The sequence below is a fragment of the Gobio gobio genome (assembly GCF_949357685.1).
Source record: "Gobio gobio genome assembly, chromosome: 13".
Lineage (NCBI taxonomy): Eukaryota > Metazoa > Chordata > Actinopteri > Cypriniformes > Gobionidae > Gobio > Gobio gobio.
The window spans coordinates 32,811,648-33,100,005 of NC_137106.1; the positions used below are offsets into that span (position 1 = coordinate 32,811,648).

The 288,358-nt window shown below is 37.6% G+C and overlaps 11 protein-coding genes and 1 long non-coding RNA gene across 20 annotated transcripts in view; 8 read left to right on the forward strand and 4 right to left on the reverse strand.

The window, feature by feature from the left end:
- Positions 1 to 6,107: 6,107 nt before the first annotated feature.
- On the forward strand, positions 6,108 to 22,824 carry ros1 (c-ros oncogene 1, receptor tyrosine kinase; the record flags this gene model as incomplete). The annotated part of the gene is made up of 25 exons (XM_079832761.1): positions 6,108 to 6,194; positions 7,184 to 7,322; positions 7,415 to 7,619; positions 9,300 to 9,376; positions 9,823 to 9,948; positions 10,256 to 10,435; positions 11,978 to 12,433; positions 12,602 to 12,805; positions 12,884 to 12,994; positions 16,012 to 16,178; positions 16,282 to 16,473; positions 17,237 to 17,337; positions 17,470 to 17,684; positions 17,769 to 17,941; positions 18,064 to 18,220; positions 18,523 to 18,615; positions 18,724 to 18,853; positions 18,959 to 19,121; positions 19,512 to 19,576; positions 20,253 to 20,382; positions 20,458 to 20,555; positions 20,745 to 20,948; positions 21,781 to 21,915; positions 22,093 to 22,253; positions 22,367 to 22,824. The coding sequence occupies 25 exons, from the start codon at positions 6,108 to 6,110 to the stop codon at positions 22,519 to 22,521; spliced, it is 3,924 nt and encodes a 1,307-aa protein (XP_079688887.1). The 3' UTR covers positions 22,522 to 22,824.
- Positions 22,825 to 24,355: 1,531 nt separating this feature from the next.
- Positions 24,356 to 40,037, forward strand: styx (serine/threonine/tyrosine interacting protein). 3 transcript variants are annotated; one of them, XM_079833587.1, is made up of 12 exons: positions 24,367 to 24,569; positions 33,402 to 33,518; positions 36,438 to 36,470; positions 36,758 to 36,811; positions 36,899 to 36,996; positions 37,090 to 37,150; positions 37,246 to 37,282; positions 37,418 to 37,457; positions 37,609 to 37,659; positions 37,745 to 37,817; positions 37,925 to 38,018; positions 39,332 to 40,037. In XM_079833587.1, the coding sequence occupies exons 3-12, from the start codon at positions 36,453 to 36,455 to the stop codon at positions 39,403 to 39,405; spliced, it is 600 nt and encodes a 199-aa protein (XP_079689713.1). In that variant the 5' UTR covers positions 24,367 to 24,569; positions 33,402 to 33,518; positions 36,438 to 36,452; the 3' UTR covers positions 39,406 to 40,037. The 3 variants fall into 3 exon arrangements, with proteins under 3 accessions (XP_079689712.1, XP_079689711.1, XP_079689713.1); XM_079833586.1 differs by lacking the exon at positions 33,402 to 33,518 and having other exon boundaries at positions 24,356 to 24,569; XM_079833585.1 differs by lacking the exon at positions 33,402 to 33,518 and having other exon boundaries at positions 24,356 to 24,569; positions 37,246 to 37,457.
- Positions 39,944 to 44,275, reverse strand: gnpnat1 (glucosamine-phosphate N-acetyltransferase 1). The gene is made up of 6 exons (XM_079833588.1): positions 44,118 to 44,275; positions 42,438 to 42,601; positions 42,285 to 42,347; positions 41,331 to 41,458; positions 41,191 to 41,252; positions 39,944 to 41,100 (listed from the first exon to the last, which is right to left on the reverse strand). The coding sequence occupies exons 1-6, from the start codon at positions 44,123 to 44,125 to the stop codon at positions 40,953 to 40,955; spliced, it is 573 nt and encodes a 190-aa protein (XP_079689714.1). The 5' UTR covers positions 44,126 to 44,275; the 3' UTR covers positions 39,944 to 40,952.
- Positions 44,276 to 54,025: 9,750 nt separating this feature from the next.
- On the forward strand, positions 54,026 to 55,162 carry socs4 (suppressor of cytokine signaling 4; the record flags this gene model as incomplete). The annotated part of the gene is made up of 1 exon (XM_079832425.1): positions 54,026 to 55,162. One exon carries the CDS (start codon positions 54,026 to 54,028, stop codon positions 55,160 to 55,162), a length of 1,137 nt encoding a protein of 378 aa, XP_079688551.1.
- Positions 55,163 to 57,032: 1,870 nt separating this feature from the next.
- On the forward strand, positions 57,033 to 79,341 carry wdhd1 (WD repeat and HMG-box DNA binding protein 1). The gene is made up of 26 exons (XM_079832711.1): positions 57,033 to 57,102; positions 57,800 to 57,917; positions 58,017 to 58,128; positions 58,301 to 58,452; positions 60,191 to 60,302; positions 61,670 to 61,720; positions 62,728 to 62,823; positions 62,969 to 63,061; positions 63,295 to 63,401; positions 64,804 to 64,957; positions 67,558 to 67,762; positions 67,852 to 68,024; positions 69,632 to 69,816; positions 70,599 to 70,840; positions 71,290 to 71,427; positions 72,015 to 72,171; positions 72,281 to 72,395; positions 72,764 to 72,895; positions 73,179 to 73,378; positions 74,134 to 74,282; positions 74,523 to 74,579; positions 74,786 to 74,817; positions 74,932 to 75,099; positions 75,828 to 75,967; positions 76,769 to 76,904; positions 78,788 to 79,341. The coding sequence occupies exons 2-26, from the start codon at positions 57,841 to 57,843 to the stop codon at positions 78,953 to 78,955; spliced, it is 3,351 nt and encodes a 1,116-aa protein (XP_079688837.1). The 5' UTR covers positions 57,033 to 57,102; positions 57,800 to 57,840; the 3' UTR covers positions 78,956 to 79,341.
- Positions 79,342 to 80,912: 1,571 nt separating this feature from the next.
- On the forward strand, positions 80,913 to 99,129 carry gch1 (GTP cyclohydrolase 1). Of its 3 annotated transcripts, none has more exons than XR_013817793.1 (7): positions 80,913 to 81,390; positions 88,709 to 88,818; positions 90,987 to 91,042; positions 95,524 to 95,555; positions 95,675 to 95,759; positions 95,843 to 97,695; positions 98,037 to 99,129. XR_013817793.1 is itself a non-coding variant. In XM_079833596.1 (6 exons), the coding sequence occupies exons 1-6, from the start codon at positions 81,045 to 81,047 to the stop codon at positions 95,967 to 95,969; spliced, it is 756 nt and encodes a 251-aa protein (XP_079689722.1). In that variant the 5' UTR covers positions 80,913 to 81,044; the 3' UTR covers positions 95,970 to 99,129. The 3 variants fall into 3 exon arrangements, 1 of the variants encoding a protein (XP_079689722.1); XR_013817794.1 differs by lacking the exon at positions 98,037 to 99,129 and having other exon boundaries at positions 80,917 to 81,390; positions 95,843 to 96,059; positions 96,183 to 96,950; XM_079833596.1 differs by having other exon boundaries at positions 95,843 to 99,129.
- Positions 99,130 to 103,775: 4,646 nt separating this feature from the next.
- samd4a (sterile alpha motif domain containing 4A) lies at positions 103,776 to 159,521 on the reverse strand. Of its 2 annotated transcripts, XM_079833594.1 has the most exons (13): positions 158,911 to 159,521; positions 155,638 to 156,226; positions 126,310 to 126,834; positions 123,343 to 123,597; positions 120,968 to 121,077; positions 120,053 to 120,139; positions 119,127 to 119,358; positions 118,752 to 118,837; positions 115,574 to 115,686; positions 113,567 to 113,765; positions 112,517 to 112,643; positions 107,180 to 107,263; positions 103,776 to 103,939 (listed from the first exon to the last, which is right to left on the reverse strand). In XM_079833594.1, the coding sequence occupies exons 2-13, from the start codon at positions 155,831 to 155,833 to the stop codon at positions 103,911 to 103,913; spliced, it is 2,043 nt and encodes a 680-aa protein (XP_079689720.1). In that variant the 5' UTR covers positions 155,834 to 156,226; positions 158,911 to 159,521; the 3' UTR covers positions 103,776 to 103,910. The 2 variants fall into 2 exon arrangements, with proteins under 2 accessions (XP_079689720.1, XP_079689719.1); XM_079833593.1 differs by lacking the exons at positions 103,776 to 103,939; positions 107,180 to 107,263 and having other exon boundaries at positions 110,947 to 112,643.
- A 576-nt stretch (positions 159,522 to 160,097) lies between these two features.
- ero1a (endoplasmic reticulum oxidoreductase 1 alpha) lies at positions 160,098 to 167,873 on the forward strand. The gene is made up of 15 exons (XM_079833598.1): positions 160,098 to 160,450; positions 161,415 to 161,534; positions 161,624 to 161,707; positions 161,792 to 161,830; positions 161,901 to 161,977; positions 162,083 to 162,156; positions 162,300 to 162,420; positions 164,630 to 164,702; positions 164,931 to 164,952; positions 165,262 to 165,354; positions 165,447 to 165,693; positions 166,878 to 166,947; positions 167,048 to 167,134; positions 167,206 to 167,342; positions 167,428 to 167,873. The coding sequence occupies exons 1-15, from the start codon at positions 160,364 to 160,366 to the stop codon at positions 167,489 to 167,491; spliced, it is 1,395 nt and encodes a 464-aa protein (XP_079689724.1). The 5' UTR covers positions 160,098 to 160,363; the 3' UTR covers positions 167,492 to 167,873.
- Positions 167,874 to 169,548: 1,675 nt separating this feature from the next.
- On the reverse strand, positions 169,549 to 202,709 carry gpr137c (G protein-coupled receptor 137c). Its single transcript, XM_079833595.1, has 7 exons — positions 201,976 to 202,709; positions 182,633 to 182,682; positions 178,755 to 178,983; positions 178,367 to 178,516; positions 173,460 to 173,585; positions 173,102 to 173,226; positions 169,549 to 171,497 (listed from the first exon to the last, which is right to left on the reverse strand). Exons 1-7 carry the CDS (start codon positions 202,444 to 202,446, stop codon positions 171,269 to 171,271), a joined length of 1,380 nt encoding a protein of 459 aa, XP_079689721.1. The 5' UTR covers positions 202,447 to 202,709; the 3' UTR covers positions 169,549 to 171,268.
- Positions 202,710 to 203,809: 1,100 nt separating this feature from the next.
- On the forward strand, positions 203,810 to 240,118 carry txndc16 (thioredoxin domain containing 16). Of its 4 annotated transcripts, none has more exons than XM_079833590.1 (20): positions 203,810 to 203,975; positions 204,128 to 204,226; positions 204,339 to 204,421; positions 204,579 to 204,652; positions 206,317 to 206,391; positions 206,493 to 206,614; positions 206,704 to 206,794; positions 210,499 to 210,655; positions 210,768 to 210,934; positions 213,005 to 213,065; positions 213,137 to 213,257; positions 213,337 to 213,483; positions 213,561 to 213,620; positions 214,290 to 214,458; positions 214,818 to 214,954; positions 217,359 to 217,443; positions 217,600 to 217,738; positions 218,062 to 218,231; positions 218,327 to 218,517; positions 238,745 to 240,118. In XM_079833590.1, exons 2-20 carry the CDS (start codon positions 204,148 to 204,150, stop codon positions 238,954 to 238,956), a joined length of 2,340 nt encoding a protein of 779 aa, XP_079689716.1. In that variant the 5' UTR covers positions 203,810 to 203,975; positions 204,128 to 204,147; the 3' UTR covers positions 238,957 to 240,118. The 4 variants fall into 4 exon arrangements, with proteins under 4 accessions (XP_079689716.1, XP_079689718.1, XP_079689717.1 ...); XM_079833591.1 differs by having other exon boundaries at positions 203,822 to 203,851; XM_079833592.1 differs by lacking the exon at positions 204,579 to 204,652.
- Positions 240,119 to 269,862: 29,744 nt separating this feature from the next.
- On the forward strand, positions 269,863 to 273,486 carry LOC307135818. Its single transcript, XR_013817720.1, has 5 exons — positions 269,863 to 270,064; positions 270,906 to 270,994; positions 271,109 to 271,168; positions 272,413 to 272,535; positions 272,629 to 273,486. It is a non-coding gene; the product is annotated as an uncharacterized lncRNA (long non-coding RNA).
- A 12,627-nt stretch (positions 273,487 to 286,113) lies between these two features.
- The window catches only part of ptger2a (prostaglandin E receptor 2a (subtype EP2)), a 6,995-nt gene continuing 4,750 nt past the window's right edge, over positions 286,114 to 288,358 (reverse strand). The window contains exon 2 of the mRNA XM_079833925.1: positions 286,114 to 288,358. This exon is cut by the window's right edge and continues 17 nt beyond it. Within this exon, the coding sequence (XP_079690051.1) occupies positions 288,082 to 288,358 (277 nt within the window). The 3' untranslated portion in view covers positions 286,114 to 288,081.

Consider the following 288,358-nt stretch of genomic DNA (forward strand, 5'->3'; position numbering starts at 1 on the left):
TAACATCTATGTGTTTTCTCCTATAATGCCTGATGAGTTTTGGAGAACTTCATGCAGAATCTCTTTTAGATCCTTTCCATGTTGGTGCTTCTTCTCTTCAGTTCACCCCACTCATTTTCTATTGGGTTCAGGTCAGGGAACTGGGACGATTTGTGTGTTGATTTTGATGTTTGTTTTATATCATTGTCCTGATGGAAGATCCATTTCTAGCAGAAGTCGTCAGGCTTTGATTTTTTATCTGTTGGTAGTTGCTAGAATCCATGATGCCATCTGAATTAGATGTCCAGGGACTCCAGCAAAATAAATAGGCCAACACCATTGAAGATCTAGCAGTATATTTAACCATGGACATGGGGTACTTTTTTCCCCAGTTTGTACCAAACCCATCTGGTGGGTTTGCCGCTGTTTGCTTTTTTTTGTTTCATCTGACCACAGAACCAGGTCCCATTTTAAGTTCCAGTCGTGTCTGACAACTGAATATGCTGGAGTAGTTTTTGGACGAGCAAGGAGGATTTTTCTTGAATCCCTCCCAAACAACATGTGGTGATGTAGGGGCTCTTTGATACCCCAAGACTCAACTAATCTCTGCAATTCTCCGTCTGTGATCCTTGAAGAGTCTTTGTCAACTCAAACTCTCCTCCTCACCGTGCATTAGGACAATAAAGACACACGTCCTCTTCCAGGCAGATTCGTAACATCTTTAGTGATTGGAACTGATGATGGAAATTGGAATTTTCTAACAGCCATTTTCTATTTTGTGAAGCTCAACAATTTTTTGCTGCACATCACAACTATATTCTTTGGTTTTACTCGTGATGGATGATTAAGGGAATTTGGCCTTTGTGTTTCATCATATTTATACCTCCTATTATATAATGGCTGGACAATTTCATTCTCCTAGTCACCCTGGTGTGCTAAAAAAAATCTATATTAATGGGAATATATTTCAGAGATATTTTACTCATTAAAGATGAAAAACATTTCTTTCATAATGTGAATTTGATAATAGGGTTAGGTTGATAATAATAAAAAAGATTTCTTGTGCAGTAAATCAGGATATTGGAATGATGTCTGAAGGATCATGTGACACTGGAGACTGGAGTAATGATGCTGAAAATACAGCTTTGACATCACAGGAATGAATTACTATTTAATATATATTCAAATAAAAAAACTTTGTTTTAAATTGTAATAAAAATTTTCAAAATGACTGTTTTTACTATTTTATTAAATGCAACCTAGGTGAGCAGAAGAGACTTCTTTAAAAGAAATCTTATATGTCAAGTCAAGTAGCATTCAGAACCTATATCACTTCATAATTCAACATGTTTATGAAAAAAATGTAGGTGGAACTTGATTTTATCATCGGCATTAGGAATTGATTAGATTACAAAAAGTAGGTGTAACATATCAAAATGAAGTGACTGCAAGTTTGACTATTATGGATAATTAAACTGCACTCGTGAAGCATGCTTGACTAATTTTTAATATTATTTTTACTCTAGGTGGCATCAGTTAAAGGGATAGTTGCCCAAAAATGAAAATTAGCCCATGATTTACTCACCCTCAAGTCATCCGAGGTATATATGACATTCTTCTTTCAGACGAATAAAATCTGAGTTATATTAAAAATGGTCTGGCTAATCCAAGCATTATAAAAGCAGTAATAGTTGCTCTGTTTTTGAAGTCCATAAAAAATGCATCTGTCCGTCAAATAACGTGCTTCACGCGGCTCCGGGGTGTTAATAAAGGCCTTCTGAAGCGAATCGATGCATTTGTGTAAGAAAAATATCCATATTTAAAAATGTATTTCATTTTTTTTCTATGGCTCTGCATCAGCCGTCCCCTCGCCATCACTTCCGGCGAAAAAGGTCAAAATACCGGCGCGATCATAGATTACATATATACATAGATTCCTCATTAGTGCCTGCGCGGATCGGTCAAATGAGGCATCTACGTATATATATCTTTGATCGCGCTAGTATTTTGACCTAATTCGCCGGAAGTTATAGCACTGGGAATACTAGATGACATTTGTCTGATAAGAGGAAAAAAAATTACATAAATACTGTTCGGTTTCTCGCAGAAACTGATCGTTTCATGTCTTAAGACATCAATGTGTCGCTACGAGCAGCATGGTTTAATAAGGATTCGAATGTCTATGTGTTTTTACTCTCAATGCTCTCATACTCTAAAATATCCCCATTGACATGCATTATACGACTATCACACTGCAACGGTCTGAGGTAAAAATCTTAATTTGTGTTCTACTGAAGAAACAAAGACACCTACATCTTGGATGCCCTCGGGGTAAGCAAATAAACATAACAATTTCGTTTTTGGGTGAACTATCCCTTTAATAAAATAAAGTAAATGGGGTGAACTATCCCTTTAATAAAATAAAGTAAATGGGGTCTATTCTTGATAGATTATCAGGCTCAGATAGCTTCATGCATCTATATGCTTAAATACTACCTGTAATTGACATCAAATGGTTTCATAAATGGCATTTACTAATATAGCATCATTACTAACATAGCATCATTGCGGTCCCCAATACCAATAAAATAATACATCATAACTCTAACTCTAATATTCATGCTCTGCTCTTTTGATCTGCCCGTGTGATATTTTAAGCCTGGCGAGGAGACAACTTGGACAAAGACAGTGGAAAAACATTTCTGCTATTTATAAGGTCTGATTAAGGTTCGGAGCTTCTCATGTGATAAATACATAAACAAGTACATCTAGTTCATTGTCACATCACAGGGTCAGTTGCAGGGGGCTTTGTGGATTTAAAGAGCAGCCCCTTCTCAACAGGACTTGCAGCTTAATTAGACACATCACTGAAAGTCCTCTCGTTTTCAAGTGACCATGGTCCTCCTGCCTCGTGCATGTTTTGCATGCTGCATGCATGCATTAACCCACAAAATGCAAATGATCGAAGCCACTATCTTTAGTCAATAATCAAAATGGAGTCCTGGGCCTCTGTAAATGTCAGCTTGTTTTTATAGGTTATATAAGCAAATCTCATGTAAACATGCAGCGTTTTTGAATCGTTAATGTTCTGTAAAATAGAACTTTAAAAAAAATTCTTAACCCTTAAATGCAATGTTTTGCTTAATATTATTAAATATTCTGGTCTTTAGCGACCCGGATCTATATCTAGCACAGATGGATCTCTACCTGTTGCGATAATATAAATCTCTTCTGATGTTTTATACCATCATCACTGTTTTCGTCAGAGCTCATTTCCCAGTCCATTCAGCATCTGGATCATATTCGCAATCTGAAGCATATTCTCAAAACTATCATTTTCAACATCTTCAAATTCAATGTTTTGATCTCTGACAGCTTTTTCACCAGATCCACTGTCAAGTGACAGTGACACTAATTTTTGATTGCGTTCAGTACTTGCTCTGCAGTAAATCGCTGAGCCATTTCAAGTTTTGCTGATGATACTTTCTGTTCTTTTGTTTTCTGCCTGCGCTAACTTTGAGTGAAACGTCACTTCATCATTGTGTATCAGACATTGCCGTCTTGTGGAATAAAGATGAATTGCACTTTTTTCAGTCATCAAAGATTCAATTATTGTTGTGCAGAAAACAATATATACTTACACTGTTACACCTCGGGTCGTTAGTGACCCTATACAATTTTTACACAAAATAAATGGGAAAACAGTCAATTATATATAATTATATATAGAGAGAGAGAGACATTCTATTGTTTACTATGAATTGATTGAGGAATACTAAGGAGGTTGATGTCTACCTTTAATAAAATGAATGAGGAGGAGGGTAGTGAATGACGTCCCGGGTCACTAAAGACCTGAGGTATGCGTTAAAGGGTTAAAAGGATAGTTTACCCAAAAATTAGGAACATAAAAGAAGAGATTTTGAGTGTTTTTTTGTCTATCCATGTCAATGGAAGTCAGTGATCACCAAAACTGTTTGGTTACCAGCATTCTTCAAAACATCTTCTTTTGTGTTCCTCTGAAGAATAGAAAGTCAGATTTGGAATGCCATGAGGGTAAAAGATGGCAGAAGTTTTGGGTGCAATTTCCCTTTAAATAATGCCTAAGCATCTACCACATCTTAAACTGAGGCTTCAACGAAATTGCATAGCCTACTCTCTTGGTACTTATTTTGAATAAGCAATCACTTCACACACAGCCACTAAAGAGTATGTTCTAGTATGAATGTAATATGAATATAAATACTAAAAATATCATGATCATGTGACCCACCAGCGTCAGTTGCGTCCCTTCACTGTCCTTCACAAATCCTCTCCCCTGGCCTCATGGGATAGTAAAGTGTTCATCATATGCACAGAATCTCACTAGAAAAAAGTTGGTCGTCTGGGTACTTTTTGCCTACTCTTTTATGAGTAATGAATTCAGACACACGCCTATTGTAGGGAAGTATGCAATTTTGGATGCAAAAGTGTAAAAACTGTAAAAAGTTATATGATCAATAAGTTGACAGCATATGTTTTTACATTGCTCATTCAAATACATTTTTAAGTTATGCAAGATTTTAAGTTATACAACATCCAACTCATTTTTTTAAATTCTGTTTAATGTCATTTAAGTTGAAATGACTTAAACATCCAAGTTGTTTGTACTGTACTTAAAAAGAGAGAAACTATTTATTATTTATTTCCATTTTGGATGAGACTAGTAATATATATTTACTAAAAATATCTATGTGTTGGGACACAGGAAAGACTGTATTATCAGCATGTGTGGTGTTTAAGACCACAGGTTTTTCACAAGAAATGTACGGAGAAACATCCCCAAACTTAAGCAAATGTAAGCTTTAGCAAACCACTATTACTTTGAGAAACTATACTATAAAGATTGATAAATATGTCTTATGCATAAAATGATTAGCTATAGGCCTATAAAGTTAAAGCAAAGGTTTTGTGAAGCATCACCACCTAGAGGGGAAGTCAGGTAAAACATTCATTATCTGAATGAAAAACATGCTGTTGTTGATAACCACTGAAAATCATTTAAACTGTACTTTAGTTTGTAAATATCATACTTTTAAATGTGATTTTTGTTTGGTTTAACAAACTGAGTAACAAGTCTTTCAGCATTATGTGACAGATGATGTTGATAGGGCTAGGAAAACCATTGCTGTAAGCTGAATGAACCTCTTGCTCTATACCACCCATTACTATTCTCAATCTATACTTGTATAAGTGGTTCTATACATTATCTTAGATATGGTAAATCTGGCACTAAATACCTTTACCTCCGTGAGTAAGGCACTGAGGGTACTTTGTTATTGATAAAATTCACACTTTCCTTTATTGGAGCCGATAGCAATTACACTTTAACCATTAAATAAACACTTCCTTGAATCCATCTACAACAACTGTAAAGATAAGAACTTTTATACTTTACAGTCAAGTGACCTTCAGTCTGTGTAATCTGTCTGCATGGTTATCCGCCAATGATGTATGACACATTCGGTATTCTTACGTAAGACCAGTTTCCGTCTACTTTCTTGTTGGACACACCTGTGCTACACGGACCAGGTGACCACAAACTTGGAGGGACTGTTAAAGGGCCAGTGTCCAGCCATGATTGCGTGTTACTGATCGATATTTTAGGTTTTGGGAATACTGTCATGGGAACATTTAAACTGTAGCTCCATTCAGGGTGTGTTTTAATTCCAGAAGTTCGGTGCATGTGAAATGGAAAAAAATTGTGGCAAAAGGAAGGAAATTACAGCTTTAGAGTTTGTTTCAGCACTACTATTTCTGCTTATTTGTCTCAGAGCCTCATCGTGTGATGAACGGCTTCTTGATGTCTCAGTTCACCCGATGGTAAGATTTGCTCATATGCATTTTTTTTTTTTCAATTTACTTGAGCTAATGTCTGAAATATTGTAATTGTAGACATCCAGAAGTGGCTTCAAACAGTGTACGAATGCCATTTGCCAAAGTGAGTACTACTGCCAAGGTTTTGTAATCAAGTTTACTGCTTATTTGCTTCTTTGACTTCGGTTTACAAACATTTACAATCTTCCTGTCCAGATGTTGTGTGTCAGCTCGCAGCACCTTATTCAACCTGGATTGGATCTCATAACATAACTATGACCTGGGAGTCCCTGAATCAGTCTGATGTGGTGTATATTCTTCAGTGGACCGGTCCTAGTCTGTCTGGGATCTGGGCACAAGAGGTAGTGAATGGTTTTATATTAATATTTGTAATATTGATTAATAATTTCTACTGACTTTTGTTGCATTTGCACATCATACATTATTATTGAGCGAAATACAGCAACATGCACTTGGATACAAAGAATATTCTTGTTATATTTAATTTAAAAAAAATATATGCATTTTTGCATGAAGAAAATAAAATCTATTTCATGACCATTAAGATATTTAGCATTGTGACATTATTTTAATGACAATTTCTCACAAATCTAACCTTACTCTATGCAAAGATTAACAATGATTCTTTTTTTATCACTAAAATTCAGTATAAAGATATTAATGTGATGCATAATTAATTGGTCATTTTTTAAATATACACTACCGTAAAAAAAGAGAAAAGGTTTGAGGTCAGTTAGATTTTTTTATTGTCTCTTATGCTCACCAAGGCTACGTTATATACAGTATTAAATACACCAAAAAAATATATATTGGGAAATATTATGACAAAAACTTTTTTCTTATGTAATATATTTTATTTATTCCTGTGATGATCCTTCAGAATTTATTCTTAAATGTAATATTATTAATATCAATGTTGAAAACAGTTGTGCTGCTTAATATTTTTGTGGAAACCATGATAGGCCTTTTCAGGATTCTTTAATGAATAGAAAGTTCATTAGAACAGCATTTATTTGAAATAGAAATCCTATTATAAATGTCTTTAATGTAACTTGTGATCAATGAAATGTATCCCTGCTGAAGAAAAGTATAATTTTATAAAAAAAAAAACAATCGTACTATATACCCGTGTACAAATTCACCTACTATTTAAATAATATATTAAAATATTTTTAGTATACTGTATTATTTATCATATGATAATTTTTCACATAACAGTAGGCTGCAGAAAGAGAAAACTTTAATTTTGGGATGAAATGTCCCCTGTACATTTCTTTACAGTTTGCATAAGATTAAACATTTTGCCAATGTTTTGTTTTTTTCCTCATAGAATGTTACAGAATCAACATACACCGTCAAACAGTTGGAACCTTTTACCTACTATAAATTCAGGATTTGGGCCGTGATAGCAGGCATAATACAGGCTTGTTCTCCAGCAAGCCCTTTGTACCAGACAAAACCTTTTGGACGTATGTTAAATTGACAATCAATCGACAGTCTTTATACATTATGTTTCAAAATCAGTTGTTGGAAGCTGTTTAATGCGTTTCTCTTCAAAAAGTGCCCTCCAGCCCATCCATTGAGAGTATTGAGAGCATGTCTGGAGAGAGTGTGGAGGTTCACTGGTCACTACCCGAGAAACCAGGAGGACCCATTTTGGGCTTCAACCTTAATCTCACATCCAATGAACACGTCATCAGCGTCGCAACTGGAGGAAATGTTTTCTTCAACACATTCTACCCAACGTTCCGTAACACTACATATAGGTAGTATGCATATAAAGTCTCCTCATTTTTATATTTATGCATTTTAAACTTTAATGCAACATAGAATGTAATATACAATGCATTTAAAGGGCTAGTTCACCCCAAAATGGAAATTCTGTCATTAATTACTCACCCTCATGTCATTTCAAGACTTTTGTTCAAAATATGAATCTTCAATGCACATTCACGTGAGCACCACGATGCATGCTTGTTGCGTTGACTCGAGAGAAGACATTGTTGCGTGAACGTGCGTTGGAGATTAATATTTTGGAAATAAAGTGGTAAATTATGTTTTTTTGCGCAAATAAAGCACTTGCGACTTTTCATAAAATGGAGTCACATGGATTACTTTAATGATGTGGCTAAAAAGATCTTCATTTGTGTTCCTAAGATGAACGAATGTCTTACAGGATTGGAACCGACATGAGGGTAAGGAATTAAAGAGTTAGTTCACCCAAAAATGAAAATGATCACATAATTTACTCACCCTTAAAGGTATAGTTCACCCAAAAAGTCACCCTCAAGTTGTTCCAAACCTGTATGAGTTTCAAAAGAATATTTTGAAGACTGTTTGTAACAAAGCAGATAGAGCAACCATTGATTACAATAGTATTATTTCTCTTCTATGGTAGTCAATGGTTGCTCTATCTGCTTGGTTACAAACATTCTTCAAAAAGTTTGGAACAACTTGAGGGTGAGTAAATTATGACATTCGTTCATCTTAGGAACACAAATGAAGATCTTTTTAGCCAAATCATTAAATTAATCCATGTGACTCCATTTTATGAAGCATGGCAAGTGCTTTATTTGCGCAAAAAACATAATTTACCACTTTATTTCCAAAATATCAATCTTCAACGCACGTTCACGCAACTATGTCTGCTCTCGAGTCAATGCAACAAGCATGCATCGTGGTGCTCACGTGAACGCGCATTGAAGATTAATATTTTGGACAAAAGTCTTATGGGTTTGAAATGACATGAGGGTGAGTAATTAAGGACAGAATTTCCATTTTTGGGTGAACTATCCCGTTAAGCCAATATTATTGAAAATATCCTGGCTCTTCCAAGCTTTATATTGGCAGTGAATAGTAACTGAGATGTTGAAGCCCAAAATCCATCATGAAAGTGCTCCACATGGCTCCAGGGGGTTAATAAAGACCTTCTGAAGCGAAGCCATGTGTTTGTGTAAGAAAAATATCCCTATTTATAACTTTATAAACTCAATCACTGGCTTCCATATGCGAGTCTAGTTCCGGCAGAAGAGTGAACTCTGACCTGACGCATGACGTAATGGCGAACGTATAGAACCGTCCTAGATCTGCATAAAGCAAGACACCGGTCACCAATTAGAAGAGTAAAACAATTTTTAAAGAGAAATGTCGGAGGAGCTTGAGTTTGTTGCCCAGCCCTATTTGTTTGAACCCAAGAGGCATTTACTTTCACCCAAGCTTACTCACTCGTACATCCTACGTCATACGCCCGAACTCGACATAGACGGACATCACTGGAAGCTAGTTTATAAAGTTATAATTATGGATATTTTTCTCACACAATTTTTAGAACTATCTGTGCACCCTTTGGATTCCAAACCATGGCATTGGCATAATTGCTAGCACTATGAATGTTATTATTTTTTAATGATATAAAATATTGCTTGTATTGACTGTGTCTTACACAGGATCTCAATAGCTGCTGTAAATCAAGAGGGTCAGGGTTCAGTTGCTGAAGGCAGCATCACAACACCATCAAAAGTTGGTTAGTTGAAGCTCACAGTAAAACTTTCCTTCAAAGATGATCCTAATTTTGCCACAGATGCGCTCCCGGATGTTTTTTTTTTAGTTTTGTTGTTGGTTATTCCTTCTGGTAAATTTTAAATGAATAATAACTGTAAATGAACAATACACAAGTTCTATTCTAAAAAAAAAAAGTGATATGTTTATTTCTGCAATTTCTTGTATTATATTCTACAATTTGGTGTATTTTTTTTTTTTATACAATAGATTTTTATATAAAAATAGTGACAGTAGAGACAATTTTTAATGTTACAAAAGATTTCTATTTCAAATAAATTTTTCAAAATCACAGTAAGCTTCATGCCACTGAAATACTTCAACTATTCTGCTAATGTTTCTCAACACAACGAGTTTGCAATGCCTTGAAATAAACAATAGTCTTATTGCTCCATCTGTGATGTCTTTCAGAGCAGGATGGAGGCCGCTGGGTCTTTGCATCCAGATGGAACTCATTAAGGATGAGAGAAGAGGATGCCGATTTCTTCACCACAGCACTGTGTCTCTCAGATAGTCTAATCGAGAGCAACATCACAGGTCCATTCTTTTTCAAATCAATACATTTTTAGCATCTCTACCATACAAGAGAGCCCATAGCACAAATGAGAGTATGTCTCAGTCGTTTCTCTTAGACAGGCACACCGGTATTTTTCTCCTGATATCCCAACACTGTCAAAATCCTGAGTTATACTACACACAATATTTTTTATACAGTGGCTCTATACTTTATGTCAACAATTACCTGCATGTTTATTAATTGTAATGATTTAGGAGGAAAATTTGAGGCCAAGTTGATATTTCGTTAAATATATTTTGATATTTTGCTTCTCACTGGTTTTTACAGGGGTGGCAGTGCACTACAGTTCCAACCATGTCTACTTCTCTGAGGGGAATCGTATCTGGTCGAAAGGGGCTGGGAATCTGACTGACCCCTCAGATCTCAAGCTTCTGCACTCTGCCCCGCTGGAGGTCACAGCACTGAGTGTAGACTGGCTTTATCAGAGGATTTACTATGTTTCCAGTGGTAGGGTGTGTATTTACCGTTAATTAGGGAATAAAATGACCATTTAGACAACTCTAAAGATTAAATATCATATGTTTTTGTACCAAATATTTAATATCAGCACTCTAAAAACAATATTTAAATGCATCTTGCTCCATAGACTTCCATTGTAAGTGCATTGCAGTAAAAAATATACTTTGTGTTCAGTGGTAAGGTATGAATTTATCTTTAAATAGGGGCTAAAATGACAATTTTGAGAACTTTAAAGATTTAATATTGTATGTTTCCGTATACCAAATAATGAAAATAGCACTTTACCAACAATATTTACATTTTCTGGAACTCCGTGCCCCATAGGCTTCCATTGTAATTGCATTAATATAAACAATTTACTATGTATCCTGTGGTAGGGTGTATTTACCTTAATTAGGGAGTAAAATGACAATTCTGACAACTTTAAGGATTGAATATTATATGTTTTTGTACCAAATATTTAATATCAGCACTTTAAAAGCAATGTTCAAATGTTCTGGAACATGTTGCCCCATAGACTTCCATTGCAAGTGCATTGCAGTAAAAATTTACTTTGTGTTCAGGGGTAACGTGTGTATTTACCTTTGAAAAGGGTCTGAAATGACAATTTAGAGACCTTTAAAGATTTGTTTTTGTGCTGAATGATTATTATGAGCACTTTAAAAACAATATTAAATGTTCTGGAACATCTTGTCCCATAGACTTCCATTGTAAGTGCGTTGCAGTAAAAAAAATACTGTGTGTTCAATGGTAAGGTGTGTATTTGAACTTTAATTAGGGACTAAAATAAGACAACTTTAAAGATTAAATATAATATCAAATATCATTTTTGTACCCCTAGGTCTTCTATTGTGGATTAGATGACTGTTCTTTTCCATTGGATATAAATCTCAACCTTTCCAGTGAAGCTGTAAATATAATTGCAGATCCGTATAATGGGTGAGTATTATAAACATTATTTAACACTGTTTGGTTAAGCACTGTCTCTGTTTTATATAAAGCTATAAAACATTGTGTAAACCAGTGTTTCCCAACCGGGGTGCCGTAAAAGTCCTTCAAATGAATTTTTATTTATTTTTTATTTTTTTATAATGTGAATAAAACATTTAATATATACTATATATGATGAAAAAATAAATATATATATATATATATATATATATATATATATATATATATATATATATATATATATATATATATATATACATATGATGAATATCGAATGGCTGAAATAACAAATAAGACAGACACGCACACATAATAATAAAAAAAAAAATTCTATCCGCCCCCTCATTGACATTCAACACTGGTGTAAACCCTCTGCAGTACAGTATTCTTTATCATATCCATTAGAGACATTAATGATTTAAATTTTATTATTTTTGATTTTAAATATTTTTTGATTTTTGATTTTCTTATTGATTTTAGTATTATTTAGTAAAGAGTAATTTAATGAAATAGAGAATTGTGTTGTCAGATGGCTGTTCTTGTTGCTGAGCAGTGGAATATACCGTTGCCCTCTTCCAGACGCCTCTGGCCAACAACATGAGATGAGTCACATCGTAAAAACACATTCTGTCTCCAACTTTGTGGTCAGTTTCCCCAATAAGAGACTGATTTATCACGGCAAAAGTGATCGAACACTCAACGCCACATCTATGGATGGATTATTTCCCATTACACTGTACACAAACGTTAACTTTGAAGCAAATAGCATTGTTTATGAGGACGATTTCTTCATGCTCACCAATGGATATGCACTTTATAAACAAGTCGGCCAGAGTCAAGTGGCCACCTTCAATGAATTCACTATGGACTGTGATCTCATCCATAGTCAAAATGATGGCTTTGGTAATCTCTGGGATTTTAGCGCATCTGCGCAACCTTATCCTGTGCCACGAAGGCCAAGACATCTGCAAGTCCTGTTTGGATCAGATAAAGCCAATGTCTATTGGGATAAACCTGAAAATATGATTGGAGCAAGTGAGTGATACCACTATTAATAGCACTATTGGGATTTTTATCAGTAGGAGACTATTTTTGATTTTTGTCATTCGTTTATTAAAGACAGGTTTATTGGTTTAGATTTCACTTTGCTAAACCATAAAATTGCTGTTGTCCATTACATAAATTCAGTTTTGTTCCACACAGGTCCATCTGCCTGGCAAAATTGGACTTATGATATAAACTGCTCTATGAATGGTTTGGTCGTGATGAGATTTGGTGGAATAACCGGCACAAATGCAACTGTCCCAGATCTGCAGAGCTCACAGCAGTACAGCGTCACCGTCTGGGCTTGTTCTCCGGCTGGATGCTCCAGATCAGTCTCATATGAAGGAACAACTCTTCAGGCTGGTGATTATATTTTTTGCACTTTATCATTTACTTTCATCTTTTATAAACTGGCCACTATAAAAGTCATCTTTTCTTCAGCCGATGAGCCCGCATATATTGCTGCTGCCAGTGATGATGAAATATGGAAGCAAGATTTTGAGAGCATTGATTTCATGGAACAAATGGTATCTTATATTGGAGATGTGAAAGGTAAGAAACCAGAAAGATCATTTATAGACCATAACAGTGGACCCGAAATGTATTTGGACTCTTTTGAACAACTAAGTCACATTTTCAAAATATTTAATTCACTGCATTAGATACAAAATATCAAACTACGTGGCATCTGTAAATAAATGATGCTACAGCACCTCTCAGATCTAACTTCACTTTCTCACATTTTCAATTATTTTTTAATCGGTTGGTCCCACAAAATTGTTCTAGCAGTTCATTATATTAACCATAAACATTCCATAATGTAACAGACTGCTCTGAGAGACAAAGGTTGAGTATCCAAACGCAGCTTTAATGAAAGGGTTATCCACAATCGTAGTCAACAGTATAGGCAATGTCAAAACACAGGCAGGCAGACCAAACAAACAAAGCAGGAAGAACAGAGGCAAAAGGGAAATCTGGGGAAACAGGCAAGAAATCCAATGAACCAAGAGACATGAAAGGGAAACGCTCAGAAATGCAGTGTTACACAAAACAAGACTTTGCAATGAATGAGTGAGATAACTATAAATATATAGGGTGAGGTAAACAGGTTAATGAGACACAAGGTGGATGTAATCAGGGATAATGAGTCCGGGCATAGAGTATTATGGGTAATGTAGTCTTTAATGGAATGATGGTCCGGGGTGGAGTGCCCTCTGGTGGTAATCAGGGGCACTCTCACTGGTGAATCGTGACATATAAGCAGTGTTGGGGGGGTAAGGCATTACAAGTAGTGCGAGTTACCTTATCAGATTACTTTTACCAAGTAACTAGTAAAGTAACTCATTACTCATACATTTTTTGTTACTTTTTCAAATAAGTAACTTTTTCAAAAGTTAGAAAAAAGGATTATGAAATCAGATTAGATCACGTAATCCAACTTTGGTTTTGGACAAACCTTCAGTTTGTGTTGTTCTAAGTAGTAGTAGGATTGGGATAACTTTGATCCATAAAATCAGGATTATCCTGATCCCAGCAGAAGGGTGGATTTCAGGAACATAATGTAATAAAACTTAAAAAATTGTCATATAATACAATATGTTGCATACATATATTTATTTATTATTATTTGCCTATTAAGCCTTTTGGTAGCCTATACAGTAAAGTAAAAAATTGATTTTGGCACCATAAAATAATGTCAAATATTTTTTTATCAAGTTCTGTTATTTGGCACAATAAGAGATGAACCAGTCAAAAGTTATTTGTGAGTGAACGCAGTTTCTTGGGTGAATGCTATGTAAAACTTTATGATTTTGCGTCCTCTCGCAAATGTTTTGTGTTCCTCTGAGAAACTTCTTTTTTATTTTGTTTTTAATAAAACCCAGCCCAGGGGTCCGTTCTTCGTACGTCACTAACTCAGTTAGCTGGATTTGATTGTTTGACGATTTGGCATGATCTGGGATTATTTGATTCTTCGACGCTCATCCTGGACTTGCTGTCATAGCAACAGGTCCGGAAGCTTAAACCTGCTCGCGAGCGGCTTATTTCATGTAAACAGGATTAGATAGCATCTTGAGGTGATACTTAAAATATGTCCCAGCCACCGCTACTTTATTACAAGAGTTCATTACTGAACCAGGGCAATACTAATTTTAAATAATAATAATATAAACATTTATTTTAAAATTATATTATAATGTTGTGTAAAAGGTGTATACTACTATAGACACAGCCACTTGATTGAGAGATATTTTTGTGATGGAATAATTACTTTATAATTTTATTGGAGTCTTACACACGTTGTACAGTTACTCTGAGCCGTGCATTCATTTGAGTGATGAAGGATATTATGGGAGTGGCTTGATGCAGCGCAAGAGATGCAGATACTTGATCTTAAGAAACTTTAATTAATGCTGTCACGTAACAAATCTGTTTCAAATTGAATTAAAGATTAAATGAATTGCTAATTACAACATTGAAATAAAAATGTAAAGGGTGTACAAATACTGTAAAATCATGAATATAAATAATTGTGACTCATGTTTTAAAAAAACATTTATCATTTATCTATTATAACTTTTATAATGTTGGTTTAGTCGTTTGGCTGGTGGTGGGGGGGGGGGGGGGGGTGGTCAAGTTTTTTGCCAGGTGGCTCTTTTAATTATATGATGTCAATACGCTGTCTTGATGACAGCCAATCGCTGCTTTACTGATCGTGGTTTCGAGTATCGATGCATCTGCCCTCTTCAGAGAACACAAGAACGCGCAGTAATCTTAGATCATTTAATCCAGATATTTTAATCCAATCCGCAAATTCGTTTGAAGAACCAAATTAGCCAGAGATCAGTTATCACGATTAAAAGATCTGTGATCTGTCAAATGATCGCAGATGTATTAAGCGAGGTACGAAGAACGGACCCCAGGTGAGAAAAAGTAACGCAAAAGTAACAACACATTACTTTGCATAAAAAGTAACTAAGTAATGCACTTAGTTACTTTTTTAAGGGGGTAACCCAATATTGAATTGCATTACTTTTAAAAGTAACTATCCCCAACAGTTTGACAACCAGAATGTGTCTTTTGGTGAAAAGACTTTTTGCCTTCTTTTTGAACAATATATTTAATGTTTCATATTTTGAAACCTAATGAAACGTTTTGTTAAGTGTTCTGATTGATAAGTGTGCTTGTGATATACACTGCCATTCAAAAGTTTGGGGTCTGTAAAATTTTTTTTTTAAAGAAGTCTCATGTATTTTTAAATTAAAAATACATTAACACTGTGAAATATTATTACAATTTAAAATAACCTTTGTAAACATAATTTGTAGTACAAATGTCTTTACAGTGACTTGATCGATTTAATGCACCGTTGCTGAATTCTTTTAAAAAAAGAAAAATCTTATACCTACCCCAAGCTTTTAGGTAGAGTATTTCTTTAAAATACATTCCACTTATTTTAAAATATTTAGATATTTAATGCAAGAAAAAAAAAACACCAGTATGCATCCCATATTTCACCATGTAACTCACCATAAAACAAGGTCGATATGTTCTTCTTTCGTAATGAGCAGACATGGATTGGTATAGTTCCACAATCTACTGGACTAACAGTTCTGGCCACATTAACTGGATTAATCAGTCTCTGAGTGTGATGACAATGCCTTCACCCATGAATGCTGAAGCGCTGGCCTTTGACTGGCTGGGACAGTATCTATACTGGAGCTGCAACTCAAATCAGGTATGTTTTTAAATCAAGTAATACTTGAATAAGTGAAATAAAAAAAACAGAAGCTATTGACTTTATATGGACTAATTGTGAGACATCTTGCATCTGTTATCAGATATGCAGAGGTTCTACATCTGGTCATGGGGTTGAGATATTTCTTCAAGCAGAGCAGAAGATTCTCAGTTTGGTGATTGATTCATTGAATGCTGCCATCTACTGGACCACTGAAACATCAGTAGAAGGCTGTAGACTGGATGGAGAAGACTACCAACTCCTGGATAAACTGAGTGAGTTCTCTGGGAAAGAGGTGAGGACCTAATATACACAGCTAATACCATTCAAGAGTTTGGGGTCTGTAAGATTTTTTTATGGTTTTCTTTACTATTATGCTCACCGAGACTGCATTTATTTGATCAAAAATACAGTAAATCAATACTATTGTGAAATATTATTATAATTTAAAAATATCTGGTCTATTTTAAAATGTAATTTATTTCTGTGATGGCAAAGCTGAGTTTTGAGCATCATTTCTCCAGTCTTCAGTCACATGATCCTTCAGAAATCATTCTGATATGCTGATTTGGTGCTGATTATTATCAATGATTATATTTTTGTGGAAACGGGGATACATTTTCTTTTGGATTCTTTGATGAATGGAAAGTTCAAAAGAACATAATTTATTTTGAAATAGAATTCTTTTATATTTAGTCTTTACTGTAACTTTTGATATTTTGATACCTTTGAACTTTTGAATAAAAGTAATATATATATATATATATATATATATATATATATATATATATATATATATATATATATATATATATATATATATATATATATATATATATATATATATATATATATATATATATATATATATATATATATATATATATATATATATATATATATATATATATATATATATATATATATATATATATATATATATTTTTTTTTTTTTTTTTTTTTTTATAATCTTACTGACCCCAAACTTTTGAATGGCAGTGTACCTATTTCACATACTCATCCTGTAGATTTCATGGACAAAAATCTCAAAATTATAGGTTGCTGGTATCACTTTGAATGTGAATGAAGGATATCTGTATTGGTTGGTGCAGGACGGCTCCCTGTTGAACCTTTACAGAGTCAACGTCAGTCCTCACAGGTTGGTGCATATACAGTTAGATTTCATTAATGAATGCATTGTTTAATGACCAATTTGGCTCCTGATAATATTTTATAGTTGAATAAATGTTGTTTTTTAACGATTTGCATACATTTGTCCATTCACTTAAAGAATGCAGAAGTCTAAAGTGGTGGAATTTGCAAGATGGACCAAAACTCAAATCTCATATCATCAAGTGGGCTCCTATAGTGGACGACTTGTTTGGTTGGATGAGAACAAACAGCTCAGGATTCAGGAGTTGAACCAAAACAACAGTGTCCTTATGTCTTCCAGCAAAACACTGACAGCTTTTTCTGTTGTACAGCAAATGCTGAAACCTTTTCCAGGTGAGCACTGTGTTAACATATGATTGTTACATACAGCAATATGACGTATGATAATCACTTTGTGTCTTTGTGTTTGTATCCCAGATGGATTTGTATCTCCTCCTTCAGTTATTCCACCTGCAGTTTCCAAAATTGCTCTTGAAGGGAATGACACATTTTTTCAGATACACTGGGAACCCAGCAGTGTTGACTATGGGACAGTGATGTATTGTGTAGTGTCTAAGGAACTGTGGAAAAATGTGAAACGGCTTCAAAATGTACTACACTGAGTTTTTTATTATTATTATTATTGTAAACTATATATTGTAAATTCACCCTAAGTAAGAAAACAATTTTTTTGTATAAAATGTATTGATTTATTTCCAAAACTTTTCTGCAGAAATACCCGACTAGATATTGTCATCCTGTTAATACGGTTTCCAAAACAGTCATAAATGTCACACGATTCAAACCAGGGACCAAATTTAACATCACCATAACCCCTTTTTCATATTGGGCAAGAGGGGAACCAACACAAACATCTTTCATTACTCCAAGTAAGAATGCTGCATCATTGAATATAGAAGTTGCACCTAATTTTAAAGTACTTGTACTTACTGTGTACTTACCTAAGAAAGTACTGGTTAATATAAGGTGGGTTAAGAATAGTTTAGGCGTTCAGGGTTAGTACTATTACCCAGTTATTGTAATCAATATGCGTACATAGTATGTCCATGGGGCTACCAAAACAGAATAAAATATAAATATAATAAATAAATACTGTTTTGCTTTTTGTGTATTTTATTGTACAATCTAATACAAAAAAGGCCATTTTAAATGCACTCTTGTTGTCCCCCAGGTACTTCATTAGACACTGACATGACGTTGATTATTTTGATCGTATCAGTCGCTGCTGGTTTTACACTGATTATTCTCATTGTCGCAGCAGTCAGTAAGTATAACACAATTCCCTTTTATAAAAGACTATTTAAACCCCATATCAACATTAATGAGAGAATATGAAAGTACAACATTTACTTACCCTGCTGTTTTGATATAGTTTGGCACAGACGCCATAAGAAAAAGGATCATGGGACAGTTACACAAACAGGTGTACACATCCATCCAGATGTTGAGTTGGAGTATATTCGAGGTTTAGTTGGTCTTGGGAATGCCTGCTTTGCCATCAGGTACACATAAACATCACTTACAAACCACAGCTTCGTTTTAATATGATTTTGTTGCATCTATAAACCACAAATGTGTGTTATTTTTTATTTTTTTTTATTCCCCAGTGCCATACCCGCCCAGGGAGAGATTGAGTCACTTCCTGTGTTTCCTAGAGAATGTCTGAAGCTCCAGAGGTTGTTGGGTAGTGGTGCTTTTGGAGAAGTTTATGAAGGTGTTACAGTTGGCAGCCAAATCACTGGAGTGCCAGAGAAGAGAGTGGCTGTCAAGGTACATTTAAATGTTCCACTTTAAACCTTTTCTCACTGCATATGCAAATATGCTATATATATATATATATATATATATATATATATATATATATATATATATATATATATATATATATATATATATATAGGTCATTGATGCACGACAGGCTCATTGATGGGTAATAGTACTAACCCTGAACCCCTAAACCTATTCTTAACCCATGTAGTTACCTTATATTAGCCAGTAATTCCTTAGGTAAGTACACTGTAAGTACAAGTACCTTAAAATGTGGTGCAGCCTCTATATTCAATGATGCAGCATTCTTACCTTTTGCAGGTTTGCACGGCTCATTGATTCATTGATGATATATATTATATTATGATGTCTCATGAATCAATCTCTTCACAGACACTGAGGAAAGATGCCAGCGACTATGAGAAAAAGGAATTCTTAAAAGAAGCTCATGTGATGAGGTAAACAATAAGTTTGCTCAAAGCATCACACTGAAAATATGATTATAGTATGGTGCAAATATGATGATGACGAGGCCCCCTGGTCTAGAGCAGATGTTTGTGGCGGGATGGGGTCTGTTGTTATTAAGTGTTTTGGGAGCGTTTGACCTAAGGGGCTCTGTTTTACTCTATTTATTTATTTACAGTTAAAATCCTGGGGTTGGTTAGATTTTTTAATGTTTTTGTAATCTTAAATGCTCACGAGGCTGCATTTATTTGAGCAAAAATACAGTAAAAACAGTAATATTGTGAAATGTTATTACAATTTAAAATAACTGTTTTCTATTTTAAAATGTTATTTGTTCTTTGGTATCAAAGCTGAATTTTCAGCATCATTACTCCAGTCTTCAGTGTCACATGATCCTTCAGAAATCATTGCAATATTCTGATTTGCTAAAAATCGTATTATTGTCAATGTTGAAAAGAGTTGTTCACTCAATATTTTCGTGGAAACTGTGATAATTGTTTTCAGGATTATTTGATGAATAGAAAGTTCAAAAGAACATAATTTATATGAAATAGAAATCTTTTTTAACATGATAAAAATATTTTTGATCAATTTAACGCATCCTTCTGAATGAAAGAAATGATTGACCCAAAACCTTTTGACCTTCGTTTTGTGTTTGCGGCTCTCCAGCCAGTTTAATCATCCTAACATCCTGCGCTTGCTCGGAGTGTGTCTGCTGAACGAGCCACATTACCTCATCCTGGAGCTGATGGAAGGAGGAGACCTTCGTTCTTATCTGAGAGGAGCTCGTCCTAACAATGTTAGGCTTTGTTTTAAAATATACTGAAGATGTTTTTTTTACTCACTAGCACTAACATGTTCTTATGTCTCATAGACCCACAAAGAGCTACTAAACCTCACCAGCCTTCTGGACATCAGTTTGGATGCTGCCACTGGATGTGCTTATTTAGAAAGGATGCACTTTGTTCACAGGTAAAGATGTGCTCATATATTGCTAATGCATCACATGGTGCTCACAATGCCAAGGTCATGGGATCAATTCCCAGGGAATGCACGAACGCATAAAATGTACACTTTTGAAGTCACTTTGGATAAAAGTGTCGCCAAATGCCTAAAAGTAAATGTATCTAATTGAAACTTTATTCAATACTTCATGTGCAGGGATATTGCCGCAAGGAACTGTTTAGTGTCAGTAAGAGGCTACACAGACCCAGAAAGGGTCGTTAAAATTGGAGACTTCGGATTGGCCCGTGATGTGTATAAGAACGACTACTACAGGAAGAAGGGCGAAGGTCTGCTTCCTGTTCGCTGGATGTCACCAGAGAGTTTAACAGATGGCATTTTCAATAAATATTCTGATGTCTGGTCAGTATCTTGAGTGTTAAAGTGCCCCTAATATGCTATTTTAAAGTATCCTAATTTTGTTTTGGAGGTCTCCAACAACAGGTTACATGCATCACAGGTTTCATTTTCTCATAATATACATGCCACATCACCACAATGTTCAATGATTCTCAAACGACTCGATGGATGAATCAGTCTTTCTAAATCCCTCCATTCTGTGAGCCTGCTCTGCTCTGATTGGTCAGACGGCCCAGTCTGTTGTGATTGGTCTACCGCATACAGCGCGTATTTCGGAAACAAACGGCCATTACCATAACTGAACTCCAGCTCCATTCTGGAGGCTTCCTGTTCCTGTAATTTTTTTTAAAGAAATGTAAACAATAAAAACCGTTTTGTGGCTCTTTAATGTGACGGGATCGCTGTAGCGCCTCAGGTAAAGCTGCTCGTGAACCGATCATCTCTTCCTTCTAGTTCATTGATAAGCATGAAATTAACATGAATGAACACTAAAAGAAATGTTGTTTCAACCGCGGAAACACGTCAGTACACACCGTTTTTCCAAGTTAAAGTCCACCAACGTTAATCTACTAATTCTCCTGACTGCAGATTCGGCGATGTGATTGGTCAGATCGCCTTTCAATCAAACTTGCGGTGAAGGGTCGAGTCTTACTTTTGAGAGACAATAACATATACGGTGCACTTTGCAGGAGGTTTTCATTCACTTAATTAGAACTATGTTACACACTACATGAAAGGTAATTTTCAAAATCCATATAGGGGCTCTTTAATGTTGCCTTATCAAGTAACATGCATATTCCTATAAGTATGTTTTCTTATAATTTGCTTTTTCCAGGGCATTTGGTGTGCTCTTATGGGAGATTATGACATTAGGAAAGCTACCATATCCCACGTACACCAACCATGAAGTCTTAAGCCATATCATTAGAGGTGGACGACTGCCTTCACCCACAGGGTGTCCACAGAGATTGTAAGTGTTATTAGATGATTTCTACAAATACATTATATAAATTGATTGAATGTGAAGACAAAGATGTGATATGTACTTTGAAGGAATATTTTAGATTAAAAAGATTACATTTCACTAAAAGATTACATATAAATACCTTACTCAGTCATTCGTTTCCATTCTATTACTGCTTTGTAGGTATAATCTGATGATGGGCTGTTGGAGTAAAGAACCAACTGAGAGGCCAAACTTTCAGCTCCTTGAGGAAACCCTGAGTAAATTTAGAGATTATGAAGTGGATAAAGGAGCAAACCAGAATGGAGCTGAAGGTCATGTGAACCAGGCCTACCAGGAAGATGGTATAATTTGATATCAATATAAATATCAATACAATCAAAAAATATTAGCTTTATTTCAACAAACAGAATTAGGTACTCATGACTGAATATGTATCTCTTGCTGGTTTCTCCAGAGGAGGAGGTCTGCACTGGTGTGGATGAAGATGAAGTTCTGGAAACTGGACTGTCTCCTGTGCTCAGCAACGAGGGACTGAATTACTTGATGTATCGAGCTGAGAGCCCAGACAGTGTCCGAACAGACTCATCGACACTCACCCAAGATACATAAGACTATAAGTCACTGGCACCTCAAGTTTGCACAAAGACCTGTGAGCTGGACTTCACTTTTGTAATCTTCTTTCTTGTAAATATTGTATAATAATAAACATTGTATTTTTTAATGTTTATTGTTGAATGTTTAATAAACAGATATCAATATTCCGCAAAACAGTTAGATCTGTATTCCCTTAAAGAATAGTACCATACTCGCAATTGTGCAATTGATTAAATGAATATCTGGTTAAATTATGCAAAATGTAAATATTTATATTTAATGTGTAAAGTGTATGATCAATAAAAATACATTATATGTATAGGAATAGACTTTTTGTCCTCTGTAGTGGACATTATATTTTAGTGAATTTCTCTTTAAGTCTGGATGTCCTGTAAAGAGCACACTCAGGGCTTTTCACAGATACCAAATGTTTGGAAGTTTCACAATGAAAACTGCCTCTCCTTGGACTTTAAAAATGACTGACATTAATTTAGTGATCAAATGTAACACCCTTATATGGAAATATGACCATATTTTGTAATTATCATTTAAATCTGGCAAATTTTTGAATTGTTTGTCATAAATCAACATCTCGGGAAAATGTTATGCGGTTTCAAATCAAAATATGACTTTCTGTTACGAAACAGGACATTGATTTCAAACCAGGACTTAAATCATGTTTATCAGGCATTTTAGGAGACACAACAAGTTAATATATTCACTAATATTAAATATGATATAATATTATATCATTATATTTCAATATTCCTATAAAATATTAGTAAATATTATGATCATATTATGATAAATCTTGCCAATTACTACAATTATTACACTTCTTTTTTCATTACATGTTGCCCCAAGAACACATTAAGATGCAAATTAGAGACATTGTATATATGTATATAATGGGAAAACCTGCCATTTTACACACATATTGCATAAAGCAAAATGGTATATCAAATCATTCTGTTATATCTTTCATAAAATAGTTGAGAATAATCTTTATAAAAAGTTTGGTGATTAAAAAATCCCATTGTTTTTGCATAGTCATGTCTATTCATGTATTTTTTCTTAAATAAATAAAAAATGAGGCCTGGTGTATGACATAGCATAACATATGAATAAAATATAATTTTTCAATTTTTTTCTTATCCTCTAAACCTGGGGTTTTCAAACTTTATGATGCCAAGGATCCCCAAATATGGTGAACCTTTTATGAGGGACCCCCTTCCTAAAACCCATCTATATATTTTTATGTATATGAAATAAAAACATTTAAACCGTTAGATAAATATGTGACAAAAGTGTGACATTTTAAATACAACATATTTCCAAACTTAATATTGGCTCTGTAAACCTGAAGAACATATTCAATGAAAAAAATATTTGTATAAGCAACTTTCACAATAATGTATGTAAGCATCTTACGTACTGCATTAAGAGCCTTACAACTCCATTGAGCAAGATAAAGGGGACTAAACCTACTAGAAGATACAAAGCAAATATATACAATTCTGGAAAGTATGTATACGGAAAGAAAGGAGAGACACATTTAGAAATGAAACAGTTAGAATGTTCGGTAGACTTTATCCATTTTTTATTTCTTTTTATTCTCTGAAATTTTCTGGAGGGCCCCTGGGTAGTTTGAAAACCCCTGCTCTAAAAAATGTAATGATGACACACAAAAATATACAATTCACAAAAGGTTTTTTTTGGTTCACTGGAGGATATAAAATATGTGTAATTTCAACAGATTAACATTTAATCTGAAGTTTATTTTATTGGAAGCTGACGATTGATAGATTTCTCCCGACACCGCCCCCTTCCGACGTATGGGGCTCGCCTCGCGTGTCACGTGACTGCCGTCGGTGGAAGCAGCATGGCGTGCGTGAGCGCGGAGCTCCTCCAAAAACTCTACTTTATTTGCTCTTAGTTCTTCTTTATATTCAATCCATCAAAGGCGACGTGAACGAATTGAAAGCTGGAATACTGCACGCAGCATGGACGAGGGGAATAAACTCCAGTTCCCGTCCCTGCCCGCCGCCAAAGAAGAGCAGCTGGTATGTTATGAACACATTAGCGCAGTGCTAACAACTGCTGGATTACACTTTCTCTTCAATATGTCTGTTTCAAAGAACTGCCTCTCTGACTAGTATATGTCAATGCATGAATAAATACAGCGTTTTTTGCTGATATTTTAATCGATAATAAAGCTCTTTTACTTGTTGCATTGAGCGGTTAGCATGTGCATCCAGTGGCAGTGTACAAGAATAACAACTCAGAAATCAAAGTCATCTATACTACAACATATCTCATTGCACATGACGACCTGAGTAGGATCCATTTTAATACTCTGACTAATATGTGAATAATCCTATTAATGAAATGCATTACAGATGTTTAATTCCTTGATTTATACTTTTAGACACTACCAACCAAATTCTTTGTCATTTACCTCAATTTTGAGACTAATATTGAATATAGTCAACAACAACAACAAAAATAACCCATTTAATTGGCAATATACACTTTGAGACTTTTTAAGTCCATGCGAACATAACGACTTTGCATTAATGCATTTTGGCATAAACACAAATGCTTTGCAAGTGTATGATACCTATTGTACATGCATTATTTAAGTGTATTCTTGCTTTCATGCCTTATTTTTGTCTAACTTGAGCAGTAAAAATGACATGAACCGATTAAGTAAGAGTGTAAATGGGTTGCTGACGTGACACGGCATTTTCACTGTCACACTAAATAAAAATAGTCTTAGTCTTACATGGACCTGTTGATATAAAACTGCTTTGTCTTTATATTTTTATTTTTGAGGCAAATCTCAAAATTGTCCTATGGTGCGACTTTCTCAAACATGGTTCTTTTATCAATTAAAAAGAAAAGCATTAGAGACTAACTCTTAATTAACTGAGTCAAGATCTTGAAGAACCACCAAGTGTTTATTTTAGAAAATGAGATAAGTTAAGGCTACTGTGGGCCATCTTTCCCAAATAAATGTATATTATTATCTCACTTAAATATTTGATCATGCAGTGCATTTTTGTTTTTAAAAAAAAAATTCAGGTAGGTCTAACATTAGTATTGAGGTAAGAAATACTAAAGATATTTAATAAGAAATCAAATGTAAATTAATATTGGTCTTCCCTGAATAAATTGAATTAGATTAATCCTTACACTTAAGGTTGCAAAAGTTAGTCATTCAAGAGCAGTGAGTGTCATAAAGGTTCATCAAACAACACAAGACAAAGAGAAACTCAGAGACAGCAGCAGTTTATTCGACAGCTGTCACTTTAAGAGTGAACACGGATACGGTTACATGTGGCTGCACAAACGTTCACTCGCGAGTCACGACGGGGTTTACGTGCACACTCGTCAAGACGGTCATTTAGTACATACATTTGTGTGTATCTGACCATTTCAGCGCAATTTGTACTCGCAAGCTTTTTGTGAGATGGCCTGTGTGTGTGTGTCTCTCTTCAGACCGTGCGCGCGAGTGCTGAGCGGTTTGAACACTGGCAAGACTTAAAAATAAATGCAAATGATAAACTTTAGTGACGATGCGACACTGCCTTGATTGTGCAAAGTGGCAAATCCTGTGTCAACTGAGCAGCTGGATTTTAGTGCAGATGCGATGCGCTGATGTGAAGCCATTTGAGCATTTTGAAAGGGAGAGAGAGAGCGCGCGCACGCGGTGATTCACGCGCACTGTTTGTGAATTTACGTCCCACAGAACGTTTTCAAATGACTGCGTAAGTTATTTATTATAGAAATATGAATTGTACCTCACCTTCAGCATTATAATTGTTTTACCCGCGCTGGAAAGAGAATGAGACGGTGTCGCTGCATATCATGCCCTACCTCTCACGGCAGGCGCGGGTTTTATGTTTCGTCAGCATGCGATCGGTTCATGAGATCGGCCTTTTTGGAGACCGCCGATCAATCATCCCAAAGCGATTATCGACCGATCGAGATCGGATGCCGATCAATCGGAGCACCCCTAAAAAGCATACAAATGTTAATAAATACCTCAGGCATAACTTTATAAGCGTAGGAAATATATACATTTTGTCACTGAAAACTGTGTCCTCCGGTGTGACACCATATCCTCGGGCAATTCCACTGACAAGTTTAAAGGGGGGGTGAAATGCTGTTTCATGCATGCTGAGCTTTTTACACTACTAAACACTTGGATTCCCATCCTAAACATGGACAAAGGTTAAAAAAGTTGGACGTTTGATGCAATATTTATGTGCCAAAAATACTCCTTCCGATTTCTCATAAGTTTCGGAACGTTTTTTTCGAGTCTGGGTATGTGTGACGTCATATGGGGCGGAATGTCCTTGTATGGGCTTTTCTCCCAGAGGGGCGCACGCGACTAGAGGGAGAGAGCAAACGCTTTAGGGAAGCCGGCTGCGCTGCAGTCACAGGACTTCACGAAATCAACAATGTCACCAAAGAAGTGGTTTTTGGTTGTCATGGCAAGACAATCATGTTTTTTCCGGACCAGCAACGGAGTTGTGCAAGTGTTTGTTTGTTCCCTGAATTTCGGCGACGATGGTTTATAAACAAGGTACAGTTCATCTCCGGATTTGTAGCTCGTCTAATGCTGAAAGATGATGCAATCCCAGTGATTAAGGTTTGTGGTCGTGTGTTGGAAGCAGGCGGTGAGTAAAACTGCTTCAAATGTCTGTGTTGTTAGCTATCAATTCTAGGGATGGGGCCGATCCGATCCAGTATCGGTATCGGGACCGATACCAGCTTAATTCACGTATGGGATTTTCCCGATCCAACTGCGGAGAAATCCGATACCCATGAGCCACGTCTGCGTTTTCCAAAAGTGATTCCCGCCGGCTTGTCTGCTAGCTGGCTGCAAACTATGGAATGGATTTCCTGAACGGAGGCGCGGCTCAATGAGACACAGAGTTATGAGACACGCCCCACTCCGGAAATCCATTCCGCAGTTTGCAGCAGGATAGCATTGAGCAGTATTGTGGCTAGCCAATGTCAGCTGTGTGGAAATACTTCACACTGGAAACACCGCAGAGCAAGACAATGTTTGCAAAACCGTAATTCAGAGAGGTGGAAGCTCCCTAGCGTCGTACAACACAACGAACGCAATCAAACATTTAAAAAAGCAGACAAGACTAGGGTGACATTTAAGAGATAATAATCAGGGCTTGACATTGACAATCGCCATCTGCGTGTATTTCGGCTGTGTAAAACTCACACCAGCCACTTTGAACTTATTATGGTCTTCTCAAAAGCCATGCATTATAACCAATCACACGTGTTTATATTGAGTTTATGAATATAATAATCAGAGGCGTTCAGATTAGCGTAGTTTTGTTCAGAGCGCGCGCGGCTCTCACTCTCGCTGAGATCTACACTCAAAGTAGGGCTGCACGATTCTTGCTAAAATGTGAATCACGATTTTTCTCCATGGGAATTGAGATCACGATTCTCTTACACGATTCTCATTGTTTCTTATACTTGAAAAAAAATGAATCAATTTTAAATAAAAGTAATTAGTTACAATTAAATTAAAATGTAGAAACAACAAATGTAGACAGACTATATGTAAATATATGCTTATTACTGTTTATTTCTATTTTTATGATTATTTAATATTTTGCCTTGTGGAGAGAGGGTTTTTGTTGTCTTATTTCGTTGTTTAATTTTTTTTTTGCGTTTTTGTAAAAAATGAAAACTATAAATAAAATATTTTTCAAAAAATGTTATAAGAAAACGCTTAACGTGGCTTAATGTACTAAGACAGTGTTACAGACATCCCAACCTAACTCAAACATTACATGTCAGTAACAAACTGTACAGCGTGCAAGATTGTCATTATGTTTATACTTTATACTTTCGTTTTTTGGGGCACTCTCCCTCTGCCATGGCGCTCCAGTTTCTAGATACACTGAACTGATTAATTCGGTTCGGGAGAACAGATAAAAGCCCGCCCACACTGACAATTGATTGGTTGACTTACCGAAACAAGCCAATCAGGATGCTCTCCGTCTTACATGCGCTTCATTAGGTGCACACCAGCGCACACACACGCAAGGTCTCTCGCTCTCTCTGCCGTGCGCGCGTGCACAGTTTGCGGTTAATTTTTACCTCTTACCGCTACAAATCAGACTCCGTTTAGGTCTGCTCTGCCGTCTTGTTACACGTCAGTAACAGCGAAACATGGCCAATTAGAGGAGGGAAGTGGAGATTTATGATTGATTGGTTAGTGTTTTGTTATTGTGTGAGTGTGACAAGCTGTGGTGTGACCAATAACGCGTGAACCCAGCATGATTTGAGGGAAATACACGGAAGTGAATCGCCAACATTAAGAAATGAGATCGCATTTATGTTTGAATCGAGATCGTGATTTTTTTTCGATTAATCATGCAGCCCTAACTCAAAGCAGAGATAAACGAGCGATGCACTCAGGAGATTAATTCATCATACAGTGATTGACAGTTTTTGTTATATTTCATTACCGAAAATAGTTTCAAACAAAACACAGCAGAACCACAGCGCATCTTATATGACTGGCATTAGGTTGGCTTGACGTTCGCGAATCTAGGGACCGTCTCTAAAGTTACATACAACATTGGTAGGCTATACACGTTTCTAACTTAAATGGCATTTGAGGAGAATGACTTAGTCATAAAACTGACTGTAAAGTGTTCATCTTGGTGTTAGTTATGATGCACACCTTTTGGATTTTTGATATTTAATCAAATAAACTGTCAAATCATATGAAAATATATGCTTTATTTCACTAGAATACTGTATGGGCTCTTACACAAAATATGCTAGATTTAAATGTGTCATAGCTGATAGAACACTGATGAGAATATTGCTTGAGAATATATTTACAGATATAATATTAGAGATTTATGCATTATGCGTTGCCATTGACGACGGCCATTATAAGGAAGGAAACCCCACAGAATCTAGCTTAAAAAAGTGCTTCGAGCTGCTTGATTTATTTTTTTGTTTGTTGATTTTCAAATATAAATTGATAACCGTGATAATTTGGGTCACTATGTTCATATCATACTTGCCTGTTGAGTGGAGTTTATGTCAGCATCATATAAAATCAACAATAATGATAATAATAATATTAAAGCAAACACAGCTCTGGTATCGGAATAGTATCGGTATCGGCCGATATCCAAATTCAGGTTATCGGGATCGGATCGGAAGTGAAAAAATGTGGATCGGTGCATCCCTAATCAATTCCATTGTTTTATATGTAAACATGCATGGCTCAACGCAATAGCTGGGCACGCTCGTCATACTTTAGCTCCGCCCAAACGATTTGCCCCCAGCCGCTCAGCTTTTTTCGGAAAGACTCAGTACAGCGTATCTTTCTTTTATAAATATAATAAAACTAAAGACTTTTCGGAGATATGAAAGATGCAATACTACTCTATAGGTACTCAAGATTGACATGAGATTGACTGAAACTGATTGTTTCACCCCCCCTTTAAAGTAGGGCTGTAATCAACCAAAGAAAATCTTGGTCGACTGAAGTCCTGAAATTTTCGACTAAAAATCGACTAAAATGACGTAAGGGGAAAAAGTACTTGGTAGCCTTGTTGTCTGCCTAAATTAATTATAAATAATAGAGATGCTCCGATCAGCATTTTTGGGGCCGATCACCGATTACCGATCACCAAGATCATGATCTGCCGATTGCCGATCACTGCCGATCACAGAATGGCAATCTTTTATCTATAATCTTGCAGAGTTTGCACCATTTGTAGAAATGAAACTAACTCTAAATTAACTGAGTCAAGATCTTGAAGAACCACCAAGTGTTTATTTTAGAAAATGAGATAACTTAAGACTATTGTAGGCCATCTTTCCCAAATAAATGTATATAATAAATGTATATAATTCTCACCTAAATATTTGATCATGCAGTGCATTTTTGTTTTTAAAAACAATTTTTCAGGTAGGTCTAACATTAGTATTGAGGTAAGAAATACTAAAGACATTTAATAAGAAATCAAATGTAAATTAATATTGGTCTTCCCTGAATAAATTAAATTAGATTCATCCTTACACTTAAGGTTGCAAAAGTTAGTCATTCAAGAGCAGTGGGTGTCATAAAGGTTCAACACAAGACAAAGAGAAACTCAGAGACAGCAGCAGTTTATTCGACAGCTGTCACTTTAAGAGTGAACACGGTTACGGTTACATGCAGTTGCACAAATGTTCACTCGCGAGTCACGACGGGGTTTACGTGCATACTCGTCAAGACGGTCATTTAGTACATACATATGTGTGTATCTGACCATTTCAGCGCACTTTGTACTCGCAAGCTTTTTGTGAGATGGCCTGTGTGTGTGTGTGTGTGTGTGTGTGTGTGTGTGTGTGTGTGTGTGTGTGTGTGTGTGTGTGTGTGTCCAGACCGTGCGCGCGAGTGCGGTTTGAACACTGGCAAGACTTAAAAATAAATGCAAATGATAAACTTTAGTGACAATGCGACACTGCCTCGATTGTGCAAAGTGGCAAATCCTGTGTCAACTGAGCACCTCGATTTTAGTGCAGATGCGATGCGCTGATGTGAAGCCATTTGAGCATTTTGAAAGGGAGAGAGAGCGCGCGCGCACGCTGTGATTCACGCGCGCTGTTTGTGAACTTATGTCCCACAGAACGTTTTCAAATGACTGCGAAAGTTATCTAATATAGAAATATGAATTGTACCTCACCTTCAGCATTATAATTATTTTACCCGCACTGGAAAGAGAATGAGACGGTGTCGCTGCATATTATGCCCTAGCTCTCACAGCAGGCGCGGGGTTTATGTGTCGTCAGCTGCGATCGGTTCATGAGATCGGCCTTTTTGGAGACCGCCGATCAACCATCCCAAAGCGATTATCGACCGATCATGATCGGTTGCCGATCGATCGGAGCACCCCTAATAAATAAACATAACTAGTAGGCTATTTGCAGAATATTAAATAGTTTTTGAGCTGATTATTTTGCACTGAAATGAGTCTGACACACGAGTCTGTCGGCTCTGACAGCGCTGCATCACGTGCACCTGCGCAATATCATAGCCTATGACTTCCGAAAATATAGTACTATGTTGTCAACTAGATATCATCACAAGAACTTTTGAGGAATATGCAACATAATTTAGACAATTGTTTTTGTCATATGTATTATAATAACTGACAGACAGTATAATTTCAGCCGCTCTGTGCAGCTCGAACAGGAGCTGAGCTCAGCTTCGCGGCTGAGACACGAATAGACTATTAACTTAAAGCTTTTACTCTTAAACACAAAAGGCACGTCCACTTTAATAAAAAAGGAATATTTATTAAACAAGCCAGATCAAGAGCAGAAAAAACTCTCTCACAATTAAATAAATAATATTCAAGAAAACTAGCCTTCTTCAATCTGTCTCTCTTCACCAGTGGGTTGGGCTAATCCAAAAGAAGTGGAAACAATGGGGGTGTTCTGAAGACAGACTGTTACCTGTGAAACAGGGGTGCTCTGAAAACACCCCCATTAGCAATTAGTGCTTTCCACCTGATGAAAATGAACGCGGCGCGGCAAAACTGATGAAATGAACGCAGCAAAACGAATGAAATGAACGTGGCTCGGCAAAACTGATTGAATTAAAGTGGCAAAACTGACAGTACAGATCCACTTAGCGCTGTGTTGTGACACTGCCCCTCATTTGTATGTTGATGGGCGTTCCTCAAGTTTACCGCTATGGGCGTGCGTATGAGCTAGCGGGGAATGAAAAACAAAGGACCCGCGAGAGACTTCTCTTCTCCAGTGGGTTGGGCTAATCCAAAAGAAGTGAAAACAATGGGGGTGTTCTGAAGACAGACAATTACCTGTGAAACGGAGGTGCTCTCAAAACACCCACATTAGCAACTAGTGCTTTCCACCTGATGAAATGAACGCGGCGCGGTAAAACTGATTAAATTAACGCAGCAAAGCTAAGGAAATGGACGCGGCAAAAAATCGACCAATCAGAATTTTGGTCGAGCCAGAACGTATCGACTGGGAGATTACAGCCCTATTTTAAAGACCTGCTGGATTCCCATGCTAAACATGGACAAAGTTTCAAAAAATAAGTTGGACGTTTTAAGGAGTATTTCTCCTCAAAAATTCAAAAATACTCCTTCCGGTTTCTCACAAGTTTTGGAAAGAGTATGGGTCTGCGTGACGTCCAAAGCGAGAGAGCAAATGCACGCCCATTAATGCGCTTTGCTCGGCTGCGCTGCAGTCACAGGACTTCACGAAACCAACAATGTCACCAAAGAAGTGTTTTTGGTTGTCAGGGCAAGACAACCCTGTACAGCTTCCCAAAGAACCCAGCGTTAAAGGGATAGTTCACCCAAAAACGAAAATGTGATGTTTTTCTGCTTACCCCTAAGGCATCCAAGATGTAGGTGTCTTCGTTTCTTCAGTAGAACGCAAATAAAGATTTTTAACTCCAACCGTTAATCTAATAGAAACCGAACGGTATTTATGCAAATATATCACCTCATATCAGACGAACGCTTCAGCTCTCCAAACTGCCATCACTTCCCGTGTGTGAGGACAAAATAGCGGCCGGGTCATAGATATGTATACGCACATTCCTCATTCGAGCGATCCACGCAGGCACTAATGAGGTATCTATGTATATATCAATGACCCGGCCGCTATTTTGACCTCACTCACGGGAAGTGATGGCAGTCTGGAGAGCTGAAGTATTCGTCTGACATGAGGTGATATATTTGCATAAATACCGTTCGGTTTCTCTCAGAAACCGATCGTTTCGTGTCTTAAGACATCAATGTGTCGCCACGAGCCACGGGGTTTAATTTGAAGTTGTCTGTCCATGTTTTTTTTTACTCTAATAGAATTCGACTCCATTGACAAGCATTATATGAGTGACACACAGCAACGGTTGGAGTTAAAAATCTTAATTTGTGTTCTACTGAAGAAACGAAGACACCTACATCTTGGATGCCTTGGGGGTAAGCAGATTAACACAAAAATTTCGTTTTTGGGTGAACTGTCCCTTTAACAGGACAGTGGATGGAGTTTGTTTTTCCTGCATTTCGGTCTGTGCACACTCATCATTCTTTAGCTCCGCCCACACGACACACCTCCATCCGCTCGGTTTTATTCGGAAAGACTCTGTACAGTGTATCTTTCTTTTATAAATATGATAAAACTAAAGACTTTACAGAGATATGAAGGATGCAGTACTACTCTATATGTACTGAAGATTGACATGAGATTGACAGTGTTTCACCCCCCTTTAATTATTTGAAGGACCCCATCCATGGGCATGTTACTGTGAAGCCCAAATATAAAAATATCTGTCTAACAGATTATTGTTTTCAAATCTTGATCATAGGTAGTAGGGCTGCACTATATGAGGAAAAGCTGCGATGTGCGATAACATTGTTTAATATTGCGATGACGATATGACTTGCGATAAATATTCAAATGTGAATATAGCTATACTGTTCCCATGTCTTAGTGCTTTAATAGGTCGTGTTCAGTGTTGGGCAGTAACGGAACACATGTACCGGCATTACGTATTCAGAATACATATTATGAGTAGCCTAACTGTATTCCGTTACAGTTACAATTTAAATAGTGATATTTAGAATACAGTACATTGTTGAAATCAATGGATAACATTAACGATTCTGTTTCATGAGTTTATTTACTCTCTAAATAAATTAAGGCAACTCAATGCATTTCTCAGAACGCCCCAATATGAAAACGAAAAAATGCACGGTTTGCGTGATCAGTCACAATGGAGTCGGAAGAGGAGCAGCGGGAGCTAGAGGTAGAGATGGAGCCAGAACCTCAGAGCCAGGGCAAGAATGCATTTCTATCTTGGAAATTCAAACAGCATTTCATATTAAAGAAAAAAAGAGAAGGGAGAACGAAATATAACACGGCAGTGCAACTGTGCGGTGGCGGATACACACGCCTAGGCCTATATATTTTTGGCTATATTATATATATAAATTCGTTATATATTCGTTAAATATATTATTCATTTATATTTTTTATTTTCAAAATGTAGGCTATTTAATTGAGATTGAGGTATATACCTCAATTAAATAACCTACATTTGGAAATAAAAAATATAAGATTAGATTAGATTAGATTAGATTCAACTTTATTGTCATTACACAAGTACAAGTACAAGGCAACGAAATGCAGTTTAGGTCTAACCAGAAGTGCAATAGCAGCAAGTGCAGGATATACAATGGATGCGTAAGTGCAGGACATGGATATGTACTGAATATGTATAAATAGAGAGACGTTATTACTATAAACAGAACTGAATTTACAGGTGAATATGTACAGTGAATAAATATACAGATGGCTATTACTATAAACAGAATTTACAGGTGAATATGTACTATGAATACAATATACAGATGGCTATTACTATAAACAGAATTTTACAGATAGAGGTATACAATAATATGCTAGGCTAATATGAGGAATAGCAGTGGATTAGGGTAGTGCAATAAATTATGGACAGAGCTATCCGGAAAAAAAAAAAAAAAAAAAAAAAATTTCTTTAACTAACTAATATTTAACTTATATTATTTATATTTCGATTATTTACAGATATTTATTTGGCTCAAACATGCGTGTTTATTTTAGGCCTACTTCCGTCAGTGAAACAACATAGCCTACTACAGCCTGTAAAACATTTAAATAAATATCTGTAAATAATCGAAATATAAATAATATAAGTTAAATATTAGTTAAAGAAAAAATTTGTTTATATTTCCCCATAGACGTACGTCATATGCCTTTGCGCTGAAAGCTGACACGAGCAGGAAAGAAGCATCGTTTTCTAATATCTTTGTTTTCTCCTGATGTTCCAAAACTGATGTGAACAAAATTATCTTCCGCAGGGTCAAGAACTAAGGCTTTGTTTGAATATGTGCTGTGAGAGAAAGCGAAACTAAAAATCTCCGGCGTGTATGAAATACGCTATACACATAAACTTGACCAAGTCTAATAGCAGCACAAACTGTGTTAAATAAAGTAAATTTTGAAGTAAAATGTATCTGTCCTACTCCGTTTTCTACTTTACCACAGTAAATGATGCGAATATAGCCTACTCCTAAATAAATCAAACAAGGAAGAAACGTAATCCCCTGTGAGAGACGTAAATGAGGATTTGGGAAAATAAATAAGAGATTCCATGTCCAGTAGAATAAAATGGAGTAAGCCTATTGTTAAATTCGTGGAAAATCGTGTGACCAGATTGCAAAATGCAAGCAAACTTAAATTTGTCTCACCACACAAAGCTTCCTCTCTCGTTCGGCATGAATCATATGTTTCCATAGCTGTGATGTAACATTTAACTGTGAACCTATTATTTATTTTGTAAATAAAGCTTTGTGCTTCACTCGTGTTATAATATTCACGTAAAACAGCTTCACATACAAGTGTTTTGGGCGACCACCGCCGGTGCTTCTGCTTAGTTGACGTGCAACTTTACATTCTCCTGATTTACCAGCCCAAGAGCCGTTGGCCCCGTTTGACGTTAGCTAAATATTTTATAATATATGTTTAGTAAGCAGGATTTGATGGCCGCATTCCTACACTTATAAAATGCAATTCAATGTGGAAGTAATCCAAGTATTCAGAATACGTTACTCAGATTGGCGCATGTAAACTGTTTTCCCTTATTTATCGTGTCAGGCTGTCTGTTGCGATGTGTTCATCGCGCAAGTTCATATCGCGATGACGATGAAAATTCTATGTATCGTTCAGCCCTAATAGGTAGCTAGATGATGATGAGTTTTATTCCTGTATTTGGCTGAAGTTGATGGTGCTTTTTCTGTTTATTACTGTAAGAATGCTTGTAAAACTGATAATCTGATTTTGTAATCCCATTTCTGCAGGACTGGGCGTATCCAATGAGAAGAGAGATGCAGGTGATCATGAAAATAGACTTTGCACATGATTGTATAGGATTATGTATTATGGCTTTTGTACTACTGCAGTATTAGTGGTACAGGATATTATTGTGTTAATACAAACATCCAGTACTTTTACACCCTTTTTTGTTTTGGCTGTTTAACATGTCTTTACTGTCAGCACTCAGCACTCAATTTCTTGTATATTTTATATTTGGGCGAGTCACAGTCTAAAGTATGTTTCGTATCTTATTCTCATCAAATTATCTACTTTTACTAAAACTAAGTGTGTTGTAATGATTTAGGAAATCCTCCCAGGCTTGTTTCTTGGACCCTATTCAGCTGCAATGAAGAGTAAGGTAATGTTGAGATGATCTTTTCTCATGCGTCATGATGAAAATAATCTGTATCCTGGCTTTCCTGTAATAATTCATCCTCTCTTTCAGCTCTCAATGCTGGAGAAGCAGGGCATAACTCACATTGTGTGTGTCAGACAAGACATTGAGGCCAACTTTATAAAGCCAAACTTTCCCCATAAATTTAGGTATTTTGATTTCTGGTTATCCTTTGTTCTGTGCGCACATGCAAGTTGTACTCAATGTTTCTAACAGCTGATTTCCTTTTTCTTTGTTTACAGGTACCTTGTTTTAGATATAGCAGATAACCCTGTGGAAAATATAATTAGATATTTTCCAATGGTAAGATGGCCTTTATACATTTTATTTTATAAAGGTTTTTTATTTGGTGCGTGTTTCTTTTGTCTAATTATGATTGCCTGTTTTTCTCTCAATAGACTAAAGAATTTATTGATGGATGTTTAGAGACAGGGGGTAATGAATGTTTTTACATATTAATATTGTGTAGTAATTGGCAACATTCATACGAGTACAAACTTTATACTATACTAAAAAAAATGTTTGGTTTTTTATTCAGTCATCTCATCCATCTTGCACATTGTGTTGCAGGAAAGGTACTTGTTCATGGAAATGCAGGGATATCAAGAAGGTTCATACTCTTTATTTATTTATTATGTTTATGAAATTTTCAAAAAAAAATTTAATCACAAGATAATCTCTTTTGGGGACAAGGTTTTATTTTACGTAATATCTAATATTTTATCAATATTATTATTAAATATACATTTTGTTTTTTCCAGCGCTGCCTTAGTTATTGCCTACCTTATGGAGACATTTGGTGTAAAATACAGGTAATAGTGGAGAAACAGTTCATACATGTCCACAAATGTTAATACATGATTATACGAGTTTGACTTGTATATTATATCTTTACAGGGATGCCTTTAGTCATGTACAGGAGAGACGATTTTGTATTAATCCCAATGTTGGCTTTGTTCATCAGCTACAGGTATGATTTTAAAGAAATTAATAATTAATTCAACATTAAGTGCTATAGCCGTTTTATATACATACATGCATGCATAATAAATGGATGTTCTTTCTGTTTTCATCAAGGAATATGAAGCAATATATCTTGCAAAGCTAACCATCAAGATGATGTCACCCATTCAGTTGGGCAGGTCTTTCTCCATCCAAGCTGGGATGCCAGGTAAGAGAACAATATTTTATGGCCCAATGGTCAGTTTGTAGTAGTTGAATTATTTTGTTACCGGATGATCAGTTATCAGCTGATCCTGTTTTTAAATCATCAATATTGGAAATTGAATTGTATATTCTCATTTAGATTACCTATCCATCATCTTAAACCCGGGACACACGTCAGGCCGTTTTTGAGCGTCGACTGACTTCGTTTTTCTGGTGTGTTCCGCACCGTAGGCTGTAGTGGGAAGCCATTTGAGTTTTTTGGGCTGATTCAACATGTTGAATCAGTGATGGGCCGGCGGTGAGAGAGAGAGCGAGAACTCTTGATTGGCTGTTCAGCTTAGTGCACGAGAATAATAGCAAAACAGCAAGCAAAGTCAAAACAGTACAGATAGAAGGCTGTTCTAATTTTACGTCGTCTTACCTGAGTGTGAAAAGAAATTGATCAGCAAGATCGATATTCAAAACTGTAAGCATGCGCTGCTTTGTTAGCGGTTTGTGTATCTGCAACCTGCAACGTCGGTTTCTCTTTTTGAATGACGAATATATCTGCAGAAATAGACAGTTGTCTCATTTACACACAGGAGCAGAACGCGCATACTAGTTGACGGTCGGCTGTGGTTCTTCGGTGTGTTTCAAGTGCAGCTTTTCTGCCCCGCCTAAACTGCCTAAATTCACCAGTAGTGTTTACAATGAATGATTTCAGTTTTTAGGGATTTTTGTTTTATTTTATTTATTTGAATGAAATTTCTTGCTTGTTCTCATTGTGTACTTTAAATTTGTTGAATTCTGTCTCTGCTTTTGTTGGTTGCTTCATTTAATTAATGGTTGTTAGTCACTTCAGATGAAAACATTTGCTAAATGAAAATCTGTGGTGGTGGAGGTGCTTATTATGATGATGATAATGATGATGATGATGATAAATGATTTGGTTGATTGTACTATAAGAGTATTGAGATTTTTTTCATGGCTTATTGAGCTTAATAACTCATGTTAACATCAAGCGCATTCCTTTTTTTTTTCCTTCGTAAAAGCAAAACTGAAACACATACGCAACTTTCCTTTATTAATATAGCTAATAGTAAGAGTACTTGCAATAAAACAGTACATTAATATGTATGATAGGCCTCTTTAATTTGATTAAAAAAAAAAAACTATTCTTTTGTTTGTATGCATCAATGTAAAATTCACATCAACATCAAAAACAATTATATTCCACAGCTCTAGTAGTTTGTACATAATAATGTATTAAACTACATTATTCTTAAATGTACTTATTCACACTGTGACTGTGCCTAATCTCTTTTTTTCCCCGTACAGGAAGCCTAAAGCGAACACTAGAAGAGGATGAAGATTTCGGAAGTATGCAAGTTACAGCAGCACAAAATGGATAGGCTTGACTAAAAAAGTGCTTTACCACAGTGGACTTTCCTTTTATACATTTTTATTGGGATTAAAAATGTAAATATTTGTACAGAGGGTGGGAGGGAGAGACTGCTCCTCGTGACCCTTGGAGCTGGGGAAGGTTTGATATTTTTTTCGTTTTCCTTTTTGAGCTGTATGCACTGAATTTTTTGCAGTTTTATAGTATTTAAAGCATTTTGCATTTGCAGCGGGACAGTATTGCAATAATGCACTTTTGATACTTGAATTACTGTTATGTTTATGGACGGACTTGGGTTGGGTTGGGGCGAGGGGGTATCAAAGGAATGCGACTGTCACTGCCACAGAAATGGTAGGATGAATCAGTCTTCATGTAGGGAATGAATAAGGAAAGACACATTTTGCCATAGAATTAACATCCCACTGCTCAATAAAAGATGGCTACTTAAACCATGTGTTTTCATTGTTATCAATCCCTGGAGTAAAGATACGCGACTGCTTGTGATAAGAAGGTTTGGGGTGGATAGATTTCAAATGATAATCCAACTTCATTGAAATAGTTTTTTTTAATCCATTCGCCCACATGTTTTACATCAATTATAAAATATAACAGTTATAAAAGCAAATATAACATCACTGCCACATGTTTAGTTGTTGACTGACAGATGACAAAGTATTTAGATGCCCTTTATTTGTCTGGCTATCAGTGCAAATACAAAAATAAAAGCATTTAGCATACAAAGATATGCTTTCATTGCACCAGGATATATTTTAACATAATTTATTTTCCTTCAACTAGGTTTGACGCACAACTAATGATTCCGCATCACCAGTGGCTAAGACTAGAGCCAAAACTGAGAAAATGCATGGGCATAATAAATAAATATAAACCATTTCTCCTAATGTTCTCTAAGTTGAAGATGAGTACCTGCAAGAGAAATTGAAATAAGTAGATTGTATACAGGACTCGTTCATAAGCATGAAAAATGTGATTTGAGTTTTGGTTTAAGCATAAAGCACAAACCACTGCAATTAACATGAAGTAAAAGAGGGAAATATGCCTTATACAGATTTGTAAACCGTTTGAAACGGTTTCTGGAATTAAAAATGTTTTCCCTCTCACAAAAACATCTTGTATAGAAAACTTTATATTAGAAAATATTCAAGTAGATAAGCCCTTCTTAAAACTAAACCATTTAGTCTTTTCTCTTTAGCAGAACACAGTGTTATTCTTTGTGGCTGACAGTGCAAACCACACATTCTGTACATGATCATATCTGATGGCTATAGCTTTCTCTGCAAGTGCTTGATGTTGACATTTAGAAAGAACGTTCATGAATATGCTCATTGTTCTGTGTTGTAGCGAATTCAAAATGCTTATTTTACAATATTTTGTATTTGTTACTTATCACTAAATGATCATGTCTTGTTTTTTTGTTGTTTTTTTGCTGGCTAAAAAAGATGAAAACTTTGAGGTAGGCTGATCTAAGATTCTCAGAATAGAACAGATCAAGAGTTCTAAAGCAAACATTCTGTGATGTTCACGATTCTTTTGGATTCAGTCAAAGAACCGGCACTGCATGTAAGTCTCATCTGAAGAGGAGTAGCCAAACTTCTTATAAAATTCCACATTTTTTGGCGCACACTCCAGCGTTACTTTGTAGCACTGCAGTTTTTTGCTGAGGAGAGTCAATGTTGATACCAACCTAAAAAACAAACAAAATACAACGTTCAAACGTTCACTTTTGATACAGAAATAACAGAGTTGTAAAAGTGTTTTTAAAATGCAAACTCACAGTTTTCCCAGCTGTTTCCCTCTGCACACATCACTCACGACCACTTCTTCCACACGCCCCCTCTGCCGGGACAAAAACCAAAATATTATATCGTGTACAATGATTCACTATGAAAATAGATTTAAAATGTATTAAAGTACCTTTGCACAAGCGTGGATGAATTTGTGCTCTAGGATAAGTGTTGCTGTGGCAACAATTTGTCCAAGATTCGTGTCTTCCACCACTATGACATAATAGTCTCCAGATTTCTTCATATGTTCAAAATTTGCTGAAAAATATTTTAAAAAGGGAGTCATTTTTTATATTTTATTTAAAAAAAAATTGTGCTGACAATCGTTTAAAAAAAGAACAAATTAAATCACAAATTTTTCTGTAATCATTCGTGATTAATCGTTGACAGTTAAACATTTTTTTTTTATATTTTTATACTGTAATAATTCCAAATTATTGTAGAAACAACTTAAAGATCACTGATACTAATACTGGTACTGATGTCTCGATTAAATTGATTTTTGTTTTTAAACATTAATGATAGACATTCAAAATTACAGTAAATTGAAAACCATGTCAATGTTTAAATGTCAAATGTCTTTTCGCCTTTGAATGGTTTAAAATAATTTGCATGTATAAGAGCGTGATCACATATTGTAATGCTAGCCAAAGGATGACAGAAAAAACGGATTGCTGCTTTAAATATTTTGAACGAGTTAAACTGAAAAAATTAATTGCATGCGTTAACGCGATGATTTTGACAGCACTAAAAAAACATAGACCTTGTGTAGCCCCACCCATTTTCAGCGCTGCACTCCTTGTGTTATGTCTTCCGGTTTGTATTTCCACATCATGTTGGTAAGATCTTACAGATTTATGAATCGCTCATTTTTTATGACATCCGCTTCCAACATTACAATGCTCATGATAACTTTCGTTAAAGTAGTAAATCCACTTAACCAGCTAATTACTCTTACACAGCGATGCCATAGAAATATACAGAGCTTCCGCAAATCAGGAAGTTCTAAAAATGGCTGTGCACTTTTTCCTCTGGCGCATAAGGTCTATATGAAAAACTGTGAGATGTTTTGAACTTGCAGAACCTTTGAACTGTTCTTCTGTGACATCCCCAGCCATCGTGAGCTGTGATAACACCTTGTAGAAGCCTGAAAAAGGCATAAAGACAAAACATATGTTCATTATGATTGTTTGAAGTACTAAACATGAGTGGGTAGATTGCTGAATGGTATCAGTACCTCTGTCTAGGTCAGCAGTGCAGAGAGGACGGAGGACCAGACCTTCTCCGGGCTGAGAGGGAGAAATGGGAGGCGAGAAGGAGACGGTGTTGCTGCTCCAGTCCAGCTCTTGGAGCAGAGAAGGATCAAACAGGGGTGTCTCGTCCAGCAACATTCCAGAGGCCCTTTAATAAAATAACATGTTAGACAAATTTAACTCGGATCAGGACTATGTGTTACTGGTAACATTTTATTTGGACTTTGATCATCCAAACATTTACATTTCAAAAAACAAACTGTGTAAAGCTGCAGGTGCCTGTCTATGAAATCATCAGACTTTTAAAAAAAAAAAAATGCATTATTAAAACATTTTTGTTACTTTTTAAATAACGTTCACTAAAAATAATATTAAAAAGAATTCAACTTTTTTTTCAGCTAGTTGCCAAAGGAAACAATTCTCATTTAGTTTAACTTGGAACTAAAATAATTCTAATTAAACTATTAATAAATATACTATAAATATTCTAACAAAAACACAACAAACTTTCTAAAACTTTACAATTAAAATGTGACATATTAAAATAAACACTCATTAAAATATCTCAATGACAATAAGATCTTATCTTGATCTTTCTTTTAGAAGCGTTTTATTACAAACCAGTGTTGTAAAGTATATGAGTAAATGTAATTAGTTACTGAAGTATTTTTTTATTTTTTATTTGTAGTTTTACTGAGTATCAAAGATATTAGCAACTTTTACTCTCTACTTTACCACATTTTATAACCAAACAGTTGACAGTTGCCATTGACTTCCGTAGTATGGAGAAAAATCCAATGGAAGTCAATGGGGCCCATAAACTGTTTGGTTATTGACATTCTTCAAAATATATTTTTGTGTTCAGCAGAAGAAAGAAATCCATACAGGTATGGAACAATTTGAGGGTGAGTAAATAATGACATCATTTTCATTTTTGGGTGAACTATCCCTTTCACTTAGACTTGAGTGTTTGTATAGGTTCAAGTGACCGTTGTGTCGACATTGATTTATTACAATATTGAGGTGTTCAGTTTTATTTCGATTTTAGAAACTAAACATGTGATTGCTCTCCTCACAAATCAACTGTTTCTTGTGTTTCACTGGCATGTCTCTTAGGTGGTGAGTGTTAATCATCTTTCAGCCTACATTAAAAAAAAAATACTTAAGAACTGTTAAAATTAAATACTCCCAAGTTGTTTGTAACTGGTGACTTGTAATGGAGTAATTTTGTCTTTAAGGAATCTGTACTTTTACTCAAGTATAGTTTTCACTTTACACCTCTGGTTACAAACCAAAAACCTAAAGTATGACATAATATAACATCCAGTTAGTCTAAGTTGTGATCTCTGCATTTTTTCAAGAAAATACAATATTTCAAGTAATGAGCATAAGACAATCTCAAAGCAGTTTATGGCAGCCCTAATAAATGAAACATTTAAAAGACAAAGGTCACAATTGCGTGTAGAATAATATAATAACATCACGTCAAGCTTCATTTCACATGACTTTCATTTTTTATTTAAACCTACTGTTCAACCTACATTCCCAATCTGTAATTCCCAGAATACCATCCATTATTATTTATGTTCAATTCAATGATAGAAGAGCTCGCGATCAAACTGCTTTAGATTTGTGTATCGGATATCGATTTGTCATTTACTTACGGAGACATATGGATATTGACCGCTTTTGCTTTTTCCTAAAATGTTTGAATGAATCCTGGCAACTCGATTCCAGTTACAGAGATCTTCAATGTTCCAGCATGTCATCCACACTTCCTCCTGCGTTATTATTTTTCCCCACACGTATTCTAACGAGCCCCGCCCTTCACCCAATCACCGTTTGCTGTGTTTGGTACGGTTGATAATCGACATCTCAATTGTCCAATCGCAGACTTGCTGCAAGTACAGCTGCCCAATCATCGCAAACACTGATCAGATAAAGGGCGGGACCTACGCTTTTCACCCCCTCCTCCCTCTGTCTGCGTGCGTGGAATATGACGTGGCGCGGGGTTTAACAAGGGCGCGGTGCAATGACGTTCGCATCCTTTAGGGAAAAGATGTTTAGCCGGATTTAATTATGTAAAGTCTACAAACTGGTTCTGTGATTTCAGACGCGTTAAAGAGGAAAACTGACACCGTCTGGTTCGACAAGACTGTCAAGATTGAAATGAAAAGGTGTCTGCCAATAAACTACTCACCGTGTAACCCACGTGTGGTTCAAACCGGTTCAAACGTCTACCAAACAATTACTGTGGTAAATACGTCCTGCCAACATTCCACACGGTTAATACTACCTATTGACCCCTTGACAAACTGATTAATGTCATTGCTATAATTACATATTTGCCATTTATATGTTGCTTGCATAAATATTATTCCATCAGAACAGCTCATTTTGATTGGCTGTCAGATAGAAAGATGTCTTTTGCTTGCAGAATGGTCGGGCTACTATCAAGGAGTTTTAAATGACTGCTTTGTAGTTATATCCAGAGCCATAGAGAGAGATTAGATCTCTCTCTATGGCTCTGGTTATATCTATCTACCATGCTAACGGTTAACCACAGGCTTGACCCCTGCTTGTCTTGACTTGTCTTCTAAGGACAGGCCGTGTAAACTGCATACTCAGACATACTTAGCAGCAGTTACTGGAATTCATCTCTCTTCCTTCTCATATTGATTTTCTCAAGTGTTTAAACAAAAATAAATATTAATCATCTTTTCAAATGTTTTTACACTGATATCTGTAGGATGTGAGTGTACAGAATGAACAAACAAGACATTTGAGAAGGAAACGCCTACCAAGTGCAAGTCCTTTGATGTGCCTGCGTTATATATATAAGGTATAATATCAAAACAGACCTCAAAGCAATCAATAATTTGCATAAACATTGCTTATGGAGAATATTTAGATATTCAGAAATACAATTTTTAAATCCAAATTAAGTAGCTTTTTTTCTTTCAATTTTAAGATGACTTGTCAAACAATCTACAATTATTTTGCAAAGAAATTAGCAAATAAGGCTTAATGGTGTGGCTTGTCAATACGGTGCACACATTTAATGAAATAATGATGGTACATATAGACAAAACACTTGTGACAACAGTAATTCCATAATGCATCTCCAATTACTGCTTAAAAATGCTGCAGGCATTCTTAATAAGCTCAATAACTTGCATGAACAGGGAAGCAGAGAGACAGCAGGTATTGAATGAACCTTGCGGGAAATAGGGAGGCTGAGAGCACAAAAAATGCCTGCCGAAAGCTGATATACTAGTTCACATGACTACACCATGGATCATTACATTGAGTGAGATACAAATAATTGAAATTCAGTCTGTTTGTCTTTAATGACTCTACATGGACAAAAACATGAGACAGCAAATATTGGCCCTAACATATATGATTTATTAATAGAGAACAATGTAACATTGTTGTTAAATTTATTTATATGGTGCTATATCTATAAATCTTATAGTCATTATAAGGATTTTCTGTTTTACTCTTATCATATGACCATATGAGTAAAATGCAATGTTTATGGAAAAACTGTTTGTGAAACTTTTATTTTAAATTAGTCAGAGAAATATATTACGCCCCCAAAATTGATCTCAAAATAACGCTGTAAATAAAAAGGACCCTGGTGAGTTATTTAATGCATTTGCAATACAGAATTGCAAAAATAACCGTAGGACCATAAGGACAATTCTTGTTTTTTATGGAATATTGAATAGTATTTATTATAAATGATTTACAACTTGTCACCAGTGCTGGTCCTAGACTTCTGGGGTCCCTAAACAAAACTGTCAGTACATTCATAAAAAAACCCAAATGACCCCCAACCCCTTAATCTTTTCTTTCAGAGCAGTTTCACTGTCAACCAACAACAGTGAGTTGAAACGTTCAGTAATACAATACAAATAAAAATAGGACAAATACAACAGAAAAGATATGAACGAAATGAACAATTTAGCCTTCTAATAATAATAGCCTGCTATACAGAAATAGTCTCATGCCACATGACATAGGCCTACATAGAGCTAAACCGCATCAAATTTCTAAGCAGTAAACATACCACATAAGCTTCATTCGGATTCCAATATTATGAATGCATGGATGAATTTTATTTTTAATGAATATCCAGCTCATGTGGGGAAGAAATTGCGTGTCTGTTCCTTCATTTAACCACAGATTCGTTTGTAAACAAGAGACTGGATTTGCAGGCAGAATGAGATTACATGAATGAATGAAGCAACACACATATTTGTGAGTACAAATATTTTTTGTATGTGATAGTATTACATTGTTACAGATTGTATTGATTGTGTGTACATATCTAACTGAACATACCTTAGCATGCTGTCAAAGGCTGAAGAATCCTTTATTTGTGGTGTTCTTGGTTCATTGCGATTCAGGATCAGACTCGGACATGTTTATGGGCCTGTGCTCGCAAAGCCCAACGTCACAGGACTATGTGTTTTCCAGACGGGCTACCAAAAACTATCTTAAATAGTGAAATAACAATCCTTTCTTGATGTGCGTTGTTCACTCTCTTGACTTGATATTTGAACGGCGCGCGTGTGTGTGTACGGTTTGCGGTTATATTCACCGATCGGGCGGGCCAAGAAACGTTAATAAAAAAGTAACATTCCAATCAATCGCGGGTGGATGAGAGATAAATCATTGTGTTTGTTTAATAAAGACATTTTGCGAGCCCTGTGGGCGATTCATTCCAGTTGCCGTTTCCCTACCGGGGAGCTGAAGCTCATTAAATATGCAAATCTTATCCAATCCTAGCCATGGGCGTTTACTTCCAAGTCTTCAGTGCGGCACGCCCATAAAAACTGAGCGTTTCTTGAGAGAGCCTCAAAACCAGGGCAGAAAATAGCCTATTACTTATTCATTATGATGTTTTTGAAAGTAAAAACCACGCAAACGTCATAAGTTGACCTCAGACAACAGTATATATAAAATAAAAAACACAGTTCATGACCCCTTTAAAGTTATTCAGTGAAGAGCAGTGAATGATTCTCTCATTTTCTTTTGTTGTTTGATTAATATTAAAGGGTAACTTCAGTGATTTAGCATTAGGCTTTGTATCAGTAGAAACCCGGTAGTATATTCAAATTATAGGTACTTTCCCCCCTCATATCCCCCTGAGACGAGAGAATTATGCCTTTTATTTATGGAAAAAATAATTTTTTGGCCAGAGGCTAAAGACTACAGCCACTAGATGGAGCTGTTCCGCATGTTATCAACCCGCCCATAGGGGAGAGATCTCACTCACAGAATGTAAGACACAGACGGCCACACGGACAATCATAACGGGGCACGGTGCAAAATAAAGTGAGTGTTTCAACTTTTCAATGAATTCCTGTGATAGTTTAGCTTCCATATGCGATCTGAAAACATGCCAGACTGGCGCTTAACGTTACCTCAGTTCTGCTCTGTGCCGTGACTTTCCTTCGGCTTACTCACACTTTATTGAAAAGACACATTCAGTTTTTAACTGTAGTGTTTATTCTCTAACTGAACGAAATGATTGTATTACTATGAAGATCAAAACGACTGTGTACGGAGTGGCCTCATAGGGCAGCGAAGCGAGTGCATTCTGGGAGTTGTTGTCTTTCATCCACATGAGACAAAAATACATTTTCTGTCTTTTCTCAGTCTAGAAGGCACCAAATTCAACAATAATTTCACATTTCTACTGCATAAATGACCCAGTTTAAATACAAAGCTTAATGCTAAATCACTGAAGTAACCCTTTAAATGACACAGACAGCAGGTTTATTAGGCTGCTGTCACTTTAAGACCAAATGCACAGACCTGATACACTGACAAGCATTCGATTACTTTCCCATCTCTTCACTGAAGACGTAACTGAAAGATGGACATTTTGACATATTTTTTGTGTATTTGTCCGTTTAAGCGCTCGCCCGAAGCCCATACTTGTCCATGTTTCTCTCCATCTTGGATCTCGCAGACAGAAAGCCACCTGCGGACACCGTCTCTTTCACAGCTCAAAATGCTTTACACATGACGTTACATGATTCGACTGATTTTAATGTTAAGTATGGTTGACAGTGCACTACTTTAAAAGAAAGAAATGGAAAACAGCATCATGTAATTGTTGGAAGCCAAAATCAAAAAAGAAACACAGCCCTAAATCATTCTTGAGAGCAAAGAGGCTATACTTTGCCTATAAGGAAGAACAGCACCGCCCGTCACTCACATGAGATCACATCAATAGCAACAAACATCCAATCATTTCTGGATGGACAAAATCCTGTCCCGTTCTACAGTTTTTTTTTCTTGTTCGAAAAGCCATTTCACTCAGAATAATAGGGATTAAAAACAACCTCCATTTCATGCCGACATTAATTAGCTGTTTTTGTTTTTTTGTTTTGATTGGATGTTTTTAATGCATTGCTATGCGGATGCACAATCTCTATTATATTTAAATACCAATAATGTTTGTCTTCAAACAGTTTTCCCAAACACATCTGCCATTGGTCGGTCAAACAGATAATCCTGCCCTCAAATTTTGAGTCAGTGTTGTTATTTTGGGATTGTCGGATGCCCTCATCCTTTCCCAATTTTGACCCAAAACTATTTAAATATTTTTGTAAAAATTGAGTTTTCCTAGACTTTATCACTTGAACCATGAATACGCACAAAAACATGACTGGATTCGAGGAGTGTATGTGGTTGTAATAAAACATTTTAACAAATCCAATTTGACCCCCTTAGGAATGAATGGAATGCGAGGAATGCTTCAGTATACATAGGAAACCTAACAAATGCTCAAAATTAAAACTAAAACTTTACCAAACAATCATTTTATAATGTCTACATGTGTATCTGAATGCATAAAGAAGAGATAAACTCAAGAACTGATTTTAGAACCCAGCGGAACAGATCATTTGCTCCATATAGCGCCATCTAGTGGCAAGAGTCATGAAATATCATGGTATATATTTTTTGCCCCACAAGAGGTCGCCAGAGGTACCCAAATTGACCCAGTGTGAGATATTTTGAGCTGATTTGAGTTGGGTTATTTATTGGATAATTATTTTGAATTTAATTTGAAAGAATGTAAAGAATGTGCTTAAATTAAATCTAGTAATTTAAAGGTAGATAAAATGATTATTTTAAAATAAATATAAAAATTAATTGATATAAGCTATCTGAACCAAAAATATTTATATATAATTTTAGGGCTTCAGTTCATTTTGAAGGATTTGTTACAGGTTGCAAAGTGTTATAGCGCCAAAGAGACAAATCCATCTGCTTTCTTGTATCTGCACATTAGAAAGCATTTAAATATGAACAAATTACACACCTTGGCTTTAAAATAGCATAGCAGACCATAGGGAAATTTGACTTCTCTCAAAACACCTTTGCTATACCATAACACAGACACCCAGAGCACCTCAGCTGCAACAGCAGTTACAGAAGCCGTCCAGATACTGATACAGATCAATGGAGAGAACATGAACACAAGAGCCATGGAGCCAGAGACTTCCCGCTGATTTAATTACAGACTTTCCATCACTCAAAGAGCCACCGTTCTGAAGCAACATCAGTAGAATCTACACTTGAATGATGGTCATGCGATATTATCGGCCAGACATGTTGTGAACCGGTGCAGACAATGGAATCATTATGACGGCAGGAGTCTGTTACTGAGAGCCTTAAACTTCCTTATACCATAAACAAGTCTTGGGGGAGGTGTTGAGACTGTACACTGAAGAAGAAAAAAAGTGCTCGTAAAACGAGGGTGAGGCTTGTATGGCCTTTGTTTTACAGTTTGACAACACAATCAAATGAAAAATTCATGATGTCCATGGTTGCTCTGCTGTGCATCAGATCGATAGCACAGTAATAGCTGGCATATCTGAGACCTGCTTGGCAGGGTTCCCTCTTTTTGATAAACTGTGCCATGTTAATGGGCATACTGAGTTACTGTCCTCTTTGTGCAGGAACATGACTTCTCACTAGCATGCAGATATAGGCTACAGATTTGTGCACATATATGATACAGGAGCTTGTTCTCCCAGTTGTCTGATCCTGTTACTTCTTCCAGCTAAACATGCTTCACTTCTGCATTGTGTGGTCTGGTGGGAATCCAAATTTAGTCCAAGTATTTGATAGAAGCTGGAAAGTTCTGGTAATTCATGGGGCAAGAAGGTTAGAGGGGAATAAATTATGCTGTTTACCAAGCGATTCAAAATTCACCGTAATAATACATTTTGAAATGATAAAGTAAATAATGCTGGAAAAAAAAAGTAAATTATTTATTGTAATTTTCTGGAATGCAAATAATGCATCCCATTGCAGCTTTTTTATCATAATGACTGTTTTGTTGTGTTTTTAGGTCAAGCCATCAACAGCAGATCATCATCTTGCTAGTAAGTACATTTTCCAAATGGGCCTACAAATTGTTTTGTAGTCATATTCCTCCTCTTCCCATCATGCACTGGGGCATGAATATTTATGGTTGTGCTGATACTGATAAAACATGCTGTTTGATTGACAGCTCCAGCGATCGCAAATGGAGCGTTCTTTGATCGCTTTATATATATATAATTTAATCACAGTTTAATTTACAGATTATTTTCATCCTACTAAAAGAAACGTGAAGTTGAGCGTTTAGTCACTTATTTGATTTACTGACATAGACATCTGACTGTACATGAATCATTACATATCAGAAATCACTGGTCACAGATCAGGCGTTAGAATGAACATGTTGTCGCATTACTGTCGAGTCCATATTGTAAAAGTCTTTTGGCAGAGTCTGCACCGAAACTGCGATTTACCAAAGAATCCACAGTGAAATGTACCGAATACAAATAAATAATGTTCAACTGAGACATTCACATTGTTGAAAATAATTACCTTTGGAAGGTAATGTTATTTTTAGTCCAGTGATCCTGTATTGCTCTTCTCTCCTCGTCATCTCACTAACACGCCAGTGGGCGGGGCCAAAGTTGCAATGAGGAAGTAGGCGTTGATTTTCTTCTGCAGAGGCGGTCGTTCACCATCTATAGGCATGTGAAACAAAGTCGTTGTACTATTGGTACAGTTGTGTTGTGGATTCTGATATTGTTTTATTTTAGAACTTTAGATAACTTTGTCGTTATCCTTTTTGATATATTTTTGGTTTTCATTTTTATTTAAATAATTGTATGAGCTTTGCTAGTTAGTTTTTTTATATTTCAATTTTTTCAGTTTTATTCGTTTTACTTAAACATGTTTATTTTAATTTGTTTATTTTATGTTATTTCAAACATTCTTAATTATCATCAGAAGTTTTTATTTATCCCTTAATACTGAGAAAATTAAACATGTAGGCGAAATAAACAGAACAATTTACATACAGTAGATCTCTTAAATTCATATTATTCACACATTCACTTAAAATTTAAAAATACTTTCATAACATTTACTTAAACTGTAGAAATACATGCAAAAATGTTGCTTTTATTTTTTAAGTTCTACAACAAGAAGGGAAAAGAATACGATATTATAAGAGAAAGGACTGGGCGCATAACAGTTCTTCCTTGTTCTTACATCTATGAAGAGCCTCTACATTGATCCGAACAACCTCTTTTAACAGATCGCAAGAGAATTCATCACTCAATCTCTTGGATGCCATCCTGCTGGCCTCACACATTTGTATGTAGAGTGAAAAAGAGAGAGAGATTACAGTGAAAATGAATGCAAACAAGATGCACAGGATGTTGTGATGAATAATTCATTGTTATACAGTAGCGTGCCTGTGATATTAAACAAAAGAGATTGAAATATTTTAATATTTGAGAATGACATCAGCTAATGACTTCACAGCCATAATGAATTATTGAATTTATTTTGTAATCCATTTAGCAGGCCGGAACTGCATGCCTCTGATATTACTCTTGATATTTGATACTTTCTGGCTGGATACTAGGAATGGACCCCTGACCACCGTCTGAAATGGGTGTCAAAAATTGCTTTTGCGCCAGGCAAATGTTTGCCGGATGTTCCCAAATTAAAGCAGGGCACATATCAATCAATAAATCAATGAAGTAGAGCTCTCAGTGTCTGTTAGGAAATTTCCCATTTCCTTCCTAACAAGGTTGCCCTCGTAAATAGACGTCCATTATTATTGACTAATTACATTTAGCTCATTGATTCATTGATGGTCAGTCAAAGTTCATGCTAAGAACTAATACATTTAAATTGTAGTTTATTTTAGAGATGGACACGTTTTTATGCAAGTAAAACTGTCTGTAACAATGTAGCAGGGATAAAATATATATATATATATGATTGCTTTAAACTGATATAGATTATACATCCTATAGCCTACTCATTTAAAATTCTCAATGTCATTTCTTCTGGACAGCGCATTCATCGTTGGATATGATAGGTTAACTGTCCATTGACAAAAGTACCTCTTCCGTCCAGTGAAGGGCAAGTATTCCTCTGTGGAATTGATACTTGAGAGGTTTTAAATAGGAGGGATGCGCTTCCTCCCTTCAGTTCATGCCAAGCTCTCACTGCACGAACTTCAGGCATGGAAAAATTCATCTCTCCTCTGTGAGGATATAAGATTTTCCATTCTGCATTTTATTCTCAAGGTAGGATTTTGATTTTTTTTTTCCATATTAAAGACACAGGTTGAACAAGTTAATGTTTTCAGTTATTAGTTATACACTCAGATTTTTTTTTTTTTTTACAAAAGCTGTCACTGGGACAGTACCCTTTAAAAAGAATATGGGCATTAAAATGTACACTTTTGGAACCAATATGAGGTACTGATATGCATCCTTTAGGTACATAGGTGTACCTTTTGAAAGGGTACCGCCCCAGTTATAGCTTTGTAAATGTTTTCCTGTCTGTTACTTGTATATAGTTCTTATATATAAAATAACAGACATCCATAATGCAGATGATCTGTATATAATGCATTTAATGTTTTGTAAATTAATGTAGGAACGATACAATTATGTAGACTTAAACTGCTTTACAGTGCCCATTACATTTTTCCAAAATATGTAATTTTTCATTTTATAAAATGTAAATTTGAAAAAAAAATCTAAGAAATAATAGATATAAAATATCCATTATTACGATTATCTTTTAATTAATTAATTAATAATTGTGTGTGTGTGTATATATATATTTATTTATATATAAATGCTCTACACAATATGTATATAATGTATTTCATGTTTTGTAAATTAATATATAAATGATAAAATGAATGATAAAAGTGCCCTGAAGACATTTAATACAGTTTTCCTAAATATTTTTTTATTTTATTGTATTTATTAAATGTAAAATACTTTTAAACTAAATTTGTTAAAAAAAAGTTATTTGGTACTGTAGTTGGATATGAATAGTCTGTGTCTGTGCATAAATATAAAGTGAATTCATTACTTTTGTAATATTTTATGCCTTTCAACCAGATAATCAACCATGTAGTAGCATAAGTAGTATAATTCCTCATATATTTCTTTGCCAATCTTAATTGATTTTTAAATTCTGTGCAGCACTTTACTGAAAAGGGCCTGCAGCAATGTCAGAGAGGAAGCCCAAAAACTCGGACACACGTCCCAAGAACCTGCGAAGCTGGAGTGCTGATAGTTACATCCGTAGTATTAAAAAACGCTCCCGAGGGTCACGCCATGAGACAGCGCCCCGAGGGGCAGAGGGGGAAGGAACGGACGACCAGAGCATACGCTCTGCCTCTTGTCCTCGGAGACGTCGAGAGCGGAAGTGCAGCTGCCCCATCCCTGGAGAACCAGATTCAGACTCTCCTTGCAGAAAAGGTCTGTCCCGGCGTTCCCTGAGGCAGAAGTTTCAGGATGCCGTTGGCCAGTGTCTTCCTCTCCGCAACCACCACCACCACCATCATCACCAGTCCGGGTCCTCACGTCCATTCTCTGTCCTTCTTTGGTCCAAACGGAAGATTCATGTGTCCGAGCTAATGGAGGACAAGTGTCCGTTCTCTCCGAAATCCGAACTGGCTCAGTGTTGGCACCTGATCAAGAAACATGGCACCAAACCCGCTTTAAGCATCGAAAACGAACCCAAAGGTCCCTTGTTATCCTCCTCACCTCCAGCGCTCATTTCCTGGGAGGAGATCAGCTCCTCTGGGGCTTCTAGTCTGGATGACTGGGATCCGTCTTTTGCACATGGGGACGCCCAGTGCTGCGCCCACACTGACTACATCCTGGTTCCAGATCTGCTTCAGATCAACAACAGCCCCTGTTATTGGGGGGTACTGGATCGTTTCGAAGCAGAGCATCTTTTGGAAGGGCAACCAGAAGGAACTTTTCTGCTCCGAGACTCTGCCCAGGATGAATACCTCTTCTCGGTTAGCTTTAGGCGCTACAGCCGCTCCCTCCACGCTCGGATAGAGCAAAACGGGAAGCGCTTTAGCTTTGATGGCCGTGACCCTTGTATGTACAGAGATTCCAGTGTCACTGGCCTACTAAAGCACTACAGTGACCCTGCCACCTGCCTGTTTTTTGAGCCTCTGCTCTCTCGCCCTCTACCCAGGAACTTTCCGTTCTCTCTGCAGCACATGTGCAGGGCGGTTATCTGTAGCTGTACAACGTATCAGGGTATTGATGCCTTGCCATTACCCTACACTTTGAGACACTTCCTTAGGCAATACCACTATAGATGCAATGGAGCTTGTGCTGTTTAAAAACTGTGACAGAAATGGGACAAAACTACCTGTGCTTGAGTTGACAGATTGAAAGGCACAGTAAATGTATTCAACACAGCATGGTGGATGTAGGTACCATGCAGCACAAAAATAGTTAATGTTTCTAATGTAATCTTGTGTAAACCAAAGATATGCAGGACATTGGTTCACATTTCTTAAAGGGATAGAAAATTCTGGCGTCACCCTTAAGTTCTTCCAAACCTGTATGAATTTCTTTATTTGGCTTTAACACACACACACAAAAAACTTCCATTGTATTTTGCCCCAAGCCAATGGGGTCCATCGAATGTTTGGTTACCCATATTCTTCAAAATATCTTCTTTTGAATTCTCCTTTTTTAGGTGAACTATCCCTTTAAGGATTTTTTGCAGGTTTCCTACTTCATGAATTTCTTTGTCTGATTTATCACATGTTATTTTCATTTACTTTGTTGTATGCAATACAAAGTTATGTGCCCTAGATCTTTATGATAAAACAGGAATTTAATAACTTTTCATCTATTGGTAGTTTTTCCTATTGTAGTACTTTCCAGATTCCAATAGATGGCAGACTTGTAAAACTGATTTGAACATTTCTAACTACTACTACTATCTATTCATCTTGTATTTTAGAACTAAACAGTGCCTAAACCATATCTGTTTGATTAGCAAAATCATGTCAGTATATTATTTGATGAATCTGTCCTGTATAAACACTCAGTCTTGAAGCAATTGAACCACATATTGTAGCCACACATTTTCAATAAAAACAAGCAATAGACCCAACAAATAAATTAAGATTGTTTTGTTTTGCTATGCTACGGTTTACATTAAATCTCCTTTCAGATTATGTTTTATCATACAAGATTTCACTGGCTGACAATATGTGAGATTAACTGCTATTTATTCATTTGGGTGCATTGATGTAAAGGGACAAAAACAGTAAACCGAGAAGCTTATATTGAATAAAAGGTCAATAATATTCTCACTTTTTATAAGATGTGATATGATTCTCTCTTACAATTTTGGTTTAGTTATTTTGTTGTAAGATTAGTTAGCCTATAAGATATTTGTCTTTGGTACATGTATGTGCTCACCTTGGAAAGCTGATTATATGATCATATTTGTGTTCCCCAGATGATGAAATTTTATGAATTTAAAGGGAAGGATCTTTATTATGAACCCATACATTTATAGCTCATATGCCATTGTGAAATATCGAAAGAACCCCTTTAGGCCTATAGACAAAACCAAAAATATTGCATTCATAATTAGGAAAGTACAGACGCACATTTTCCTACTTTGAACTTCCTTGTGGGCCATTTTGCTGGTCACAATTTTGGTGATTTCAGGTTAGTTTTAGGTCTCTAAAATGTGGGCAAATCTGGACACACATGCACAAAGAAAAAAAGACAATGCCCCAACATGGCCATTAATCGTATTGCATTTCATTCTACAAGCAGATACGAGCTGTTTCCTGGACTATCAAATTATTCAACTAACAGACAATGAGGATAATTTGTCTATTCTCTTGAAAAGGACTAAACGTACAACCCTAGGCTGTATTGCATTATTGATGCTCATTCCTTATATCAGACAGACAGTTTTGCCGTAGGCAGATCCAATTGCTGTTTGCTATTTATTTGTTAAGAACGATAACCTTGTTTTTACATGCACCCCAATTAATAGTAACTATAAGAAATGGTCAGCTGATTCATTTATAACAAAAAATAATTATTTAAAAAATACTTTTAATTTAGAACGAATGTATCTGGAACGTCACGAAACGTCAGACTTTGGGTGGAGTACATCCTCAGATTCAGCCAATGACTCTTGGTAAAAGTTAACGGTCCGTCCCACTTTTATACGTCACTGTTGTCAGCGCGGGAGATGCGAGCGAGCGTGGCGCTGAATACCCGGTATTACCGCCAAACTAAATCTGTAAGTACTGCGTGTTTAAAACATGTATGCAGCATATTCGATGTATTGTTGTTCGATTATATTCGTTTACTTTGACAAGTGCCTTCTTTCAGGATATTTTCTTTTATTCCGCAATTGTTGATCATTTTGCATGTAAAGCAAGCAGCTGTCGTAGTGGTACATTTGCACTTCTTTGTGCTCCAAAGATGGATTATTATTCCAAATTCGAGATAAAAAATGAACTTACTTTTAGTAAATGCTCTTTATGTTTGCATCATAAGACGTCTGCTGTCTTGTCAAATTACATAATTTAAATGTATGCTTTGTAATGTTATATGTGATCATTCTTTTCCTTAAGAGATCAAGTAGGAAACTTATAACATTATAATTTGTCACATGTGCCAATAGTTACAGAATACAGAACAAAAGGTTAATTAAATACATATTTGGTTATAGAAGTAAATTTGTATGCTGTTAAGTATTAGTATTGTAGTACCACATTATTAGTATATCTGCTATATAAGCGAATTGTGAATCAATGTGTGCAAGTTACATTAGAATACACAGAGTAATGTATTGTAAAAGCACACACACACACACACACACACACACATGTATATATATATATAAAATGTGTATGTTTTTGTATAATATATACATGCATATGTGTGTGTATATGTATAACACTTATATATATTATTACACATATCCCCGGCAGACATTACCTCTCCTGTATCTGATTGACCTCCTGAGAGCATCATGCCGTGTGAAAGGAAGCCCATGCGTTACGGTCACTCAGAAGGACACACTGATGTCTGCTTTGACAATGAGGGAAAGTAAGATCTTTTGTGATCACTCAAAGCTTCTACATTTGATTTCAGACTTAACAAATGGGCAATAATGAGATGACTAATCCACTTTATGATCTTTCCCAGGTGTATTGTGACTTGTGGGAGTGATGGTGATGTCCGCATATGGGAAAGTCTAGATGATGATGATCCCAAGTCTATAAATGTCGGGGAGAAGGTCTATTCTGTAGCCTTGAAGGTAAGTTAACATTTGCTTTGGTGTGTTTTTTTCACCGTTTCTTATAAAAGCCTAATCACATTAATAATGCTACGGATAGTTTTCTCGTAAAACATCTGAAAATGGTCAATTAAAATTAAAATCCTGCTGATTTGACTGGAATTTAAATGTCAGTGTTTATTTTCCCCTTCAGAATGGAAAGCTTGTTACAGCAGTTTCCAATAACACGGTTCAGATTCACACTTTCCCAGAGGGAGATCCAGATGGCATACTCACTCGATTCACCACCAACGCAAACCACGTCACCTTCAACGCCAGCGGGTCAAGAGTGGCTGCAGGCTCAAGGTTTGAGATGCTTTCATTCCTTTACATGTTACATTCATGTTCTTAAACGGCGGTCATTAATTATTCTCATGCTAAACATGGCCGACATGTAAAAAAAACAGTTGGACGAATGACAGAGTATTTCTGTGCCAAATACACTCCTTCAGGATTCGAGCAAGTTTCGGAACGTTTTTTTTTGTAGTATGGCCCTGTATGTCTTCATAAAGGGCGTAATTTCTTGTATGGGCACTTCTACCAAATGAGCATCAACGAGCTTTATTCGGGTTACAGAAACCGTCGACAGCGCTGTCATTTTATTTTTAGACCACAAAATCAACAATGTCACAAAAAAAAGTGTGTTTTTGGTTGTGAAGGAAAAATAACCTTGTTCAGCTTCCCAAATAACCCAGCGTTAAAAGAACAGTGGATGCAGTTTGTTTTTCCGGAGCAGCAACAGAGTTCTGCAAGTGTGTTTGTTTGTTCCTGGTCATGAGTCGAAACCGCAGGCGGCGAGTGAAACTGCATCAAATGTCTGTGTTTTGTTGGCAATCGGCGCGCAAGTGCATATCATGTAAACAACATGAATGTATAGTGAATCGAAAGCTATCCAGGGATAATGCCATGATGTATTGTATGTGTGTGTGTGTGTGTGTGTGTGTGTGCACACTGACTATTTAGCTCCGCCCACTGCACGCCTGCACAAGCTTGGGTGTTTTCAGAAAGAATTGGTACAGCGTGTTTGTCTTTTATATATATATATATATATATATATATATATGATAAAACTAAAGAATCTTTTGAGATATGAAGGATGCAATACTACTCTATGGGTACTCAAGATTAACATGAGATTGGCAGAAACTCTGTGTTATGTACCCTTTAAAGGGTAATTTCACCCAAAAATTAAAATTCTGTCATTAATTACTCATTCTCATGTCGATCCAAACCCATAAGACTTTCGTTCATCTTCGGAACACAAATGAAGATATTTTTAATGAAATCTGAGAGATTTCTGTCCCTCCTTTGAAAGGCTGTTTACCCAAAACTCAGCCGTTCATAAAGAAATCCATATGAACAGCTCAACTGTATTTGCTTTACAGTCTAAAACAAACCTCATTGGTTGTGCATCAAGCAAGCACATTAGAGCTTCTGTTTACCCAAATTAAGTCTGTTCATCCTTAAACTGCTCGATTCATATGGATGTATTTTCTCCGAAAGTCCTACGGTTTGGAACGACACGAGTGTGAGTAAATGGGGACAGTATTTCAATTTTTTGGTGAACTAACCCTTCATGCATGTTTGTCTTATTTCCATGCATTGTTTTATGTATTTTTAGTAGCAGTTCTGTGTATTAGTTAAAATTGGTGACACACAAATCTAATATTTTATTTTGATCAGTTACTGAGTGGAAAGGAAACCACTTCGATTGTTTTATGATTCGTTGTATTTGGCTAAATGGCCGTTTGCTGGATATATGGATTGTTTTAAGTGGATGCATCATGGATGAAGGCAGCGAGCATGTCACTGCATTGATTGAGCGGTTTTATCCCGCTGCCAAAGCTTAAATATATTGATGCACTGGCAGCTGAGCACCAAACAGGTTATTTGATTTTTTTCTTTTCTTCCTATAGAGGTCGGAAATGAGTTTTCATTTATTTCCCCACTTCAGATCAAAAGATCTACAGTGCCAATATGAGTCTCTGTTGAGCTGAAAAAAAGTGGAGGATGAAGGTGCTAATTTTGGCGTTCTGTTTTCCAGTGACTTCCTGGTGAAGATCGTGGAGGTGGCGGACAGCAGTCAGCAGAAGACCCTACGTGGGCACGACGCTCCCGTCCTCAGTGTGGCTCTTGACCCTTCTGATGAGTTCCTTGTGAGTGTCATGGTGCTTTTTTAATGGTCAGCTGGTGTTATTTTTGAATGTGGCTAAATTAAGAATGGCCAGTGAATTGGTTCCCAGTGTCATATTTGTTGCATACATTACCGTTGAAAAGTTTGGGGTTAGTAAGATATTAAGAAACAATTTTGAAGAAATTCGAAAGTTCAAGTATCTAGGGGTCTTGTTCACGAGTGAGGGGAGGATGGAACGGGAGATTGACAGACGGATCTGTGCAGCTTCTGCAGTAATGCGGTCGATGTACCGGTCTGTCGTGGTGAAGAAAGAGCTAAGCCGTAAGGCGAAGCTCTCGATTTACCGGTCAATCTACGTTCCTACTCTCACCTATGGTCATGAGCTTTGGGTCATGACCGAAAGGACAAGATCCCGGATACAGGCGGCCGAAATGAGCTTTCTCCGCAGGGTGGCTGGGCGCTCCCTTAGAGATAGGGTGAGAAGCTCAGTCACTCGGGAGGAACTCGGAGTAGAGCCGCTGCTCCTCCACATCGAGAGGGGTCAGCTGAGGTGGCTCGGGCATCTGTTCCGGATGCCTCCTGAACGCCTTCCCGGGAATGTGTTTCGGGCATGTCCAACCGGGAGGAGGCCCCAGGGAAGACTCCCGGCTGCCCTGGGAAAGCCTTGGTGTCCCCCCGGAAGAGCTAGAGGAAGTGTCTAGGGAGAGGGAAGTCTGGGCATCTCTGCTTAGACTGCTGCCCCCGCGACCCGGCCCTGGATAAAGAGGAAGAAGATGGATGGAATTTTGAAGAAAGAAATTAATACTTTTTTATTCAGCAAGAATGTATTAAATTGATAAAAAATAGTAAAGACATTAATAATATAATATTACAAAAAACTCCTATCTCAAATGAATGCTGTTCTTTTGATCTTTCTATTCAAAGAATCCTGGAAAAATGCATCACATTTCCACAAAATATTAAGCAGCACAACTGTTTTCACCATTGATAATAATAAGAAATGTTTCTTGAGCAGCAAATCAGCATATTAGACTGATTTCTGAAGGATCATGTGACACTGAAGACTGGAGTAATGATGCCCTAAAGTCAGCATTGCCATCACAATAATAAATTAATTTTTCAAATATATAAAAATAGAAACAGTTATTGTAAATTTCATTCATACTATATAGTAATTCTGTTTTTATTGTATTTATCAAATAAATGCTTTGGTGAACATGAGACACTTTCAAGAACATTAAAAATCTTACCGATCCCAGGATTGTGAACTATACTCTATATGTGTTGTTTGTGACATTTACATGTTGATGAGTATTTATGTATTTAAAATGACTTTTGGCCCATAATTGGTCATTTTGTTGTGCTGATGTCACTTGATGTCACTGACAGGCTTCCTCCAGCTGTGATGGGTCAGTCACTGTGTGGTCTATTGAGTCACAGGTATGAGCCCTTCTTATCAGCCCTTCATACAACGATGTAACATGTACAATGGGGTCCAAATGTCCTAGAGCACTAAAGAAAATGCTTCTGTATTGCATTTTTTAAATTGTAAGTTTATTACAAACTATACTTTCACTATACAATTTAACCCTTAAATGCATGACTGTTTCGCCATTCATTCTTACATATTCGGGTCTTAAACGATCTAACACGGATGGATCTCTACCTGTCGCAACAATATAAAACACTCCTGATATTAGTGTAACAATTACAGAAGAATAAACAAGCATATTTCGTTACCTTTTGGAGCTTGGGAGGGTTCAGTTTGAGCAGATGTTTTATACCATCACCACTGTCCTCGTCAGAGCTCATTTCCCAGTCCATTCAGCATCTGGCTCATATTTGCATTCTGAAGCATATTCTCAAAACTATAATTTTCAGTGATCGCTGATAGCTTCTTCACCAGATACACCATCAAGTGACTGTGACACTAATATTTGATTACGTTCAGTACTTGTTCTGCACTAAATCGCGGAGCCATTTCAAGTTTTGCAGATTATACGACCCTATACAGTTTTGTACAAAAAATTAATGGAAAAACGGGCATTATTTGATATTTTTATTATTTTTTTCTAGTTATATTGTGTATAATGATTTGATTGAGGAATACTAGGAAGGTTGATGTCTAACCTTTAAAAATGAAGGAGGAGGAGGGTAGTGAATGACGTCCCGGGTCACTAAAGACCCGAGGTATACATTGAAGGGTTAAATTGAAAATCAGTTAATTTTATTCAAATTAACACTACATGTTTAATGAGAATTTCAGAAAAAAATAAGAATTTAGTTCATTTGGAACAAATTCAAATGGTGAATTCCTCATTTTATGCCAGCCTTTGTTTGCTCAGAAATTTAAAATAATAAAAATCCCAGATTTTCATTGTGATCTCAGACTTCTGGACCCCTCTGTATTTTGATGTAAAGCTGATGATCCCTGTTGTGTGTTTTAGACTCAAGTAGCTCAATGGAAAGTTCTCCAGACGTCAAGTGATGTTAGCAATGCCAAGTCTCTCTGTAGACTTGCTTGGCACCCTCGTTCTGGAAAGGTATTGAAAATGTCACATTAATATAAGGCTTTTTTTCAGACTTCAAAATTCAATTAACATTTTCAGGTTCCTCTCTTTGGTGGCTTCATATATAACTGCTTGATCAGTCTATAATATTTATATTCATTGTTGTATGTGCTTGCAGCTGCTTGCCGTACCGGTGGACTTGACCATTCAGCTGTATGACAAAACCACATGGACGCATGTTAGCACACTCTCTGATGACCTCCTCACGCAGGTCAGTAGAAAAGCATCCAGCAGTTTACAGTGGAACAGTTACTTATAAGAGGAATATAATTAGAAAAGGTAGTTTGCAGGTGGTGGAAACCTTTTATTAGCATTAAAATTGCGTATTAACCTTTCGCTTACTGTATTAGATGAGATAATGTACTGTGTAAAAGCTGTGTTTTATATTACAATGCATTTTAATGTTGTCATGAACAATTCTTTCCAATTTGTTCTCCTCCCCAGGTTGTTAATGTTGTGGTCTGGTCACCGTGTGGGAAGTTTCTGGCTGCAGGAACAGTTGGCGGAAACCTGTTGATTTGGGATGTAGAGGCCAAACTGTGTATTGAGAGGTTATAGTCATATTGATCTTAATATTATTAATAATTTTGGATGTTGAAATCCAGTGTGGGGGGAAACGCATTATGAGTAACGTGAGATGCATAATCTGCTTTTTTCAATTAACTAGTGAAGCATTACTTTTACATTTACATGTTGAGAGAAATCGTAAGTGCAGAGCGTTGAGTGCGCTGTGTAAATATGGTGGTTATTGTATATCTAGACTAAATGTGAGCATGCGTTTGCTCATCTCGCTTGCAAAAAAACTGTAAAATTCAAACTCAGAATATTACACAGATCTAAAATAAGTAAATATGTTAAATTACACATAGACTTTATGCATTTAATCTCACTTTATTAACCAATGTCATTGACATATAATGATCCTGTTCAATCATACGAATGAGCAAAAATGACTTTAAACGTCACATTTAGTGCTGGGCGGTTTAACAAAAAATCTTTATCACTTTTTTTTTTGGTAAGATTTTGCCAGTATCATGGTTTTTTATATATATATATATATATATATATATATATATATATTAGACATTGTAAGTCAAATACAAAATGTAAAAATCAAATCAGTAATCAAAACTTAATCTAGAAATAAAAATGTAATTATTTGTTATAAATATTATTAGAAATTATTATTATTATTAAGTATGCTTTACTGTGCAACTTCTGTAATAATTTCAAGGTAGACAGAACTTTTATTTTGCCGGCTTGGAATGAAGACCTTTGAGTTTGTGTGTTTTAACAAACGGTATGTTATTATTTATTTATTTATTTATTCATTTATAAAGTTATTTATTTATTAATCTAATGTACAATAGTAATATATTGTTTTTCATGTTATACCGAACTTATTTTGATGGGTTGTCGTGAAAACCTTTGATTTCCTTTGTGTATATGAAACCACAAATGTTGATAGTTTTATTAAATTAAAGGTGAAAATGTTCATGAAGTGACTGTGACTCTACAGATGATGTTCATGTGCCCTCGTATAGTGCGATAGCAGACGCTGAAATCATTGCGAGTGTCACTCGCGCTTCAATACGTGTAGTAGTAGATGAAACTGCGGCACTCATTCACACAGACACGGCAAGCCGACTTCAGATTTCAATAGCAGTCTTTATGAGCTTTAATATTCACTGACACTAGTCCGTATCGATATATGATTCATTCTACAGACATACTTTTGATCTATTCATCCAAAAATTACCAAATTATGTGACCTTCTGCTTTATAGAGTAAGCTCCATTTGCTTCAACTTCCCCCTACACTGTTGAAACCTAACATTGTAAATATTGTATTGACCTTATTGGTCTGTACATTGAATATAACTGTACACAATATTGGTGGTATAAAAGGATGTTTCTAGTGGTGATGGTGTTTGTTGATCTCGTACCATTGCAGACAGAAACACGAGAAAGGGTTCACTGTGTGTGGGATGGCGTGGCATCCCTCAGGGGGCCGGATCGCTTACACTGACACAGAGGGCTGCCTCGGGCTGCTGGAAGGCGTGTCGTCCTCGTCGCCGTCCTCTTCCTCTACTGTCCAGAACACCAAGGTCAGTTGTACCCTCAGGCTCTCGCCTTTTTCTTCCCGAACATACTGCACCAGAAATAGGATCACCAACGTAAAGTCATGATGAGTGTGTAAGGATCTTTAAGTGACCTTAAGATGTGGCTATATCTGCTGCAGGATTATGTTTTAAAAATATTTACGTCATTCTGTATATTCATTAATCATAATAAAATGTATATCAATAAATATGAAAAAAAGTGTGTATTTTCTATAGGTTACGATTTGGTTTAGGGATTGTTTCATGTAATTATGCATACTTTATAGTCAATACTACAGTATCGTGAAACAAGGTAAAATAGTGTTTCTAAATGTTTGTGTTGGTTCACAGTGCATTAACTAATGTTAAAGTCTCGCTGCTTGCAATAATTGGATCCCTTAAAACTCCTCTTTAATAATCAAAATTATGTATTAAAACATTTTGAAAGCAATTTGGTAAACTCTCCAGTGCATATTTGTGTTTTGAGCTCTGGAGAACGTCAAAAATGTATATTTATAACATGTTTTTGTAGCAGTAAGCAATGTAGCCAATCACAGACAAGTTTGTTGATCTCTTGAGTGTGGTGACCAATCAGGGGTGTTTAATTTAGTCTGAATACATTTGCCGGTCAAAACGCTTAAACCGGGCGTCCCAGACACCCAAGTCGACACTTAACAATATTTATACTAGGGGTGTATCGATATCCTCATGTCACGATTCGATACATATCACGCTGCTGAACTCGCAATACGATATTATTGCAATACTCAAAGACATACTGTTAAAGGTTAACAAAATTTTTTACTGTTGATTAAAATGCTAAATTTGGTATTACACTGGGGGTGGAAATGTATAGGCTTGGTGCTGGTAACACAATGCACAGGACAATGGTGACACCAGAATAAAATTATTCATGATTCTGAAGCTGAAAATACAGAATTATTTTAGACGAATATGCTTGCACTCTGTCACTGACTAGATGCAATGAAAATATAGAAAATAATGTAGGCTACTTTTGACTGGAAACATAAGGCATTTGCTATTGCTAATGTTAATACAACAACAAAAGACAAAGAGAAAATCACTCATTGTTCTTGACTGAAAAACTAATACAATAGCTTTAATAAGAATCAATGTATATTTTATAGTGAAGTCTATGTAATGTTTTTTTTTACATTCATTCATTCAATTTCATACTTAAATGCTGCTGTACAGCTCTCAGCTGCCAGTGTAAATCTTTATATATATATATATATATTTTATATTATACAATACACTATGAATATGTACATGTTTTTTTTTAAAGTAAAGTTTTAAGTTTAAGTAAGGTTTTTCAATTCTTTTAAGTAAAATAAATGTATTTTAGTATAGTAATAAAGTTTAGTTTAGTTTAGTAATAAATTTATTGAGTATTGCAATAAAAAAAATAGTATTTTTTCTCCTAACCTCTTGCTGTTCTTGTCGCTTAAGAATAGAATAGCAAAAAACTGATGTGACAAGCCATCAGAACTGAACCGAACCAAAAACCGTGGTTAAAAACCGAGGTATGTATTGAACCGTGGACTAACTGTATTGTTGCATCCCTACTATCCACGATACATATTATTTGTAAAAAAATGTATTGTGATATATTGTTACACCCCTAATTTATATTGTGTCTACAGTCGACTGGCTTTGAGTCACTAAACACTATCACTTGATAATGGAAGTAAGATCTCTAGTGTTCCACTAAACCTGCTGTGCAGCAGTAATCAAACTGACTCCAGACAATGCCTTTAAATAGGCTTTAATCACAGCCAGAGGACCTCAGACCAATTTCAGAGAGAATTCCACCAGCAAAAAGAGTATACCAGTTTTTATAGAATAGGGGCATGGTGAAGGTGACATTATTCAGTATATCATTTCCCTATTCTTCATATGTATAATTCAGCAAACCCTTTTGTTACTAGGTAAAAAACTAATCTGTATTTCTTGAATACTTCACTTTGTTACTCAAAGTCACTTACCCAGTAACTTAGTCATGAGTTTATATATTTAGATATCGGTCTGTTTCTTTTCCCCTTTTGTTATTTTCAGATATGACTTAGTGTTGGGAAATGTAGGTTTCAAAAGCATATAAATTTTAATAAAAATAAATGTTAGTTTTGATTAATTAAAAAATTCCATCACAGCTGCACGCTTGTGAATCCTCTTATTAACAAAGTGTAGACAATATTTTAAGGAATGGTTCTGACTGATGAATTTGCACTTAAGTCATATTAAAATCACCAAATAGACATAAACAACATTAAAACCCTAATTTTTACCATAAGGGGTCTTCAACAGATTTTAAAAATCTATCAGTAAATGCTGAGATTAATAAATGCTGTAAAAATCGTTTATTCATTGATCATTAGTCTTAACTAATGTAGTCATGTGTTTATTTCATCAGTTCTTGTTTATTCAAATAGTTCGAAACGTTCTTTATATTAATACTGAAATATGCATGATCAGTTATGTAATGTCTGTTCATAACGGTTATGATTTGTTTATTAATGGAAGTTATTTTGAAAGTGTTCCTTTATTCAACTAATGCAAAATAATGTTTTTTTTCTGCTCATGTTTAGGCCACTGCAGCTAAAGAAGCAAATGACTATGATGACCTGTTTGATGAGGATGATGACCGGATGCTGGACGATGGTGCGAGTGACCCGCGGTCTCCAGTGAAGAAACCCATCATGGATGATGACGATGACGACGACGACCTCATGCCTGCCACGGGCAGACCGCGGAATAGAGGGTCCTTCTTGGATGACGATGACAATTCTCAAGGTATGATACATCACCGCAAAGCAAATAGTGTGGGAAGTTACTTCAACTAATGTGCTTTAATTAAAGGTCAGATGTTTTGGTCTCTCAAGATCCAGGCTCTGTAAAACTAGACGGACTTCCAGAGGAGGATGGCATCGGTGCTGTTCATCCTGCTGTGGGACCTATAGTGTCCCGTCCCGTATACGAGGGTCCCATGCCCACACAACCCCAAAGGGCTTTCCAGCCGGGATCTACCCCAGTGCACCTCATGCATCGCTTTATGGTGAGGAGAAATCATACCTGTTTTAAATTCAAGTAGAGATTGATTGATAAAGTTTTTTGACGAGTTACATTTTTTCCTGATCTACAAATACTAAGCAGATCACTGATTTGCAGAGAGCGTTTTTAATTATTTTATTTTGGCTTTTGAAAACAATGAAATCATTATTCGACAACAACTAGGGCTTGTTCGAGAACCAGTTCCAAATTTCCAAGAATCATGAATTCGATAAGATGAGCATTTTGATTCCTGTGTGTGCGTTTCAGGCGCAAGAAAAAGCAAAAGGAGAACTCAATTCAGCACTCGTGAGCTGTAAAGACAAATACACAAGATTGTCAAAATATCCTTGTAAACATTCGGTTATGTCTGAATGTAAACCGTTGAGAAAGAAAACGCATGTGTAACAGTATATTGGATCTGTGCATATAAACCTTTTGCCATCTGTGTCATTAATGTTAATTAAACAACAAAAGAAAAAGAAAATCACTCCCTTATCTTGGCTGAATAACTTTTGTAACTTTAAGGATTAATCCATATTTTAATTGTAAAAAAGAAAACTATGCAATGTCATTTTACATTTTATTTCAAATTCTGTACCTGAATTCTGTACCTTGTATTTATTTGTTCTATTGCTAGTTTGTTTATTTGTTCTTATTTTATTACTGACTGTTAACTTGTCTTTAATAATTTTTGAAATTTATATTAGCTAGTCTAGTTTTTGCTGTGGTATTTTTTGTTAAAAAAAATAGGCAAAAGGTCCTGGTGTAAGTGTTCTTTAGGCCAGGGGTTTTCAAACTTTATGATGCCAAGGACCCCAAAATATAATGAATCTTTTATGAGGGACCACCTTCTTAAAATCCATTTATATATTTTTATGTATGAAAAAACATTTAAACTGTTAGATAAATAGTAAGTGTGACATTATAAATACAACATATTGTTTCCAAACTTAAATCGGCTATACTTAATGTTGAATGTATAAACCTGAAGAAGAACATTTTCAATTAAAAAAATATTTGGATAAGCAACTTTCACAATAAATGTATGTAAGCAGCTTACGTACTGCATTAAGAACCCCAGAGAGCGAGATAAAGGGGACAATAGTGAGAAAAACTAACCAGAAAGATACAAAACAAACATGCAATTCTGGAAAGTATGTATATGGCAAGAAAGTAGAGAAGCATTTAGAAATTTAACAGTTAGAATGTTTGGTAGACTTTATCCATTTTTGCCTTCTTGAGGACCCCTGGGGGTCCCCGGACCCCAGTTTGGAAACTATGCTGATTTTTGTTCATTGTGTTTAGCTGCAACAGAATGTTTAGCAAAAAGACAGAATCAATGTGTATATCTAAATGTTTCACTTAATTGCTTAATTTTGTTTTACCATATTGTAATTGAAACTGGGAATCAATAGAATCAGAATTACTCAAATTCAAGCTATACCCAACCATTAACATAATATGCATTACAAATATTTAATATTAATACTTTATTATTTTGAAAAAAACAGTCAAAATTGTTGATTTACAGTTAAATCAAATGTAGTGATTTTAAGCATTTTTGTTTTTATTAAATATGAGTCTTTTAAAGCTCCCTATGTTCCTTCTCAGATGTGGAACTCTGTGGGCATCGTCCGTGGCTATAACGATGATCAGGACAATGCCATTGATGTGGAGTTTCACGATACTGCGATCCATCATGCCATGCATCTCACCAACAGCCTGGGCCATACCATGGCTGATCTATCCCAGGAGGCCGTGCTGCTGGCCTGTGAGGGAACTGATGAGCTTGCCAGGTACAAGATCTTCGTAATCATAGTTGAATTAGATTTAAGTCAGGTATAGTTTTTTTATTTCTTTAGTTTAGACATTTGCTGAATTGAATTTAGAGGTGTTTTTTATTATTATTATTCAACAGGGCTGCTATTACAGTGAGGTAGATTACAGTCAGCAGCAGCTGGTGTGAACCTTGCTCTGTAGTCCCGTTTCCCCTTTGTCCTTAATTGGTTGCCCTTGTTTGTGAAGCAAATTTGCACTTTCGCCTCCATTTTTGTTTGCAGAACTACTAAAAATCTGGTAGTAAATCATTTGCCTATGAATTACAAACTACTGCCTATCTGTGAAATGCACTGTTTTAAATGAATAATTGATTGTAAGTGTCATAGTGAAATTGCAAAAATAGGGGATTTTTGAAATCCTGGCAAATTCAAGTATTATTTGTTACTGGGTAACAAGCTTTTCTGTGTTTGGTTTATGGTTACTTGCATGTAATTATGCTTAATTTACTGTTATTATTACATTTAGTATATTTAACATATGTAACAAGGACATTGTAAGAGAAAGTGTTACCGGAAAATGTATCAACATCTGTGTTGTAACATAATCATACCCTGAAACTCCATAAACATAATGACAGAAAAATCTGTCAAAAATGTAAAAAGAATATGAAAACTGATCAATTAGAAAGTAAAAATGTTGGTATGAAGAACAGGTAACATAAAAAAATAATATTTGACTTAAACTGTTCGTTCCCTTCTCAAATGTCAAATTTTCACTTTATTTCTCTCTCTCTCAACAGTAAGATCCAGTGTTTGCACTTCTCGTGCTGGGACACTCATAAGGACTGGATAGTGGATCTTCCTAAAGGAGAGGATGTGCGTGCCTTGTGTTTGGGTCTGGGCTGGGCGGCAGTGGCCACCAGTGCTCTGGTGGTCAGGCTGTTCTCCATCGGTGGTGTGCAGAAGGAGATCTTCAGCCTGCCTGGAGCTGTGGTCTGCATGGCAGGACATGGAGAGCAGCTCCTCATAGTGTATCACAGAGGTACTAATGCATGTCACCTTACTTCTGTTAATTCAAATAAGCGAGCAGGTGACAAATATCAGTATCAGCCAACAGTTTGTTAAAATTGGCAAAAAAATTCCTAATGGTGTATCCCTAATCCTGTTTGTTATTTTTGTCTGAACTGCAAGCAAACTTTTTTTTTTTTTTTTTTTTTTTTTTTTTAACTGGTTCCTTTTAATGATTCATTTAAAACGATCGTCAAAGCGGTTGTAAATGAGAATATTTAAGTTACTCAAAAAAGTAATAACTTGTGATATGCCGCAAATGCTTTTGAGCAATGACTCAAAAGGAATAAATACATTATTTTAACCATTAAAACTAACAATATGAATTTGGAGAATCCGAACAGATTCTTCAAAATGAATCTGACATTGCTTGTGCGTGGTGTCTACAAATTGGTTGAGCTAGATTGTCATGTATGCCGTCAGGTACTGGGTTTGATGGAGACCAGGCCCTTGGTATACAGCTACTCCAGCTTGGGCGGAAGAGAAGGCAGGTCATCCATGGAGAACCATTGCCTCTCTCACAGAAGTCATACCTGACATGGATGGGTTTCACTGCTGAGGGTGAGTCACCTTTTCTGGTTGAGCAGGGGTTACACACATACCTGCTCAAGTTCTACTGTATTCTCTTCCTTTTTTTTATTTTAAGGAAATTGAGAAAAATAAACACCTGCCTAGAGAATTACGTAATCTTGACTTTAGCGTTCATTTCCTGATAGTTGTCACATGCTTTGCACAAAACCATTCCAAAGATTGGGGTCAGTACATATATATATATATTTATAAAGATGGCAACAAATTCTTTGAATTCAGGAAGCATACATTAAATTGATCAATTGATTTCTATTTCAAATGAATGCTGTTCTTTTGAACTTTTATATTCATCAAAGAATCATGGTTTCCATCATTAAACAGCACAATTGTTTTCAAAATCGATAGGGATAATGTTGAAATAAGAAATGTTTCTTGAGCAGTGAATCATCATATTGAATGATTTCTGAAGGATCATGTGACACTGAAGACTGGAGTAATGGCTGTAGCTTTGCCATCAGACATAAATACAATTTTTAGATATTGTTTTTACTGTATTTTTTCTTTATTTTACCTTCTTTACCTATTTGAGTAGTGAATGGTAATGACTCTTTTTGCAGGAACCCCGTGCTGTATTGACTCTGAGGGTGCTGGACGTATGCTGAACCGGACCCTGGGGAACACATGGACTCCTGTCTGCAACACCAGAGACGCCTGCAAGAGCAAATCAGACCATTATTGGGTTGTCGGGGTTCATGAGAATCCACAGCAGATCAGGTGCGTCATTTTTCCTTTATTTACAAATGTCAGATCTGTGACCCACTATGACCATATAAATGGGAATTTCCAAGCAGCCAGTTAAACTGGGAATTCTCATTTCTCTCAGGTGTATCCCATGTAAAGGCTCGCGTTTCCCACCAACTCTACCCCGCCCTGCTGTGGCCGTCTTGCCCTTTAACTTGCCTTATTGCCAGACCACCACAGAGAAAGGCCAAATGGAGGTATGGACAAAAATCCAGCCTGGAGTCTTTTCAAAATCATTTAAACTATAGTATCATGAAGGGATGTGCGCTTTAGCGATTTTGTCTATTTGAGTACTGTACCAGTGTTTTTGTTTGTTTATATATTTAAATTTTTGCTTTTAAAAAACATGCATTGTTTCATTCTGTTGTGCTTTTATTTTATTTTTTATTTAATTATTTAATTTCATTTCATTATATTTCAGTGTTGCTGACCTGGACTGAAAGCTAGTTGTGGCCATCCCTATCTTGCTAGTGCATTGCTCGTCTTTTTGATGACACTTGATCTGCATCCTGAAATATTCAATATTTGTTTTTTAATTGCGTATTTATACGTTCATGTTTTGTAGGAGCAGTACTGGCGGTCCATGCTCTTTCATAACCACTTCGGCTTTCTGTCATCCAGTGGTTATGAAATTGACAGCGAGGGTCAGTCTCAAGCTGAGAAAGAGCAGCAGGAACTGCTAATGAAGATGTTCGCTGTAAGTCATTCACGTGTCCAGAACAGGAAGTTAAAGCCTGGTTAAATTCAATCACATATGCCTGGATTGAATTTCACTGTCTGATTTCTGTAAAACAATTCTGTAGTGTCATAAATCAGAAGTCTGCTTTGACGCGTGTATTACATATTTTCAGGCTTGGCTTGCACATTTGATCAGATTTGTTTTTATCTGAATGGTCCTTCCAGACATCTCAGTATGTTTTATGCTGTTTGTTGTCTCTGTGTGTGTGTGTGTGTGTGTGTGTGTGTGTGTCTCCGGGCAGCTATCATGTAAACTGGAGCGAGAGTTCCGGTGTGTGGAGCTGGCTGAGCTGATGACTCACAGCGTTGTGACGCTCGCCATCCGTTACGCGTCTCGTTCCAGACGCATGGCACTGGCGCAGAGACTCAGTGAACTCGCCCTGGAAAAGGCCAATCAAATACAGGAGGAGCAGGAGGAAGAAGATGAGCCGGCCTATCAGAGGTTAGCACAGAACTCCGGGTAACATTTAGGGTTATATTTATATTACTTAAAATTCTTTCAGTACTGGTACTGGAAATTTGATCTAAGAATTGTTGGATTAGATGCATTTTCTTAGAAACTAGTATTTTTTCCTGTTTCTGGAAAAGCTTATGAACTGTGGGATCAGTGTTATGCTTATCTTTTTGATTCTCTTCAAAAGTTTGTTAAACCTCGAAACAACCTAAGAATTTGTTGTCTGTTTGTTTGTTTCCAAGCCTAGAATTTTTTTTAAATGATCATATATTTCTATAGTGAATACTTTTTTTGTAGTTATGCCAAGTTGCGATTTTGTCTTTTCTTCCCTTTTGTGACGTATATCCGAGTGAAACAGAAATAATGTAGAGTGGGGCTTGATTTTGTCCATGGGAAATTGATTGGATCTCATGGGATTTGACAGGTTGTCCTGCCCTTGCACCAGTAAACGTCATGAGACAAGAGAAGAGATGTTGCTCATTATTAATCATTTATAGTAAAAACTGCATATTCATATGATATATAAGATATCCGATGCATATAAGATTATATGGGATAAGAGTTTTCAAATTTCTATCCGCGTTGTGAGTGCTATGTCTTGAAAAAAATTATTCAAAAGTCATTTCTGTAGTCCCTTTCAATATTCATAGTAGGAATTGAACAAAAGAACTCTGAATCGAATAACTTAAAAATATTTGATAATTGTGATGCCAACATAACAAATGTTTTGTTTCTCTGTTTAGCCACACCAGTAGAGAATATAGAGGATCCAATAGGATGAACAGCAGACAAGCGCAAGCTGAGAATGGCTGTGAGGAGGAGGAAGAGGAGGAAGAATATCCACAGGAAGAGCAAATGGAGGCAGAGGAATCAACAGAGACCAGGAAACCATGTAAACATGCTGTTTTTTTTTTCTCCATACTTATCTGAAAAGTATAGTATATTAAACCAAATGCCCTATGCACTTCAGTTGTGAACTTCTTGATCTTTGAAATAAAGATTGTTCACATTACTTGTCTGAAATACAGCAGACGGCTATAAGATTATGGCTTTTTTTTTTTTTTTTTTTTTATAATTTTTTATTAAACCTGATTTAATTGGTTTTTGATATGAACATATTTTGACTTGCCAGGTTTGAATCCGTTCAAAAAAGGAGAAAAATCACCTGAAAGGCCCTCTCCCAAACCAAGTGAGTAGAATATTAAACCATTTCAATAAACTGAGAATTTTATACATTAAAAAAGAATATGTAAAATTGTTATAAACTGAAAATAAAATGTTGAATTTCTTTCTTTCACATTTATTTAACAATTTTATATGACTCTGAGTGGCACAAATAGGCCGCCATGAGAGATGTGTGTCTGGTGACACTAAAATTGTGCTTGTGTGTCACAGTGAGCAGAGAAGGACGTGTGAACCCATTCAAGGTAAGAAGTGCACCTTGTTAGTGAAATTTAAGCCAGTTTCTTTTTAAGTGTCCTTTCAAAAATACATGCGTTTTTACATTTACAATATCTAAAAATATACATTTAAACTTACAGGTGTCTGGTTCAGGAAAGTCTTCAAGTTCTCCAGCTGGTCAGCCCAGAACGACTAATGTTTTGGACAGCATGACGATGTCCAGCAGAAAACCTGCAACTTTCAGCGGAACATCAAAACAGGGCAAAGCCCCAGTCCTGAAGCCCCTGGCACCGAAACCCAAGTCCAAGGTACAGCGTGTTGCTCAAATACAAATGTTCTCCATCCCTGTGGGGATCACACAACCTGTCTGACCCCATAAAACTCACTCTCTGCTCTGTCTGCAAGGGGTGACCTGGTTATCTTTTCCTCTAAGAATGTTTAGTTCCGATAGTAGAACATTTGTTCGTGAAATGTCAGAGGTGTTTCTTTTGGAATATAAGCAACATTATAATTTTTAGTCAATGTACTGGACACAAAAATCACATCTTGTTCATGACTGATCTTTAGATAAGCCATAGGGCTCAATTCAGATTTATTGCTCAGATGCAAGACAAATTTATTTTTAAATGTGGCCAATATCAGATTCGAATGTGAACAAGTTACGATGTTGAACTGACCCATATGCGTGAACTGCTGTGGAAGCCAGTGGATTTGTGCACAGGCTATAATAAGGAGGACACAGTGAGCAAAACTTTGCTCTCTTTCTACTCATCTGAGTGGCCAAAGAACTACTGGTGTGTAAAATCACATTACAAAACATCTGACCTGTATCTGATTTCGGACCACATATGGAAGTGGCCCAAATTAGAATAAAAAAGATCAGATTCCATGTGGTTTGTGCTGTTCACACGGTTATGAGAAAAAAAAGAAAAGAAAAAAAAAGATCTGAGTCTCATATGAGCAAAAAAAAATCGCTTTTGTGCCACTTGTGTCTGTGGTCTGTGTGAAGCCTAATTTTGTCTGTCCCTCTTTTCAGACCCAGGCCACACTGCTCCAGATGAGTGCCTCTAAAGGAAACAGTAAGAAACAGGAGCACAGCCAATCAGGAGCAGAGAAAGTGAAACCAGCTCCTGCTGCTACACCCCCTGTACCAGAGGAGAATATTGAAAACAGAAAGTAAGAGACCCCTTGATGTGTGTGTGTGTGTGTGTGTGTGTATATGTGTATAAATTTTTTACGTTTTTGAAAGTATTCCATGTCAGCTGTCGTCGCTGCCAAAGTGTCAATAAATTATCAAATTTATAGATGTATGATTGCTTTTGTAATTATATTTATGGCTGTTAAAATATGAGATCAATAGTATAAATAATTATTTTTTATTTTTTATTTAAAGGCAAAAGGTGCCTGAAGCTCTTGTGCCTGTCTAAAATTGTACATGTCCAAGTGAAATCCTGTATAGTACAAAAAAATAAGAATCTGGCATAGAGTTTGCTATAAAATGTAAAATTAAAAACTTGAAAAAAAATTATATTGTGTTGTATATTATTTCAATCAGATTGATGCAGATAATTAACACTATTGTTTGCGGTTGATCGATATTTAATTTCAGCAATTGTCTACATTTTATTTGCTTTTGTTAAATAGTGTGTATAATATAAGTAATAATGACATGACTTACTATAATTTCATTTTAGTAATTGTGGGATGTAAATAAATGATATATTATAAGTAATAATGACATATAAATTACTATAATTAAATTTTAGTAATTGTGGGCTGTAAATAAATTATTATAAGTATTTATTTTTCTTTTTTATAAAAATCAGTCTTTGGCTATTTGTTTGGGCTGACACCAGTATGTTCACCTATATGTTGTGCTTCCCTAATCAAGTAGCAGATGACTGATTAAGGAACTGTCCATCTTTTTTTAGTGCTTTGTTTGCAATCTTGTTGGTAACCACAATTTACTTTCTTTAGACCAAAAACCGGCTTTCAGCTGTGGCTTGAGGAGAATAGGAAGAGCATTCTCGCAGACAATCCTGACTTTGAGGAAATGGATGTTATCAAGGAAGGCATGGGGCGTTTCCGCACTCTCTCAGCAGAGGAAAGACTGGTAAGGCATCTCATGCTCATCAAAGCATGACATGCATTTTATTCCAAACAGTTTACTAATTCCTCGAATACATTATTCAACCTATTATTAAATCCAGGAAGGTTACCTGGGAATTTCCCTTGCATGTGTACTTGTTATTATGTAACATTTCATTCATGCACTCTGGGTTTTTTTTTTCTAGTTTAATTTCCTCAATTTGTATGCTCTAACTGGATTTGTCCATGACAACTAGGGATGCAACAATACAGTTAGTCCACGGTTCAATACATACCTCGGTTTTTAACCACGGTTTTCGGTTCGGTTCGGTTCTGATGGCTTGTCACATCAGTTTTTTGTTATTCTATTCTTAGGCGACAGGAACAGTAAGAGGTTAAGGAGAAAAAATACTATTTTTTTTATTGCAATACTCTTTCTTTATTTTACTTAAAAGAATTGAAAAACCTTACTTAAACTTAACTTTACTTTAAAAAAAAATCTTGTACACATTCCTAGTGTATAGTATAGTATAATATAAAATAAATATATATAAAGATTTACACTGGCGGCTCAGAGCTTTACAGCTGCATTTAAGTATGAAATTAAATGAATAAATGTAAAAATAAAATGCTACATAGACTTCACTATAAAATATACATTGATTCTTATTAAAGCTACTGTATTAGTTTTTCAGTCAAGAGCAGTGAGTGGTTTTCTCTTTGTCTTTTGTTGTTGTATTAACATTAAAGGGATAGTTCATTCAAAAATGAAAATTCTGTCATCGAGAAATGAATACAGGTTTGGAACAATATTAGAGTGAGTAAATAATGACTAGAATTTTTGAGGTGAACTGTCCCTTTAAGGACGGCGTGTTCACTACTGCACTGTCAATGTAAGACCTGCGTGCATCTAATACAGACACACGCGATTTTACTTTCACTTTAGACATAACCGACTGTTTATGTAAACCTTGTGTGTATTTGACAGTATTAGCGCAGTAAGACGACTACTTAGTCCAGTAATCACGTGTTTGACAGGCGTTTAGTGCGCGCCCTCGGAAAAGCGCATGTTAAAACCGCGCACGCGAATGAGCTGGCAAGGCTTTAAAACGCATGCAAATAATGAACTTTCGCGATTGTGAATAACTATAGTGTTTTGTGAGTATAACTCCACCACTAATGTGTGATGTGAATGTATGTCGTGTTGTTCAGTATTGGGATGGAGGCAATTGATAGAATTTGTAGAAAAATAATTAATTCAATGCAAAACCGCAATTCCCAAGCGTGTATTTTGAACCGTGAATGCCGTATCGAACGGTTCAATATTATATTGAGAATTGTGGCATCCCTAATGACAACACTGTTCATTAGCAAGTATCCTCCTGTTTTCTGATCTCCACTTACCTGTGTATGTGTGTGGGCTTTCCAAACACTGTATGAACAATCTGTTCGTGACCCCGCACCCACAGGGCCACTCAGTGCAGGGCAGAATGACTCTTCACACACTCCAGCCTAGAGCGGGAATGGTTAGGATGCCTGTTGCTCTGGAAACCCAGGCTGGGGGTGTGTGCCGCACTCATTGATCTTATGTTAATGAAATGGGGGCGGCATTAGGCGGTGAAAGAGAGCGTTACAATGATGAATGGCGTGCAATGGGATGGGGGACGGGGGGGGTGAACGTGCAGAAAGAGTCCCGGTGCTCAAATGTGAAATGGGTCCGGTGACTCATCACGGCCGTCTGTAAATGATCGCTGCCTTTGTTTACACCAACCGTGAACAAATGTGTCTGGGTTGGCAGTGGCTTGTCGGTCAATTTTAATTACAATGACAGGTTTATTTGAACAATATAGTTTATTGCTTGCGTGTGATACAAATCCTGTATCTTTATCATCTGTATCTTTCATTCAGAACTGGTCGGAGAGAGCAAAGGGCGACTCAGACCCCAAGAAACGGAAGCGTGAAGATGAAGCAGGACAAGTGGATGAACATATGGAGTCAGACGAGGGCAGTGCCAAAAAGAAAAAGCCACTGGATGCTTCTGCTAAACTTTCTGCATTTGCATTTAACAAAGAATAGTACTTAACATCGTTTAGTTTAATGCGTATATATTTTTACATTTTATTTTAATATTGATTGGGGGGTAAAACTTTTAAAAGTAGTTTTTTTCATTGCTTACTGTAATTCTCTGTCCTCTCGTTTTTCATAGGTTAGCTGCTCATTTGTGAGCCACTTGTCCATAAATTTTCTCAAGTTTGAGCTCTTTTGAAATCCGTACACGTCTCTTCATTTGCATTTGAAATGAAGCAAAGGCTCTTTGTTAAACAATTTGCAAGATGGTCTCTTTTAATCTAGTGATTATGTTCTGGTCTCTCTGCTTTGTACATATGTTTTTGTGATGTTTTTTGTGAGATTTTGTACTGTATGTAAAACGATCATAATAAAAGTTAAAATGTTGTATTTTGAGTCTTGTGTGCTGTATTTTCTTTATTCTAAAGGTTATCTTGGCAAATCTGCAAGTTGAAAGTACATAATGTTGCTTGCACACCGGTGATGTAATGAAGGGCATCATTCAGATGTGAAGTGAATGGTTTTCAGATGTCCAGGTCACTGAACTTTGATTTTTGCAACCAGACTGATGAGAAATAAGGCTGATCCGAACTGACATGTTACCGGCTGTACAACCTCTTGGTTGGCAGTTAACAGTCGGCTTGTTTAAAGCGCGGAACACACTTCAATCCGAGTTCCCACACGAACATATTAAGTATTCAGTCCATTTTATCACGAAATTCAAACGATAAATGCCATTTTAACGCTCTATTATGTGACGTGACAGAGACGCGTATCAGTTCAACTTCAAGCGGCAGCGCGAGTGAACGCGATCATCTCTTCCTAAAGAAATTAATATCTAAAGGTATGTTGAGGATACATTACAACTTACTGAAACGTATATGTTGTGTAATCGCTCCATTAGTGTTTCAACCGCGGAAAGACAATAAAACAGCTTGTAAACAAACAATGTCATGTAGAATCACATTTACCTCAGAAGTCATTCAGTGTCCACAGCTGTGAGTTCACTTGAGAGATTAACTCTTTCACTGAATACATGCACTATATTAGCCTATATATTCGTTATATTAGTCTATATATATTCATTATATACCACTTAGCCTGTTAGTGATGTCTTGTTTATTTAATGTATAACCTGTCATGAAAATTACAGCCACTAAATGATTATATTTCAACGAGTTGGAGAAAAAATAATAATAATTAGATTTAGATATTAATGCAAAAACTGCCTTATGTGAAGCTTATGAGTGTTGATTTTTATATCTAAAAATAAATAGCAAATGAATTTAGGCTAATAGTTTGGGCTCTGTTGTTAATCTTTAATAGCAATATGTAAGGGCTCCCTATATAGTTTACAGCATTATCTTTAAGAAACTTTTAGTTATAACTGAATTCATTTAAGTTCATTTAAGAGATTTTGTACTGTATGTAAAACGATCATAATAAAAGTTAAAATGTTGTATTTTGAGTCTTGTGTGCTGTATTTTCTTTATTCTAAAGGTTATCTTGGCAAATCTGCAAGTTGAAAGTAGGCTTGCACACCGGTGATGTAATGAAGGGCATCATTCAGATGTGAAGTGAATGGTTTTCAGATGTCCAGGTCACTGAACTTTGATTTTTGCAACCAGACTGATGAGAAATAAGGCTGATCCGAAATGACATGTTACCGGCTGTACAACCTCTTGGTTGGCTAATGCATTTCACTTTAAAAGCACTGATTTTATTTTTAATCATAAGAACAACCTCACCCAAAGGTCTAGTCAATCCCCTTAGGTGGTTTGATCTGCCCCAAGACATCACTTTAATGTGAATGGAGATCTCATCCTCTTACTAGATACAGGTGGCCTGACGCAGGCACGCCTCTCGCCAAATAGGAATCTGGCTCCGTGACGCAGTCGCCCCTGTGGACCAATAGGAACGCGTACGGATTAGCACATGTTTATAAAACCCCCAGCTGCCACTGCAAGAGCGCTGAGTTTGACAAGAGCATAATAACCATTTGACTTTTCCCCCTCGTAACACATTAAACAGTGTTTTAAAAACAGATAGTAGCATTAAAACCGACTTTAAGGAACCCAAGCTGTCACTTAAGGCAATCATGGAGCGCCCCAAACAGAAACAAATGAATCAAAGTGAAAATGAAACAGATGCCGCGATCAATGGACACTTTGACGGCCGGGTGAAGATGCCCGGATGGAGCGCCGGTGGAGCCGCCGGGGACCCGAGCACCGTGCCGTCCTCCAGCGTAATGGAGAGCTGGCGGGAAGAGCGTACTCGCAGTCTGGAAGACAACGAAATGAGCCTGCCCAGCATCGCCGCGGCTTATACCACTATTCTCCGGGGTCTCGGGGAAGATCCGCAGCGACAGGGGCTGCTCAAAACTCCGTGGAGAGCAGCCACGGCCATGCAGTTCTTCACCAAGGGCTATCAGGAAAAAATCATCGGTGAGTTGCGTAAAGGACTGACAGCTGAAAAGCCGTGTTTATTTACACGCCATGTGCGGTTTAAAGGGATTTTAAGCGTTATTCTAAGCACTATTCCTTTTTTCCCTCAAGTTGAGACCTTCTGAAGTATCCGTGTGTTTCATTTTAACTGAAAATAAAAAGTTCAAATTCTGTTTTACAGTGCTATTGTATTATAACACTAAGGTGGCGTCCACATATGCGTTCTTGGGTTCAAAACCAAATACAGAGCGCGAGACAGTGGGACAGCAGGGGTTTTTAAAAGTTGTTTTTACAAGTGTTTAAGTAGTTCATTAGTCAGATTTTTGTACATGAGAACGGTCTGAACTGACTCAGTGTGGATCTGGATATGGTTTACACACTGGAAGTTAAGAATATTAGTGAATAACTTAAACATAACGTGAAGATTTTCAGTAAAACGTGGGTCTGTTAAAGTCAGAAGACTTTGAATATATTGCACAAGTCATGTGGGCCACTTTTATGGGGAGTTTGAGTACTTTTTGAGGCTTGACATCTTCATGCTCATTTTATGGAAAAGCTGGAAATCATGTCTCGTATTTTCCAATCAAATATGTATTTTCAACACAATTGCATGGCCGTTTTTGTCATATTTTGCCATTTGTGGCTATGTACAATCTCATTTCATACATTTTCACTGACGTTTAGGTTTAGAGGTGGACTTTCATGCTAATCGACCTCCTAAAATAGTTATTTTATAGATCAGGATGGTCTTTCTAAGATGCTTTGACCTAACTATGATGCAGAGAGTTTTATTGCCCACATATCAAATGCAGTGTCAAGTATTTCCGGTTATTAGTATTTCCTCAAACACTTCCATGTGCCATCAATATGATTAACTGGCTCAACAGGTACTCCACCTCAAAGCGAAGGTTTATCTTGCGTAACTGTTCACTGGTCACTCTCAGGCTGTTGTCTAAGTGGTTGAGCCAGGGTGCTGCCCACCATCACATCACCAACAACATCCCCACATCTAAAACAGCACATCTGGACCTGGTTTGTGTAGAATTTTTAGGGCCCATGCATATGGAATGTATTAATGTTGCTTTTCTACTCCAGAAAACTCCTTGTTAAAACAGACTGCCCTCAATGACCTCACAACACTTACATATGCATTGCTTGAACGCGGTCCACAGTTCATAGATGGTAGAACATGCAATGTCACGGTGAAGCGTGCATTTGATAAGACATTTCTAGAGGAAGGTCTTCGTCTTTGTCTTCGATGGGATTGGTTAAAGTTTGCACCACCCCACAGCTTCTTGAATGTTTTTTTTTTGTTGTCTCCAACAGAAAGACATTTTTAAATGTTGGGACAGCTTTGAGGCAGAGTTTGGGGATCTCAGTGGTTTTGTGCGAGACTTGCATTTTCAAGTTTTTTTATGGGTGGTGGTGGGTGACTCATGAGTTAATGCCCCTGAGAAAAGGAAGCTGTTGGTGCTTGAATGATGAAGGCCCACCTATATCTCTTGGTTGGTAATGTCAAAGTATATTTATGTATGTGTTATAAATGTGTTTCAGCGAGGACTGGGCAATATAGCTTAAAAATCGTGATTTTTGTTAAGCCTTTTTTGTTGATATGCAATATCACTTTCTCAATTTTTTTTTAGCATTTCAACCAAACATTGCCATTGTAGATAAATAGATTCAAAATGTTTAATGTAAGCAGTAAACTACAAAAAAAATCTAATGTAAAATAAACCTTTTTACACTAAATTAACACAGGGTCAAAAATAATTTATATAATAGTTCATATACAAATATATGCCTAGTTCTGTTATGAATCTCTAGATGGCACATGCTGATGGGTTAGTGTCGCATCTGCAGCCAATGAGCTTGCTGCTCAACATTGAAATGTTTGGTTACCATTCACTATAGCTCCTAATTTTGTTTTAGAGGTCTTTTACAACAGGTTAACATGCATCAAAGGTCAAAAAACACTTTAAATTTCTCATTATATACACTCTAAAAAAAAGTCTCGTAATCATAAGGGAAACTTTTTTAGTGCTATATAGCACCAATTTTGGTGCTTCAGTGGTTCTTCAGAGGTGCTATATAGCACCTTAGTCAAAGAACCGGTGAAGAACCTCTGAAGAACCGCTGAAGAACCACTGAAGCACCAAAAATGGTGCTATATAGCACTAAAAAAGGTTCCCCTATGATTACGAGCCAAGAACTATTTTTGGTGCCATATAGAACCTTTTTTTTTTTTAGAGTGTACATTGCACATCAGCACATTTTTCAATGTTTCGTCGGATGAATCAGTCTCTCTAAATCCCCCCTTTCCGCGAGCTACTATGCTCTGATTGGTCAGATGACCCAGTCTGTTTTGATTGGTGTACCGCTTACAGCGCATGTTCCAGAAGCTAACGTCCATTACCATAACTGAACTTCAGCTGAGGCTTCCTCAGTCCTCGGCAATTGTACACACTGTAAAGACCGTAACGATGGCATCGATTTTACCATATCAATCCGAGCACTAGTCCGATGATGAAACATTGGAAGAACTAATTATTCAACCCGAATAACCACTGCAAGGACAACTTGAGCAAGATGTGTCTCAATGATACACTACTCAGTTTGAGGTACATTATGAGATGTTGCAACTGTAATTCCTCACTTTCAGCATTATCAAGTGTATGTCCATTAACAAACCAATGTGTATATTTATAATTCATTGCGGTGCATGTGTGGGAACTGTATCAATAACAGCGCATACATTAGCTAACTGTGACTGATGTAACCAACGTTTCTAAAACAAATCTTGCTCCATCCTTTATCTTTACTCAAAGTAGTAAGAACGACAGACAATCTGCATTAATAGACACAGATTTAGCCCACAGCTGATTAGAACTATTTCAGTAAAACAGTAAAAACAGCCGGAGACCTACACAATATAAAACACAAAACTATGTATTTTGAACACCAGGTAGAAAATATATACATCAACAATTATTCATACTTACAGTCTGTTATTCTGAAAAGCAAGTTGGTCCAAATAAACTGAGCAATGACCCAGCTTTTCCCGCGTTGAACTCTGAGATTTGAGCAGTGGTGGAAAGAGTACTGAAAAAGCATACTCAAGTAAAAGTACTGTTACTTGTCAAAAAATGTAGTGCAAGTAGAGTAAAAGTACTTGTCCTAAATACTACTCAAAGTAGGAGTAAAAAGTAGCCCTTGTAAAAGTACTCAAGAGTAGTGAGTAGTGAGTATTATGCTTTGAATGTTATTCCACCTTATACCCTGCAAATTAAAAATGTAGCTTACACTTTTATGGATGATTCTCGATAAGAACAAAAAAACATGAGATCAACAGTATTTCAATATTTCTCCAAGTTTTATTTTTGACTGCTAGCACTAAAAATACAGCCATGTAATATTTGAGAAAGCAACCAATAATCTGGTAACATTTATGACAACCAGTCTGTAGAGGTTTTCTTGCGGTTAATTAAAAAAGGTTGCAAAGCGTTGTACATTGACAATTTTATGTTAAAAAAGCAGTTCTTTCTTTTCAAGGCGCATTCATTGTACTGCTTTAATTCCAATGGATGTTTTCTCTGTTAAAAGAATACACTTCAGAAATCAGAATCGAGTAACTCACAATTTTCACCTCTGATTATTTTAGCTTGTAATTAAAAACATAAACCTGATTTAAATATAAATCTGATGTTTTATGAAAGTTATTTGCTATATACATGGACTACAATTTTAAATCGCCATGAGAACACATTACATTAAAATATGCACTTGTAATGAGTGTAAAATCTACATTATAATTTTCACTCAATATCTTTTCTTTATTATTAAAAACTCTGATTCTATTATTTTGAATATATTTTTTGATTTTCATTGGATTGTCTTTTGATTGAATTATGCTGGTATGTATATTTTTGGAGTTTTATATATGATTTGTAATGAAGTGTACCGCCCCTTTAAGAAACACTTAACTTTGGACGCGTTCTCTCCTCGTTCAGTTGATAAACTACGCTGAGATGAGGATGTATGTTGGCTCACGGAGCAATTTCACGATTTAAGTCATCATACTGTAACCAGCAACAACCCCCTTTCATAAAGCGCGCGTGCCTCTCACTCTAGGCTGGTCGCGACCTGCGCTATGGTTGATATGACGGGAGTCACACGCGTGACGCATGGAGACAGGACTTTTTATTCGCCTTGGCCAATCACGTTGACAGTACAAAAATAAACATAATGTAACGACTGCAGGTTTAGGGAAAATAGTGCAGGAAAAGTACCGATACAGCACTTAAAATGTACTCAAGTAAAAGTACACTGTTTTTAAACTACTTAATAAAGTACAATTCCTGAGAAAAACTACTCAATTACAGTAACGAGAGTATTTGTAATTTGTTACTTTACACTACTGGATTTGAGAAGCAGTCGTCAGTAAAATGCCGTGTTTGTGGGCGTGTCAAGTTGTTCGCAGACAGACAACGTACATCATTTGTGGGCATTATGCAAATGTATTTCTAGTGACGTAGAACCGTCAAGCAGTGGGATTCTTATTACAGATGACTCGTATAGGCAGAGTTGATTCTTTCTTTTGGGAGATAATAACTTTGCAGATCATTTACATTCACAGACAGCTGTATCAAAGACTATAGGAAGACAATTCACTCTGATTACTTATGAATGGGAGAAAGGGCAACCCCCAATATGGCGAATAAGCCCCGCCTTCTAAATGAAGGAGCCAATCGTTGATCATTAAAGTCACTGCAGCTGCTGTTAGAAGCTCCGGTTGCTATAGAAACACGCAGTGTTCTGAGACGTGTGCTTAGGATTGCGCATGCGCATTAGCTTTGTCCATGTCAAGGTTGAATTTATTTATTTTTTTGTGTCAAATTTGACAAAAAATATGAGACAGTTGTTGTCAGATTTCAAATATGAATCATTTCGTTAGCTTGGCGAACAGTTTTGGAGAATTTGATGTTTCCCCATTTCAAATAGAGATGGGCGATACCACTTATTTTGTTTTCGATACGATACCGATACTTTCAAGGCCAGTATCACCGATATCGATACCGATACTTCTAAACTGAACTTTTATATTATTAAATGTATTAAAATTACTAAGAGTAAAATGGGTAAAGATACCCACTTAACATATTTGAAGGGTATTTTAACATTCAATATGCCTTAATTGCAACTTATTAGATCATATTTTTGTGTGCACATGGTTAAAATATGTTTACTTGTTGTGGTAACCATGTATATCTACAAATAGTTGAACTATGGTCACTGTAGTAAAAAATAAACCATGGTTCATTTTCATAAGGGACTGCCAGTGACAGGACGTTGCACCTGTAAAATGCAACCTTTTTATCCTGACATGATTTATATTAACATTAGTTGCAGAATAGAACATGATCAATATCAGCTTTTAAAATTAAATGTAAAGAGTGTAATTGCACTATGTAGGCTACAATTTCTATTTGTTTATTGTGAAATAACTCAAACATATGTTTTCTGTCTTCTGATGAGCATTGTTCAGAGCTGCGTTTCCAAAAGCATCAATGGTTTCTAAGGATAGTTTTGGGAAACGCAGCTCTGTTTGTATACAGTGTCATCAGTGAGCGAATGCTCTCTCTGTGATTGACTGGTTCTGTCTTGCAGCATTTGCGTGCGTTCAGATCATGGTTCAGATGAGCAGGAAAATAGTCCTATGCTACACAACTATTCGGTAACATAGGTTATTCGTATTGTATGCAATAAATCATCTTTTTAAATAAAATAAACAAAAAACACCTAGTATCAATATTTTTCGATGCTCACATCAGTATCGATACGCCCATCCCTAGTTTCAAAGATAGCTGCCGAGTGAAATGACTTGTCTTTAAGGGTCTTTGGCCATATTGCACACTGCATGAAAGGGAATATTCGAAAAAGCATAATAAAGGCACTTTACCATTGTCTGTTACTCATTAAAGGAAGTAAGGAAGGATTGTGAAATTAGAGAATTATTATGGTATTATTATTATGTCATCATAATGTTTCCTTACAGTTTATGATTTTGTTGTGGTCTCATGTCCCATAAAACCATTAAAGGTCATAGAGATGAATGATAGTGCTCAATTTACAGTTTCTTTCCTGTATTACCCATCATTATGCTGTGTTGGCCCCTGCCCCCGCTGGCTGGGATGGAGATCAAGCCAAGCTCTCAACAGCAGTAACATTACCCATAACCAGAGCTCTGCTCGTTGACATCTTCACCATTTCAATGGGTTTCTATGGTTACTTATTGTATTTCAAGTGTATGTTTGTTTAGTGTGTAAGCAAGTTTGTGTTTAATTGAGTGTGTGTGTGTGACGGTGGAAGCGAGGCTGAAAGATGACTTCAGGGAGCTGCTGATTTGATTTCCTGTTCTTTTTTTTCCAGTGCCACCGTCATACGCGAGACCTTTTCGTGTGTTGTGCCTGTGCATTTGAAAGCGGCTGTTTGTTTAGGACGAGCCTGATGACAGTTCTCTCTTGTAACAGCTGCTGCCCTCGGGTTAAATTCAACAGAGATGCTCAGATCATTACAGCGTTCACACAACACTGCATGCATATATAGTATGCTCGGTTTCTGTAAAGCAGGCTGGTTAGTCACCAGACAGAATGGTGACCAGAATCAGTTTAAATATTAACAAAAGTTCTGGGAACCATTAAAACAACATAACTTGTTCAACCACTTTTATGAGGGAGGCTATCAGTTTGTCAATGGTGGTTGCATAACTCGGCTCTCTAAGTGATCTGACTAAATTGAAAGGATCTTAAGACGTAGAGACTATTTTGAGACATATAACACCCTAGCAACACCCTGACGACCACCCACAACATTGCCCGAGCGATCACCGCTCAGTTATTTCAGAAAATGTCAAAATATTTGTTAGATTTAAGTGCTGTCATACCTGTCCTGTGGTCATAAAAGCAGCCTTTGAAATGATTGCTTTCTGCCTTTTTGAATCACACAGTGACTGCACAAAAGTGGCAACAGCATATGGGAGTCACATCTCAACAAGACCCTGAAGCTTCGCCATCAGTTTGCGATGTTTCCACGGAAACATTGTCAGAGATAGGCGGCCAGGAAATTAAAAAGCCCCACAAGAAAAGACGGTGCATTCTCGGTAGATAAAATGGGATATGTTTGAACAATATTAGAAGCTAAGAGAAATGACACAGGGCCGTAACAGGAAAAGCGCATGGGGTGAAATATAATGATTGCATGATGTCATCACGTGTCATATCGCTCATCTTGATTTTTTTTTTCTTCTTGTACCTTCTTGCAGACGTCCTGAATGACGCAATCTTTGATGAAGATCATGATGAGATGGTGATCGTGAAGGATATTGACATGTTTTCCATGTGCGAACACCATTTAGTTCCCATTTTTGGCCGGGTAAGATAATAATTTCAGTTTTACCTTAGCATACAGTATGTCACCTTTGCAGTGCAGTTTTTTTGAGAGATAGAAAAAATAGCATTGAATATATGTCCCAATTTTTTTTTTGTTACAAGTGTTGCAAAATGAAACGGAGTGTCTGAAAGATAATGAATAAATAAATAAGATAATGTTTTTAATAATAATAAGTAAAAAGAAGAAAAGTCTCTTTATATATGTACTTTTAAAAATGTATTTGTCACACCTCTATCCTATAAGGCTTTTAGGATAGGTTTTTAAGGTCTTAATTTAATCTTTTAAAATTTAAATTCTATATTATGATCAATTTATTAAAGCAAAATGTTTAATTTTCTACTATTTATTTTAATTATTTGTATTTTTAATTATTTATTATTTTCCACACCATAATAAAAAGAACAAAATATAGAAATTATTATTAAGAATTTATATTTTGGTGAAGAAATTAAGCCAATATATTTAGGACTACAGATTTTTTGCATTGTGCTATTATTTTCATAAAGCCTATTGTAAGTCAAAAATCGCACTCTCATTACTAAATGTGGTAACAATAGTAATATATTATATACAATTTTTAAAGTAGCCTATATTGTAAAGTACTTTCTTGTTGCTTCAAGAAGTGTTGTAAGTCAAATTATGCAGAATGATTTTTATTAATAATTTACAATGAGAATTTGGTGGCAGATGTACTTAATTATCATGATTTTTTTAAATAAATAAAAAATAAATAAAAAAATAAAAAAATATATATATAAATATATATAAATAAATATATATATAAAAAAAAAAAAAAAAAAAAAAAAAATATATATATATATATATATATATATATATATATAATATAATATAATATAATATAATATAATATAATATAATTTTTTTCTTTTTTTTTTTCCTTTTTTTCTTGTGATTGTATGGTGGAATATGACCTGGATATTTCTTTGTGAGATTCACCCACCTGAAAGCAGAAATAGCTTCCTGTTTTTTTTGATGTACCTGAAAAAACCTTGACGTGAAATCTGTCAATAACCAAGTTAATTAGCTATAATTAAATCTAGAAGGTAACGAGGACAAGCTGAAATATCAGATCTGAGTTCCACTCAAAAACACTGCCCACTCTTAATCCTCCAGGTTTGACATTTAGTACCTCCCTCCAGCTCGTAGCACTGCAGGTGTCTGCCATTTAAGACAAAAGAGACAACATCGATCCTGTCACGGCACAAATGGCTACTGATGATAGACTGAGCCATTGATCAAGCGCACCAAATGTTTTTTTTCCGCCACTTGCAATTTAGTTTGTCAGATGCTGTTGGAGGGCCGTCGTTTCCGCTGCGTCCCCCGCTGATAGCTCCCTGTCGTCAGCGGCGCGGCCCCTTATCCCTTCTCATCTATTTACCTCGCCTCGCGCCGCATCTGCAACAAGATAATGACTCACCAATTTCTTTCAAAGAGGCATGCGCCCGTTCTCTTTCATTTTTGGCCCTCTTGCATGCGCTTCAGCGTCCTCTATCTCCATGATTGTCCGCACAACACTCTTAGTGTCCATCACGAACACCGAGCCGATCAAGTGCGCTCTCTTACACTAGAAATATATCTACCGCACAGCCGCCACATGTCTTACCTGTTGGTCTAAAGTGGATTTAGCTACAAAAAGAGCTTTGCTCATTTTCCAGGTGCTCTGTAGTCGTTGGTAAAGTTCGATTGATGCATTTAGAGGATGTCGAGAGGAGTTAGCCGGCCCTGAAAGAAGGCCAAGAGGGTTCAGTGACGCGCAGGATTATCGCATCAGAACAGAGAGCAGAAGGGGAAAAAAAGATTCTTGCATGTCTGTTGATGCTGCCCTTTCTCTGGGCCATTTCATCAAATTGTTGGTGACATTTGAGTTTTATGGCGGAGAGGAGGTTAGGTGATGATGGGGTATGGGCTGTCAGATGTGCAGCCACTTCCGAGCACATGATACAGATACGGCTCTCTCCAGCCGCTGTTTTACTCTCTGCATTTTTTACTTTTCATCTGATGCTGTGCTATGTAGCTTGCTAGTGCCAATATACAGTCTTGCAAAAGGTATGGAAAGAATTGTGTACTGTATGTATCTCCCATGTTTTATATATTTCCGTTGTCAGTTAATGTGTTGTGTTTTTCCACAGGTGCATATAGGTTACCTTCCAAACAAGAGGGTTCTTGGTCTGAGTAAATTAGCACGGTAGGTAAAATACACCCAGCGGCCGGCCTACTTGAAACAGTAGATTGGTCTAATTTGAATCTGAAAAGTAAGACTGATCTTCAATGGACAATCATTTCACAATGGACTCAAGTCCCGCCCTATGAATGTTTTTTTCTTGTTTTACTCAGATATACGTCACAATAGAAAAAAAAAGATGTAACTTCCATTTCATGCCTACTTTAATGATTTTTGTTTTGCTTGTTTACATCCTCAATTTGGGTTTTCTCAAACAAAAGGTATGGAAAGAATACCTTTTGTCCTCTCAAACAGTGGCCTCAAAAAATATTTGGACTCTTAAGTCTCTTCCATCTTCCACCAGTCCCTCTGAACGTCATTGCATTGGATAACAAAATACACTCATTATTTTTTTTTTGAACAATATTTGTAATATATTTTGTATTCAATTTTTTTTATATAATTTTTTAAAGAAATTATTACTTTTTAATTAAATAGAAAATATGTTTCACCTTGTTAAGAATAAGAGCCTTACCCAACCAAAAAAAAAAACATTTAAAGAGTCTTCCTGACCCCTAACTTTCGAACAGCAGTATGTGTGAATAGTCTATATATATAAATACGTGCATGGGAAGTAGCACCCCCTGTTTTCACAAGTTTAGAAACACAATCTAAACATAGTTTTAATCTTACATAGTTTATCTTCTCAAAACGTGAATAGTCATTTATTTCATTCCTCATGGATATGGGATTTACGCACACCATGGAGGGAAATTAATGGGGACTTGTGCAAAAATGCCACCAAAATTAACCATAATGCCCCTGAAAAATGTTATGAGGGTGAAAAAAATGGCCTAATAATGAGTTCCTGATTTTCATATTTATATAGTATAGTTAAGGGTGCACTATGTAACTTTTCCGTCCACTAGAGGTCTCCTATTCAAAACAAATTGCGTAGTTTGATGACGCCAAGTTTGAGTGCAGAATCTTGGGATGTGTGGTCTTCACCTCACAGCCGGTGGAAAAGAATCGGGATAGGACCAAGCCTGTAGCACGCCTCTCAGAAACGGAAGCCTCCGCGCCTCGATCGCCCCCAGGTGGTTGGTCCCAGTATAGCTCAAAACACCCGCCCGTCCGTGTTTTCTAATGGACGCGAGACATACTAAACAATCAAATTACACTCCAAATAATCCAAAAGTGGCTTTCTGTCAGTTTTTATCACAATTTCATTTCAAGTGTTCGTTTTTTAAAATAAGTTTAGTTTTAGTTAGTTATTTGATGCTATAAAAACATCATGATTGACAGCTGAGATTGAGGCTTCTCTGAGTGAAGTTGTCACTGAACTGACTTTTTCGGGATTTTTGGGAGGAGATTGGAGCTTTAGCTTTAATTTCTACATTTCTATAACTGTTTATTTCACACGAAAATAATGAATTGTTCTTCATCTGTGAGAGTGTGGGCAGGCTTTTGATATCGCGGCTATACTTCCTGCTCTCTACTGTGCAGACTCGTCCCAAGATGTCAGCGCCATATTCGGACCTCCGGAGGCTTCAGTTACTTCAGCGGAAGCCAATGAAGTCGCGTCGTCCATATTTTTTTTACGGTCTATGGATAGGACTCGGGCAGAAATCATGTTGATGGATGCGTTACTGTAGTATTGAAGCAGAGCAGGACTGAGTGTTGTGGGAGCTGAGCAAGGCCGCTGAAGCGATTGTTAATAAGATAAAAGCAACACACGCCTCGCGAGCAGCAGGACTTTTATTATTCCACAGTTGCCGGTGCCACTTCCGCTTTTCCGGTCATGGGTATGAGGTAACGCAGCTCTGTTTATCATATTAGACCCATGTTGAAAATGATGTTATGGCGTTACGCTGTGCGTTCGCTCGGCAGCTGCTATGACACTTGTTCACACTGCAGTCAGAGTAAAGCGTTTCTGCAAAATAAAACCGGAAACCGAGGGGAACGCAGATATGACGCCTTTGACTCCCTCACACGTCCCGGTTCCTTGGTTAAAATAGGAATTTTCTCACGATTTACAAATAGTTGAAAACATTTGGGATATTTTAAGTATTCAACTGAACAAAATATATAACACTGGCCTAGTGGTTTTTGGTTATTTTACTGCAAAAATGTTACATAGTGCACCTTTATAAGCCATCACACGAGCAAGAGTGTTGTTTTTACCCGAAAAGCATTTTGCAAATGTGACATTGATGTTATAACAGTTAAACAATAAGTTCATATCAAGTAACTTACATTTTAGACACACATTGTCTGTTTTTGCTCCTTGTAGATTCAAACAAAGCCACATCAGAACAGATTCACTCGTCTGGGCAACATGCTTTGTTCCTGAAAGAAATAATGTTTTTCAACTAAATTTATTTGATTGAATGATTCAATGACTCATTAAGACAGTGACTTGCCGCCACCTACTGGCGGGTTTCCGCTGCACTCCACTCTGGAGTTCAAAATTCTTACATTTTGTTATATTATATAGTGACATTCACGCATTAGGTATGGCTTAAGTATCCACATTCATTTGGAACTATAAAAGGTGTATTTCTGTGTTTTTTCCTGCTGCAATATTGAATCTTAATGGATTCCTTCAGGAGTGTGCAAAATGTATCCTGCCACAAAGCCATATTTTTGTCAGTGAAATCAGCAGCATTCAATCAAGTGAAGGAGATTAATGGCTCTCTTCCCCTCAGGAATGTTGTGAAATCAAGATGCGTGTGTGCGTGTGTGTTTGAAACAATGAGAGTGTAAGTGTCTGTAAGAGGATTAGACATAATGTGTGAGTGACAAAGAGAAGCTTGATCCAATCTGACCCCAATACCTGTGGCTTATCCATTTCACTATGTACCAACCATAATACTGCACTCCACTAATGAAGACATGACAACAGCAGTCATCTAGCTCTTAGCAGTACCACACACACACTTAATCACATACGCACACACACAGGTGCATTTCTGATTCCTAAAATTAGTTATTGTTTCATTTTTATGGCTGTAGTCATGACACGGTCCAAGTGGCCAAGTGACTTTTCCATTTGCCTTGTAGTTTAGTGGATCGCTGCTGATCAAATGATCAAACATGAAACAGAGTTTTTGATAATAAGTTATATTTTGATATTATGTGCCAGCTGTGAAAATGATTTTTTTATTGTGTTTGTTCTACTCATTAGTATTAAATTGTTATATTTAAGTATACTGAAAAAAATTGGATGTGATGCATGATCACTTTTTTAGCCATATCTCCACTCTGGAGTTCACGTTAATTTGTAGTTTTTAAAAGAAGTCTCTTATGCTCACCAAAGCTGCATTTATTTGATTCTAAGCAGTATAATCTTTACAATACTATTTACAAATGATTTAAAATAACTTTATAGCTATAATAACTAATTTTCTATTTTTTAAATGTATTCAGCATCATCATCATTACTCCAGTCTTCACATGATCCTTCAGAAATCATTCTTATAAGATGATTTGCTGCTCAAGAAACATTTCTTATTATTATCAATGTTGAAAACAGTTGTGCTACTTAATATTGTTGTGGAAACTGTAATTTTTGAATAGAAGGTTAGAAGAAAACGGATTTATTTAAAATAATAAAGACAATAATGTTACAAAGATTTATGTGACTTTTGATCAGTTTAATGCATCCTTGCTCAATAAAAGTATTAAACTTTTGAACGGCAATGTTGCTTAAAGGGTTAGTTCACCCAAAAATGAAAATAATGTCATTTATTCCTCACGCTCATGCCGTTCCACACCCGTAAGACCTCCGTTCATCTTCGGAACACAAATGAAGATATTTTTGTTAAAATCCGAGCTCAGTGAAGCCTGCGTATTCATGAAGCTTTCGGAGCGGAAACGAATCAGCGAGTCGATTCAGCGTTCTGGTGCGCCAAAGTCACGTGACTTCAGCAGTTTCCAAATCATGATTCGACTCGCTGATTCGTTTCCGTCCGAAGCTTCATGAAGTAGTGTTTTGAAATCGGTTTTCATCACTATATAAGTCGTCATTTAGTTTTTTTTGCCGCACGAAAAATATTCTCGTCGCTTTATAATATTAATATCGAACCACTGTACTCACATGGACTGATTTAAATATATTTTAGTACATTAATCTTGAGGCCTCACTGAGCCATCGGATTTCAACAAAATTATCTTCATTTGTGTTGAACGTGAGTGAGTTCTCACTGGTGTGCAACGGCATGAGGGTAAGGAATAAATGACATTATTTTCATTTTTGGGTGAACTAACCCTTTAAGTGTCTAAATTGAAAGAGTGTAGTTTGCATTTAGTTTTTGAAACATACACCTTTTTTTTCTTTCTAAAAATACACCTGTGCCCAGGTTTTATTTCATTAACATAGGCTAATGATTAAAATCCCTGGGCAAAAAAGTTTTATCAAAGCACTATTACATTCAATGGAGGTATGTTGTGTATAAATGTAGCTAAATTATGAACTATATTTATGCTTTTTGTTTTTCCTCCAGGATTGTTGAGATATACAGCAGGAGATTGCAAGGTACTACTTTTTTTCCTGGTCTATCGTGTAATAATATTCATATACCTTCAAAATCCTTGTTTGTTTCACACATTGACATATTCTCAATAGTTCTGATCTGTCCGCTTGTCTTCTTTCAGTCCAAGAGCGTCTAACTAAACAGATTGCCGTCGCCATAACTGAAGCTTTACAGCCTGCCGGTGTCGGAGTGGTTGTTGAAGCCACGTACGTAAACATTTTATTTGATTATGTAATGCAAGGTGTATGACTAGATCTCAAGAAAATCTTCTCTCCTTTCTGTTCTCCAGTCACATGTGTATGGTTATGCGAGGCGTCCAGAAGATGAACAGCAAGACTGTGACCAGCACCATGCTGGGCGTGTTTCGCGAGGACCCCAAGACACGAGACGAGTTCCTGACCCTGATCCGGAGCTGAGCTCTCCACTGCCAAAACACTCTGACCAGCCCTGTTCTCAAACGCCTCCCTGGATCGAAGGAGTCCTCTCCGGTTCTGCCTCCGGATGAGGTACTGCAGCTGTGTAACATAGTGTCCCACCCGCCTCTGGAGCGGTTACCTCGGTAACGCCATCTCTTCTGTATTGCGTGTTTGTGTGTTTCATTGATTGAGGTTTTGTGCACATTTAATCAGTAGAGCTGTGGGAGCCTCTGTTGACGGGACTGTGGCTGTTACATGGAAGCATTGTGTTTTGAAGGACGTCCTAGATTAGCACAGTTTAACCTCTCTAAACTAACAAGCACCATACCCAGCAAAATTTGTTTACATCTCTTTCCGGTTGGGTCACATTTGCGCTCTATTAAACACAATTGAGTTGTCCGAGATGCGCAACAGAGCAGTTTTATTTTCACGCTTTTGAACAGGGAGGTACTTGTCATTCTGAAAACTCAATTTTACTGCTGAAAAAGTACCGTGGTACAGTAATGGTTATGAAAATCAACATGGTCCTAAATGATTACCAATATTCATATTCCTTGATATTTACAAGGTACTTTAAAGATTATTATGGTATTATGATGGTACATGCCCTAAAAAACATAGTATTACAATAGCACCACTTTTGGTTTTATTGTTGTTTTACTATGTGCTGAAAATGTATTATGGCTATGCTGTCTTGTAATGTAATATTTCATATGTGTCCTGTGCATCAGTCGATATTTGTGCCTAGACCCAAAGTATCTTCTGTTCTTAAAGAGATAGTTCACCCAAAAAGAAAACTTCTATACGCTTTTACTTACCCTCATTTTGTCTTCTTAACCCCGTAAAGCCTGGCATTAAAAAAATGAACCGTTTGTGAGAAAAAATACAAAAAAAAGTGTACACATGAGCATCATTATATTTGTCTTTATTGGCTCATATACAAAAGTATGATACGTATGGTAAGAATATGAAACTCACACTCAAAAAAGAAGGAAAAACAAGTCAAAAAATGCTAAAGTTTGCTGATTTTTAAATGGCCAAAAAGTAAGATACGATTCTGATGGGTTGTAATGTAAATCAGTGAGATATTTATAACAGTATAACAGAACATACTTACATAAACTGCATTAAAATATCACTCACCTTCATGTCCCTCCAACCCTGTAAGACTTCCGTTCATTTTCGGAACACAAATTAAGATATTTTAACCCTCTGGGCCTCTTCTAGCCTGGCTCCGCCCTACTACATACTTCCGCTCAATTTTCATTTTCCTTCAGGACTCCGTCTGGGACTGCGGTATATTCTCCGTTTTTCTCCGGTCAAATTTTTAACCGGTCCAATCAGCGAACAGAGGGAGTGGCTGAGAACAATGACTTTGAGATGACATACATCACGACCAAACGTTAGCGATTGGTTATGGCAGATCCAGAGTGGCCCTGGGCAGATCTAATAGTTTTAAACTTCAACAGAGCACCCGCCTTCTAGGAAGTAAACGCTTGTCAATGGAGAGTGGCCAGACTCTCTGTACAAATGAAATGTACGAGAGTTTGGTAAGACCAGGCTGTCTTCGGTCAGAAATTACCAAAAACAATTACATTTTGAAATTGTAATTTTTTTTTGCTTCATCGGAATGGGATGACACTTGGTGACTTTTGTCGCATTAGCTATTTAAACACAAAAAAATCAGGGACATGATTTGGATAATGTTAAAGGGTAAAATAGAGAAGTCACACTTGGCTCCTTCACGGTAAAAAATGACCAACATAGGAAATGAATGGGAAATATGAAAACTATTTTGGTGGGACAAACTAATCCCAAGAGATGGCACTAATCTACCTTCAAAAATTTGATTTTAAATGCCATGTCTCTATTTTAACATGGAATGCTGCTTTATTTGAAAAATTATTAAAAATATATATTTTTAAATGGGGGGAAATGTATCATAAAATACCTCCAAAGTTCTAAACAATAATCAAAAAAATTATTACTGAACACAAAATATTACATTGGTTTTCTTGAAAAAAAAGAAGTAACATTTCTAGGCTTTGGCCACTTTTGACTGCGAAGGAGCCAAGTGTGTCCCCTAAACTTTCTGTCCCTCTGTTCTGTCAACTACAACTTTGACACTTCAAAAAGTTCATAAAGACATCGTAAAACTAATCCATATGAATTGAGCGGTAGTTGTGTGGACTGTCATTGAAGGGACGGAAATCTCTCAGATCACATGATCAACTCTGATCCAAATACTTCACATCGCACACCCTGTGATGTGACTATCGTGGATGCGCACATCGCAATATCAATGCTAATGTTTAAAACAAGATTAAATGATGACAGAAGTTTCATTTTTGGGGTGAACTATCCCTTTAAGTGTTTATTATTGATTGTATTTACAAGTTTTGTGCGACACTATTATTTTTCTGTTTCAACTCAACTGTTGAGTCTGATGTGTTGGATATTATGTGTTGAAGTGATAACCAGGTCCAGCCTTTTGAATATCCTGTCTGTCTGGCCATAAATGTTGTTTACACTCTGAAGGTTGTTTTTTATTTGTCGGAAAAAAGACCAAAAGGTGAACGGTGCAGTGGAAGTCAACATAGGATCGGATTTTGCACATTGTGGGATTCACGAAGAATACAGAACATACCTGTACTGATAAATGTGATCTTTGTAATTCAAATATGATGAAAAAATGGAAACCAACTAAACGATATTTTAAGATTCTACATTTGTAGAACATATTTTGTACATTTACTCTGAAGCATGTTTACCTGTCCTTGGGTATGTATAATGTGTTTTGAGCAAGTTAGAATTTCAACTGTATACTATGTAGCTATCATTGTAGAAAATTATATTCACGTCAAAAACGACAGATGCTGTGGATTTACTGACACTGTTGTATTGCCTGTGACTTTTAACATGAAAAATTATTTGAGTGATGTTCTGCATTCATGAGTTTGGATGAAATTCTAAGTCGTGATGCTTCTGAGATGTTCAATGTCACAATCACTTCAAATCAGTGGAGTCATTAAGAAAAGCGCTTAATATCGAGAACTAGTTATTCATGTGGCCTTCTTTAAACGAAAGACTCAGAGAGTCTTTCAAATACTTTACTATTGATGTTCATCATTTTCAGCTTAAAATAAAATAAATCTTATGTAAAATATGTTTGCATGTTCTTGTTTTTTTTTTAATGTGGGGGTTAGAAAGCAACAGATTGGAAATGTCAAACGGTGGATCTCACAAATGACATATTTCACACCTAAAATCAAAAGAAAAATACGTTTTCCATAGGTGTATAAATTCTATTTTTAAGACAATTTTTTTGCATTATAGCAAGAATTTCAAGACAAGATTACCCTCACAAATTCTTATTACTGTAATGTTAATAAACAATGTAATGTTTTACAATTTAATCCCATTTTTATGTTACATAAAGATGATAGAGGGTAATTCTTGTATTTATTATTATTGCTTTAATGAAAAGGACTCTGGGGAAGAGAAAAGTGTGCTTATTATTAGACGACTGCATAATAAATACCGGTAAATGCAAATAAAAAAAGGAATGTAGAAAAGCCTTCATTTTCCAATTTGGGGTGAACATAATGACCTAAAAGTATAGTCTAGTCTAGTGTTTAGTACAAAGATAAGACTTTAATGGTGAAATTAATTATCTTTATTTCATCTATGGATTAAAAATAGCCAATTTCACTTTCTAATCGTTGCCCATATTTTCCATGAACAGCACCGCCCATCAGTGTGACACTTTCATTGGCCCATCATAAATGAGTTCATAAAGCACAGCGAGCCGAAAGTGACTCAGCATTCTCATTAAGCCCCGCCTCTTGGCAATACAAATCCGCCTCGAGCTCTCTGATTGGCTGAGATCGAGAGGAGGCAGTAAATTCCTCACACACAGACTCGTGGTTACGCTGATTAAGAGCAAAGCAACAACTTGTTTGAAATCAGAGAAACACACCAAGTCCTTTTCAAAAGTTACTCTTTAATACTTTTCGTCTGTGGTTATTACAAAGATGTCAAGCATTTGACACAGACCCAAATGATACACATTCAGCTGGCGGACAGAACATCACGGACGCATACACACACAACAGTATAGTCTCCCATTAAAACAAGGCCACGAACCAAAGAGGGAAAGATATGTCAGAAATCCCTCTTATTTCTTGACTGAAGTCGTGTTTATTTCAGTCAAACCTGCGCTTTCGTGTGCAGAGACGCCTCACTCACAGGCAAGTGAAACAAACAGCTTCCGGCGACGTCATCCGCGTTATGACGTAACATTTTCTATGAGGGTATGTACAAAAATTACAAGACAATCCGGTTTTTCACCTGGATACAGTGTCACACTCGCGCAAGTACAAACAAAATATATACACATCTGTGTGTTGTCCTACAGACAGATATAATTCATAACAGCACTGAAGTACCTAAAGCATACAGATTCCCATGAACTTCCAGCACGCTCCTTCCGAGGAGCAAACGCATCAGAATCAGCTCGAATGGACTTTGTATGATTTGAAGTTTCGACCATCAATGCGTCTGGCTTATCTCTATATTTTAGAGCCATATAAAATCATTTACATTTGGGGGTAAATGTCTGAATACAAAAAAAGAAAAGAAAAGGCACTGCCATTTGTTATTCTAGATATGACTTCCCAGCCTCTTGCATGCATCACTAAAATATAAATTAAATTTTTTTAGTCTTTTTTGTTTTATTTTGCGGACTTTTTTTTATTTGGTTTAACCTTTTCATAAACATAAGATTCTTTTAAAATATATATATATTTATATATATATATACGCATATGTACGTCAGCCTGCAGTCAATACAGGACATCGGCTCTTGAACTAACAAAACGAAAACGAATAAACAACGGAAAAAAGAGCGCAGTAAAGCAAAAAATACCCTTTCAAGAATAGATGCAAATAATAATAATAATAATAATAAAATCATCAGATACGTTCTGATTGGCTAACGTGCCCAAAACAAACGATAGCATAAAGGCTTCCTCAATAACGGAATAGCAAAGTAGCATGTAAATCCTTTAACACTGTTACAGCATCTGCAATTTTGCTGCATGGTTGCAGTCGGACGCTTTTGGACAAAACGAATTTTCTTCCAGCTCGTCGCGAGAAAAACAAACCAGAGTAGAGTACGCGTCATACTCCGCTATCCAATCACGAGCGAGCAGCATAAGAACACCGTAACAGCTGAGGTGAAAAATCATAAATCAGCAACAGAATAACAGTAAAACATTGCAAAACCGCGAACAAAACACAAAACATTTTATAGAAAGAAAGAAAACTGGCTCTTTGTTAACGACATGTGACAATATAGCCTATATAAAAAACACATTCGTTAAAATACACCATCCAGGGAGAGTTAGCAAAATAGAAGCATTTAGAGATACTCACAAGAAAGGAAAAAGAAAAGAAAACGGCAATATTAACAAAAAAAACAACAACATTTTTTTTTAGATAAAGAACGCAAATTGGGAAAACAAAACGTCCAAAAAATAACTAACTAGGTTGTTATTTGAGATGTACTTATGGTTACCAGCCATAGCAAAAGTTAATACACAAGGTATCTTAAATAATACATCTAATGAATACAATAACCTCTGCATCAATAATAGAAAAGAATAAATAATCATTTGAATCTGCTAATTGTTTTCAAATGGCAGTGATGAGTGGCTTAATACACACAAACGAATGCACCTCGAGATGCACAAGATGCCACATGATGGTTTGCTAACATGCATTTCATGCACTTTATAAGCTCTAGTTTGGAGGCACCAACTCGCTATTGAAGCGGAGACACTGCATAGTCAACATTCTTTCTTTTAGGCAGCTTTAACAGCGTCGACCGCCACTCGATGGATGTGAATGTGCCTCTTTACCGTCTGTTTACTGTCATGACCTGTTTCTTTGGATGAGGCGAAAAGCATAAAACACTTGAGGTGTGGGTAGCAGGTGCATCAAGTTGCAGGCCGGCAACACGAGGACTACAAGGTACAACAGTCCTGTGGCGTGGGAATTGTGGGAGATTTGGGGGGAGGGCGACGCTTGCTAGTCCAGTTCCTCCCGCCCGCTCCCCTCTGCCCTTGATTCACACCGTGTTGCTGGTGAAAGTCTATTGCACGTAATTGCGAATTCACTTTTGATGGTTTCAGCAAGGATTCACAGCACCAAGGGCACGAAAAGCAAAGTTATTATAGGAAAAACTCGAAATAAGATACATTAACCATCACTGAACACCCTCATAAAGAGACTTAAAAAAACAACAACAACCTCTCAGACCCTTCCCATGCCGAAAATCAGATCTTCACTTGTAAGAGTCCAAAACTAAAAGCTAATTTCTTATTGTAAACGTTCTACTTTTTATACCTGGCATGATTAACTAATGGCTGATATTAAGACAATACTGTAAAAAAGACTAGCCTCATTTATTGGTAACTATTGCACAGTTTTACCACAAGGCGGCGCTCTGTACTAATAACTGGTGCATTAGTGTTACATCCGCATACATTTCAATGTGACATATATCTCTCCCTGTTGCTCCAACGGTGTATGTCCTGCTGACATAATGTACCACGCATGTAATATCCCAAATACACAAACGTCCTTATGACAAACTGTAACACTTTATTTTTTGAAGGCGACAGTTACACGTTACTACATGTACTTGCTATAATAACAGTAGAATCCTAACCGTAACTCTATAGTAAGTACATGTTGTTAATTAATATTACTCAGTACTCTTTTGAGTAATAACATTGTAACTACGTCACCTTAAAATAAAGTGTAACCCTGCAATCTTCCCAAAAATCGCCACTCTACGGCTGTGCATTTACAGATACAAAATTCAATGCATCATATATCTCTAGGCCCAGACAGAATCGGTAGAAAACTGCAGATTCCCACAGTATCTGAACAAACGCCATTCATCTCCCAACCCTAGTGTTTACGCTTTAAGCCAGCAATAAAAGGTATGTATAAATATATTTATATTTTAATATATATATTCTATTAAAACATAAAACATTCCTGCAAATTCTGCCCGGACCTGTGCACCTCTGACCTACGTGTTCACCTGCTCGTCTTCAACCTTTCCATCGACTTGCATTTGCTGGCATTTCTCCCATCTTCCACTCCTCTGACCTCCTGATCTCCCTCGACCTCTGTCCCTTACGTCAGAATCCCTCCACAGACCCTTCCACTCACGTCACTTCCTGTTTCCTTTCCCATCGCCGCTCTCACGTTCCCTCCCTTTCTTCCGAGTACCATCCGTAGCTCTGACTGTCTTTGTAGTGTTGTAAATCAGCTTTCCTGCTGGCGCAAAAGAATACTAGAACAGTAAATACAAACACAATTGTAAACTATGAAGCCGTTTAGGAACCTAAAGCTGTACACCGTCCTCGGATTTGAACAATTACTGTTTTGATATCCTTGACAGTAATGTGTAAACATACCGTGACATGATATTTTTAGCATCTGCACAGAGGTACAGAAATCGAATCTGTTACTACATGTCTGCATGTCATCTGGTTTCGTCTGCTGGTTGGTTTGGATTTTGTGACGTCCCAGACGGCCACCTGAACATTGTGTCCGTTGCTTTACGGACCCCCTCTAATGGCCTGCCTTCACGAAGACCCTTTGCTGCGTTCTTCTATGGAAGTGTCGAAGATGTCATTTTCTCCCAAAATCGAATGTAAACACTCTGAAGTAGTCATGGTGACAGAACTTTCAGTAAATGGTGAATGGCACTGTGTAGACCACGCCCCACCTCTCCGATTGGCTATTGCGTTGGTAGGTGAGCAGGTGGAGAGGAGTTTATAGACAGAGGGGCTTGTGACCTCTTGATGACCTTTCCCCCTGCTTCCAGGCATGCCGTCTCCCTGTGCACCCTCTTCTCTTTTCTCAGATGGTTGAAGTTCGATCAACGCCATCTATGGAAACAAGTGACAGTTTTTGACTACTATTGCAGTGCATCTGAGAAACACTTCTAGAAACTGCGAGAAATTTTTTTCAATCACGTTCCATTTAAAAGTTTGGGGTCTGAAGTCTTTTATGCTCACCAAGGCTGCATTTATTTAATGAAAAATACAGTGAAAATAGTAATATTGTGAAATATTATTACAATTTCAACAAACTGTTTTCTATATTGTAATATATATTAAAATTTTATTTTATTCCTGTGATGTCAAAGCTGACTTTTCAGCATCATTACTCCAGTCTCCAGTGTCACATGAGAAAATCATTCTAATATGCTGATTTGCTGCTTATGAAACATTTCTGATTATTATCAATGTTGTAAACAGTTGTGCTGCTTAATATTTTTGAGGAAACTGTGATACATTTTTTCAGGATTCTTTGATGATTAGAAAGTTCAAAAGAACAACATTTATTTGAAATTAAAATCTTTTGATCTTTTGTGATATTATGAATGTCACTTTTGATCAATTTAATGCATCCTTGTTGAATAAAAGTAACAATTTCTTCCAAATAAACAAAACAAAAACATTTAAAATTTTAGTGTAAATTATATAAATTAGAAAATGCACTATATTGCCAAAAGTTTTGGGACGCCTGCCTTTACATGCACATGAACTTTAATGACATCCCATTCTTAATCCATAGGGTTTAATATGGAGTTGGCCCAGCCTCTGCAGCTTCAACTCTTCTGGGAAGGCTTTCCACAAGGTTTATTGGAATTTTTGACCATTCTTCTAGAAGCGCATTTGTGAGGTCAGGCACTGATGTTGGACTAGAAGGCCTGGCTTGCAGTCTCCGCTCTAATTCATCCCAAAGGTTTTCTGTTGGCTTGAGGTCAGGACTCTGTGCAGGCCAGTCAAGTGCAGGCCAGTCAAGTTCCTCCACACCAAACTCGCTCATCCATGTCTTTATGGACATTGCTTTGTGCACTGGTGCGCAGTCATGTCGAACAGGAAGGGGCCATCCCCAAACTGTTCCCACAAAGTTGGGAGCACAAAATTGTCCAAAATGTCTTGGTATGCTGAAGCATTGAGAGTTCCTTTCACTGGAACTAAGGGGCCAAGCCCAACCCCTAAAAAACAACCCCACACCATAATCCCCGCTCCACCAAACTTTACACAAGTACCGATCTCCTGGTAATCATCAAGCCCAGACTCGTCCATTGGATTGCCAGACAGAGAAGCATGATTGGTCACTCCAGAGAACACGTCTCCACTGCTCCAGAGTCCAGTGGTGGCGTGCTTTACACCACATCTGGCACTTTGCACTGCACTTGGTGATGTAAGGCTTGGATGAGCTGCTCGGCCCTGGAAACCCGTTCCATGAAGCTCTCTACACACGGTTCTTGAGCTAAGCCACAAGAAGTTTGGAGGTCTGTAGCTATTGACTCTGCAGAAAGTTGGCGACTTCTGTGCACTGTGCGCCTCAGCATGCGCTGACCCCGCTCTGTGATTTTACGTGGCCTACCACTTCATGGCTAAGTTGCAGTTGTTCCCAATTGCTTCCACATTTGTTATAATAACACTAACAGGAACATTTAGTAGTGAGGAAGTTTCATGAATGGACTTATTGCACAGGTGGCAACCTATCATGGTACCACACTTGAATTCACTGAGCTCATGAGAGAGACCAATTCCTTCACAAATGATTGTAAAAGCGTCTGCATGCCTAGTTGCTTGATTTTATACACCTGTTGCCATGGAAGTGATTGAAACACCTGAATTAAATTATTTGGAGGGGTGTCCCAATACTTTTGGCAATATAGTGCATCAAGCACAGGACTTCTGGGAAGCCACTTTGAGTGACTCAAATGACTCCATGAATCAGTTTTTCTTTGCTTCTGGTTTATTAAAAAAATGGATTGGACTTCCCAACCGTACAGTTTCACAGAGCAAGCAGGCAGGCTGCTGACCAGAGGAGCTGGAGGTCCTGGGGTGGGGGGGGTCTAAGGGTATGTTGCCACTAGAACACTACTGGCTCTGTTGGCAGCTGTGGAGCGAGCGGGGCATTCCTGAGCTCACCGCAGAGCTGCCCACTGCTTCTGCCTGTCTCCCTGATTCAGCCTGTCTGCCTGCCTCTCTCCTGTCTGTCTCCCTGCACTCCCCCAACACAAAGCTGTGCTTGTCCAGCGCCAAGCCCACTGCACTGAAAGCCTCTGTGTCAGCTCTGAGAGAAAAAAAACACTCTTTATGCAAAGAAAACCTCCACTTCACACGGGAATGCTCACTGCATTGATCCTGCGACGTGTGGCTACAAAGTAATGCTTCTTCCCGCCTGGAACTGATAGTCACAATATTTCCTGCCTTTGAAGATTGTTGTGTCTGATGCGTCTTCACCAAACACCTCAAAAAGTTCAATTAAATGCTGTGGAGAAGAAAAAAAAAACATTTCCCCTTCAACATTTTCAAAGGGAAAAAGAGGACTTCAGTTTACTTCAGAAGGGTTTTTGACCTTTTAAATGAGTGTCAGAGGGGATGATCCCGACAGAAACGTTTTCCTGTGGGGTTTCGTGATGCTGTCGTAGTCAGCATAGATCCAAACCGCTTCCTCAAATTCCGTTCTCATGAATTAAATCAGAGACTTTTGTCGCACACATTGGTAAACAAACATCATGAAATGCTAATAACATCCTCATTCATCAGCTTGTACCAATAGACGGGTATTAGAGTACAGTTTCAGACATCCAAATATCTTCAAATAGCGTACCGACAGTGTTTAACTACTACTGGACAAGTACTTCCTGTTTTCAGAGATGGACATATCTGAATAAGCAGACAAGTAGTTTAAAGTTTTCATGTTTATTGTAGGATATCAGTAACTCGTTGAATGTTGAACTACACTTATGTTTTTAAAATAAGTCTCTTAAGCTCATCAAGGCTACATTTATTTCACAAAAATACAGAAAAAAAGTAATATTGTGAAATATTACAACTTAAAATAACAGTTTTCTGTTTTAATATATTTTAAAATGTAATTTATTCCTGTCCTGGGAAAGCTGCTTCTGTAGAAGCCATGTTATTATTATTTTATTGTCCTTGCTAAATAAAATTATTAATTTTCTTTGCTTCTTCTTTGCTTACCGACCCCATAACTTTTAAATGGTAGTGTAATTGTCATAACATGAGTTTCATTTTTTTGGTGAACTATTACTTTAAGTGCAGTATTTGTAAACTCAACAAGAAGTGGACACGTACCTCCCAGAGCGTGTTCGGTCATGCTGAGACAGAGAGACTCCAAACGGTTATTGATGTCTGGCTCATTCACAGGCACGTGTAAATCTGCAAAATGATAAACAAACTGTGTAAACTTTAATGACAATACACAACACATTACAAGCCAAGTGAGGTCTGGATGACACTGACCGATGTCTTGACATACCCTATAATACAGAAAAAATGGTTATTTGTGCTTTTTAAAAGACAGGAAGATAAGGAACAGAACCGAACCTAAAGGCTCACAACCTGATTCGTTGGCTTTTATTACTTATATTTCGTGACGGAACGTAACGAACATCCAAAACAATGCTGTGTGCTGGGCTGCGCTCGTTGTATGTGCGTAGCCTACATATGATGGTAATTTGACCAGCTGAGAACTCGCGAAGAGCTTAAAATGTGTAAAGGAGTCAAAACAGTGGCAGGGATCCCTCCGTCACACACGAAGATCTGCGAGGAGATGAGGTTCCGATGCCTGTACCGAACTGTGGTGGGCAACATTACGACTGTGACGAGAAAAAACTGGTCTTTTTAGGGTCATATCTTGTGATATCATGTCCTGTTTTTGGTACGTTTACATGTCTTTTGTCCATGTTACATTCATATTTCAGTCGAACCGCACCAAAGTTTGTTTGGAAGCGGACAGAGACCCATCTTTTCAGCGGTCTCTGTCCTCTTGTTTGGTGCACACCAGGGTTCAAATGAACCGCACTAAACAGAGCAATCGCACCAGAGTCCGTTTTAATCCAACCAAACATGTCAAGTGTGAGCACACCCTAAATTAGTAAATTGGTTTGACACACAATGCAGGTCAGATTTGAAACTGATCCTTTTATCAGACACTTACAGTACACTTATTACATGAAGTGTCCCCCAGGCCTTGCATCAATCAAGCGTTAAGCGTTTTGCTCAAAAGCACAATAGATTCAGGTCACCCCTTGTCAGAGCCAAACCTTTAACCTTGAAGTTATTAGCCTAGACCTTATAGATCAAAACAGGTTCTAATCTGACTAAGATTTCATCATTTTTTTGACTATTAACCCACCCAGACCTTCACCAGCAAGAGATAAAAGCCAAACAAAGGTCTATTTCAAACTTCTTAAAGTGTCCTGTTCACATCCTAGTCATTATGCCTGCTACAATTAATCAATAGCTCCAAATTGCTGCCTTCATTTTCAAAATTCACAGCCATTATGCTTGCAAATTGTACTGAACTGATTGTGAACTGATAGTTCCCCCTCAGTAGTACACTGGACTACAGTGAGATCAGTTGTAAAAGAGTTGATTCAGTCTCGGTGGGGCGGACTCTGGTTGCTCAGGACTCCTGCAGCGCTGCTTGGGCTGGGCTGGGCTGGCCTTTACAGTGCTCGTCTTTAGCTGAGTCAACAGCAAATGGGCCTTTGAAAATCCCTTGTGGGAAGGAAGAGCTGAGTTAGGTAACCACTGGCTGGACGGAACAGACAACCTGCTATTTTTAAGCATTAAATCCTGTAAGGCCCCTCAAGTCTCTTTCTCCCGCTTTGATGTCTTTGAATTAATCAAGGCGTTAATATGAACACATTGGGATGGGCGGCAATGAGAAAGTAAGGGGGACGAGTCGGAGAGAGAAAGTTGCAGGCACAAAGAAAGTCATTGTAACACGCAACCTAGCACACAAAAAAACACTGTAAACACTCCCATGCACAGCCCCTCTTTCTTCTTCGAAAGGGGTCGAGTATTTCTGTAAATCCACGAGAACGGAGCAAACTGAAGGAAGGGAGTTTCAGCTGCAGTCAGAGTGGAGCCACAGGCAGAGAGGAACATCTGTCAGCTCCAATGTGTGTCAGTGGAGCACACACAGCACAACGCTTGGGAGGATGGAGCCGATGTGTGAAGAACATGGAAAAGTTTTGCTTTAAATATGTGACACGGTTTCAGTCAGAAGAAAGAACTTCTGTTTTTTACTTGACAAAAGTTTTATTTTAGCCCATAAATACATCTATAATAAGGGCATCTGCCTGTTTAAGAGGATTCAATTTAAGACATTTTAAATCTTTACAATGCAGAAAATGCACAAAAAAGCAAAATAAAAAGCAAAAAAGCATAAACGTATAAACATACATACATATATATATATATATATATATATATATATATATATATATATATATATATATATATATATATATATATATATATATATATATATATATATATATATATATATATATATATACATACACATTCACATACACACAGTACATAAAATAAATACATAAATAAAAAGGAAACTTCACGCATTTTCTTTTAGGTTTTTGATAATAATAATTATTCTAAGAAAATAAGGATTTTTTTTCAATGGTGGTTAGTTGGCACAAAAATGTAGTCTAGAAAAATGCACACTTGAAAGATAATTTTAAATTTTCATGCATAACCAAAAAAAAAAAAAAAAAAAAAAAAAAATCTGAATGACCAGTTGAAGAGACAAAATTTAAAGGTGCACTATGCAGGGGCGATTCTAGGATTTTTTCAAAGGGGGGGCACAAGAGGGGCCACAATGAATACAGATGGGGCCAAACTTATGTTGTGTTTTTATATGTAGATATGTAGATATCCAAATCATTTAAAGTTCAGCAAGCTTAAAAATCGGCGATGAACATAATACCTTATTATCTTTTAATGGCATTCAGATTTAGTGAAACTGTGGTTGGACCTCTGTCCCTCTAGGGGGGTTGGGGGGCATGCCCCCCCGGAGGAAAATGTTGTGCATTTTAATGTTAAATTCATTAATCTGGTGCACTTTGAGAGTTCAAAATTAAGAGCTCCAACCCATATTCAGTGTGCAAATTGAGCGAAGAAAAAGTCTTGACTTCAAGCATTGACTTAAACCTCAACTTTAAAGGGGACTCGTACATTCCATAGTAACAATAATAATAGTTATAATATTAAATCATATGACGGTAATAGACATATATTGTAAAACAAATGCACTGGAAACAAATGCGTGAGCTTTTATTTTGATGTAAACTGCAGTCGAGCATTTATTTTGGCGGAAAACATGTTTACAAACGCTCATTACAAATCTAAAATGTGGTAATCGTCAACAATGCAGATGTGAATATAATGGGTAACTGCTGGTGCCCGCTACGTTCCCAAATGCACGCTAAACTCAGCACATGCACAGATGGAGTTCACCGCATCCATTCACTGTGAACCAACCGAGACGCTGATCGTGTGAGCGAAGCGCGCACTTCTCTTTGTGCAGCGCAAACAGACAGTGTTTGTGATTTGATTAGGACACAAAACCTTTTCAAGCTCTGATATCTATTTGTGGCGGTCAGTGTTAATATTGTGGCGGGGCGCCACAAATAAATCAATGTATGGGAAACACTGCGCATTAATTCACTGCTGTAGCTAAATCAGAACAATTAAATACAATCTGTATTAACTTTTCAGAAGTGAAAAACTGTAATAAATAAAATCCAATCAGTGAAGAGTGAACAACTCACAAAAATAATAAACCTCAACAATAAGTTATAAAAACGTTTCACAAATCCTCACAACCTTATACATGGGCAGAACAAAAAGACCAGGTTTAAAATAATAATAATAGAACAGCCTTATTTATACAAATACAGAATTATATTAATCATTCATTTAATAAATAGCCTACACAGTTAGTAAATCAATTAATAGGCTATAACTTTATAAATTAATAATAATACAAATATTTTATATGTAAACTTATAAATGTATGATTTTTTTTTTTTGAGAATGTTTCAAAGGACGTTTTGTCACTTCTTTTCAGAGAAAACACAGGCCTACACACACTAAATTTAATTTGAGACTCATTTCGTTCACTTTGCTTGACCAGCTGGAAAATTCTAAACTAAATAGCCTACGTGTGAAAGGTTTAAAGCAAAGTTTTTAAAAGAAAAAATGACATTGGTCACATTGAAACTACATATTAATTATTATTAACAAGGTTAACAACTAATGTGGCTCTAAGGACAGTCATAATACACAAGCTAAATATACAAAATATCGTCATAATCTCTAGATATATGTGTCAAATTATCCATAAGATACAGCCCATACCTATAACGCGTTTACATGTGGGTGAATAAAGTTCGAGGTTGCGGCGGTCATGTTCGGGTTGCAAATTGTGCGTCTACTCGAGTCGTTGCCTATCACATTTCTTTTTATGAATCCATTTCAAAGCGTTTATATCCAAACGAACAACATTCATAGATTCTCCTCTACCCCTGTATTGTTCCATGCTTGCACAGCGCCGCTGGTTCCGTGGCTTGCCGTTTGTAGCCTATATTAGTCAATGTCGTAATGATAAAAAAAAAAAGTTTAATTACAATTATTATAAAGTCATTATCGAGTCATGTGGTTCGAGACTGATTTAATTTAGTGCCCCCATGGCCCCTCCCTTGTATACGCCCCTGGCACTGTGTAACATTTTTGCTGTAAAATATCCAAAAACCACTAGGCTAGTGTTATATATTTTGTTTAGTTGAATACTTACAATATCCCAAATGTTTCGAACTATTTGTAAATCGTGAGAAAATTGCTATTTTAACCAAGGAGCCGGGACGTGTGAGGGAGTCGCCTGTTGATGACGTCATATCTGCGTTACCCTCGGTTTCCGGTTTTATTTAGCAGAAATGCTTTACTCTGACTGCAGTGTGCAACAAGTGTCATAGCAGCCACCGAGCGAATGCACAGAGTAACGCCATAACATAATTTTCAACACACTCAAATGCGTCTAATATGATAAACAGAGCTGCGTTATCTCATACTCATGACCGGAAAAGCGCAAGTGGCGCTGACGACTGTGGCATAATAAAAGTCCTGCTGCTCGCGAGGCGTGTGTTGCTTTCATCTTATTAACAATCGCTTCAGCGGCCTTGCTCATCTCTCACAACACTCGGCCCTGCTCTGCTTCATACTACAGTAACGTTAATAATCGCATCCATGAACATGATTTCTGCCCGAGTCCTATCCCGATTCTTTTCCACCGGTTGTGAGGTGAAGACCACACGTCCCAAGATTCTGCGCTCAAACGTGGCGTCATCAAACTACGCCTTTGTTTTGAATAGGCGACCTCTAGTGGACGGAAAAGTTACATAGTGCACCTTTAAGATGGCTCGGATGGCACTTCATTTACATGTTTTTTTGTTTGTTTGTTTTTTTTATCTCAGAGCTCCTTAACTGGAGAGAAACATTTTGAAACTGTTGCCTCTCTTAAGTCATCTGCGGTTTTTTGAGTCAGAGATGATGGCACTGCAGCTTCGCCTGACCACACTGTGAGTTTGAGTTCCTGTCTCTTACCTGTTTGCTGGAACATAGCCATGGTGTGTGGGTTGGTGTGGACGGGTAGTGATCGAGTCCTCTGAACTGAGCTGTGGGTGCGGCTGGGCATGCTGTTACTGCCCCCTGGGTTGGCAAACCACAAACCCTAACAAAAAAACACAAACGTCAACCAAATTACATTCACGTCATACTACAATCTGTGCTCATATGAATGTTGGGACTGACATAATAGACTTGGATAATAATAACAAACATAACAGAATAATAAAATCAGAATAATATATGAAAAACAGTTTAAACTATTATAAAGCCTTTTATTGTTCTAAACATAAAATGACTAGTCATAAAAGAACATCCTTTCTCATTCATTCAGTGTGAAACACGTCACACTGGGTAAATATAGGGTAAAAACTTTTTTTTGATTTTGGGGTGACATGTAATTGATGTAACTGATCGTTTTGTAAGATTCATCCATTCATGGAGTGATTTGATGTGAATAAGCCCTTCTAACCTGCCTATCCTACTTTCATTCACTCTCTCACTCCCTTCTTTTGACTCCCTCCCCCCCTTTCCTGGCCCTCCCGTACAGAGGAGCAGGGAAAAACAGGAAATGCCTGTGCACTGTTCTCACTGCCTCTGACTAGTTCCCTCTCTCACTCTCTCTTTCTTTTTCTCCTCTCCTCTTCTTTTCTCCCCTCCCCTCTCTCTCCTCCCTCCAGTCGCACTTCTCCCCACATATGACTCATCGGCTGTTTCGCGCACCTAAGCCCACCGTCCACAGACTCTGAACCAGGCAGGCAGTTGGAACTTCCTCCCATTGTACGCGTGCCTAGAAAAATGTTTGAGCAGACACGCAAGAATGCCAGGTTATCACTACGCTTCCAAAACCCAATCCTCAGTTGTTCCATTCAACAGTGATGTTGGATTTCTGGAATGCTGTAAATTGCCTCCAGCTCTATCCACTTCAAAAACTAGTGCTCCCTTCAGTTTGAAGTGGTAATAGAGTCATTTACGGTGTTGTTGAAAGCCACCGTGAGACCACTAGGGCACGTTTGTGAAATGACAAACCTGTCTGCCCTGTTTCAGGCCGGTAGGAGTGCTGCTGCCGCTCCGGGGAGTTGGTCCGAACAGGCCGGTGGTACCCAAAAGGCCAGGTCTTACACCAGGCAAACTCCGCATCTGATACTGCCGCAAGTTTCTCCGGGTGGGAACGCCGCTGCCTACACAGCCCGTGGTTGGGAGGGAGTTGGACTGACCATAGCGGCTGCTGGAATGAAACAAGCAGACAGTGTCGTACAATATACAGAAAAATAGAAAACATTTTTGTTTTATTTAAAACAAATTTAAAATGTATATTATATATATGGTTCACCACTGTTCCATCTTTGGACCACTTTTGATAGATACTGACCAGAAAAACGTCAGACAGACTAGAGGCTTTTGCATCTGAAGTCTTCATATGTATATGTATATGTATATGTATATGTATATGTATATGTATATGTATATGTACATACAAACACACACACACATACACAGGTGCTGGTCAAATAATTAGAATATCATCAAAAAGTTTATTTATTTCACTAATTCCATTCAAAAAGTGAAACTTGTGTATTATATTCATTCATTACACACAGACTGATATATTTAAAATGTTTATTTCTTTTAATTTTGATGATTATAACTGACAACTAAGGAAAATCCCAAAGAGAAACTTGTTGAATTTTTTTCAGCACAAATCCTATTCTCTTATTCGCTTCATAAAATTATTGTAGAAGCACTGTAGTGAGATGGACTTTGTAACGACGTCTTTAGTACCTTTTAAGGGTCTTGTGAGTGTAAATTTCATTAGTGCCAATGGAGGCCTTTCTGAACCATCGGATTTCTACAAAAATATCTTAATTTGTGTTCCGAAGATGAACGGAGGTCTTACGGGTGTCGAACGATATGCATGAGGGAGAGTAATTAATGACAGAATTTTCATTTTTGGGTGAACTAACCCTTTAATGTGTTGCCCTATTTTCTATAAAAAGAGACTGAAAACAAGTGAATGTTTTGGTATAATTTTGGCAGATCTACAAGATGAAAAACTGTGTAGGAGGGCGTTACAGTATTGACTTTGACAATGGGGGACACAAAGTTACAAAGGTTGTGAACCACTGATGTAGAAGTCTGTAATGCCTCACGCTGTGACATAAAATCGGAGATTCTTGCTGAGTATCATATGCTCTATTTTCAGACCCATATGCAATCCAGTAGGGAGTGACGGCATACCGTGACTCATGGTCCTAAACACTTCTGTGTGGTTTGTGGTATCCGATCATCATTAAAGTCTTAGTCCAATAAATAAAAACACAGATGGCAATAATTCTGCCCTAAATCAATCAACATTTGACAGGGTAAACCTCAAAAGTACTGTTCTTGCCTAATGTCTGTTCTCAGTCCACTGTATGATGCAATTTGGTAAACTTTGCAACAAAGCTGGGTTTGATAGGAAACCCTCCCCTATTAATCAGATGACAGATGTCATGGTGAAAATCTTCCACTGAAATTTACTCAATCATTTACAAATCAATGATAATGTACAGTTGACCTGTCGGTTTATTACAATAATGACTATCTGATTGTACATTATCCCACTTAAAGGGATCACCCAAAAATGAAACCAAACCTGTATGAATTTCTCTCTTCTGATGAACACAAATGATGCTATTTTGAAGAATGTCGGTAACCAAACAGTCGGTCCCCATTGACTTCCATTGTATGAAAAATGTATTTCATTTGTTGATTGAAATTTGATTTGTTTTATTGTATTTTTCTACAGCATGTTTTGCCTTGGGTCAAACTAACCCCAAATAGGATATCCTGAATAACAATATATTTTTTAAGGCTATTTTAGGATGCAATAGAGGGTTAAAACTTCAGTAATATTGGTCTAAAAGGTTGGAGGAATATGTGAAAAATAATACATTTTTCAGTATCAGGGTCTCTAGGATCCCAGACAGAAGAAAAGAAAATAAAACATAAAAAGTTAAAGTGCATGCTGCTAATGACCTCCGAAAATCACTCTACCTTCGTCTCTGTCCTGTTAAGTCCAGGAGAGTTTTCCGTGAAATTGACCGGAACTGCACCTGCACCTGCTGTTTCCATGACAACAACCTCTTCTTCTGCGTCTCTGTGAAGGCCTGCGAGGGGTGCGAGACGTCAGAGCAGTGAGGGGTGGCAGACTCAACACTGCTCACCATGAACATAACACCTCATAAGTTATGACTCCAAATCTGTGTCTAATGGGACTGAGTGTGATTTGTTCAGCAGTTTTAATAATAAGAATAATACAAACCAATAAATAGAACTGTATGCAGGCCATTTGCTGACCATGACAGTCTTCCACAAGAAACTAAAGCAGTTTTGTATTTTGAATTAGATAAAAGTACCTAATACATAAATGCCACACCATGCCATCAAAACTATTGTGACCAAGTTCACATTTATTAGCTTTGAGACCTGAAATAAAATATATTTTTTATCAGATACAGTCTCCAGCAGTCTTCCTGATAAGAAGACCATAAATATAGATTAGGGATGCACCGAATATTCGGCCACCGAAAATTTTCGGCCGAAAATGCCCCAAAAGTGCATTTTCGGTTTTCGGCCGAAAGACTTTTATCACCGAAACAACACGGCCGAAATGTTGTGATGACGCAAACAGAAACCGCGACCTGCACGTGCTTGTCTGAAGCAACATGTCTGCGGTGTGGACGTGTTTCAGTATATCTGAGAAACACCCACGTCTGCTCCATGCACAAGTACTGACAGCGAGAGCTCATGTTCTCGATGAGAAGAGGACCAGACTTCACTGTGAAAGCCAACGCAATCTTTAACAGTGGGCATGTTTTAAGCGCGGAACACACTTCAATCTGGCGGCAGCGCGCGCGCGCGTGAACGCGATCATCTGTGAGCGCGATCGATCATCTCTTCCTTAAGAATAAACATGAATGAACATCTAAGGTGTGTTGAGGATACATTACAACTTACTGTCATGTGTATATATGTGGTGTAATCGCTCAATCAGTGTTTCAACGGCGGAAATACCTCAATATAACTGCTGTAAACTAAACAGTCATGTAGCATCATTTACCTCAGGCACCTCAGTATCCACAGCTGTTAGTTCACTAGAAAAATCAACTCTTTCACTAAATATATGACCTATATTAGCCGTTATATTCTACTTAACCTGTTAATGATACCTTGATTATTTCATGTATGTTTAAATAAAATGACAGACACTGTGTATAAATGATTATATTTCAACAACGAATTGGATAAAAAACTATTTTATAATTAGATTTAGAAGTTATTGCAAAAACTGCCTTATGTGAAGTGTACATGTTTGTGTACGATGTTATTTGAGTGTTGATTATTAGACCTAAAAATACATAGCAACTGAATTCAGGCTAATAGTTTGGGCTCTGTTTTTAACCTTTAATATTAATGTGCAAGTAAGGGCTCCCTATATAGTTTAGAGCAATATATTCAATAAACTTTTAGTTATAATTTAATTCATTTAAGGACAGACTTTTTTTTCCAGTTAACCAATAAAAATAAATAAAAAGCCATTTTGTAAAACTGCTGTACCGAACCGTCAGTTGTGTACCGCTACACCCCTATTCTACAGTTAACATATGGGCTATGGCAGTCTTTGCTTTGATACACTATTATGTTAAAGGCCTACAGAGAAAATAGTTGTATCTTTAAGCAGTTGCACTTGTTCTGAATGCACTTTCTTGTAGTAGTCCTACAGAGAAAATTTTTAAATGCACTAGACCTAAATGCACTTTGTTTTTATGAGAGAACATTTATTTTAAAAACCTTTCTGTATGCCTGTACATTATTATTTAATGTACAAATGAGTGGGGTCAAGTTAAACATTTTAGTTTGAATTTTATTTTATACTGTGCATTGTTGCAATGTGCTAAATAAATATTGGCATAACTTGTAACTGATTTATTCTTTGAAACTTTAATATTAATGTATGCAATTGCAATGCCTTGATTTTAGTAAAGTTAGTACACAGTCATAGCCATAAATGCAATGGTACTAATATTTGGAATAATTTCTTTCGGTGTTTCGGTTTTCGGCTTTCGGCCTTGGTTTCCTCTTTTTCGGTTTCGGCCAAGAATTTTCATTTCGGTGCATCCCTCATATAGATGACAATTAACCAATACAAATTGCATCCAATCAAATGCTCTCTATAATGATAATGTTCCATCTCTCTAAATCAGAGAAGCAAATCATGATTCATTAGTGTCTCGCACTAAGACTATTTAAAAACAACATGAAACACTATAGTGTTATTTTAGTATTATTAATACATACTATTATAGTATTTATTAAGATTTTTAATTAAATTTGACTTTTTATATTGTGTCTTTTTTATTAGGTTTATTAAAAAAAATATTTCCATTTAGCTTAAATGTATTTTTATTTCTGTTTAAGTACTTTTAATATTTCAACTTAAACTTATTTCAGCTATTTGCCAAGGAAACATTTCTAATTTTCATAAATTTTTTTTCATCTTAATTTATATTATTATTATTTTTATTTAATATTTTAATTGAAGTTTTTATTTTACAGTGTTATTTTAGTATTATTAATATACTATTATAGAAACATTTCTAATTTTCATTTTTCATCTTAAATTAAAATATTAAATAAAACAAAAAATGTAATAAATTAAGATAAGTTTTTATTTTACAGTGTTATTTTAGTATTATTAATATACTATTATAGTATTTATTACGATTAAATTAGATTTTTTATATATATATTAATGTCCTTTAGTTTTTTTATTAGTTTTTAAAAATATTTATAATAATTAGCTTTAATTTATTTCTATTTCTGTTTAAGTACTTTTAATATTTCAACTTAAACTTATTTCAGTTAGTTGCAAAGGTAAAATTTCACATTTTAATATTTTTATTTTATTAATTTTTTATTATAATTTTTTTCTTTAACTTTACTTTAATTACCAAACGTTTTTTTTTTATATATAGTTTCAGCACTGGTTCCCTAACCATTTTACTTAGAAATATGTCACATTATTGAGTGAAACAGGAAATACACCAAGGAAGGACTTGATTGTCTCCACTGGGAATTTATTGGATGATAAAAAGCAGATGAATTTTTCACAATTAGACCCAGAACTTTCATGTAAGGTTAAGAAATTAATTTTGCTTTCATGAACGCTTACCTCATGAATTAGGCACTTATCAATAAGCTGTAGGTAGGAACTAATGTTCTCCTCATCTGACCCGGAGACGAGGAGTTGTGTGCAAACTGTCACAAAGCAAGACAAAAAGAGTTAAAGTCACATATTTATTAAAAATAAACAAAAACTTTTTCCATGATGCCAAAACTACTACTGCTCCTGCTGTTTCAGTAGTTTAATATGAATTTAATATGAGTTTAATATGAATTTCAGTCTCATGCGTTTACTCTCAGCAACAGTAAATTACATAATCTCAGTCTGTCTGTAAGATAAAGATGTGTGTAAATAGAAAGATCCTAGAAACAATCCTAAAAGCCTCAAATGATTCTAAGTTTACGGGAAAAACTAGATGTGAACCTTTGCCCATGACGCGAGTGAACTGAGCAGGGATGTCTCCCTCCACTATGACTGTGGAGCTGCCCTCCGTCTCTCCTCCGCCCAGGTGGGAGCTGGCGATGCTGCTCTTCCCCTCTGCGCTCAACAGGTGGCGCTGTGATGAGTCCTCTGTGCTGCAGACTTTAATGGGCGTCTGGATGATCTGGTGGAGCTCCTGCAAAGGAGCACGTAGATTCCCTCCCTCTAAAATATCCTGAAATAGGAAGGGAGAGAGAGAGAGAGAGAGAGAGAGAGAGAGAGATGACAAATTAATGGATGCGAGCGTAGTTGTTATATTCAAGGTTGTGGTGCAGCATTATTTTGGACACTTCCATAAATTCAATACGGGCAACTCTCAGGTGTCGGGATATGTCAGACATGTAATGAGGCGGAAAATGACATGTGAGGACAAAATAAAGGTCTACCAAAAATACGTGCGTGTTTGTTTTCCCCGTCGCACGGTGCGAGTCTAGTGGGGCTGACACATGCGGGACATCAAAACTTTAAATGGATCCGGCTATCAGGAGGAGGTGTCTTATTTCTGATGCTACAAATGCACCAAGATGGAAAGCTTGATGAAAAGGTTGCTCTGAAATTAGACATCTGGCTCCATCCTGTCTCTTGTTGTTTCAAATATTGTCCTCGAATTAAATCGATGAGATTTTATAATTAACGCAGATAAAAATTGCATGTGAAAAGAGTTCTCCAGAGGCTCCAGAGTTAGTGTGGCACTGCAGTTAAAGATCAAGGCTGGAAACTCAAAGATTGAAGTACAGTGCTACAGTGAAAAAAGCATCTGCTGTATGTATGAATGAATGCAAATGTAAAATGTGTGATTGATAGAACTGTTCACATGAGCAAAAGTTATGGGTTGAAATAAACTGAGATGGGGAAAGAGAGGCTCTGACCTTCTCCAAACAGCGCAGCATGTTTTGCCGGTCTTTCAGCTTCTGAATACTGATGATGATCTTGTGCCGTGCTCCTTTAGTGACTTGCTATATCAGAAGAAACCAATGTTCAAAACACCATCTGACATGCTAAATAACAAAAACTGATTGGTTGCATCTTGCCTTATAATATGCAACAATGCTACAACATATACAGTTTATAAATCTATAAATGTTGATACAAGATGGACAAAATATATAAGATTCACCTACAATAATAGCCAATAAATAACCAAATTTCACACATAAAAACTTTGTGAAATTGCCAAGAGTAACTTTTCCATTAAGGTCCCATATGCGTTATTCACAGCTAGTTGTGGGCACAAAATATTTGCAGCTAAATGCACAACATAGCTAGCAAGCTAGCTAAATCAAGATACTGTAATTGTGAGTATCCCTTGCATCACATAAATGACAAGAAGTAATTAAGTCTTGTGATTGGCTCAAACTCAGCATGTCTGTATCTTGTACAAGCTAGAACATCTCTGGCAATGGTACTTTGTAACTTTAAGTTATTAAACCTGCTGGAGGTGATCTGCAAACATAATTTTCTTGATCAGTATTTTTTGACATGTTTTCCAATATAAATAACTAAACGTTCATAAAACAAGATACATTTAGTTGAGAAAGAAAATGTCATTATACAGTATATGAAGCCTATTTTTTGAGATGTCTAATAAAAATGCTTTTTTAATGCTTAATGGAGAATGCCAATGGAGTAAGAAATATAAACTTAAAGGAAAATAAATAAATAAATAAATAAATAAATATATATATATAATATATAAAAATACACACTGGAAAATAAGACAAAAATACAGAGTAAGAAGACCTATTTTTTGAAGTGTAACAATGAAGAGCAATGAAGGCACCAACCTGAGCTTCCAGCTGCTGCTCTGTCAGTGACATCATCTCATCATATGTCATGGTGGAGAAGAGTCCAGCGTACTTATGGAGACGGAGACTCTTCAGCCATGCCGGCACATCTGAGAGGGACATCACATTATTTCTTATGAAAAGCAATACAAGATAGGATTTCATGTGAGTGACCACATTTTATAAGGCACAGTATGTATGTTCGCTCCTAGAGGTCGCTTTTTTAAAGGCGTAGCTTGATGACGCCGTGAATGAGCGTGGAATCATGGGAGTTGCAGTCTTGTTGACTCTTCACCTCCACAGCCCATGGAAAGGAATCCGACGGACTCGGGCAGAAATCATGTTCATGAATGAGTGAATGTAACGGTGGAAGCAGGACGCACTGAGAGCCCTTGGGAGCGAATGCTAATGAGAGAGACCTCTGCCAAACACCTCAGAGAAATACCTTTATTATACTTATGCCGCCGCTTCCACTCTTTTCATTGCATATGTGGGTGAACGCAGAGCAGTTTAATATGGTTAAAACAATCATACGGAATACATTTGATTGTGTTGAAAGTTATGTTTTAACATTACATTTGCAGTATCTAGGTCGATATTATAATAGGCTAACATATTAATAAAAACAGGATGACTAAATGACTGTTGATAAATGACATGCAATTAATTTTAAAATATAGTGTATGATGGAGAAAGCTCTCTCTGATTATGCTACATTAGCCACTAGGGGTGGGAATCTTAAGGCACTTAACGATCCGATCCGATTCCGAATCTGGGAGTAACGATCCGATTCCCAAAACGATTCTTAACATACTTTTTTGGTAACTAATTATCCTGCTGTGCAAATACATAAACTTTACATTTATAATATCTGTTTAACAGTATTTCCATATTAAAAATGATGAAGATTTCTTTCAATACTTTTATTTTATTAACAAAGTTATATTCAGGATTAACAAACTCTGAATGAAACATGGTAAGCCATACAATTGAAAAGAACAATAATTAAGAATAAACAGTTCTCAATTTACAACTAAGTGTGACTATTTTTCAGTTTCTTTAGAACATTTTAACAAAAAAAGTATTTAAACCAAAAAAAGTTTCCTTTCAACTCAAGTCAATTTTATTAATATAGCACATTTAAAAGCAACAGAGTTACACCAGGTAAGCAGGTCGTAGTTTGTCCATTTTATCTTCAATTTCACCCTTCGCCAGGAGTTTGATTGACAGGTGATCTGACCAATCACATCGCCGAATTTGCCGGTTTGTCCGACAAAGCAGTCAGGAGAGTTAGCAGATTAACGTCGGTGGACTTGAACTTGAAAAACGGTGCTTACTGACGTCTTTCCGCGGTTGAAACAACATTTCTTTTAGTGTTCATTCTTGTTAATTTGATGCTTATCAATTAACTAGAAGGAAGAGATGATCGGTTCACGAGGAGCTTTAACTGAGGCGCTATAGCGATCACAACACATTAAAGAGCCACAAAACGCTATTTGTGGTTTACATTTCTTTAAAAAGACAACATTTTAAAGTTGAGACTTTGTTTCAATATCAAAAGTGTCTGTCGGCGTGTTGTCAGTGTCCTCTTTGCTCCGCGCCTCCGCAATGTATTTTCTCTATGTGAGAACGTGTGTGTGGCGTGACAGGCCCATGGCGTGTCGGACATAGCAACAGTAACTAAAGGGGGCGGGTCTTTGCGAACAGTCAATTCAACAGCATACGAACGTTCGACTATCAACAGTTTGGCCAGTGACCATGCGCGCACAGTGGTGAAGTGGCAGTTTGAATTGAACACAGAATCTGAATCGTTAGATAACGAATCGCGATGCATCGATGCATCAACCTTTTCTCCCACCCCTATTTAGTGTTGTCACTGCTAAAAACATTACTCACACTGAATCAAGAAAACAAGCGATTCAAACAATAAGACTTACTGTGTTGCGTTGTATAACAATGCCTAGTTTTCTGTTGATAAACGTATATCCAAACAGTTGCTCGCCTGTCTAATAAAATACATACTATATTAAAGCGTCTTTGGTGTTTCCATGGTTTCTACGAAAATCAAGGCTAGCGCGGATATTGACAGGCGACGCAAATATAGCTGATTTCTCTGGATTGTCACATTGTTAGGAACGTTTGGGATAATCAAAGTACAAAGGTCAACAAAATATATACCTTTGTTCTAGTGTTTTTTGGATATTTTAATCTAAAAATCTTACATATTGTGCCTTTAAAGGTCTGAGCTCGTCTTTATGACTCATTAGACCAATTATTTATTTCCAAGATCCGTTTACTTGTACTAAAATTAGTTTGAACATAGTCAGTCACATCGCTGTTTAAGTGAAATGCACACAAACACTTTTGTGGCTCACCCCTCATTCCGCTGCCTTCCTCATGGAATGTACTTCGGACAGCAGCGTGTTCCTCCAGGTGCTCGCTGCCTCCGCTGCCTGAGGACGCCACGCTGCTCTGAGGAGAGATGGGGGCGTGGTCCGGGGCTGGCCCGCGGGGACGCAGGTCCTCCTGGGAGAGCCATCCGTGCCCCAGAGGCTGGTTAGATCCGCCGCTCATCGGAGGGGTCAGAGACACAGAACGCCTCAGAGGACTGTGCTGCCCACCCGACAGGACTGTGAGAAAACAGACATGTGCCGTGAGATCGGGCCATGGGGATCATCGTGAACACAAACAAGTCAGGACTGTTATATTTCTGGAAACTTCTAACAAAAGCATCAAATTTACAAGCTACGTTTAGTAGCTCTGTTGTTACCATGCAGACATATGGGTGACCTTTTTAAAACACACTATTTTCCGTCTAGTCTGTGTGGACAATCTGTGGGACGAATAGCACAGGGGCTTTAAGTTGCTTTAAGTTTGCAAAATTATTTTGGACTGCAATGAATATGAGCCCTGGAGTATGAAATCATATCCTGTTGCTATTCTGAATAAATAATAAAAATGAATTCAAAATGTAACAATATACCATCTACTACATATTCCTGTGACACTACAAACCATGCAGCTTTTATTTTAAATTTTTTGATGTGACCAAAAAAACTAAATAAGAGTTTCTTGGATGTTTAATTATTACAAGAATTACAATACATTAGAATTGGCTTTTATTTTTATATATTCATATTTAATTTGTAAGTTCAGTCATTTTGTTTAGTGATTTAAATTTCACAAAATAACGAAGTTATAAACTGTCTGTTTATTGATTAAGTGAAAAGAACCAACTCATAAGAGACATTCATTTGGGCATCAGATTACACTGTTTTTGATTCACTGAAAATAACTTTTTTTGACATGCTAAAAAGAACCGACAGTGACAGTCTGAAAGATTTAGAACCCGTTCTAAATAAAAGTTTCCCATCTCTAATGACAGGCAAATGATGTTATCAATAACAGGTAATCTACTCAAATGACAGAAAGTACCAAATCCATACTTCAAATCAACAACTTTCACTCCAACCAAACAAACCTAACTCTGACAGCAAAAATCTGAGACTAGTCTGACTAACAGCTTCTGTAGCACTAAATTGCTTTAGCCAGAACAACCAACACAAGTTTATTTGTTTCCTCAGAGGGGGGAAACCTGGCAAACCAAACAAGCTGTGAGTCTTTTCCATTGCACCTACTAAACAGGTAAGCCTGTCTTCTTCTGGAACATTCAACCCTGTCACGGGTGAGAAAAAAAAGAAAAAAAAAGAGAAAAGGGAAACAAACAGAGAATGAGATGGAGAAGATATGTTATAGGCCGTGTGGCGTCCGTCCTCTCCTCCTATATGCAGCTGTAAATGTTTGGACTATGTATAGGTCTTTGCGGGCTAGTTTAAAATAGGTGCCCAGCTAACATTTCAAGTTCCAGTCCCTAAATATTAGCCATTTTCCCTAAATACAAACCTCCACAAAGGATACCTTACAAGGGAAGAGCCGGGATGGTATGTGGTGCTTAGTTGGGAAGGTGAGAGGGTGTTTGTGTGTGTAAAGGGGGACACGGGATGCTCTTCTAATTCAATTTACAAATATTCCATGGTTATTATGAGGAGAACATAACTGTACATTGTTCAAAGAGGGTCTTATTTATTGTTACATTTTATTCTCTTACTTCACAATTATAATTAAGGGTTTGTTGTAAAGAAGTACATTTGCACCTCAAATGTATCCCACTTTGTTGACATGATATACCCAACATGACTGAAGGCTGAAGCTGTCATTACAAATTATTACATTTTATAATATTTACTTTAAATAAATACATTCATTAAATTATTTGAGAAAGTAAACAGATAAAGCACATTTTGTGCCTGTGTCATTTTGTTGACCTGTTTATCTTACATGGACCAAAATCATAATGACTTGAATCCACCATTACAAAATATAATAAATATATAAATATTCAATTTCTAATATTAATTTAACTTATATTATTTATTATATAAGTAAAAATGTATTAATGTACACACACACACGCATATATATATATATATATATATATTTTTATATATATATATATATATATATATATATATATATATATATATATATATTTTTTTTTTTATATATATATATATATATATATATATATATATATATATATATATATATATATATATATATATATATATATATATATATATATATATATATATATATATATATATATATATATATATATATATATATATATATATATATATATATATCAATGGCAAAAGGTGTCCCAATCACCCTGAATTCACTCTGTGTGTGTGTGTGTGTGTGTGTGTGTGTGTGTGTGTGTGTGTGTGTGTGTGTGTGTGTGTGTGTGTGTGTGTGTGTGTGTGTGTGTGTGTGTGTGTGTGTGTGTGTATAGTATTTAAAAGCCTACACTCTGGAGGAGAGATGTGACCAGTCCTTTGTGCTGTTGAAACTCTTAAGTAGTCAAAAATAAAGAGGATCTGGTAGAGCAGAGTTTTAAATGTGCCCTTATTTATATCCTCAGCTGTCTCCTTCATCAGAAAAAAAGACCCTTGCATTCTTAGCTGGAAATATCGTGCTCTGACCACAGATATGTTCAATCTGAATATCTTTGTTACGCCCACAGCAGTGCCTCATGTACACATTTTTGCTCTTGTTTTGTGGGCCGAAAGGCCTCTGACATTGCTGATGTACTAAATGCTCCTCTATGTGAGAGATAAAACTTAAAGTCTTAAGCATAGCATCTTAATTGTTCAGGAGGAAATGGGTAGGGATTTAAGAGGGTCACAATAATGTCCATTTTGAAAGAGTTGGTGGTCTGAATCAGACAGGAGACAGACAGCGTCCCGTGCTAAGCCAAAAGTGAAGAATAGCCCACTCACTTGTGTTGGTCCCACTGCCTGTTCCTACAGTGTTGATAGTGGAGGGCACAGAGGATGCTGGGTATAGTGAGAGGTGGCCGTTTTCACAGCCCTGTTGCTGCTGCTGCTGCCAACTTCCGAGCCCAGAGTCCCTCGAGCTCTGCCAGCCATTGAGACGGTCATCCGACCCGTAGCGCTGGTGGTGGGGGTAGAGGTGCGGAGGCTGCCCGTGGTGAGATGAAGGCACACGCTCAAGGGAGTCTCCTGCTCCTCGGGCAGCCGCCCGCTCCTCCAGGTGGTTGAGCCAGAGGGCGAGGTTCGCACGGTCGTCGAGGGAGGTTGCAGGGTGAATGAGGGCGTAGGACAGAAGCTGCCTGCTTTCCTCCAAGTGCCGGCCATGTTCGATAGTGTGGCTCAAGATCTTCGGCAGGAGACTCATGTACTCCACCTTGGCCTCGACGTTGCCCGGTTTAAGGAGAGGCAGGTGGGTCAGAACCAGAGAGATGACCCGTTCCTTCGACTCGCTCTGCCACTGACTGATTAATACTGCAAAACAAAAAAGAGAGAAAATAGCTTACGTTAGGGAGGAACTCAAAGTATAGCACACGTTTACACCTTAATAAAATTAAATAAATAAATAAACAAATAAATAAAAGGTTTACAGCAAAGGGCAAAATAATGTAAAAAAAAAAAAAAAAAAAAAATTATATTATATTATATTATATTATATTATATATATATATATATATATATTATAATAAAAGGTTACAGAAAAGGGCACCTTAAAATAAAAATAAATACAATAAAAATCAAATAAATAAATACATCAAATACTAAAAAAAGCACTTTTCACACAAGATGTCAAGCACAAGAAAAGCACAAGATGTCCTTAAAAATATGAAATAAAAATGAAAGGAATTCAAGGTTAATAAAAACACATTAACATAAAATATGAGATTAACATGAGCAAAGTCATCCCTGTTTTTCACTCTTCTTTTAAAATAGCTGCCACGTTTTAAATATTCGCTGAGGACACTACTCATAACCAGGGTCGTGCAGCCTATTTTAACATGCCTCAGAAATGAACTATAGGAACTATAGATATTTTGAGGTCACGACAGAGGCTTTGTCCACCACCAATAATAGAGAACGTCAGCCAGAGTGAACTTCTGACCACCTCCAGATCAGTTCTATGACTCATTTATTCTCTTGGTCTGCCTTTACTTTGGACATATATAGCCACAAATGGGATCCAGGAATGTCTTCTTGTATGATCGCAATCTCATGAAAGCTGTCAAGAACAAGTCTAGCTCACATTTTTAAGCCCGCTAGGATTTTTTGTTCATAAAAAAGGAATTCTTATTACCATAATGTGCGCAAATGATATATATTATTTAAATGATAAAATTATTAAACATCATTGTAGTATGTGCTGTACTGCCTTTAATGCGGACTTAAAGAAATAACTATTTTAAATTGTGAATCACAACTGAAAATAATGGGAATGACTTCATAAGTTAAGTAATTCATAAGATGATTAAGTATAATTAGAAATATTTCATAAGATGATGATCTACACTCAAATACTCTTTTACTTGCCTTTATTAAATAATTTTTAGAGGGATACAAAAATGTAATTGTTCCTCAATGTACAAAAAAATTACAAAAATGATCACATCTGGAAGCATTATGGTAATGAGAATTTGCACTTAAAGTCACAAAAAAAAGTTCTAAAAATAAGTGTCATATGTGTTACGCAAAACTTTTCCCTGTTTGATTTTGGGACAGAATGTGACCTTGACATGTTTTGACCAGTATGCAAATGTAGAAAATAATCATATCCATGAGATAAAGAGACTTTCACAAGACAACAATGATTGTAGTGTTAATGAAACCGGATCATAAATGACTGTTTCATCAGTGTGTGCATGAGTAGAGATGTTTCAGAGGTCTTCTGTCATGTTTAGCAGGGAGCTAAGCTTGTTAAGACTTCATCATATCAATGTCACGCTAAAGAGAGAGACACACACAGACTTGAAGACAACTGGGGACCAATGATTAAGTGTCTGGGAGTCTTTTCCCAGACTTTTTCAAGCACTTCCATTTTTACTGATGGGCCAACGGACCCAGTTCACACCTCCTTGTGGTTCTTTATCTATGAGAATTTGGTGCATTTAAGCAATATTAAGTATTCAAACCCACAACTTTAAAAGCAGACTTTAAAGCAACATCCATTTGTTATATAACACTAAACACAAAAAGTGTTTGATGGAAACATTCACTCAAGTTCATTTTCTTAAGCACTAAATAAGACCATGTGTGAGCAACCTGGCTAATCCAAGCATTTGGGCAAGCAGCCCAATATTTTAAGCCCAAAAAAGTGCATCCATCCATTATAAACGTACTCCACACGGCTCCAGGGGTTAATAAAATAAAGTTTTAATATTTAAAACTTTAAAAGAAAGTGTAATGCCTCTCGCAGTTGAAAAAACTTACTCTACATCTGATGTCATACATCTCACCAGTTATGCTTTTTCTGTAAGTTTAATACAAAATACTACATTTTGCCATTCACTGCCATTATAATGCTTGGATTAGCCAGGGCATTTTTACATATAACTCTGATTGCATTGATCTGAAAGAAGAATGTCATATACACATGGCTTGAAGGTGAGTCATTTTTATGTTTGGGTGAACTATCCCTTTAAGATGTTTTTTTTTAATGTAAAAAAAAAGTTTCTGAAATCAAATTTAGACAAAAGCATTTAGTCAGAGACGCAGGAAAATCCAATGAGTGATGAGAGAAGGTTTTTCGTCCACCACAATGTGTCACCACTCAGCTCGGTTCAGTTTGTGCCTTGCCAAAGGTTGTGATGAGTTTATCGGGTAAAAAAAAGTCCTCATGACCCACAGTAACACTCCTCTACTAAAATTAGAGCCCAGCATTCAACTTGGCCAGCGTCCCGCTCTACCTCAGTGGTTGCCAGCTCCTCTATGGCTCCCACACTCCTCCATCATTACACAGTTCTTCTTCCTTCACTCCACCCATCCAGCTGGATATAGAGGGAGTGCTGCTGCTAAAACAATGCAGCCTACTCATCTCAAGGATTCTGACTTCCTCTGCCACCATCCCCCCGTTCACTTCCTTCAGGATCCGATCACAGAGCTTCCAGAGACGTTGGCTCTCTTACTCACACTCTCCCTTTTCTGTGTCTCACAGCTGAATCCTACATTGGATATTTTGCAAGAACAGAATACCAGATATTGCAAAACCACCTCATGTATCAGCTATATATATATTTTTTTTACATACTTATGTTCTGACACATTTCGGAATAGGCCATTAAATAATAACCAATAAATGGCTGATATTAAAATTCTATATCAAGTGTAAATAGTGTTCTTTTAGTATAATTGATATAGTATTTATAAATATTTTGAATTAGCTTTTTTTTTTAAATTATTATTATTTTAAGATTTAGTAATATTTGGCATCACAACATTATAATATACAGTATGAAACATGAATATAAATTTAGCGATTAGCTAACGGTTGCATTTACATGTAACAGTGTTATATTAAATTAGTTTTTATATTATTCTTAAAGATATACATTTGAATTCTTCTAATTCTCGCTTAAAGTTATCTAAATGTAAAATTATCCGATATTAATAAATATAAATCCATGCAGTGACTGATATGGTACAGTGAATCTCTAATTAATAGATATAAAAGACAAGCTGTAAAGTTCCCAAAACCCCTTTAAAACCAGCTTGACCAGGCTAGGAGAGCAGTTAAGACCAGCAAACCTGGTTTAAGCTGTTTTTATCTGTAGTCTAGTGGAAGTACATTAATACATATTAAATTAATCTCTTAGCTAAGCAGTCGGTTCACAGACCCCAGAGCTGTTTTCTTTCTGACTCTCCTTCTGTGCCCACAACTCTCTCCTTTTTTAACTCTTCTTTTGACTTTTCCACCAAACTGCCCTTCTTTTACAGTATTTAAAGTGTTTACAACTATAAAGCGTTAGAACAAAAAATTTGGATGAGACTGAAAGAAAGAGGGCGAAAGAGACGGAGTGAAAGCAACATTCTGCAGGGAGTCTGTGAATCACAGTTGATTCACAGCGGTCAGTCTGAGGAAAGCCCTTCTTTAAGGCTTCACCGAGTCATTTTTAGACAGTAAAACAATGTGTTCAAGTGAACTCCACGTGGCGCCCGCTCTCAGGGAACAGAGCTTTCAAACATCCCTGCATTCGGCCGTCATTTGTATTTTCTCCACCCCTTGCACTTAAAGGATTCACTTCAAAATTTAAATTTCCTGATATTTTACTCACCCCCATCTCATCCAAGATGTTCATGTCTTTCTTTCTTCAGTCGAAAAGAAAATACGTTTTTTGTGGAAAACATTCCAGGATTTTTCTCCACACCATTGACTTCCATGACAACCAAAATGTTGAAGGGCTAAATCAATGCAGTTTCAAAGGGCTTCAGAGCCTCTGCGCGATCCCAGAGGAGGAATAGGGTCTTATCTAGCGAAACCATCGGTCATTTATTAAAAATTAAAAAAAGAATATACTTTTGAACCTAAATTGATCATCTTTTGCTGCTCTGTGGCTCGCCGGTGATTGCGCAATCACGTCGAAACCGTCACACTAGACGTAGGCAGAAGTACCGAACGTGTGAGGACTAATACAAATGCCCTTTTACCAAAAAACACTCCATCTTCAACTTCAAAATCGTCCGACATCGTTGTTTTACCTTTTTTTTTGCTAAAGGGCATTTGTATTAGTCTTCACACGCGCTTTGTAAACACGGGGCAGTACTTCTGCCTACGTCTAGTGTGACGTTTTCGCAATCACTGGTGATCCGCAGAGCAGCGCAAGATGAGCAATTTAGGTTATAAAGTATATTCATTTTTTTTTTTTTGGACGCCTGCCAGACTCGACCATTGGATTGCCAGACAGAGAAGTGTGATTGGTCACTCCAGAGACCACATCTCCACTGCTCTAGAGTCCAGTGGTGGCGTGCTTTACACCACATCCGATGCTTTGCATTGCACTTGGTGATGTAAGGCTTGGATGCAGCTGCTCGACCATGGAAACCCATTCCATGAAGCTCTCTACGCACTGTTCTTGAGCTAATCTGAAGGCCACAAGAAGTTTGGAGGTCTGTAGCTATTGACTTAAAGTTGGCAATTTCTGTGCACTGTGGGCCTCAGCATGCGCTGACCACGCTCTGTGATTTTACGTGGCCAACCACTGAGAGCACAAATGATTGTACAAGCAGTCTGCATGCCTAGGTACTTGATTTTATACACCTGTGGCCATGGAACACCTGAATTAAATGATTTGGAGGGTTGTCCCTATACTTTTGGCAATATAGTGTATGAAGCAAAGAAGCCAGTGTGATGTACATCGACAGACCTTTAACAAACAAACAGATACACAGACAGACATGCTGTTCACCAGACGGAGATGGGTGGTTAAACCCAAGCAGTGCACATTAGAGACCATTCAGCCGACCGTACGCAGACAGACATTTTCCCCTTTTAATTAGATGAACTTTGAGTCACTTTTAATGAGAGACTGAATATAAACCCCCTGCAGGCCGGTAACAGCATCAGTGCCCCTCTGAACCTGGATAACACGCAACCCCCGGCGTATGTCAACAGATGCTCCATTAACACCAGGGACACAATTGCCGGCTGATAAAAACACACGCACAGTCATACAAACAGCCACGCACACGCCCACGTCTGCATGGGAGGAGATGTGTTTGTCAGACACATGATTCTCTCGAGCTAAAAATAGGACGGCCACAACACCGAATCCAAACACCAGTGGACTGGTGATAACACCCTATTTATATGAGACCATCAGAGATGGCATCAACTGAAACCACACACACCCTGTGCTGACACAGTGCACACAGTAAGAAGGTTACTGAAATGCTGCTTTGTGACCTTGTTTTCCTCTTTGGTCTCTTAAAAGTACTATGGTATCAGATTTCCATAGTACATAGACTTACATTTCTTCCTATAAAAAATACTGGTCACTTTATTTGGTACACCTTGCTGGTACTGGGTTGGACACCCTGGGTTGGACACTCGATGCATTACACAACCAGCAGCCTGACCGTTGATACAAGGCAGGATGGATCCATCGAGATCCATCCATGAAATCGAGACTCATCAGACCAGGCGACCCTTTTTGTCCAATTTTGGTGAGCCAGCGCGAATTATAGCCTCAGTTTCCTCACTGTTGTGTCTTCCGCTGCTGTAGCCCATCTGCTTCAAGGTTAGAAGTGTTGTGTGTTCAGAGATGCTAGTCGGCATACCTCGGTTGTAACAAGTGGAAATTTGAGTTATTGTTGTCTTTCTATCAGCTCAAACCAGTCTGGCCTTTTCCCTCTGACCTCTGGCATCAACAAGGCATTTCCACCCACAGAACTGCCGCTCACTGGATATTTCCTCTTTTCCGGTCCATTCTCAGTCAACCCTAGAGATGATTGTGAATGAAAATCCCAGTAGATCAGCAGTTTCTGAAATACTCGCACCAGCCTATTTGGCACCAACAACCAACCCATGTTCAAAGTCACTTAAATCACCTTTCTTCCCATTCTGATGCTCAGTTTGAACTTCAGCAGATCTTACTGACCAAGTCTACATGCCTAAATGCATTGAGTTGCTGCCATCCATGTGATTGGCTGATCTTTCTGACCCCAAACTTTTGAATGGTAGTTTACTGGTTAAGGTAATGCAGCACCATCATAGTAGTGTTTTTTCCAGTAATAAAAGAATACGTTATGATGATACCAAGGTGTCTCTTGGTTCATAATGTGGCTGCATCCATGGTGATCCTGAGCTCAACCAAGATCCAATATTTGTCTTGTTAGCACAACAAACACAGCAAGAGTTGGTTTGGAACAGGTTCATTCCTTTTTTATAGTTGTTGAGTCAACAAAGTAAGGACACAATGTGTTCCTGGAAGGAAGATGCACCACTTTTTAATCTCTTGGGAGGGAGACAGTGGACACTAGGGTTGGGTACCGAACTCTGTACTTTTAAGGGCACCGACCGAATTACGTTCACGATTCACATTAAATCAATCACATTACCAAATTTCGGTACCTAAGAACGCATCTGTTGATATAGTCTGTGAATACTTCTTAAAGGGGTCATGAACTGCGTTTTTTTAATTGTTTTATGATGTTTCCTGGGGTGCACTTATAATGTTAGAATGCTTTTTACATAAAAAATTGTCATAATTTATAAATAAAAGGCATTTTAGGCAACACCCACTGCTGTGATTGGCTAACGCAGGGCTCTAGAGTGCGACCAATTTGGTCGCACATGCGGCCAAAATTTGTAAGGGTGCAACAAATTTTTCCCAGGTCGCACCGGTACACCTAACATCCTGGCATCCACTGCCTTTCCACGAAAGAAGTGTTTGTTCTCCTTTGACGGAACTCTCCATAGATATATATATATATATATATATATACGTAGATTCCTCATTAGTGTCTGTTTCTATGGGTCGCTATACGTGGAGCGGTCGAATGAGGCATCTATGTATATATTTCTATGGAACTCTCATGGTTGGATCATATTGTGGTCTAAACCACCAATCATAGACAGAGATGGGGCGGGTCTTTGCCTCTGATTGGCTGTGGTCCAGATATTCCTGTCACTTTACACTGCTTAACCACAAAGTCAAGTGGTTGTCAAGCTAACCACAAAAATAACAGTCATCGTGTGTAATCATTTGGCGTTCGCCGTTTGTAATTATCTTCCTTTGAAGAGACTGGCAGATCGCGCTGCCTCCAACATTTCCCTCAGATACAGTAAATGCTTAACCTAGTCAGCGTCACTACTGTGATTGTGCATTGTTATATTATATTCCAAAAATAATCTCTTAGAACGATATTTTCTGATATATCTACTGTCCTACCTGAAACGCTAACGTTAGTATCATTGTTAATTTGTTTTGTCTGCTGCAAAGTGACTTTCAAGCTCTTTGAAAAAAAAACGTTTGACCACTTTTAATCCTGCAGTGATCTACCCGTAATAATTCATAATTTCATTATAGCATTTGTTTCAGCTGGCACAATTTTATAAAAAAATATAAACAACTATAGGCTACCGTAGCCTACAATAGCCTATCAGTAACGTTACCACATAATTATGACAATCATCTAAGCGTGATATATATAGCAGCAGAGGAAATGAAAAATTCTGTATTTTTATTCATTATGAGTTGTATTTCATTGTTTATTATTTCATAATTTTTTTAGATAAATTCAACACTTTGTTAAAACCTTTTACATCACGTGGATAAAACACTTTGTTTTAAAATAGTAATGTTCAAAGCATTGTTTCCTGATATTTTAATCCCTGTGTAAATGCATATTATGTTGTCCTTTACATAATATGTATGAATGTATATGGAGCGTGATAAAAAGGTGACCTTGAAATTGTGGCGTTAATGGGGACATGTGACAGGGAAAAATTTGAGTGCACCTAAATTTTGTGCTGGTGCACCTAAATAAAAAAGTTAGGCGCACCAGTGCAACCAAGGCAAAAAGTTAGTCTGGAGCCCTGTAACGTCTTTCCATTTGAAATAGTATTACTCTCTCTTTTAGCGCGTTTTTAGTATTACATATCTCATGGTTAACTAATTGTGAAAAGTGTTGCATTACAAGATCTATGGCATTATATTAAGATCGTGGCATGAAAGGTTGCAGTGATGATCATTGTAGCTGATCACACAGCATGAAAACAGTGATCTCGTCATTGCAACTCAGTTTCTGTACACTAACGAATGCTTTCATCTTCACTAACAGTGCAAGCGTTATATAGTTGAGAGATTTGTTGAATAAAACGGGAGTCATGGATAAACTCTCCTGTTTGATTGACAGTTCCAGCGTGCGCTGCTCAGACAATTGCAAAGGGAGCTTTCTTTGATAACTTTATAGAATTTAATCAATGTTAAATATCAGATTATTTTCATCCTACTGAGAGAAACAACGCAGGTTGACGTCGCTGTGGTCTGATTTACTGACACACAGACAAAGAACATCTGACTACATGAATCATTACATTTCAGATCAGGCATTAGAATGAACACAGTTACCTACATGTTGCATTACTGTTGAACCCAGGCACTGCACAATAATTGTAATCCTCAATGGCATGTTTATTGCTTTGTAGCTTGATGGTTTAACACTAGGCCTATGTTACATGCGCAAATCGGTGGGCAAGGCTAAACAGGCAGTGATGAAGTATGCGTTGATCTTCTTCTGCAGAGGCGGTGTTTCACCACGCAATGACGTCAAGGTGTGGCACATTCTGAAATCGATCGTTTGCTGGGCCTGGTGTCTATAAAAGCTTTTCTTTGACTAACAAGGAAGTTTTCAGCTCTGAAACGTACAGGATATTCTGATATTACTATGACCGTTTATACATCAAAAGCTCAAGGGAACGTTGATTTCTCAATTCATGACCCCTTTAAACCATCCTGCGTATCTCTGTGTGAATGAATAGGGCAGATACGCGGTTTAATTTACCTCACACACACACAGAATCGTGCGTGTCGGTCACATGTTTCCATGTCTGCCGTCTCATATGAAGACATGAACGCACAAACGTCATCTCCAGAGCCATCGAGTCACTTTATGAGCATTTTTACCATGTAATTTGAGAAAAACTAACGTCATATCATAAACACAGAAACTCAAAAGGTCTTCACGGCAACCCGTCAAAATAAAAGTTTGGTTTAACTTGACAAATATATTACTGTTGTACAGTAGAATTTAGATACTCTCAATGTAATAATAATACTAACACGAATATAATAATAAATTATCAAAACTTGATCTTTTAAGTAATAAATAAAAAAATATGTTCATGTTTTAATTTGAACTGTATAAAGCTCAGTTGTGCAGCACTTTGTTTGACTTTTTTTTATTTTTATTAAATTAAAATATAAATTAATGTCTAATGTCTTCATTTGATTACCAGAAAATACACAACACATTATTTGTGGGAAATCTTTTCATCAAAATGAAATTAAAAAGAAGAAAAAACTAATATGGTTGTTTTTATGAATTAAATTAAGTACCTAGTAGCCTAAGCCTACTATTTACTAGTAAATATTACAGTATACAAACATCACAGACAATGGCAGACAGAGACCAGGGCAGCTCTGGCATAATGTCAATAACACTTCAATAAATGACTTACATTTTCTTTACAGTTATTGATGTAAACATCCCTACAGTACCGAAAAAAGGTACCATTGGGTACCGGTACTGGTTAAAATGTACCCAACCCTAGTGGACACACAACCTCAGGTTCAGAAATAAATGCCAATATACACCAGACGCAGCAGTAAAAGAACCAAACCTGCTGTATAACACATCAGAAGGTCTAAAAATTAGGTCTGTCTGTACTTTTTTCCACTTATGAGGGAAAAAACAACACTGGAATTGGTCTGTGGACACAGTGCGAACTTGCAACGAGAAGACTTTTTCCACTAGGGAAAGAGAGGAAAGGAAAAATGGCCTATTTGGAAAAAGTGGCTAGAGAATGAGAAGAGAAAGAGAGAGAAAGAGAGAGAGAGAGAGAGAGAGAGAGAGAGAGAGAGAGAGAGAGAGAGAGAGAGAGAGAGAGAGAGTGAGGATGCCCCACCCATCCCTCTGGCTGCTTGCTCCAGCTCAGCAGTGTGGAATGTACTGGCATACCACAGGTCTAACAGAAGAATGCACAGTTTCCGACTGGGGTGCGTTGCATCCGAAACGACGCTGGTTAGACACATACCTTCTTTTTGAGATCATCCCCCTCAACGCAACTTTAGCAAACACTTCCTTAAACGGGCTCCCCAAGATCTAATGCATTCAGCAGAGTAGTGGGTGGAGAGAAATACGGAGCATCATTGATATGGAGAAAGGAAAGGGAGGGGAAGAGAAAGAAAGAGAGGAGAATTACCTTATGGCTAAACCAAACACCATTCCACCTAATGACCAGTGGAAATACTTCCATGTGAAGGACAGAGGCCCATTGAATAGATTCCCAAGAGTCGGGAATAAGACACTGCTGTGAGTGGGAAGCTCAGAGGAAAGCCTCAGATGACACTCCAAGAAGTAACAGAGGAAAGAATGAAGAAATGACAATCAATGTGTGGTATCCTGAAATGACACCCACAGGGAGCGTGCGTGAAGCTCTGGAGAGGCTGACGCTTTAGTTGGCAGAGAAAAAGAGAGAGAAAGAATGTAAAATAGGCCCCTGTTGAACTTCAGTGGCCCCACCTTTCCTCAACAGCAGTTTTAACAGGCAATGGCTCGATCTCTACAGGTCTCCACAGGCCCGGACCCCACCAGCACCCTGTCAGGGCCTTATAGGACACCTACATTTCAGCATGTACAGTAGCAGGGCTAAGCCATACAGATAAAAAATTCACTTATACCCCTTTCATTCCCAAGGGGAAGTGCCAATTTGTTACAAGTTCTTGATGACACAAAGACATTACATTCTCAAAAATGTGAATAAACTTACAAAGACCATGAGTATTCCTCAATACCAAGTACGCAAAGTTCGGATTTGCTTCCTTGGTAGTTCGGACTTGCCAAGTTCGCTCAGGAGAACGAACTCACGAGGACGTGAGGATGCAAGTCCGGTAATTCTGCAAATGGTACAACAGTGTACTTGATAGCGTCACTCAGCTCGCTCTGGCTACTCCGGTAATCTCTGTATGTATATTTAGTCTACAATAAAACTAAATATGCTATTAAACACCACTCTGCCTCTTTTCGTTCTCATTTAAAAAAATCTTAAATCATTAATAGCCACAAATGTGGTTCAGGCAACACGTACATTGATTATCGTCACTGCATGTATATTTATAACAAAACAAAATCTAAAACACAACCCTGCCTCTTTTCGTTTATATTCTAAAAATAGTAAACAGATTTAATAAGTGGTTCAGGAATTATGTGCACATGTACTCTGATTATCGCCACGAAATATCAAAATATAACATAAAACACAACCCTGTCTCTCTTTGTTAAAAGTTCAGTTTTAATGATCAATAATAGCCATTATAAAAGTATATGAAGATATACATTGTGTTTTACTTTGAATTTACCTTTGTATGTTCGGTTTTATTTATTTTTTATCTTTGTACAGCACTTTGGGCAAATGTATTGTATTAAATTGTGCTTTATAAATAAAGGAAATGAAAAAAGGAAATGAATACGAAATAAAGCAAACAATTCAGTCAAATGTACAAAGTCAGCGCTCTAGTAGGCTATAACAATAAAGTTAAATAGCCTAAATATATAAAGTTATGAAACTTCACTTTGCCCTGAGCCAAAATGATTTGCCAGGGAACCAATTGACCTATCGGTAAGCCCCGCCCCCCTTAGTTACTGTTGCTAACTCGGACAAACAAACGGAGTTGCTATATCTTACAATGTACAGCTGTCAGTGTGAAAACTTTATCCCAAGATGTTTTTGGACACCGAATGTAGCGTATACCCCGTCCGAATGATGGCCAAACTTTACTGATGGTTTATGAAGTTTATTACATTGTTTTTCACTCGTAAGAGCTGAACAAACAAACAAAGCATAAGTGCGCATTAACGTCTCATTCACAAACTCTCTCTCTCTAGCCCTCTCCGTGGCATAACCATTAACATACACACACAGCAAATTACACAAAAACACTCACAGTAAACAAACATATACACAGACCGTATGCCTTTTCGGGGGTGCAGTTAATAACTGGTGAACTTTGTATCTGCAAAACAACGATAAACTGCGTGCGAGCTCTCCCTTTCACTACCCGTAGACTACAATACCCATCAAAATAAGAGTCCTCCTTATAAGACAGATAATGCATACCTTTAAACATATCTAAACTCACAGAAATAAAGGGGAATAAAATAAATATGGTGTGAGATTAATTTGGAAGCGATGGTTTACAGATCTCAATGCAAACGGGAGAAGCCTCTTGTTACGATCGCAGATGATAACATCCAGGATCAACACTGTTCATGTCCAGCAGGGTAAGATTACATAAATTCACATTTAATCAGTTTAATATGGAGAGATGCACTGAAATGTAGACCTTCGTGTTTCTGACCTACACTGTTGCATGAGAACAGTTAGTTATAGTTAGTCAGTTTGTACGTTAGCAGGGAATTACTAACTTTAATAGCAACTTAATGAGAGTATGACAACCAGAAAATCCTCTCAGGATCCCTGGAGTCATTGTTGCAGTACCTCAGGCCCGACGTTTACCATTTTTGTAGCATAAACACCATCAAACCGATGAGAGCTTTGGATTTTCCAATGTTTCTCTATGACGCTGAAACCTAAAGATGTCCGAGTTCCGGTCCCAGCGCAACTGATACTCAACTGCTATTGGCTCATCGGCGTTCGATGGGAGGGGCTTACCGATAGGTCAATTATAGATTCATGAGACTCTAAAAGATTGCCCGTTAGATATACACAAGACAAATTATATCTCATGTTTAACCACTACGGAGACATCAGAGCCATCAGAGCCAGCGGCAAACGTAAGAAGGACTAGCCGAGGTAAGGCTCTTCCAGGCGGGGTTAATGAGCGCTGAGCAACCAGTGAGTGATCGGCTGGATCTCACAACTCCAAAAACATCAGATCAAATGTTCAAATAGGCACTCACTTTACCACAGATTTGAGCTTTAAACAACTACATTTTCACCTGAAAAACAATAACATTAGTATTTTTTTTAAATTACATAGGTTTTCTCCTCTGCTATTGACAATCTGCTATTGGCTATCTCAAGTTCGCAAAAGTCACCTCCTGATGCATCCGGGAATTTGAACTGTACTTGGCTAGATGTGAACTTCAAGGACCAGTACTTGGGCAGTGACTGATGACGTTCACAAGTCCACAAGTACAGACAAGAAAGAACAATGATTGTGGTCATGTCATGTTAGTTACGTCATTATTCAGCTCTCAGGCCAGTTGAATTTTGTGAAGGTTTGCCAGCCACATTGATTAGATGTGATCGTCTGCCACTTTCTGCTACAAAGGTCCTGACCTTCTGACTCCAACACAGAGAGAGTTGCCCTTGGTCAGCTGAATTAATTACCCAGAGGATGTAAGCATGCAACTTCAGGTCATCCGCCCCCTCAGTTCCTCTTCGCACACAAATCGCCAAATGTTACGTCTGCTGTAGAAATTAGAGAATGAGGCCGACAGTTCTAATTTTGGCTTGGCAGGCGCTTTGTACTGAGAGTTTGTCTGTACTCGCGCGTACACTTTCTTCCTCTCTTCCTTCGAGCCAGTGATATTTATGGCCGCTAATCCTGTTCGATGTTGGAAATAGCAGCGCAGGCTAACTAACCATTGAGCTCAGCTGGACAGACAACAAAGTGGGAAACACCTGCCTCTGTCAGTAGACACAGCAGTCACGGTGGCTCCAAGTCATCTCTATTGTTCAGTACGGATGATGAGCTCTCGCTCTCAAATGCAGGAAGCTCGTCACGTCCCACATGTGAACCCCATTCATTGACCCCGAAGCGTTTTCTCTATCTGATCTCTTTACGGTGCTAGATAAAAACCCAGACAAGCTTTTAACCTGTGCAAATAAGTTACGCCGTTTCCATCTAGACCCAAATGTGCTGGAGTGCAAAAACAGGTTTGGTCTGATCCTGACAAAAAGAAACATTCCGAATATTTTGATTATCTGTGATAATCACTGAAACAACAACCGCAAAAATACGTAGACTATGAACGATTCCATAATTACAATAATGAATAGCCTAGTCATTGCATTTTCCTTTTGATATGAAGGATTATGATTGTTTTGCTAAAGAGTGCTAATATTTCACCTCATCAGCAGTCAGTGAGGAAACTCTGAGGCCTCAGACTTTGGCCCCAAAAACCTGCTCCATTCATACCCCCCAGACAGGACAACCTCAGGCAGGAAGTGCCATAGTAACCTGATGACCGTAACAGCCGTAAAAGATGTGCTGGAATTGAACGGAAATTTAGTCTACCTGTGGAAGCCCAAGGGGATGTGTGTGTTTCTTTAGTTAACTTTTGTGACAAATTAGTTATTCCATTTACAAATAATCCATGTATAGTCTTTCAATTCATATGGTATAGGATATTTTAAACTGAAGGGCATTTTATACCTTTAAAACTAACCATTATCATTTGATTTTCAAGTCCCTTCATGTAATTTGCATTATCTAGATACATTTAAACACTAAAGGGAAACAACTGAACTGTTAGAATAACCAAATTAAGAGTGTCAGACAAAAATTTAATTACAACTACATTTTCTATACATTTTTATGAAAAAGTAACTAAAATCTACTTAACAGTAGTAGCCTCCTCATCAAAATTTCCATTAAAAAAATAATAAAAAAAATGTATCCTTCAATTAAGAACTTAAAATTATAACATTTAAAAAATATATTTTTAAATCTAATAAATTACTTTTTTATTATTTGCATCTGCGTATCATATTCAGGTCAAAATGATAAACCAATAATTATTTTTGTTTCTGTTTATTAATAAATGGAGGATATTCAAATGGTATATTTAAGTAAATTAAAAATAAAACAATACAATACAATCAAACCATTTAAATCCAAAAAGTGCATTCAGGCATATAATGAATTATTATAATGATTATTATATTATAATGCATTATAATGAACAGTATCAAAAATGGAGTGTCAATTTGAGATTCTCTCAAGATTAAACTGTTAGTGCTTTTAAACTTTAGCGTTAGATGACAACAAAGGTAATTAAAAACAAATTTTAAAATAAAGAAAATGACCATGCTCAATTACAACCATGTACAAATATCCAATACTTGTGATAGTGATACTATTGAGCAATAGCTTGATATGGTACCAATAAATTATCTAAAAATCAAAAATTATATTTAAAAATGATACCTTTATTGATCAAGTTGAAGCTGAATTTTGTCCCCCCCCCCCCCAAAAAAAAAACAGTATGAGAGGCAAAAAAAAGAGCTCTCAAGTGAAACCTGATGTGTTCCTGGAAAATCAGGCTTCCTAGAATTTTTTTCTTTCTTAAGGAAACCCTGGGGACAACCGCTGGCACAATGTGTCATTGTACCCGATGACTGTAACGTCTATAAAAGCCTCGCTGGAATGGAACATCAATTCAGTCTACCTGTGGACGTTCCAGGGGTTGTGTGTGTGTTTGTGTGGCGCAGAATGTCACAGCTGGAGCTATTCCTGGAATGTGAGCCTCAAGTCTGTGGATTTGAGCTCAGAGAGCTCTATTTAAGGAAATGTCTGGGCCCCTGTGCTACTTGAACCCCCTCCTCATTCAACCATCATTATTTTCCTATTCGGAAGAAATCTTTATTTCCGTACCTGCAGGAGAGAGAACAGAGATTCCTTTGCGGAGGTTATATAATTGCACAAAAAAATGTGTGCAAAATGTCCCATTTAGGGCAACTGGAAGAAACACATCCTCAAACTCAAAATACAACCCACTCCTGCTCCACGACTGTCTGGTGGGAGGGGGAGAATCTCAGCCTGACCTCTTAAGAGCGCAATCAGCACTTTTGAACAAAGTCTGCATTGTGGCACCGTGATGCAGCTGCCTGCACTATGCACTGCAGCTGCAGAATAACGCATACTAAACAGTAGCCACAAGGAGACATGACACCAGCCTTACCAAAGACACTCAAGACAGTAAAGCAAACAGAATTGCTGGGTATGTGAAGAGCGAGTGTCTTCTGACGCATTGTTCTCTGCTGTAGTCAAGCGTGCACTGACAGCTCCCCCCGAGAGTGGCATGAGCTACAGAACCAGTCTGACGGCGTGGGAGACAACCGGGAGGAGCGTGAAGCAGGACACCGGAGACAGTTGAAGAGGAGAGCTGAGCTACCATGAGCCTCACCAGTAGATTTCACTATTTTTTTTTTTTTTTCAAATAAAAAAAAAAATATTAAGCAGCACAACTGTTTTCAAAATTGATAATAATGAAAAATGTTTCTGGAGCACCAAATCAGCATTTTAGAATGATTTCTAAAGGATAATGTGACTGGAGACTGGAGTAATGATGCTTCAGCTTTGCCAACACAGGAATAAATTACATTTAAAATTATACAATAGAATACAATAGAAAACAGTTATTTTATATTGTAATCATATTTCACGGATCATATAACACTTTACAATAAGGGTCCATTTGTTAACATCAATAAAAGCTGCAGTCCGTAACTTTTTTAATCTCAAATCCATTTTTGAGCAAGTACATAACCAGCCAGTGTTCAAAACTATCTCCTTACCTTAGCCCGATTCACTACGGTAAGCTAGTAATAATGCATTATAATTTGAGTGGTACTGGTGGATTTCCGCGGGACATTCGAGCATGTCTTTGCGTCATTACGTCACGTCTGTATACATAAAGGAGGAGTCCGGCTAATAGGTGCATGTGAGGATGCTGCAGGTGGCGGATCATTTATAGCCTTTTCTCATAGCAGCTGGAATATTTAAACTTATCGTCTTACTTGTTCCAGGGAAAATTCTTATTTTGGTCATACTTCAAGACATAGAATCTATGATTCCAAAGTACAGTATCAGATGCGGTGAATGAATGACAGCCACACAAACTCCTCAAAACATTAGATTGATTCGCGCTAAGGAGCCATGCCGATGCACAACCCACGTAAAGAAGATAATTCCGCAAATAATTGCAATTACATATTTTAAACAGAGATGGCAACAAAGAGGCAAAACTTACAGACTGGTGCTTTAACTACATTAGTTAACATAAACTTACAATGAAAAATACTTGTAAATAATTTAGTAATCTTAGTTAATGTTAATTTCAACATTTATGAATACAACTTAAAACTTAACATGAGAGCTAACCTGAAATAATCAACAGTCAACTAACATTAACAAAGATTAATAAATATTGTAAATAAATGCATTGCTCACTGTTAGATTTGGAACCTTTTTGTAAAGTGTTTTGTAAAGCCACATTTATATAGAATTTTTTTAAATCATTACAATATCTCGTCATCTTATCTTATATCATCATATATATTATATAAATATATATATATATATATATATATATATATATATATATATATATATATATATATATATATATATATATATATATATATATATATATATATATATATATATATATTTTCATATTCATTCAGTAATATTCATTGCAATAAAACAATTTTATTAAACTACTTAATCCTACAACTGGCCATGGTAAAAATGAATAATTGGGATTAGGGCTGTGCGATATTGAAGAAAAATGCGATATGCGATATCCTTGTTAAATAATGCGATATTCGATATGCGATACGATATTGCTTTAAGTGTGTAAAATCTATTTCTTTCCCCAACTGATATCTTTCACTTAAAGCATAACCGACTGTGTTTACATGAATACTCATCAAGACAGCCATTTTGACATAACTGTGTGTGTATTTGACAGTTCGAGTGTGTAACAAGAGACAAGAAAGAAAGAACGGCTTGTGCGCACGTTTTGGTGTGTGTGTCACACAGCAGACAGCACGAGACTGCAAGGAGTTGTTTTCCGCAAGATATCGTGTTTAATAACTCTTTTTAATGTCAAGTAAGTCACATAAGTAACAGTCGTGTGTCCAGTCTATTCTCTGCTATATGCGTCGACCTAAAACATACACTTTTCACAATGTTGAAGTAGCCTATTAAAATCATTCAGATAGTGTGCCTTTGTGATATACATATTGCGATATGTACATTTGCGATATTTCGATAATTTTGATATATTGCGCAGCCCTAATTGGGATGTTTTATAATCATCTTTACGTGACTGAAAGGTGATTGATCTCATGAAAGTCTTCTTTAGCAAACCTCAAGACAACATTAGACACAAGCATCTTACAAAAGACAAAAAGCTAAATGTATGAAAACTGCATGTAACCTACAAAAAAGATTAAAGTATTGCTGTCTCAGCTAATCAAACCAATTTGCAGTTGAGCACAACAGTATAGACAAGACCGCAAATTAAACACCGTCTCCTTCAACAGCAGCAGGGAAGCAACATTACTCAGTAAGGAGAAAAGATGATATATCTTATGCCTTTCAAGTACCTGCATGTCATCCATTCCTTTTCGCTGAGATGAGCATATTTTGCCATTCATTAAGATGAGAAACAGGTGATGTGTAAGTTATCGCCCAGACTGACTCAAGTGCTGATGTCATCCAAGCTCAGCATTTTCCTGAGACACCTTAACAAAGTTAACATCGGCGCCACGCTTTCAACACCTTTACTTGCGTGAAAAACAAGAAGTGGTACCAAAGTAAAGTATGTCTGAAATGTTCAGTTCAATTTTGACAGCCTAATGTTCAAGGTCTTCTGTATACAACACCGCATTAACATCTAATGTTTTATATCCAACAAAAAAATGCTAATTAAAATAAATGTTTTGCCATTAAATTGACATTGACAACTGATAGATGATTAAGGCCGGGTCAAAAGGATTTTTGATTATTTAAAAATGTCATTTAATTGAGGCTGGATGAGAGGAACAGGAGGAAATGCACAGTAATCGATGTAGAAAATGTGTATTTCATTATATTGATTATAAATTAAAACCGATGGTTATATTAAGATCTGCAGTGTTCCATTATTTTAGGGTATAAGAAACAAAAGGTTCAGAATTGAGTACCAGGATCAATATTGACACCTAGCATTTGTTTGTATATTATTTACATAAAACCATTTTATGGTTTAACAAAAAACTTTATAAAGACAAAAACAGAACATGTAACTGCTCTAAAATCACAACTGTGCTACAGTGCTTATTAACTATTTTGTAAAAAAATAACACTGTATTTTGTTGGACTTGTAGTTTGTCTGGATGGTCTAAAAGGTATAAAAATGAGCATCAGTGTCTTAAAGGGATAGTTCACCCAAAAATGAAATTTCTGGTGGAATGAACTATTAATGAAATGTATGACAAAGTTTCATGGGTAACCTGTTCCTTTAAGTACATTGTGTTTTACTAGCAACAAGTCATGAAATCCCCATAGAGCCAAAAAGACCTGCTGAACAAGAAGAAGAGGGACTTCAGGTCTGGAGATTGGAAGAGATAAAGCAAGTGCAGGTATTGCTAAAAAGACAACTCTACTGTATAAGGGGAAAACAGTCTAGCAGAATAATGTGAGAGAGATGAAATATTGGTGATTTTATCCAAAAGCAATACAGTACACTTTTTACATCTTACCCAAGGACTCATTGGGATAACAGGTGGAGACAGATGATGTAATGGTATTGACAATAAATGTGATTCAAATATCGAAATATCGATACCGTGTTAACTATGGGTGTGACAATATCACGATAATCGTAATATTTTAAACGAATAGCACACATGATAATATGAGTATGACATAAATAATCCAGCGCCAGCACCTGGTTCACATCCTAAGTCACTCTAAAAAGTAATTCAGGGAACCTTTCACAACTAAGAAATAAATGCATGGTTGCACTTGCAAGTTAAACAATTCAATTTATTGTTTTAATTAAACCTTTTAAGTTGCAAACATTATTTTGTTCTGTTGACAAAATAGCGTTAATCATTACATCAACTTAATATCATCTGTTATTTAAAAAAAAATATTAGGTTGAAGTAACTTCATGAAATTGTCTTGATAACTTCGGAAATTAGGCAAATTCTAGTTCCCAGCATGCTTTGCATAGGACTGGAGAAGAAGAATAAATGTTGAAATTAAGTGTTGATTTAATTATTTTAGTATTTATTAAAGTTTTTGTGGTTAACATTGCTGAAGAGTAGCGCTAATGCCAGTGACAAATAATATCTTACATGTTTATTAAATATACATGTTAAATAAGTTGTTAGCATGTGCTTTGATATCTGTTGATTTGAACTGAAATAGATAAGATTAATTGGTTCCAGGGTTACAATTTACTTAATTTTTAAATCAGAAATCATTAATAAACTTAGAAATGATTAAGTTCCTCTAACACAATGTAGCTTGTTGGTTGAATGTAAATTCACTCAAAGTTGTTAAACTCGCAAACTGTTGCGTACATTTTTGTTGTTGAGCCAACAGATTATTTTTTAGAGTGTACAATAAGTGGTAGTATTGCACCTTAATGCTGCCATCTGTCATAAAGCAGAAGACGCAGTGCGCGCAGCTACTACTGCCGTGCAAAATCATGACGTCTGATAAGACAGAGGAGAGTCTCTACCAGCAGACAGCACAAAAGGGGGCAAAACCACTAACCTGTTCACCCACCTCCATCCTGCCACTATACAAAGAATAAGTTACGATAATATTTTGCTAGTCCTGATACTGAAATTATACATTAACCTGTTAACTGCCGACACCTTTCTGAGTTTTATTATATTTACTAGGGATGCCACAATTCTCAATATAATATTGAACCGTTCGGTACGGCCTTCACGGTTCAATACGCGCTTGTGAATTGCGGTTTTTCGGTTTTGCATTGAATTAATTATTTTTCTGCAAATTCTATAATTTTCCTCCATTCCAATACTGAACAACAAGACATACATTCACATCACACGTTAGTGGTAGAGTTATACTCACGAAACACTAGAGTTATTCACAATCACGAAAGTTCATTATTTGCATGCGTTTTAAAGCCTTGCCGGTTTCATTCGCGTGCACGGTTTTAACATGCGCTTTTCCGAGCGCGTGCACTAAACGCCTGTCAAACACGAGATTACTGAACTAAGTAGTCGTCTTACTGCGCTAATACTGTCAAATACACACAAGGTTAACATAAACACAGTTGGATATGTCTAAAGTGAAAGTAAAATCGCGTGTGTCTGTATATTAGATGCACGGAGGTCTTAAATTGACAACAGGGCAGTAGTGAACACGCTGTCCTTAAAGGGACAGTTCACCTCTAAAATTATGTCATTATTTACTCACTCTAATATTGTTCCAAATCTGTATTCATTTCTCGATGACAGAATTTTCATTTTTGAACGAACTATCCCTTTAATGTTAATACAACAACAAAAGACAAAGATAAAATCACTCACTGCTCTTGACTGAAAAACTAATACAGTAGCTTTAATAAGAATCAGTGTATATTTTATAGTGAAGTCTATGTAGTGTTTTATTTTTTACAAAAAACCGAACCGAACCGAAAACCGTGGTTAAAAACCAAGGTATGTATTGAACCGTGGACTAACTGTATTGTTGCATCCCTAATATTTACATCTCTTAAGTTTTTTAGTCAAAAAATTCATATTTCTTTTTCTTTAGAAAATTTTTGTTGTATTTTTATCCAAAATAGGGCCATGTGAGCATTATGGAGCACTAAATTCACACGTGTAATTTGTTTCATTCATACCCGACACCGGAGGGTGCCCTCGTGCAGAAAGTCTACAAGTGCGACCCATAGAAATATTACACTTTTGACAGGAAATCCATAATATGGACAAAGACATCCAGCTATAGAGTGGTGCAGATATGACATCAGACTTTGTAGGCTAAAGCGCGGAAGCAAGCTAGCATTTTAGCACTTCCGGTTCCCTCTCCCAAAGTCAATGGGTTTTATGAATGGGATTTTGTTTAAATGGCTGAAATAAGGTCTGTGGTGAACAAACTGATGCTATAATGTAATTTTGGTGTAAAATATACTGTTATTCTCTTAAATTGTATTTTGACGCCGTGCTAAGCTAAAAACGGTTAGCATTTTAGTCTCATAGCATGGTCTTCAAAATTTTCCATAGGTCTCAGAATTGTATCATTGATTGAATTTCATTCTGATGATATGTCAACAAGCTGTCAAATATTTTCTTTTGAAATTAGTCTAATGACTATTAATGACTCCTAACAGGCCAGATACTTGGTAGTGCTGGAGAACTTCCAAGGAAATTTCCCCATTACCCTTTCTGCTCTACATTCTACATGACAGACAACATCAGCTCACATGAAGTGTACTCTATGTCCTACCTCTCAACCTCACCACTGGCTAGTCATAATACTCAAGTGCTGTTATTTAAAATGCTTATTTTAAAACGGTCAAGTCAACACAGAAGATAAAGGGAGGCCTTCCACACTGACTCATCTTATACTTTCAGAAAGGGCTGACACTATAAAAAAGAGAGTTTGATCCAGAGCAAAAAAAAATGAATATTTTTGCCAGGTTCTCCATGGCTCTTCCTAGGGTTGCGTATGAGTTCAGCAAGGGCCAGAAATAAACTGTTTGCTCATGCGTGGGTGCGATGTAACAGTTCGACACCCAAACCAGAAACAAGCACTCTTTCTTTTCCAAGCAGCTCATTGACGTTCTGCGAAAGGCAGCAAAGGAAGAAAACAAAAAACAGGCCAGACAGGAGAAGGGTCTGGACACTGGTCACTAGGGGAGGTATGTCTCAAGGCCAATGGATGAAGGCAGTAAAGCACACAAACCTCATAATCATAGAGTAATATCACTCAAAATGTTAACTGACTTTTCAATGTATCCTAATTATCTTCCTTCCCAAATGTAATACTCGCTCGTAATGCGTTCAGTTCCACTCTTAAGGAAAGAATCAAAATCATGTCAAAATAAACTGTAGAAAGCTCACACACAACAGTAAAAAATACTTTAGCCATGTTAAAAAAGACAGCATTTTTTAAAAACAACATTTGAAGCTATCATTAGCAGTAACTAATATACTTTCTAAACTTTGTCATAAATAGCTTTACAGATCTCAAAAAGAATTTAAATAAATAAATATGTACATTTATTATTTGAACATATAAATAAGATGTCAAATTATACAGATAAATTATATGCATGTATTATATATGTGTATTTATATATAAATACACACACAAGCATGTATATATTTAAGAAAAAAATATTATTTTTTATAAAACATTTATATTTATATATATTATAGATTATATAAATGTATATACAGTATATACATGCAAATATTTCTTAAATATATACATGAATGTGTGTGTATTTATATATAAATAATAATTAACAGAGTACACACACATATCTTATGTAAACACAAACTTTTATTTTGGATGCGATTAATCGCAATTAATCTTTTGACAGCCCTAATATATATATATATATATATATATATATATATATATATATATATATATATATATACACATATACACACACGTTTGTGTGTCCACAAAGATGCCAATATTAAATTATTTTAATTCAATACAACTATTTGATGCATAGCAAAAAAAGCTGCATTTTAAACATCGCAAATAAGTCTACGTTTTTTTTGTGCGCGTGATTTTAAAATCTTTGTTTAATAAAATTTTGCTTCTTTCCTTAATGGGGTCATGACAAGAGAAATCAAATTTTCCTTGATCTTTTGACATACAGTGCATCCGGAAAGCATCCACAGCAATTCACTTTTTCCACATTTTGTTATGTTACAGCCTTATTCCAAAATGGATTAAATTTATTATTACAATCCCCATAATGACAACGTAAAAGACGTTTGTTTGAAATCTTTGCAAAGGTATTACACAAAAACAAAACAAAATTCAGATATACATAAGTATTCAAAGCCTTTGCCATGACACTCAAAATTGAGCTCAGGTGCATCCTGTTTCCACTGATCATCCTTGAGATGTCTCTACAATTTGATCCCAATGAGCACAGTAGCACCATCATCTGTAACTGGAAGAAGTTTGAAACCACCAGGACTCTTCCTAGAGCTGGCCGCCCGGCCAAACTGAGCGATCGGGGGAGAAGGCCCTTAGTCAGGTAGCTGACCAAGAACCCAACAGTCACTCTTACAGAGCACCAGCATTTCTCTGTGGAGAGAGGAGAACCTTCCAGAAGAACAACCATCTTTGCAGCACACCACCAATCAAACCTGTTTGGTAGAGTGGCCAGACGGCACATGACAGCCCGCCTGGAGTTTGCCAAAAGGCACCTGAAGGACTCTCAGAGCATGAGAAGCAAAGTTCTCTGGTCTGAAGAAACAAAGATTGAACTCTTTGGCCTCACTGTCAATGACCCTAAGCACACAGCCAAGATAACAAAGGAGTGGCTACGGGACAACTCTGTGAATGTCCTTGAGTGGCCCAGCCAGAGCCCAGACTTGAACCTGATTGAAAATCTCTGGAGAGATCAGAAAATGCCTGTGCACCGATGCTCCCTATCCAAACTGATGGAGCTTGAGAGGTCCTGCAAAGATGAATGGAGAAACTGCCCAAAAATAGGTGTGATACTCAAAAAGGAACAAGTGGACGGTTTATTTTGAATGCCGTCCTGGTTTGTGTCAGAGGATAATATGTATGTTCAGAGAATTTGACCACTGATTGTTTAGTAAACAAGGCACAGTGTAATTTTTGACAGATGAAGCAGCCAACATTGAATCTGACAGCAACTGCATCACAAATCATAAGTAAACGATTTTATAATGCTTGGTCTGTAAATGACGGTTTAGATAATGTTTTCAAAACACTTACATGCAATAGTGAGGAGGTTATTGCAATGATGTTAGCCAATCATAACAGTGGTCGTTTACTGACAAGCCTTAAAACAAATGATCATTTCAGACAGAGGGTCGAAAATTAAAGTTTTTCTACATATAAATATGCTTTTAGTGCAAAAAAAACTATTAACATTACAAGAGAACCTCAAGGAAAACATTAAAATAATTTCCATGTAAAAAATTCATGTCATGACCACCTTAAGAGAGGAACTGCATTAAGACTGACCATTACATTATGAAATGAAAATATTCAGGCTACATTAAGTACATTCAAAATTAGATTTCCTGTAGCTCAAACTATAGAGGATAGTGCCAACAACAGTAAGGTCATGGGTTCGATTCCCATTGAATGCATGAACTGAAAAACAAAAATCTATACCATCAATGCAATCTAAGTTGCTTTGGATAAAAGTGTCTGCCAAAAGCATGAAATGTCAAATTAACAATGTTATGCCATGATTATTATGAGTACTTGCCGAAGTCTATATCTAGGGCCCTTCAATCATTCACTGACAAATCACAAAGCAAAATCAAAACAGACCAATAAATTAACTGATTTATGGGACATTAAAAAAAAACTGAATTCTAATGCTGTAACATTTCAGCTCTAAACTGTAGATTCACTACAAACCAAAGTTCAACAGCTTGACATTAAACTTACTGTGTGAATGGGGGGCAAGGGTTCAACAAATGACTATTCAAAAATATAAGTATGTCAATACAAATAAAATCCCGTCACATTACCTGTCACAATGGGGAATGTCAGTTCAGTCCAGCTGGTTGGGTTTAGATATATACAGTATATGCTGTATGGGTGTTTGACATTTATGAAGGTACATTGCAGCATCTCACAGAGAGGCCACCATGTTGGAAAAACAACTCAGAGCCTTCATCATCTCAAACACACACACACACACACACACACACACACACACACACACACACACACACACACAGCGCCGTACACACACAGAGGTATGAAGTCAGTCATTCATAACAACAGTGCCCCTCCTGTCCGGGCTCTACTCTGCCTCTGGGCTGTGAGGTGGAGGGGTGGAAAAAGGGCCAAGGGTTAAACACCAGCTCAGACAGGAATAATATTCCGACAAACACGTCCCCTCTCTTGTTTACGCACATAGATATACACACACTCTGTTTTATCTGACATCCACAGTGGATGGAACGGTCGAAAAATTCTAACAACAATAAAACCTAAGCCAGGGCTGTGTAACTTTGTGTGTTTTGGCTTCACTATCTTCATAGATACTTAATCGCATAATGCAAACTTAAACCTGATGATGGTTAAGACTAATATAACTAGATGAAGGTATCAGGAAGTAAATACAAAAAAAAAACTGCCTTATTAACATTTAAAGTTTAAGATATGAAAATGAATACAACATATGCAATATTACCTCTGACTAACACATAAAAACACACATGCATTCGGTTACAGTGTGTGATGCTGAGATGAGAGGCAAATAAGTTGCATCATTTGGGTCAGGGGAACAAGGCAGCTCCTTCACAGAGGGAAATAAGTAGGTCATTGTGGATTCCTCTCATTGGCGCGGTTCTTTCCAAATAGTTGCATCTTTCCACTCAACTTCCAGCTGCGAGTTAACTCCATATACACCATTCTAATGAACAGGGATTTTAAAATTAAATATATATACACTACTGTTTTTTTGATGTTTTTGAAAGTCACCAAGGCTGCATTTATTTGATCAAGAATATAGTAAAAACAGCAATACTGTGAAATATTATTACAATTTAAATTAACTGGTTTCTGCTGTAATATATTTTAAAACGTAACGTATTTATGTGATGGCAAAGATGATTTTTCAGCATCATTACTCCAGTTTTCAGTGTCACATGATCTTTCAGAAATCATTCTAAGATAATTTCTTATTATCAATGTTGAAAAAGTTTTCGATTGCACTGGCATTCAAAAGTTTGGGGTAAATTAGATTTTTTTTAAAAAGGGAAAAAAATTATACTTTTATTTAGCAAAAGCACATTGAATTTATATAAAAAGACAGTAAAGATATTTATGAAATTAATAATTTTTTTTTTTTAAAGCGTATATTTATAATAAATGTTGTTCTTTTTGACTTTCCATTGATCAAAGAATCCTGAAGAAAAAAAAAGTTTTCGCTAAAATATTACGCAGCACCACCGTGTTTAACAATAATAATATCAGAAATATTTCTTGAACAGAAAATAAGCATATTAGAATGATTTCTGAAGGATCATGTGACACTGAAGACTGGAGTAAGGATGCTGAAAATTCAGCTTTGACATCACAGGAATAAATTACATTTGAAAACATATTACAACAGAAACCAGTTAATTAAAATTATTTCACAGTTTTACTGTATTTTCGATCAAATAAATGCAGAGATTAAGAGACCACTTTCAAAAGCATTAAAAAACCTTAATGTTTCCAAACTTTTGACCAGTACTATATATGTTTACTGCTCAATTAAAATAACAGACTATTGATTAATGATCAAATTATATATGTAAAATATACAATAAAATTATAATTTTTCCCTAAATATTTTCATGCAGACTATATTACATAGAAATCTTAGGCTGTATGAATGAATAAAAAGTTTAATTCATTTTATCAGTCACTGTTTTTTCTCACAATTTGTATATATTTAAAAAATTCACCTTAATAACCAAGTGTCTTTGCTATTAGAAACGCTGAACAGCCCTCAAATACAAAACCACACCCAAGTCAGAAAACTCAAAAACGGTGTAAAATATCAACGCAAGATTGGTTACAATTTTGCTGATCTAAACAAGTCAAAACGTAACCTTCATACAGAAAAACGTCTGAAGTCAGATACTTAATGAGGGCCCAGGCTAAACCAGACGTCTGCTTGAATGAAAGAAAATACGCTGATTAACCAAAGAATGCCTTCCGTCTGGTGAGTAATAGGAAGCTGACATGAGCTCTAGGCTGACATAGGCACAACTGCATAATATTGCCCTAGGTGAATCACAACAGGTAGGCATGCACAGACAGTCCCATTTGGAGTGCATCCATTCAAAAGGTCACCACCACATACAGTACAAGCATGCAAATCCACCATCTGCAATAACAAACCAGAAGCTCATTATCAACGTATGATTCCAACAGCATACACCAGAAATACACCATCCAGAATAGTTTCAGATGGGCTGCACCCCGTCAGCTGGTTTTAATGTCAGTGGACACACCAGGGTGAGGACCACTTTAAAAACCTTCATGAGTTCTTCTTTGATGTCTTCATCTTGAAGCTTTAGAATAACAATGACAGAGCTGCACTAAAATCCCTCATATAAAATACAACACGCACCACTGCAAGGAGGCTCTTTATGAGTATCAGCCCACTATAAACTCTGATGGGAATCCCATGTTTGAGTTTTAGAGCATGTATGTGTGCAAGAAAGAAATATACAATAGTTCTTTCTTACTGTACATTTGTCTTTACGTATAAAACACCCTCAGGTCATGCCTTCAGTTCAGCACGTTGGTCTTGTGCTCTTTCGTCATTTGGCTATTTTCCATGGTCACACATTGAACCCCTCCCTCAAATTTAGCCTAACACTATGGATACAAAATCACATATGCTTTTTAAATACAGACTGAAGTCAAAGTAAAATCTCTATTACAATAATATCATAATGGGTAGGTTTAAAGACAACAAGAAACCTCTACCTGAACCAAAGGAGCAGGGTGCACCTGTTCTTAACAGGTACAGCTCAATACCACATGCGTGCATACGGTTAGTAGTACTGGCAGAAAAGGTGGTAGCTTCTGTACTGACCTGGATTATTGGCCTCCCTTTCCAGAACATGCAGCTCGGTGCAGTCAGCCAAGGAATGCTCCAGACAGAGCTGAAGGAAGCGTGCTTGGGTCCGACTGACCCGCTTGAGGAGAGACAGTAACGCCACTGTCTGTTCGCACTCGTTCCAACCCTTAAACCAGCCGGCGAGGACTCCCACCTGGTCACGAAACATCATGATCTGGTGGGCAGGCTCACGGTACCAAGAACTGGAAATCGGGTTTGTTGAGAGGGGGAGGGAGAGATGGCCACAACCCAATGACGTTGCTTTGCAGCTTAATGGAGACTCACCATACAAAAACACACTTGCTTTCGCCCTCACTTGAGGTTTGACAGAGAATAGCCCTTTCAGATTTTATTTACTAGTGGGTATTGCATCTTTGTTCTTGGGTTTTGGAGTTAGGCTTGGTGGTAGGAAATCCCTGCTTGAAGCTTTTGATATGGTATTCGTCAGAGCTCTCCTGCCCTCTGGCCACTTCGAGCTTACAAAACTTTCCTCAGCTTTCTTCCAGCGTACAGTGGCTGTCCAGCTTTAGTCTTGATGGCATTTTCCACAGTGAACATCTCCTTTCTGTAAAAGTAAAGAGTAGAGGTTGAACAGTCCATATTTCAGAAGAAAAACACACACAAAAAGTCAAGCCATGGTAAAATTGTTCATCTTAAAGCTGGGAATTGTGTTATGGAAGCAGGTTTATGGTCCAAGCTGGTCATGCTCTGTTCAACTCTGTTCAAGTTTGACTACATTATGCTGGTTTGGCCAGCTGAAAGTTTACCAGGAAGTAGACTATCAGCTGTATAGTCTATATATTTTGATCTATCTATCACATTGCTGGTTTCCGATCAAACCCATTGGAAACGCAACACAAACCTGTTGGTTGAGTCTTCCAGACTGACAACGACATGTATATACAAATACTTTGATGAAACACAAACAGGGTAACCATTTTTAACAAATTGGCAAATATAAATGGTTTCAGTCGATGAAACAACTCTACTTTCCTTTCCAGAGACAAAAACAAACATGTTTTGTCCAGTGGCGTTTCTTTCTTAAATTAATCGGTGTTTGAATTGTTCAAGAGAATGAATAATTTGTGTTCATTTCAATGCACAGACTTATAGTTTTCATTCACATACTGACTATAGTAAAAGAAAATAGCATTAGTTCATCAACGTAACGAAAAAAATCAAGGCATCTCGTTCACGAATGAAAGGAATGAACTAACACAAAAGTTAATCATCTCAATAGTGAATCTCACATCTAGTGACTGATTCAGCGAAAGCCATCGAGTCGATCATTAAAGTCAGAGGAGAAAGAATAATATCTCGCAAATTGAGAACATAAAAAAAATAATTCTGTGGATTCATTTACACGCATTAATTGTTCACCACAAGACTATCAAATATTGTAAATATTGTTCATTTTTATATCATGCGGACTTAGACAATGTTAGCTAAACGTGTTTTGTAGGGAGCAACTCGATGCTTTAAAAGGAGTAGTTCACTTCAGAATTTAAATTTCCTGATAATTTACTCACCCGCATGTCATCCAAGATATTCATGTCTGTCTTTCTTCAGTCGAAAAGAAATTAAGGTTTTTGAGGAAAACATTCCAGGATTTTTCTCCAATAGTGGCCTTCAATGGGGTACCACGGGTTAAAGGTCCAAAGCGGGTTACGTGGTCAAGTTGGAAAGGTCACGCGAAAGGCGATAGTACCGATCAAGTGTTTACAAAGCAAATGTGCAAAGACTAAGTCAAACACCCTTCACCAAAAAAGGTAAAACAGCAATGTTGGACGATTTTGAAGTTGGAGGAGAAAATTTGATGAAAATTACATACATTAGCCTACATACATAATGTGTGGTACATCGCAGAGCAGCGCAAGACAAACATTTGTGGTTGTATTAGTTAACATTAGTTAATGCAATAGTTAACATGAACTAACCATGGACAGCACCTCTGTTCAGCATTAGTTAATCTTTGTTAACGTTAGTTAATAAAAATCCAGCTGTTCATGGTTTGTTCATGTTAGTTCCCAGTGCATTAATTTATGTTAACATGATTTAAATAAAGTATTAGTAAATGTTGAAATTTACATTAACAAAGATTAATAAATGCTTTAAAAGTGCAGTTCATTATTAGCTCATCTTAAATAATGTAGTTAACTAATGTTAACAAGGCTAATGAACCTCATTGTAAAGTGTTACCACATTTTTATTATTTTTTTAGGAAAATGGCCGATTGTTATTCCTCGGCTGGGATCGTGTAGAACTGGAATTTGAACCGTCCATTGTACCCCATTGAAGTAGACTGTATGAAGAAAAATCCTGGAATGTTTTCCTCAAAAACCTTTTTCTTTTCAACAGAAGAAAGACAGACATGAACATCTAGAGGGTGAGTAAATGATCAGGATTCAATTTTAATTCTGAAGTGAGCTACTCCTTTAAATGAATTTGACGAATGACTCAATTACACAAAAAGTGACACGCTTATCGCCACCTACTGGCATAACGATGAATCCTGCAAACAGGGATCAAATCCTTTTCTGTGATCGGATTCTAAAGATTCGACTCTGAGATGAGATGAATCAAAACCTAAGTGTGTCTGAGGGGCTAGTTGACAAATTAGCGGGCACGAATGAGTTTACTGCGTAATTGTTATTTAGTGGCCAATGATCATAGGCTATTAAAAGCACGCGCTGACGTTACACGCAGAGGAACTGTAAATGGGAACTCCGCGAGAATAATGCACCCTCAAGATCTTTTCTGAGTCCTGTAGGGTGAGCTAAATTACACGCTTACATCCAAAAGCATCAGATGTGGACAAATAAAAATAAACACAGGCTTCTGTCGCGTCCATGCGGTACTCAAGCGATCGTCTCATATAGCTAGTTCATATCCGAACTGAATCACACTGTCCAGAACATTCCCAAAAATTGTTGCTCGACTGTCCCTACTGTAAGTCTGTACACACTATGCAGTCTTCCTTTTCACAACTCTTTACGTCTGAAGCAATTCCCTACTCTTAAGTCATATCAGTCTGGTGGGTTAACCCACCTAAACCCTTTATTAAGTAGCCTAGCCTATAATTAATGAATAATCCAAAACTTTTAATAAATCTGACGGGTTTTGATTTCCAGTTTCCATACTGCAAAGCTACTGTTGTAGCAAAAAAAGCTGGGACAAGAGATGTTGCAACCCAAGTTCATACTGTAACGGCTTAATATACTCTAGTAAAAACCGTCAGAAGGCACTTACCTAAAGGCGCAGTTGCATTGGTGCTGGTCGCAGGACAGGACTGGACGGGACGGGACGGGGAGCGGTGCCCCTTCACTCTGGGTCAGTGTGTTTGGCCATCTTGACGAGGTTTTTCTCCCCGCAGTCAGTCGCTCTTGTTTAAGCAGCAGAGGAGAGTCTCTGCATCGCTTCCCACATGCTAATAATTAACACGGAGCATTACGTCAGGGGCTTGGCAGCACAAGGAAGCACAAAAATAGAGAATGGAGTTGGGGAGCAGATCGTATTGCTTATCCTACAGGAGACGACTGACCGGGAATCAGGGATTTTTTTTTTTTAAGGGAGAAAAGAGTCCAAGAGGTGTCCGCATCAAACTGGACGGTTACAGCAGGAGTGGAAGTTTTGTTTGAACTGTTTAGAGGGGAGGGGTAGATTAAAAAAAAAACGTTCTGTCCGCCGACGTCTGAGGACGTTTGTTTTAGAACGGAATTTTGTAAATTTGACCTACTGTGACGCTGAATGTGGGTTACAAAGTGTCGAAAGAGGAAACTTGGATACATTCGATTCCGCCCTTGAATTCTTCAACTATAGCGAGGCTCGCTGCAGTAGTGGATTCCGTCCATGAGATGGCGCTGCTCTACCACAGTTTGAAATCAGACATAGATAGATAGATAGATAGATAGATAGATAGATAGATAGATAGATAGATAGATAGATAGATAGATAGATAGATAGATAGATAGATAGATAGATAGATAGATAGATAGATAGATAGATAGATAGATAGAAATTAAATGAATATATAATATATACATATATAGAAATACAGCTGCTTAAATAAATAAAATACATCTAAACATGTTGCTGCATTACACTTGGAAGAAAACGTTTCTTGATTCTTAACATTTGCACTGCATAACTCCAGAATAAACAGATGTAGGCTACTGTCTTAAAAAGTTCTGCCTGTAGAACGGGGGAATATCACTAGAAACCTTAAGGGAAACTGGATGTAAGAATACTTACAGTTCATAATCAGAAAATATCTGATTCCGTAGAGTTGACAGACTGTAACGCCGCCAACTTAGTGTTTGGCGACATCATGTGGAGAACTGCATGCCGTGCAATTCTCATCCAAAAGGAAGGCGTTCCCAGTTCAGTTCAACGACATTAGAAGAGCTAATTTTACAGTTCAGTCCGACAGATTCACCGAGACAGTTATTTAAGAATAAAATAAAGCATAATTTGCAACACAGTGCTTAGTGAATGCGCGTTAGCTCCATTATTCATCGTCGCGGCTTGTGTCGTATCGCAGCAGCCGTTGAGTCACGTACTACACGTAGCGGCTGATTCAATCGGAAGTGAACGTGTCTTGCAGCGACGTGTTATTTACATGAACTACGCATTACACAAACACCGTAGCGAGTGAGCAGTACTGTAAAGAAGACCCGTTTATGCCGAACTCGGTTCCGTGATAATGAAATCCTTCATTCGGTTAGCGCTTTTACTCACTGGCGTCCACGTGACGACGGCAGGATCCGCTGCTCACAGGTGCTTCTGTCAGGTGAGACCACAATATACAACATCTGTTGTTTTATCACTTTGGAAACTGATTTGAGTAAATATCAAATATGTGTCACTAACCTAGAAATTACAACAGTGCTAAGGGTTTATTTTATCTGAAACGATGGTAATGCCATATGTTTGATATACCGTGGAATGTTCCCACAGTCATGGAAAATGTACATACTATTATTGGTTTTATTAATATTTTGAATGCTTTTTTACATCAGTTCTTTCATTTCCGTTTTGATTTTAGTTAGTTTTATTGAGTTTGTTCTTTTAATTTTAGTCAAAGTGTTAGTATACAGTGCTGTTTTTGTTATTTTAGTTCACTGAGAAATGTTGCATTGGCGACTTGCTGAAATAAAATGATTTTAAGCTTTTTATTATTTTAATTTATTTCAGTTTATGTTTATTTTATTTCAAGTAAGCAACAATTTGTATGTTTTTAGTTTCAGTGAACTATAATAAGTTTTGAAATTTTGATTTAGTGGCCTAAAAGGTAAGATAGATAGACAGACAGACAGACAGACAGACAGACAGACTATAATTGTACTCATTTTGTACATGTACTTATTTTTGTTTGTTTTGTGCCTAAGTGGAATTTTACATTATATTGTATTTTTGATATTATGTTGTTAAATGTTTAATATGTATTTGCCATGTAATCGCCGTTGATGCTGATATGGCAATAAACTCAATATTACTATTACTATGCTCCTCTATTTCATCAGCTATTAATAGCTCTTTGTGTGTGATTAAATAACATTATTTAAATTTAAAAATAATAAACATTTTAATAAAAATAAAATAAAATAAAAATAAATGTTTTATATCCAGTTATCCACAGACAACGTGGATAAAAAAGTGCAGCAATAACCAAAGTACTATAGTATTAAAATTTGCAACCATCATCGCATGATGTGTCACTTTTGAATGATTAACTTGTTGCATTTTGATTGTAGGTCACTGGGACTCTTGATGATTGTGCTTGTGATGTTGAGACCATCGACAGGTTCAACAACAAGGAAATCTTTCCCAAACTACAGAAACTACTATCATCTGATTATTTCCGGTTTTACCAGGTGATTTTATCGTTGACAATACAGTTCACATCTATACAGAAGACATCTATTCATTGTTCATCTCTAATATTCAATATTATGCTCCTCAGGCCAATCTGAACAACCCCTGCCCGTTCTGGACAGACCAAAGCCAGTGTGGACTCATATACTGTGCTGTGAAACCGTGCACACCGGTAAGCTCCACAAAGTTCATTCAGCTGTTTTTGTCTCGAGGGATTTTGTAAAATTAAAAAGGCTCCTTGTGTCTTTCTGAGCAGGGTGAAGTACCAGAGGGCCTTAAATCCAGCAGTTATAAGGTATTAGAAAGTCATATAATGTATATCGCGCATTTTGGTGTTGTGGGATGTTAATTATTTCTCCTCACAGTATTCAGAAGAAGCTAGTCAGGATATAGAGAAATGTGAGAAGGTAGAGAAACTCGGAGCTGTCAACAGTTCTCTAAGGTTTGTGTTAAAAGTGTCGCTCCTTCCGAGAGTCAAGAATACCACAGATCTCTTTACTTTTTGTCTTTGTTTGTGCGAGTTCTCACTCAGTGTTTCTCTGTGTAGTGATGAGACACTGCAGGCTCTCCAAGAGTGGAAGAAACACGATGATGAATCAGATCGTTTCTGCATGTTGGATGGTAGTTTGTTAGTTTGATCAAATCATCTGCTTTTTATTTGAGGTGTCTGATAATTGGCAAGTGCACATTGAGCTACAAGACCAGTATGCTTTAGTCATCCTCCACAGGCTGCAACATTGATTTTTTTTTTCTTCTTTTCTCAGATGAGGACTCGCCTGAATCAAAGTATGTCGATCTGCTGCTCAACCCTGAGCGTTTTACTGGCTATAAAGGACCAGAGGCCTGGCGGATCTGGAACAGCATATATGAGGAGAACTGCTTCAAGTAAAGCCTCACAGTCACATTTATTCTGATCAGTGTGCAAATTATGACCTTCAGGAGGTCAACTTTATAAAAGAAGTTTGTCTCTTTCAAATGGACCAAACGGTCCACGTACTGTCCGTGTGGCGTAATTTTCATCATCAGGAGGGTTCACGGACATCCGCGCACACTGTCCCAGGCAGCCCAATTTTTGTGTCCACATCGACGGTGAACATACAGCAGCGCATATGCGAGTGACTTGAGTGCTTGAAAGTCCACTAGATAGTGCGCACGCGCCGAATGCGCTTTTGCTGCATCCTAATTCGCACACTATTCGTCCTAAATAGTATTCTAAATTATAATTAGTGCGTCCCAAATTGTAGTATGTTGAAATGAGTATTCCAAAGATACCTGGATGGTCTACTTTTCCCGGTTAGAATCCTAAGTGCAGATCTGTGCACACTCTAACGGCTAATATTGCCCACAACCCATTGCATATTGGATGAGATTCGATTAGAACTACAATCTTAAAAAAACTACAAACATGGCGGTTAAGTAGAGAGATTTAGATAAAAGGGTTTGAGTGATTAATTATCAGTATCAAACCTGACAAAAATATATTTATTCAACGTTATCCACATTATATTTCATCTGCAACAGCATTGAAAACGTATACGTTTGGCCATTAACTTTTAAACGCATCATCATATTTAAATTGCAAACACATGAGGAGAATCTCAGCATGAAATACCCAAAACTGGCAGATCAGTGTGCTACTAAATTTTTCTCCGGTACAGTAGGAAATTTAATTGAATGTGGAGGATTTGAACTGTGTCAAGGTGATTGACAGTGCAGTTTAAACGGTGACAGGATGCATGTAACTAGGCGACAGAGCTGTCCGTTAAAGATGACGAAGTAGTATGTCCCAAAGCTTGCATACTCTTCTGCTACACACTCAAAAGTATGTCTTTTTTCTCCACAAAAAGAGTACGTGCTTTTAGGAAGTAGTATAATTAGGTGAACTGGGATGCATCATTTGAAAAGGCTTGCACGCTCAACTCCACAAGATTACCATATGTATACCCGGGCCTTTAGAATAGTTTTAGTCAACCATCAGCTATCTTCATGGTCTTTTGATATTTTCAGTCATTTATGTCAATAACATATTAAACGACATGTCTAAATCCAGGCCTGGTCCTCTCTCGTCCTTCACTGTCATCGCTCCTCCTTTTATGCATCCAAGCTCCTCCGTGAGACTGGTCCAGGGGCGCAGCTAACGCTCATTATCAATCACGCCACCGACCTCGTGCCGTTCTCTCACGGTCCCTCGGCCTCGACTGCTTGCCACAAGATATTTGACATATTGTAAATAACATAAACAGTGAACCTTTAACATTTTGTGATTACTGAAATGTTTGGAATTATTTACAGTACCTTTCAAAAGTTTGGAGTCAGTACGATTTTATTTTAAAGGAAAGCGCTAATGAATTCCATTCATTATGCTAAGCTAAGCTGAGCACTGAGACAAATGCATTTGCCCACATATCTAAATGTAGGAAAGATGTTGAATAAGCCCTATTTCTAAAAACGGTGGAGTGTTCCTTTAAGGAAATTAATACTTTTTGTATTTTGCTTCTTGGACAGGAAAGACATTTTATAATCTAACAAAATATATTTTTTTCAAATAAATGCTGTTCTAATAAACTTTCTATTAATCAAAGAAAAATCCTGAAAAAATTATCACAGTTTCTACAAAAATATTAAGCAGCGCAACTGTTTTCAACAGCGATGATACATGTTTCTTGAGCAGCAAATCGGCATATTAGAATGATTTCTGAAGGGTCGTGTGACACTGGAGACTGGAGTAATGATGCTGGAAATTCAGCTTTGCCATCACAGGAATAAATGACATTTTAAAATATTGTAAAATAGAAGACTGTTATTTTAAATTATAATAATATTTTAAACAATATTGCAAATGTTATTGTATTTTTGATCAAATAAATGCAATCTTGGTGAACATAAAAGACTAAAAGTTTCTTTTTAAAAACATAAAAAAAGTTTATTTAATAAAAAAAGAATACACACTTTAAAGACCCCCCCTCAAGAGGTTCAGGCCTTAATTAGTTGGTTCATACATACCCTCAAAACCCTAATTCTGACTTTAATATTTTTATTGACTATTTTTAAGTACTCATAATGTTTTAACAGCATCGTTTTGTTACTTTTCCAGACCGTATTCAGTTAAGAGACCGCTGAATCCTTTGGTATCTAACAGTGGTGAGCATTTATTTATGCATTGTTTAGTGTTTTCAAGTCTAAAATGTCAGTTTTTAGAGCATGTTGATTTTTCAGTAGGGCTACACACAATAGATCCATGCCATTGATCAAATAGTAATGCTCATGACCCATAATCCTCTCTCTCTTTCTTTCTGTCCACTTTAGGAGAAGATGGTAAGGTCATGTTCTTCAGATCCGTTTAACCCAATTTGATTAACTAGATAATGACATGTCTATTTCTTATTAAAGGGCAGGGGTTCTATCGCTGGCTGGAGGGTAAGTGGCTCTTAAAGGGATAGTTCACCCAAAATTGTTAATTCTGTCTTCATTCACTCACCCTCAAGTTGTTCCAAACCTGTATGAATTTCTTTCTTCTGCTGAACACAAAAGATATTTTAAAGTTTGTCGGTAACCCAACAGTTGATGGGCCCCATTGACTTCAATAGTATATTTTTTTCTCCATACAATGGAAGTCCATGCCGAATTAACAATTTTGGGTGAACTATCCCTTTAAAGGTGCTATATTTTACTACTGTATATTTTAATTAACATGTTCCTTACATGTCCCTCTTGTTGTTTCCCCAGGCTTGTGTGTGGAGAAACGAGCTTTCTTCAGGCTGATCTCAGGACTGCATTCCAGTATAAACATACACCTGAGTGCCAGGTACCTCCTAAATGGTGAGTGCTACTTGTTGGTTTCATTATAATTAATCATTTTCTGCCACTGTTTAAACTTGTCAAGTGTTAAATTGTCTGATTTGATTGGTCAGAAAACTGGTTCGACATGAAGTGGGGTCACAATGTGTCCGAGTTCCAGCTGAGGTTTGACGAGGAGCTGACAGAAGGAGAGGGGCCAAAGAGGCTACGCAACCTCTACTTCCTGTACCTCATTGAGCTGCGTGCTCTGGCCAAAATTCTACCGTATTTTGAACGTTCCACCTTCCATTTGTACACCGGCCAGCCGACACAAGACAACGAGAACAAGAAACTGCTTTTAGAGCTCCTCCATGTGGCTAAGTAAGAGCATTGCAATGGTTGCATAAAAAATCATTTGAGAGGCTGCAGTCATGGGTGGAGTGTGAAGTCCAGCCCCCCCTTTCTAGGTGTAATTTGGGCATAATGGGTGGAGCTAGAAGGTCCAACCACACCCTAACCATAAGTTTATTCCTCCACCCATTAGATCTACAGAGGTGGAGCTGGAGTAGGTCAAGCTCAACCCATGACGTCCAGAGAGGGGGAGCTGGACATCATTTGGCTCTGCAGTGAGCACCACTTGACCCATTTAGAGTGTTTGTTTTTTTTAGTGATTAGGTTATGAATATTTTTATTTAGGTAATATGTAAATTTTTTTATTTAACTAAAGGCTAGAATAAACTATGCGATTTTTGCCCAGATCTGCCCTAATTTACAGAAGAAGAGTAGGCGATAGTTGCCAAAAGTCAGAGCAAGCCTGCAGATTTTGGGCAGTCAGATGTACAGATAATTGCGTAGTGTATGATGGTCACTGAATAGTTTTTTTAAAATTCGCTTTAGACTATGATTCCATACACTCGGATGATAAAAATATGTTGAGTCGATGGACCCTTTTCACATTTCTTGGGTTCTCCGAAGTCGTCATAGTTGGGTAAACTTCTATAGCGGTGAGCGTGAGATGACAGCAAATACAATTTTTGTATTCTATTTGCTCAAATAGCAAAAGAAAAAATCCAATTATAGAGTTGCCATGGATTTCCAAAAGAGGGAAGTATTAGAAATTGTATTAGAATTTTTTTTTTTGTCATTTACTGGCAAGGTAATATAACACAAAATATCACAATATAAATGTGTATTACATTTAAAAACAAAATTAAGATATGAAAAACTGGATTTGCAATGTAAACTGTGGAAATGCGTCATCACAGTCTGTGAAAAGGGTCCTTTTTAGAACACATTTTAATTGGTTATTGGTCAAAAATGTGATTTATAATCAAAAATATTTATAGTTAATAGTACATTTTTTAATGTATAAAATAATGAGTACATTTAACAGTACATTTATTATAGTGAGTACCAAAAAAAAAGATATAATAAAAAATAATTTTAGATTTATAATAATATTTCAGTATATAAATTGGGTTTATGAAAGACAGATTCTCTTTAAAAAGAGAAAACTCCTGTTGTAGTGTATCCCAGCCGTAATATTACTAATTCTTTATTTGCAGATCCTTTCCATTGCATTTTGATGAGACCGCTCTGTTTGCTGGTAATAAGAAGGAAGCCATGAAACTAAAGGCCAGTGGCTCTTTTCCAAGTTTTCTATAAAAACAATAATGTTACAGAAATGTATGTTTTTAAAGAAGTAATAAATAAATTGCTTCTTCCCTGACCATAGGAAGACTTCAAGCGGACCTTTAAGAACATCTCGCGTATCATGGACTGTGTCGAATGCTTTAAATGCAGACTTTGGGGCAAATTACAGGTTAGACAACAAAGATTGTGACGGGTAACCAGATGATGTTATTTGTGTTGATATGTGAATGTCTCTCATAGACCCAGGGCCTGGGAACCGCACTGAAAATCCTATTCTCAGAAAGGCAAATAGAGGCCATGCCCAACACAAGCAACAACAATCCATCATTTCAGCTCAGCCGGCAGGAAATTGTGTCTTTGTTCAATGCTTTTGGAAGGTATGTCATATCTATTTTCTTCTAAATATCTTTAGTTGAAATGTCTTTCATTTGTCTTGATTTTATTTTTGTGTTTTATTTTCAGGATCTCCACAAGTGTTCGAGAGTTGAAGAACTTCCGGTCGCTGTTGTCAAAGCTCAAACCGTGACCGTTAAAGTCCATCCTTCGGCAACAGTCAAGAACTTATAATAACATGACATGACAGAATTATATCCTTTTGGGTTGATAAATTAACATTTTCAGAATGTTTTATACCAGTTGTTGATAAATGCAGTTAAAAGGGATAGTTCACCCAAAAATGAAAATCACCCCATGATTTACTCCCTCTCAAGCCATCCTAGGTGTACATGACATTCTTCTTTCAGACGAATACAATCAGAGTTATACTAAAAAATGTCCTGGCTAATCCAAGCTTTATAATGGCAGCTCAATGTTTGAAGCCCAAAAAAGTGCATCCATCCATTATAAAAATAATCCACACGGCTCTGTGGGGTTAATAAAGGCCTTTTGAAGCAAATCAATGGGTTTGTGTAAGAAAAATATCCATATTTAACACGTTATAAAGTAAAATATCTAGCTTCCTCCAGACCACCTTCCGTATTCAACTTACACAGAAAGTGTAACGCCTCTCGCAGTTCAAACACTTTTGTTATGTCCGACGTCATGCGATGCTCCAGTTATGCTTTGCCCGTAAGTTGAATACGGAAGGCGGTCAGGAAGTTTTAAATGTGGATATTTTTCTTACACAAACCCATCGATTCGCTTCAGAAGGCCTTTATTAACCCCCGGAGCCGTGTGGAATACTTTTATAATGGATGGATGCACTTTATTGGGTGGCCATTATAAAGCTTGGATTAGCCAGGACATTTTTTTTTACTGTAACTCTGATTGCATTTTTTTTTACTGTTACTCTGATTAAATTCGTCTGAAAGAAGAATGTCATTTACACCTAGGATGGCTTGAGGGCGAGTAAATAATGGGGTGATTTTCATTTTTGGGTGAACTATCCCTTTAACAGCACTGCACTGTTCTACTCCTAAAGGACTGAGCACTTTAGTCTCAACTGTAATGTTAGGGCAAATTTTGCACTATTACATGAAAAACACATTTTTGTAAGTGACAATTAATGTAGCTTCTTGGAAACTCAATGAAAATACATGAATATACTTTAAATGGTTTACAAGAGGGACATATTTTGCATAATATAAAGTCAAGGTGGCATTTCTTTATAGATGTAATATTCATCTTTTGGGGGGGGTGACCATTTTGGAAAAAATGCCATTCAAAATTATGGTTGTAATTGTTGTCGTCATTTTATAATATATATGCCTTGGCACCTAGATCTTGTTAGCATATTGACTGTATTTAAAAAAAAGATTTTGAAAATTGTACTATATATATTTTTTTCATTATGGACATTTTTTTTTTCCATAAACACTCTAGATGTGTGTTTTGTGTTAAGCAAGCACATGTGTTTTCCATTTATTTTGTGATGAATGTAAAGTGCCCTGTGGAGGTTTATATGTGTTATACATTTGCATTTATTTATTTGACACTTAAGTGCATTCAATGTGTTAATTTAATCAGTATGTGTGTTCCCTGGGAATCAAACCCATGACATTGTTAGTTCCATGATCTACCAGTTGATCTGCAGTAAGGTTTGACATAACCTGAATTCAGCAGTTATATCAATTAATAGCACGTAATGCAAAGTTCTGAATCAAACATTGAATACACTGCTGGCAATCTTAAGAGGTGGACCCAAGATTCACAGGCTCCTAATTTAAGATGCTCCATGAGACTCAATGAGATCTAACCACTACAAATTCAATTGTGGCCTGCAGTTCAGCCAAGAAACGAAAACACGACTAAGTTAGACATTTATCAAGAGAAATTAATGCTATTTTGAATGGGAAACACTGAAGATACTGAAACATGTATGCATATACACTCCTGGGCACAAAAAAAAGCCAAGCCCAAAATGGCTTTACACTAAGCTTTTAATGGTCTTATCCACAAATTATTGGTCAGGAAATTAGCTAAATGTAAGCTCTACTTAAGCCATTGCTGTCTCAGAAAAAAAAACATCATAGACAGTGAAGTTTTTGGCAAAATTTGCCAATTTTTTTGTGCCCAGGAACATTCATTTTCTGTAATTCTCACACCGCATAACTCAAGACTTCACACCAAACGTTTTTTTTTTTTAAAACAGTGCAATAAAACTTTATTTTTTTATGGTAGTGCTTGTGTACATTTTAATGAACTATGAACATGGGTAAACAAGTTACATTCATTGGCCTCAAACTAAAAAACAAAAGGCTTGCTCTTTTGCGAGATTCAAGAGTTGATATGACAGATTTCACAGTAACATTTTTTCAGACCAGACTCACATATATAAATTAGTAAAAAATAAAAACAAATCTACCAACTCACCACCTCCCCCTCTTTTCTGTGGTTTGTCAGTAAATGAACCCAATCAGCATTCGATTAAACAGCCTTTCCATCAATTAACGCTCATGTTCGCTAATATATGAAAAGTTTTGCTACACATCAGCTGGCGGAAAGCAAGGAAGCAGGCCAACTTAAAATGTCCAAATCAATGAAAATCATCCACTCGTTTAATACAGCGTACACAAAATCCTGCAAGACGCAATTTAAAATAACACATTTTAAAAATAAATCCAATAATAGAGCAGGTGCATATGGCGTTTCAATCTTACCGCTGCCCGTTCATCGTATTTACACCGCGTCTGATGATTGCTTCAGCCAAATGATTGTTGACATCTTATGCACAGCTCATAACATACGGAGCAGCAAATTAGGGGATAAAAAAAATAAGCTTTTTTTTTTCTCTTTTCTTTTTTTGCTAAAACACAAAACAAATTACATTTCAGGGAAATGGAAGGGGCCACTTCATTTAAGCCGTATATGGGGCACTGATTGCTGACCAATCACGCTCCTGAAATACAATTATACAGGAATGATGATATAAAGCTCATGAAACATGTTTCATACAAACGTTAATTTTGTGCAACATGTTTTCGTCTAGGAAAATCATAAGATGGCACCATTTCTGGCTTCCCTGGAGAACGACTATACTAGATTTCGACTACTGATGTACGTGGGTAAATTCACCCACAAGCCTACAGTGTCCTTTAAAAGCCAAGATATTAGAGGATGTAAGTAGAGTTAGTCTTCCTAGTCACACTTGGTACATTGGAATACACTAGATCTCAGTCGTCAGTCTGGCGGTTGTGGGAATCAGGTGTCTTTTTGTCTTTGGGAAGCGTGGAAATCAACTATCATAGAGGCTCATGGGTCAAGCCTGGATTTAAGCATGGGCTCTTTGGCAACAGAATAAAAGTGTTTAAGGAAATTAAGAAAGAGACACATGGATTTCATGTGAATGTCAGTGCACGTTTGGTCCCAGTACCAACGGATCCAGAATGCTCTTACGCTTGCTCATCTCGGTTGGACTAGGGGGTCATGCTCTTTCTCAAAAGACGAAGAAATATAAAAGGATTCTCCCCCAAAAAAGAACCACTCACCATCACCACATTCTGGCCTACACCTATTCCAACTGATCCAAATATGAAATGTAGGCCCGCAGTAAGTGCAAAAAGCACATCCCAACTCACAGAGGGGAGTCAATGTGCTGAAGTCTCATGGGAGTTAATTGCGACACCGTTCTGAGCCCATGGAAAGGTGATGGGATGAATGGTTTTCAGAAATGAGAACATCGAAGAAAGAGGAAAATCTGGTCCATTTGGTCCAAAAAAAGCTTTCCCCCCCCACATCACCATCAAATTGTCCCTTTAAATTTTCTGCCAAATGGATGTGGACAGATAAATTGGCCGAGGGGAAAGACAACCATAACGCTTTGCTCAGTGATGTCCTGGCTGAGCCGAACCTCAAAGGATCTGCATTAGTTCTGAGGGGTGGCGTAATGTGTGTGAGAGGTTGAGTAGTAGTTCTGGGGGGTGGAATAGTAATTATGGTGTTGGTTGGCCTGAGTGTTGCCGTAGGCAAAGAGAACAGGGGCGGTTGATGTTTGGGGACCATTCAGCAGGTGAGGGACCGCCGTAAGGCTGCTGTTCCTCTGGATAGAGCCGTACCAACTTGGGCCCATCTGTGGCGTGGACGACAGGATACTGCTGTAAAACAGAACCGTAAGACGTGAGGCCCGTTCACACTAAGGATGATAACTATAACGATAAAGATATTGTTCTAAATATAAAAGAATAGCTGAGTCAACACCACAACTACAATGAAGACATCAGAGAAACAATATCGTTGAAATCACTTTCACAACAATTTTTTCCAGCTGATGAACGTGGTGTAAAGGGGCCTTTAGAAATATAATTTAACTGCTGTATCAAAGGAATAGCTCACTAAATGAATGAATGAATGTGCGTCGTGGCCTTAAGATTGTAACTAAAATGGTCGCAAATGCAACAAAAAATAAACATTTGCGAGTCACCACTGCTGTTGGCAAACAAATGACTCTTATAACCTGGTTCGGTTATACTTTATTTTAAGGTGTCTTTGTTACAGTGTAATTCTACATTTAAAGGGTTAGTTCACCCAAAAATGAAAATTCCGTCATTTATTCCTCACCCTCATGTCATTCCAAACCCGTAAGACCTTTGTTCGTCTTTGGAACACAAATGAAGATATTTTTGATGAAATCCGAGTGCTCGCTAACCTTCTATCATAGGCATTATTGCAACTGTCAAGTAAAGACATCGTTAAAATAGTCCATGTGACTCCAGTGGTTCAACCTTAATTTTATGAAGCGACGAGAATACTTTTTGTGTGCAATAAAACAAAACACAAATAACTTTATTCAGCAATTTCTTCTCGTCTGTGTCATGGTGCGTTCACACCGGACGCGAATGACGCGATTCACGCGAGTGATTTACCTGGGGTTTTTGGGGTTTGCACACAAAAAGTATTCTCGTCTCTTCATAAAATTAAGGTTAAACCACTGGAGTCACATGGACTATTTTAACAATGTCTTAATTGCCAATTTCAAGGTACAGAAAGGAAGTAATGTTGCAGTCTATGGAGGGGTCAGAAAGCTCTCGGATTTCATCAAAAGCATCTTCATTTGTGTTCGAAAATGAACAAAGGCCTTACGGGTTTGGAACGACATGAGGGTGAGAAATTAATCACAGAATTTTCATTTTTGGGTGAACTATCCCTTTAAGTACTGAGTAATCTTAATTATAGGCCTGGTTTCATAGACAGGGCTTAGATTAAGCCAGGATTAGACCTTAGTTCAATAGGACATTTAAGAAGCTTTAATAAACGGGCCTGAGGAAAAAAAACATCTTGAGACAAAACAATCGCACTGACATATTTTAAGTTATGTCAGTGTAAGTTGCTTTCAGTTAAAATGGCTCAAACAAGCATTTTAGTCTGGAACTAGTTTTAAGTCTTGTATGTGAAACCAGGGTTAGGGTTAGTTGCATGTAATTATGCATCATTTATAGTTTTTTACTATAGTAACTACATGTAACGCATGTAACAAGGACACTAAAATAAAGCGTTACTACTGGCTCTTTTTCATTTAAGTTATTTATTTAACAGCTGAATCTTGCGTGAATCGTTCAGAGCAATTCCGGAGTTTAAAAGTGACTACCTCAGTCATTTTCAGTTACACTAGTGTTCAAAAGTTTGTTCAGGAAGATTTGTTAGTATACATTTTTAGAAATTAATACTTTTATTTAGCAAGATAACATTTGGCTAAACACACCTGCATCTCTCTCCTCTAGAAGTTGTGTTTCTAGACAGATCATCGTCACTATCATAGCGTCGTGGGTTGTCAAAGAAATACGCCCTGGAACTAAAGCTGTGGCTGTTGATCATGCCGCCCGATGTCTGTGGAAACAATGTATACAAAATATAAATAAAACAATATGATTGGCCCAACACAGCAGCATGGGATGTTGTTTTCAGTGGGGCAGACGTATGAGTAATTAATTCTATCTGACAGGCAAACAGCTCTCCGTTGGGGCTTAAAAAGCCAATCGCAAGCTCTCGTCATTGAGTAAGTGTCCAGCTGTGATATTGACTAACGGATTTAGAGAAGTGAGACAGGATTAGACTTTCACCAGGTTCTGATTGGGGCGCTGCACTCTGAAGAACAACACCACCAGACTGGTGGGCAGCAACTCCCAGAAGAACAGGATGATCCCAAAGACCACATAGGCTTCTCCATTGATCTTCTCTGCATCCGCCTGGAGACACAAACACAATGCAAGACAAATTGAACACAGAACTTCCACTTTTGACCATATTGATGTATTGATACACTCTAAGGCCAATAGACCTTAGTCAGAGTAGACGCAAGGGTCGAAGCTAAAACGAAAAGGTTTCCTACATTCAAATAAAGAAATCAAATATAAAATTCTTCAATGAAAATAAAAAAAAACGTTAGCTTGGCAATTAACTTAAGTTTAAATTCTAAAATTACTAAAACTAAAATATATATATAAAATAAATATATTAAAATAACTAAAAAAACAAATAACTAAAGTGCTAAAACAAGACTAAAATTAAAACCAAATATATATGTGTTATTATGTTTCAAAGCAATCTAACTTATACAACTATTAGTGTTGTAATTTTACATTTGTACTTTAAAATAAATTATTATTATTAATAAATGTATATTTTTCATACTTTAATTTTATTTTACAGTGAAATGTAATAATATTTCCTATTATCATAACATCAATACTAACATTATTATTAACAAATTATTACTTTTCTTAAAATTATATTATATTTCTAAAATACTTGAGTTTTATTTTAAAGTGAAATATAATGATAGTAATATTTCCTATTTTGTTTCATATTTTTATTTAGTAATACTAACGATCATAATAATAATAATAATAATTATTATTATTTTATAATCCTAAAGATACATAATAATGATCAAAATTGTTGGGCAAAGTTCTGCAGCCCTACAAACAAGCACAGCATTTTAAAAATCGCAATCGTAATTTTTATTAGAAAATTCTCAATTCCCTTTTCCCCCCAAAATCAGCCGACCTAGAAGTGAAAACCTATTAAAAAAAAGTGCACATACTACACTACCATTGAAAACAACAACATGGCACAGCTAGTGGCCTACAAAATTAACAAAATATCACAAAAGACAAATATCTGCAAAAAGACAACACAGGACAAAGGAGGACGTACACAATCCCTGAATTAAGCATCAAAACGGCGAGAAACAAATCCTGACAACAGCTTTGCATGGGACAGACAAAGTGGCTTTACGAAGAATAAGCAAGCAGACAGCCACCCAAACATATGCAGCTGAGTCAGAGAAGGGGGCAGACCGATCAGGGGAACCTCGGCTTCCTGTCGGCCCATCTCAGAGGTGAACCCAAACTAGGTCACCACCAGGCAGCCATCCTTTCTGCACAGCAGCCTTGCCCGGGCTATTTATAGCAAAACAAAGACCTTTCCCCCACAGAGCTCATATCCGTCTAAATCCCCTCAAATGGATTGTTTCTGCACTGCGCAAAGAAGCATAATCCATGCTGAATTTCTTTATTTTAAATGAATAAAGACAACATCTCTTTTTATTAAACAGCATGAGGTACAGAACTGCATTTGTAAAAAGCATAATCTAATTCATTACACAGCATTCATTATACTCCAAAATACCAAATCAATTCTACCACACGCACAACAATGACTTGAACCCTTGAAGGATACAGTACTAAATTAGGGCACGCCAGAATTAGCAACTATGACAGACATAAATGCGTAATAACTTCATAAATCTCACATTAAGGTGAAAACAACATTGATTATTAACTCAAACAGCTGTGGCACACTAGCAGCAGTGAGCTCGCTGGGACTTGTTTATCTGGGACAGTTAAAGTTCAATGAGGGTTTATCAGCGTTATGTTGTCTACATATTTACCACTCAAAAGTTTGGGGTCGGTAACATTTAAAAAATTTTTTTTTGAAAGAATCTTTTGTGCTCACATGCAGGCTGGATTTATTTAATCAAAGCTACTGTAAAAACAACTTATAATAAATGTTTTCTATTTCAATATATTTTAAAATGTTATTTATCCTGTGACGTCGAAGCTGAATTTTCAGCGTCATTACTCCAGTCCTCAGTGTCACATGATCCTTCAGAAATCATTCTAATATGCTTATTTACTGCTCATGAAACATTTATTATTATCAATGTTGAAAACAGTTCTGATGCTTAATATATTTCTGGAAACATGACACTTTTTTAGGATTCTTTGATGATTAGAAAGTTAATAAGAACAGCATTTATGTTACTTTTGTAACATTATAATTGTCTTTACTGTCACTCTTGATCAATTTAATGCATCCTTGCAGAATACAAGTATTAAATTCCTAAAAAAAAAATTTACAGACCCAAACTTTTGAACAACAGTGTATAAAAGTGTAGGGACATTTCATATCATACATTTGGCTTCTGCATTACCATCTGTGTTTACAACATAAAATTGCATGTCTCAGAGTAGTTATTTCACAGCTGCTCTTTGTAGGAATCTGATAGTGTGACGAATCTGCATGGTTATCGGTAATAATCATAATAGAGCGGTTCTGTCATATTGCGTCAAGACCCACAGACAGTAAGAAAACATTTCAACAAAGTGTATAAAAGAAAAAAACCCTCATCTGAGCATGCATCATATCTCCCATTGTGGTTTAGATCTTATTTTGGCACTGGCTCTTTCGCAGTCTTTTTTTTTTTGCTCACAGACTCTGCATATTTTTATGTCCTCTCTCAATAATGGAATTTCATGAATTTTTAACCAAAAAATGTATTTCATAGTGTAGCTTTAACAGTCATAATCTAGTTTATTTTCCACCACCTTTCTGACCCATGGAATTAACAATAACTAGGCTTGCTGCAATGTCTGTGTTACACGGTATTCAGATGCACACCAATTACATCACTTGTCCATCGTGGCACCACCCCCCACCGTCATTTAAATTTTTTATAGTAACATAAATCATTTAGTTCGGTTATGGCTCGTTTCCACTGAGCAGTGCGGTTCAGTACAGTACAGTACGATTCAGGACCGTAAACCCAGATCCGGCTTGCGTTTCCACCACCAACAATACCCTTGTGATAGGCGTGGTGTAGCGATCAACGTCATTCTCGCATGAAGACGAAAGCGTCACAGTCAACAAGAATGGATGACATACAGCTGATCTTGTTCTTGCTTCTCGGCATGCGGCTGTTTGTCACAAGAAGAAGACACGCTTTGTTTGAGCCAAAACTGCAGGCTGCAAGGAAAAAGTTTTTAAAAATATGTACGTAGTGTCCGTGACGTCCCCCGTAGGTTTCTGAAGGGCAGTTTTGAAGCATAAAGACGGCTGTTGTCATCTTGGCAGCGCGTCGCTGGAGCTGAGGTGACGCGAATGGCTTACAGACAGCAGACAAACGGCAATCCACCTGTCACTCAAGTGGCCAAGGCCTTAATTATGCAGAACTTTAATGCTGCGTTCACACCAAACGCGAAGAGCGTCAAAACTTCTCTTTGCCCTCAGTCAAAATGATTTGGCAGACAACAAATAGATTCATGAGAGCAAAGATCGCCTGTTAGATCCACACAAGACGAACCACTACAGGACATCAGAGCCAGCGGCAAACGTCAGAAGGACTAGCCGAGGAAAGGCTGCTCTCGCCGGGGGTTAATGAGCGCTGAGTGCCCGGTGATTGGCTGGATCTCACAACTCCAAAAACGCAAGACTATTTTTTTTTAAATAGGCGCTCTCTTTATAAATAAACCACAGATTTGAGCTTTAAACAACTTCATTCTCACCTGAAAAAGTCTTAAAACCTCATTTTGTGACAATAGTGGTATTTTTAATTATGCAGGGTTTCTCATCTCGTCACTTTACCACGTGACAGCAGCAAGCAGGCTCCTGATTGGTTAACGCGGCGTGAATTGACGGCAAAGTTAAACATTTTCAACTCAGCATCAGACGCGAATTCGCTTCAAATGCGTGAATGCACAAAAGCACCACTCGCGTGTAACACGCGTATCCCGCAAGACGCTCAATTCGCGTCCAATTCGCGTCTATCACGCCGCAGGACCTTCAGACGCGCGTCAATGTGCCTTTCCATTGACTTAACATTGAAATCACTCGCTCCTGACGCTCTATTCACGTTTGGTGTGAACGCAGCATAAGGCTTAATATAATTTAAATGAATTAGTTATAAAAAAATTCACCCCCTCACAGTTGTCATGAAGGGCAAAATTAGCTGTATAAAACAAAAAAAACACAATTTGTACCAGGCTCAATGAGATTCTGCTGCTCCCTTTTGGAGCCTGTCCCTAGCAGCCAGTCGATGAATTGCAGTCTTTAAGTCACTTCCGTATTGGCTTCAAGAGAAACTGGGGGAGGTTGCCAATGGGGAAAACACAGCCGAAAAAGCAAGCGCAGGTGACGATTCTCTGGTAACCAATCAACGTTCTGCAGTGATTCTATCTCCACCCTTTAGTACCGGACTCCGGTGCTAGGTACCCCAACAGAAGGGTGCCAAAAAAGTAGTATGGTACGGTTACCATTCACAACTTCTGACAATGGAAATGGCAAAAATTGCATAACATCCTGAATTGTACTGAAAGGTACCACTCGGTGGAAACAAGCCATTCGAAAACAGACACTACAATAAAAAAACTGAACTTTTTTCGAAAAAATTCAGCGTGAGCCGAACGGCAGTCGCAGACTAGCAGCAGGAGTCAGATTTCATTTATCACGTGACGAGAGTTCTGTTTAATATTAGCGAGTTTGTCATAGTCCTGTTTTGTTGTTGTGTTTTCAACCATTCAAGCAATTGCCGCCCATTCGAAAGCAAAAGTAAAATGCGCACAGCCGCTCAGGCATTTATAAGCGATTAAGGTGGAAAAGGGGGAAAAACTCCCAACGTCACCGTCGGTGAAAATGTCCTCACCGTCACATTCCTAACAATAACAATATATAGTTATGTTGAATGTACCTGGTCAGATACATTGTACCAGCCGTAATTGAATGGGCTGGGCCGATCTTCAGGAGAAAGAGCCACCACAACCAAGTTATAACAGGCTCTGGAAGTGTAGAGGAGGATAACTGCTGCCCCAATGGCCGTGGCCTGGCACACTGATGTCCCCTTGATCACAAAATCACAAAGATCACCGCATTAAGACAGAACAGTAATTACTTTTTCAACACCGTTCAAAGCAATTAGCTGTTATTGCAGTCATACTGAAAATACTGCATTGTTGTTCTGAACCCCAATCGCATACTTCTAAGTATAATTATGTACTAACAACGCATTTTAAGTATGAAGTAAGCCAGTACATGCTTGAAATAAATCTTCAAATCCAACAGAATCCCTGTTCCCTTACCTTTGACTCCAGGTAGACATTGGCAGAAGACATTTTAGCAATCTTGAAGATGCATATGGCGAGTGAGATGGCACAGAGAACGAAGAGGCTGTCGTTAACCAGTACTCGTGCCAGAACGGCATCCTTCACCTGACTCTCAGCCACATCACCCTGAACCAGCATGGCACATGTCACGTTCACCACCAAGAAAAAAACACCGGCAAGCAGGAATCCTAGACACAGGGGCACCCTATTGAGAGTGGAGTGAAAAATTTATTTTTACAGAAAGAAAGAACAACTAAATAAACATGTCTCCACTGCTGGACACGATTCATCAGTTTACTTTTTTCCATCTAAAGAATGGTAGTGATAGTGTTGGAAGACTATAGATTCACCCTCGGGGTGAGGCTGTAATACTCAGAGTTAGTATTAATGATCCTGTATCGGACCAGTGTACACCTGAGAAGGGCTGTGAGAGTGTATAGATGCTGAAGACCTGGTGCTCATGTGTGGTTTGAGGTAGTGATAGTAGCTTCTTGATGGGATGTCGTCACCTTACTCCGGTTAAGTATTGTTTTGTATTGTAAGTATTCAGGAAGGGAATTACCTCGAGATACTATGGTGTATTATTTTATTATATTAACAACTGGATGAATTGCCCATGGTGAAGTCGTCAGATTAGTAGGTTGTATTCGTATTGAAAATATCCACAACAAAGCTCAAAGACATTGCATTGATTGTCTGGGCCATGAGTCAATTCTCTCCTCCACCACATGCCCTCCTCCCACTCATCCTGCCTTTGGGACGGGACAAGGTGGAAGGCCGGGAGGATTTGATCTCAAAGCTTTTCACTCAGCATCAGACTCAAATCACTTGATCAAAGCCACATTTGTACTAATTCATGCTCTGAATGAAAAAAAGCCAAAGTAGTCTGTTCCAAGTTGGCTCAAACTTGTCTTTTGATATTTCAACCAAAAAAAGCTTGTTCCAAAGCTTTGTGATTTCTGTTCTTGTGTGGAACATAAAAGCAGATAAGAATCAGATAGAATCAGTGTGAATCTTAATTTTATGAAGCGACAAGAATACTTTTTGTGCGCAAAAACAAAAAAAATAATGACTTTTAGGGGTGTACCGTTACACAAAACTGACGGTGCTGTACGTACCTCGGTTTTGAAGTCACGGTTCGGTACGGGTTCGGTATAGCAGTTTTAAAAAATTGCTTATTTATTTTTATTTAACAGTGGTTTACTGAAAAAAATATGTCTGTCCTTAAATGAATTCAATTATAACTAAAAGTTATATCTAAAGATAATGCTGTAAACTATATAGGGAGCCCTTAAACATTACTATTAAAGGATAACTACAGAGCCCAAACTACTAACCTAAATTCAGTTGCTATTTATTTTTAGATATAATAATCAACACTCATAAGCTTCACATAAGGCAGTTTTTGACTTCCAACTTCCAACTTCTAAATCTAATTATAATTTTTTTTTTCTCCAATTCGTTGTTGAAATGTAATCATTTATACAGTGTCTGTCATTTTCACGACAGATTTATTTAAACATGCATTAAATAAACAAGACATCATTAACAGGCTAAATAGAAAATAATGAATATTTATGCTAATATAGTGCATATATATAGAGAAAGAGTTGATATCTCTAGTGAACTAACAGCTGTGGAAACTGAATGACTTCTGAGGGAAATGTGATGCTACGTGACATTGTTTACAAGCGGTTTTATTGTCTTTCCGCGGTTGAAACACTGATGGAGCGATTACACGACATGATACATTTCAGTAAGTTGTAATGTATCCTCAACATACCTTAAGAGATATTAATTTATGTTTATTCTTTAGGAAGAGATGATCGCGTTCACTCACACGTCGCGCTGCTGAACTGACGCGTCTATACAGCGCCTATACACATTCAAGAGCGTCAAAACGGCATTTATCATTTGAATTTCATGGATAAAATGGACTGAATAATTAATATATACATGTGGGAACTCTGATTGAAGTGTTTTCCGCGCTTAAAACAAGCCGAGTGTTAACTGTAAAAGATTGCATTCGGAACCGTTCGGTACACGCGAACCGAACCGGTTTGATACGAATATGTGTACTTTTATACCCCTAATGACTTTATTCAACAATTTCTTCTAGCCTGTGTCAGACTCAGACAAAAAGTATTCCCGTCACTTCATAAAATTAAGGTAGAACCACTGGAGTCACATGGACGATTTTAACAATGTCTTTACTATACCTTTCTGGGCCTTGAAAGTGTTAATTACGTTGCTGCCTATGGAGGGGTCAGACAGCTCTCGGATTTAATCAAAACTATCTTCACTGTGTTCCGAAGACGAACAAAGATCTTACAGGTTTGGAACGACATGAGGATGAGTAATTAATGACAGAATTTTAATTTTTGGGTGAACTAACCCTTTAAATGAATTAAACCTGATTGTGAAGTGTTAACAACATTTATAATGTTACAATAGTCTATTACAACAAAATGCTGTTTTTTAACTTTCTATTCATCAAAGAATACTAAAATATGAACACAAATGTGTCATGGATTTCTATAAAAGTATTGAGCAGCACAACTGTTTTTCCACACTGATAATAAGAAACATTTCATCATATTACAATGATTTCTGAAGGATCATGTGACACTGAAGACTGGAGTAATGACGCTGAAAATTCAGCTTTGACATCACAGGAATAAAATGACATTTCCAAATATATTACAATAGAAAACAGTTAAGATTGTAATTATTTTAGATTTGAATGGAAGTGCAAGTGATTACAAACATTGTAACGTATCTTGATGCAACATTTTTGAACATGAAAATTTGAGATTTGAGAGTTACAGGGGAAGGAAGGTGTTTTGAGATCTGAGACTCAAATTTCAGCCTTTCATGGTGCTTTGGTATTTGAAATTTGACAGGCTCAGTATTGCTTCATTTTATGGAAAAGATTATATAAACATTCTGCTCTTTGTGCTCATCAGAAGTAATCATACAGGTTTGAAAAATGGGTGAGTAAATGAAAATTCTCTTTTGAACTATCTCTTTAAATTAATGTAATGTATAGACAGCAGTTCGCCAATAGTGTGGTGCAGGGATGATGTATTTTTGTAGACCAAAACCCAGAAATGAGTTAGCATTTTAGCTGGTTATTATCTGAATGGGTTTTTGGTTAAACGCCTGAAATAAGGTCTGTGGCGAAAACAAGCCCAAGTCGTTTTATTCTACAGCATAAAATACATCAGTAATACTCTCTTGTGATTTTTTTAAAGCTTTCACTTGTCTTGTAAAAGGCGATTGCTAACAAGTGGCTAAATGGGACTACAGAGGTTGTCAGGGACATTAAACTTCAATGAAAAAATCCTATTGGGTTTTTGTCGAGGGAACGAGGGTGATTATAACTTTCCAGTTCGCCTACAAAAATACGTCATCCCTACACCATACTAAACAGCACTGTAATAAAGGGGTGACAAGTTTAACAGTTTAAAGCACTTAAAAATGTAAAGAAAGAGCATATATTGTTCATACAGGTACTTTCTCTCAAAGCAAACACTTAAAGGGATAGTTCACCAAAAATTACAATTCTGTCATCACTTACTCACCCTCAAGTTGTTCCAAACCTGTATGAGTTGTAACCAAACAGTTGATGGACCCCATTGACTTCCATAGTCCTTTGGAAGTCAATGGCTACCGTCAACTGTCTGGTTACCAAACATTCTTCAAAATATCTTCTGTGTTCAGCAGAAGAAAGAAACTCATACAGGTTTGGAACAACATGAGGGTGAGTAAAGATGACAGAAATTTCACTTTTGAGTGAACCATCCCTTTAAATTGATTCACAGCACTCACAGCTAAGAAAGAAAGCATCTTACTTGTACTTGTTGAGTTCTGGGGAATACTTCGCCTTGGCTTTGAAAATCACCTGTGGAAGAGGACATGGTAAGATTATTACTTACAAACATGAACAGGACGAACTCTAGCTTAGATCTGTGGATATTTGAGGAGAAGAATTATCAGCACAAAAATACCACCAAGAAACTTCTGCTATCTGTACTTCAAGCCTGCTCACAGAGGGCAAGTGATGACTAGCTTGTGCCAAAGGAAAGATAAGGGTCACCAGGCTATATCTTGGAGTTGATTTAAACAGAAACATCTCCTGGGTTAAGCAAACACTCTCAGAGCTCAATAACCACTGAAAGTTATTGGTTTTACCCAAGGTCTTTGCAACTCTAACCCTAATGTGAACCTAAGGCACGCACACTTTCAGAGGCGTGCACAAGCATCATTGATAAGCATTCATTGACTGTTTTCACTGACTTGGCCTTCATGTAGTTCACACAAAGTTCATAACATACATTAACAGGTGATGTACACTGTAGCAACATAAAAGATAGGGGTCTGTACGTTTGAAATCCATACTTTTATACAGCAAAGACACTTTAAATTGATCAAAAGTAAACTCATTTATAATGTTCTAAAATACATCAATTTCAATGGCTGCCTGTTCCTTTCAAACTTTCTATTCATCAAAAATCCACAAAAATTGGCAGTTTCCAGTCTTTCCACAAAAATCCAACCATTTTTCTGAAGGATCATGTGACACTGTAGACTGGAGAAATGGCTGGTGAAAATTCAGCTTTGCCATCACAGGAATAAATTACATTTCCAAATATATTAAAATAGAAAATTGTTATTCTAGATTGTAATATTTCACTATATTACGGTTTTACATTTGATCAAATAAGTGCAGCCTTGTTGAGCAAGGGTCTTCATTAAAAAAAACTTCTTTTTTTTTTTTTAAAGCTGGTGTCCGTAACTTTTTTTGTGTTCCAGATTTACAAAAATGATATAATGAGAATGTACAACATGAATCCATTTTCCAAAACGTGTTTTTGTCTTACCCTGAATCCTTCTGGTACACTGATAATAATATAAAAAGTGTTTATATGGGGACTATTTCAGACCGGACTGGTAGGAACCGCTGCGGAGGAGCACAGTCCCTGCGTGACTCACCAAAGACATAAACAGAGAGAAGTAGCTCCGGCTGCAAATGTTCTTCCGCAAGACGTATGCGGTTCTGTTTATTAACCGCTAGAGCGCAAAAAGTTACGGACTGCAGCTTTAAATTACCGACCCCAAACTTTCGACCGGTAGTGTATGAACACATGCATAACCGCATGAATGATACTTGGCCATTGAGGGCTATCTTTAAGTGTTGTCCAATTCAATTCTGAACATATAAACCACAGCAGTTGGCAGCTGAAACAGGAACAGGAACTGACCTCACCGGTAGCTTTCAGCACCTGCTCATTGAAAAGGTTATTGGCTCTGGGTTTCACATGAAAGTTAGATTTCAAATTAGTTGAAAAAGAATCCAATACATTATTAAAATCCCTTCATCGATTATAATCAACTCTAAAGAACATTTAGCGAGTGAAAAAGTAAAATGCACATCATTATGCAAAATCTAGCCCTACTGTTTCTTCCCTGTTATGACAATTCATGACACTATCCAAAAACAACCATCTACTATGTAGTCGACTAGTTGACTAAACTACTGCTGCTAGTCAGCACTCAAATGGTTAAAAATAGAGCTATACGATTCTGGATTAATTAAGAATCCCAATTTTTTTTTGTGTTAAGAATATCACGATTCTCCCACGAACTAAACAAAATAATGTGTAATTTACTAGAGGTTCTGACAAAATTATAATTTCTGCAGTCTATTTAAAATTATTGAATTTTTTTGAAAAAAAAAAAAAAAAATCTGAATATTCAAATATCAAAACTCTGAATGAATGATTCAATGACTCATTGGTTGAATCAGTGTTTTTGAATGAATCTCTTGAATGATTCAATGACAAACACTTTTTTGAAGACGCTATTCACCACCTACTGGTGTTACAATATAATTGATACGATCTACAATTGGAAGTTTGCCTAGAAATCTAGATGCACCCTATAGTGGCAGAAAATATAATTTGCAGCCAGGGCGTCTAGCAACTCTCCGTAGTCAGGCCAATCACATCGTGTATAGAGTTGGTGGGCGGGCATTATGTTTATAATGACGGTAGAGTTGCGGCAATTCTGCGTGCTACTTGTAAACAAAGAAGCTGGCGAACAGTTGTCTTTTGAATCGGTTTTGGCCGCGACCCTGAAAGACGAAACTTTTCTTTGAGAAAAGATCAAAGAACGGCACTGAAGTCATTCTTAAGAAAGGAAGATGCGTTCTGAGTTTTTTGCCGGATACGTCAAAAGTTTAATCTAACAACTAGCTCCGCTTCACCTTCTGCGTTGCTCTGGTTGGTTGTAGCGCTATCCTATTGAGTGCAGAGGGAATTTGAAAGACAACCGATTATCCCGCCCTTCGGATTGAGCCCTGCCAATTAGAGCCCGACCGATATATCGGCGGGCCGATATTATCGGCCGATATTAGGCTTTTTCCAAACTATCGGTATCGGCATTTATGATGGCCGATAAATGAATATTTTTTTAAAAATAAAAAAACCGGACGAAACGCCTCTCAAACACATTGAGTGTTGGCGTTTCATAGTTTGTCCACCAGAGGGCGCTTACAACGTGCCGGCTGGCAACACCACCAGCTGATCCAGCAGAGTCATGCTGAGCTTCAGCGCTCTGAGCGTTGCATTCACAACACAGATCATCCGCGAAATGCATGTAAGTTGGCAACGAGACATACATTGCTTGAATTGAATAACAGTTAAAAGAACATCCCCATCAGTTCTCTTAACTCAAATAACATGACACAATTTGTAACTGCCAAGTCCAGTTTTGCTGTTACATGTAAGCCAAGAGAGCTGGTAATTACGCTAGGTTACAGTTGACTGACTTATTTTACCTCGGACAATGTGACTGAATAAAATGTATTTCTTTAATAGTCTGACAGTTTGACAGCATGAGACATATCATCTCTCCCCTGCCCGTTATTTTGAAAAAGTATACATATTTCTAAATTATAACTTATCATAGACGCTAACCACAAAGCTAGCTAATGCCATGGCTATCAGTGGGAGACCGCTAACATTAATGCGCCTTGGAAATCACAACAAACTTATTCTGCCTAAATAAAGTAATGATTACTGTATTTATAACTAGTATATTTGTAGTTCCAGTCTCTGCATTGTAAATCATAAGTTAGGCTCGTGAAGAGTGAACGAAAGTGCGCGACTTCGTTCAGACGCAGCATTAACGAGTCAAATAATGGATTACACGAGTCATCATCAGTAACGTTAGTAGATTTTAGAAGGCAGGCAGCAAATGATGATTGAAAATGGTTTGTGGTAGCTTGATGGATAGAATTAAAAGTGCATGTAAAGAGATAAGCAAGTTGACATTGTAATTATAAGGTGGCTCATTTTTATACTGTATATAGTTTATGTTTTGCTGTTGTTGTTATTTATCAGAACTTCTAGAACTTAACTGAATATTTTTTTTCCAGTCTTGCTAAAAGTTATATTTATAAAGCTTACCACATCTATTAATACTGGTAACTTTGATTTTTTGTTTTTGTTAGCCTATTGTGTTTTCGTCCAAACGACTTTAAGTTTCATATCTTAAGTTTGTATTTTTATACATTTTATTTATCAGAACTTTAATATATTTTATGTTCCTCTGTTCTGTTGTAACAATAAAACAAACAAGTTTATTTTTAAACTGCATTATCATATTTTAGAGAGGCTGAGGGATCATGAATAACTACAAATAACTGATGTATAAGGGAAATCTGTTTGTGTTTTTTTACGCGTTTCTGTTATTTTTTTTTTTTATTTTTTAAATATATATCGGCTGATATATCGGAATATCGGATTTTTAAGTGACCAAATATTTGTATCGGTATCGGCCTTAAAAATCCTTTATCGGTCGGGCTCTACTGCCAATGGTGAGTTCCCAGACCCAACATCTTGATGGGGGTCTGGTTTGCCAGGCTAACTGGAAGTGTCTTTATTTTCAAAAGGTGATTTACTCCATTTTGAATGCTACCGCAGACATCAGTGTTTATATCCAAACTAAACTTTTTTTATCCTGGTATTTCTGTGATGATTTGAATTATTAAGAAAAAAATAATGATACTGTGTGGTTTAAAAGGCTGTTTGTGAAGCGGTTTCATACCTATACATGAAAACTGCTCTCTCTGGGTCAGCGGCAATGCAGATTGAATGTTTGCAGAGATCTTCAAAGGTTTAATAGACACAGGCGAACCGTTGTCATTTAGGAATAAGACCGCGAGGGTGTTTGAATTGAGTTTGCGATCTTTTAATGATTCATCGTGCAGTTCTGGTTAAATATGAATGAGCTGGATGACATCACCATTTTCTCCAGAGCGGCTGTACAGCGGAGTCAAATTCTGTTGCATTATTTTCCTGTTTAACACTGTGAAGCTGCTTTGAAACAATCTGCATTGTAAAAAGCGCTATATAAATAAAGGTGACTTGATTTCCAATTTGGTCACAAAAACGTAATATTTGTGACACAAAACATAAGTACCATGCATGGAATGAACTTAGACAGGACACAGGGACAGAATTTCCAATAAGGCAAGGGATAATGGGAATTTACTAGGTTTCTTCATTTAAGAAACAACAGTGAAAACTCACACGTCATGCCTACATTCCTGATCGCACATATGTAGGATCTTAGTCCCGACTCAGCTCTTCTCTAGATACATGACTGATGACATGCAAGTTGCAACAAAGCACTTTAAGATTGTAGACCACAACGAGAAGGTCAAGTGCCAAGTGATCTCTGTGTAATAGCAGAATTCTTATGGCAAACCTGAAAGAGTTACAGCAACACATTTTTTTTTTTTTCAAAGGACGTGCAACCAAAGCAGCATTGCTCATGACTATCAGGAGAACTGCAGACGCCTCCATTCACTGGACTATGACACCCGTCCAACAGGCTGCATTTGACAGCCATCAGTGGCACATGTGCAAATCGAGAACAGATGCAGTGTTGTTAGTTTATGCACAAGGGCAGTGGGCATCTGCAATGACTTAAAATGAATTTGAAGGTTTTATGAAGAGACAATAAACTCAATTAAAAGGTCATCATGAATTCAAGTTAATTAAAATTCACAAACATCCTATTAAGTGGAAAATAAAATAAAAGTACTATGCAGATATACGCCAATGTTCATTTTGCAAAGCACCCTCTCCCTTACACCTATATAATTTTAGCTAAAAAATGGGTCATTCAGAAATCATCATGGTTATGACATCACAACCATAAAGCACATGAACATATGGCCATACACATTTGCATAATTACATCGTTTTACAGTATTCAGCAACTATATCCTGATGAACCATTCCAAAAATATGCTGGTGTAGAGATTTAAAAGTTTGGGGTCGGTAAGATTTCTTTTATTTGATCAAGAATGCAGTGAAAATAATAATATTGAACAAATATTTTTACAAATTAAAGTAACTATTAATTCATTTTAATATATTTTAAAATGTCATTTATTTCTGTAATGGCAGCTTCATAGTCTTCAGTGTCAGAAATCATACTAATAATTAATAATTGTTTGTTTTATTAAGTTAAGTTAACACCATGTTAGCATTGGGGCTATTTACATGGCAAAAACAAGGTCAATATTACAATCTATAAAATTTGAATTATTAAATAAAACATTTCAACTTGACATAAGATAGAAAATGTAAAATACATTCAGGTGGTCGATTCTGAAATAAACCATGTAAACATGTTTCTGATTAAAAGTGTTTTCTTATTACAAATTAAAATAAATATTCATCAATTTTAATATATCTTAAAATGTAATTTATTCCTGTGATGACAGCTGAATCTTCAGCATCATTACTCCAGTCTTCAGTCACATGATCTTTTGTGGAAACCATGATTGATTTTTTTCAGGATTCTTTAAATTAATATAAAATTCATTTATTTAACAAATAAATATTTTTGAACATTATAAATGTCTTTGCAGTCACTTTGATAACATTTTTAGGCATCCTTGCTGAATAAAAGTATTATTTTCTTTTAAAAAATTTTTTTAAATCTTACTGACCACAAAATTTTGAATGGTAGAGTAAGTCTTAAACATTCAGAGGGTGTAAAATGTCACAAATTTTAGGGTGAAATATACCTTTAACATGTTAACTTTCAAGGGGGAAAAAATCTAATGCTCAGAGCGCAAAATATGGCCCATTTAACAAAGAAATAATAAAAGGTGCAGTAGTCGATACTCGTGTATGAATTGTGCATGTTGATGTGTCATCCTCATGCGTTTCCCTGTCAGCAGACGCACCGTAGACTCCACTGGGACATGACAGCACAGCGTGATTCTGAGTGATTCTAAATAGAAGAAAGACTCCCAAAAATAAACACACAAACTGCACCTCGTGTTTCGTCATCTCACAAGAGAGCGGTAGGCTCAAGGGAACCGTGTCGCCCCAAGCGCAGTGCTTTCACAGTGAAAAGGCAGCGTTAAAAGCTCATATCTATCTGCTCTCAGCTCCCCACCCTAAAGCACACAGTATTACGCGCAAAAACAAGGTCAGCACGCTCCACCTTCAATGCAGGCACTGCCTGCAAACAGATTTGATATTGCAATTTGTTTGTCACAAGGTGGAGAAAGTTACAAGATATGAAAAAATAATAACTAAAAAAGTAATGAAAACGATGCCCCAGTATTGCAATACAGTTGATGATCTAAACGATTGTTAATGTGCTGCTATGGGGTTGCTAAGATGTTGGTAGCCAGGGGGGTATTCCAGAAAGCAGGTTATGTGACATACCCAGGTATGTTTAAAAGTAAGCGGATAACCTCAACTTTCGGTTCCAAAAATCGGAGGTAACTTTCAGGGTATGTAAGTAACCATGGCAACTCACTCTCTGAACATAACCTTCTCCAGAGTTAGTTTGGGTTAGTTTGCTTAAGAGGTTTTCAGATGTATGTTATATAATTAATATAGTTATTAATATAACCGAATTTGTTTCAGTTATATACTATACAATATTATATATTAATTCTAAAGAATTAGAATAAAAAATAAATTAAAAATAAGTTTAAATGTTAATTCAATTAAAATATATTTATTATATTGTCATCTCACACATGGATCTGGATTCAATGAATTAGCATCAAACAAACAATATATTTTTTTTTAAGATTACTTAATAAACAAAAAGATGATTGCACAACCACCAAATAGGTGGCGATGTGTACTAAGTAGGTTATGTAAATCGCATTAAACAAAAGAAGAAGAAGGAAGTAGAATGTTTTTGGAACCAGCATACCTCGAGTAAGCAAGGTTTGGGTTAATCAACAGAGAGTTCAGGTATATGTGACGGTAAGTTAACCTTTTTCTGGAATACCCCAGTTAGTTGCTTACTGGTCCAAGTCAAAAGAGCCCTGACTGTCTCTGATATCCTTTTGAAAGGTACACTTTTGTGCCTTATTTACCCCGTAAGGGTGCATATTTGCAGTCGGCTACCTAAAAGTACATATTTGTACCTAAAGCATACATTTTAGAAGCTAAATTGTACACATTAGTAACTTCTGAAAGAGTACTGCCCCAGTTACAGCTTTTGTACTTTTTTCCCCTGAGTGTTTAATGTAAACAATTTTTTTTAATGATTTTTTTTTTTTTTTTTTTTTATTTAATAAAGTGAAAAGTCAAACAAAATGAAAAAGTGAAAAAAGAAAACAAAAAGTAAGAGAGCAAACAAACAAGGATAGGCCTGAATACTGAGCTAAAACAGACATGTTTTGTTTGGTATAAAATGTGAACTCATGACTTCTATAAGCGCGCGCGCACACACGCACACACACGGCAGCTACTTTTGAGAAAAAAAAGGAAGTGGACAGCAGTCTTCTCAGAGGACTGATATTTAAGCCCTTTCTGTGACCCACATGCAGACATTGGTCTCATTTCCTTAAATGTATTCTTACCGTTAGACGACCAAATCACACTGAGTCATATGCTTTTGAAAATGCATAATGCTGTGGTTTGCTGTCATGAGACTAAGACTTCTTCCTCTTTTACTGATGGTGTGAAATGTTATCGCTACTCATGATGCTTGAAAGAGCAAGAAGATTTATTCCATGATTAAGCAAACTTTTCTTGACATGAATAAAGTACACTTTGTATAATGATTTTTAAACAAAAGTGTCACAGCCATAAATCCATTGTTGTTTTCTTGTGGGACCTATAAGATGTTTAATAAATTATTCTCTAATATAACATTAACATAGCAAGACAAATAGCTTGTTTCAAATAAATAAAATAAAGTATTTTTATGAATTTATTTATTTAAATAAATGTTATTTTATTTTAACTATTTTTTTTATTATATATATTTATTATTATTAAAATATATTATATAGTATATACATGTATAGAAATTTGCCCCTACAAAAACAATTGCAATTGCATATGACTGATTTACTAAACCAAAAAGAATGATAGCTTTCATCTGAATGGACATTGAGGCCTTTTGACATGTTTACATGTTTGAACACATAATTTCCTGTTTTCCTCCTCGGTAATCAGAACACAACCCTTCAAACACACACTTTCCCCTTCAGTGCCTCATCTCAAGAGGGCCCCGAGGAGGTTTAAAAACCAGTGATTAATCTACCTACACTGGGAAACAAATCTGGAATGCTTCCCTCCGATCTGTTTAATACTTGTTTTGTACAAGATTGTTACGTAGAGCCCTCGCTGTACACTTCTGAGTGATGGAGGTTCTGTATCCTGTGTGAAGTCAAAGCAAGTCAAAAATAAATAAATAGGCCTACACACTCAGTAAGGCTCAATGGAATGGTTAATAGTCAACCAAACTATTCCACTCAATATCAACAATTTCCAAGTCAGGCTGGATAAATTCAGGGTCATGTCAGGTTCCGAAAAATAAATATCGTCATCATCATCATCAAAACTTATTAAAAGATATTCAAAAGCATTATTTGAGACATTTAACAACAACAAAAATTCTGCTCTCAGAGATATGTCCAATTTCTATGAAAAAAAAAAGCTTTGGTACATCATAATTATGACATAAAAGGTCAAAATAATCAAAATTATGAGAAGTCAAAATTTCAAAATGTTAAAAAAAAATTGAAATTATGAGATGAGAATTATGACAGGAATTAAGACAGAGATTAAAGTTCCCGTTTTTCGTGTTTTTTTGAAGCTTTGATTGTGTTTACAGTGTGCAATATAACATGTGTTCATGTTTCATGTGTAAAAAAACACAGTATTTTTCACACAATTTACTTATCTGTATACTGCCGTTTTCACTGTCCTCAAAACGGCCTGAGAATTTCCTCGTTCTATGAAGTCCCTCCTTCAGAAATACGTAACGAGTTCTGATTGTGCCAGCGGTTCCCGTGTTGTGATTCGACAGCAGCTTAGCGCACGTTGCCCGGGAAGGTCACGCCTCTTACCATAACGGGGAGATGAACGCGCTCAAACTACAGCCCCTGAAGGCCAAACAAAGGTGATTTGACTCCGGGATGAAAATAACAGCGTCTGAACGACAAGGCGACAAACGCAACTGAACCGAACCGAACCGAACCGAACGCAACACTTCCTCTTCTCCACGAGGGAGCAACCAGACCACGCCCCCTTTTTTGCGTATTCTTGTGGGCGGAGGTTAGTCAACAAACTGTTCAACTGACGTAATTAAAGCAGGAAATACCAGGATGTAGTCCAAACCGGCCGTTTGCTGTAGGCTTTGAAAGGGAACTTCTGTTAAATAAAATATCTCGCTTGGCATTGAACTTTGAGCTTTATAATTTTACAGGTATTATTTATGCTCTAACAGCAACATTACAACTAACTAAAGTTTGAAAAATGGGATCACGAAGAACAGGACCTTTAAAGAAGATACTGTCATGAACATTATGACAAAAAGATACTAAAACAACCTTTTTGTGTCAATTTCTTTGTGATTTATTTGACTTTTCATGTCATAATCATGATTTAGCTTAGGGCTGGTCTGAATACCATTTTATGGGCTTCGAAGCTTCGGTAGTAATCAACATCGAATATTTGAAGCTTCGGAGGGAAGGGGCTGAACATATTCTTCTCTCTAATGAAAGCATGAATCTCGAGAAGCGGCGCACCTCACGTGGGCAGGGCTTATATGCTCCGAGAATGGACACTGCACTAGTGACATAAAACACACAGGTCTGTCACAACCCAGTTTTGATATATTATAGTAGTAAAAATAGTTTTTGATTAACAGATTAACTACAATTAAAAACTGAACATGCCGCGTGAGCCGAATGAGAGTCGCAGGACAAACTGCAGCAGGAGTCAGATTTCATGTACGAGAGTAAGGAGCTGAATGACAAGATGATCGCGGAAGATTTGGTTTCGAAGCAAAACGTAAAAGAAGGAGTTTGTCATTGTACTGTTTTGTTGTGTTTTTCATTAAGAATAGTAGGCTAATGAACCCACAATTCAAGCAACCCGCCCCCGAATTGGCAAACCGAAAGTAAACTGCGCACACAGCCGCTCAGTGCACAAGCACTGCAATGTGACGGTGAAGGAAAATTTTAGGCTATAAAATAATTGTAAAAAAAATATATATATTGTATTTCGGCAAATTTTATATTGTAAACATATGCAAGCGCGAATGAGAACCGTTTCGAGGGGGATGCCAGGTGTGCGCGAAAAAAAAAAGAAAAACCAAATATTCGAAGCCCATTTTTGAAAATCGAATACCAACCCATTGAACGAATATTCTGGTCCAGCCCTAACTTAGCTACGCATGTTTGTTTGTTTTTTAGATTTCCCATACCATCCCGTAATGGCAACCTGTAGCTGGTCACTTTAAACCTTAGATAGCCTTTAAGTGGGAGCAGACTACGCTGACAATCAAAATTCAGGCTACACAGGAGTGCAAACAGCGTTCAGGTTAAGGCACGCCGACTTCATGCCTAGACTGCACGCTTTACCAATTCACACCCAATCGCCCAATAAAAGCAGCACCAAACCACTGGACTATTGTACAGCATGACCTCTACACTTAAGCCCAGATAATAAAACACAAACACTCTAGACCTTTAAACCAGTCTTACAGAAACCTGTTTGGCAAGCCTTGGGACAATCATTCCCACTATATATTTGACTCTAATTGGCTAGCAATTGTTAAAGCTGGAAAGTCTGTGTTTGGGGAGCAGAAATGTTTCGAGTTTGAAGTGAGTCATAAGTTGCGTCCCAAATGACACACTATACACTATATACGTATACATGTACTCAATCGTGTACTGTATTTTATAAGGTTGTTTTGTCATTCAACTTCGGCGAATGCTACCCCTCCCCCTCCGCTAGGTAGTTAGATTTGCGACAGACAGTTGAGTGCATGAAGTGTTAAAATTCCACAAAATTCCACACTTCGTTTTTTTTGTTAATTGAGTGCATCATCGGGGTATTTAAAGTGCACCTTTTCTTTTTGAAATTTTCAGTATGAACACACACACACACACACTAATTACGTAGTCATGGAATAGTGCACAAGTACACGATTTGGGACGCACTATCACTTTACATGTCCGTGACACTTGTATAACATCTGTAGCCAGCAAACACACACTTCCACAGGAATGTGAACAGGCGACTGAAGAGAAACATTGACAGAAGTGTGACCAGACATGCTGTGGTAACTAAAAATCATAAGGGTTACACTTTCACGGGATGTCATGCAGCTTTGACAACACATGGCAAAAAAAATTTAAAATGTTATGTATATAATAAAACATTCTGGATACTAGCTACTAATAACACCACATGAAATTAAAATAGAAATGTTGTGCCTTGTAGTCCTTGAATAGCTTTGAGGCTTTATTTAATATGCTAATGTCGTCCACATTTTATTCATTTTGGAGACCCTGTTGCCATACAAATGTGAGATTGCACTTTTTTCAGTAAGGATGCATTAAATTTATCAAATTGTATGAAAAAAATGCATCAGTTCTCACAAAAATATTAAGCAGCACAGCTGTTATCAACAATAAGAAATGTTTCTTGAGCACCAAATCAGAATCACTCTAAAAAATGCTGGGTTAAAAATAACCCAAATTGGGTTGAAAATGGACTAACCCATTAATTGGGTTGTTTTAACCCAGCAGTTGGGTTAAATGTTTGCTTAAAACAACCCTATTGCTGGGTTAAAACTACCCAATTGCTGGGTTAGTTCATTTTCAACCCAACTTGGGTTATTTTTAACCCCGCATTTTTTAGAGTGATATTAGAATGATTTCTGAAGGATCATGTGAAACTTTTTTAAAAATATATTAAAATAGAAAAAAATCATAAATGTCACAATATTACTGTTTTTACTCTATTTATGATCAAATAAATGCAGCACTAGTGCGCATAAGAGACTTCTTTTTTTTTCACGTACAACTCCAAACTTTTGAATGGTAGTGTACGTATTGATTCATAAAACTATTTCTGCTACAGTACTAAGACAAGCTAAATAATATATTGTTTAAAAAGGAGAATGAGAGTGGTAAATAATTATGCAAGAGTTAAGAAGTTAACTATTTTTGGTACAGAACACCTTGGCTAAGGGTAAAACACTGCAAAAAGTAGTACAACATGGCCCCTTTAAGATACTGACATAATATAGGAGTCAAATATATGTCGAGAAACAACAACTGTATTTACCAGGAACAAACAAGCGGCTAATTTAGGAAGCAGGAGGATTAAACGGCTGTTTTCCTTCAATGCTCTTGTGGACTGTCCTCGTTATCCACATCTTCCCTTTACATGACAAGCAGGTCTACAGAACCTAGAGATCCCTGCCAAAGAAACGGTGGCCTAGTTACAGATTAACAACAGCCGTCCTAAACCTCTCCTGACACCAAAGCACAAATGCTAAAATCATTAGGGGAAAACAAATTCCAGCATAGACCTCTCCAAGTCAGCTGTCAAAGGGCAAAATGTGAATCATTCCAAAGAGGACCAGCCAATGAACAACTCAAACAGGTGCTTAAGTTTGTTAAACAAATTATTTGGCATGGTTCTGTTACCGATCCCGATCATGTGACTTGGTCCCAAAAATGAGTTTAAAGAAGCACTGGAAGAGTGTAAACAGCAGTGAGGAACAACAGACATCCACCTAATATCATAATGATATACCAAACTTGCATATCTAGGGATGGTTTACATAGACAAAGACGCTCAGAGGGTGAGTGTGCAATAAGAAAACAACATTCCAGTAAGCTGTAATGGAGCTGCGCGGGGGCGATGCCACCATTTGGCTGAGCATTATAAAGATTCTTTGGCAAACTGAGTTAATAAGAGTCTCCGGGATGATACGGCTGCAGAAACAGGCCGTCAATATGTGGTTTGACGGGATAAATGTGAATAAATGTCACGCTCAACAACTTTTAGGGTCAAGAGATGACAGATATTGAGTTAGGTCTGACATTAGCAACGTCAAGGACATGTCATTCTTTCAAAACATTTTATTAAATAAGCAAAGTTATGCAACCAGAAATACTTCACATTTCACAATGTTTTATCATTTTTTTTTATTGTTTTAGCTTTAGTTGTGACTGAAATAAATATATTAATCAACACAATATATTTGCAGAAGTATTTCAGTAAGACAGTAATAACGTGAGTTAGCCGGTTAGCCAGAAACTTGCACAATATAAAACACAAAACTATGAGTTTTGAACAACTGGTAGAAAATATATACTGTACAAAAACCATAATTGGGGCACTTTTAAAACCACCAGGATGCCTTTCCCCATAGACTTTTATTGTCTCTCAAGTGCATTACCCTAAACAGGACTTTTGGTCATTTTTATAAACTGAGGGACAAGTCAAAAGTCTTACGTAATCGAAAGCATGTCACGGATGACATTTTTTGCTTGTTCTGAACCTGGAACATTCTTGTGAAATATTGTTTAAAATAACCCCCGGCCAGCACCAAAAACTGCCGACAGTGTGCCACCAACTGCATCAACAGCAAAAAACGTACAAGAGTGAAAAATGGCCCATCTCTTCTCTTTGCAGAGCTTTGCTGATGAGGTCTCATGTGACGCATTACTCTCACACACCTACATGCAGAAATCACACATGCTTTTCACGAGGGAGTTTCTGCATCAAGTAAACAGTTGGCGTTGACATTACACACGCCTTTAATGTGTTTCCTCCACGCACAAGAGTTGCTGAAAGTGTAATTTTAAAAATTAATTGGTCATCACTTTGGTACCTCCTCAGGGAACTGGATGACAGAGGAAGAACGGAAAGGAAAACTGTGAAATATGACAATACTTACTAAGGATAAAATGCAGTATTTACAATGGTGCAATTTTTGAGTCCATTTTCTCTATATTTTTGGAGTGAAAACAACAGATATTTTGAGTCCCAGCACACGTTTCTGACAAAGCATTATACATGGGCGTCGGAACCATTGTATGTGGGTGGGACAAGACCACTTTTTACAACCAATGATTTTGGACCCACTCACTTTTATTGTCTCTAATTCAGCACATGTCGGTTTACCTACCCCTAACCGATAAACACGTTAGACGCTTTATTTCCACTTTTCTAATATTTTCTTCATTTTTATTGAAAATAAATGCCTTTCCGATTTGATATGCGATATGTGGATATGTGGAAAAGGGAGTAGAGCGAGTTCGGCAATAGGCGGATTGAAACCTTGGGTCTATTTGCGTCAAAACTTTCTGTCATGTGTTTTACCCTACACTATTGCTGCACTATTGTCCCAGTATCATGAAATAATTCAGTGATTTCCGTAATTTTGTCTGCCCCAACCAGACATTTAGTAAACAAGGCGGTACATTTGTACTTAATGTAAATGTTAACCCACATTTTTTTTGCTTCCGACGCCCATGACATTATACATGCAAAAACATGTATAGAATGGTTGAATGTAAATTTCACCAAGTAAAACATGTTCCTGGATCAGCATCCATGTTGATCCTGAAACAATATTCTAATCATCAAATCAGATTTGAGGGATAGTGTTACAGCAAAACCAAGTTTATGTTTAGGCTTGGTTTTTTTATGGTTAGGGGCTTCTACACCATTCTTATTCACCTTTCATTTCCCTATAATTTTAGGGTTAAGTTATGGGTCAGGAAGGGGTGGGCGATATATACCGGTAGACACGGTTAACCGGTAGAAATGTGTCAACCAGTAGAGATTTTGGAATATATTCTCTATCACAGTTACGCTCATGTGAAGTTGCTGTGCTGAGCAGTCACAAAAGCTTATCGTTTGCATGCGTTTTTTAAGCATGGCGGTTTTAAACTAATTTCAGTAAATGCGTGCGAAAACTGAACCGTGTGTTTTTTGCCGTGTAATTGGACTTGAACGGTAGGTCAAACGGTGTGTCAAAGTGACAATATGTTTGCAAGTACACAGAGTCATTTATGCCTTAATGTGAACGTAAAAAGTTGGGAAAGAACTGAGAAAGAAAGTGCACGAGTATATTGGATCTGTGCAGTTGGTCTTAAAGTGACAGCATCCAAATTTACCTGCTGTCGTTATTTAATGCTAATCAAACAACAAAAAAAGAGAAGATCTCACTGCTCTTGACTGAACCACTTTTGTAACTTTAATAAGAATAAATGTATATTTAATTTACACAGTAAAGACTATGCAATGTTTTTTTATACATTTGATTACTTTTATAATTAATCGCATCCAAATTAAAAGTTTGTGTTTACATAATATATGTGCGTGTACTGTGTATAATTATTATATATTTGAATACACACACATGCATATGTATATATTTAAAGCTACACTATGTAAATTTTCCGTCCACTAGAGGTCGCCTGTTCAAAGCAAAGGCATAGTTTGATGACGCCACGTTTGAGCGCAGAATCTTGGGACGTGTGGTCTTCACCTCACAGCCAGTGGAAAAGAGTCAGGATAGGACTCGGGCAGAAATCATATTCATGGATGCGATTATTAACGTTACTGTAGTATGAAGCAGAGCAGGACCGAGTGTTGTGGAGCTGAGCAAGGCCGCAGGAGCGATTGAAGAGCGGGACTTATTATGGCATGTTATTATGGCATTTATGGCATTATGACACGGTCGCCGGTGCCACTTACTCTTTTCCAGTCATGAGTATGAGGTAACGCAACTCTGTTTATCGTATTAGATATATCTAAGTGTGTTGAAAAGGAAGCTATGAAGTTCTCTCGGCGGCTGCTAGGACACACTGCAAAATAAAACTGGAAACCGAGGGGAACGCAGATATGACGCAATCGACAGACGACTTCCTCAAACGCATAGCTCACACGTCCAGGTTCCTTGGTTAAAATAGCAATTTCTCATGATTTACAAATAGTTGGAAACATTTGGGATTTTCTAAGTACAAAAACTGAACAAAATATATAACAATGGCCTAGTGGTTTTTGGATATTTTACTGCAAAATTCTTACATAGTTCACCTTTAAGAAATATATAAAATATATATATATATAATATAATATATATACATATACATATACATATACATATACATATATACATATACATATACATATATATATACACATTTAATTTAAATTATATACTGTATAAATACTATATATACAAAAATAAAAGAAATTATTGAATATATACATGCGTGCATATTTATGTATACATAATAATTATACACAGTACACACACATATATTATGTAAACACAAGCTTTTATTTTGGATGCGATTATTCGTTTGAGGGCACTAACTTAAAGCAAAAATAACTATATTGTGATGTATCGTTTACATGAAATAAAATGACTATATAATCGTTATATAAGATTTGGGTCATATCGCCCACCCCTAGGGTAGGGTTAGGACTTTGTTTTTAGACAGCAATGTTGTTCCAGAGTCAACAAAACTTATGATCCAGGAACATGTATTACTTGGCAAAATCACGGTGACCGTATGAAATGACTGTTGTTGTTGTTTTTTACAGCACAGATATAGAATATATATAATGCTGCATTAAACTAGCTAGTGATTGAATGAAATGATCTTCCTATTTTATAGCTAACCCGTTTTTGCAGCAACTAACATCAATCGTACTATAGTGGTCATTACTTTGTCGACAGAGACTAGAACACAACACGACCCATGAGGGTACAGTACCCCACCGATAGGAAGTCGGGGTGCTTGCCGTCTTTGTCTGTGCGGTGGCTGCTCTTAGAGCAGAATGCTGCACACCCCTTTTGTTGTGCCTGGAATAGCACAGGATTGAGCAGGGTGATGTAATGCTCTTGCAGCAGGTGCCTCTGATTGGCTCGCACCTTCAAATGCCAACTCGCACTGTTCAGGCAGTGTCTGTACGATGCCCACATCTCAAATAGCTCCCGAGGAATACGCACAAAGGCCAGCTCTCTCAAGCAACCCTCTGCAACTTAATGTGGGTGTAAGGGGAAAGGCTGCCGACACGCATAAATGGTGGTTGCATAAAACAAAGCCGTCAATAAATCTAACAGGACTGCAGGGCTTGTCAGTCAGGTTTGATTGTGCCACAGCTGTTTGTGCTGACTATGGGTGAAATAAAATGCAATATAAGCAAGGTTAGATTAATATCAGCCAGGGTCATCATGTTGGACAGAACGCAAAATGTGCAAAGCACGCGTTTGTTGATTTTAGGACATGAATAATAATGAGAATCTCATATATACACTTCTAATCTTGCAAATTACAAGTACAAAAAATATTTCACCATAACAGGGCTGTTTCTGTGTCAAAGAGTGCCTTCCCAGACTTTAGACTTGAAAAGACAAAAAAAAATTGAGGGTGATTTGATTCCTTCAAAGGGCGTATTAATAACATTCTCAGACATATTAAGAATCTTTTCAGCCTAGATCTTTTAGTGAAACAAGACCTCCAGAGCAAAAACTTCCCTCTCCTTTTATGAGATATTTAAATGACTATTTTGAAGGAATAGTTCAAGTAATTCCAAACCTGCTTCTTGCTTACAAAAAAAAAACAAGTTTGGCAGAATGACACTTCTCTTTTTCATAAAAAGAAAATGAATACTGACCAGAGGCATTCTAGCTTCAAAAATTAAGTAAAACACACAAAAAAAGCACCATGAATGTATTTAATACAACGTGTATGCAAGTCTAACCACACAAGTGCCCATCCAAATACGGTGACATCTTATGTCCGATTTTGAATATATATCTGCATATTCAAATTTGCAAATTATATTTTAGAGCTACAACAGACAAGAATTGTTTTAGTATAAAGCGACTTAATTTTTGTAATTATAATGCATTTTATCCAAAGTGACTTACATTGGGACACGGAATCAAAGCCATGACGTTGCAAATGGCATGTTTTACTGTTTAAGCTACATGACCTCAACCACTTTGTTCTGTTTCTATCATAAAGCCATCAAATGCCAGTAGAAGACTTGGTATATAGCACGCTGTGCTCATACTGACTACTATTATGTTATGGTGCTTTTTTTTTGGAGCTTGACAGCCCCTAGTCACTAATCACTTTTTCCTATATGGAAAAGAGCAGCGTGGACATGCTTCTAAACATCTATTTTTTATGGTCTACAGAATAAAGAAAGTCAAACAGCTTTGGAATGACATGATGCGTAAATGGTGAAAATAGTGTAATTTTTGTGAACTTTTTCTAGCATAAGGACCGGTTATGTTCCATCCTCCAGTGCACAAAGCTTTGGAGAGGAGATGAACAATATTTCATCCCCTGCATGATACAGTTATGCATTCAAAGACGGCCAAGGCTTCACAAAGGGTGGAAGGATGGACCAGAAGTGGCAATAATAGACCTCATTCAGACTGTCCTGTGAACTGCTCTGTTGTGGCCAAGCAGATCTTGCACAGAAACTGATGACCTCCAGCTGTGCTCTTGTCCCAGGATCATGAACATGATGAATGTCTCAGAACGTTTTAAACAAAATAATTTGCCTGTATGACAATATTAAGATGGTTTCAATCGCAAATACAGCATGAAGTTCCAAGTCAGTCAGATGAAGTAAACACATTTGGTGGGAGGGACCCAAGATGTGAGTTGCATGGAAATTGAATTCAACATGAATGCAAAAGGATTTATATTCCCTACATGTAACAGATCACATTGGTTTGAATGCGAATTAGATCATCAGCCCACATAAAGACGCATTTAGATTTTGTGTGATACATTGCAAAACAACAACAAATGCAGTTCAATGGGAAACAGCAAAGTAGGACTTACCTGAGCAAAATAAAGGTTGAGCAGACACAATGTGAAGAACTGCAGGCAGACTGGAAAACAATACAGGAGCCAGAAGGGCAAAGGCTGAAGCTGGTTTGCTTGAACAACATTTTTAAAGTAGAAAGAGAAGAGTGTCGTCCTCAACGCCGACCAGAGCAAACACAGAAAGAGAAAAACACTCTGGTAGCTGAAGCGCTTGTATCCGTAGTGCAGAATCAACCAGAGCTGCAGGTAAACAAACACGAAAAGGAGCGAATACAAAACCGTGTAGAGAACCGTGAGACCGAGCTGCACGGACGGGGGAATCGCAGCCTGGATCAGCTCGGCGGAGGAGGAGGAGGATGAAGAGTCCGTCCAAACACTGACACTGACCTGGTTTTCTAGTGAAAACAACATATCGCCAGGATGCTCGCTATCACGCCGACTTATCCAAAACGTTCTACCGTTTTCCTTTTCCGTGAAACTTTTCATGTAGATGTTTTGAAATCATGAGACATTTAAAAACGTCAAACTTAATTACAAATGACATGAGCTGAAAAGGAATAGCTGCAGGCTGCCCTAAGTTGTTATCCTATGGAATAAACTTTAACGCAAATTCTTGGATGTCTAGAAGAAAAATGTGGAAAACAGATGATTTAAAATAAAAAAAACGGCAGAGTCCCCCAATCTCTGCATAGCAGCTCCCTTCGAGCTAAGAAAAAACAAACTCTAGAGCTAGAAAAAAGCGATCAGCTGGCTAGCGTTGCAGCTCCGGCCCCGCCCACTGACCAATGGGAAAAGACTAGAATCTGACGCGCTTGTGTCGCCATGTTGGCTCTCAGTTGAATAGAGTTGAATGGAAAATTTCTGTCGCATTCGATCCAAAATGACTTGGCTTTTCTTGTATGCTGGACGAAGAGCCATTAGCGCTCCGCCTAATTTTTGGAGAAACCAATCATTTGTCTTTTTAAGTGCCCTGCCTCTGGTCCTCTACGTTCTTTATTTTCAAAGTAGGCTATCTGTGTTATTATTCTCAGTACCATCTATGTGCTTGGACGTTTAAGCAAGTTGCTTTTAAAGTAAGCCTGCAGTAGTTAGTAGTTAATTTGTAAGACTGGATTGTAATCATATATATATATATATATATATATATATATATATATATATATATATATATATATATATATATATATATATATATATATATATATATATATATATATATATATAATGATTACAATATATATAATGATTACAATCTAGTCCAGTCAATCTATCTATCTATAAATATATCTATAAATATATATATATATATATATATATATATATATATATATATATATATATATATATATATATATATATATATATATATATATATATATATATATATTGGTATGAAAAGCCAAAATGACAGGCTTTTCAAATGACTTCCGCCGATATATCTATATATATCTATATATCTAGATAGATAGATAGATAGATAGATAGATAGATAGATAGATAGATAGATAGATAGATAGATAGATAGATAGATAGATAATAAATAAAAAAATATCTGCAAGGCAGCTCCTTCCAAGCAAAGAAAAACAACTCTGTAAAAAAAAAAAAGAATGATCAAATGTAGATAATGTGATCACTCTCGGGCCCCACCTTCCGGCCAATAGGAAGAAGCTGGAAACTGACGCGCTTTAGTCGCCATTTTGGATCTCATGTTCGTTTTAGCCAAAATGAGCCATAATCCCTCCGCCTACTTCATTCTCATTGGATTTCTCATTGGTATTTTGAGCTTTCTGATTGGTGTTCAACATAATTAAACCCTCCCCAGACATTTGATTGGACAACCTTTGCGCATGTTGTTGTAGACGTCAGTTTTTTGAGGATGTACGCTTCACTGGTAAAGTTAACAATCGCCCGTATTCATTAATTTAAAGGATTTGCAAAAGGGTCGTATAGTTTGTTTTTACCTTAAACATGCAATATGCTACGCTATGAATGATGCTTTCAGTTACACAGCACAGGCAAGTTGTTTGATTCGAGTAACCTTACCAGTTATTGATAGGCTCATCCCTAATATGAACTCATGCAAATGGATGTAAGTTAGAGGTCCATAAAGTGGAAAAGGGCACCATGTCCATCATCTATTTGGTTGCGTTTCTATTTGGCCTGACAGCAGAACAATGTTCCTCCGAAATGATAGAAGATTCCAGCCAGAGCTTCATGGAGAGGATGCAAACAGGGAAAACATCCTTTATATACTTTGGAAATCATGGTGAGACTTTGTTAATGTGTTGCAAATGATTGCAGAGCAATTATAATTAAAGGTAATTTTAAAAGTTATAAAACTCCATAGGCAATTACTTAAGCTCTATTTTTACTTGCAGTCAATCCAACCATCGAACTGTTCATGGAAGAGCTGGAGATGTCAGCTGATGCCCTAGAGGACTATGGGATAGCTGTTGTAAAGGTGAGCAAAATATTATTTGATCTCACCAGAGAGTAGCATTTGAAAGAAAGCTTAAAGAGCTTTGGTTTGTAGTCATGTTAGTTTTTCAACTTGGTACATGAAGTTGACTATTGCTGCACTAAAGCAAAACAGCTTGAATAACTGACTGTTTTTACAGGTGAACTGTTCAAAAGATGCTATAGCCAATTACTGCACAGGAGAAAAGCTAATGACCAAGGCACACTTGTTCAGGTATAGGTTTATATAATTTACCCTCATATATAAACATTTCTGTTTAAAAGTTTGTGGTAGGTCAAATTTAATGATTTTTGAAATTATTCAGCAGTGAAAATAAAGACGCTTATCATGTTACAAAATATTTATATTTAAAATTAATGCTGTACTTACAATATCCCAAATGTTTCCAACTATTTGTAAATCGTGAGAAAATAGCTATTTTAACCAAGGAACCGGGACGTGTGAGGGAGTCGCCTGTCGATGGCGTTACCCTCGGTTTCCGGTTTTAATTAGCAGAAATGCTTTACTCTGACTGCAGTGTGCAACAAGTGTCATAGCAGCCGGCGAGCGAACGCACAGAGTAACGTCATAACATCATTTTCAACACACTCAGATGCATCTAATATGATAAACAGAGCTGCGTTACCTCATACTCATGACCGGAAAAGCGGAAGTGGCGCCGGCGACTGTGGCATAATAAAAGTCCTGCTGCTCGCGAGGCGTGTGTTGCTTTCATCTTATTAACAATCGCTTCAGCGGCCTTGCTCAGCTCTCACAACACTCGGCCTTGCTCTGCTTCATACTACAGTAACGTTAATAATTGCATCCGTGAACATTATCTCTGAGTCCTATCCCGATTCTTTTCCACCGGCTGTGAGGTGGAGACCATATGTCCCATGATTTTGGGCACAAACTTGGCGTCATCAAACTACGCCTTTGTTTTGAACAGGTGACCTCTAGTGGACGGAAAAGTTACATAGTGCACCTTTTAATAGGGTTCCTACAAGGTGCCTAAAGTGAATTTGACTTTGAAATTGAAGTCCTGTTAAATCCTTGAAAACAGACATATTTTTTGAAGAGGTACTTGAAAAGTGTTTGAATTATTAAAATACAATAAATATGAAGTTAGTGTTTAATTTTTTTTTTTCGAAAAACCCCCCACAAATTTAATGCTGCAGCCTGTATGAGACATGGAGCCATTTTGCATGGCTATAAATGTGATATTAAGTATATGAAACTGGTCAGTCATATATTCATGGGGGAAATAATCTGGTTTGAATGAGGAAGAATGAAAGGATTGATCTCTTCGGAGTGAAACATCAGATACCTTAACTGTAATTTGAGTAAAAAAACAAACAAACAAATAAAATTATTATTTTTATTTTAGATTTTGTTTGATAAGTGTAGTCCTTGAAATACAAAAAAGTCCTGGAATTTAATTTTACAGAATCTGTACAAACCCTGTATTAAGCTGTTTACATTGATAATAAGAAGTTATTCTTGAGCATCAAATCAGCATATTAGAATGATTTCTGAAGGATCATGTGACAGTCAAGACTGGAGAAATGGTGCTGAAAATTAAGCTTTGCATTCACAGGAATAAATTACATTTAAAAAAATGTATCAAAATACAAAGCTGTTATTTAAAAATTTGTATCAAATAAATGTAGCATTGGTGAGCATAAGATTTACTGACCCTAAACTTTTGAACGGTAGTGTATATACCCATATGGTTTTCTTTCATCCATGGAACACATAGGATATGTTTGACATACTCTGAAGGTTAATAATGTCCGCATGAAAAAGAAAAAAAAAAAGAACCATAAAAATTATCCATATTACTCCATATAGTCATACAGGTCTGGAACCCCAAAGTTTTTTGTCTTTTATCATTCCAGAGGCTCTGAAGTCCTGAGGAGCTTTGACATTGATACCGTATTTGACGTCAACGCAATTGTTTCTCATGTCCTTTTGTGAGTTCTTATTTAAGACATATAGTAGCAACAACATTTAAAGATCTTCATATTTTGCCTGATAGAACTACAGTGAACATGTCCTTTTATCCTCCATTCAGCTCTGTGCTCTACAATGAAGTCCGTTACGTGCACACACCTGCTGAGCTGCTGCGCGTGGAGAGTGCTGCCAAACAAAACAGTGACATTGTGGTCGGTCACATACCGGTGCTCGGCCTTCCAGGTACGATCTCTATTCTCTATTTTGCTTTTAGAGTCCGTTATCTTGGTTGGAATGAAACAATAACATCTCTTGTTTCTTTATCTGAACAGAGCACCGAGCTTTGATGGAGGCAGCATTTGTGTATGGAACCAAGTACCAGTTTGTCCAGACAACTGGCTCTCTAGTCCTGAAACACATGGGGTGAGCTTCACATTACTCTAAAGATCGATATACTTTCAAGCCCTCTTAAAGTATTAAAAAAATAGCCACAAGGTGTTCCCAGTGTTGTTCTAAAGCTCTTATCAACTGTATACAACAACCACAATATATTCAGCTAACATTTTATTAAAGTGCCCCTATTATGTTTTTTGGATATTACTTGTTATGCAGTGTGAATGCAAAGTTTCAAATTTCAAATGCATTTTGCAACCTTTTTTCCTGCTGGTGCAACTGAATTTGGTTGGAGGTCGCACTGGTGCGACCACCGCAGTGCCCAACTGATAAAAGCTGCCATTTCTGTTACATATGAGAAACATCGGATGGCAAATGAAACGAAAGCGGAACGGAACCGCGCTACTCGTTTGAGCTGTGCTGCGCGGACCGCTTCCCAGCGCGGAGCAATAATAGACATCGCAGCACGAGCTCATATATGGGCCAATCTCGATCACACGAGTTGTGATTGATGATCAGCTAAAATTCACTGACCACATCACTGCAACAACCCGGTCCTGCAGATTTGCATTATACAACATTAGGAAGATTAGACCCTTCCTATCAGAGCATGCCACACAACTACTGGTCCAAGCTCTTGTTCTCTCCAGACTGGACTACTGTAATGCTCTTCTAGCGGGCCTTCCGGCATGCACTATCAAACCCTTGCAACTGATCCAGAATGCAGCGGCGAGGTTGGTCTTTAATGAGCCGAAGAGAGCGCACGTCACGCCTCTCTTCATCAGTCTGCACTGGCTGCCAATAGCTGCTCGCATCAAATTCAAGGCACTGGTGCTCGCCTTCAAAGCAACCACTGGCTCTGCACCAATATACCTAAACTCGCTCGTTCGGACCTACACACCCTCCAGGAACTTACGTTCTGCTAGTGAACGACGCCTTGTGGTGCCATACCAGAGAGGCATGAAATCGCTCTCACGGAGCTTTTCCTGGGCTGTTCCCACCTGGTGGAATGACCTGCCTATCTCAATTCGTGCGGCCGAGTCTGTAGCCATTTTCAAAGAACACCTAAAGACACATCTCTTCCAGCAGCACCTGACCAATCAAGAATAGCACTTATCATTCTATTCATTTTCTGTCTGTCTAATTTATTTAAAAAAACAAAAAAAAAAACTGTCCTGTGTGTTCTGAGCTAGATTAACTGAGACTTGCTACAGCACTTGCATACTGTTGCCCTTGACTGTTCTAGTTGCTTCTTTTGCTCTCATTTGTAAGTCGCTTTGGATAAAAGCATCTGCTAAATGACTAAATGTAAATGTAAATGAATTCACCACAGTATTAATAACATCGCTACTGCGAGACCTAGTGGGAAGCGTTTGGTGCTGAATTCTCTGTTATAAACCACAGATAACAGATCAGAGCTGACGTGGAGACCAGGAGAAACATTTTTGAAACATTCAAGGGTTTCAGTCCACAAATCATAAACATTCACCATGGATTTACCGCCCCACCGCACCAATTAATGTTTTTGGTTATAAATTCATTTTTGAAAGTGTGTAACTCAGGCCCTGTGTGCTCTAGCACCCTGCAGACAGTTTTGGCTGTTTCCACTAGATTCCAGAATATATTTTTTGGGGGGGTTATTACAGCTCAGACAACATATACTTACATGTTTATCACTTTTAACAGTGATTTATCTAACTTCAAAGGGTTTCCTGTAAAATTACACCAAAATTGTGTAATTAGCCCACTGTATGTGGGTATGGGAAGCTTTTCAATTTGGGTAGGCCAAATCCAGGCGTAAATCCCAAAAATGCTCCCAGAGCTTAACTACCAATTTATTCTTATTTTCTAACTTAAAGGGTTAGTTCACCCAAAAATGAAAATTCTGTCATTAATTACTTACCCTCATGTCGTTCGATACCCGTAAGACCTCCGTTGGCACAATGGCACGGTTCACTCTCAAGACCCTTAAAAGGTACTAAAGACGTCGTTACAAAGTCCATCTCACTACAGTGGTTCTAAAATAACTTTATAAATCGGCGAGAATAGTTTTTGTGCGCAAAAAACCCCTAAATAACGACTTGCATAGTGATGACGATTTCAAAACAAGGCATCATGAAGCTTCGAAGCGTTATGAATCAGTGAGCCGAATCATGATTCGGATCGTGTGTCAAACCGCCAAACTGCTGAAATTTGGCGATTCAAACCGCTGATTCGACTCGCTGATTCATAACGCTTCGAAGCTTCATGATGCCTTGTTTTGAAATCGTCATCACTATGTAAGTCGTTATTTAGGGTTTTTTTGCGCACAAAAACTATTCTCGCCGATTTATAAAGTTATTTTAGAACCACTGTAGTGAGATGGACTTTGTAACGACGTCTTTAGTACCTTTTAAGGGTCTTGAGAGTGTAAAGTGCCATTGTGTCAATGGAGGCCTTTCTGAGCCATCAGATTTCAACTAAAATATCTTCATTTCTGTTCCGAAGATGAACGGAGGTCTTACGGGTGTCGAACGACATGAGGGTAAGTAATTAATGACAGAATTTTCATTTTTGGGTGAACTAACCCTTTAAGGGGAAAAAAAGATACAAATATTTTGTATTCTCAACTTTTTTTAAGAATGTTCTTATCTTTTTTTCTTAAGATTGCTCTTAAGATAACATTTAAGAAGTATTCATATTCCCGAAAATAATGTTCTTTAAAATCATCATAAATAACTTCTTAAAGTTAGGATAACCTCCAACCTATCTTAAATACCCAAATGTAAGATTGATTTGGTTGTTTCAAATATTAACCATTACAACATAACAGTACCTAGGTAAAAATAATATATATTACTAATAGTACCATGAATATGGACGAGTACTCTGAAGTGACACAGATCGATCTTTTACATGTATATGATGCGACTCAAGCTAGAACTAGCGAGGCAGCACAACACACAGATACCAGACACATTCACTCTAGAGAGAGCGCAAGAAAGACAGAGCGCAAATTAATGGGAAAGACCGCTGCATTTTGAGACAAACTCTTTTAAAATAACGATTTTAATGACACGGCGCATTAAAAACACGACTCCGAGTGATTAACTCCCGTCAAGCCAGTCACAACTAAAATAGTCTGCACACTTATTAGGATTGCGCAAAAAGACGGGCTTTGAGGTGTTTTTCATTCAACGAGTCTTCAGCAATACAATAACAATAAAATAACACCTTTCATTTTCTTCTTAAGTAAAAAATTAAGATGTTCTTAAGAAAATATTTGAGAATTTCTTAAGAATTTTTCAAGAATTGCACTTAGGAACATTCTTACGAACTTTTACGAATTTATCTTAAGAACTTCTTTCTTAAGAAGATTTTCGTGAATCTGGCCCCAGATACAGTAATGGGCATTTTTTTCCCCGACATAGAACAATCAGAACAGACTGGGCCAATCAGAGCAGAGCAGGCTATCAGAGAGGAGGGGTTTAGAGAGACTGAATCTTTTATCGAACCGTTTCAGACACTGTGAGAAATTAGGTGATGCTGCATTAGTGTATTATGAGAAAATCAAAGTGTTTTTGACCTTAGATGCATGCAAACCTATTGTAGGAGACCTGGAAAAATGAGAAACTTTTAAAATAGCATAATAGGGGCACATTAATAGATATTGTTCGGTTTTGTCTTAAATTAGATCAAATTCTTCTACTTCTTTTGTGTCTCTTAAATGTATCTTGTTCTGTTATCTATCACAGGGTCATTGATTCCTCTTCCTCACAAGCACGACTGTGGTTTTTCCACTGTAAAGGTGTGTCCAGGCAGTCTGATCCATGCCCCAGCATTCCCATGAGGAAACCACTCAAAACCATCAACATACACACTTTTCTCCAGCTGATGGAGGCACCTCTAGTGGTGAGTAAGCATCTTCTTCCTGACATTTATGCCAGTTATGATGAAAAGGAGTTATTCTGATTTTCAAGTCTCTTGCGTAAGTTCATGATTAATTTTTGGACGTTTCTGGCAGACAGAGGCAGAGGTGGACCCCTCTGAGGTAGATGTGTTTCATATCCACCTCAGTGTGCCCGTGCTGTATCTGTTCTCTCAGCCCCAAACCCAGGGCCTGGACCGGGCCACCGCTCAAACTCTCGCCCTGCAGCTCCGTGGGGAGGTTGGTGTAGTGCTTATTCACAGGTGCGGATGATGACAGTAAAAACAATAGCGCAATTCATAAAACTTCAGCATTTATAAAACAAGATTCAATGGGAAATAATGGGCAACACTTTACAATAAGCAATTAGCTAATGCATTAAAATGCAAGAACCTTCTTTATGCCCCTCGTGCCAGAATCCATTATTACTGAAGCATAATTTAATGGACTGTCATAGATTGAACTCTGTTAGAATTCTTTATTTTTCAGTTGACTCTTATGAAAAGATTTTTAATGAACTAAGACTAGTTCTAGAATTTTTATCTAAGATAAAAGGTAAAAATCTTTTTAAATCTCTTTCTCACCATGAATATAGACGGGGTTGCTGGCATGGCGTTAAACTATAAAAAAAAAAAAAAAAAATATCATAATATTGTTTTAATATTGTCTTAGTTAATTTTTATATATTATTTAATCTATTATTTCTATTAAGTATAAACTTAGGTTTATACGTGAAACGTTTATAAAAATCTTATATCTTATAATCCTATATTTTAAAATGTAATTTATTCCTGTGATGGCAAAGCAGAATTTTCAGCATCATTACTCCAGTTTTCAGTGTCACATGATCCTTTGGTGCTTAAAAGGGCACTTCAGCGCTGGGAAGATGAATGTGTACTTAAACTGTCATTTATGTAGTAGAAATGTGAAATTATTTTTGTCTCATGTGGATGAAAGACATCAACTCCCAGAATGCACTTGCTTCGCTGCCCTAGGAGGCCACTCCCAAAGCCACGGCTATAGGTTATCACTTGCCTACCGCGGCACCGCCCCAACGTCGTTTTGATATTCATAGTAATAAAATAATTTCGTTCAGTTAGAGAATAAACACTACAATTAAAAACTGAACGTGTATTTTGAATAACGTGTGAGTGAGCCGAACAAAAGTCACGACACAAACTCAGATTTCATTCATCACGAAGGAAGATCTGAGCAGAGCTGAGGTAAGCACGGCGGTCATTCTCGGCGCGTGTCCAGTCTGGCACATTATCAGATCGGATATGGAAGCTAAACTTTCATAGGAATTCATTGAAAAGTTGAAACACTCACTTTGCTCCGCACCGCTCCGTTATTAATGTCCGAGCCGAGCTGCAGCGGGTGTGCACATTTACATTCTGTGAGTGAGATCCCTCCCCTGTGGGTGGGTTGAAAACATGCGGAACTAGCTCCTGTAGTCTCTAGCCTCTGGCCAAAAATCCTCCGTCATCGGAGGACTTTTCCAGAAATAAAATGCATAATTCTCTCGTCTCAGGGGGATATGAGGGAGAAAAGTACCATAATTCGAATATACTACCGGGTTTCTACTGATACAAAGCTTAATGCTAAATCACTGAAGTAACCCTTTAAGAAACATTTCTTCTTATTATTATTATTGTTGAAAACGGTTGTTGTGCTAATATTTTTGCTACCGTGTTTTATAGATGCTTTTTTACGGATTCTTTGCTGAATAGAAAATTAATTTATTTGAAATGTTTTGTAAATGTCTTTACTGTCACTTTTGATCAATTTAATGCAACTTTGCTGAATAAAGGTATTAATTTCTTTCCAGAAAAAAACTTGACGTTAATATGTGTAATTATAAAATAATCTTAACTAAATTAATTGATAAATTAGTTAATTCATGTTAGTTCAAAGGGCATTGACCAATTTTTCATTTATGAATTAGTGTACACAAAAATAACCATTATCCAAGATTATTCATAATAAAAGTATTATTTATTGTTAACATGTTAAGAGGTTAATGCTGTATACACCTTATTGTAGAATGTTGCCTAATAAGGTTGGTTTTATCTGATATGATATGAGAGGAATTTGATCTGATTGGTTTCTTTTCCCTTCGGCTAAAAACAAAAGTTGGAAGTATAGAAAGTTCTTAGATTTTGGTGAAATATTATGAAAACAATCTTTTCTTGGCATATGCACAATATGAGTAAAAGTAAATGGGGTCAGTTTTGCTATATCCATACAGTATCCAATAAAATACACATCTCCAATTTTCCTTCCACAGATTATTTTTCAGTATCTTAATTAGTTTCTTTATTTTCATTTTTCAGGGACAGTCCTAACGTGAGAACTCCACTGAAATACAACGCTGCTTACAGACACCCACAGGAGGTCAGTTTAACCTTTGAATGTGGTTGTGATTATTTGAAAAGCCTGTTTCTAACAAGAACTTTTGTCAACAGGATGTGAAATATTTTACCCTGAATAGTGCAGAAGAGGTTATGAAACTTTTCAAAGAAGAACTTTTGCAAGAACACAAGATTGAAGATGAAGAGGGAGATGAGGAACATTGGTCAGATCTTGGTAGGATGCCACCTATGCGATCACTGCTAACTAGTACCATGTCTAAGAATGGTTCTAAAGATCTTGTTGATTTATCCAGATATCCTTGATGATGAGGTATCGGAGTCTGTGTACAGAGACCGTGATCATATGCCGGATTTGGAGTCTGTTACTGAACTCACATCAGACACTTTTCAAACTACCGTCACACAGAATGATATCACGGTTGTGCTGTTCTTTTTTAAATGTAAGTTTTAATATCTGTCTCACTATATTTGCTGTATTAGAGGAATCAACCCTGATATATCCACTTTTGTCCTCTAGGGGATGCTGTCTGTATGGCTTTCATTCAGTCATATATAGAAGTGGCGGATGCACTTGAAGGTAAAAGCATTTCAATGATGGACACAATTGCTAGAGTTGCAGAATGTAGAAATGCTGTAAATCGAGTTATGTCTTTTTTTTCTTTCTTTTTTTCTCTTTTTTTTTAAGACTCATTTGATGGAATCCATTTTCAGCCAATATTAAAGAAAAAACATTCTGTGATCTCCACATAATAAATAGTTTTGCTTTTACAGTGGCCTTCAAATGTATTAGGATATTTAAGTCATTGCATTAGAAAGTAAAATAACTTTTTCCTCAGAAGCAACATCCCTTTTCTGAGCATTTTTTGTAATGATTTTTAACCAACTGGTCTGTGGTTTTAGTTGATCGATGTCATCGGTTCCTCTATCCTTTATTTCCTAATTTTTCTTTAAATAATTTGGTTTAATTGATTCTAATTGTATTGTATCATTGTATATCATATTCTGTGTTCCACATAAAGTCACACAGGTTTGGATGTGTATATATAATCTTCAACTAAAGGGGGCAAAGACTTTTTTCTCACCTGAAGATTGCATAATTAAAACGTCAAAGAAGTGAAGGATTCTCCACATTTGTGTCCATTTTATCAAATGACACACATATGCAATGTTAAAAACTTGCACAAATGTCAGTCAGGGTGGTGAATGCACTAAATGCTCTGTCTGTCCCGTTCTTTATCGTGTTTAGATGTGAGTGGGGTGGAGTTGGCGGCTGTAGACTGTGGAGAATGGACTGATATTTGCAGTGATCAGAATGTCACTTCCTTTCCCACTGTTATGATCTACCGCCCCATAGCTGCTGCTCAGCCGTACACGGGCATGCTGGGAACCAAGAGCCTACACAGGTTCATACTACTGTGAGTTTTACATCCTCTTTTCTCACACAAAGTGCGATCCTCTGGGTGTGATTTAGTCTGCGTCACAAAGCTGGTGTCTTTTTTAAATTAGTGACTTGATGATTGTGTGCAGGAGTCGAGTGCTTCAGTGTACATTTGCAGTTTTCCTTCTGTTATATGTTCTTATATGGCTTTGAGCTGATAATGGCAATTGCGGTGTCTTATCTATAGAGCACCATCAAAAATCAATTAATAGTTGTTCCCAAGACAACAGTGCAGTGATAGTAAATGATCTGCCTACATTCCCACCCGGAAAGCCAATAGTCTTTAATTAAGACCATTCCACACCTCAGTAATGATATTTAATTTTGTTCTTGCAGGAGTCTGGTCTCCAGTCCTTCTCATCTATCCTCCTCTGCTGAGGTGATGTCATTCTTAGAGGGAGATTTGTACAGTAAACATGTATATTTATCCACTGTCAGAGTGCTGGGCCTGTTCAGTTCCAAGCAAGACACGGGTAAGCTCCATGTTCCCAGGATTCACCAAATGCAATGATTGGACGAACATTTGTTTGGTCATACATATATACAGTGGGGCAAAAAAAGTGTTTAGTCGGCCACCAATTGTGCAAGTTCTCCCACTTAAAAAGATGAGAGAGGCCTGTAATTTTCATCATAGGTACACTTCAACTATGAGAGACAGAAAATCCCATATCGATTTTTAAAGAATTTATTTGCAAATTATGGTGGAAAATAAGTATTTGGTCACCTACAAAAAAGCAAGATTTCTGGCTCTCACGGACCTGTAACTTCTTCTTTAAGAGAGGCTCTGTATTAATGGCACCTGTTTGAACTCGTTATCAGTATAAAAGACACCTGTCCACAACCTCAAACAGTCAGACTCCAAACTCCACTATGGCCAAGACCAAAGAGCTGTCAGAGGACACCAGAAACCAAACTGTAGACCTGCACCAGGCTGGGAAGACTGAATCTGCAATAGGTAAGCAGCTTGGTGTGAAGAAATCAACTGTGTGCAATTATTAGAAAATGGAAGACATACAAGACCACTGATAATCTCCCTCGATCTGGGGCTCCACGCAAGATCTCACCCCGTGGGGTCAAAATTATCACAAGAACGGTGAGCAAAGATCCCAGAACCACACGGACCAAAGTAACAAAAGCTACCATCAGTAACACACTACGCCGCCAGGGACTCAAATCCTGCAGTGCCAGACGTCTCCCCCTGCTTAAGCCAGTACATGTCCGGGCCCGTCTGAAGTTTGCTAGAGAGCATTTGGATGATCCTGAAGAGAATTGGGAGAATGTCATATGGTCAGATGAAACCAAAATAGAACTTTTTGGTAAAAACTCAACTTGTCGTGTTTGGAGGAGAAAGAATGCTGAGTTGCATCCAAAGAACACCATACCTACTGTGAAGCATGGGGGTGGAAACATCATGCTTTGTGGCAGTTTTTCTGCAAAGGGACCAGGACGACTGATCCGTGTAAAAGAAAGAATGAATGGGGTCATGTATTGTGAGATTTTGAGTAAAAACCTCCTTCCATCAGCAAGGCCATTGAAGATGAAACGTGGCTGGGTCTTTCAGCATGACAATGATCCCAAACACACCGCCCGGGCAACAAAGGAGTGGCTTCGTAAGAAGCATTTCAAGGTCCTGGAGTGGCCTAGCCAGTCTCCAGATCTCAACCCCATAGAAAATCTTTGGAGGGAGTTGAAAATCCGTGTTGCCCAGCGACAGCCCCAAAACATCACTGCTCTAGAGGAGATCTGCATGGAGGAATGGGCTAAACTACCAGCAACAGTGTGTAAAAACCCTGTGGAGACTTACAGAAAACACTTTTGTCCTCTGTCATTGCCAACAAAGGGTAAATAACAAAGTATTGAGAGGAATTTTTGTTATTGACCAAATACTTATTTTCCACCATCATTTGCAAATAAATTCTTTAAAAATCAGACAATGTGATTGTCTGGATTTTTTTTTCCCTCATTCTGTCTCTCATAGTTGAAGTGTACCTATGATGAAAATTACAGGCCTCTCTCATCTTTTTAAGTGGGAGAACTTGCACAATTGATGGCTGACTAAATACTTTTTTGCAACAATACAGTTAGTCCATGGTTCAACACGTTTTTTTAAACCACGGTTTTCGGTTCGGTTCTGATGGCTTGTCACATCAGTTTTTTGCTATTCTATTCTTAGGCAACAGGAACAGAAAGAGGTTAAGGTTTTTTATTGCAATACTCTTTCTTTATTTTACTTAAAAGACTTGAAAAACCTTACTGAAACTTAAAACTTTACTTTAAAAAAAAACCTTGTACACATTCCTAGTGTATATATAATATAAAATAAATATACAGTATATAAATATTTACACTGGCAGCTCAGCTGTACAGCAGCATTTAAGTATGAAATTGAATGAATAAATGTAAAAATAAAACACTACATAGACTTCACTATAAAATATACATTGATTCTTTTTAAAGCTACTGTATTTAAGTTTTTCAGTCAAGCGCAGTGAGTGATTTTCACTTTGTCTTTTTTTGTTTTTATTAACATTAAAGGAATAGTTTAAATTAAAATTCTGTCATCGATTACTCACGCTCAAGTTGTTTTAAACCTGAATAAAGTTATTTCTTCTGTTGGACATAAATATATATTTTGAAGAATGTTGAAAACTATCCCTTTAAAGGCATAGCAGACTTGATTGAAATCATGGACATGATTGAAAACTAAATTAATACTGGTTTTGGCATACAATATGACCTCATGAAATGCTATTCTACTTGTATGTTCTATTCTTTATTTTATATTATGGCAACCAAAATGTATTTTATGGGTGTAGCGTGTATTGCATAACTTGATATGCACATGAATCCGTCAATCATGTGCTCTTTATGTTTTAGGTGTGACCTCATTTGAAGAAGCTGCAAGACTCCTCAGAGGAGAGACAATCCTTGGGCTGTTTGCCCACAAAGAGGCAGAGCAATGGTATCTGACAGTTTTACCGCAACTATTTTGATGATGTAATCAACTTAAGATTATATTTTGCATTCAAAAAGATTTTAAGCCCCTTAACAAGATGATACATGTGTGAATTTTTCAGTGTAAGAAAGCGTTCCAGCTGACTGCTCTGTATTTGTTCAGGGTAGAGGGATTGTCAGTCAACCTGCCTGCTTTACTGGTATCACGCGGCCCTGGAGTTCCTTATAATGTCTATTCTATCCCATCATCCTCACCAATGGACCATGTCTCACTCATAAAACAAGTGGAACTAGATCGTTTTGTAAGTTGTTTTCGGAACATAGTTGCAAACTGTCACTTTAGTCTCTAAAAACCATTCTTCACAGTTGCACAATGGTACATTTATATGTGTTTTATTGGAATATAAGTAACATGAATTGACTGGCTCTCCCCACTGTGCTGTTAAACTAAACTAAAACTATTTTAAAAATGTGTTAGTTAAAATGTAGCTGAAATAAAATATAAATAATCAATGAAACTTGAATAAAAAAAAAAACATAAAGAATGAAAATGAGAAATGTTGCCTTGGTAAACTACGAAAAACTCACTAACCAGATGAAAATATATTGTGTTTTGCATTTAAAGCCTGAACTGACAGTGGAGAATCTCCCCTGGTATTTGGAGGATGGGAAACCTTTGCTACTGCTTTTTATTGGAAAGGAGGACAGCACAGAGAGTACAAAGTCTTTAGCAGAGATAAAGCGTCCTCTGAGCTCTGGACAGCTGGATTCCTTCCTGCCATGTTGGATCCATCTGTGAGGAACATGATCTGTTAGATAAATTAATCAAAATGCATGCATGTTAAGCAAACCCTTTGTTAGCTGTCAACAATGGGGTTTTATTGTTCTAGGGGTCGGACACCTGTTGGGAGGTCTATCCTGGAGAAGTATCTTGGCTTTGTACCTCCACTTCCTGCTTTGGTGATTTCAAAGTTAAGAACTGGAGGAGAGGTGTTCCTTTTCCCCCCAGAGAGTCCCCTAATGGCTAAGAACATAATACAGTGGATTCATGATGTGGAAAACAGACGGGAACAACCAGCAGGTGAGTCCATCTAGCTTTTAATTAGTTTTTTAATCCAAAAAACAACAAAATATGGTTCCGAATTCAGGCCAAGGCAGTCAACACAATTACTATTTTCATGTTTGTGCTACATACATGAAAGATACTAGCCTGGATGCCAGCCGAACTTAGCCCCGCCCATTTGAGGTCAGGATGTTCGGTCTGGACTTGATCCGTTGTGGAGCAATTACAGGGAGTGCAGAATTATTAGGCACGTTGATTTTCTGATCATATTTTTTTTCCAGGCACATTTGACCAATTCCAAACCACAGTAATCCTAATAACTACTATTGATTTAGTATTTAATAATGTATAAGTGATATATAATTGTTCATGAAGGCTGGAAATGAAAATCACCTTATATTCAGGTGTGCAGAATTATTAGGCATGTTTTCTTTTACAGATAAATTGAGCCAAAAAAGAGATTTAACTCAGTCTGAAAAGTCAAAAAGTATTAAATGCCCATGAGAAGGATGCAATACTAATGCAATACTAGACATTGCAGTTAAGGCATGACCATTGGACAGTGAAATGCTCGTTGGGTCAGCAGGATCTGACAAAAACATGTGGCGGAGAAAAGACACCTATTAACCGCAAAAGAATTAAGAATTAAGGTGAAGAATTAAGGGTGAAACCATCAGGAACCCTTTAGTCTCCAGCGCCACCATTTTCCAGAGCTGAACCTTAACCTGGAGTCTCCAGAAGTGCAAGGTGTCAGGATCTCAGAGACTTCAGTTAGGTAAAGAATCCTAAAAAATGACCCCCACTAAATAAGAATCATAAGCTGAAGTGTTGTAAAATACATGAAGCCTGCTTTTTTATAGGCTTTATAGGTTTTATAGGTTGAGAATGACTATTGAAGGACCAGCACCACATCCACTAGTACAACTGTTTGAAGAATTCATCTTCCAGAATCTGGCAGTACGTTTTGGGAGTTCATTTTAGTCCATCCTGAAGTCCGTTTTGCAGAGATGGACTAAAAATGAACTCCCAAAACGTACTGCCAGATTCTGGAAGATGAATTCTTCAAACAGTGGTACTAGAGGATGTGGTGCTGGTCCTTCAAGAGTCACTCTCAACCTATCTGTCCATAAAGCCTATAAAAAAACCTTCTTCATGTATTTTACAACACTTCAGCTTGTGATTCTTATCTAGTGGGGGTCATTTTTTAGGATTCTTTACCTAACTGAAGTCTCTGAGATCCTGACACCTTGCACTTCTGGAGACTCCAGGTAGGTTGCAGCTTTGGAAAATGGTGGCGCTGGAGACTAAAGGGTTCCTGATGGTTTCACCCTTAATTCTTCACCTTAATTCTTAATTCTTTTGCGGTTAATAAATGTCTTTTCTCCGCCACATGTTTTTGTCAGATCCTGCTGACCCAACGAGCATTTCACTGTCCAATGGTCACGCCTTAACTGCAATGTCTAGTATTGCATTAGTATTGCATCCTTCTCATGGGCATTTAATACTTTTTGACTTTTCAGTCTGAGTTAAATCTCTTTTTTGGCTCAATTTATCTGTAAAAGAAAACATGCCTAATAATTTTGCACACCTGAATATAAGGTGATTTTCATTTCCAGCCTTCATGAACAATTATATATCACTTATACATTATTAAATACTAAATCAATAGTAGTTATTAGGATTACTGTGGTTTGGAATTGGTCAAATGTGCCTGGAAAAAAAATATGATCAGAAAATCAACGTGCCTAATAATTCTGCACTCCCTGTATGCTCAAGCCAAAGCTGTTCGGACCAATCAAATTGTCAGGGCGGGCTTTATACGATGATGGACAATAACGTAACCATCCATGTCATGAGCGCTTGCGTTGAATAAGTTTGAATCTGAGTATGACGACGTCAGGCTAAAGTACTCTGTGTATCCTTAAATTATTTTTACAACACCGGCAAAGATCGTTTACACATCTTTCATCTTCTTCTACTTCTTCCGGCGTGTGTGCTGTTGAGTTCTGTTGACAACTATGCAGGGTTTTTTTTATTTGTATTAAACATTACAAAACATCACAGTATTAAAGCAGTACAGATAGACATGTAAGCGACAACTATGTGTTAGTGATGTGTCGTTCATGAAGGATTAACTCATTGTCACATTAAAGATTAGTTCAAAAAGAATTGTTTCAGAGAGCGATTTGTTCATTTTGTGTTGACATCGGTTCTGTTCAGGATCTTATGCATTCAGTCTATGGGTCTGTGAGTTGGTGAACGAATGACTCGAACCTGAAGACTCGAGAGGCGAACTAATCTTTCCAGGGAACAGACATGATTAAATGTGAAGTGACAAAAAGAAAGAACGACTTTGATTCGGAGCTGAGGTGAACTAACAGACTGCATAGCCTGAAGACCTAGCTAAGCAATAAATGAATAATTTCTTTCTTAAAGTCTGGCCTTGGCTGCATTAGCTTATCATTTATTATTTATTCTAAATGTGATCAACGTTTACATAAACACTAGATGTGTTGGGGAATTTAACATGTGACATTGTAATTATATTCTGCTGAAATGAACGAAATGACTTGAAAAAAGATTTAATTGTTAATTTTGCTGAACAAGTTTCAAAGATCCGAGTCCGTAAAATCATCCCAACTTCCCACTACTACTATTCATCGCTCAACATGCGTCACTTACTTCGTTGCTCTGATTTGTTGTAGGTCTATCCAATTGAGTGCAGAGGCATTTCGGTTGAGACACTCCCCATAATCGCAGCCCAATGGGGCAGTATAGGACTCATATTCTGACTAGAATTGAGTATGACAACGTCAGGCTAGAAAGATACAGCAAAATGTTCAGTTTGTTGATAATTGAAGTGAAGGCCAAGCATGATAACCCATACTCTGAATTTGTCCTCTGCATTTAACCCATCTAGGTTAGTGCACACACATTAGGAGCAGTGAGTTGGAAATGTGCATTTATATTTTGATCTGACTTTTGCTTGGCAGCAATAACATGGGCAAAGAAAAAAAAATACCACAAACATGGAGCCATATGTTAGAAACAAGAAGTGACCTTTTGCATGGATAAGAACCATTTACCTATTCTTCAGGAATGTTTTTTTATTTTATTTTACTTTAGCATATTAATTATAAAATGCATTTAAAGAAATATATTATATAGGTTTTATATATATATTTAAAATAAAAATATATATTTTATATAAAATATATATTGTTACTTTAACGTTAAATATTTTCAATTAAAAATATTTTAGCAAATTGATGTTAAAATATTTGGTAAAATATTTGTATATTTTTAATTTTATCAGTAATGTTAAAAAATATTTTAGTTTTTATTTATATATATATATATATATATATATATATATATATATATATATATATATATATATATATATATATATATATATATATATATATATATATATATATATATATTATACATACATTATACATACACCATACATACACCGTTCAAGCATCACATTATGACATGTGAAGTGAATAACACTTATCTCTTCATCACGGCACTTGTTAGTGGGTGGGATATATTAGGCAGCAAGTTAACATTTTGTCCTCAAAGTTGATGTGTTAGAAGCAGGAAAAATGAGCAAGCGTAAGGATTTGAGCGAGTTTGACAAGGGCCAAATTTTGATGGCTAGACGACTGGGTCAGAGCATCTCCAAAACTGCATTCTGGTCTGAAGAATCACGTTTTCTTTTACATCCCGTGGATGGCCGGGTGCGTGTGCGTTGCTTCCCTGGGGGACACATGGCACCAGGATGCACTATGGGAAGAAGGCAAGCCAGCGGAGGCAGTGTGATGCTTTGGGCAATGTTCTGCTGGGGAACCTTGGGTCCCACCATCCATGTAGATGTTACTTTGACACATACCACCTACCTAAGCATTGTTGCAGACCATGTACACCCTTTCATGGAAACGATGTTTCCTGGTGGCTTTGGCCTCTTTCAGCAGATAATGCTCCCTGCCACAAAGCAAACATGGTTCAGGAATGGTTTGAGGAGCAAAACAACGAGCTTGAGGTGTTAACTTGGCCTCCAAATTCCCCAGATCTCAATGCAATCGAGCATCTGTGGGATGTGCTGAACAAACAAGTCCGATCCAACGCTCTCCATTGACTTTGTATTGCGTGAAGCGGCCTCCTTGTCATTTCTGACTTATAACAAAAAAACAGAACAATGTCTAAAACCTGCTATATGACAAGGTGTACAGCAAACAAGCTAACGAACCATAAAAGCTAGCCTTTAAGGAGAAAAAAGTGAATACATACAGGCAATAAGATGTGAAGCATCAGCAGGAAGAATGGGTAAATTTGAGGATCCTGGCACTCAGTATGCCTATGTGTGCACTAAACATTTTGTCACTGTTAAGTCAAATATCCAAATGTCAGTTTTATATATTATAATTCCTGTCGCTGATTACGTTCCCCTCTAGTGGGTGTAGTTCTCAGTGTAATATAACATGTCGCGCTCTGTCTCCATTGCCTGTATCCACTTTTGTGTCCTTAAACACTCGTTTTTTGGGTCAACAGCTTATAAAAACTTCTAGGTTTTTGGTTCTGGTTTTGTGTAGCTTGTTTGCTGTACACCCTGTCACACATCAGCTTTTAGACATTGTTCTGTTTTTTGTTATAAGTCAGAAATGACAAGGAGGCAGCCGGTGGGTGTGGTTTTTAGACTATGACACGTGTCGCTCTGTCTCTATGGGAAAATTACGTCTGTTAGAGGTTCTGAATTTCGGTTTCGATTACTTTTCGATTAATCGTCCAGCCCTATGATATATACTGTATATATCATTTGTATCTAATGGCAATTAAGTTAATGGTAATTTACACTGTCTGCGACTTTCATTCATGATAGAAAAAATTACCCTTAATTGGCTTTGCCTTTTTGACAAAATTGAGGTTTTGCATGAATTTCACAAGAATATTTGTGTGAAAACATGAAGTGTATATATATGCCTTCATACCTCCTCTTTAGCTGCTGTTCACAGTACTTCATATTTGATGTTTTCAAATTTGTGTCCTTGTATTGGTTCGCAATGTCTATTCCATGCCCACAGTTCTAGGAATCATTCATTGCACGCCCCTGAAAAGGCTGGCGCAAAATAAAGATGTTTATGAGATCACACCCTGTCCATTCAGAACCTCATCAACACTTTTCCCATAATACAATCACTATTGTTGCCTGTGGTAAAAAAAACAAAAAAACAAACCCAATCACTCAGATCTAGCACTCAACGCTGTTGATGCCCTTCCAAAATGCGCTCTCACTCGGTTGTCCCCAAAGACACGCCACTCCATTCCGCTGATGGTCTCCGAGCAGGTCTTGCTTTTGTCAGCGTCAAAACCTGGACCGGTTTAATACCCACTTCACAGCATCTCCCATCTGCTTCCTACGAAGCTGAGAGGAAACCGTATCCCTTAATTGTGTCTGATTGGTACAAGTTATTTCCCTGAAACCTTCTGCCGGACTCCTGGGGCCTGGGGACTTTTTTGGCTGCTTTTTGCACTTGGCTTCATCCGTCTGTCGGTTAAAATGTGTGTTTTATGAGGATGGATGGAGCACTTTATCCATCGGAAGATATTTATTAAATTTCATATGCCAGTGAGATGCAGAGCAAATACAATTGTCTTCACATCATATGAATTTCATCCTTGAAGCATTAGTGTAATTATAATGAATTGTCCTTTGTATTGCTGTTAAAAGAACCACAGTATACACGCCTGTTTTGTGACTCTTGGTACAATAGTTGTTTCCTTTCTGCTTTATGGCCCCATAGATTTTATTAGTCTGTTTGTATATGGCCTCACTGTCGTATGACTGTAATGTAAGAATTTATCTTCTTATACTGCATATGTGACTGGGTGGTAGTGTAATCTTTCCCATTACACATTCAAGGGTTTGTCCTTCTCTTTTTTTGCGCTACCAGAGAAAGGCGTAGAAAATTTCTCAAGACTTACCGACATTGCAATTATATTACTTATTTAAAACTTTCTGGGGTATTCTGAGTGGTTGCTCAGAGGGTGTAACTACTAGATGGTTATTTATTGGCCCAAGTTAAAAGATTCTCATTCTGGTCTCTAGATATGGCTTGTGTCCCTCTTCAGTTTAAGTCATTGATTTTTTTGTTTGTTGTTGGACTGTTTTACAGGTCAGAGGAAAAGGATAAGTAATCAAAGGATAAGTAATGTGATGCCTTTTCTCAATAAACTGCATGATTTGAGGTATGGGAAAAACCTCTTAGCTCTTAAGTATGAGCAATATTAAAAGTGACGCTTGTCTTAGCAAGCACCACTAAAAATGTGTTAGGAATTAATATCATTCTCGTTTCCAAAATAATTTCAAGGGCGCAGATGTTCGCTTTTCCTGTAATTTGATCGACCAAACATTTTGTTTGGTCGGTTACTATGCATTTCTATGCAAACATTTGAGCAGACTGATTAATCCCACCACACCACAGACATTAGTGATAGCTGGAGACTCTGCATCAGTGGCTCATGAGCAGAGGCATGATAGTCCGTCAGTGTCCTGATATGTAAATGCTTTACAGTCATCCAGCATTTTACAGTAGAAACCACCACATCTGTTGATACACGTCCCCAGAGTGTGATAAGTTCTGATGTTCTGGCTCACAAACCTTGGAGTTAAAGCTATTATCCAAGTTCAAAATGTACTCCTCCTTTCAAAAGTTTAGGGTCAGTGAGATGAGTACCATTACAGGGGTCATGGATTGAGAAATCAAATTTTCCTTGATCTTTTGACATATAAGAGGTCATTGTACTATAAAAATATGCAAGTTTCAGAACTCAACTTCCTCATTAGTCCAGAAAACAGCTTTAAGCCTCTGAAGTCTGAGCTGTTTTGGGGCCCTTTAGAAGTTTTGACATGCTCTGACATTTGTGCTTTTTTCAGTTGCTTCTAAACCTATAAATGGCAAAAGTGTAATTACACTGATTTCAGCACAAACTGGGCTACCACAATGTCTGAGCAACATGTATGTACATGCTTGTATTTTTGAGAGAATAATGTTAATGCGTGTTTAAAAAAAAAAAAAAGTTTTAAAATGAAGGCCTCAAAACACAATAGATACGTGTCCACAAGACTTTTGACTAATGGGTGTTGTTGCCTAGAGTTTTTGCTTTAAACTAATGTGAGAATCATTGTGCCTACTCATTCACATAAAACAATATATTGATTAACATTTTGTAAGACACTTTCTTTACAAAGGCCCTATGCGAGGAGGCGTGAACGTTCGTGTCCCACCTGAGAGAACAAAAGACCCGCATAATGACATGCATAATGAATGAGCTTCAGGTGTGTGACTGAGAGCAATAGGACAAAATAAATATATTTTGTTGTAGTTTATTTAGAATGTAGGCAAAAAAGGAACATTACAACGACCTATTATATTTTAAATAATCAAAAAATTTGACTACACTGCAAAAAATGCTCTTCTTATTTAGTATTTTTTGTAGTTTCTAGTCCAAATATCTAAAAAACTTAAATCATAGAGTAAATGCATCTTGATTTATGTTTTTTTTTTTAGATATTTAGACTAGAAACCAGACAAAATACTAAGAAGAGCATTTTTTGCAGCGTACTATTTTTAATGTTTTTGAAAGTTGTCTCATGCTATAAAAAAAACAGTAGTATTGTGACACTGAACACAAAAACAAATACAGTAACTGAATAATTGGTAATGATGAATGTTACAAGTCAAATATTTGGGATTTAAAACAACATAATGCAATGATTATGATTTCAGAGTATAGGGTGAATTCAGGTTGATTGGGACACTTTTTCCTAGTCATTTCAATGGCAATTTTTTTCTGAATCATTTGGTTTTGTAAACTACCATACACACAATACTCAAATTTGATTAAAATTAAGATACAATTTATACAAAACTAAATTCACATTAAAGAAAGGCTTTCTACAAAACAAAACATTTAAACAATATGAAGCAAAATACGTTTGACTGGTACTATATTTATAGCATCTGAGCAGACATTTGGGAATAAAAGCTTTATTGATGTGACATTAGGCAATTTTACAATAAACATGACATAATCTGTCCAAAACAGGCCAAATAAATCTTGTCTAAACAGTCTTGCGTCTCTGATGTACATTTTATTTTGCAGCAGGATTCATAGTCTTTTTTCGTTTAATATTCACAGATGCTAACAGAATAAACTTAGCCTACCTTACAATCAGCGGCTGAAGCCGTTGCTCTGAACAGAACATGAACAGCTTTTCATGAGGGAAATTATTCCAGGATTATTCCTCAACGCGTCTCAAAACGATGTAGCTTAAGTATGGCGCTTCACTTGATGTGTTTATTTGAGTTGATGTGTGGGCGTCGATCTGTTCTCATGGGTCGCGTCAGTATTTTAATCTCAATAGAACGTGCTCCATGGGCGTGATCGCATTAGCGGATAATGAGACGCTCGCGAACGACTGGCATCTCTCTATTTTCATAAACACAGAATATTTGTTTTCAATTTGATTTACATTATTTAAAACCTGACATTTCAACGTTTCTTTAGACATATGTCTCATGTTTGTAGATTATCTGAATGAACGTCTTTGACAGAGAGGCTGCAGATCACGAATCATATATGTTTTCTTTATTTTGCAAAAAGCACAAGTTTTTTTTTTTTGTGACTGGACTGAAATTTATCAGATTATAATTATGTATAGCACTTGCCTGAATGTTTAAAAACAACAGAGTTATTTGAGTCTCTGGCACTGATAAGAAAAAAAAACGAGTCGATCGCACCAGCACGACAGCCGACTCGAGGGGGTTAATTGCAACCAAGCTCAGAAAATGAAGTTGTCACATTATTGCGTCATAGTGTGACGAAAACCCATCTCTGCAGAAGATCAACGCCTACTTCTACATAATTAGCTCTTTAGCCCCGCCCACCGATTTGTGCAAGTCATGTAAATACGAGAGAGACGCAAATCCAGGATTACTCCAACAACAAAACCATAGAGATGCCTTTTGTGCCAAGTTGTGAAAAATAAACTGGTGTCTTTGCATTGCAATTTATACTGTACTATTCAGTCGAACTGCATAGTTGGGATTTGTGTTCTTTCCTTTGCTTCGACATGTATAGGGTTAATGCGGGAGATTCCCGGATACGGAAAACAAAGTACGTAGAGAACTCCGCTTTTGTTATTGTTTTGATCGAAGCCATTCGCTGTAATCCTGAATAAAAGCTTCCGTGTGGACAGTGTGACAAACAATGGTACATTCATTCATAATTCCGTTTACATGAAACACTGTGTCACCTGTCAATTATAACTGTGGTAACTCCAAGTACTTACTTATTTTAATATGTAAAACTGTTACCCAATCATAGCAGTGAATGCATCTTGAATGTTTGAAAGAGGGTCAAAAACCGGAGAGAAAAAAGCTAATTACTATGATGTTTTTTGATGTAAAAAATCTTGATAACATTATAAGTGGACCTCAGGGAACGTTCCTCAGAGAAATAAGAAAATGCAGTTCATTGCCCCTTTTAAATTTATCAAAAGTGTCAGAAATCTTTTGTAACAATATAAATGTCTTTACTTTGTCAAATTAAGTGCTGTTTTTTTTTTTACTTTCTGTTCATCAAAGAATCCTGAAAATACTGTTTATTTCAATTGTAGTAATATTTCACAATATTATCACAAAAGTTTTACTGTATTTTTGATCAAATAAATTAAGCTTCGATGAGCATTAGAGACTTATTTCAGAAAATATTAAAAAAAACATACAAACTTTTTAACAGCGGCATACACATTTATTTATTCAGCAGATGTTTTGATTCAAAATGACACAAAGACCAGAAGCTGCTGGACTCGTACAGTTATGCTTGTTCTAGGCATCAGGGGTGCACAGGTTTTTAATCAGTGCGCTGCAAAAATTGCTTTCAAAGTAATATCCATGAAATAGCCTGCAATTATTTATTTTGGATGGAATGAAATTCTAAGAAGGTCTACACATATTTTCCACATCTTCAGTGTTGTCTATGTGCCAGCAGAAAGCAGAGGCAATATTTGATCTACCAGTTTGCCGTGTGTCAGTGTTGTAGCATCTCCATGACACTGTAAAACTAATTTGAATTTGAATAATCTGTGGACGCATGACTAATTATAATTCAAGGAACCCTTTTCTGTAGAAATTTTCAGTACCGTTCAAAAGTTTGGGGTCTGCAAGATTTTTTAAAATGTTTTTGAAGTGCTCAACAAGTCTGCATTTATTTGTTAAAAAATACAGCAAAAACTATAATATTGTGAAATAATATTAAAATGTCAGTGTTTTCTATTTTAGTATATTAAGAATTTGTTTGCCTCTTGTTCAGCTTAATTAAATTAATAAATTATTATAGCACTTGCCTGAATGATTAAAAACAACAGTTATTTGAGTCTCTTTGGCACTGATAAGAAAAAAAACGAGTCGATTGCACCAAAAACTATAATATTGTGAAATAATATTACAGTTTTTCTCAATTGTTTACACACATTTTCTGAAAGCATGCCTCATATTCTCAGAACTCTACACACAAATCCAAAAAAAAAACACACACAATGGGCAAAACCCCTCAATTCTCCGGCAAAATGAAACTTTACATTCAAAACAATGTTATTTCTTCTCAAAATGGGATTTTGTTTTCAAATGACACACACAAACCATCATATGAATAGACATTTATAAGAACCAGCTGAACACTGATGTGCTCAATGTAAAACACTATGATGAATGGAAAACACTTCTTCTCCTTTCATCATAATGACTTAGGTCTTTTTTGGTTCAGTGTTACACTTACAACAGACAGTACATACATAAGTGTGTTGTAAAATATTTGAGAATATTGTTTTCATACTCAGAACACACAAATACACTGTAACAAATATATTTTATTTTTCCCACAAAAACAATGTACACAGTGTACACCCCAACAATCACAAAGTTGCACATACAGTGGTCTACATACAAAACAACAGAAGAATTTACTGTACGGTTACAGTAAAAAAAAAAGAAAAAGATTTAACTATGCTGCATTCTCTCTTCGGTTTCTCACCTGTTGCCCTTTGATGCTAAAGCTCTGTTTGGTAATTGTAAAACTGTGTGACAGGTGTTTGCCCATGTGAAGAGTCAGTGTGCATATTTGAATGGCAGTGTGTTCCTTGTGAAAACAAGAGATTTTCTGCATGAAAACTGTGCCAAATGCAGAGAATTGTGTGTAGTGTTTTGAAAAAAAGTATGTTTTAGAACTGCAATTTGAGTGTAAAGCAGGAATTGTGCTTGTAGTTTAGCAGAATTGGTTCAGGGGGTTGGTGCATGAGTTACATGTTGTGGTCATTGTCTCAAGGACCAATTTGTGTGTAAACAATTGAGAAACTGTAAAATGTCAGTGTTTTCTATTTTAGTACATTAAGAATTTGTTTGCCTCTTGTTCAGCTTAATTAAATTAATAAAATAAGCTAAAGTAACAAAAAATTACATTTACAACTTAATTTCATTGTGTTCAATCAACCTAATATATTTAAAACTGAAGTTTACTTCATTCATTTGTGTTAAAACTACATTAATAATTTTTGTTGATGAACTTGGCAGTGGATCTGTAGTTCCCAGCATGCTTTGCAAGGGACTGCATTAGGAGAGTAAATTTAGGGATCAAAGTGTTATTTGGTGTTTTTCAGTAAAGGAAAGGATGTTGTTCTCTTACGAGAGGTTCTCTCGTATTGCGTAAGTTCCTTACGCTACGGGAAAGTATTCTTTCTTCGAGATTTCTGAAAAACCCAAAATTATCCTTAATTTTGTAACATTGTCAACGCAGTGCGGCAGCCTGGCAGACCATAGCAGGCTATTCCAGCGTGCTATTGGCTGCTCTGCTGGCAACTGCAGCAGCCTATCGGTGAGCCCGCGTGACGTGGCGACCAATGAGGGCGCTTCGCGCCCACCTGGCTTCATTTGCCTACAGGTGGGGCGTGGCCACGTGTATATAAGCAGGGCTCACGGGCTGCATATTCGATTTTCTTTTCTTCAGCGAAGCCCTTCGCATCGCTGGATCTGGAACCCGCCGCCGTGACCGCGCAGACAAGCAAGCAGAGGACAGCGCCTGAGGAAGCCGGCAGCATCGCGCCACCTTCAGCCTTCCGTGCCTGCTCTGCTATCCGGCAGCCCCATATCCTTTTACGCTCAAAGTGTTGTCGCCGCTGCGTCACACTTTTCACAAAAAGAGCCGAGCGTTGATACAAATGTCTCGTTCCACCTGCGGCTCGTGTCACGCGCAGCTCAGCTCCGGGGACCGCCATGTGATCTGCGCTCTCTGCCTGGGCCGTGATCACGCCGCCGCCGCACTCCACGCTGGCGGATGCCAAGAGTGCGAAGAACTGACGATGTCGACCCTGCGGGCTCGACTCGTCCTGTTCGAAGATGATATCCCTCCAGTCCCTGCCACGCCGCGCAAGAAGAAGCGCCGCTCGCAGCGGACTCCGGAGCTCGCAGAGAGAAGCTCGCCGGAACCTTTCCCGCCCGCTTCACTCTCGCCTTCCCCGCCCCCACCCCAGGCCGCCATTTCTGTTGCCGCCTCCGGGGATGAGGCGGATGCGGCCGCGGAACGCGCCGACAGCTGCTCCATCATGGCTTCCGACAGCGAGGACTGGTCTTCCGCGTCCTCTTCAGTCCGGGGCTCCGGACGCTCTCGAGCGGGTGAGGACGCCGAACTCTTGCGCCTTCTCACCCGGGCTGTCGAGCAGCTAGGCCTCGAATGGGCCCCGCCCAAGGTGGCAGCGCCGAACCGACTTGACGGATGCTTCCTAAACAGTCGCCGCCGTGCGCCCACCTCCAGGACTGCACCCTTTTTGCCGGAGCTTCACGAGGAGCTCGCAAAGTCCTGGAATGCGCCATTCTCCGCGAGGGTCTCGTCTCAGGCTTCTTCGACGCTCTCACAAGTTGACGGCGCGGCCGAGAAAGGCTACAACGCTATCCCTCCGGTGGAAGAGGCGGTCGCAGCGCACCTTTGCCCGCCTTCTGGTTGGCGCTCAAAGGCTGCCCTCCCGTCTAAGGCCTGCAGAGTGACGTCATCGCTGATCGGCCGCGCTTTCGCTGCCTCCGGTCAAGCTGCGTCCGCTCTGCACTCTATGGCCGTGCTGCAAATCCTCCAAGCTAATCTCCTCCGCGACATGGACGAGAAATGCTGTGACGCTGAGTTAATCACGGATTTGCGAAGCGCGACGGATCTCTCCCTTCGCGCCACCAAGACCGCAGCACAGGCCCTCGGACGCTCTATGGCCTCCCTCACGGTAGCTGAGCGCCACCTCTGGCTCACGCTCGCGGACATGCGAGAAACAGAGCGCGCGGCCTTCCTAAACGCCCCGCTCTCTCCGTCTGGGCTTTTCGGACCAGCGGTCAAGGGGATCGTCGACCGTTTCTCCGAAGTGCAGAAAACGACGCAGGCCATGAACCTTTTCCTGCCTCGACGCCCCGGCGCTAGCAATAGCTCCGCTGCTCGCCGTCCTCGTGACCAGCCAGCAACGAGCTCCGCGCAGCGCCCAACGCGGCCCCCTTCGTCTCAGAGAAGACCGAGCGGCCGCCCCAGATCGCGCTCTTCCAGCCGTGGTAAGCCGCCTCCACCTCGGGGCCCCCGGCCTAGGATCACGCTGAAGCCCGAGCCTCCAAAGTCCTCCTAGCAAGAGGCGAGAAACGACGGTTAAGTCCCGCCGCGGCCGGACCACCGTCAAAACTCTTTTTCCTGTCAGCCCCCACCACTGTGGCTGCTGCAGATGGATTTCACGCAGCCAACGAGCCGGCAAAAATGCCTTCTCGCCTGTCAATAACCGCCGTTTTTACGGCGAACCAGAGAAATCACAAAAGTTGCATTATTTCTGGTCGCACGGCTCGCGCCGTATCTGTTTCAAATGCAGTAAATGTGCCCACTTTTCTGTGTTCACCCCTGCACACAAGCACTATAAACCCTGTGTCCCCCACTCACATAAAGCGGCCACCGGCCGCTCGAGTGCTAGAGTTAGGTCACGTGTCCGCTTGTTTGCGTCCACGACTAACCACCACACGCGCTGTCACACAGCCACTCTTAACCGGTCATGTTCCACGCGTAAGAGTTGTGCCCGCTCAAACGCGCTCACACATTTTCGCGAACATTATGCCTCAGGCGCCACGCGCCACGCCACACACCATTTATTTTCCGCCCAGGGTGGCCGGAGCGATGAGTGTAGGGCCGCACACAAGCCACTCCCCGCTCGAAGCGGCAGAGATGCAGTGTGTAGGGCGGCCAGCCATCGCGAGCGATCGGCTGGCCCACAGCACAGAGAGCGCGCGCACTGCGCCCGCCCCTCCTATACGGGCCGTCAAACCCGCGAAGCGCGGCGTTTCGAGCCCGGAGGCCGTTCTATCCCGTGTGGCGCACGCGAGAGCGTGGGAAGCCATTCCAGGTGTATCAGAATGGGTGCTGAAAACAGTGAAGCACGGCTACACTCTGCAGTTCGCTCGCCGCCCTCCGCGCTTTTGTGCGCGTACAGAGACGAGAGTGAGCGAGGAAGTAGCACATCTACTTCGAGCAGAAATAGCCACGCTGCTGTGCAAAGGGGCTATAGAACCGGTTCCCCACTCTATGAGCGAGTCAGGCTTTTACAGCCGGTATTTTCTCGTGCCAAAAAGGGATGGGTCGCTCAGACCGATTCTGGATCTGAGGCGTCTGAACAAAGCTCTTATGAAAAGATCGTTCAAGATGCTCACGACCAAGCAGATCCTCGCGCATATTCGCCCGAGAGACTGGCTAATCTCCCTAGATTTGAAAGATGCATATTTTCAAATCAAGATAACGCCGCGTCACAGGCCATTCTTACGATTCGCCTTCGACGGCCAGGCTTATCAATACACCGTCCTTCCGTTCGGCCTGTCACTAGCACCCCGTACATTTACGAAGTGCATGGACGCGGCCCTCGCTCCTCTGAGAAATCGAGGGATGCGAGTATTGAACTATCTGGACGATTGGCTCATCCTGGCGCAGTCGGAGGCCGAGCTCCTCGCCCACAGGGCAATGCTGCTCAGCCATCTGGACAGCCTAGGGCTCACGGTCAATTGGACCAAGAGCTCATTAGTGCCCACGCAATCAACCTCATTTCTGGGTTTGAATCTGGACACTGTGGCAATGTCAGCCCGCCTGTCACCCCATCGCGCGCGCCAAGTTCGGCGCATGGCTGCGTACTTTCGGCCAGGCAAAATCGCACCTCTCAAGCTGTTTCAGAGGATGCTGGGACGTATGGCCTCAGCTGCAGCTGTGCTCCAGCTGGGCTTAATGCGCATGCGCCCGCTGCAATGCTGGTTAAACGCCCGAGTGCCTCACAGGGCCTGGGCGTCCGGTGGCTTCAGGATCAGAGTGACTCAGGGCTGCGTGTCAGCCCTAGAGCCCTGGTTAGTAGCCGACTGGTACCAGAGGGGAGTGACGATGGGAGCCATCTCACACCGCAAGGTCATCTCGACGGACGCCTCCACCACGGGTTGGGGCGCCGTTTTCGAGGGCAGATCAGCCTCGGGCCTTTGGTCGAGCGAGGAAAAACTCCTACACATAAACTGTTTGGAGATGATAGCGGTAGAGAACGCGCTCAAGCAGTTTCTCCCGCTTATACGAGGACACCATGTGTTAGTCCGGTCGGACAACACCACAGTGGTGTCCTACGTGAACCGGCAGGGCGGTGTCAGGTCCAGAGGTCTGGGCAATCTGACAGAACGCCTGCTCGTGTGGGCACACAGCTCGCTGCGCTCGTTGAGAGCTGCGCACGTGCCGGGCCACCTCAATGTGGGCCCGGACAAGCTGTCCAGGGGCCTCATTCTCCCAGGAGAATGGTCCCTGCACCCCCAGACAGTCCAGCTGGTATGGCGCCTGTTCGGCAGAGCGGAGCTCGACCTCTTTGCAACAAAAGAGAACGCCCGCTGCCCGACGTTTCTGTCCAAAAGCGAGGATGCGCTGTCCCAAACTTGGCCCAGCCTCCCGCTGTATGCTTTCCCGCCGATCTCCCTATTGCCCCAGGTCATAGCGAAAATCAGGGAAACGCGCCGTCCGGTGCTCCTTATAGCACCGCGCTGGGAGAACCAGATTTGGTACCCAGAGCTGGTGAAGCTGTCGCACTCACCCCCCTGGCCAGTTCCGCTGAGAGCAGACCTTCTCTCTCAAGCAGGAGGCTCAGTTTGGCATCCCCATCCAGAGCGATGGTCTCTGCATGTATGGGTGACCAACGGATACCCGTTGACCTGCCCGAAGGGGTTATGAACACGATTTCACACTCTAGAGCCCCCTCGACGAGGCGGTTATATAGTTCTAAGTGGTCGGTGTTCACTGAGTGGTGTGTTTCCAAGGGATTGGACCCACAGCAATGTGGGGTCCAGCGGGTGCTCTCCTTCCTCCAAGAGCTTTTGGAATTGGGCAGGTCCCCTTCCACGCTCAAAGTGTATGTGGCGGCTATAGCAGCGTTCGCTCAGACGACGCTAGGTAGCACGCTAGGAAGGAACGAGCTCATCGTCCGTTTCCTCAGAGGAGCCAGACGGATGAATCCCCCGCGGCCCCCGTCGGTTCCTATATGGGATCTGGCCTTGGTCCTAGAGGCCCTGAAGGCTCATCCCTTTGAACCGCTCGAGACTGTGGAACCAAGGTTCCTTTCGCTGAAAACCACGTTTCTGATAGCTCTGGCTTCAGTGAAACGCGTGGGGGATCTACACGCGCTCTCAGTGAGCCCGACGTGTATGGAGTTCGGTCCTAATGACTCTAAGGTCATTCTCAGACCGAGGCATGGTTATGTCCCCAAAGCGATCGGCACTCCCTTCAGGGCGCAGATTATCTCCCTCTCGGCTCTGCCAGCATCCGATGAGGGGGACGGTGGCAATTTCCTCTGCCCTGTCAGGGCATTGAGGGTTTATGTCACACGCTCCGCCGCCTTCAGGCGTTCTGAGCAGCTATTTGTTTCGTTTGGTGGGCGCACTAAAGGTCTCGCCTCCTCGAAACAGACCCTGTCCAGGTGGATAGTGGACGCGATTGCAACTGCATACGCTTCCAAACACCTGCAGTGCCCGCTAGGTGTCAGAGCACACCACCAGAGGCATGGCCTCTTCGTGGGCTTGGGCCAGAGGGATTTCCATCCACGATATCTGTATGGCGGCAGGCTGGGCCTCCCCGTCTACGTTCGTGAGATTTTACAATCTGGAAGTTCCTGCCTTACAGGCGAAAGTGTTATCAGTTCAATAGGGCCGTTGGTTCTGCCCAGTGATTCTGCGCAGACATAGCTCACATACTGGTAGTAAGTTCGGTACTAGGCTCATGTGAATTTGAAGGAGACCGGCGGTGCCGTTCCCTCATTTACGAGACGAGCTGTTGTGAGTTTGAAGGTGACTGGCGGTGCCGTTACCTCACTCATATAACAAGATATTGTGAATTTGAAGGCGACCGGCGTTGCCGCTCCCTCATTCATGAGACAAGGTGTGGTGAATTTGAAGGAGACCGGCAGGTGCCGTTCCCTCATTCATGGGACAGGGTGTTGTAACCACCCGTCGTAAACCACCCGTCAGTTCGAATGAAGTGTCTGTATATGTGGTGGCCCGTTTTTTCTTTACCGGCCACCCTGCCCGAGCAGTGTTATGGTCCCCGGTTCCCTGGGATACATATGCTGTATGCGAGGCGCGCACGGCGTTGACAATATGTTCCCGTAGCGTAAGGAACTTACGCAATACGAGAGAACCTCTCGTAAGAGAACGATACTCGGTTACTTAACGTAACCTCGGTTCTCTCTAGAAGAGGGAACGAGTATTGCGTTCCTTGCCGTGCGCCCCGCTGGCTTTTACGCTTCAGAACTAAGAAAACCGAATATGCAGCCCGTGAGCCCTGCTTATATACACGTGGCCACGCCCCACCTGTAGGCAAATGAAGCCAGGTGGGCGCGAAGCGCCCTCATTGGTCGCCACGTCACGCGGGCTCACCGATAGGCTGCTGCAGTTGCCAGCAGAGCAGCCAATAGCACGCTGGAATAGCCTGCTATGGTCTGCCAGGCTGCCGCACTGCGTTGACAATGTTACAAAATTAAGGATAATTTTGGGTTTTTCAGAAATCTCGAAGAAAGAATACTTTCCCGTAGCGTAAGGAACTTACGCAATACTCGTTCCCTCTTCTAGAGAGAACCGAGGTTACGTTAAGTAACCGAGTATCGTTAGTTAATGTTAGTGTTTAATGTTCAGTTATGTTGGACATTTAGAGGACTTTCTGTAATGTTTCTGAGTTTTGTGCACTGTAAAAAAATCCTGTACACATTTTACTCAATACAGTTGAGGCAACTATTTGCATCATCTTTTGAGTATTTTAAACTCACTTTATTTGTGTTTATCCTATTAGACTTTGCATGTTTTCAACTTGGACTCTTTTATGTAATGCTTACAAATGTCTCCTTGTAAGCCACACATTAAGTTACTTTTTTCCAAGCTACTTTTATTTTTTAAATGCATTTTCTATCAATTAAATTATTTTCTGAATTTTTAAAAAGTACCATGAAACAGTAAACCGCATCTGATCTCAATACAAAACATTTATTCACTTTAAAATTACAATGCATCAGTGCAAAACAGTACTTTTTTTTTACCTTTACATAAAGCTGACTTGAATTAAAAAAAATTATAATAAAAATTAGTTATGTACTACAAGAGGGTAGCAACAGTAGTATTTCATTTTCGTATAACAGTTTTTTCAATAACCATTGGTCTGTTCAACCCACTGAGAACATATAATCACTCAACTAATTAAAAATGTGTTTTGAACAATGTTTAAACATCAAATTCAAATAATTATTACATCAGCTGATAAAAATGAATCGCTGAGAAAAGTAAACACCAATTTAAAGGGTTAGTTCACCCAAAAATGAAAATTCTGTTATTAATTCCTTGCCCTCATGTCGTTCCAAACCTTTGTTCATCTTCAAACACAAGATCTCTCAGATGAAATCCAAGAGCTCTCTGACCCCTCCTTAGACAGCAATTTAATTAACACTTTCAAGGCCCTAAAGGTATGAAAGACATTGCTACAATAGTCCATGTGACTCCAGTGGTTCAACATTAATTTTACGAAGCGATGAGAACACGCTTTGTGCAAAAACAAACAAAAATAACAATTTTATTCAACAATTTTGTTTTAGCGCCAGTCAGAGAAATCGTTAGCCAAGCCATGATTACCATTATGCAGAAGAGTGGCGCTTATGTCTATTTTTTCTTTTCTTTTTTTTCATTATATTCATTGTGTATAATAATGAATAAAACTGCTTATAATTGATTTTCCAATTAAATGTTTTAAATTAAGTTTGACAAGTAAAAAAAGGTATTTTATAAATACATAAATTTCCTTTAAACTGTATTTGATCTAATGGAGTTGGACCAACTCAATTTTGTTGTCCCAAATTGAGTTGGACCAACTCAATTACATTTTCATTGCATGAATTAGTTTATGAGTTGGGGCTACACATGTATATTGGATGGAAAACCTGCCCTCAATTAAATTGAGTTTGTTCAATTAGGTTTTTTTGTGTTTTTTTTTTTTTTTGAGTGACTTCACTTTCACATGATCCTTCAGAAATCATTCGAAATCATTCTTTTTTTCCAGATTTTTGATGAATAGAACGGTCATTGTTTATTAATTTAACCATCATTGCTGAATAAAAGTATTAATCGCTCTTTTTTGTTTTTGTTTTTATAATCTTACTGACCCCCATTTTTTACACGGTACTATATTTTCGACCAAAATAATGTTTAGAGAACATTTTGATCCCAAACTTTTGCTAAAAAAGTAAATTCAGATGAGTTCATTTCACCAATACTAATAATAAAATGGCTAACCCCGTGTTTAGTGAGAAATATTTCATTTATGAATTGTTTTATTTCAGTCTGTTATAGCATGCAGCTGTTTTCATGGGAATTGCAGTAGATCAGTTTACATAGTTTCCACATCAAGACATCTGGAAAAAGTTGTCACTCTCCATTAGTAAACTCATCTACTTTAGATTTCCAGGTATCAAGCATCATTTACTCGCTAAGCGCTGTTTCACAAGTAGTGTATGCAGAGTAGACCGTTTACTCAAGTTAAGCTAGCTGTTCTTCATCAACATTCATGAAACAATGAGTTTGGCAGACGTCACTAACAACAACAATCTGTTTTTCCAATGTTGTTCTTTTAGGCTTGATCCCAGATGGGAAATGGAGCCCTCCTGTGCCGTTCTTTGACTTTTTGGCAATAATGGACCAAGAAGCACCGACTTACGCAGCTCAGAGGGGTCCTAAAACAAAGAATGGGGGCAGGGAGGACACCAGTGAGCAGAAGCCTAACCAAAAACAAACTCTACATCCATCACCAAACCCCCAAGCACCCCGTCAGCACTCTGAACTATAAAGTCAAGTCCTCTCGTGGCACAGAGGGTTATGTAAACATTTCACATGACTGCTTGACATCTACCAGATTTCACATTACATGTGCCGTTAAGGTCTTCAGTGCTATTTGAAGAAATGTTTCGGTATTGCACATTATCCAACTTATTTTTCCAAAATCAAATGGACTTTTCCAGAAATTAAATCAAACACTTGCAAGATAGTTTACATTTTAGTGCTGTAACTTTATCTATACAGAATGAGGTATTTAAGTTATTTATCAAAAGCATTGTAAACATTTTTGGGAAAATGTATTATTCTTATATTTACAGTATGTGCCTGTTTGATAATGCTTTTATACAAATACAGAGCTTCACATGTGGATGACATTTGCGATTCCTACACTGTGTGTTGTTTCAGTCATGGAAGGACAGCAACTGGGTTTTTTAACCATAGCGTGCTTCTTCCATGATGGAAAGACTAACATCAAACCGGAAAGTGGGTGCGTCTTTGGTTGATTGCATTGTTAAAGTTAATTAGCGTCACATTTAACAAGGGAAGAACTACTTTTTAATTCAAACCAAAGTTGTGTGTGTTGCTGGAATCTGAGTCCAGTGTTTAAGCCGTAATGCAGATGTTTTCATTAACATCTTAAATACCATTTTTGGGTAATGCAATGTGATCCCAATGTGTGGTTAAATGCACATGTGATGTTCATATATACTATACACATAGCCATGTGAAGGTCATACAGTATAAGCCTGCATGGAAAATCCATAAGCACACAGTCATTTAGACCTGTTTATTTGTACTATTTCGTCTCATGAGCTCTCTTGACTTCTCAAATGTTTATCTTTTTTTCCAAAACCTATAGAGCCGTCTTGCTGTCTAACAAATGTGATACTCTAATAATAAGCAAAAACAAATATATAGTATCCACAATTATTGGGTTATTGAATGAAATATATTTGAAAGGTACATTATGCAGCTTTTTTAATTCATGTGTAATCCTTCCGTGTTTTTGTATTACCTCGATTCACTATGGTGAGCCGATTTCCTACTTCCCACTTCTGAAGTCAAGGGATTACGAGCTCATTGTGTTCAAATTTTGACTTGAGAGGGGTTCATGTCTGTAGACTAGTATTTATGATAATTCCGATAGCATATGATTGCAGCATAAGAATAAAACATTTAAAAAGATAATTGCGACTTTTTAGCTCACAATTATGAGTTTACATCTCGCAATTCTGACTTTCTTTCCTCAGAATTATGGAATTCTGAGGAAATTCCTTGGACTTTTTTTATTGTCAGAATTGTGTGATATAAAGTCCAATTCTGAGCGGGGTAAAAGACTGACTTTTTTCTCAGAATTGATAGTTTATTAGCCTGACAAGTCAGACCCACATCAAGATGTTGGGTCTAGGAACAAACCATTGGCAGGGCTCAATCCGAGGGGCGGGATAAACGGTTGTCTTTCAAATTCCCTCTGCACTTAATAGGATAACGCTACAACCAACCAGAGCAACGCAGAAGGTGAAGCGGAGCTAGTTGATGGATTAAACTTTCGCCATATCCGGTGGGCAAAAACTCAGAACAGAACGAACCCGCTGTTCGCCAGCTTTTTTGTTTACAAGTAGCACGCAGAACCGCAGCAGCTCGCAAGCCAACGGAGAGTGGCTAGACTACCCTGGCTGCAAATTAGATTTGCTGCCTAGGGTGCATCTAGATTTCTAGGCTAATAGTTTATATCTTACGATTCTGAATTTATATCTCGAAATTGCATGTTATAAAGTCAAAATTGCAAGTTCTAAAATCACTATAACCTTTTTTTTTTTTTATTCGGTGGCGGAAACAATCTTTTATACTTTTGTGTTTGTCTCATCATATCCGAAAATAGAGAAAAGTTGCTCCAGCTACTTTGACACATCATGTATGGATTTAAGAATATCCTGTAAGTTTCAGAGCTGAAAACTTCCTTGTTAGTCAAAGAAAAGCTTTTATAGACACCAGGCCCATGCAGCAAACGATCGATTTCAGAATGTGCCCGGCTATGACGTGAGAGTGTAGTGAAGCACCGCCTCAACAGAAGAAGAACAACGCCTGATTCTGTAGCCCCGCCCACCAACTCGTGCCACTAACATGACATAGGCCTACATAGAGCTAAACCGCATCGAATTTCTAAGCAGTAAACATACCACATAAGATTCATTCGGATTCCAATATTATGAATGCATAGATGAACTTTATTTTTAATGAATATCCAGCACACATGGGGAAGACATTGCGTGTCTGTTCCTTCATTTCACCACAGATTCGTTTGTAAACAAGAGACTGGATTTGCAGACAGGATGAGATTACATGAATGAATGAAGCAACACACTAATGTGAGTAAAAAGACTGTCAAAGGCTGGATAATACTTGTTGTTGGTTCATTGCGATTCGGGATCAGACTCGGACATGTTTATGGGCCAGTGCTCGCAAAGCCCAATGTCCCGGGGCTATGTGTTTTCCAGACGGGCTACCAAAACTTAAATATCTTAAATAATGAAATAACATTCCTTTCTTGATGTGCGTTGTTCACTCTCTTGACTTGATATTTGAAGGGCTCACCCGTGTGTGTGTGTGTGTGTGTGTGTGTAAGGTTCGCGGTTATATTCACAAATCGGGTGGGCCAAGTAACGTTAATAAAGAAATAACATTCCAATCAACTGCGGGTGGATGAGAGATAAATCATTGTGTTTGTTTAATAAAGACATTTTGCGAGCCCTGTGGGCGATTCGTTCCGGTTGCCGTTTCCCCACACGCTTTCAAAGCAATCCCCACATGTACTGACCACAGGGGAGCTAAAGCTCATTAAATATGCAAATCTTATCCAATCCTAGCCGTGGGCGTTTACTTCCAAGTCTTCAGTGTGGCACACCCATAAAAACTGTGCGTTTCTTGAGAGATCCTCAAAACCAAGGCAGAAAATAGCCTATTAATTATTCATTATGAGGTTTTTGAATGTAAAAACCACGCAAACGTCATAAGTTGAGCTCAGACAACAGCATAATTTTTTTTAAAAGCCAGTTCATGACCCCTTTAATTGTAATGATCTAGGACACATGAGCATTAGAGACAAGAGTGGATACAGTGGCGGTTCTACATTAAATTACACCCTGGGCGAGACCTCCTTCGTTTTGAACACTAGCTGGTTATGTATTTGCTCCAAAATGGATTTGGGATCATTTTTAACCAAAAGGGTTACGGACTGCAGCTTTAAAAATACCCATCAGAATTTTGTAAACCAATAATGAACCACTGCTCTTTGTGTATACACTACCGTTCAAAAGTCTGGGGTCAGAAAGAAATGTGTCATGGTTTTGTCACGAGGGGTGTGGTTGAAAAGGAGCGAGGACTCAATTGCAGGAAGAATATGGTGGTTTTATTAAATAACAAAATAAAACAAACACAAACAAAACTACCCACGAGGGGGAAAACAAAGCATACTAAACGTAAGGTGAAAAAGCTGTGGTCTCAAAGCTGAATTTTCAGCATCATTACTCCAGTCTTCAGTGTCACATGATCCTTCAGTAATTATTCTAATATGTTGTTGACTTTGCGCTTATTGAAACCATTGGTTTTGGTTGTGCCCGTTTCTCGCAGTCCAATTATGATAAAATCTTATGTTGAACTTCTCATCATGACATAATGATGGCCATTAGTGGAATTGTCTTGCAGCGTCTGGTAAGACATGACTGCAGACGTTAGCTGGCAGTGCAGTTACTAAGGAAATGCACTAGGGACCAATCATATCATTTTTATTGATTTTGACTTGAAGCTCTTATTGTCCTATCGATCTTCAGACAAATTCTTGGGAACTTAGATGAAATCCACACTAACCAACTTATTATTAGATTTCCAGATAGTCCCAGATAGTCACATAATCTGAGCTTAATTTTTTTTTCTATTTTAAAAATCGATGTGAGGCTTTTATGGAGTTCATGGAGGTTTGTGAGGTAAAGCTGGGTGTTGGTTAGGACACGGAATGTTTATGTTTTATTCTTTTACTCTTGTCTAGAACACGTGTCCATTTTAAAGAGCTGTGATGCATCTCTTTTTTAACCCCCTGACCTCCTGAGAGGAAATGTGTACAAAAAGCGAAAAATATTAACTTCAGTGATTTAGCATTAAGCTTTGTATCAGTAGAAACCTGGTAGTATATATTTGAATTATATAATATATATATGAGATGAGAGAATTATGCATTTTATTTCTGGAAAAAATCCTCAGATGACGCAAATATCTTCATTTTGCGTCATCTGAGGATTTTTGGCCTGAGGCTAGAGACTAGAGGAGCTAGTTCCGCATGTTATCAACCCGCCCACAAGGGAGGGATCTCACTCACAGAATGTAAATGCAGTTCGGGCATTCATAACGGAGCGGTGTGGAGCAAAGTGAGTGTTTCAACTTTTCAATGAATTCCTATGAAAGTTTGGCTTCCATATGTGATCTGATAACGTGCCAGACTGGACACGCGTCGAGAATGACAGCCGCGCTTACCTCAGCTCTGCTCAGATCTTCTCTCGTGATGAATTAAATCTGAGTTTGTGTCGTGACTTTCGTTCGGCTCGCTCAAACGTTATTGAAAAGACACATTCAGTTTTTAATTGTAGTGTCTATTCTCTAACTGAACGAAATGATTTTATTACTATGAATATCAAAACGATGTTGGAGCGGTGCCGCGGTGGGCAAGTGATAACCAGTAACCGTGGCTTTGGGAGTGGCCTCGTAGGGCAGCGAAGCAAGTGCATTCTGGGAGTTGTTGTCTTTCATCCACATGAGCCAAAAACTCTTTTCTCAGTCTAGAAGGCACCAAATTCAAAAATAATTTCACATTTCTACTGCCTAAATGACCCAGTTTAAATACACATTCATCTTCCCAGCGCTGAAGTGCCCCTTTAAGGGGTGTACAGAATTTTCTGGTTATATAGAGTAGTGGCTCTTTAATGGTTCTTCTGTGGTTTGCACAATAAATTATGAAACAGATGGTAAGGTTTGAAGAGTACATTGCTGATTGATGCTTTTTTCTTTTGGTCTGGAATTATGACTTGAGATGCCTGAGAACAGGGTACAATGGGGGTAAAGGCGCACTGAGGTAAAAGCCTCATTTGACTTTATTGTCTTTTAAACCACCAGATGACAAAAATTCAGCTCAGCACTTTTCTCAAAATCAATCTTATTTACTTTGTCAGCACACATTGCACATTTTCTTTGCAATTGTTTGCAGTGGTAATCTTTAATCAAAATCTGAAAAGTAACTTCCGGTCTGGAATGGTGTTCCCTTTCCGATGACGGCAGTTTGACAGCTTAAGTTTGAATATCCTTAACCACTCCCCTCCAACCGTTAGTCTGCTATGAGCGAGAGATGGAGAGAGGAGGAGCGCTGAAGTAAAACCCTGCCCCTTCAACATTCAGTTTCACTTGGAAATATGTCACAGCACTGAAATAAAATCAGTTGCAACTTCCGGTTCACTGGGACTTTAAAGCTGCAGTCTGTGAGTTTGACCTCTTTGCCATCTCTGTTTGAATCCTGAAATTGCAGTTATTTGCGGAGTTATCTTCTTTACGTGGGATGTGCATCAGCGCTTTTCTGGCTATCACCACCAGACCAAGCTCAATTTAAGATTGAACATTGGTCTGGGGAGTCTGCTATGTATATTCTTCTACAAGATGCGTGATAAACGAGCGTAATTCAAATAATTCAAATGTACGCAATTGGATAGTCCTTCAACCAATTAGACCTCAAAAGGCTTGATCAACGGGCATCAATCCATCGCTTCTCTACCCTCATCGTGTTAAACCCGCCAATAGCGCGCCAATTGGATAAGCCAGTCTGTGATTGGTTCCCGCAAAAGTGTAACAGAAGCAGTAGAACTGAATGTACAGGTTTCCAGACTGAGGTGCAGGGCGAAATCAAATCGCCGACCGATCAGGCTGGGTTTACCGAGTCTACATCGGCACGGCTCCTCAGCACGGAATAATCTAATGTTTAGAGGTGTATGTGTGTACAAGACGCCATCAAAATGACAAATTTAATTACATTCCAGCTACTGTAAGATAAGGACACGAATGATCCGCCACCTGCAGCATCCACACACGCCATATAGCCTACTAGCCGGACTCCTCTTTGTATACAGACGTGACATAATGAAGCAAAGACGAATGGTGGAAGTTCATATTTCCCATAGAAAGCTGCCAGTACCACACAAATTATAACAAGCTTATCGTTTTGAATCGGGCTATGGTAAGGAGATCATTTTGAGCACTGGCTCAATGTACTTGCTCAAAAATGGATTTTGGATCATTTTTGACAAAAAAAGTTACGGACTGCAGCAACTGTTTTTGTTGATGCACGTGGAAATTTGGCTGAACCTTGACGTGATCACGGACAGCAACGCAAAGATGATTCTGCGCTAATTTAATCTAATATTCAATGTTTTTTAAAATGTTGTAGATTTATGTAAAAAAAAAAAGTCTATATTTTGAGACAAAGCTCTTGTTAGTGATTTTCAGTTTTGTACAAGGTAAATAAAGCAACAGGTTTTCAATAATGGAAGAATATGTAAAATTTGTTTGGGGTAAAAAAGTGCCCCTGCTGTTGGGGCTAAAAGCATAGTAATTAACATGATCATAAACAGCCGGCTGACTTTTCCATTTGTTGACATGACATGGTTAGATTCAGATGGTAAATCAGAGATAATCACCATATTTATAATGAAACAATCATACTTAATAATATGATATTAATTATATCATATAATAAAAAACATTTATTTGATACTACTGTACAGCTTTATTAAATTATTATTGGATCTAATTCAGAATCTTTACTTTTGAAAATATTTTTTTTTTCAAATAAACATTTCAATGACAGTATATTTAGAGAACAAAAATTAATTATTTTATTTATAAAAATAAATTGAAAATAGTCCAACTTTGCTAAAGTGATTGTTTTTTACTTAGCTAAAGTATTTGTGTAAATTCTTTGTGCCTTTTGCCCCATGCTGGTGAGCCTTTTACCCTGTGTGTGGGGTAAAAGGCCCACCTTGCCATCTCATATAAGATTTTTAAACAAACAAACAAACAAACAAACCCCTTTTATGATTTATTTTCACACAAATTTTCTTGTGGTGCCCCCCTGAGCACTTGGTGCCCTACGCGCAGCGCGTGATGCGCGTAATGGGAGCGGCGGCACTGCAGGCAGGCGTCCCAAAACCTTAGGCAATATAGTGTATTTATAATACATATTCATTGCTCTCAGCAGAGACAATATATTCACTAACTCTGTTCGCTTATTTGGATCTTTTTACACCTAAGCGAAGAAAGCAAAAGAACTTTGCCTTGGGCATATTGGGGCGTTAAAATTATGTACTGTATTTAGTGTAGGGTTTCGTCAACTTACTCGTCAACCTCGCGCCTCACCAGGGCCTCTCACCCCCCTTGCGACAGGCCTGTGTGTAAGTGTGTAGTAAACACACCACATTCACCATCTTGGTATTGACTTTTGACCATTATGTTCTTCGACCTGTGATAGACCGAGATGGAGATTATATAGTAGGAGTGGCAGGGGTTAAATGTCAAAACTAATCAGATCAGTCAAACTTTGCCCCTCAAGGTGGTGCTGGTGATGTCTGTCTTTTCACAAGCCAGGTAAATTATTCATTTTTGTGTCATTCAGCTATATTCTTGCATTAGCATTATCATAACATCTGTACCTAAAAGGTTGCAAACTCTCAGTTTAGAAAGCGGTTGCTGCAGATTTACTTCTTCCCACATAAGGCCACAGTGTAGGTGGAGTTTCAGAATGACTGCTTCATGTCAGCTTTTATTAACAATTTCGAGTCATTCTTGCAGGTTTGTGGGAGAGTTCCTCCTCTTGTGTTTTTCACATAAGAACCACTCATTTACCAGTAAACCTGTTTTTCTGCAATGAATTCTAGGGAGAATATGGCACCGTCACAAGGGCACAGAAAATTGATGAGTGTAGGAGTTTGTTTTAAAGGGTTAGTTCACCCAAAAATGAAATTTCTTCCATTAATGACTCACCCCAATGTTGTTCCACACCCGTAAGTCCTCCATTCATCCTCGGAACACAGTTTAAGATATTTTAGATTTAGTCTGAGGGCTTTCAGTCCTTTGAATGTAAGTGTATACACACTTTGCTGTCCACGTCCAGAAAGGTTATGAAAACATCATCAAAGTAGTCCATATGTGACATCATTTGGTTAGTTAGACTCTTTTGAAGCGTCGACAATACATTTTGGTCCAAAAATAACAAAAACTAAGACTTTATTAAGCATTGTCTTCTCTTCCGGTTTTGTTTGAATCCGCGTGGAAGCAATTAAATTTTTTGGTGAACTAACCCTTTAACAAGGAAACACTGCATTTCGAATTTTAGCTGCAACATATTTTGCTCATCGTATTGCTTATTCATATCATGGTTTTTATCGTTCAAAACTTTGTTTTGCATTATATAAGCATTATATTTAGGTTCCTGTCTGCTTTCATGATTTAGTAATTAAACAGGACACATTAATAAATTAAATTAATACATTTCCGTTTCTGAGGTGAAACTACACCTCAGATTTGCCACAGTTTTTCCAGGTGCCTTTGGGCTCTGAAGAAATAAAGGATGACTGCTTTGAAGGCTGAAGGACAGACACAGACATTTTATTGACAATAACCCCCTCAAAGTCTTTATAATGAATTTGACATTTAACATTTTGTAATTAACTCTCAGCGCTTCTGCCCCAAGCAGCAAATTTGTTTTAACAGGTGTGTGATTGCTGTCACGTTTTCAACAAAATAAACAACACTTTTTTTAAAGCTGGAAGTTCCACCACAGAATGCAATTTCCTCTGTTCTCATGGGCTAAAGCTTTGATAATGTGACTTATTAAAGCTGAAACCGATGACAGCAATGCGCAGTTGTGGGTTGTCATGTATACAGCTTGTTTGAGGGGAAAGTCTAAAGCAGAAGTTGTTTTTTTTCCTTTCATTTCTCTTTATTTTGGCACAAGTCAAGCCAGTGGATTGCAAAATGTTATGAAATCTTCATGCTGCTACAAGAAAACCTGATAGACAAGTTTTAACTATCACTTAAACTTCAGCCAAATACTTTTAGTACTGAAAGCGGTCAAGAAGGTTTCTCCTTCCTTAATGGATGTTTAAAAGGGGAAAAAGTACAGTATAAACAGATGCAACCACTAAAGCATGAATACAGACATTTATTTACCTTACCTTGTTTGTATAAAGTGTAAAAATTAATCAAAAGGGCATTATTTGATAAGGGACAGGAGAGTATTTAGGTAAATGAGATGTCAAGTGTGAAATGAGATGTCAAGTGTGAAATGTAATTTTTTGGTGAGTCACAACAGAATGAGGATATTCATTCTAGCAAAATGATTCATGTGCAATTTTTAAGTGAGCTATTGGGATTAATAAGTAAGATTTAAAGGGATAGTTCACCCCAAAATAAAAATGTCCAGACCTATGACTTTCTTTCTTCTGTGGAAACTCAGGCTATGTCTTTACCTCATGCAAAGCTATCATGTGGTTTCAAAAGACTTGAAGCAAGAGTGTGCAACCATTTTTTTTTATTATGCATTTATGGTGTTTTTTTAGAGCTTGTCAGCTCCAGTCCCCATTCACTTATCCATCCTGGATGTTCTTTAAAGGGTCCTATTATGCTTTTTTCAACTGTGTAATGTTGCTGTTTGAGCATACAAAAATCAGCAAGGTTACAAACTCAATTTTATTTAACAGAAATCACTTTTCAAGAATTACAACAAACGACTTGTTTGGACTACAATACGTTTTTTATACGTCACAATGTTACTCATTTAGATAAACCGCCCCCACACAAAAGACCTTGAGCTGCATTAGAGAAAACAGTCGCTGCATCCCAATTCGCCTACTTATGACCTAAAAGTACTCATTTTGTGACGGAGAAAGTACATACTTTTGAGTGTGTAGCAGAAGAGTATGCAAGCTTTGAGACATACTACTGCGTCATCTTTAACGGACAGCTCTGTCGCCTAGTTACATGCATCCTGTCACCGTTTAAACTGCACTCAATCATCTTGACACAGTTAAAATCCTCCACATTCAATTTAAATAAATTTCCTGCCGTATTGGAGAGAAATGTTGTAGCACGTTGATCTGCTATTCATGGTAATTTTATGCGGTGAAATGATGCATTTAAAAGTTAATGGCCAAACGTATCAGTTCTCAATGCTGTTGCAGATGAAATATAATGTGGATAACATTAAATGAATATATTTTCTTCAGGTTAGATACTGATAATTATTCATTTAATCCCTTTTATCTAAATCTCTCTTAACCATCGGACTTGCACGTCCGTCATAGTTTTTCTTTTTAAACTAGGGCTGTCAATAGATACACATTTTTTATCACGATTAATCACGATTAATCACACATATCGTGAAATTAATCATACGCCATTTATCTCATTAAACATTAATTTTGTTTTTGTTTTTTCACCCCGTTTCCGAAACCCATTTGTTTGACCTTCCTATGGCTGAAATGTATTTTAAACACCGTTCCTGAACATTATAACTGTTTACCTGTGTACTGCACATTTAACGGAGAACAGCATCCAGAACCTAAGAGAGAACAATGCAGGGTACGCACAAAAACTTCTCCTGAAACGGAGCAGTTCCCACTTTGTTGGGACAGTCTGTTGTTTGTGGATCACAACTAATGAGTATGTCTTATTATTTATAGTTGCGTTTTTCTATTAACAGTTCCAATGATATGTTTTATGTAGTTATGATGTAAACAAAGGGCAAAGTTTTGCCTCTGCTCACCTGCTCACTAACATTTCAGTGTTGATATAATGTTACTGTAGCTTTGTAAGTTCTCGCTTTTGATAGTTGATGTTCACCGTCCCTTAGGAAAATTAACCATGGTTTTGTGATCAAATATGGTTTATATTACCATAGTTTTCCAACAAGTATCATGGTTAAATGGTGTAGAACTTTGTTTCTAAAAATGTATAAGAAAGTTACAAAAAACATACCATTCTGAAACATCCTGTGAAATCTGTGCTTGCAAAGTAGTACAGAGAGTTGCTGTAATAATGTAAAATATGTGAAAAATGTATGTGTTTTTTGAACAATCAAACATGAAAGCATATTCTGGTAAATTCTAGTAATGGCAACAGGCCATTTCTGAAACTATGACAGATTTAATGATACAAGGACAGGATTGATGCATGGTTTCTATGTGGACGCAAGTAAAAACATGTTAGGCGGATTCTTCTCTGACATCACTAACGGACACAGGCTGAAGAGATATCTTTACTTAGATTACAGCCAGGTGTGTCTGCCACAGTAAAGCCCTTATTAAATTGATATTCACTAACACAGTTTGCATGTTGATGAAATTAAATAATGATACTTTGAACTAATATGATCAGAGAGGAAGGGTGCACAACAGATGAGTAACAGAATGCCATAATCACTTCACAATAAATATAAATGCATGCAGGGAAATGCAGATGTGCTAATCAATAACAGTAATTAGACAGTTAGCTTCTGTTATGTGATCTTGTTAAGAATTACTTAGCTTAAGTTTTGCATGGGCAAATATAAATCTCAGACATAAAACTGCACGTATGTCCTTGAGCAAAACTCTTCAGCTAGCAGATGAAGTCCTATAAATCAGCCAGTAGATAAATGAACTTGGCCCAATGCTTGATGCTTTTGATTGTATCTTCTGCTGAATGTTAGCCCACATCCATCACAGAGGAATACAGGCCCGATATGCAGCACTGCAGGTGATGATTGGCATCTTTGCTATTATGGGCAGTTAAATCTGATTTTCCATTTATGTAGTTTATGTGTGTGTTTTATTTGCAGAACAAGCTGCAACAATATCCACTTCTTGTTAAATGGATGACATTCTAGAAATGAAAGTGATATCTTAGGTCACAAAAAGTTAGGATGTTCTGTTTATAACATAAGTAATTCATTTTGTAAATTCAAGTAAAATAAATGAATTTTTTGGTCAAATACACAGAGACATTTTCATTCAATACTTTATGTAGGCCTACTGCTTAATAAAGTGTCTATTTGTACAAAAATAAAGTTCAACATACAGCGGGGAGAACAAGTATTTGATACACTGCAGATTTTGCAGGTTTTCCTACTTACAAAGCATGTAGAGGTCTGTCATTTTTTTTATCATAGGTACACTTCAACTGTGAGAGACAGAATCTAAAACAAAAATCCAGAAAATCACATTGTATATGTAATTAATATATAATTAATTTGCATTTTATTGCATGACAAGTATTTGATCACCTACCAACCAGTAAGAATTCTGTCTCTCACAGACCTGTTAGTTTTTCTTCAAGAAGTCCTCCTGTTCTCCACTCATTACCTGTATTAACTGCATCTGTTTGAACACATAACCTGTATAAAAAACACCTGTCCACACACTCAATCAAACAGACTCCAACCTCTCCACAATGGCCAAGACCAGAGAGCTGTGTAAGGACATCAGGGATAAAATTGTAGACCTGCACAAGGCTGGGATGGGCTACAGGACAATAGGCAAGCCGCTTGATGAGAAGGCAACAACTGTTGGCGCAATTATTAGAAAATGGAAGAAGTTCAAGATGGCGGTCAATCACCGGTCTGGGGCATCATGCAAGATCTCACCTCTTGGGGCATCAATGTTCATTAGGAAGGTGAGGGATCAGCCCAGAACTACACGGCAGGACCTGGTCAATGACCTGAAGAGCTGGGACCATAGTCTCTAAGAAAACCCTAGTAACACACTACGCCGTCATGGATTAAAATCCTGCAGCGCACGCAAGGTCCCCCTGCTCAAGCCAGCGCATGTCCAGGCCCGTCTGAAGTTTGCCAATGACCATCTGGATGATCCAGAGGAGGAATGGGAGAAGGTCATGTGGTCTGATGAGACAAAAATAGAGCTTTTTGGTCTAAACTCCACTCGCTGTGTTTGGAGGAAGAAGACGGATGAATACAACCCCAAGAACACCATCGCAACCGTGAAGCATGGAGGTGTAAACATCATTCTTTGGGGATGCTTTTCTGCAAAGGGGACAGGACGACTGCACCATATTGAGGGGGAAAAGGATGGGGCCATGTATCGCGAGATCTTGGCCAACAACCTCCTTCCCTCAGTAAGAGCATTGAAGATGGGTCGTGGCTGTGTCTTCCAGCATGACAACGACCCGAAACACACAGCCAGGGCAACTAAGGAGTGGCTACGTAAGAAGCATCTCAAGGTCCTGGAGTGGCCTAGCCAGTCTCCAGACCTCAAAACAATAGAAAATCTTTGGAGGGAGCTGAAAATCTGTATTGCCCAGCGACAGCCCCGAAACCTGAAGGATCTGGAGATGGTCTGTATGGAGGAGTGCGCCAAATCCCTGCTGCAGTGTGTGCAAACCTGGTCAAGAACTACAGGAAACGTATGATCTCTGTAATTGCAAACAAAAGTTACTGTACCAAATATTAAGATCTGCTTTTCTGATGTATCAAATACTATGCAATAAAATGCAAATTAATTACTTAAAAATCATACAATGTGATTTTCTGGATTTTTGATTTCGTCACTCACAGTTGAAGTGTACCTATGATAAAAATTACAGACCTCTACATGCTTTGAAAGTGGGCAAACCTGCAAAATCGGCAGTGTATCAAATACTTGTTCTCCCCACTGTAAGCCTATACTATCAATGAAGCGGGGTCTATGTTTTTTTATCCGTTTTATTTTGATAAACATGACAGTGGTTTTACTGTTATAAAAATACAGATTTGGGAACATTGGTGGAACTGAAGGTGTAAGAATAAACACGAAACACACTTGATCGCTGTCATGGGGTGAATCCGGCCAATCGTGGAACAGCTGTGTCATCATCAGAGCCAGTCACGTGGTGTCGGCACTGTCTCAAGTTGGACAAAATTTCGAACCAGCATGCACTGCTTCAAGTCAGCCTCCAACCGGTCTACGCAGCCTTTAGTTTCCCGCCAGTCATCAGTTGTCATGGACACTCATCTAATCATCACACCTGTTCGTTTTTATCTCATTATCTCCAGTGCGGAGGTACCGATTCCCACCCTGTATATTGTTCTTCTTCGCTGTTTCTAGACAGCACTATGAACTTTTTGGACTGTGATTTGTCAGTTTGCTCTAAATAATCACCGCTGTTTCTAGACAGCACATATTTCTTTATTGTCACTTTTAATCCGTTTAATTTGTCCTTGCTGAATAAAAGTATTAATTTATTTTAGAAATCTTACTCACCCCAAACTTTTGAACAGTAGTGTATTTAATTTAATGTATACATAGATTAAAATTGTATGACCACTTTTCTGAATAGCACTGAATCCTATCAACAAATGTATGTTTTAAGGGAGTGATGTCTAACATTTATGTCTATCTGGCATTAGGGGTGTGAACCTACACTGGTCTCATGGTTCGCTTCGATTACGATTATCATGCCATCGATTCGGTTCAATCCGATATCACGATGCATCACAATGCATTGACGATGCACTACATCCTCATGTATACAATTTTGTCAGTCAGTTAAATGAACTGAACCTTTAATTTTACCTGCTCAAAGAAAACACGCTTCAAGTCTGGGCACAGAAGACAACAGGAGCATTTAGAACAAATACACAAAATACTAAAAGCCACTTCAAGAGGTGGTCTGGGCCGCATTACAGTGAAAGCTAAAGTCTAAATGAATCTGGTTGTTGAAACCACATATGTAAATTTTTCTTCTTGCAACAATGCTAAAAAAAAATGATAGTGTGAGCGTGTTATGGGCTATATGACATATATGTGATATGTTATATATGACCCGATATGACAGCGCTACTGAAGCACGCATTGCCGCAGACGAGCAGCTGCGCATCTCTTCATCAAGCTAGCCCACACACTACCGAAAGTAAAGTCGCAGGTGCTCAATATACAATCATATTCATTGAAAGTATAGAAACTGAATGATCTTACCAGTGCTGTTGCTGCGCTCTCTCCTATTGCGGCCTTTGACTGTGAAATTAGCTGGTGATTAATAAAATGCAGCTCATATCTATTGTTTTCGGTGCATGAACTCCATTAAATCTGCATATAGTGCGGGAATTGAAGGTCGGATTTATATCCGTTTTGACGAGATACATTTATGTGCCCATGTGTAAATGAAATTGTTTTTATAAATCAGATTTGATTTACACACAGCGCGTGTGTTCTCCAGGTCTTGCTTACCAGGTTGTTCATAAAAGCCGAAATGTGCCCAGATGTCGGCTTTTAAAGTAGTTGGAGCATTTTAATTACTCGCACTCGCGTCTCGCCTCCCTCTGCCATTGTAAGCTACCGCGACACAGCACGTATGCGACAAATGACCTCAGAAAATAATCAGTACATTATAATCGGTTATGGTCGATTAATGAACCGATACTGAATCATCCTCGTCTGTATCGTGATGCATCGTAGAAATGATTAAGTTCGACACCCCAATCTGGCATAAGCAGGCTTCAGGTGGTAGGTCTTTCTCCCCAACAGACAAACATTGTCTGGCCCATTTTCAGAGTACTGGGTGAAGAGTGACCTCCACTTTCTGGAAAAGGAAGAAAACAAATAGTTTTCATATAAAAAAAAACTAAACAAACAAAAGCATGCGTCCTGCAACACTTCCTCCATGTGCACGAAACTGGCTGTTTCTGCTTGGCTTTTGTCATCCCTGGAGACCGATGTAGGTCATATTCATAAGGGAGGTATTTACAAGGCCTGAGAGACTGTTCCTGATGTCTAAGTCAAATGTGAACCTATTTCGCATGCATGGGAAATGTGTTGTGACTTTCAAAGCTAACCAATATAAGAGACAGTGACGGACATTTACGATTAACTTTAACCAGAAAAGCAGATGAGGCTAATAGTAAATGTCAATCACTGTCTCCTACATTTGTTGGGCATGAACATTTGTTAGGAAACACATTTGTCATACTAAGTAGGTTTGCAGTTTGATGTTGCTATACTCTTGCTGAGTGCTTCATTAAGTGGTTTGTAGGTACTTTTTACACCTTTGCATTGAAAATAAGTATTTCACATTTAAAGGGTTAGTTCACTCAAAGACTTGGATTAAACCTCTCGATTCATATGGATTTATTTTACGATCTCTTTATGAACATTTTCAACCTGTTTTGAAAATGAGGAACAGACTTTCAATGGAGGGACAGAAATCTCTCAAATTCCATTAAAATATCTTAATTTATGTTTCAAAGATGAGCGGAAGTCTTATGGGTTTGGAACAACTTGAGAGTAACAGAATGTTCATTTTTGTGTGAACTATTCTTAAGTGTTTAGCTCTTGGTGACCGCTCAGCAAACGGATGTGTAAAGACATTCCCCATTCTAGGAGGTTAAATCTCATTCAGTGGCTGGTAGACGCTGCAGACTTCAAGCCAACAGTGTACAGAGGCCAGTGTGCCATCGGGCCTTTCAGAGTTTTAGCCCTTAGTCTAGTTCCAACCCACTGCACAAAGGTCAGAGACTGTTAAAAATAACAATGGGTTGTGTATTATTACCAGACACATGACGCCCATAGGGATAGAGGAAGGGTCATCCTACATATGTTGTACATAGCAACAGTCGGAGTCTTGACGTATTGTTTAGCATCATGTATGTAAGACATAACTTAATGAAAGTGACAGTAATGTTTAGATCATTATGTGGAAACACTATACAGACAGTTGTTGACGTGCCCAGAAGAAAATTCAGTGCAAGTCAATTTTCTTACATCTGTGAAATAACAGGAATTAAGTGAGCTAAAAGGACCTGTTTCTCTTGCATATGAGAACGATTATATTTAAGCAAGCCAGAAAGAAAAACTGTTTAAAGAGTTATTCTTGCAACAATTACCAAAGAACGTTCATACCTCCCTTGCAAATATTACAGTGGATGACTACAGAGAACTAGCTACAGAGAACAACTGACAGATGTATATCAGGCAGCATCACACAAGTGTATAGCAACTGACTCAGTAGTAGGTACATCTGTGTACCCTGTTTTAAGAGCTGCAGCACAGGGTTCAGATGAACGGCTAGCTCCCCCTGCATGGCAGTCAGCCAAACAAGGACTATGTTTCTTTCATGCTCGTTTTGGGTGTGAAAGCCAAAACGTGCCCGCCTCCATGCATGTTTAATGGGAGCCGCAATATGTCGACTGTCAGTAGCATAGTATCTAACAACACTGCTTACCTACTGTTCATCACAGACTCATTATCTGGTCGACATTTCCTGTGTGATACGGGGGCACAGGTTAGCGTCCTGTCTGCGTCAAAAATGGACAGATAGACCGAGGCAGCCAATAAAGGCAAAATACACACCTATGGGAAGTGGCTAGTACCACTGTGCTTCAATGGACAACGTTTTACATGGGAGTCGTGTTGGCGGATGTGAGCAGGCCCCTTCATGTGCACTAATGGTCTGTTGGTTGATGTAAAAAACTGCTGTTTGGTCAACGCAGAAGGTTTCAATATCTTACCTTGTCGAAGGAGCACCTTCTCCTGCACGACCACTCTGTCCAGTGCATTGACGGATGACTGTGAGTTCACCCAACTGCTCAGTAACTTTCCAAATCTCACTAAACCCACTTTATACTCAGAAGTGGCCAGCCATGGGGTCATACATCATATCTCTACAGCCAGGCCGCCGGTCCATGCCCGGGCACGTCGATTAAATCCAGTGAAACTGGCAGTTGCCAAGGCCGAGTTCGCTAAGATGGAAAAACTGGGTATAGTGCGAAGTTCTAACAGTCCTTGAGCCTCGCCCTTCTACATAGTCCCCAAAGCGGATGCCGGTTATCGCCCATGTGGGGATTATCGTCGACTCAATGACATCACCACACCTGACCGTTAACCAGTTCCACACAATCAGGAATTTTAAGCCCTAAAAAAACATATTTTCTCGAAAGTGGACCTTAATCGAGGATAAGGTCTTCCATGAGGACATCCCAAAAACAGTAGTGATAACACCATTTGGTCTTTTTTAATTTTTGAGGATGCCTTTCGGACTCAAAAACGCAGCACAAACCTTTCAGTGCATGATGGACTCGATCGTACGAGACCTTGATGTTCTGTTTGTGTACTTAGATGACATTTTAGTCGCCAGTGCCTCCAGGAAAGAGCACCTGACTCATCTAAGATTGCTGTTTCCTCGCCTCGGCCATCATGACTTGATAATTAACCCTGCCAAGTGTCAGTTTGCTCTCGCTGCAATTGACTTTTTAGGTCACCGGATCACAAGCGAGGGGGCAGTTCCCCTACCAGACAAAGTCGACGCCATTACAAAGTTCCCTGTTCCCCACACAACCTAAGCACTGCAAGAGTTTTTGGTGGAAGGGGAATTTCTATCACTGTTTAATTTCTCAGGCAGCCCAGCTCATGTATCTTTTGTAGAGGGCCCTCAAAGGACACAGCAAGAATACACAGATTACCTTGTCAGAGGAGATGACTAAGTTGCTTGAGGATGCTAAACTTGCCTTAGCCCAGGCAACCATGCTGTCTCATCCGATTCCAGATGCACCCATTGCTATCACTACTGATGCCTCAGATTGTGTGGTGGGTGAGGTACACGAAACAGCTGGTAGATGGTGTTTGGCAACCCCTTGCATTTTTGAGCAGAAGTACAACGCTTTTGACAAAGAGTTGCTCGCGCTGTATCTGGTAGTAAGACACTTTCGTTTCTTTTTGGAGGGACGTGTTTTCACAGCGTTTGTGGATCATAAACTCTTGGTTCATAGCCTGGTTAAAACCAGACCATTCTCAGTAGTAACTGAGTTATGGTCTGGCAAAGCTTCATAGACAAATCATTTCCAAAGGGGCGTCACCAACGGGCGTCGCTCAAATGCCTCTCGGCGCAATTGGATAGACCTAAAACCAATCAGAGCGATGAGGGAGATGACGTATGCAGAGCGACGGAGAAACATCTGACTCTGGACGTTTCTCAATATGCGTTCTTGTCTGTACTTGTGTTCTCAAATAGGAAATGTCCCCGGTTTCCATTTCAGAAATCTGGTCACCTTACCTAAACCACATATTAATGTTTAATATATTATTTTTAAAATGTAAACAAAAAGAGGCAGGGTGTTTTATACTTCGTTTTATTATAAATATATAAGATAATCAATGTAGGCCTAGCTACGCGTTGCCTGAACCACATTCGTGTGGCTATTATTATTATGTTTAATTTTAATTTTTTTATGAAATGAGGCAGTGGTGTTTTATGACATATTTCGTACGCGAACTTCTGACTTGCGTCCGTGACTTACCAAGTTTGACTCCGGAGAATGAACTCCCAAGGACGGGAGGACACTAGTCCGCCTACTATGCTCTTGACAGCATCACTCAGTATATATTTGTATATGTAGTGCACGCAATGCATATCTTCAATGCATGTTTATAACAAAACGAAATATAAAAAACCCAGCCTCTTTTCGTTTACATTAAAAAAACACACACACATAATATAGGCTATGATTATCACTGTAATAAATTAAATATGACACAAAACACAACCCAGTCTCTTTTTGTTAAATGTCAGTTTATGTGTGATCATCAATAGCAATTATAAAAGTATAAGTAAAAGGTATAAGAAGCTATACAATAAATAAAGCAATTCAGTCAAAGTCAGCGCCAGGAGACTACAACGTTTAAGTTTAATATCTTAAAAATATAAATTTATGAAACTTCACTTTGCCCTCAGATAAAACGATCTGTCTAGGAACAAATTATAGATTAATGAGAGCAAAGATCAGCCGTTAGATCTACACAAGACGAGACGGTTTAACCACTACAGAGACATCAGAGCCAGCGGCAGAAGGACTGGCCGAGGAAAGGCGCCTCTCGGCGGGCTCAATAATCGTTTGAGCACCGCTGAACCACTGGAGCTCACAACTCCGAAAACGGCAGATCAAATTTAAAAAAAAAGGCGCTCTCTTTATAAATAAACCACAGATTTGAGCTTTAAACAACTTCATTCACTCCTGAAAAGGACTTAAAACTATATTTTGTAAAACATGAACACTACCAGAGGACTCTTGCTAAGACCCATTCGTTTTTCCACACGACTTTTGCCGAATCCAGTCGGTAAAACAGCGATAACATCTTTTTTTAGATATAAAGGCTTCGAGTGTTGTTCTTTGCTCGGGTTTTAACGAAAAGGAGAAGTTTAAATCGCTTAAAACAGACGCGATAGCTGATTCGAACGAGTGATGCTCCACAGCAGCTGCAAATCTGCTTCAACGTCGCTGCGCTGTCGTCATCGTGTAAAGCCCGCCCCAACGTTTCTGATTGGTGCCGCGATTTCTGGGGTTTAGAAATGGGTTTGAATGGACTCTTTGCCAGACTACTTGCAGAGCAAATCTAAATTTGCCGGAAGTTGTCTGGGTTTTCCCAGGCTACTTGGTTCATGGTATGTCTAAAGTTTCTGAGCCCTGGGCATCACGACAACAATGCCACCTGGCCTTCATATCCGACTTCACGATGGATATCAAGCACATTGACAGAAAATCTGGAGATGGTGGTCCAGTGGGTTAAACCACTGAACTGATATGCAGAAGGTTGCTGGTTCGATCCCAGTGGTCACCACCAGTGTGTCCTTGAGCAAGGCACTTTACTCCACGTTGCTCCATGGGGATTGTCCCTGTAATAAGTGCACTGTAAGTCGCTTTGGATAAAAGCGACTGCCAAATGCGTAAATGTAAAAAGAAATGTCGTGGCAGATTGCCTTTCCAGGGCCACTGTGCAAACACTTGGGTATAGACTTTGTCCATTTAGCTGCTGATCAGCAATCTGACCCTGAGGTGCAGGCTTACAGAACAGCTATCTCAAGTTTGAAAATAGCTTTGCAGAGGGAGGAGTTACGCTGACCACGTTAACATCGACCTAGTGGGTCCACTGCCGCCCTCCTGCAGGTTTACTCACCTTCTGACTATGGTGGATCGAACCACCAGGTGGCCGGAAGCAGTACCATTGGCCTCAAACGACAATGGCGGATGTCGCACGGGCCTTCATCGACACTTGGGTTGCGCGTTTCACCAACCACCAACAATAGGACAGACCCCAAATATCAAACTGTTAAAGAGGTGCAACATGCTGCAGACTCACGTCACGCATTCAGGGAGACAAGATCGAGCTCCAAGCAAGCTGATGTTGCCGGTATTGGTGAATTCTGGGGGGGCTTGTGTAGGGGAAGATACAAACAACCCACACATCACTGATCCATAGTTCACACATAATTTACATATCACCGACAAACACACACACACACACATGCATATTTCGCACTTCCCCTTTAAGAAGTGGGAGAGTTAGAGAGTTTTGTTGATGTTTGGTTCCAGCGCAGAAGTTGAAAAAAAATACAACAGTTTTGGTCTCATGCAGCAATCCTGGCTCTGTGTATTTTTGATTGCTTGCAAAGCTACAATATAAAAATATTATATCAAATAAATTATAGATATTTATATAGACTTTCCTTTAAATATTTGGGGTCAGATTATATTTTATTTTTTGAAAGAAATTAATACTTTTATTCAGCAAGGGCACATTAAATAATTATTAAATTAAATAAATGCAGCCATGGTGAGAAATTGTTTGATTATGTTTTTGATATATATGTATATTTACATATATATATTTACACTTTATATATATATATATATATATATATATATTTACACTTTATATATATATATATATATATATATATGTTTTTTTTTTTCTCCTTTTCTTTATTTATAAGTCACTTTCAAAATAACTCACGGTTGACCCCAAGTGCTGTACAATACAACTAAAATCTGATCAAATAAAATACAACAACACAAAAGAACACAAAACGACACAACACAAACATTCCCCGGTTGAAATCTATTGATAAAAGATGTTTTTTTAAGCAGATACTTAAAACTTGGTAAAGAGGAAGCAGTTCTAACTGAAGTTGGTAAGTTATTTTATAGACTAGGACCAACAGCAGCAAAAGCTCGATCACCTCTGCAGTAGAGCCTAGATCTAGGAACAGAAAAGGGACCAAAATTACAGGATCTCAAGGTCCTATTTGGTTTATGGATGGAAATTGGATCTGAAAGATAAGACAATGTTTGATTATGTAGAGATTTAAAAACAAAGATTAGAATTCTAAAAACTATTCTAAATTTAACCGGTAGCTAGTTTAGCAAGATGAGAATCCTTTGTTCGCCTGTCAACAGCCTTGCAGCAGCATTTTGGACTGTAGATACATTCGAGAGGATTAGATTACACCATAGTATAAAGAGTTACAGTAGTCTAGACAAGATAAAACAATGAATGAAATGTTCAAATATTTTGCAGAGAGAAAAGACATAATTTTCGCTAGACATCGTAAATGGAAAAAGCCACAGCACTAATTTGCTTCTCAAAACCCAGTCAACAGTCAAAAGAACACCATGATTTTTTTGCACAGGGAGTAATGTAGGAAGAGAGATGGCCAAAGTAAGGGGCACAGTCCTCATGTGACTTTAGACTAAACAAAATTATTTCAGTTTTGTTATCATTTAACACTAAAAGACTCTGCTTTAACCATGTTTGTAATTCGTTTAGACAGGCCAGCAATGGTCCTAAGGATTCTTTGTTTTTATGCTGTAAAGGAAAGTATGGAAAGGAAAGCCAAGTATCATCAGCATAAAGATGGAACAACACTCCATGTTTCTCAAAGATGGCACCCATAGTAACACTGTATATAAAGAAAATAAAATTGGAGCAAAAATGGATCCCTGTGGTACTCCACAGTACGAAAAATGTTGACCAATAGAAACATTGAATTTTCTGTTAGTTAAAAAAGAACGAAACCATTGTAAAACTGTGCCCCGTAGTCCAATGCAACTCTTCAACCTGGAAATCAGAGTATTATGGTCGACCATGTCAAACACAGAATCTAAAAGTACCAAACGCACAGCATTCCCTTTATCAGTTTCTAATAAAATGTAATTTAAAACATTTAAAAGAGCAATTTCAGTGCTGAGACGTAAACCCTGATTAAAATGTTTCAAAATATTATTTGAATTCAGATGAGACTGGACCTGGGTCAATAAATTTTTTTCAAGAATTTTTGAGAAAAATGGCAAATTCTATATAGGCAAATTTGTAGGATCAAGATTGATCAAGACAGTTACTATAGCTGTTTTTAGACCGTCAGGAACTTTCCCTGTACTAAGACTATAGTAAACTGCTGTGAGCAAGTAAGACGTGAATTATCCATAGCAGATATATACAGGTGGAGCTGGGGAAGGTGGAGGGTTCCTGAAAGCACGCTGCACTGCTACTGCAAATGTTAACCAATTATTTGAAGGCTGAGCAGCAAGCTCATTGGCTACTGATACAGCAGAAAACCAATCTGCTGAACCTATCCTCCGCCATCTAAAGTTTCATGACATAATTTTGTATATATTACAATACTTCATACAAAATGTAGTTCATTCCCTTGCATAAATTATTTCATTACATAATCTTTTCTTACTTTTTAATTTTTAGATTCAGATTTAATTTTATAATGTTATGATTCATCTTGGAGCTTGTTGATTTGGTTCATGTTTTTTTTATTTTTTTTTATTTTAAATGCCTAACGAGAAAAAATGTCCAAATCCAAGACCACCGAAAAATTGTGGTTTATCAATGTTGTGCACTGAAGACACTTATCTTCTTCTAGCTGTGTTGAAATGCACTGCGGACGAAGAGGACGTTATTTCAGCTCCGCTCCTGGTGCTTCAGATTGTAAAAACAAATCAAGTTAATCTGTCCAAGCAGACTTAAAGTGCTTCCATCTTGAATTAACAACAGTGCTATTAGGTTTATTGTTTTCATTACCTTAGTTCTCCTGTCCTCTGCAATAAATGATTGGCTGTGAATTATTTAACATGAAACTGTTGATAGGATCCCTCGTTTTAAAGCGGCAGCCATGCAGGCCTCTCATTGAAAACTGTATAAGAACATGATTCATAAGTACAGTCATCTTTTAGCATAATTCTGTCACGTATTTCATGGTTATCCGCCAGTCGTATCTCAGCAGAGGTTCTCATGCACATTGAGGCTGAGCTGTTCTCTCCTGAGGTTTCTGCTTGTCATATGGCCCATTCCAGAATGTGAATCTGAATTATTTTTGGGCTGGGAAGTCCACGCCATCGGTTACATGTTTAGCTGAGCTCTTTGGAAGCGAGCATGACCAGTGCAATGAGATTGCCTTCCCGTATGCCCAACCCCTGGCATCCACCATAGACAGGACATGAATGTTATGCCTAATTAGCCCTGTCTCAGTTCTACTAATCAAAAGCAGACGGGCAAATAAAAATCATCCAAATGCATGAGCTAGTTAATAATTGCCTTTTCTGAGAGTTTTCTTAAAAACGGAAAGGACTCTTTCTTTGGTGGAGATTGTGGCTATGACATGAACTTAAAAAATGAATATCAATTTGTGGTTGCCTCCCACACAAAAAAGAGAAAAGAAATCATTCTGCAGTCAGTGTTGCCAAGTCCGTGGTTTTCCGGCGGAATTGGAATACTTTTACACTGTTGCCGGGCGTTGTTTTATTAGTCTGCAGGTTGAAGCAACCTGTTTTAGTTTTATTTTCACTGTGTTATTTTTTATATCTACCTGAATTACTAGTTAGTTTCCTTGATTTTTAATTAGTCTCTCACACCTGTTTCTGTTCACAACTGTGTGTTACCCTCTCCATGTATTTAAGCCCTGAGTTTCATTCTGTGGTTGTTATTTTCTCCCTGTGATATTCTCCTGTGGATTACTGAGTTTCGATTATTGAATTATTAACTGTTCTTTGTTATCATAATGCACTCATTATAGCTATATGTGACACCTGGTATGCCATTGGGCTAGTTTAGGTCATGATTGGGTGGGTTTTGAATAGCAATTGAGCTGGTTTTGTTACACAAACCTGGCAACCCTGCAGTGTATTTTTTTTTTTAATTCCCATTGGTACCAAGTGATCACATTAAATAAAAACATTGTCTAGAGTCTTATATTATTCCAATTTATTGGAATACCAAGTAAGGCTGAAATCCATCAACAATAACCTTTTTTAAAATCTGCTTTATGAAATATTCATTTGTTAAAGTCCCTGTAAAGGCAATTCTGAGATTTGTTTCACACATTTGAAATGTTAGAAATGTATTGCTGAAACATACGGAAGCTAGCCTGGATGCCAGCCGAATTTAGCCCCGCCCACAAAATGTTTTGCTCGGGCAATTCGGTCTGGACTCGCTCCATAGAGGAGGAATTATGCCCGAACAGAAACTGTTCGGACCAATGAAATCATCAGGGCGGGCTTTAGACGATGATGGACAGATGATCAACAGTAACGTAATCATCCACGTCATCGAAGGCTCTTGGGTTGAATTCGCTCTAATCCTAAACGGAGAACTTGTTCATTTATGCGTTCACCTTCACTATTTCTCTCAGAAACGATGATCGTGTTGGTAAGTACTCTGTGTATCCTTAAATTATTTTATTACTGCCAAAGATCGTTTACACTCATCTTTTTCTTGTAACGTTACTTAATCCAGCGTGCGTGCAGACAGGGTTTCCAAGTGTTTTTGCAATGTCGCGCACAATTGCTACTCAAAACTATAGCCCAAAACAATAACTTTAGGGGGGTTCTCCGGAAAAAAATGGCGTTTGGTTGGCAAAATATGTTATTTTGGCAAGGTTTCCTGCTAAAATTCGCATTCCTGGGTTTATATAATCACATAATTGGGGTCGCTTCGACCCGCGGACATGGAGAAAAACACGGACTTGGCAACAGTGCAGTTGAGTTCTGTTGACATTTGACAACTAACGTTACGCGTCGCTCCGTTGCTCTGATTGGTTGTGGGTCTATCCAATTGAGGTCTTTCCTGGCTCGGTTGAAACACGCCCCATAATCAAAGCTCAATGGAGCGGTACCAGACTCATATTCTGACTAGAATTGAGTATGGCCACGCCAGGCTATACGGAAGCCCTAAACGGTCATGGATATTATTTTTTTTCTATCTTGTTTTCTCGTGATCACGAGTTCACAACTTATTTTCTCGTGATCTCGAGATAACAAAAGTTGTTTTCTCGTGATCACGACTTATTTTCTCGTGATCTCTAGATAACAAAAGTTGTTTTCTCGTGATCACGACTTATTTTCTTGTGATCTCGAGATAACAAAAGTTGCATTTTGAAACACTGCATTGCACCCGGAGTCTACTGTTGCTATAGCAATGAACACAACTTCTACACGCATCTGATCAACGGATAAACCGTGCGCTCTTTTATGTTGTGGATCTTTCAGCAAAATCTTTGCTTCACTTAATAAACATTTTATTTGTGTAATTAACATGTTTAAATTATCAACAGAGCATTCAACAGCTCAAGCGCAGACGGAGTGCCTTCAGAAGGATGGCAGATTATTCTGTAACTGCTATTCTAAAAATCGTTTAGAGCTGCTTGGATTCAACCCACTTTATTTTCCTTATTCGTTTGAAATAAAATTGCAGAGAAAAATAAGTCGTGATCACAACTTTTGTTATCTTGAGATCATGAGAAAATAAGATAGGACATTTTTTTTTATCCATGGCCATTTAGGGCTTCCGTAGAAACACATGAACTGTGTAGTACTGAATAGTGGAGTTAGACTGTTAAACAGTTTTTCATCATTGCTGTGTTCAGGATTTTTTAAGCGGGGCTAAAACGGTTGCTCGATGACGCACTGGAGCCACTGAGCCTTGGCCCCTCCCCTAACATGATCGTAACTAGAGCATATTCACGTTCGCGAGATACTGTCAATACCGTTAGCTACTACAGCCTACAACTTACAAAACAGTTTGTGGGGATTAAAACTCCTGTACATTCAAGAAAAACATATGGATTGTCAAATACATTTATTTAGAAGTATTATTTTTTCTTATTTTCTACCCAAAAATTGAATTCATACTGGAAGCCAGAGGGCGCCCTCAAGCAGAAACTCCACATTTTCCTCAGAGAAGTAATCGCTTTCAGGAAATCCCTATGGGAAATCCCTAACGTGAAGCTAAGCTCCCGCTGTAGGCTGAATAAAACGAAGATAGAAATGCTTTGACTGATTAAACATGAAGACAATAAACACGACTGCCTCAAGTTATGGTGTATTTGAGTTCTTCAAGCCTTCTTGGGTATTTTCATAATAATAAAGTGCTGATTGACATTCTGTGATAAGAAGCCACATCAGCTCGATTGATGATATGAAGTGAGTTAAAACCTGTTATTAAACATTGTATTTTGTTGGACAACAGGTTTATGAACTCTTCAAACGCATTACTAGTTTGTGAAGATGTTTAATGCGTTGCTTTTTCAAACGCTTGTTATAAGCGACTCAAACTCGCAGTGCTTTAGCAGCGTTTACTGATCATATAGAGCCGCTCTTCACTAACACGCTGGGCATATATTTATTTAATTAAAATCGCAGCCTTTGCGCTTTCATAATCGCACATAACCCAAATCGCGATTGCGGTTCTTTTTCGATTAATCGTGCAGCCCTAGTATGTATGTATGTATAGGCCTATATACACCTCTTGCCACTAAGTCTGTTTCCTGACAGATGTTGCCAGAAGCAGGGCAACATTTAATGATTAAGCCTATAGAATGTAGTTAGATATTGGGGCAAAAATGCCCCTGTTTTGAGTTTATCATCTCGTATTTATTTCATATGAAATAGTTTTCTCACTTAACACAATAATTACTTTAAATTATCTTTAGTGGGTAATTTCCCTGCAAAATATGATGTGCAAATGACTCAGAAAATAGACTCAAACAGTTTTTAATATAATAATCAACACAATAAACAGGGAATAATTTGGAGAAACACAACCACATATACATCGACAAAATGGACAAAGGAACTGAGGAAACATAGGGCTTATATAACAGGAAAATATCATAATCAAGGTTAAACAGAACAGGTGTGAACTAATTAACCAATGATTAGAAGCACAGGCAAACTGAAACAAAGCAAACAAAAGCAAAACAGAATGAAACCGTTACAGTAGCTCTCCCCTACTGGAAGGCGCGTCCTCGTGCTGTAACAAGTATACACCTGAGGAGGGAGGACGGCTCAGAGCTGGTGATGGGCAGGGAAGAGAAGGAGTCGTGTAGATAGACACCATGGTGGAGAAGACGGTGAGAGGAGCCAGGGTCGAGCTTTGGCAGAATGCCCAGGCGGAACCCAGAGACCGACTGACGGAGGCGGAACCAGGGTCCGTGGTGTAACCAGCAGAGCAGAGAGGCCAACATCCATGGCTCGGAAGGTGCTCCAAGGTGGAGCTGCTGGCTCACTGGACTGAGGCGGAGATGGGGACTCGGCAGACAGGGGCAACGACAGAGGAAGTGAGGACCATTGAGAAGGCTGAGGGAAGGAGAAGCACGGTGGAGCCTAAGGGGCAGGGGGTCGATGCGCAGCCGCAGACCCGGATGTCTTTGGTGGAAGCAGAGCAACTGACTGAGGCTGATCTGGAGGGATGAGGGAGCCTGGAGGAGGCCTAGGGCTGGCAGATCATGGTGAAGTCGAAGGAGCGCAGAGTCGTGGCGAAGCCAACAGGCTCACAGGCCGAGGTGGCCGGGGGCTCAGCCTCACTCTATGCTGGTAGACAGGAAGCCCAATGCGGAGCGGACGAGACACATGGAGCTAGCGGCAGGGGCAGAGCTGAGGAGCTGGACAACACTAGCAGTGCCAACGGATCCAGAGGACTGGATATAACCAGCTGCAGGGATGGGACCAGGCAGTCGGGTGGAAACACTGGAGGCAGGGCCGGCACAAGCTCAACTGCCACTCTAGGCAAAACACCACCGTGCCGCCCCCACACGCTCACAATTAACACTGCATGAAAACACTGAAATCCGGCACTATCCGGGCATGGTATACTCCTGTGTAATTTGATGTTTACCGGATGTATGTGGGAAAAAGCGGATCAGAGTAACACGGAACAGTATATTTCCAGAAAAACCCGGAAACCTCACGTATGCGGACGTATACAGGAATCCGTGAAATTTCACGGACATATACAGCTGAAACACTGCTGGGTGTGCTAGGACTGAAGACTGTTAGGTGTGAAGAAGACCTTTCATATGTTAATGACTGACACTTGTGCTGGCTGTTCTCAGAGAGAGGGGGGGCAGGGGAGGACCTCAGGATTGAGAATTATCTCTGGTCTACTGTAGGCTACAGCAAACAAGCTTTTTACACAGAAAAAATAAATTCTTAAGGCCCTGAAACACTAAACCGAACCAGCAATGACTAAAGCCGACCATGGGGTTGGTTCACGTTGTCTGGGTCTGAGCCAAACCATCAGAATGGTGTGTCAGGGCCTTAAAACCACTGCATGAAAAGAGTCTCTTAATCAAATATTTTTTATAAAAACAGTACAAAATAAAAACCCTGTCTGAACATACGTTCACAAAAAAATCTGAATATGTAATGAAATAAACAAAGAAATGTAATGGAATTAACAAAGGATAATTAACCAAACATTTTAGACTATCCCCAAACAATTTTTGCAAAGTTTTACAAATTGTAGGAAATAATAGAATTAAATAAAAAGGAGATGAAATGTGGAAAATGAAAAAGTTTGTTTTAAAAACACCAAAAACTGATATGCTCAAAATAAAAATATGGAATAAAAAAGAGCAGGGATTCACTTGCTCAAGAAACACAGAAACACAAGCAGATCTTTCAGCTCTGCAACTGTTCACAAAAAGTGTCACTCCAAGATTCTTAACTTTAACACGCTGCAAAAGAGGGGCGTTTTGAGGTTTGATATCCACCACTCACAATAGATGTAGGTGCAACCAATAAGGTTACCAATAAAAATAAGGTTACCAATAAAAATAAGGCAACCAATAAAAATAATCCTAATTTTACAGAAAAAAACTTTTCTTTTTTTACAGTATTTTCTTGTAATTTTGAATTATGTTTAAAACGATGTAAAATTACAAACAATATCTAAATAAACAACTTGACTGTTATTTTAAGGATTATATCATTAATGACAAACTACAGTAATTCTCATTTTTTTATACAGGAACATCACTGTATTATTTTTCTGTTTTCATAAATAACAAATTCATGCAAAATTACAAACAATATCTGTAAATTAACAACTGTAATACAATATTTAGCTCATTATATTAAAGGTTTATGTTTATGTCCATACTAACAATTTAACATTATTCTTTGTCATTTTAAAGTAAATCTTATTAGTTTTATATTTACACTGTAAAAATAAAAACCTAAAAAAACAGCAGCTACAGCTGCAAAACAAAAACCGTAAAATTAAAGTCAAATATCTTAAGTCAAATAAAGTTAAAAAACTTCACAGAAATTTACATTAAATGTTTTAGAGAAAACACTATTATTTTACAGATTTTTCCTTATTTAAATTAAGATATTTTACTTTAATTTTCTGTTTTACAGTGAAGGTGTATTTTTACATTCAAACTGGTTTTACATTCAATTCTGGATACAAATATAACAAAATATATAGCAAACTAAATATCAAACAATAATTGTTTTTAAAGAGTACAAATCTGCACTGCTCTCCAGGTTGAAACTTCCAGGCCTCTGCCCACACCACAAAACACCATTTGACCAATTAATTAAATATAACAGCAAATAAAAATAAATATACACATTTTCTAACTGTTGTTTAAAACAAGTTTTTTTCTTTATTTGCAAGGCTATTTGCTGTCTTTCCGTGTTCTTTTGAGCGTGATTGGTCAATCTGAACGTCATCCAGAAATCTGGCCAATGACAGTGCGCTCCTTCAGTTTGAATTATACACCCGTTGCCGTTGTCGTTGGAGTTGCTCGTGGCTCGCGGGGACGCGACGCGATCGCGGCTTCTAATCTTCACGTCGGTCTATTAATGGCATTGCATGGACCATTTAAACCTGTTAAAATCTTATTTTGGACGAATTTTGATGGTGGGATGTCGACTGAGAACGAAAAAACATGAATACGAACAGACTAAGTTTCCAATGGCGGACAGCAGACGGCAGAAGGTAACGTTAATCCCTTTATATTTTTTCTACTGCTCATCAAGATATAACGTTAGTGCATTAAAGTCATATGCTAATCGTGATTAACTTGCATATTCTGTTTCTGTGTTTTGTTGTAATATTGTTAAGATAGGGCTGGGTGTTATGGCGATCTGATGATACTATTGTTAGTGATTTTGCTGTAAACGTTAACATTACCGTTTTATATTGCGGAATGGGAATATAGCGTATATAACGCAGCACTGACTGTACTAAAACATTTTGACATTTTGACAAGGAAACATGCATGAATGTAGAATAATGAACGGGACATGCATGTGTTAAAATAAGCCTCTCTCAGACAGCATGCGATCCCGAAATCAATTATCTTTCTGTAAAATGCACACAGTTATCTCAGTAAGCCTGTCATGTGAGGTATTCACTTGATTTAAACAGTCAGTTATGTCTTAAGTAAGTTAAACAGTTCAAGTTAACGTGGGGAATCCCGGATGAGTGTCATTCTGTGCATCCGTTCTTAAAGGGACTGCAGCTTTGTCATCATTTTAATAAAACAAAAGAATAGAGAAGACCTTCTGCTTCTTTTAGAATCAAGTGATATTAATTAATTGAATATCATACAGTGAAGACTTTTAAAGCAGTATTATTCTGGAGCATTTTAATAAAATATCCATCAAAATAAATATATTGTGATATCGTTATTGTAAAATATAATTTCTCATGTATGTATAATTATATGGTCATAATGCCCATCCCTACTGTCAGCTAGTTTTAAGATCAAGCTTGTCATAAAATGTAACAGAGTTTTGGAATGAGTAATCTGAGATCATGTACACTTGTTCAGCAGAGAGGACAGGAAAACACCATACTTGGACTCTGAAGAATTATAGGCAAACCAGGATTTTGGATCTACTGTGAAGTTTTTGTATGGACCTGGTGAGTATGTTTTGCAAGTCCTTGTCCGTAAGTTGATAATTAATATTAATGTTTTATCAAACAAATTAATATTCATTTGTGTGTGTGCATGTTTCTTCCCCCCTCATGATCCAGAAGTTTTGGATCCATGATCCTGAAGAACTTTTACAGATGTTGACCCTGAATGTGTAAAAGGTACTCTTAAAAATTATTTTAATATTCTCTGTTTTTTTCTGTAATGTAGACACATGCATTTTCTGTGAAGTTGCTTTGAAACAATATCAGGGTTTTTCCTACATTGACATTTTTTTGCCGGCCGCCAAAACAAATTTTTGTCCCGCCAAAGCCTTATTTGATCAGTTATTGTGATTTGTGAGTGACGTTAATCAAAATCAAAAGGTCGGAAGACCGAATCCATGTTGCACGTGGCGCTATCAGACGATGTTTTCCTTTAATTACCGCTGGGTGTGAAATGCGCTCAAAAAACATTGACTGATTCTCTGACCAGCTGATATAAAGCATACTTTCAATAAACAGGAAACAAATCCCATCCGGTTATGAAGTGTTTTCTGTGTGTTGACAAATCTTTTGCGATGTTCTAACAGACGGGATTCACACACAACGCGTCTGCTAATGTCCGATTCGCCACCTAATGACTCCTTTGAACTGAATCATTTTAACAACTGGTTAGAACAACTGATCTGTCCAACACTGAACTCACGAATTAGTTTAATCATTTACTCAGAACAACACCTGAAATGAGAACACAAGTGTGCTTACCCCCTTTAGCAAGAGTGCATAGTAAGAATTATTTTTAATTATCAACAGTCTTTCAGCTTATTTATGTTCATAATGTGTAGTAAAATAAATCGCCTAAAATCATTTAGTTTAGACTGGAGTGAGGTGAACCCAGAACAAAGTTGTTGTTAGCTAGCTGATTGTATATGGCAGAAAATTAGGCTATTTGTTCATTTTTTTAATATTGATATGATTACCAAAACAAACAATTATCAGTAAATAGTGTAAAAATGAGGAAAAAAACAAACATCAAGGTATCAAAATAAGATAAGCAAAAGTTACAAACTTTCTTTGAATTTATTTCAAATTTATTGTCAGTTTTGCGCTTGCAGATCAAGTGGGTAGGGTATTTTTTTTTTACCGTGTGTGTGTGTGTGTGTGTGTGTGTGTGTGTGTGTGTGTGTGTGTGTGTGTGTGTGTGTGTGTGTGTGTGTGTGTGTGTGTGTGTGTGTGTGTGTGTGTGTGTGTGTGTGTGTGTGTATGGATGACCATGTCTGTCAGCCACCACCGAAGACCATTTTTGACCCAGGAAAAACCCTGAATATGTATTGTGAAAAGCGCTATACAAATACATTTTGATTGAATTGTTTTACTTACTTTTATTGGCATTAACTATATATTATTAATGTATTATTTGGCAGGTCGCAAGATGTATTTTATTTTGTGAGACTTTGCTGAGGAAGTATTCTTTGGCTCAGTCTGAAAAGGCCCAGAAAAGAAACACTATGAAGAACATCACACAGAACCGTCAGAGAAAGAGACGAGTAAGTTAAGAAACCAGTTAAGCTTTTTCCCTCCAGAATGTTACTATACTCCTCTCTGAGTTTTACTGGTTAATTCACTGTCATGTTTTGCAGTTGCTGGAGACCAGGTCCAGGGTTGCACAAACCAACACAGAACCTGTGGAAGACCGCAACTATAGACCTGATGAAGATGAAGATGATGCTGTTGTTGATGGAAGGCCAGTGTGGATGGTTTGGCTAGCTCAAACAACATTGTGTTAGAGTTGGTCACAATTATTTTATAATTATAATTTTAATATTCAATTGTTCCATTTTATATTTTCTTTATTCCTATGTTTATATACTTATACTTTTATTGGTTCCCATATATAGAACATTTACATATATTTTATATACACTTTTTAATTTATAGATTTCTTTGTCTCGTTTTATATTGTATACTTTGTATGTTTGTTCCTTTTTAGATGTCCATGTTGCTTTTGATCTCCACGTTTTGTATTGTTCCTCTTACGTCGCCTTCCTTTAGAAACATTTTGTTCACTTATCTTTTCCCACATTCATTTTAATGTATGTTTATAATGCTCTTTGTTCTTTTTATTTGGTTATATTGTTTACTTGGAATATGTATGTGTATTTTATATACACTTTTTTTTGTCTTATAAATTTATTGTTCTCATTTTATATTGTTTAATTTGTATATTTATTCTTTTCCTTTTTATGTTCACTGTGTATTTTATTCCTTTACATCTGTCTTTTTTTCCCTTTTTGTTTCTTTACCAATTCAATTTAACGTATATTTATGTTCTTTGGACTGTTTATATTTTTACATTTGTTCCTTTACATTTTCATCCCTTTTAAATACATTTAGTTCACTTGTTTTTGTTTCACCATTGTTTTAATGTTCGTTTATAATGCTGTTAAGAATGTTGTTTTTTTTTTAATACCTTTTTAATAAATATTTCAGACTTTCGCAAATTGTTTTGTGTGTATATCTTTTAGGAGGGAGAGGGGATTATTTTTTATATATATATATATATATTAATGAGCAAAATCTGCATAGCTGGCCTATAACCAATCAAGTCCCTATGCTACAAAACCTAGCCCACCCTTAGCCTTAGAAGTAACCAATAAAGTCACTTGACTGGGTTTTCAATGCGCCCTGTCCTCCAATAGCAGTCTGGGTTTTGGGAGTGGTTTTAAAAAAAACAACCAATCCAGTTTGAGATGAAGGACCAATAGGGGATGGAAGGCAAAGCTGTTTAGAGGTGTGAAAATGTCTCCTGGGAAAAACTTGATGGGATTATTTGCCATGGCAACAAATGGCTGTAGCATGGGAGTATACGGCCACAACATACATCCGATTTGGTACCATTTCGGATGAATACGGACATATACGGATCCATGGAATTTGACCTATCCGGCCAGTATACTCCTGGATTCTTCCGAATTTCAGCAGTGTATACAGGAGTATCCTGGTCCGGATACACCTTTTTTCATGCAGTGTAAAGACGATGCATGTGAAAGCCTGGAGATTTTGTTCACTGATAAAAATGCATTAAAATAAAAGCATAGAAGCATGTTTTCAGATTTTTTTTCAAATTCTGCAACTTTAAAAACAAATCAGTATCACTAGTGCAAATGCAAATTCTGTTTTATATTATATAATAGCCTAAGGAGCCTATATGTACAGGCCTTAGGTAGTCATCGGAAAATTTGGAAGAATTCCCAGGGTCACTGATAAATTGCGTAATTTATTGCAATTACGCAATTTATTTGTAATACAAATTTTAATGAATGACGCATGGAAAGCGGCAAATCAGTGGTAGTCTCTGCGCGTGCACAGCTCTTCGTAGCGGTTATAAATATTATTAATATCAATATGGCATCCCAGCAAACATTGGTCTGACGACAACATTGTGTCTCTGGCCAAAAAAAGCTGCGGGAATTTTTTTTAAATTGCATTTCCCAAAAATGCATTTAGATAAAGTTCAAAGTAGCTACGTCCAGTCAACTTTCATTTTGGAACTATTTTTCCAATGATAGGACGTGTCCGAGGGACGTCTTTTCAACCGTCATTTAACGTCCAAATGTTTGCTGGAATAAATATTACGCACACAAGGTGAGCCACATAACTTCTCCCCCTCTCTCTCACATACACAAGCTTACCTTTCAGAAGCGCGTGTCTGGCTTTAAAATCATTAGCCATCAGCAGTAGTAAAAGTAATCATCTTTTGTATTCATGTATGGATATATATTCGTTTTGTTGATATTTTTGGATGTACATTAGGGACGGGATGGGGTGGGAGTGGTAGGTTACTACAATGAAGGAAAGTTAATTTAGATAGAATAACTAATGGAGTGATAACTTGATGATGGAAGTGCAATAATTCAAACGAATGTACACTATAAACTAAAAATAATAATTAAATAAATTAAATAAAAATAAAAAATTTCTTTCATTCTTGCCGCCCTGACTGTGCTGCCTATAGTCCGCCTATAGGCACGCGCCGGCCCTGACTGGAGGAGGAAGAATTGTGGACGGGACCAGAGCATCCAGAACAGAGACAAACTGAAACAGAGCAAACAAAACCAAAAACAGAATGAAACCGTTACGAATAGTATATATATTCAATTTCAAAAGGTAATACGTAACAGCAGTTCTGGTTATAAAATTGTGTTTTACAAACTGTGTTTTATAGTGTCTTGCTGTTGTCCTTGTTTTAAAATAATAAAATCTCAATCAAAGCGCTAGACATACAGCATTTCAGTAAATGTGTTCAACTGAAATTAGTGTTTCTTATCCGAGCGGAGTCATTTAACAGATGCCAAAGGAAGCAAAAGTCTCAAAGCAAAGTTTAAAGGAAAAGTTCATTCAGTAGCTAATGACAACATTGGACCCCCTTTTTTAACTGTATGGAGAAAAAAAAAACCCTGAATGCAGGCTTGGAAATTAAGTTAATGATGGCAGAATGTTTATTTTTGGATGAACTATTCTTTAAAGGTCAAAGGTCATTGTGCAATACTGTTGAGCTCAGCAAATAGCTTCATTTCACACCACATAAAATTTCACAGAGCACCAGTAGGCCTAATGACTGTTCTGGTATTGACCACTTTTCCCTGAGAAATGTAGGGATGTTTGGGGGATTGAGAAAAATAACAGTGAGATGAAAAGGGAGGGAAATGCATGAGCCATGTTCATTACAGAGTCTTGTGTCAGTGTGCGCTTGTAATACATGATGATGGGTCTCCACTGATGTGTGGCATCAGCTATCTCCCAAGAGATGAGCAGCTGTTTCCTGCTGTTTCCTGCTAGTCATCCGCTGGTGCTCTGGCCAGGGCTCGCTAGATAACCTCACAGATCATTGCAGTCAACAGAGATGCGTCCTCCCTTTGCGTCAGAAAACAAATAGAAGCATGTTAACACAGTTAGATCTGCTTTATGTGATTACAATGAAAACTTCCATGAGATTAAACAGGCCACAGTCCTTCATGAGTCTCCAATCTTCATTACCATCGTTGACGCTAATTACAGTGGATGGCATCATTTAGCATTAGTGTAATTGAATAAATCTCATGGCAACATTTCCAGCTCACATTTCACACCAAAATTAAAATAAAAAAACATAAGAAATTGCATTTTTCATCAGTAAATCAGGCAAATTTTAGGTCCATTAATGAGATTATATTGAGGACCTTTTAATTTTGAGGTTAAGTGTAATTCTGATTAAGAATGGTGTGGGTTTTTTTTTTGATTCACCCTACTGTAATATGTTCTTTTTTTATATATAATGAAATATATAATGAATTATAAATTTATTAGAAATTGTATTTGTTTATATATATATATATATATATATATATATATATATATATATATATATATATATATATATATATATATATATATATATTTTTTTTTTTTTGCATTTAATTAATTATTTTTCTACAAATTCTAACTGACTCCATCCCAATATACTGAACAACGCGACATACATTCACATCACATGTTAGTGGTAGAGTTATACTCACGGAACACAAGAGTTATTCACAATCACGAAAGCTCATTATTTGCATGCGTTTTACAGCCTTGCCGTTCAAACATTTCATCCGCGAGCTCATGCACTGCTCATGCGCTTTTCCGAGCGCGCGCACTAAACGCCTGTCAAAAACGCGATTACTGGACTAAGTAGTCTTACTTCGCTAATACTGTCAAATACACACAAGGTTTACATAAACACAGTCGGTTATTTCTAAAGTGAAAGTAAAATCGGCGTGTGTCTGTAGATTAGATGTGTAGAGGTCTTAAATTGACAACAGCGCAGCTGTCCTTAAAGGGACAGTTGAACACGTGAACACGCTATCCTTAAAGGGGCAGTTCACCTCTAGAATTATGTCATTATTTACTCATGCTAATATTGTTCCAAACCTATATTAATTTCTTGATGACAGAATTTTCATTTTTGAGTGAACTATCCCTTTAATGTTAATACAACAACAAAAGACAAAGAGAAAATCACTCACTGCTCTTGACTGAAGAACTTTAATACAGTAGCTTTAATAAGAATCATGTATATTTTATAGCGAAGTCTATGTAGTGTTTTAATTTTACATTTATTAATTAAATTTCATACTTAAATGTTGCTGTACTGCTCTGAGCTGCCAATGTAAATCTTTATATATATGTATTTTATATTTTACAATACACTAGGAATGTGTACAAGCAGGGGCGTAGCTAAGGGGTGGCCAGTGCCACACCTGTTTGAAGCTTGGCCACCCCTCTGGCCACCCCTGATGTGCAAGCTGAAAAGCACTTTTCACAATGACAAAGAGGTGACTTTTACTTCGCCGCTCTGACACAAACAGTCTAAGCTATTCTGAACAGCTCGATGATTTATTATTTTATTGGTCATTTCAATCACAGTACTGACCAAACACTGATCCCTAAACATACCCGTCACTGTAACCTTAACAAATGAAATGAGCTGCAGGGCGGGGTTTCTGGTGAAGCGGTTTGGCACTGTGGTTTGTGCACCCCGCCCTGCAGCTCATGGATTCTAACTTCAACTAATTTCAACAAACAAAAGTTTGTTGCCTCTGGCTTGGCGTTCTCTGTTGGGGACACTAAATTTTTCAACTAAACATCGAAATAAATCTAATTGATAAACTAAATTAACCATATAAACTAAATTACTGATCTAATTATCTAAAGCCCACACTGTCAATGTATGATAATTGAAATGAACTGATGACATCAGCGTTTTCTTCAGAATGGCTATACAGCTGAATAAAATTATGCTGCATTATTTTGCTGTTTAACACTGTAAAGCTGCTTTGAAACAATCTACATTGTTAAAAGCGCTATATAAATAAAGTTGACTTGACTTGACTTGACAGACCTCCAGTAGAAGCGAGCGGTAATATTTCAAGTTCAGCACGAGTGAGCAACGCAAGAGGATACGGTGATGATCAGGTTAGGAAAGACAATGTTATTTACCTAAGTTTTTACTGCCTTTTTGGGAAAGTTTGTTAAAGTTGAGGTAATGCGAATGTTTCCTTAGCAGAAACAAATGTATGCATCGCCGACACTTTCCCGCCGGAACACGCCCCCTTAGCCGGGACTGAGTTGCAGAAGAGCTGCTGCATGATTGGATTTTACACAAGTTAAAAAAAAAAAAAGTTTAACCTAAAGGTTTGGACTTGATATTGTGTTCCTTACAACTTACCAAATATCCAGAGATTCATGGATATTGAAATGCACCCAGGAATCATGTTTTCCTGACGTTTATATTAGCCTGATTTCGATACAAAAATATTGTCAAGAATAGAAAACAAAAGTATTATTCAAATTCTGAATATGTCATAGGCCTGTTAATAATCTTTTTAACGCCTAGACAGCATGCAAAGAGCGCTCCCTTTATAATCACTAAAAGCTGTCACTCATTCAATGAACGTGATCTCACAAAGTTCTGTTATATTAATCAGTGAAGCTGAAATATGTCTACACTTAGAGAGTAGGCCTATAAGCGCATGTGCAGAACTCGGCACTGGACAAAAACTCCAGCGGTGAGTGGATTCTAACTTCAACACCTCTGATTGGCCATTGCAAGGCTATGTGTTTTCTTAGGGCAAATTTTTGGTTAGCAAAGGACAATAAGCATAACACATTTGAGAATACAGACAAAGCAGGGAAAGACTGTCTACACTTTGTTCATGTGTGAAATAATTTAAGTTTTTTGTCTTTTTTCCCTAAAATTATCAGCATACATATTGTCCTTATTTTATATGACATTGTAAATAAATTGACAATTTTAAATTATTTTTCTTTGTTTGTGATCTATAATTTCTGTAGAATTTGCTTTGGTACAGCAAGTCCTGTGACTTAGAAAAAAGTAGAAAAAAGAATTTGGCCACCCCAATAAAATCACTCGGTCTTACCTGGCCACCCCTGAAAAAACGTTCTGGCTACGTCCCTGAAGGGGGGTTTTAAGTAAAGTTTTTAGTTTAAGTAAGGTTTTTCAATTCTTTTAAGTAAAATAAAGAAAGAAAATAAAGAAATTAAAAAATAGTCTTTTTTCTCCTTAACCTCTTGCTGTTCCTGTCGCTTAAAATAGAATAGAAAAAAACCCGAACCGAACCGAAAACCGTGGTTAAAAACCGAGGTATGTATTGAACCGTGGACTAACTGTATTGTTGCATCCCTAATATATATATATATCCCTCCAAATCATTGAATTCAGGTGTTCCAATCACTTCCATGGCCAAAAGTGTATAAAATCAAGCACCTAGGCATGCAGACGCTTCTACAAACATTTGTGAAAGAATAGGTCGCTCTCAGGAGCTCAGTGAATTCAAGTGTGGTACCGTGATAGGTTGCCACCTGTGCAATAAGTCCATTTGTGACATTTTCTCACTACTAAATGTTCCACGGTGAACTGTTAGTGGTATTATAACAAAGTGGAAACATTTGGGAACAACAGCAACTCAACCACAAAGTAGTAGGTCATGTGCTGAGGCGCACAGTGCACAGAAGTCGCCAACGTTATGAATTAATAGCTACAGACCTTCAAACGTCAGTAGAGAGCTTCATGGAATGGGTTTCCATGGCCGAGCAGCTGCATCCAAGCCTTACATCACCAAGTGCAATGCAAAGCATCAGATGCAGTGACGTAAAGCACGCCACCACTGGACTCTAGAGCAGTGGAGATTTGTTCTCTGGAGTTGCGAATCACCCTTCACTGTCTGGCAATCCGATGGACGAGTCTGGATTTGGCGTTTGCCAGGAGATCGGTACTTGCCTGACTACATTGTGCCAAGTGTAAAGTTTGGTGAAGGGGGGATTGCGGGGGTGCGGGATGTTTTTCAGGGGTTGGGCTTGGCCCCTTAGTTCAAGTGAAAGGAACTCTCAATGGACCTTGCTTTGTGCACTGATGTGCAGTCATGTTGGATACCACTTCAGCATACCAAGACATTTTGGACAATTTCATGCATCCAACTTTGTGGGAACAGTTTTGGGATGGCCCCTTCCTGTTCCAACATGACTGCACATCAGTGCACAAAGCAAGGTCCATAAAGACATGGATGAGCGAGTTTGGTGTGGAGGAACTTGACTGGCCTACAGAGTCCTGACCTCAAGCCAACAGAACACCTTTGGGATGAATTAGAGCGGAGACTGCAAGCCAGGCCTTCTGGTCCAACATCAGTGTCTGACCTCACAAATGCGCTTCTAGAAGAATGGTCAAAAATTCCCATAAACACACTCCTAAACCTTGTGAAAAGCCTTCCCAGAAGAGTTGAAGCTGTAATAGCTGTAAAGGGTGGGCCAACTCCATATTAAACCCCACGGATTAAGAATGGGATGTCATTAAAGTTCATGTGCATGTAAAGGCAGGCATTCCCAAACTTTTGGCAATATACATATATTGAAATATTCAAAGTATAAAAGCCGAAACGGCTCATGTTTCAGTGAGATCTTAATTTTGTGAATATATCATTCTGAATCAATAGGCTAAATCAATAGACTTTCAACACACAACGGTGTAAAGACACAGCAGAGGCGAGAGACAAAGCATCAGGCATCATGGGAACCACCTCAAGGTACTTTACAACAAATCACTTGGACACCTCATTGCCTCCGTATTCACAGAAAAAAAAAGTGGTTGAGGCTTCTAAATCTAATTTTATCTTATCAGCAATGCAGTAAATGTTTTGAACGCTTCTATGAATTCTCAGTGCATATCACACAGGAAATTCTAGCTCTCGAGACAGCCCCAGGCACCTGAGCTCAACTGTAAGCTGTGGTTTGGTATAGATACGTTACCATGACGTCTGAGGTTTGCTTGAGCTGAAGGGAAGTGATCAAGATCTGTGTCCTTCTTCCCACACTCCCTGAGGGTGCACAGTGTCATGAGCATAGGACCCCGCGCTGTTATCTAAATATTCTCATATTTTGATATTTGCCTTGTGAAAAGGCAGAAGCTAAGGGATTTCAACTTTTAGTATCTGCAGTGATCTTTCTGAACAAATAAACAGAATTATTTTTTGTGAGGTTGATCTCTGATAAGCCAAATGATTAATAGATTTATGAGGAGTTCTAAACCACTTATCATATCAGACTTATGAAAATCCAGTGCGCTTTCCCTTGAGCCACACACACACACACACACACACCATGTGCACTGATTATGACCGGAGACGTCTACATGCTAGGAGTGAATTCACTAATCTACTTAACCTGCAATCTCTTCAGTTCCACGTTTTTATGTAAATTAGGCTTATTATAACAGTTTTTACATAACATCGCTTTGGCTCAATTCTTGAATCAGAATGTTTTCATTGGTTTTCTGAACAACTAGTTTTCTTTTTGTGTACTAGATATTGACTTTTACAGTCAATTTTCTACAGATTTGAAATCTGTATCTAAAAAGACAGTGGGATACATTCAGTCAGTGGGATACATTTTTTCTAGCTGACATTTTTGTAAAGTATAGAAAGCAATCAGTGTCATAAAAAAAGTAGAAAAAACATGAAATTTCTATAACAATTGGTAAAAAACATCACATGGTTTTGAAGCAAGAATTAAAGGGATAGTTCACCCAAAAATGAAAATTCTGTCATATTTTACTCACCCTCAAGTTGTTCCAAACCTGTATGAGTTTCTTTGTTCAAAATACTATGGTAGTCAATAGTTGCTCTATCTGCTTTGTTACAAACAATCTTCACTTCTTCATTCTTCACTTTCACTTCATCTTCTTTTGTGTTCAGCAGAACAAAGAAACTTATACAGGATTGGAACAACTTGAGGGTGAGTAAATGATGACAAAATTTTCATTTTTGGGTGAACTATCCCTTTAAATGTTTTGGGTATCTTGTAGACATGCAATAGAGTTTTGATGTTCCAGCAAACCGTTGTGACAATTGAGCTTACAGTTTAGAAAATGTTAAAGGGGTCTTGAACTGGCTTTTTTTATATTGTTGTCTGAGGTCTACTTGTGACGTTTGTGTGGTTTTTACATTCAAAAACATCATAATGAATAAGTAATAGGCTATTTTCTACCCTGGTTTTGAGCCTCTCTTAAGACATGCTCAGTTTTGATGGGCGTGCCGCACTGAAGACTCGGAAGTAAATGCCCACTGCTATGATTGGATAAGCTTTGCATATTATAATGAGTTTCGGCTCCCCAATGAGTACGCGTGAGGAATTGTTTTGAAAGCGGCAACCGGAATGATTCGTCCCTCAGGGCTCGCAAAATGTCTTTATCAAACTAACACAATGATTTATCTCTCATAAACCCGCGATTAATATGAATGTTATTTTATATTACTTGGCACGCCCGATCGGTGGATATACGCGCACGCCAAGTACATTGCAGACAGCATGTTCAAAACTTCTGCGATTGTATTTTTCCTTCAAGTATCAAGTCAAGAGAGTGAACAACGCAGATTAAGAAAGGAATGTTATTTCACTATTTAAGATGATACGTATTGGGGAAAACACATAGACCCGGGACCTTGGTCTTTGCGAGCCCTGTGACAGTGGTAAGTTATGTTTAGTTAAACATGTAACACAACCAGGCACAGCGCAATATCTTGCAATCTTCGGCATGTTTATTGCTCGGTAGCGCGATCAGTTTAGCTCCACGAGTCGGTGGGCGGGGCTACAGAAGCAGGCATACATATTTATCTGTTGAGGTGGCGTTTCAGCATTTGATGACGTCAAGGGTCGACATATTCTGAGATACAGCGTTTTCTGGGCCTGTTGTCAATAAAAGCTTTTCTTTGTCTAACAAGGAAGTTTTCAGCTCCAAAACTTACAGGATATCCTTATATCACAATGAACTTTAATATATCAAAGGCTCAAGGGAAAGTTGATTTCTCAATTCATCACCCCGAAAAATTTCGAAAAATGTGCCAAAGCGATTGAGAAAAACTGTAATTATTCTGAGAAGTCAGTAGTATTTACCTGCACCACCAACTGCCCACAGAATTAACTGGCATATTTTTGTATTGATTTGACCACCGGTCAGTTTGCACAATTAATTCATTGTGAATTTCCACAACTCAAAAATGCTTTGAATCCATTGGTTTTCACCATGAAATCAAAATTGACCTTTTTTTTTTTTTGGAATTACAGTATTTATTACAAATTATTTATCCATGCATATCATTATTTTTATAATTCATGTGCCCTCGTTAATCAAGATAATTTCCCCTTCCTCTTGCAGCGACATCTTTTCTCTTCTGATTATGTGTTCACTGGCACAAGGGCGGGGCAACCTGTCACTCACATGAGATCGACCAATAGCAAACCACAACCATCCAATCAATAGAGTGGTGCAGGTATGACAACACTTTGTAGGCCAAAGCGCGGAAGCTAGTTAGCATTTTAGCACTTCCGGTTGCATCGTAACAAAGTCAATGGGTTTTTTGAATGGGGTTTTGTATAAATGGCTGAAATAAGGTCTGTGGTGAACACAAGCTCAAAACACTTTCACGTTTGATTCTACGACATAAACTACATCACTTGTGATTTTTTTCAAGCTGTTACGTGTCTTGAAAAAGGCGGTTGCTAACAAGTGGCTAAATGGGACTAGAGGCTGTCTGGGAGATTTTCATCACGCCAAACCAGGTAAACTCAGTCTGCTTTTACAGCCTCGTTATGCTTATAATTGTGCTCTTATAAACTAGTCTAACTAAAACATTCTGGGAAAATGTTTTGAGATAAAAAGCTTGTGGGATCGTGGTGTAGTCCGTTTATAGCCTACCTTTAGCTTTTTACTTCTGGCAACTGCATTTAGGCTTCATCTGTGATAATTATCTTGGAAAAAAATGTATCAACAAAACGTGTAAGTATCATAAACTTTTGTTGATCACTGAGCTTGTTTTTTGCGATAAATCAAAAGCCAATGGGAAAATCATATTGGGTTTTTATCGAGGGAACCAGTGCGATGCTAACTGCCATTTGGCCTATGAAGTGACGTCATTCCCGCACCACTCATTCCCCATGGACAAAATCATGTCCAGCCCTACATTTTTTTCTTGTTCGAGAAGCCATTTTACTCGTAGATACGCCACAAAAGGAAAGAAAAATCTATCGCAACTTCCGTTTCATGTCAACATTAATGAGTATGGTATGAGTTTATGAGTGGTTATCTATTATGCCAGTTATAGGCATCGATTTATTTTTCTGCTGGTGGGTGCTCACACTGGAATACAGATACGGAACAAATGCCCCGTAAACATTTTAACATGATAATTACTCAATACTCATACTTGGTGTTCGTTTTTTTCAAAGTGTACAGTCTTTATCTCCATGCGATGGTGTGATGAATTTATTACACAAAAGAAGAGAAACACACGGACTGCAAATAGCCTACATAACCAACCAAACATATCTTCATTCACTTATTCTATCCATGAGTGTTGTCGCTCTCTCACTGATATACCTGATCATTTTGGAGTTGATTACTTAAAATGCAATTTATCACCGTGCAAAAAGCAGAAAGCAAACGTTTTTCTGTCAAGTTATGTTGCAGCGCTATATGGTAGAACTGTGCGTGTATAGAATGGTCCAGGTATGACATCACACTGTAGGCCAAAACGCGGATGCTAGTTAGCATTTTAGCACTTCCAGTTCCAACTTCCCGAATCAATGGGTTTTTTTAATTGGGGTTTTGGTTAAAATGCTGAAATAAGGTCTGTGAACACAAGCGCAAGACACTTTCACATTTTATTCTACGACATAAATCAGTTTTACCCCACTTGTCTTGAAAAAGGCGGTTGCTAAAAAGTGACTAAATGGGACTACAGAGGCTGTCATGGAGATTAAACGTCATCACGCCAAAAAGGTATGCTCAGTCTGCTTTTACAGCCTCATTATGCTTATAATTGTGCTCTTATAAAGTCTAACTCAAACGTTCTGGGAAAATGTTTTTTAGATAAAACCTGAAAGAGTTTGAGGGAAGCTTGTGGGAAGCTTGTGGGATCATGGTGTAGTTTGTTTATAGCCTACCTTTAGCTTTTTCCTTCAGCCAACTGCATTTCGGATTCTAACGCTGCGTTCCAGGCAGGTTTTTGAGCCTGTAAGTTATGACTTCAAACCACGACTCACGACTTTGTAGCGTTCCAGGCAAAGTCACACCAAACTGCCTGAGCGGTAGCTATAGATGTAAACAAAGCATGGCAAACCGTACGGGGCTTATGCTCATTTACAATCATTTCTATCGCCAAAGGTGCTTTCTCCTTGCTTATTTGAGGGAAACGGAGGAGGAAAAAAGGCGCATAAGCAAGAGAAGCTGTCATACCTTTTTATTTTACGTTATTTGTATATTTGGAAATGTATTTGGTATTCATTTATTCTTGCACTCAATGGCCTGAAAACTAGCTAACACCAGAAAAGCTGCTGATTTTGCATAACATTTAAGGATAAATAACGTTTATAACCTTATTTTTGGTTTTTAATGTACGACTTTCATAAACACCGGGTCCGTAGGGGCTGCCATTGTTGCTTCGCGGGCTATGTGACGTCAGAGCTCGTAACTGGGAGTACATCGATCTAGTTCGAGTTCACGGGTGGGAAGTCACGGGTTTGACTGCCGTTCCAGTGCACTTTCACGGGTAGAAGGTTGGAAAAACACGGATTACGGGTTGCCTGGAACACGGCATTAATTCCTAAAAGTTGCGTTGATGGACAAAATGTGTAAGTATCATACACTTTTGTTGATCACAGAGCTTGTTTTTTAGTGATAATCCAAAAGCCTATGAGAAAATCCTATTGGGTTGGCTTATAAAGTGACGCTTTACCTGCACCACTCTATTACCACCCGATGTGCGATCCACCAATCAGAGAGGTTCCTGAATTTCAATAGATTTTTTGATTGGTTAAAATTTGAGTCCCAGATCACCCACAAGATCGACACATATGATGCCATTGATTCCCAAACTTTTTTGTCAGCTGAACCCCTTTGACCTAAAATATTTACTTGAATACCCCGAGTTTTGAAGTTATTATTTCAATAATTTAACAACACATTTGCATGTTCTCATTTGTTGGTTAATGGCCACTTGATGTGCAGGCAAACAAATAAAATATTGAATCTTTTTAGTAAGTGTTTTCTTTATTTTTATTAAAACATCATTTACATTTTTATGATTTAATTAATTATTAGCTTTTCATTCCCTGCAGTTCCGTCACAAACCAACAAGGGATTGCAACCCCGGATCTGCATTATGCGAGCAGAACCTGACGTAGGCATCTGTTCACCAGTGAGATTTTCAGACAAGCGAGTGGAGTTGATTTCAAACTGGCATGGCTATTTTCACACCCACAAACATGTTAGACATTCCTGTCCACCAGAGATTACTCTAGGCGGCCCAAGGCTTAAAAAGCAAACTTTAGCTTCACATATTTTCACACATAATTGTATGCAGAAATGTGCCATTGCAATGACCTGTTTTTTTTTTTTTCTACGGTCAGTTCAGTTACTGTCATGGCAGAGCAGCAGTTTGAAGAAAACATTTTGAGGAACTAATAACTTAAATAAAACACATGGCAAGGTAGCTACGTTGAGTCTCATGGTTTATCACAGCACTGTAATGCAATAATATTAAGTATGTACAACAGGACCATGTGCAAGCAATGCGCTCGACAAGCATTTGAGTGTTTGCATACTTATTTATAGCCTCAGGGAAAGTATGCATGCTTTATTTATTTATTTTTCAAGAGTCCTGAGCAAGTTTGGGAAAATCTCAGAATTGAAAAATTGGAATTTGAATGGGAAACATATTGTTTTATCTGTCCATAAGGCCTATACACCTTCAAACTTCCAGGCTTTTTAAAAAAAAAAAATACTTTCAAACAAGGCTTTATCAAACCACAACACGATTTTGTCTCGAAAAACTACTTTTCTAGTTAAAAATGACAGATCATTTTACCTCTTAACATTCAAAATGAAAAGTGACACACAATCCTTGCAGTGCATCTGGACGGCTATGACTTGGTTAGAGTGTTACATTTAACAGACAATTTCACAACACTTCAACATAAATTACATGCAGAGAAAACACAAGAGTCACATTATTTCACAAGTACATTCAAGACGTTCAAAGGCACAGGAAAACAAGTATCTTGACACAAAGAACAGGTCTGTAGCTACTGAACGGCACCACGCATGTCGTCATGCTTATCTGGTTATACTATAATTATGTACAATCGGAATCTCTCACATGAAAGAAATGACTGATTCATGTCAGCCTACATACATATGAAGACACATGTCATTGACTTATTGTCGTATTTACATAAATTAAAGCACAATAAATATGTTGACACTATAAATACAAGCAGGCAGCTTTCATATGTAACATTTGAAGATTTGATTCACTTGACAACAAACGTGTACAAAGTGACGGTAGAATGTGCCATTTTTACCGTTGACCTGGAAAGCACAAGCCTGATAATGATCATGGAATGATAGCTTCAGGATAGTTTCTCTGTCTTTAGACAGTCCAAACATAGAATGTCCCCTCCAAAACTGGAAAATCATCCATTATTGAACGCCCACAGAACATGCCTTAAACATTTTTCAAGTTCTTCTGCCGAACGCAGTTGACAGGGCTCCTGGTCTTCAAACAATTACTGTAGTGGTTGAGGGAACATAACGTATCCCTTTGACGTCACAGTTTGCTTTATCTCACTCAGTTTTTAGATCAAAAAGCAAAGCAGATTGCCATTGGAGTGGCAGACAAATACAGTATGTTCATAGAAAGATAGATGGATGATAGGTTGGATGGTAGATAGATAGATAGATGTTGTTTCAGCTTAAAGTAAGCGTTTGTTCTGCCTTTATATTTTCTAAGCCTTCTAAGTTTAGTCAACTCAAATATCCAAGTTGTCACTAGATAATTTCAAGTTGACTAAACTTAAAATTTTAAGGCAGCAAGAACACTTCCTTTTTATAAGTTTACAGTATATATTATTCCAGAATCTTTAAACCTCGTTAAGCCTTGCTTTCCAAAGCATATCGATTTTTAGATGGATCCATCCAGTTCATCATCATTGTCCTCATCACTTCAGATCATCTGAACAGTCTTGTTGAGCTGTGTGGTCTCCACAGAGGTGCAACTGGGTTGGTACAGCTCAATTTGGCCTGCTGGATTCTTGGAAATGGACGTTTTGAACAAGGAGTTCCTGGAGGGCATTAAGGTAGTCTTACACAGCGCCCCCCAGAGAAAGCGCAGAACCGAGGGGCTGAGGATGATGAACACCCAGGGGTCAATGATGGAGTTGACCGAAAGGAACCGCAGAGCTATTAGATCAGCGTTGTTTTTTCCAGGATTTTCCACAGAG

What these genes read in the sequence shown, in the direction of transcription:
- wdhd1 (XM_079832711.1), top strand. Translation starts at nt 57,841, where the DNA reads ATGCCGTGTGAAAGGAAGCCCATGCGTTACGGTCACTCAGAAGGACAC. An exon ending in TGACGATGACAATTCTCAAG is followed by an intron (nt 67,763 to 67,851) that starts GTATGATACATC and finishes TGGTCTCTCAAG; the next exon opens with ATCCAGGCTCTGTAAAACTA. An exon ending in AACAGAGACCAGGAAACCAT is followed by an intron (nt 74,283 to 74,522) that starts GTAAACATGCTG and finishes TTGACTTGCCAG; the next exon opens with GTTTGAATCCGTTCAAAAAA.
- gnpnat1 (XM_079833588.1), bottom strand. An exon ending in CACAGAAGAACAGTTCAAAG is followed by an intron (nt 41,459 to 42,284) that starts GTTCTGCAAGTT and finishes AATATTTTTCAG; the next exon opens with CAAATTTTGAACATATGAAG. An exon ending in GGGAAACAGCTGGGAAAACT is followed by an intron (nt 41,101 to 41,190) that starts GTGAGTTTGCAT and finishes TTTGTTTTTTAG; the next exon opens with GTTGGTATCAACATTGACTC.
- styx (XM_079833585.1), top strand. Translation starts at nt 24,510, where the DNA reads ATGGACGAGGGGAATAAACTCCAGTTCCCGTCCCTGCCCGCCGCCAAA. An exon ending in CCGCCAAAGAAGAGCAGCTG is followed by an intron (nt 24,570 to 36,437) that starts GTATGTTATGAA and finishes CCATTTCTGCAG; the next exon opens with GACTGGGCGTATCCAATGAG. An exon ending in CAATGAGAAGAGAGATGCAG is followed by an intron (nt 36,471 to 36,757) that starts GTGATCATGAAA and finishes GTAATGATTTAG; the next exon opens with GAAATCCTCCCAGGCTTGTT.
- samd4a (XM_079833593.1), bottom strand. Translation starts at nt 155,833, where the DNA reads ATGATGTTTCGTGACCAGGTGGGAGTCCTCGCCGGCTGGTTTAAGGGT. An exon ending in TTAACAGGACAGAGACGAAG is followed by an intron (nt 113,766 to 115,573) that starts GTAGAGTGATTT and finishes GTTTCATTCCAG; the next exon opens with CAGCCGCTATGGTCAGTCCA. An exon ending in GCCTGAAACAGGGCAGACAG is followed by an intron (nt 112,644 to 113,566) that starts GTTTGTCATTTC and finishes TTTTTTTGTTAG; the next exon opens with GGTTTGTGGTTTGCCAACCC.
- gpr137c (XM_079833595.1), bottom strand. Translation starts at nt 202,446, where the DNA reads ATGAAAAGTTTCACGGAAAAGGAAAACGGTAGAACGTTTTGGATAAGT. An exon ending in GGTACAATGTATCTGACCAG is followed by an intron (nt 173,586 to 178,366) that starts GTACATTCAACA and finishes TTGTGTCTCCAG; the next exon opens with GCGGATGCAGAGAAGATCAA. An exon ending in TCTAGAGGAGAGAGATGCAG is followed by an intron (nt 171,498 to 173,101) that starts GTGTGTTTAGCC and finishes TCTGTTTTACAG; the next exon opens with CAGTATCCTGTCGTCCACGC.
- ero1a (XM_079833598.1), top strand. Translation starts at nt 160,364, where the DNA reads ATGAAATCCTTCATTCGGTTAGCGCTTTTACTCACTGGCGTCCACGTG. An exon ending in CTCACAGGTGCTTCTGTCAG is followed by an intron (nt 160,451 to 161,414) that starts GTGAGACCACAA and finishes TTTTGATTGTAG; the next exon opens with GTCACTGGGACTCTTGATGA. An exon ending in TTGTTCAATGCTTTTGGAAG is followed by an intron (nt 167,343 to 167,427) that starts GTATGTCATATC and finishes TTTTATTTTCAG; the next exon opens with GATCTCCACAAGTGTTCGAG.
- txndc16 (XM_079833589.1), top strand. Translation starts at nt 204,085, where the DNA reads ATGTCCATCATCTATTTGGTTGCGTTTCTATTTGGCCTGACAGCAGAA. An exon ending in CAGTTCCAAGCAAGACACGG is followed by an intron (nt 214,955 to 217,358) that starts GTAAGCTCCATG and finishes TTTATGTTTTAG; the next exon opens with GTGTGACCTCATTTGAAGAA. An exon ending in CACAAAGAGGCAGAGCAATG is followed by an intron (nt 217,444 to 217,599) that starts GTATCTGACAGT and finishes GTATTTGTTCAG; the next exon opens with GGTAGAGGGATTGTCAGTCA.
- gch1 (XM_079833596.1), top strand. Translation starts at nt 81,045, where the DNA reads ATGGAGCGCCCCAAACAGAAACAAATGAATCAAAGTGAAAATGAAACA. An exon ending in GGTCTGAGTAAATTAGCACG is followed by an intron (nt 91,043 to 95,523) that starts GTAGGTAAAATA and finishes TTTTTCCTCCAG; the next exon opens with GATTGTTGAGATATACAGCA. An exon ending in GGAGTGGTTGTTGAAGCCAC is followed by an intron (nt 95,760 to 95,842) that starts GTACGTAAACAT and finishes TCTGTTCTCCAG; the next exon opens with TCACATGTGTATGGTTATGC.